General features: G+C 46.2%; 6 protein-coding genes across 12 annotated transcripts; 2 read left to right on the top strand and 4 right to left on the bottom strand.

Moving 5' to 3' along the window:
• The first annotated feature begins 9,457 nt into the window (after positions 1-9,457).
• Positions 9,458-43,335, top strand: XIRP1 (xin actin binding repeat containing 1). 6 transcript variants are annotated; one of them, XM_051768318.1, is made up of 8 exons: positions 9,458-9,586; positions 10,935-11,080; positions 12,326-12,380; positions 13,769-14,200; positions 15,007-15,088; positions 31,617-31,777; positions 33,023-33,076; positions 34,662-43,335. In XM_051768318.1, the coding sequence occupies exons 2-8, from the start codon at positions 10,953-10,955 to the stop codon at positions 42,357-42,359; spliced, it is 8,610 nt and encodes a 2,869-aa protein (XP_051624278.1). In that variant the 5' UTR covers positions 9,458-9,586; positions 10,935-10,952; the 3' UTR covers positions 42,360-43,335. The 6 variants fall into 6 exon arrangements, with proteins under 6 accessions (XP_051624278.1, XP_051624281.1, XP_051624279.1 ...); XM_051768321.1 differs by having other exon boundaries at positions 14,138-14,200; XM_051768319.1 differs by having other exon boundaries at positions 9,501-9,586; positions 10,941-11,080.
• Positions 43,336-48,333: 4,998 nt separating this feature from the next.
• On the top strand, positions 48,334-66,979 carry LOC127461080 (solute carrier family 22 member 13-like). 2 transcript variants are annotated; one of them, XM_051768371.1, is made up of 11 exons: positions 48,334-48,460; positions 58,213-58,463; positions 59,744-59,847; positions 60,291-60,445; positions 60,559-60,727; positions 61,074-61,194; positions 61,798-61,892; positions 62,403-62,617; positions 63,353-63,461; positions 63,597-63,807; positions 63,936-66,979. In XM_051768371.1, the coding sequence occupies exons 2-11, from the start codon at positions 58,218-58,220 to the stop codon at positions 64,017-64,019; spliced, it is 1,509 nt and encodes a 502-aa protein (XP_051624331.1). In that variant the 5' UTR covers positions 48,334-48,460; positions 58,213-58,217; the 3' UTR covers positions 64,020-66,979. The 2 variants fall into 2 exon arrangements, with proteins under 2 accessions (XP_051624331.1, XP_051624330.1); XM_051768370.1 differs by lacking the exon at positions 48,334-48,460 and having other exon boundaries at positions 54,053-58,463.
• Positions 66,980-66,988: 9 nt separating this feature from the next.
• LOC127461079 (solute carrier family 22 member 13-like) lies at positions 66,989-73,964 on the bottom strand. Its single transcript, XM_051768369.1, has 10 exons — positions 73,526-73,964; positions 72,433-72,536; positions 71,942-72,096; positions 71,202-71,370; positions 70,735-70,855; positions 70,029-70,123; positions 69,514-69,728; positions 68,931-69,039; positions 68,574-68,784; positions 66,989-68,079 (listed from the first exon to the last, which is right to left on the bottom strand). The coding sequence occupies exons 1-10, from the start codon at positions 73,895-73,897 to the stop codon at positions 67,984-67,986; spliced, it is 1,647 nt and encodes a 548-aa protein (XP_051624329.1). The 5' UTR covers positions 73,898-73,964; the 3' UTR covers positions 66,989-67,983.
• Positions 73,965-77,224: 3,260 nt separating this feature from the next.
• Positions 77,225-169,429, bottom strand: OXSR1 (oxidative stress responsive kinase 1). Its single transcript, XM_051768367.1, has 18 exons — positions 169,177-169,429; positions 149,970-150,082; positions 140,275-140,383; positions 128,024-128,165; positions 113,791-113,846; positions 104,548-104,657; positions 101,006-101,107; positions 98,280-98,413; positions 96,404-96,452; positions 93,736-93,801; positions 93,366-93,488; positions 88,722-88,757; positions 86,891-87,091; positions 84,367-84,443; positions 82,168-82,220; positions 81,704-81,772; positions 80,742-80,806; positions 77,225-79,882 (listed from the first exon to the last, which is right to left on the bottom strand). The coding sequence occupies exons 1-18, from the start codon at positions 169,244-169,246 to the stop codon at positions 79,808-79,810; spliced, it is 1,650 nt and encodes a 549-aa protein (XP_051624327.1). The 5' UTR covers positions 169,247-169,429; the 3' UTR covers positions 77,225-79,807.
• Positions 169,430-179,428: 9,999 nt separating this feature from the next.
• On the bottom strand, positions 179,429-191,435 carry MYD88 (MYD88 innate immune signal transduction adaptor). The gene is made up of 5 exons (XM_051768412.1): positions 191,044-191,435; positions 186,566-186,697; positions 184,663-184,843; positions 184,044-184,135; positions 179,429-182,430 (listed from the first exon to the last, which is right to left on the bottom strand). Exons 1-5 carry the CDS (start codon positions 191,393-191,395, stop codon positions 182,276-182,278), a joined length of 912 nt encoding a protein of 303 aa, XP_051624372.1. The 5' UTR covers positions 191,396-191,435; the 3' UTR covers positions 179,429-182,275.
• A 1,335-nt stretch (positions 191,436-192,770) lies between these two features.
• LOC127461082 (cryptochrome DASH-like) lies at positions 192,771-210,751 on the bottom strand. Its single transcript, XM_051768384.1, is given in 15 exon segments — positions 192,771-192,982; positions 194,215-194,272; positions 194,274-194,389; positions 195,323-195,442; positions 198,264-198,421; positions 199,454-199,513; positions 200,777-200,856; positions 202,371-202,460; positions 204,069-204,142; positions 206,163-206,251; positions 207,079-207,227; positions 208,669-208,799; positions 209,137-209,230; positions 210,345-210,517; positions 210,626-210,751. Coding segments are annotated over 15 exon segments (1,557 nt in total). The 5' UTR covers positions 210,683-210,751; the 3' UTR covers positions 192,771-192,874.
• Positions 210,752-220,522: the final 9,771 nt, after the last annotated feature.

Raw genomic sequence — 220,522 nt, forward strand, 5'->3', positions numbered from 1 at the left:
GGGGTTCTGTGTTCTCCATCTGCAGAGCACGGCTGGGATACAGCCATCAGCAGAGCACAACCCTCTTGGGAAAAGGACGCTTGGGAGGAAACTACTTGTGTTAGATGGGCATAGACAGCATGGTTCCTCAACCTCTGGCAACTTTCTTACATGTTCTACCTCCCCCTTGGTGGTGGGAAGGCCATGTGTTTGATGTGCTCGCTGCACCCCCTCTGCTGCTGCACCCGCTGGGGCAGCGAGTACAGAATCCATTCCCTCTGCCTTCACAGGCTCCCACCTCCCTTTTTAAACCAAATTTCCCCTGAATCCATCAATTCTGTTGCAGTCAGAGAGGATCCCAGCGATGCCACTTCAACATCTCTGTGTTTCTCACAATGAATGATTGAAACCAATGACCTGTCTCTGAGCCAAGGTCTTCTGAGATACCCTTTGAAAATCTACCAGATCCTGAAGTAGAACATCCCCTATTTTAAACACATAAATATGATTTCATTTACACTGTGGGATGCTCTGGAAGTCCCTCAAGGATGAAGCTCCCTTTAACTGAGAGCCTTGGAAGCACATATGGAGACAAGTTCCCTGCTTCAAGGACCTTCACCCAACCTTCCCCAGCTGACTGGGTGAAGAGGAGAGAAAACCCTGCAAAAGAAGGAATGCTCCCCAAAAGTAAGGTGGAAGCGCCCTCTTGTGTCCTCGGAGTAGGTCATGTGGGTTCGTTATCCAAAAATAGATGGGTACACACTGTTCTCCAGGTCGTTTTGCAGAAGTCGGAAGCACGATCAGCACCTAAAGTTCAGAAGATGGGGAACAAGGAGTTTTCCCAGTGTGACACTCTGTTCCCGGGAGAAGCTCAATCTCTCATTGTAAACACAGTGAAAAAGACTGTGCAGAGGTAGAATGGAAATGAGTTGTATCACACTATTGAGAAACACAGCACAGACCCCACCATGCTCAGGGAGAGAGTTCTGGGGAGGAAAATGCCAGATGGAAGACAGCAGTGAGGGGATTTGAAAAAATAAACTGCACAGAAAGATGAAATAAACTGGAATTATAATTTTAAGCATATTTTTGCCTTCTGAATCCTTTCCATAATGGGATGTGGTTGAGGTACTGACTTAGGGCATCTTCCAAGAAAGCTTTTATGCCCTGAACAAGTTAAGCTGCTTTAGTGTTTCCCAATCCCCTCTTGGCATAATGCTCCTTCAAGGATGAGGACAGCAAAGAAGTGTATGGCACTGATGGCCTCCATCCATGGAAACAGGCTCTGACCAAGATGCCTTGTCCCTGGACACACACACCTTTGTAAGCAGGACCCTTGGGCATCACTAGAGGAGCCATGTCTCGGGCTCTGTCCCCTTTGCTCACTCAGCTGTGGGTGACATGCACCAGAGAGAGCAGGGGGTGGATGGAGCTCTCCATGCACAGGCAGAAGTAAACTCAGGGCAGGTGGTTCAGGACAATCCCAGCAGTAAAATATCTATTTGGAATAGTCCTATTTGGAAGCAATAATTCTACAGCCCCCCAAACCTGCCATTTTCAGTGTTCTGCCTCCTTTGTGTGGACAAACTTCCCAAACACACTTTGGGGGTACCCTTAGCCATTTCACAACAGACCCTCTGAAGTCAGGGGAGCTCTGAACCTCAGCCATTCGAGGTAAAATGATTGCAGCAACCCACATTTGGAGGAAAAATATTAATTATGGAAAACACATGCGAACTGCATGACAACCACTGTACTTGGAGTATTTGCTTCTGAAGATGTGACAACGAGACAGAACAGGGTTGTAAACAAAGAAACGAAGCTCAGAAATGCAAAGAGGTCAAAAGAAAGGAGAAGGGGGGATGCAGCAGGGGTTTGAGCCTGTGCAGTTGAGGGTTTATTCACAGCGTCTGTCCACAGGTAACCCTGAGTTTGCCATAGAGACAGCAGAAGTATCTGGTTGAGCAGGCAGCAGCACTGCCAAATCAACCTCCCCCACCACCGCGTGTGCTCCGTGCTCGCCGACTCCTCTCCATCGACAGCCCGCAGCTCCCACAGGGTTTGGTCTTGTCAGAGGCACGATAAGCTCCTGAGGGCACATGCTGTACACGCCTGCCGACACACTCCTCCATATGTCCCCACGCTGCTGTAGACAGACGACCTCTCTCCTGGTGGGGACGTCCCCAGGGCTCCGTGTGTTTGACAGATGCGGGATGAGCACAGGCAGCCTCCGAATCCCTTAATGCACCATTTCCCGTGGCTGGAGAGCACTTTCTGTATTTTGAGTAAATGGTGGCACCACGGGCTGGGAGGTTTCAGGCTTCACAAATCTTTCTCCTTGCAGGAAACAAAGAGCTGGAAGCGATCTCTTATTTTTACCTACTCTGCCTTTCAGAGACTAGAAGAAGCACGCCACTGTTAATAATAACAATAATAATAATACTGAATAAATCTCACTTGGAGCCTACTTTGGTATGCAAATGATTCCTCCTTATTTGCATCTTTCCAAAGATGCATGCAGATATGAAACCAGATCTATTTTTTAACAGTCACATCAAGTTGGCACGTGAAGACCTCCAAGATAATTACACGGTATTCGGGAATACAGCTCCTCAGTGAGGACTTGCAGGCATTAAAGTGTAATAAAACTGATACCCAGCCAGTTCATCTATAACCTGTAAGCCCTTGAAGCCCACTGCAAAAAACCCAACAGAATACATCTGCACCTTTCAACCTACAGTTCCTTCTGATATCTGATCTTGAAGGTCAGACCAGGCTTGATGAAGGGAAAAAAAAGCTGTTTCTTAGGCTAACACGAGCAGTTTTGAGTCCTGACGTACACAAGGCTAATGCAATTCTGCCCCATTTCCAATCCCCTGGCCCAAAACCCTTTCCCTGCTCCTAACCACGCACCAGGAGGGAACTCAGCCCAAGAGGAGGCGATGACAGCTGCCAAGCGCCCCAGCCAGCTGGAGAGAGGCTGAGGATGGAGCAGAGCTGTCTGGGCTGGGCCCTGGGGAGGTGCCCCACCACCTCCCAGCATCCCTGGATCCTGATGCAGCCTTTATGCTCCAGATACGCCCAGGGCCAGACCCCAGCTGAGAGCGATGGAGCAACACACATTGCGCTCCTCGTGAGACGAGGCTGGCCGGGTTTGCCGCTTGCGCAGTGATGCAGGACTTGAGCTGCTTCTTGGCCCCTCGCCCACCCTGCTGAGCCTGACGTGGGGAGCATCTCCCCCTTACCTAGACACACATTTCCAAGACAGATCTTAACAGATTTCCCACATCTTTGCTGCAAGGCTCGTGGTCAGGGCTCTGGCAGGCAGCAGCTGTTCAGCCGGATTCCCCAGAGCTGCTCTGCAGTGGTGCCTTTCCTCTGAGTCTATGTTTTCAGGTACAAGAATTTGCACTGCCAAGAGCCTCTAGTGCAGGCATGGAGAAAAAAAAAAGACATACCAATAGTCACCAAACCTTTGCACACCTTTCTAACAATCCAAAAATACACTGCAAACTGTGCACAAGGGCGTGTTTACCAGGGAGGGCAGAGATGCTGAGAGGTTTCTCTTTCCTTTAATATCAGTGCAGTGTGTATGCTCCAGGTCCCTAAAGAAAAAGGAGGAAAGCCTTATATTATGGCTTTTGCCCCATATTATGCCTGCACCCAGCCCTATGTATTCCCACAGAGTGCAACAGCACAGCACATGCACACCGAGTAGTTTGCACACACACACATACACAGAGCCCCACAGTGTTTTAGAGGCAGCCAGGAAACATTTCCTCCTCACAAGAAACGTATTTTTGCTGGGTTTAATTTTCAGAGCTTCCCAGGGGGGAAATAAAAAAGATACTTTTCAATGAGAAGCTGAAGCCTGAACAATCTGCGGTTTCACATTTTGCTGGGTGGAAAGAGGGTGGAAGAAACATCCACCTCTGAACACTTTCATAAAACCATCTCAGGCAACCACTCCTTTTCACAGTGAAAAACCTGTGAAATAAAAACATGATCAGCCTGAAGGGACACTGCAGCCCTATATGACAGAATATGATGGTTTATACGCCAAAGATTGAAAAGACAAGGTCTTTCCTTGAGAAAAAACAGTGCTTGGGATGAGCAGAGCACTCAGCATACGAAGTTATCCAACTTTTAACTGCATAATCTTATTGTATTCAAAATTGAAGGTAGATATAGTTCTTCTCTTCCTTCCTTCCTTCTTTTCTTCCTTCCTTCTTTCCTTCCATCCTTCATTCCTTCCCACCATTTGTCCCATTCCAGCATTCATTTTTCACTGACATATAAATGGGCAGTTTTCCTTCTGTGATAAATAAGTGAAGAGTTAAGAGACTTGTACCTGTGGAAAGGAATGGAGAAAATCAGGGGCATTTGAGGGATGGCCATTTTACTTTGAGACCAGCTCAGGAAAGTCTGAAGCATTGATCCACAGGCACAGTTGCAGCAGTGCCTCCTGATCTGCAAAGGAAAACCAGTGTTCCCCTCCCAAGCATCAGCACAGGGGCCCCATGGTGCAGCCAGTCATTCCACTGGATCCAGGAAGGGTGGATTCAGCTCAGGATTCCCATGGATTTATATAGCCATGGGGGTAGGCACAGAATCCCCCTGGGAACAGAGCAAAACAGGTTTTAAGCAGCAGCATTTTGGGGAGATGAGTCAGGTTCTAACAGGGGGAGCTCACAGTTCCGTGATTAAGATGCACCACAAGAGGATGTGAGCATTGACAGGAGCCAGTGTCTCATTTTCCTACAGCCCAGAGGGAACTTTGTCTTCACACACCCTGTGTTGGTGGGTGAATTTGGTAGTAACATTGATGTCCTGAGGGCCACATCATGACTCCACTGAAGTCTAAGTTTTGCTGCATGGCATTCGCTGAGGCCAAGCAGGAGCTGGAGTTGGCCTCAGATATCCCCATAACCTGAACCTACATCGCTGGCCGTCTCTGCAACTCAACCTCCATGTGAACCTGACAACATGGAGTCCAAAAACCTTGAAAATTTTCAATCTTCTTCTTCTTCCCTTAAGGAAGCCAGAGGCCATCCGATGTCTTGAAGGGAAAATTACCAAACGTGGTATTTCCAGCCATCACAAAACCCAGCCACTAAAGAGGTCCCCCAAGAAAACCCAGTCCCCCGAGCTTTCCACCCTGAATGAAAAAAAGAAAAAAAATAAGAAAAAAAAAGGACTTGGCAATCAGGGAGTATTCAAACAGAACACACATCCATGAAGGCTCTTGCAGCAGTTTTCCTGTGCTTGCCATGGATTTGTGTTTCAACATGCTGGGGTGAAGCTGGGGTGAGACTGGGGTGAAACTGGAGCCCCATGGCCCCAGGGGGCATGGGCAGCCCAGGGTTAGCACACACGTGGGCTCCCTCCCCAGCACGTGCTGGTGCTGTGGAAGCTCATTAAAATGGACCGAGGGATGTGCCAGCTGTAAATGCAAAGACAGGTCTTTTCAAATAAGCCCCATTAGTTCCACATGTGCATTTGATAGATAATTTTTTTTTTTTTTTTTTTTTGGTTACGTAACATGAAACCAATAATTATGGAAATGACTGTGAGGATCCAGATACTCCCCACAAGAAAAAGACAGAGAGCGGAGAGCAAACAATACCAGAGGCTTTGCAGGGATTTTTTCCTCCCCTAGTGCAGCCATCCTTAGTAAACTGCTCGTGCAGAGCCCTGCCCAGTGGACCAGAGGAAAGGAATTGGCTCTGGGAGCACCAGCTCCCTGGAGCTGCACAGGGCCTTTGGCTGCAGGATTAAAAACTCGCTATGCAGTCACATACCCGACCCTGAGGCCACACAGGCAAACGGCTCTCCTCACCCCCAAAAAATGTGGAGAATGTGCTGGAAAGAGTGCAAAATCTGGTTGTTTCCTCCACTGCTTGTGGCTAGTTTGCTGTAAATTCCCTGACCGGGGATCAAATCTGGAGGAGGTGCACATCCCAGCCGGAATTTTTCAGAAAAGTATTTATGCATCAATCTGTTTATAACAAATAGCAGATCTCTATTCACACCCAAAATGAGTTATTCTCTCTCATGCTGCTTGCTCTCATCCCACCATCCCTGCTCACACTCGTCTGACAAGCAGGGCACAAACCTACTTGCAGCAAGGCTGGGCACATGGGGGAAAAGAAAGAGGAACACACACGTTTTTAGTGGGAATACAGCTATCAAAACAACATTATACAATTAGGGAAAAAAAATAGAGGTGATTATGTAAACTGCTATCCCTGTCTGGTCAGCACAAATCTCATGTGGGCTTAGGTCAGTCCGTTTGACACAGCTAGAAATGATTGTCTGTGTTAACCATTAGTAGCTCCCAGTTCAAAGTTCCCTGCTAGCTGCCTCTGTCCCCTGACAGTATTCCCTCTGTCTGGCTCAGATAAGATGCAGGCAGCATTTCCCACCCCTGACCGTGTCCATGCTGGAGAGCTCAGCACTTCAACAGGGAATGAGACACCAAACCACAGCTTCCAGCTTCTTCTGCCCCAGAACTGAGTACCCTCAGTGTCCCCACAGGTTGTCTGACCACAGCAAAGAAAACCAAAGAGCAGACCTTATTGTTCCAAGTGTGGTGGTCAGGAAGCCTTGTAGTGCCTGGAATAAAACCCCAGCCCATACCTTGGAAAAGTTGCAACCACAGGACAAGGAAGAGTGAATGGCTCTTACAGGTAAAGTTGTGACCCTATAGAGGACCCTATAGAGGGGTATAATCTGTTGCCTGTGGAAGCATCTGAAAGACTAGTTTCTACTTCTCCTCTCATTTTCTGCAAGGAAATCCTCATTGCTTAAGGGAAAAGAGTGTGATTTGGTTGTTTTTCACTGAAGGAGAGAAGCCTGACTTCTCAAAACCTCTCAGCTATCTTGTCTCACAAGATGAGACCCCACAGAGGCGTCATCAGGATAGAAGTACACATAAGTAACATGGTTGTTCCCACCTTCTGCAGGAAACAAAGGAGGTATTTGGGGTTGGATGCTTTTTCTACCGGCATACCAGGCCACCACATTTTATTTAGTGTTAAGGACACTTGGAAAGGCCCTTCCAGAGGCACAGTCAGTGCTGAACTGTTTGCTGCTCTTGGAGAACAGGAGCAGAGCAGACAAAAGACAATCTGTGTCCCAAACAGGGCAAGGGCTGCTTGGGCTGGTGACTGGAAGGAGCATTTGGGCACCACAGGGGCACTGAATGATCCTCACAGCACCTCTTTACTGCTTCTCCCCCACCTGGGGAAACTTCCGAAGCTCAAAAATCATGTCCCATCAAAGCTTTCAGTTTCTACACAAGATCTCTTCCAGCTTCTCACAAGGCAAGACACAAATTCCAAGAGTCTTCAAGAGTAGTAATTTCCTTTCTTTGCTTATGGGAGGAAAAGGTGTTTTGGGGACTGGTATATCCAGTCTCTCCATCCTCCAACTAGTCCCCCACTGCCATGCCTTGGTACCTGGAGGCAAATTCAGGCACCTTTCTATGTAAATCAGTGAAAATACTTGGAGCAGCGTGAAAATACTTGGAGCATCCTGAAAATAAGGACAACAAAAGAAGAAGCAGGAATTAAGACATCGGGGATTTTGTCATGGACAGCAGGGACTAAGAGGGCCAGTCGGGGCAGCTCAGCAGTGTGCAGGTGTGCATAGTTCTGACCCATTTCTCTCTTTCTAGAATGGGTCTCACCTCTTAGCTTACAGAAACTGTTTGGCATGAAGAATTCCTTCCCATCTTCCCACAGATTCTTGCCAACAGAACAAACCCAGTGCACCGCTAATAACAAAGACTAAAATCACTGTCGGCTGAGCAAGGCCCCCAGCAGAGACAGTAGCTGAGGAATCAGCCTAAGGCCCTGTAATCCTGGCAAAAACAGTTTCAAAACACACTTTATCTAACCAGTCTGCCTTAGAGCTATGCAGAGAATTGTTTCATGCAGCCTTTTTATGAAGAGCGGAGATGGATAGCAGTAGCTCCCAAAATAATTCACGGGGCTTTTAGCAGCTTCTATTACTGTTGGATGGACTGCAGTGTTCATTGTTTCATTCTGTCAGCCAAATCCTCCTCCTCCAAAATAAATAACTAACAAGGATGCATCCCAGCCTGAGAGATGTTTTGCCCATGCAATTAAAATCCTTCTACCCTCTAACAGGTTTGTGTATTTATAGTCCAGCAGCTACTGTACTCTACTGGTATTTTCCCATTACCATGCAGGGCACCCTGCACAGTCCTCCAAGAATTCGATCTGGCTCAGTGGGGGACATCCATCAGGTCAGGGAGCCCCTGCTTGGCACAAATCTGAGCATGTACAAAACTGGGGCTGACTTTTAGGCTGGTTCTTAGGCACTGCTGCAAGGAACACGACTAATAGCATGAGAGGAGTCCACCATGTGAAACCAGACTTGCTGGATCTATCCACAGGACAGAGAATTAAAATCATTAGTGCTTCTCAGTTGTTTTAGATGCTGAAATAAAAGCTCAATAAGGAGGTTTGTTCTAGTAAGAGCTGAATCACAACACATGGAGAAGTGCAAGCTATTATTTCACACAGCATTGGCACAGACACTCAATTTGTTTATCCAGATCTACTTTGCCCTGGCTCACTGGCTTCTCATCTCAAAGGTTCCTTGCTTAGCTTAAGCATTTCTGAGTAAATTATTTTCCAGCTTTTGATGTCACATACAGCTTTTCTTGTTCATTATAAACCAATGCAGTGATCTGCTCTTATTTGTACACTGGCTTTGCTGCTTGGTCAACTTTCCAGCATGAGTAGAATAAATCCCAGAGGGAATTTCACAGTAACCCAGTTACTATTAGGTGAAAAGCAGCTCTTTTTGTGGCCATGATGTTTTTTGAGAGGGTGAGTAGGGTACTTTTGCCAAACTCTGACTTTAATCACGCTTAGACATCAGCTAAATCAAATCTCCTCAGGGAGGCCTGCCCTCTGCTTCCCCCAGTAATGAAGTATTTCAATTCATTTCATCTGGACTCAGGCCTGCCTTTCGTTTTTGCCAGGAGGAGCAGTGTATTCCCTGGAGCTGTTAACATCCCAGAGAGATGCCTTCCCCTGCAGCTCATGCAGAACCTCCCCAGTGAAGCCACAAGCCCAGGGGACTAAGAGCTGAGCTGAAACCTCTCTCTGGTTTGGAGGATGGATATATGACCTGGGCCAGAAGCACCCATTTAAAAATCCCCATGCAGACAAGCTCGTTCCTGCTCCTCCTGAGACAAGGTGGGGACATGGATTCCAGCAGATTCCCACCTAAATCAGAATCCAGGTTAGGGTCTTGATGGCTGTGGGTACCGCAGGCAGGATTTGAACTTATCGAGTGTTTTTATGAGGAAGAACAAGACCTCAATAATTGGTGACAGGCTGACAGGAGGAGGGAGGAGGCCTCATCTCCTCCACTCTTCAGTGCCAGCTCTCCAACTCACACCATCCCCACTTGCACATCAGCTTTTAATATTTAATTGCAGCTTTGCCAAGGGACTTTGCCTCCTGTCTTGCAAAGGAGGGGGAGAGGAAGGAGTCAGGAGAGTGGTGCTGGAGAGCCCTGAGGAGACTATCAAATGGCAGCTCTCGGGTGGAGGGAAGCGCTGTAGCATGTAAGTGATTTTACACAAAAAACCCTCACAGATCATGGAAGATGGAATGAATTAATATCAGAAAAATCCTGTAAACCCTTAGCAACTGGGGGATGCTGAGCTGGTTGTGGGAACTGCTCGGGGTGGGCTGAGGAGAGTATTTCCATCAAGTGCCTGTACTGTATTTAAGGAAAAGGGCGGATAGGGAGCACTTCCCTCCTAACAGGCTCGTTTTTGCCACGGAGTAAATCCCTCGAGGGCTCTTAACCTGGAATTGTTTAATGTTAGACACCACCGCAAAAACAGGAAACAATCCCCAAACTGTGGGAGGTGGGAGCCTGTGATCTAATAAACCTGTCTCTTCTCTAACATCGTGGGAAATGACCTGGAAAATAAAAATAAATTTAAAAAAAAATTTAAAAAAAGCAACTAGTGAGAAATTTATCTCCCTCCCTCTAGACTTGCTTTCAGATGTCTTAAAGGCATGAGAAGGGAGTTAGAGATCCTCAAGCTGCTAAATGACACCCCTATCCCCCAAGAATCTGCCCTTCTTCAGTACATCTGGAAGTGGACACCCAAACACGGGTGGACAATGACTCTGGACGCTGACTAATATTCAGGCCAGCGCCAGAGAAATCGCTGATGAAACATATTTTACAGGCAACGTGGCTTTTAGAACAAATACTTTCAAAATGTAAATACAAGTATTTAAAAATCCCTCAGTTCAAGTGTCTGTGTCAGTAATTAAAAGGCAATTACAAAGAACTTGTAGGTCCCCAGAGCTCTGTCTAAATTCAGAAAATGAACCCCAGATGACCCAATGTACTTCCAAGTGTCAGATCAGTCACTGCAAATACAATGCCTGAGACTTCTGCTGCACATTTTTAAAGTCTGGAAAATGAGAAAATTTTTGGCAGAAGAGGCCAAGGGGTGCTTAAATCCAGAGCTGGTTCAGGTCTACGCAACATTGGAAACATAAGAAAATTCTAGCTAATGATGAATATACAAAATGCCACCAAATAACTTTAAATTATTTAAAGCTAATAGTTCTTCACATCCTTTCCTTCTCACTGTCACAGAGATGAACTTGGTGATCTAAGAGAAGGGGATAAGTGGCAGAACTGAGTGGATAAAAAACATTCCCCGCATTAGGAGGGATTTAATTCAACTTGTGTCTTCTTTAACCCCATTTTAGTTTTTCAGAAGTGAATTTATGTGATGAGGTTTGCAGATGTATCAAAGACAGCATTTGTTCCACAGCCTTTTACTGATGCACCAGTCCCCTGAGTGGAGATGGACACACTAACTGTTGGCTTCTTTCCCCTGAATCTTCACATCCAGCACCATAACCTTTGCTCTCTTGTTTCAGTGCCAGCAGACAGAAAACATGGAAAAAGCTGAGAATCTGAGGCCAGCTCAGTCCTTTCCTTCTCTGTTCTGTTCTCCAAGGAGCAATCCAGAGCTCAGAGCAGTTCTTCTGAGGAAAGCTGTGTCCGTCTCTGAACTGGTTGCCAGGTGGGTGGTTAATCTGTGGCTGCAGTTGAACTCAGACCTGAGGGGCTCCAGGGTGGACTCTCCCTCTCCCATCTCCATAACAAAAAAATGTCACTCAGATAAAGTCTTTCCCAAGCACAGCATCCCAAATTGTCAGGTCTCAAGGAAGAGGTGGGTATTTTCTGCCACAAGTGCTCTTAGCTGTTATATATTTCCAATGCATTATTATGTCTTGGAAGACAAGTCCTGATTTAAAAGCCAGACACACTCGACAAAGATCACTAAAGACAATGACACAGAAGAATTTACCCTCAACCCTAATGACTGGAGCATTCCCAGGTGGACAATTTAAGCTTTTAATCTTGATAGTCTGTAAGGTGTCACGTGGGAAAGGAGCAAATGCTGGAGAGATAAGATGATGAGGAGGCAAGAGAGGTATGGGCATTGCATCCCCTCCTGGTTTCTCTCAACTGTCTCTAACCAAAATGCTCCAGGGAGAGTCACATTTCAGTCCAGGCACCTTAAGGGCTAATTTCTCTTCTGGTTACAACCCATGACTGAGATCAGACCACAACACTGCCAAGCGTGAGACAAATAAGATTAGGAACAGAGCCCAAAGGACATCCCCCTCAACATAAGAGTGACAGAGCAGCTGTCAAATCTGTCTCTTGAACTTCCCCGTGGGACAGTTTAGTTCTGAATATCCCAAACTTGGTTAATTTTCAATGTAAATAGCCATCTATCTGACAGAGTCTTTGGAGAAAGCTGGGAGTGCACTCCCCTCAGCAAGGAAGGGAAGGAAGGTGGTTTCTTCTGCAAAGGTCTCACTCATCACCTGTGTTGTATCAGGTCAGGTACTGACTTGGTAAATCACTTCATATTAAGCTAAAGCTGAATAAACTGACCTTCTGGAAAGCCTGACTTCAGCTCCAAGCTATAGGTCAGCAAAGTGCAAACCTCTTTCAGGCCATATAACCCCCCAACACATCCTCCAGCAGTGGAGAGATGGAGCGCTCCAGGGACACGTCTGCATGGAGCTGGGGAGAAGAGGGCTCACATGGATCTAGCAGTACTGCACTGACCTAAAACCGGTCCTCTTTGGGGGGTTTCTCACATCTCTCTCACTTTCCAAGATTTGTTTTGGAGTCTGTTGGGCTGGGGACTTCCAAAAGGTAGGGGGAAGGCAGAACGAGCCCGTCCACAATACGAAAAAATACATCCAGGCTAAAAAAGGTATTAAGGTCCCATCTCCTGTCTTCCCTGCAGGTACCAAAGCATCCTGGACTGTGACAGAAACATGACTAAGCAAGAACATCCCAAGGTGAGAGCCAAAGGGGGACAGGTTTTCCCAACGACAAAATGTTCCAGTTCTTGGCAATTAGAGACAAACCAAAACCTAACATTTTTTACAATATCCAGTGCTGTTCTGAGGACACCCCAGAACAGGTTAGATCCAATTGTCTTTTAATAGGTAAAGTTGGACTGGCACATATACCATGCTACAGGATGGGATGGAAAATTAATGTATAACATTCAGGTTGCTCTGGAGTGAGTACACTGCAGGGGTAGAGACCACCAGCAGCTGTAGGACCTGGCAGAGGATTTAGTACTGGTTAGAAAGTGAGGGAAGGATCCAGCCTGAGGTAAAGGTACACAAAGTCATTAAGGCACCCACTGGGCTGGCAGGGATGACACTCAGGCATCTCTGCCCTCCTGCACCACCAGCTGGAGGTTTTTTGAGGTTGCCCTGTGTGTTTCAAATGACACCTACCAAAGAAAGTGGGTGATTGTGTCATTCTACCCCAGGGTGCAAAAATCACTTTCTTGGTGCTTTTGACTGTAATGGGACTTAGACATCAAGTCCACAGGTAGATTTTGCTCACAGCTACATTTAGATGTCTATTTCAGAATCTTACACAAAATTCCCCCCTAACTAGAAGCTGTTACTACTTTTCTCACATCATGGCAAAGGTGCATCTCCCACCAACCAGTGTCCCTTATGTCATACTTTGCTTGCAAACTCATTGGCATAAGGTGCAGTTTTCAGCTCTGTGTTTGCATGTTAAGTACTGCTTTGTCACAAGGGGCCACTTACACCCTGGAATATAAATGATAAAATAACTCCCTGGAAGGCAGATACTCTGGACTTTATTCAACTGATCAGAAAAAGCTGAATTTCACTTCATTTAAAAAAAAAAAAAAAAAAAAAAAAAAAAAAAAAAAAAGGCAGAATCTGAAAATTTTTATTTTCAGTTCAGATTTTAAAGAAGAAACTTGAGGTTTCTTATGAAATGATATGGGGGTGGGGGGAGGTTTCTGGCTGAAAACACAGTTTCATAGAGTAGGGGGTTGGAGATGGGAATGGAACAATGATCCAAGAGGGAAGACAACCACTCGTCATATTTTTTCTACTCCAAGGCTTCCCTGCATGATCATGGACAAATGAGGAGGATACTCTGGAAATAGGCAAGACAGAAACTTCTTCCACACTTTAAAAAAGGGCTAGAGTTTAGATTGTGTCCCTGACATTTACTCAGAGAACATAAAGCAGAAAGTGATGGGATACGCTTTCATTCCAAAAAGTTAGGAGGTCAGTAGATGTGATGCTTGAAGTAGAAGAGTGGGAAATAAAAATTTCACATGATTTGTTACTGAAGTTATATAAGAACCAATTTCAGTGGGGTTTGGGGTTTGTTTGGGGTTTTTTAGCTCATGGAGAGAAGATATCCACCACAGGCCAACGTCCTTTCAATGGGGAAAACCTATGCCTTATCTCCAAGTCATCCCAGCAAATATGTGCTCATCCCAAAAAATATGTGCTCAAGCAAGTCCATGGAGGGTGTTCCCATCCCTAACATTGGTGCCCCAACAAGGAATCTCAAAGGACTCCTGACCAACTCTGACACTCCCAAAGTCACTCCACGCTGTAAGAGGTTACACTGTACTCCACTGAAGACACCATCTCCCAAAGGCCTTTTGAGGATGAGGGAGCCTGATGCCAGCACCATGACAACCATCCAGCCCCTGAGCATGGAGACCAAACCCCACAAAGACCCATCCTTCCTTTCCTCTCTCCAGAGCATCCAGAGGAAGGCACAGTGGAGTCCTGCCACCATTAAATGGAAAGAGTCTTCTGCAAAGGTTAGTAGATGTTCTTCAAAAGCTCCTGGAAATAATTTCCTTTGGGTGTCATCATTATAAGTGGTTGGGTTTCATGGTGGTGCTTCATCATCCACTGATGTCAATCCCTAGGCTTGGGGAATAGGCTTTCCTGTGGAACTTTATGTCTAGTGCCATCCAGCTCTGGGTGATTTAATGGTCTCGGGGGCACAGGTCATATGTTCAACTATTCCTTGGGATGATCCTCTTCCTGGAGGCAAGGAATTGATAGGAATGGGCAGCCTAGATTGGAGAGAGACCCACATCAAGGAAACATGAGAGATAATATCAACATAAAATTGATATCATCTGGAATACTAATTATGGATGAGATCCTGCCTGAAATGGTCATGTTCATCCCACTGCTGTGTGATGCCAGCCCAGCCCAGTGATGGCTACTCCACATGAGGGACTGGTCCTTCACTGCAAATACAGCAAAGGGCATCTCCAATCACTACTGGGTTTGAGACACTAAAATCTTTGTGGGAGCTGGTAAAGGAAGTGGATGGATAATCCTCACTCTGAAAGGTGGCCTCAAAATCAAAGATGGGTAGAGAAAATACCAGTTAGTTCTGGAAATGGGGTGGGTGGGGAGCAAAAAGCTGTGAAGCACAGTATTGGAGAGAACAGAGCAAAGCCAAGACTGGGTCAGGTTTACAGGAAAAGAAGGCCACCTTTGCCTCTGGAAAGCCTCCTGTGCTGTCACCTTCCCCACACTGGGCCTTCGTGCAGTTCCTCTCCCCTATTTGTGGGAACTTACCTGTTTCCCTGCTGTTGTTGCCATGCAGGAAGGGAAGCTGTCCCACGAGAGGCCCACGATCATCTCCTCGGTGCCAGGCACAGCCGGTGACTCAGCCCCGGGCACAAACTGTGAGTTGGATTTATTTTGGCTACAGGTCATCACTGCTACACCACTGCCAGCTCTACACTTGCAACTGGGAAGGGTCTACTTGTTCCTTACACATAGTTGCATTTCCCACATAACCCAGTAGCAGACACTGACTGGGTGATGCTGGCTGGGGATCGTGTGGATCCTGCCAGGACTGACCATGCAGGAATATGGCCAAGGATAGGGAGCACAGAAAGCAGATGACCCTGTGACTGAAGCCTTCCAGCCCTGATGGGTCCCACTGCACAGAGCTGGCAAATCCCAGCACAGCTGGGATCTGGGCCAGTGATGAGTCCATAGAGCCATGCTGGCTCTCCCTGTGCTGTTATCCCAGCAGTTAAAAATAGCTGCTATTAAATACCAAGGCAGAAGTACGTCCATGTTTAGTTTGGGATGAGTAATATCTCCCTGCACCTCAGCCTTGAGGATAGGAAGAGGGAGAGGTTCCTTTGTACCTAACTAAGGAGCTTTGGCTGGGCTCCTCTTTGAATTTGGCAGTGGTGGTGTATCAGACACAGTCATCCTTGGCTTAAGATAGGACATGTAAGGGATCCCTAGTGCTATGATATCATCAGGACTAAAGCAGGTCAGGGATATTTCAGGGCAAGAGGCATCTGTGAAGAGTGACAGATCCAAGCTTTGCGTGAGAAAAGGCTGAATTTTGCCAAACTTTATTGTTTGATTTGGGGCAGAAAAGGCAGCTCTCCAAAAATCCCATAATGACTGGATTAGAGACCACTGGGCCATCCTGCCTTCTTTGGGCCTGGATCGGGAATCCAGGGACCCCTTATACCATCTATTTAGGATTTGTTCTCTTTCCTTCCCATTTCTTTCTTGTCTTTGGCACAAGAAGGGGATAAAAATCACACGCTGCCTCGATTTGAGACACTGTATTTAATTACCCAAATACGTGGGAAAAGATGTCTCTTACACAAGCACACAAATGATGGAGCTGAGGTTTCCACAGCATTGCTGGGAATTTGTTTTAATGTCAAAGCACATGATGTCACCACTCTATCTAGCTAAACACTGTCACAGTGTTATCTGTAGTGTGCCTTTTACAGCGCGAGGAACGTCTTTTCCTCTGGCTGGTGAAGGATGAATCATGGTCTATCTTAGAGCCTTACACCACTCCCCAGCCCCTGACTCAAAGGCCTTGTAATAGCAGTGGCTTCATGTTGTTGTGCTTCATCGGGAGGGCTTTGTGTGAGGTCCTTCTTGGGAGGCAATTCCATCCATGGAGACAGGAATATGACAGCTACCGCTGATGTAGGTGCTGGATTTGCTCAGAGACAGGAGTTGTAATGCTTCCTAAAAAAGTCCAGGAACCCGCTGTCCCAAATCTCTTCTGGGACAAGGCACGTCCCAGGCTATACCTGTGCTGTGTTGCATCATTCCCATGGAGCGAGAGAGATGTCAATGCTCCACGAGCCTCAGCAGGGACCAGGGCAGGTCTTGTATGGGAACTTCCTCACCATCCCATAGGGACTGCCCCACAGCCCTTCCCCAGAGCTGAGGAGGGGACACCCAGCCAATACAGTGACCTGGGATGGGGAAAGCAGTGTCTAGTGATTTGAAGCCACACAATAATGTAAGTTAAAAGCAGGGTACGGTTCTCAGGGTATGGAGGACAACAGCTTGGCAGTGTCCAAGACAGCTCTGCTGACTGGCATTGGGCTTATCAGCAAATGCATGTCCATGCCACAGTTCAGAGCTGAGTAACTACACACAAAGTCAAAGCAGCAGCTGCTGCACCTCTTTCCAGACATGCCACAGTCACCTCTGAGACACTGATGGAGACCAGAGCATTGCTCAAAGGGGGAGGTTCCTACACCCCTCAGAAAAGCCCATTCCTGGGCAGCTAAACTGGCTGGGCTGTATCCCTGCTCATGCTGATGGTATCAGATGATCCAGAGGAAGCTGCCACCAAAGACATCATCAAGTCACTAATTAAAGAGGTACAAGTGGCTGTAGTCTGCAGTAATGAGATTAAACTGAGCACTGGAATACTCACACGATAGAACAAAATTCTTCCTAGGAATGAAGATGGCAAATCAAAGCACCATTTTTCCCAAAGGGAGATGGTTGAGAGCTTGAGTTCTTTAATATTAAAAAGGAGAAAGCACCAGCTAATTTACTGCAGGTAGAGTCTGCTGAGTACTCTGGGTTTAAAAATTAACAACTTCTAGATGAATTTTGGCAGTCAGAGAGAGGAAATCGCGGTCAAGGAAGAGAGAAGAGGAACATGCATGCGGGCACACACGCATATGCTTGTGCATGTGTGTATTAACACAGCTCCATTATTCAGGGCTTTCAGCTGAAGGGCACACGGGGATGTCACCTCGGTGCAGAGCAAAGATGAAACAGGAGCCTGACGTGACTGCAAACCACAGAGCATCCAGGCAGCCTCCAAAACGCCTGTAACCCCCTCCTCCTCTCTCTTCTGTGTTCATTTCGACCTCTACCCACGGGGAATTTTCAAAGCGAGGAGAGGGGGCGAAGGAGAGGGCAGAAAGCAGTGGGGTCCCCCATCCTGCATGCAGGGAGACTCAGGTTTGGTTCAAGGTTTGCTCGACAGGGGAGGCTCCTTCCCCTGCTCGCTGCAGCACCCACACTTTCTGCTGCAAGGGGGTGCGGTGCCATCTAGCGACAACGAAACCTCCTCACTTCGATCCCAGAATTGGTCTCCGCAAGGATGCTCCGGACACTGTGTCCCAGCCCCGGCGGTGGGGGGAGGCTGCCACCCTCCCTGTCTCCATGACCTGGGGCTTTCAGCCAGCATCCTCCTGTCTGCATCACGCTGTTCAGCAGGCGGGCTGGGGAGAACATCACTAGTGAACTGGAAAGATCTGAAAGGCGGGGGGGAAATGCTGATTTAAGATAAAAGGCTGCGCTCATGCTACAGACGGCTCTGAGTTCAAGGTAGCTCTGGCACTTGCAATGATAGAGGCTCCTGCAGTTGCAATAATCCTTAAAAGCTCATTTCCCTTTCAGCAGTTGCTTTTCATGGGCATGACAGGCGGGAGTTCAATGTCAGGACTCCTGTAAGTGGTCAGTCTGTCCAGCTCTCTGTGCTTGGTGCCTCTGGGACTCGGACAGGAGGGAAACCCTGACTAGAGCACCTCACATCACAGAAAGAAGGGGCAGAAGTAGGTGCCATCCATTCTCTATCACCTCTCCCAGCCTCTGACAGCTGGTTGGGGGTGCTGGGTTCGCAGGCATCTTCTGGGGGTGCTGCCATGGGAGCGTGCAGTGGTTCTCAGGCAGCCATGGAGGGCAGGGGGGGATCAGACTCTGCTGATCAGCCTGGCCAGCTCTGCCAGCAATCAAAGCAGACAGACTAGTCTCTCCTATTTGGCTTTTTCTGCAAGCCTTAGCCTCTGCTCTCACTCAATCTAACCTAAAGAGCCTTTCCCCTGCTAAGACCCCCCTGTCCTCTTCATCAGGCTTCCAGCAAGAGCTATCCCATCTCAGCTGAGGGCTCAGGGTTGCCATCTACTCCCCACCTCCGGGCTGCTGATCTCCTCCATCACATTCTCAGTGCCTTTCAGAAAATCCCAGTGCCTCATTGATTTTTTTTTTCTCATTTCCTGCTTTGTAATTAGTTGCTGTCTCCCAGACAGGGGGAGGAAAACCTTTCTCCAGGAGCTGTGCAGATCTGTCAGGTAGCTCAGATCTCTCTGGGTCGCAGGAGCAGTTTGCAGGGACACTGATGGGGACACACCTGGAAGTCACAACCCACAGCAGACCAGGTCCTTCACCTAGAGATGGAGAGACACAGCAGCAGTGTGAACAACCAGCCATGTGTGCAGACAGGCCATACACATGTTGCAGATGAAGAGAGAGCTCCACATAAATATATTCATGCACTCCTTGTGTTCCTGCTGGGCACATGCACACCACAACACACACATACCCACTGAGAGCTGCTGACTGAGCTGATATGCTCTGCCCTTCACCTCCTGCCTTTATGTTGCTCCACCCACATGGAATAAATAAGATATCTCAGGCCCCGGCCTGTCACTGTTTGCTGACACCCCTGGCACCCACCTCATGCTACCTGAGAGAGTGTGTGTTTGCTGACAGCCTGTGCTATCCCCAGCCCTTTGCCTCACCACTTGGCTGGCAACCAAGGACCTGCCTATCACCCTCCTACCAGCTCTTCCCTCCGACCCCCATTTATTGGAGGAAGCAACAAAGAGCACAGAGAGCACTTCAGAAGGAGGGGTGATGATCTTCTGAGGCACCAGGCTTAACACAGACAGCAGGGTAATTCCTAGCCTTACAGAATGTTTAAAGAAGCTGGGCTGTGGTAGGGAGGAGCAGAGCCCTTCCAGGAGACTCAGTGAAAGCAAATGGTCATCTGGAGCTGGATGTCTTGTGAAGTGATGTGATGTGATGTGATGTGATGTGATGTGATGTGATGTGATGTGATGTGATGTGATGTGATGTGATGTGATGTCACGTGGTGTTGGGAAGGAAACCACATCACGTGCTGAACTGCAGCCTGGTTGACGTGGAGCATCCTCTCCAGGGACTGACACCTGCAGACCCACAGGGAGAAGAGAGGGGCAGCAGCCTCTCCAAACAGCCCTGTAGAGCTCCAGCAGAGGTATTCAGGAGGAGGGCACCAAAAAAGCTAAAGCATCTCAGTAATTAAAGAGGGCTTTGAAAAAGAGGGAGTGACTTTTCACATGGGCAGAAAGTGATAGGGAAAAGGGGAATGATTTTAAACTAAGAGAGGAGAGATTTAAATTAGATGTTAGGAAGAAATTCTTTACTCAAAGGGTAGTGAGGCAATGGAATAGGTTGCCCAGAGAAGTTGTGGACGTCCCATCCCTGGAATTCTTCAAGACCAGGTTGGACAGGTCCCTGAGAAAACTGGTCTAGTGGAAGGTGTCCCTGCCCATGGAAGGAGGTTGGAACGAGATGATCTTTAAGGTGCCTTCCAACCCAAACCATTCTTTGATTCTACAAATCTGGAAAATCAGCAGCAGTTGCTTGGCCCTTTGGAGCAAAAAGCCCTTCGAGGACCAGAGTTGTGCTTCATCTACTCATCACAACTCTGCTGAGATCTCTATGTGACCAGTATGCCGAGCTGAGATGGAGATATCCCTGTGCAAAAACTGTGCAAACACATTGCAAGAAGGGTGACAGACCTTGGACAATCACCCTTACCCTGTGTTTCTGATGGTGCACCGGGGCACAGGAAGGCTAAAACAGCTCCTGCACTGGCAGATAAAACAGATAAGATTTTTGCCCCAAGATCACCTGGTCCAGCACAGCTCCCACCTGTGCATCTCTGTCCCCCACTGCTGCTGCCCCAAGCTGTCTGGCACTGGGAGCTGTGGGCCATGGGCATGGCCTGGGAGGGTATGAGCAGAGTGGGACCCAGCGTGGGTCTCTTGCAGCCCTCACCCTGGGTTTTGTGATTCTAAGAACTTCTGAGTGAGTGTTTTATCACAGGTGATGGGAACTTCTGGTACTGGCACAGCCAATCCATATCTTTCATCACCAAAGGGTGATGTACGCCAGCATACACTCTCTAAAGGTGTCAGAACAGTAAACCAAAAAGACAACAGCTGGGCCTGATTTGATATTACTGGGTACATCAGCCATACCCTTATCCCAGCCTGCTAATGGTGGACTACTAAAACAAGCCCCAGAGCCCTTGGTTGTGTTTGTATTTATTATTCAGCACAGCCAGGCAGGGTCTCCAGCTCTGACACGCAGTTGTACCCCCCATTAACACACTAAAAATCGTACCCATTGCCAAGCTGAGCTTTGAGGGCATCAACAGCCCTCTGGGGCTGAATGCTTTATTATTATCCCTCTCCAAACACTTCCCAGAGCAGCTGCCTGCGACACCACATGGCTACAGAGGGGTTGCAAGGATGGGGACAATCCCCAGCCTACCATAAAGCAGATAGTCTGGTTGTCCTTCTTTCAGTCACTTTCCTAAAGTATTTTTTTTCCTTCTTAGTTCTAAAATATCACAGCTTATGAGGAAACAGGGAACCAGAAAATGTGGTTAATACCTGTCACCTGCCCAGCTTTTCTCTTAAAAGTTTGGCTGTGGCCAGAGGTGACAGGGGCCTGGCTGTGTGGATCAAAGCCTGAGGACATGACAGTGAGTCAGGGAAATGCCTCTTCCCCATTGCACCATGGCCTGGAAGCATCCCCCTTCCCGTACTGGGTTACACCGGGGGTATTTTGAATGAATAAATTCTGAAAATAAGCCAGGGCCCCAGCCTTTCCCAGCCTCTGTGCAGGATTGCTAGGACTCATGATTGACTCAGCCTGGTGGAGGAGCAATTTCACTCTTCCCTAAAAATAGACCAAGTGGTTCATCCTCTCAACATAGCCCAGCACTCAGTGATAAAACCAGCTGCCAGGGACCACCGGGAGGCAGTGAACAGGACCGAGGGCGTGGGGAGTGGAGTGGGACTCCTTGTAGGATACACTGAAGGCTGCCTGGCCGTGAGTTTCTCATAGATTTTGGGGCTGTCTGCAGCGTGACACACCTGTCGGGACTACAGAGACCTTCCTGTAAGTAATACTGGGGTAGATTAGAGTGGGGCGAAGTGCTGCATGAAAACAAACCTCCAGCTGATCCTGAAATGCAGGGCAAATGAGGGTGCTTAGCACCTTGTGCTATGAAAGAGAACCTGCAGCTTCTGGAAAGCCATGGATTTTATTCTGTTGGCCCAGAGCTTGGTGACTCCCACTGTCTGCTGCAGAAGTTGTGTTCCACAGGCGGTGGCTTTGGTCTGGTTCAACGCCATCATCTGGGGCACTTGGACACGTCCTAGGCAGAAACAGAGCATTGTGCTCGTGTGCTTTTCCTCTGTCTCGAAATACTGAAGTTCACAGCTTTGAGGCTTAAATTCATGGGGACAGATCTCAGCGTCTATTCTCTCCCCCCAAAAATACTCTTATTTACCATACCTCTGGTCACTGTGACCCCAGATAGGGGTAAGAGTCTGTATGGGATTGGGTTGAGCTGGATGGACACTGGGGGTGGAGGAGACCTTTTCTAGACCCAAACCGTGTTCAGGACTGGTAGTGGGTAGGCAGCAAAGTGGGGACTGTTCAGAAGCAAATGAGCTTTGCTTCATCTTACATCCCCGAGGAACAGGAGGCAGGGAAGGTTTAGTTAAGGAGGGAATTTCTTTCCTTCCCTCTTCAATTTCCATTCCAGAGGGGGTTGAGAAATATGTTTGTGACCCTGAGACAAACAAAGGCTTCAGGAGCCTGTTGAGTCAGCAGGATTAATACGGCCATACCACTCCCTGCTTGTGCTCACGTGTGTGGAAGGTAACTCCAAAAATCTGTGCCACTCTCTAAGACAGACCAGAAGTCTACCCCTGTGTGCAAATGTGTGTCTTATACCTTATTATCCATTTGCCAAATCCTTTTGGCTCCGAGGTCTGTGTTGTGGTCAGCAGGAGAGCCAGGACTGCAGGTCCAGCCCCTCAGTCACTATGGGAAGGGCCTGACCTGAGCTGGAATTTTTTATCTACTCTTTTTTTTTTTTTTTTGCTCATGTAATGGGCAGTAGTTGACATTTCCTTCTGAAATTCCCATCCTTCAGATTGCTGCGGGAACAACAGAAATTCCGTAACTTTCCCCAGTTCCCTCCACGTCTCCAGTTTTAACCTCAATCTTTGCCGAAAAATATGTGAAGTAGCTTCAGATTTTCATCAGAAAACAGAGATTTAGGGAAAGAGTGGTGGAGTTGCCTTTCTTTTCCTGTGCTTCTGGTACAGATACCACTTTGCAAGAAGAGAGAAAATCTGAAAACCCATATTCTTGCCCAGGCAAAGTGGTAGATAGTTCATTAGTGGCAGTTAAGGGATCCAGCCTGGGTGGAATTTGTTTTCAGCCCTTGAATAGTTGCAGTGTTTTGTAAGACACAAAACCTTCCTTTAGGGGGGAAACCAAGCAAGGATTCCCTAACCTTGTTACTAGGAGGGTGAAGATCCTTCTTTCAGCACCAGCTGAAAGTCCCCAGTCTGGGTTTGAACACAGTAGCAGGAATCTCTGCATTAAGTACTGTATCTTACTGGTATCTTACCCCTTTAAGCCAAACATTTCTCTCCTCTCCCATATTCTTGCTGGCAATTTGCCTTATTCAGAAACAAACGGAAATTCCCGGGAATCTCAACAGCAACAAGCGGGTTGGGATTTTCTCTTTAGAGGATACTGCTAAATTAGTTTGGGGCATGGCTGTTTCTTCCAAAACAGCATTGAGTTTTCTTGGCTGTCGGCGATAAAGGGCTGACAGCAGCATGGAAACACCGGGATAAGAATAGAAAGCCAAGGCAGGGTCTCGCAGCTCCTCGGACCGTGTGGCATCCCTGCAATGCCCCCACGTAAACACTATGGCATGGCAAAGAAATCCTTAAAGATGCATGCCACGGCCCTGATCCCTGCTGGGCCCTGCATCCCAGGCAGGATGTGAGGCCGGTGATGCTCACAGGGCTCGTGCCTGCTCAGACATTCCCAAGGTATCTCTTCCGATCGGTTAGAGAGGGCTTCCCTTAAAAGGTCTGGTATTTGCGGCATGCCAAGAAGCCCTCTCCTCAGGCAGAGATTATTCCAGTGGGCAGCCTGGTGTTGCTTTCCCCGGGGGATGGGGATTTTAGAGGGAGGGAAGCTGCTGTCGTGAATGGCCATCCTGGATTGCAGCCTGCAAGGGCTGAGATGCTGCGCTGCTGCGGGAGGAGGGAGAGCAGAGAGAAGATGCTGGCAGAGGGGTAAAAGTAGTCCTGATGGTGGGATAGGTGAACTAGGGAAACGGGGGAATAAAAACAGCGCTCGCTGGATGTCAAGTGAGGGTGTTTATCACCATTTCAGTGGAAAACCGCTCTGTAAATAACAGATGAAGAGTCACTGGAGGGTACGAGAATGGTGCTGGCGTGAGCGGGGCGTGACACGATCCCAGCGTGTCAGAGGGTACTGAGAGCCCAGCGACACAAAGCCCGGGGAGAGAGCAATTAAACATCCACTCTGCCTTTATTAACCCTTTATTAACTTAGCAGAGGAACACTGAGAATGAGGTATTGCCGAGCAGACAGTCAGGTCTCCACTTACCTTCTCTAGACAGTTGGTACCCAAAAAGTGAGGTGATGGGGTGATGCTGGAGCCCTCTCTAGGGAAAGACATCCCACAGCAGTTGGCCCACTCGGGAAGGCCACGTCCCCAACCAGCAATGCCACTCGCAGCTGTCCCTCAGCAGAGCTTCTTGGCATTTTTTTGGTGCCAGGAATAGAGTCCTCCACATTCCTGGATTTTTGCAAAGCCCAGAAATAGCCCTGAGCTGCCTTGGGGCAGATACTCAGGTCCGCCTGAGGCTAAATTTTCCCAGCTCTTCTCAGAAGCTCTTTAAATTACCTGAGGGTCATGATGCTGCTCCTGCAAAGTCCAGCTGACGCTGAGGAGCCAAAAACATTTGCAGAAGTGATGGAAGATCACGAACCTTCAGTTTGGAGGTGCTGGAAGTTGCAAAGAGATCTGATTTTGAAACTCAAGGGCAGGAAACAAGATATTCCTCAGCAGCTTTTTCCTTCACCCCCCCTCCGCCCCCTCAGATTTGCAAATGTAACTTTATACACGTGCAAAATGTTAATTATTAGACTATAATTTAGTAGGCAATTCCTAAAGCATGAAATGATAATTTAAATCTTATTTCCTCTTCAATACAGCTGGTCTTTAGTTACATTATTTTATTTTGCTTCTTTGTTTAGCACCTTCCTCTGGTTCTGGCACTTTTCAGCCCATTTCCCACCCCAGAAATTCATCTATTAACTCTGCGCACCAGAGTTCCTCAAGTGATTGCAACATATGGCTTGCAGACAGCACAAAATCTTTCTTAAAACCTTTCAAAAGAGAATTATTTATATATTTTTATGTGTGTTAGTCATTACATTTATTTTCTATACCAGAGATGTCCCCCATCTCCAAATCAGGGGTCTGTTGTACATGATGCTGTACAAACTTATTTGAAAGGGCAAGGTGTACTCATGAAAGTTTGAAATCGAAAAAAAAAAGTGTTTTTAAGTTGCATGATTTTTTTTTAATCATCCAGCTGTAATCAGTGCTGTTCTCTACATCTGAGTTGGTAGGTGAACTTGTGAAAATCTTAGTTCTCACTTTTAAAGGTTGATTCCTAGCCCATATAGTTATAACAAACAGGCAACTTGGACCAAAACAGTAAAACAACACATGATTTCTATGTAAAAAGAACATGTTTACAATTGCCACTCTGTCACATAATGAGACAACCCATGGCAAAAAGAAAAAAGCTTGAATTTCAAATCCTCACGGTCCTTTGTAGGACTGAAAATGAGAGAAAGTACTGCAGTTTTCAAACAGAACAAAGTGTGATCCTGGCGTCAGGAGGGAGCACCCATGAGGGTAAGCAGATGTTTTAGAGCATGACTCGTCCTCAGTCTTTACTAGAGTCTGGCTAAAATCCCATTGATGCTCCCTGTTGCATCTTTGTCCTACCTTTTCTTCCCCTTCTTTCAGAGAAAACCACATGATATTTTAACATTCTCTAAAGCCTTACGACCAGGTCATGAGGGCATTGAGAAATAGCTAGAGATGCTCTCCTGTCCCCAAATCCTCACACCCCCCTCAGGATTACCCCTCCCTGCTCACCTTCTTGGCAGCCTCCAGACTAGGGCAGCAGGGAGCTTGCCCCACTTCCCACTCCTTCAGCATGTGTCTCCTCTGGAAGAGCTTCCCTATGGACCAGGACCACTGGTTCAGGGGTTGGGGCAAAGGTTTAAACCTTTCCCCGTTGACTGAGCACCCCCGATGGGCTGCCTGGCTCTTGGATTAAGCTGCAGCACTGGTTTCCCAGCCACCTTTTATGGGTGCTTACCCAGCCATGTAAATTCCCGCAGCCCAGCCCTGGGGCAGTGCCAGTATTTGGGAGTCACTTTTGTCAGGGAACTGATTCTCCAAGAAGAAAAGCTGGTAGGAGGATGGGACAGATGTGATTCTGTACATGCAGCTGCCACATCCAAGGGCAGAGGCACTTCAAAATGGGGTCCCCATCTGCAGGGATGTGCTTCCAGCTTCAGGAGGGGTCATTGAGCTGCTGAGGTTTCACTGACATGCAAGCCAGGGACAAGCAGTTGGGAATGGGGACACATGTCCAGTCACACAGCCTGCATCAGGCGGCTGAGCTGGTAGTGACCATCCAATTGGGGGTAGCCCATGGCTAGTCCCAGGCAGGGGGGAATAGCAGCCCCAGATTCCCAGGAAACAGCCAGCCCAGAGCACCATAAACCCAGCAGTATTTCCAGGTCAGTTCACCTCCATCTCCCTGGAAAAGAAAGTTGCATTCACAATGGAAAGATATCTCTATTTTGTCTCTGATTCCCCTGGTACTAAGGAGTTCCAGGACACAGGTCCCTTTGCTCCAACTGGCCTTTGAGTACTGGGGTTTTGGGTTCTGCACCATGGGATGCACCAAAGGCCTCGTGGCACCTGAGCCGTGGCACAGCCAAGGGGTGAGACCGTAACACGTCTGTGCTTTGGGCACAGGACACGCCAGGTACAGCAGCCAACATGGCACACCCAAAACTGACCTGCAGAGGAGCAATGTTGGGCAGCCACACAGCAGGTGACAGAGGATGCCAGATTCGGGGTGAGATGGTCTCACAGCACTGCTCCCTGCAGCGAGCGATGGAGCAGGACAGGACCCTGGCAGAACTCACCCCACTGGACTATCCCTCTCCCCCCGACTCATGCAACCCCCGTGCGAGCCCCCAGCTGATCTCGGCCCCCGTTACACAACCCCCAGCTCAGGCACTGCCCGTGGGGCGCACAGGGCCACACAAAGGGCTTTGCTTAGCAGCTGTGTTTGCTCAGGGCGGCTGATTTTGGGAGCAAAGCCGATGACATGTGGTTGGCCAGGCGACCCGGGAGACTGGTGCTGAGCTTGCAGCTTCCTTTTTTAATAGGTGACTCAGGCGCTCGGTAGCTCACTGGGGTTGGTGGTGGGAGCTGTGAAGGAGTGCCAGCAGCAGAGGTGGTGGACACCGACAGGTGGGTAGCGTTGCTTCTTTATAGGCTAAATAGGTTTAAATAGGAAGCAGAGTGACACAGAGCTGCTGTGTTACTGGTGAGATGGGGTTTTCTCAGGGGAGGGCAGAGGGGGGAGAGGTTTTGTCAGTGATTTGTTTTCCAGTTGTTGGGAGCTGACTGTCAGATGTAACGTGATTATGGTTCAAGAGACCTGTAACATTATCTTCAGTTGAAGACAGAGCAGTTGAGTGATTTAAAGGTAATAATTGAAGAGGAAGTGAGTGAACTTTTAAATGAATATTTAAGAATCTTTTACCCCCATTGCCTTGCCTTTCCCCCCTGTGTCTAGAAGAACCAGTGAGTACAAAGGAATACAAGGAATTATTTTTTCCCGTTGCAAGTTTCCAGTTCCCACAGCCCTCCTTGCCTTCCCGGGGTGCGACTTATGGGGCAGAGAGGCTGTAAACTGAGCCCGAGCTGCACATGGGTCGGGCATGGGAAGAGCTCAAGAAACCCGACAACTGCTCCCCATGGACAGTCCTAACATTGCAGCCCCTCACACGAAATGTGCAGATTCATCCGGCGCCAGGCACTGGCACCAAGGACATTTTGCCGACAAACGCCAGCGGGGAGGAGCATTCCCTGTATCCTTCACTTAGGCAGCAGAGCCGTCGGCCGCAGTGCCAGCCACTGGGCGGGACGGGAGGAGGGGGTGTTCAGGAGCTCTTTCCTTCTATTTTAGCTCACAGGCGATGCTTTAATGCTGGAGGTATCTGGTTTAAAGTCCCTGGGGCTGCTGGTCAATCAGCGCCGCGCAGGATGCATCACTCAGCGCTGGGTCGGATGCCGAATGTGCCAGTGGAGCTCTTTTGCTCAGCGACGCAGAAATGTGGAGCCCAGCACAGGGTTCAAACTGGGCTTCCATCTCATGCACAACAAATAACACCCTAAGCCCGGCCTGCATAACAACCTTTGGCTTTGCTGTAGCATCCCCAGCTGGGAAGCTCCCCGATCCCTCCCAGGGGATGCACCTTGCTCGCAACTCTGGATGCGTCCTCGGTGCCGCTTGGATGCCGCTATCCACGCACACGTGACAGCTCGGCTTTCTCGTTAGCGGAATGAACTGCTATTCTTTGGCTCTTATCTATAATTAGCAATTTGAAGGGTGGCAGCAGCCTGTTTCGTCAGGCGGAGACGTGTGGAGAGACCAGACTTTGTGGAAGCGCGGAGCCAGCCGCCCGCCCGGCGGGTTGGAGCGGCCCCTATCTAAGGCAGGCGGGGTTTGTGAGGAGTGATAAGCAAACAGAGGGCTGTGCACAGCCTGTGCACTGGAAAAAAAAAAGAAAAAAAAAGAGAAGAGAAGGAAAGAAAAAAGAAAACAAAGGCAGCGATAAGCGATAACGAAAGCCTTGTATCTAATTATATCTGTCATTAAAACAAGACCTGTGGCCTTTCATCCACCCAAGCTAACGGATGAAGGACTCAGCAGCACTGACACTGTGCTATTTTCCACTGCAGGGACTGGAAATATTCCTTCAGCTGCACTATTCATTCCTGGCTGGAGGGGTACATTGCTTTTCTTTGTGCAGTATCTCTACCTACAGGCCTATAGGTCAATACAAATTATATCATCTCAGTGGTAATACCCATAGACTGGGGTGGGAGGAGACCAATAAATATCACCAGCCCAGCTCTAGGACGTGGGGATGCTTTTGCTAAGCGCTTTGCACCGAAGTGGTTATGCACAGTAACACTGTGTCAACCTAGGCAGGAGCCCTGCCTTGCCATGGCCCATCTCCTAGAGATAGTTTTCAAGAGAGCCACGGATTTGTGTTCATTTTCCCAGCCAGAAAGGCTGCAAATCTGTGCTTGGTTGCCTTTCTGCTTTGAGGCTAACAAGGTTCACTGTCTCCCCACTGCTCTTACTGGGAGGCTTAGCCAAACCTCATCACTGTACAAGGGAGAAAGCTTCTGCTTGCCAGGCTGATTGGACCCCTTTTTGCCTTTCCACTAGGTAACTGAGCAATGGAGGAGAAAAGAAAGAGATTCCCAGACAAGATTTTCCAAAGCCCTCCTCAAAGCCTTCTGCAGCCAATTCAGCAAATGCTTCAAGGCCCCTCCTGATGTCCATAGGACAAGGGGGAACAGTTTTAAACTAAAAGAGGAGATATTTAGATTAGATATTAGGAAGAAATTCTTTACTGTGAGGATAGCAAGACACTGGCACAGGATTCCCAGAGAAGTTGTGGATGCCCCATCCCTGGATGTGTTCAAGGCCAAGTTGAACAGGGCTCAGAGCAACCTGATCTAGTGGGTGGCATCCCTGCCCCTGGCAGTGGGATTAGAACTAGATGACCTTTAAGGTCCCTTCCAACCCAAATAATTCTAGGATTCTATGATTTCCAGGATGCTGTTCATCTCAAAAATCCAGGATCTAGTCAAAATTTGGGGTGTCTTGAGTAAAGTGGGGAAAAGTGATGAAACCAGAGGGTGGTTGCAACCTGTCAACCTATCTCAAGATGCACCAGGTCTGCACCAGCCTTGCACTATCTCCACTGGCTGTAGACAGATAGTTCCTTTTGACTTGGTGTTTAAGCTGTGGACAGCAGAAATCAGGGAAAAAGGTGCCATATTTACATGGTGACTTAGCAAAAAAAAAAAAAGGCATTAAGGAAATACCTTCTTCTGTTTCTGCTGACCTTCAGCAGAACTGGGCAGCTAAATGTGTATTGCATCCCACTGCTTCCTCATGTATCCAGCCTTGGTTCATCATCCAAATGCCTGCACATATGCAGGAGCAGCTGGAACAAAGGACAACAGAAATCTAGGGGTTTGGCACCTTCCAACAGCACACTGGTCAGGGTCTGACAACTCACTGAGGCCCCTCTGCTCTTGTTTTCATGGCTTTTTGGTTCGTGTTTGTGCCCACAGGAACTGGCATTTCATTTGAAGCACCAGCTCCTGGAATCCTGTTAGTGTATAACATTAGCTGTTGCCAATTTAAAATAAAACCAGAGCAAATTTCCTTCAGCATTTTCTAGACAAACTTGAAAACCTGAACTTAAAATGCAGAAAAAAAGAGTCATGGGGTTTGTTATTTACTGATTTTCGTGATTTGAGGACTGAGATTTGAGGGCAAAGAATGCTGGAATGGCTGCGGTGCTTCTAATGCACACATATTAAAAAGTACATCAGCCCTTTCCTGGCTGTGCAATAGCTGGATTTGTGGAGAGAGAGCCCATTGTTCAAACAGAAAGCATTGCAAATACCACACTAAATCCAAATGCAGCAGTGCAAGCCTGCAGAGAACGGGAGAACCTTCTCGTGTTTTTACAGTGGTAACAGAGAAATTACAGCCCTGACTAACCTGGAGAACTGAGGTGCATCACGTAGGAGTAAAGCTCAGTACATGTCTCTGATGGGAGGTGGAGATGGCATTACCTAGCAGGGTAATGCAAAAAGAAAGTTCTTAGCTGGAATTTGGGGTTTCTGTGAAAACTGAACCCATCAGCATTAAATCCATTGATTTTGACCTGAACCTCTCTCTGGGGATGGACACAGCTTTCATCCTCAGTGGGAAGGGAAGCCCCCACTGTTTAGGGGGATGAGGACCAAGGGGGATGGAGTACAATAGGTAGGAATGAGGCACCATGGCCTTGACATCATCCAGAAGTGTGTGACTGCTCCAACCATCCTGTCCCTCTGTGTAGCCCCCAGGAGGTCTGGTTAATAGTTCACCTCCTCCTAGAGTGGCCATTTCTCCATGAACCCAATAGGAACAACCTCAGCTGTAGTATCTCCATGGGAGACATCTGAACAAAGGTAGGAATGCTGAATGTCTTGAGTATCTCAGCAATGCCATGCTGGGCTCCATTGGGGGCCCCATGGGAGCTGGTGCAGCTCAAAATATCAGTTCTCTAAATTAAGAGCAGGGTTTGGTCCTCTGGCTCTGCCAAAGGCTCCCTGCTGCATCCAGGGGCAAGTCTTGTAGCCTCTCATCTCTCCATTTCCTGAAACAGGCTCCCAGAGAAAAGGTGAAGATAAATGGATATAACTGCCTGAGAGGCACATCCATAGCAGAGTGGTGGGAATTGGCTCAAGTTAAACACATGTAGCTCCTTCACATCCTCTGACTCACGTGTTTGGTGATGGCCTTGTCCAGGGATGCAGGAACGGGGGTGGGCTCTGTGCCCCACCAGCAGGATGGTGGCATCAGGTCACTGCCAAACGCGTGGCTCTCATCCAGGCTCAAAATCCATTTCAGCCATGAAAAAGGTGGAAATGTCCGTGATTTTTCTCTGAACCAAAAGGGCATGATGTTAAGTTTTGGGGGGCCAGGGCAGGGGCTGCCAGGGGGATTGGTGTGCAGATGGCAGAGCCCGTGGTGAGCAATGCCCAGGCTCCAGGCTGACCCTGCCCTCCCGACTTTGGCTCAGGGCTCACCACGCACGTCTGTCCCTGTTTCAGATGATCGGACACGGTCATTTTTAGACACATCAGACAACACTATCCACATACTTCACCAAGGACGAGGGAGGTCCTCTGCGCCCTCCGTGAAGGAGCTGTCGGCTCTCTATCTCTCCCAGACAGCTGCCGCTGCTGCTGACGCCGGCAGCCCCGCACAGCCGGTAAGCACCAGCATCCTCCCCCTCCCAAATCACCAGCGGCATTCCAACAATGTCCCGCCCAAGCAAGTGGTTGTAAGAGAGTGAGAGAGAATGTGTGTGGTGAAGTAAATCTGCAGAAACACAGCGTTTGTTTTTCCAAAAAATGAGCATTTTTTTCCAATTGTCGCTTGAAAATACTGGATGAATGTTATCAGAGGTGCTGGTATGTGTGGGATTTATAAGCTGTGTACAAAAAACCACGTATTATATACATATTAAATTCACACATACACACACGAAGCACACACACATCTACATCCACTAGCCCATACAGTTTATTCATATATAAGATTTCTGCTTTATTTGCTTGTATGTATTTACACATATTCATGGAGGAAATATTTAGCCCAGAGCAAGACCTACGTCTCCATCCTATCCCCATTCCAGCACACACACATACACATGTCCATATATACCACACTCAGACATAACTGTACAGTGCAACCTCCCGTGTTCCTCTGTTTGTAGTCCTTAGTCTGGAATCCAGGGATTTAATCCCGCACTCCAAGATGATCAGTGGGCCATAGGATAATTCAGGGTTATGAGGCACATTTTCCCCATTTCCCCCGTACCAGTGGTGATCCAGGAGTAACATGGGATGCGATTTCATATCTGGACCACTGCTGCAGGCACGTTCCTGTTCCCCCCTTACTCTCAACCTTTTATGGTGTTCAGAGATGTAGTCTCTCAAGTGTGTATTGGGACTCCCTACTGGATGAGTCCAGACTGAAACAGTTCCAGTTGAAAATAAGTGAATGGAGACTGCAGCTGAAAAATTACAACTGGTTAGAAGACTTAAAAAAATAAAATTAAAAAAAAATCCAAAACAATGAATTAAGCATTTTGTAATGCAATTACAAATATAGATCAGTCTTGTTTTTTAGAAGTTGAAGTATAAACAAAAAGAGAGCCTAAATCAAACTTTCCTAGTTTTGATTTCCTCTAACTCTAAAAAAATGTGGTTTGGGTTTTATTTGTTGGCTGAGATTTTAGGAAACGTACATTTTTGATCAACCTGGAATAAGATTTTTTTTTCTCACCTGTACAGAACTGCCAGTGACCCAAAAAAGAAAACCTGACCTGTAATGGTTTTCAGGTCTCTGTAGTTGATATGCACCTTAATACACATAAATGCATAAAAATACATATACAGATAATGTGTCTTTCTATGCAGTTAAATGTCATTTCTCCACATATCTTTTACAGAGTGCTGTGAAGGACAACTCCATTCACTCTCCCCACAGGCAGAAAAAAAGCAAGGTAGGAAATGTTTAAGATAAGCACCGTTATCTAACCAAATATTTGTGGCCTGTGAGTGTGATTGAAATACCCACACAAGGCAGCAAGGAGCACTTTAATACTGAATATAGCTATCAGCTGCTCAGTCGCCCTTCCCCACGTTCAGAAGTTCTTCACAGATAAAAAAAAAAAAAACCAAACCACCCTTATTTTTAAAAAGTGCATTCAAAGTAAGTTGGCTCACGCGAAAGATTTGCATTTTACACTTGCTGCAGAATATGCTGATTTTCGGTATTCTGAGTGTGGGTTTCTTTTACTAATGTTGAAAACTTATTTTTAGCCGGAACAATCTGCGTGTAACAGAGTGAAATAACACCGCGCACCACTGCTTTGAGCAACAACTAATAATATTCCAGGCATAACTCCACAGACGTAACTGCACAGGCATGCCAAGGGTCAGCAGATCTGTTTACTGAAAGGAAAGCCACCAGGATTACAGTCTCTTTTAGACAATGGTTAAAGGCTTCAGCTACCTTCCCTGTGGACAAACGCCCAGGCAGAGCAGGTTGCAGGTATTCAGTTCAGTGTTCGGTGCCCAGGGTTCCCAGACTAAGGAGAAAAAAATGCAGAAAGGGAGGCTCAAAGGTGGGCTGGACATCCACAGCCGACTCTGTTCACTTCTGTACCAATGCTGCTGTGAATATGAGCTGAGCTCAGACTGAGTTTAAACAGGTCTAACTTCCCTGGCACCCAGCTATGGGTGTTACCCCAACCTCTGATCCTTCAGCCTTGTTTTTTCTCCTAAAGGAATTTGGCCTGCTGATCCCAGCAGTTTGTAGACCTTAGTCTCATATCTGTACAAGTCTGCAAGTCAGAAGAGCTTTATTTAAGTCTCTAATTGTATAACTGTCCATCTATTCTTGTGTAAATGGTGACATGGGGTACACCCATGAGTCCAACAGAAGAAATCATTAATCAGATGAACATCCTTTCCCCAGCTCTCCCTCTTGAGCAGTAGGCAACCCATGGTGCTACCAAAAGCTCATCGTGCTACCTCCCTACCCAACATCATCAGCTCAGTTTGACACTTTGGTTCCCTCTCCCCCTTTTACTTCTTGAGACCTCTTCACAAAAAACTCCTTGACTTTCTCCTGCACCCATATCCTGTGTTCCCAGACTCCCTGCAGGTCCTCACACTACCCCAGACACAGGGGAGCAGGAGGGAGAAGTTAACTTTTAGCTCACTACTCTAAGACAGCCTTTTCCACGTCATTCTTGTGGTCATTCTCTTGGTGGCACAGCCCAAATCGAGCACCTCTGTTATGCTGTAGCTGGACTGAATCCTGGGGACTGTAGACTAACCACCTCACCTGGATTAGAGGCCTTGCCTTGAGCCGTTGCAGTGGAACCAGAGCTAACACCGAGCCTGGAGCGTGTGCAGTGGTGTGATGTTTTGGAGTGCTGTGTGCTGCTGAACCAAAGGTACGGAGCTTAGCAGGTGCACGGAATTCCCTTGTTGGCTTTTCCCTTTGCCGTTCTCACCATTAACGGCCGTGGGGTTGGCGGGACAGAAACTGTTCTGACGTTTGAAACTGTTTCCCCAAAGATGTCAGAAGCTCAGAAATCGTCTAAAGCAGCCACCAAGAAAATGGAAGACGACTTGCCTCCCCCTCCCGCCGTGAGCTCAGTCCAGGTCATCGCTCCGGGGAGTCAGGATCTCAACCCACTCCCTGTGCCTCCTCCAAAACAAGCCTTCTCCAAGTTCTACCAGCAGCGCCAAGTGAACGAGCTAAAGAGGCTCTACAGACACATGCATCCCGAGCTCAGGAAGAACTTGGAAGAAGCTGTGACTGAGGACCTGGCAGAAATGCTTAATACCGAAGACCCTAATGCACAGGCCTCTGTGAACCTGGATAAAGTTCTCCCAGGAGAGGTTCAGTCCATGCGCTGGATTTTTGAGAACTGGGCACTCGACTCCATTGGGGACCACCAAGCCACCAAGAAGCTGGCAGAAGAAGAGATCATTCCTGGTGGGGATGTGAAAAGTACTTCCCTCAGGTTTGAAAGCCAGTCAATTAATGGATACAGCCTGTCAGCATCACCCAAGGTGTCAGAAACAGACCTTGCCAGAGGAGACGTTCGTACTGCCCGATGGCTCTTTGAAACCCAACCACTGGACACATTAAACAAACTGTATTCAGATGAAACTGAGGTGCAGGAGGCAGTTCTCAAGGAGCCTGTCCAGGGAGGTGATGTGCAAGGGGCCAAACAGCTCTTTGAAGCACAGTCCTTGGATGCTATAGGACGCTGCTCCTCAGTGGAGGAGAAGAGCATCCTACAACTCAAGTCAGAAATCCAGGAGCTAAAAGGCGATGTTAAGAAGACTGTCAGGCTCTTCCAAACAGAGCCCCTTTGTGCCATCAGAGACAAAACTGGGACTATCCATGAAATCAAGTCCGTCTGCCGAGAAGAAATTCAGAGCAATGCAGTCAGAACGGCTCGCTGGCTGTTTGAGACTCAGCCCCTGGACACCATCAACAAGGACACTTCCAAAGTGCAGATAATCCGTGGGATTTCGCTGGAAGAAATTGGAAGGCCAGATGTCAGTGGAGCAAGGTGGATATTTGAAACCCAACCCCTGGATGCCATCAGAGAAATCACAGTGGAAGAACAGGACTTCAAGGCTTCTACAGATTTTGTCACAGGGGCAGATGTCACTAAGCAGAGATTGCTCTTTGAGACCCAGACTCTTGACTCCCTGAAAGGAGAAGCTTCAGAAAGTGTTGTAGCCAAAGAACAAGTCATTGGAGGTGATGTGAAATCCACACTCTGGCTATTTGAGACGCAGCCAATGGAAACACTGAGAGACAATTTTGAGGTGGGACGCTTAAAGAAAGTAGAGCTTTCAGCAGAGGAGAAGGGAGATGTGAAGCAAAGAAAACACGTCTTCGAGACCTGTCCCCTTGGTAGCATCTCCAAGGCATTTGAGGAAGAAATTCCAGCCACCAGCGTGGAAGAGGTAGTAAAAGGGGATGTGAAGTCTTTCAAGACCTTGTTTGAGACTCTCCCTTTAGACAGCATTAAACAGGCTGATGCTGAACCTATCACCAAAGAAGAGGAGGAGAAGATTCCAGCTGGCAACGTCAAAGCCAACCAAATCCTGTTTGAGACAACACCTCTGTATGCCATCAAGGATAGCTTTGGCAATTTCCATGAAGTCACCTCTGTAAGCAGAGAGCAGATCATCAGCGGGGATGTCAAGAACTACAAGTGGATGTTTGAAACCAGGCCCCTGGACCAGTTTGATGAAAGCATCAAGAAAGTGGATATAATACGGGGGATCACAAAGCAAGAGATGGTGGCTGGTGATGTCAGAACAGCCAAGTGGCTCTTTGAAACTCAGCCTATGGATGTCATTCATCACAAAGCCATGGAAGGAGAGGAGCACCCCTCAGTGAAGCGGGAGATCTCCCAGAGGGGGGATGTGAAGACCTGCCGGTGGCTTTTTGAGACCCAGCCAATGCACACCCTGTACGAGAAGGCTGAAAAGAAGCAGGAGGAGGACGGCAGCGTGCCCCAAGCTGATGTGAAGTCATACACATGGATGTTTGAGACTCAGCCCCTGGACTCCCTGAAAGGCCAGGAGGAGCAGTATCTGCAAGTCAGTAAGGCGTACAGTCAGGAGGAGTTACAGGGAGTTGATGTCAAAACTGTCCGGCACCTATTTGAGACTGAGCCCTTGGGCAGCAGCACTGTCGGTGAAGCTGACAGGAAAAAGACCATGCGGTATTCCAGCCGGGTGGAGATACAGTCTGGGGAAGTGTCCAGAGTGAAGGAGTTCTTTGAAGCTAAGCCCTTGGATACAGCCACCAAACCAAAATCCCAGAAAGATGCTGGGACAATTGAAGCCGGATCCGTGCACAAGTTCACATGGCTCTTTGAGAACTACCCCATGGATACCCTGAAGGACAACTCTGAGGGCATCCAGGAAATCCCTCCAGAAAAGGATATCAAGGGGGGAGATGTTGGAGGCAAAAGGTTCGTATTTGAGACTTATTCCCTTGACCAAATCCATGAGGAAGTGGACGAGACAGAGCTCCAGAAGATCCAGAAAGACACCATGAGCAAAGCAAATGTCAAGTCCTGCACGATGCTCTTTGAAAGCCAACCCTTATATGCTATCCAGGACAAAGAGGGGGGATACCACGAGGTCACCTCAGTGAAGAAAGAAGAAATCATGAAAGGTGATGTGAAAGGTGCCCGGTGGTTGTTTGAAACTAAGCCCCTGGATCAGATCAAGAAGGAAGAAGAGGTGTTTGTGATCAGGGCTGTCACCCAAGAGGACATCAAGAAAGGAGATGTCCAGGCTGCCCGGTGGAGGTTTGAGACAGAGCCTCTTGACTCCTTCTCAGTGGGAAAGTTGTCTGTGCCCAGAACTGTAGATGATGTGCAGAGGGGAGATGTTCAGTCCAACAAGCAGCTCTTTGAGTCCCAGCAGGTGGGCCAGAAGAAGTACGTGAGGATGGTCAGTGTCAGTGACGTTCAGCGGGGTGACGTGAGGACATCCACTTGGCTTTTCGAGAACCACCCTGTGGATTCCCTGTACGGGGATGCGGAGAGAAGCTCATCCATGAGCACAGTGCAGAGAGAGGACAGCCAGAAGGGGGACGTGAAACGCTGCACCTGGTTGTTTGAAACCCAGCCAATGGACACGCTTAAGGACACAGAGGAGGTGGTGGCCAACGCTGGGGCCCAGGAAGCAATCCCTCGTGCAGATGTGAAAAGCACAACGTGGCTCTTCGAGAGCACGCCCTTGGATAAATTGAGTGCCTCTGAAGGCAGCATAGAAATAGAACTGAAAGAAAGAACCATGAAGGAGACTTTAGAGACTCTCTGCACTTGCCAGGCGATCCAGCATGATGGGATCCTCATTGAAGCCAATGATATGGAGAGTGTGAAGATGGTGAAGTACCAGCTCAGCAGCCCCGGTGCTCCGGAGATCCTGAAGGAGGAGGTTGTGGGAGGCCATTTGCAGAGGATTATGCTGCAGCTCCTGCACAGGACCAACGTGGAAGCACAGAGTGTGCTGGTAGAAGAGGACAGAGATGGCAAGATCAAAGTAAGCCCATTGCAGCTGCTGGACCAGAGTGAAGCTGTTAAAGGCAAAGAGGACTTCAGTGGAGATGTAGCCAAGGCTTTACAGGGCCTCCTAAGTCAAGATGCTTCCATCAAAAAGGGAATGGTCTTACAAGAGACAAAGTCGGGATCAGTGAAGATGACTCTCTACTCCCTCCTGTTCCATTCTATCCAGCAGAAAGTCATCAAGGGGGATGTGAAGTCAACGATTGGGAACCTGTTGGCTTCTTCTCAGGAGCAGAAAGCAGCAGTAACCATCAAACGGGAGGACAACGAGAAGGGAAATGTCCAACTTTTTGCGAGCTGCATTGAGAAGGGAGATCTCAGCTATCTGAAGAATCTCCAGCAGGAGTCAGAGATACAATCCCTCATCAATGCCCAAGCAGAGCAGGGGGAAGACGAGAGTGTCCCACGGGTTGTGCAGGGGGCTAACATACGTATCTTACCAAATAAAGAACAAATAGGGAAAGTAGTTGCAGAAGGTGAGCCAGGGACTATGGAGGGAGCAAAAAAGGGATTTGTACGTGAAAGCACAGGCAGAGAGGGTGTGTTAGAGAGAGAGGCTGTGCATGCAGCAGGTGTGACAGGCACCGCAGTGCAATGTCTTGGGAAGCCCCTGCCCACAGTGGTGGGAAAGGAAGAAATTCTGTCCGGAGGTCTTAAAGTGACTACAAAGTCAATCCAAAGGGTGGCTGATGCCAGCAAGAAGGCAGAGAAAGCAGAAGCCACCACTGCCCAGTTGAAGGAGCCCAAAACTATGACGCAAGGCACATTTCCAACCCAAGTGACATCTCAGGGGGCAGAAGTGGATGGGAAACAGCAGAGTGTGGTGAGCGGGGGACCAAGCCAGACTCAGACAGAAGAAAAGGCCCTTGGGAGTGATCTCCAGGCTGCAATGCAAAGCCTGAGGCTGGCAACAGCAGAAGCAAAAAACATTCAACACCATGTCCAGAGCAAGTTCCAGAGGAACAGGGAGGAGGTCCACACAGCCTGCAGGCAGCAGACAGTCAGCACGCAGGGAACAATGACCCTTCAATCAACCATGCACCAACAGGACTCTTCATCCACCAAGCAGGAGAGCAGCAGCACTGCCACCAGGACCACCACCACCAGAGTCCAGGAGGCATCCAAGACCCACACAAGCATGTCTCAGAAGAGCGTAGCATCACACAAAAAGGTCAGTGCTTCTGAGGAAGTACAGGCAGGACAACTATTGAGCCAGGAAATCCAAGTTGTGCCTAGTAGAGATTTTAGCATTAAGGATGGCCTTTATACTGCCACACCCGTGAAAACCTATATAAACCCTTGTGTTGAGTCTGATTACAAAGAGCAATCAGTGCAAGAAGAAAGAGATGTTGTTGTCAGAGGGGATGTACAGACAGCTATCAGAGCGCTGCAAAGTGCCGCCACAGAACAGCGCCTGGTAGAAAAGGAGGATGTTGTCCGAGGTAATTTAAAAGCCACACTTCAGTCGCTGGAAAAGTCTAACGTTAATGTCTCCAGAGGGGACTTTAAAGCTGCTATGATATACAGAAATGCAGGGCAGTCCTATTCTGTGTGTAAAAAGAAAAATGAGACTCAAGTCGCTAGTAACCAGACTGCTGTAGTGGCTTCAGGGTCGCAGGCTGATAATGACTTTCCTCCTCCTCCCCCAGTTGCTGTGATGAAAGCAGAACATTGCCCACCCTCAACTAAAGCAGCAAGAGAAGGTGCCCTTCCATTACCAACCAGCAAAGATGAAGTCCAAGGATGTTCTGCATCACTCCAGACCCCTCTTCCTGCCCTCCCTTCTCTGTCCTGCAAACCCAGTGATCAGAGTCCTGCAGAGAAGCCCAGGACTCCTCCAAAACCAGAAATTACTGGCCCACACAGGAAAAAACCTGTTCCCCCTCCAAAACCTGAGCACTTCTCACATGAGGCACATTCTGCCTCTGCAAGTAACAGCACAAGCAGATCAACCAAACCCATCCCTCCACCCCTGCCTCCAAAACCTCTAGGCTTGAAGGAAATCATCAGGCCAAAGGCTCCCACCACGGAGCTGGGATCAAGCTGCATGGAAGTTCATGAACAATCAGGCTATGAGGAGGTTCAGGCAAAATCCTACAATTTGGAGACATCTGTGAAGAAGACTGTCACAGTTCAGGGTACAAACACTGAGAGAAAGGTGCCAAAGTACTCTGCCAAAACCCCTCTTCAAATAGCAGAAGAAAGGTACAAGGCCAACAAAGCAGGACAAGGAAAGGTGGAATCAGACAGCGCTAAGACTTCAAAGCCAATAAAAAATGGAGTGGCTAGTTTTGAAGTCAAGCAGGGAATGGTGAGTGGGAAAGCTGCTGCTCCAAGGAGATGCCCAGGTGAGGTGGCTCAGAGGCACACAGAGCTGTGCCGAGATGAGAACGGGTGCTCTTCACTATCGCCTCCCACCTGTCCTGGTAGAGCACAGACAAATAATATGCCAGGACAAACTGAGCCAAGAACCTCCCCTGTGGGCCACACTACTCCTCCAAAGAGAGATGACACTGCACAAAACGCCTCATCCAAGGTGGAAAGGGAAAGTGTATCTAATTCTTACGGATCGTGGGATAGTCAGAGAGTCGTGCAGCAGGTGCATGAGAGGAGGCAAATGTCTCATTCAATGTCCTTCCATCAGCAGTCAATGAACTCCTTTGAGGAGCAACATCAGGAGACCAGTGGGCAACTGAAATGTCTTGATGGGGAGGCAGAGACACCTGCCCAGGAGAAGCCAGTGGTTGTTATGAGAGAAAAAAAAACGAGAGAAACAGAAGATGAGCGTCGGAAGAGGCTGTCAGTACACAAAGAGGAGATCATGAAAGGCAATGTCAAGGAAGCTATGGAGATCTTTGAGAACCTCAGGAGACAGGAGCAGCTGCAAGAAATCTTGACTCGAGTGAGGGAGTTTGAGGAGGAGACAAGCAAAGTGGATGTGAAAGCTCTGAAGAGCTTCTTCGAGAAGGTCCCTGAGTGGGTTGTTCGTCAGAAGGCCCACCAGGCCAAGCAAAAGGACAAGGCTGAGGCACTGGAAAAGGAGGACACTGACAGTGTCTCCTCAATGGAGCTGGTTTTTGAGGACCTGGAACGAGCAAGCGCTGAGATTATGCACCTGAAGGAACAGACACTTGCCCGGATCCAGGACATTGAGGAGGCCATCAAGAAAGCTATTTATTCTGTTTCTAGTCTCAAGTCTGAGTCAGACATTGCAGGGTTGTCAGGGCTGTTCAAGGAGTCTCTGGGGAGCACCCAAAGCTCTGTGAGCAGTAGCAATATCCGTAAAATCAGTATTGTCTCAAGCAAAGCCAAACAGGAGGAAGTCACACTGGAGACGGGGGAAGCAACATCTGTGGAAAGTGCAAAGGTGGCAGAAAAGACTGAGGCAGCCAAGGCAGAGCTGGGGGTCCCCCGCCTCGTTCAGTCTCGTGTCAGCTCTCCCTCCTCACCTTCCTACATCACCATCGAGTCTGCTGCCAGGAAACCAGCAGAATCACCCAGGACAGCACATTCCCCCCAGGATGTCCCTTCGCCAGACTGTCTTGACTCTCCAGGGAAGAGGGGTGCTTTTGCTCATAACAGCTTTAGCTCCATTACCCATCCATCAGCTGGGTCTACTGGGCATGACACAAAACCCTTAGAGAAGAGACCAGACCCCCTCCAAACAAAAGCTGGGCTGAGCTCAATGAAACAGCACACCCTTGGCAATGCCAACCATCCGACCAGTGACAAAGAGAAGGGCTCCCTGGACACCTCCAAAGACAGCTGCCACTGTGGGAAGAAAGGAGGCTTTTCGGAATACTGCTCCCTGAATGTCTCCAGCCCACAAAATCCACGGAGGCAGAAAAGCATCCTGGAGCTGCAGACGGGGCCCGATGGCTCCAAGCTCTACGGAGCCACCCGGACTGTCATGGAGCAGTACGAGGAAATGGACCAGTTCGGGAACAAAATCATTACTTCGTCCACCACCGTCACCAAACAGTCTGAGACACAAACGTCTTCCACGTGCGATGTGGTGGCTCATCCCCAGTATGAGGTCTCAGCCTCACCCATGTTTCGGAGGTACTTGAAGAGCCCGGGCGAAAACTTCCACACCAACGGGAGTTTCCAGGAGCCAGGAGTGGTCTTTGTTACCTTTGGCAACTCCAAGCCAAAGAAGTAGGAGATTCTGGAGAGCAAGAGAAGACTCTCTGAGACAAAAGAGAAAGGCCACGATAAACATTTCTCCTCTTTCAGCTACATCACACACAGGGATTCACCTACACCCTAGGGACTTCTCAGGGTCGTCGTCTTGGTGTTCACACACAGACAGGACTAATGCAGTCTGCCTTGACACTGGAGGAGAACAGCCCTCACCTGGCCAACCCAAGAGACTTGGTGCTGCACCACAACCCAGAGTCCTGGCACTCTTAGAAGCACAAGGGAAAAAATCCATCCATGGGGCACCTTAGGGTATCTTCCCCCTGAAGGTTTGGAGGGGGGCAGCTCGTGGTGTTGTCTCGGGATTCTCTGAACTACTGCAGAAGGAAGGATAGGTAGGATCAGCTAAAGAACCAACCAATCTGGTCACTGGCGAACAAACACCTTCTTTCTTTCTAAGAAGGGCATCCTACACACACATATATATACACAAGCTCATATTGATGGGTGGGTTTGATAAGTTTTCTCTTAGCCATTAAGAAAAGAAAAGAAAGAAAAGGAAAAAAAAAAAAGTCTTGAATTGCTGTCACTATTGGTTTTGGGGGAGGTGTTTATCAGTTTATTTTTCAGTTCCTGGAAAGTGTTTGATGCTACTGGAAATTGTCAAGCCAAGACCTACAGCTATTATCAATGCTATTCCCCCAAAGAAAGATGCTATGAAAGATTCTCTGCTTGAGTCAGAATGGTTACTGCTTTCCTTTGTTTTTTTCTAGAATTGTAATTTATTATTCAACATATACAAACCCCTTATTTTAGATTTTCCATGCTTTCCTACATGTTTACTGTTTAAATTCACTTTGAGACTTTGTAAAGCAATTTTCTTATTATTATGACTTTGTTTTGTACATTCTCAACTGAAGATTTTAGATATTTTGTGGCTTTTTTTTTTTTTAACTTCTATTGCTGCGTTCTGAAGGTAAACATTACCTCTAAAAATACTTTGGTCTGGTTGAGTTTCTTTTGTTCAATGCCTGTTTCCATTCAAAGTACCTAGAAACCATTTCTCAATGGGCCAGTTGAGTCACATATTGAGAGAGCTCCAAATCACTGGAGGGATTTGGTCTACATCTGCTTTACAGTGTGGGTGGATTATCAGCCCTGCAGCAAGGAGTGTTCATACTCTTGTTTAAAAAAATAATTGAGTCCAGGGCAATATGGACACCCCAGTCCAGGACTCTGTGTAGGTGGGTGGAGACTGGGTAGGATGTATACACCAGGAAAGGTCTGGACACTTGTCTGTACCCATTTTCCCCAAGTGAGAAGGCAGCAGAGGTTGGAGAAGGCTCCATAAGCCTTGAGAGGGGGGGCAACTGATGAACCAACTTTTAGTTGATCTATGGCAAGTCACCTCATTTCAGAGTGCATCAATTTATATTTCTGAGATTGGGACAGTAACTTCTTTTCAAAAAAAAACCCCATCAGTTAGTTGTTATGGTTAATGTTTGCCTTTTTCCTCTGAGCAAAAGAACCCACACTAAGGAATCAAGAGCAGGGCACTGGGGAGGAAGTTCAGAGTCGACCACTCCATATCCCTGAGTCCATGAGTCCATAGATAGGTTTTTATATAGCAGATATCATGCATCATGCATGATGCATCATGCAACACCTTGTTAAAGGTGTTGTAGACCACACAGGAGTTCTGCTTCCTTCCTCAAAAACAGGTACACACCCAGAACTCATTGATTTACATCTAGAACCCCATAAACTTGAAAGTAAGATGTACCAAAAGAAGAGTAAGAACATGATTTTCAGTTCCACCGGAGTAAACACTGAAGGCTGAGCTAGAAGAGCAGATCATCATAAACTGAGCATATCTGGTTTCAGACAACCAGAAAAAAAAATAACTGCTTTGACCTTCCCAATCCCTTTAGTAGGACCAATGGCAAAAGTAAGGGAGTGTTGGTATTCTGGAGCTTCTCTTCAGAATTTTTCCAACACTCCTTTCTCATCCTTGTTCATTTCCATCTCAGTTTGCTTCAGGATGCCCATCACACATGTTTGTTTCATTTCTGTTGAAGGACAACTGTGGAGCGGTTTTAGTGAGCTGAAAACAGGTTGCTTGGGCAATGAGAATGATTCCACAGGAACTCAAATAAACCCAAATATCCTGCACTGCCAGTGCTTAAAAATACAGATCTTGTTGTTTGTTTCTCATTTTGCAGGATTCCTGAATGTCTCAAAGAGCCATTTATGAGGCTAAGATCATTTAAGATATGTTTCTTTCATGGTATTTCCACTAGCCAGGAACTGAAATATGAGGAGGACACAGATGCTGCATTATTTCAGCACCATACATGGCTCCTTGAAACACTGAAAGAGCTGGAGAGAAAAAACAAATGCAAAGATCTGAAACTCAAATACAAGCTGAAGGATCAGCTCGTATTCTCCGTGCTTCAGACCTTGCAATAATAAACCAGTGGAGCACATACAAACTTTCAAATCCCAAAGGAGTTGTAACAGTTTTTCTGTGATTTTTGGGTACAAGACGTGACATTGTTCACTGTTCTTTGCATTTCTTTGTGGGTTGCTGCATTCTCACACAGTGCTGGGTAGATATTTTCAAGAGCAAAGGGGATGGGAGAATTACCTGGACCAGTGGACAGAGGACAGTTGTCCTTGTCTAAACTGTGCCTTGTTGAGTGGTCAAAGGTCTGTTCAGCTACAGACCTGGTTCTCTTGCAGCAGTGGACACAAATTACACCACATTTGAAGTGCCCACAGCAAGTACTGCCCTTCCCAGATCTATCAGTCACTGGCCTCCCTGGGGATATTCAGTCTTAGGTCTGAAATATTTGTGCTCACCATAGAATCACAGAATCATTAAGTTTGGAAAAGACCTCTAAGATCATCGAGTCCAACCATAACTCAACACTGCCAAGTCCACCACTAAACCACGTCCTTAAATGCCACATCTACACATCTTTTAAATCCCTCCAGGGATGGTGAGTCTGTCCACCACTTCCCTGGGCAGCCTGTTCCAGTGCTTGACAACCCTTTCCATGAAGAAATTTTCCCTAATATCTAATCTAAATCTCCCCTGGTGTGACCAGAGGTCATTTCCTCTGGTCCTATCACTTGTTACCTGGAAAAAGAGACTGATCCTCACGTGGTACAACCTCCTGTCAGGGAGCTGTAGAGAGCAAGAAGGTCCCCCCTGAGCCTCCTTTTCCCCAGGCTAAACAAGCCCCATCTCTCTCAATCGTTCCTCATAAGGCTTGTGCTCCAGACCTTTCACCAGCCTCTCCACCTATCAATAACATAAGCTGACTGACTCCAGGCTGACTCCTCCTACTATATAAAGGTTTTAATTCACCCAAAGGAAAAAAAAAAGCCAACAACTGATAAGCCATGAGCCAGCTGCAACTTTCAGCACTGCAGTAATCAGCAGCGTGCTGGAAGAGCCTTCCAGGAACACTCTGCTTTTCACAGAAGCCTTAAGATAATCTCCTTGCCCACAGTGCCATTCAATTGCTGCTGGTCACCTCTCTATCTTCCAAACCATTGGGAAGGCTTATTCCTGGTGCTGACAAATATACCTGTGAAGAGCAAGAGTATTTTCCATGCATCAGACAGTGAGCATTAAAAACAAACCCCCCGGTGAAAGAGACCTGTATCCCCTACGAAAGATTCCCCCTCTTTGGAAACACACTCCAGGAGTACATACATTCATTCCCAGCTGAGAGGGGAGAGACCTTCCTTGTTTGCCAAATGGCTCTGCTTCCTTCCTCTGCCATGGTTAAAGGAAAGCATTTCTTTCTTATACAACACAGACGTGTCGATAGTTATTCTCTTCTCTGCCAGGGCACAGACCCTTGTGCTGTGTGAGAGCTTGTCACTGTCAGAGGAAGTGCCTGCCAGGGTGCCTACATGTAACTGTGATCTCTGCTGTCATATACAGCAAAGCTGATCCCTCGGCTGAGAATTATTATCGCCATCACTGGCATTTTGCTGCATCACAAATGATGCTGTGTTCATGCAGCTGCCCATCACCACTCACTGTTCTCTGCCAAAGAACCTGCTCGTTTCCTCCAGTGGAATGACACCCATGCCAAAGGTGCAGAGTTTCCATTTCTCTTGGACACCTCTATTAACTTTCCATCTGGTTTCTGCCACCATTTTCCTCTTGAAGTCTCTGTATTACATTTGCACAAGGGTATATTTCTGCTTCACCTTCACCAGCACTGCCCTCCCACTGGCATCAGCACAGTTTTGCAGTAATACTGGTGAAATTCATCTTCCAAACTGACTGATTTTGTACAGCTATATGGGCCTGTCTTAGGGTAGATGTCTCACCCTCTAGATTCCCTTAACTGGCCCTCCACTGAGTGTGCTGGGAGTTTGGACACCTATTACACATGTATTCACTTACAGAGCTATGGTATCCTCTCTGGAGAGGATTGGAATAGCAGAGGTATGCTGGGATCATTTCAGACTGAAGGGAAGACAGGGGATTGGTTTGTATGCTTCTCTCTGGAGAGAAGGAATTAAACTGAAGATGTTAAACTCTTCTTCTTGAAAGTGTTGGTTTTGCTTCATGAAAGTGTTGTCAAGGTGACGTGACCTTACTTGCACGTTCAACCAAAATGAAGGTAATTAAAAAACAATTGATCAGACACAATTAACAGGTGTCTGTTAGAAAAAAAAAAAGACAGGGTTCTTGCTCCTTTGTCAGCTCATCTCTTGAGATACAGAAACACTTTTCCTGTTTCATAGGGTCACAAAATAATAGAATAGTTTGGGTTAGAAGGAGCTTTAAAGATCATCTAGCCCAGCCCTCCTGCCATGGACAGGGATACCTTCCACTAGACCACTTTGCTCAGGGTCCCACCCAACTTGTCCTTGAATGTTTCCAGGGATGGAGCTTCTAGAGCTTCACTGGACAAACTGTTTCATCTGGTCAAAGCCAAAATTTGGCCATGGGCCCACTCCACATGAGAGCAGAAAGTAAACTTTCCTTTTCTCTGATCTGACAACACAGCAAACGAGGGTGCGAACATGTGGGGAAAAAAGCCAGAGGGATCAGAGGGCACCAGCAGAACTGTGGCAAATTACCCCCCTAAAAGAGGCAGAGTTGTGCCTCACATCAGAGCCCTGTTGAGAGGGAGTGTCAGCACTCAGAGCACTGACCTGTCAGAGTTATGTTGGGCTCACTTGTAGTCCTTCTGGGGCTTTGGACAGACCTGGCTTGCAGATTAACTCACCAGGTAACCCAAGCCTCTGCTTTGCACCACAGTGAGAAGGAGTGCACAGAGACATTGCCTCCTGCATCCTCTGGGTCACTTGGCCATGCAGAGTACCTGGAGCTATTTCTGGAGCTGGGCTGATGTCCAAGATCCTTTATTCCCTTTCTCTCTCCACTAATATAGATGGCACCGGCAGTGCTTTCCAGAGAGATTCCCTGGGCTTTTCACATAAAAGAAGTGTTTAAGGAATCAGGTCATGGCATAAAACACAGTCCAGAGAGTGAACATGCTGGAGTAAAGCACCAGGTTTGTGGACCTGTGGGAGCTTTAATGCTGATATCTGTTGTCTTTTTAATGTTTGGACTGTGTGTCAGTGTGAGCAGCCATATGATATCAGAGATTTCAGGAGCTGAACAGCCAGAGTTTTTGAGTCAGGGGCTCTGAAGAACATTTCTTACTTCACTCAAGATTTTTAAATTATTCAACTGAATGAATCATTTGCTCTCAAACAATTGAATATTTTTTCTTATCGGGGCCCAGCGGTGTTCTGTCTTTCTGTCCTGACTGAAAATTAACACTGACTTATCCAAGATGACAAATAAATTGAGTCAGACACAAAGCTGAACTCTCACAGAAGATCTGTGAAGGAACAGCAAGAAAATGCAACCCAGCAGAAGATTCAGTAAATTGGCCTGCAGATCACGTCTTCAGGTGGTCACGATTCAGTTATTTAACTTCAGTTTCTCCTTCTTCAGCCCATGTTGAAAGAAATGTGTGCCTTCTGCCTGAAGCCCATCTACTCCATGGAGCGGGTTGTCATTGACGGGGTCTGTGTGCACCGCTCGTGTTTCTGCTGCCAGGTCTGTGGGAGGAAGCTGAGGTGAGTGGTAGGACCCAGGTGCATTTATTTTTAAGGAGTGTCCAAGCAGTTTCCATCACAATTGTCCAAGGGCAATTCCAGTAGAACACGATTCAGGAAATGAGAAAGGGCGGGCAGTTTCCCTGATACATTCTGCCTCTCCATCACCAGTCTGCAGACTGCTTATCTAAAGATTGTAGACACCTGTGGATCAGGAATCTGCACAGTTGGTGGGGCAAGGGTGAGCTGAAACTTCAATAAATATTTACAGTTTGGGAATACTGATATGGAATTTAACTGGAGGAGTCATTTGGGTGCCTCATATTCTTAGAGTCATAGAAATATTAAGGTTGGAAAAGACCTGTAAGACCATTGAGTCCAGTCATTAACTTAACACTGCCAGGTCCACCACTTAACCATGTCCCTAAGCACCACATCGTGTCAGGTAGGTTGGAAAGTACCTCTGGAAGTCTCCACCCAACCTCCTGCAGGTCCAAGGAAGCCAGGTAGCACAGGAACATGTCCAGGAGAGGTGTGCATGGCTCCAAGGGTGGAGGTTACACAGTCTTTCAGCTGGGACCCCTCTTTGAAGAATTGACCACCAGTGAAAATGTTTTTTCTTGTATCTCATCGCCATTTCCCATGTTCCAACTTGTTCCCATTGCCTCTCATCCTGTCAGTGTCCACCTCCAAAAGCACTCCAGCTCTGTCTTCTGTATAACTTCCCATCAAATAAACACACACAGAAAGTAGTTTCTCCCTCTTAACCCTTTGTGGTGAGTCCTGGCTAAGCCAGCTCTCAGCCTCTCCTCGGATGACACACGTTCCTGTCACAACCTGCCTCAGAAGGTGAGGGTAACCCTGGTTCTTTTTAATAGATCCCTTGGGGCAGATGAGAGCGAAACGACACTGAATGATTGGTGTTTGTAAATATAGATACGTGGGGTTTATTTCAGAACAGTTTGGTTTCAAGGGAAAACAGCTGTGTGGCTGTTTTGGTTGTTGTTATCTATAGTAATACAGCAATATAAAAACATAAAAATAACACTTAAGAAAATGCATGAGGAAAGAGAAAGAAAGGATGAAGCTGGAAAGATATAAAGTCACCACCCACTGGATCCAGTGATGAGACTTGGTAGTTGCAGCTTCGATGCCTGTTGGTTGAAATGGTGGTCTTGATCCATCAGGGGTGGGGGAGGCCCACAAAACTCAAAGATATCATGAGTTTTATACACTCAGGCTCAGGTGGGAACGCCTTGTACTCCCCTGGGGAGGTGAGTTTTACAATGGATGATTCAATACTGGATCACAGGACCTGTCATGAGCCTTTGACACCTTCTAAGATGTTACAGCTGCCTAATATGTCAGCATCAATCATGGCCCATTATGGTCCATCGTCTGAGATTAATAGCTCAGGCTAGGTGTGAGTGTCACAGTTTCCACAGCTGCAGTCATCATGTAAGGGAGGACATAGGCATGATAAGAAGGATTTGCCTCTTAATCAGCCTTTTCCCTTATCTGGAAATCCAGTTGTAGCTGCAGGTAGGCACGCCCTTCTGCACCTGGGATAGTTGGACAATGGCACCCCCTCATCTCATCTCATCTCATCTCATCTCATCTCATCTCATCTCATCTCATCTCATCTCAATCTCAAGGTCCTTTCACAGTCCAAATTAGGAGGCATATTCAGGAGGGGTGGGCTGCTGGATGAGCAGCTGTTTCTTTGCAGTTTGCTACTGTGGACAAAAGTGATCTTAACAAAGTATAAGCCATTAACAGTTCCAGGTCCCTGACCACCTCGCTGGCCCTTTGCTGGATTCCTTGCAGTGTATCAATGGCTTTCTTGCACTGAGAAACCCAAAAATGGACCAAGTGCCCCACATGGGGTCCTACAAGTGCCAAAAGTAGAGGAATGGTCATTTCTTTTGACCATTTGGCAGGCTCTTCCTAGGGCAGCCCAGGATATAGTTGACTTCTCTGTCACGAGGGCACACTGCTGGCTTGTTTTTGGCTTGCCAGTCACTGAGACAATCCTTTCCTCTGAGGCTGCTTGACATCCTGTTGACCCCTGAGCTCTACAGACACTTTCTCCCATCATGCTGTTGTTGTACCATGGGAGCCCTTGTGCAGTTTTATCCATAAAGTCCACGCTGTGCATACAGGGGGAGAGATGAAGTGCTGGTATGAAGCCTGGCCTGTAAATGAGAAAGGGATTGAACATAACCTGGGCTACAGCTCCCAGAGGTATCGCAAGGAAATGTTTAATTTTTCACATGTTTTGGTTTTTGAAAGAAAAATCAAACACATGCTCAGAAAGCCAGCACCACTTTTGAAAGGTTTCATTCTTCAACCCCCCCCTCCTTTGCCCACTGAAAAGTAATTTTGCTGAAAACCCGTCCATCAGTGCTGCAGCTTCCCTCCCACACAGCCACTAACAGCCATGCCAATGTGTGTTTTCCAGCTTGCAAAACTATGCTGCCCTCCATGGGGTGTTTTACTGCCAAGTCCACTACAAGCAGATGGCTGGAGCAGGAAGCAGAAGTGAGACGGAAAGGCTGGAGCACCGACCAGGAGGACCACAGCCCCAGGACTGGTGTAACAGGGCCAAAACCAGTGAAACAGGAGAGAAACCCTCATCCTTCAATGCACAGCGTGATCTGCAGCTGGCTGAGCGCAGGCAAGAGCTGAACAGCAGGTCTGTCCTCTTAGGGAACAAGCTCAGAACAGTCTGGTCACCTTCAGAAAAAGCCTTGTTGGCTGTGGATGGAAAAGGCAGAAATGGAGCATGTTCCTGGAAAAAGCCTGCACTGAGCCTGCAAACCTACCAGGGCAGCAGGGCAGGCAGGATGGTGCTCAGGGGGCAGGAGGGCAAACCAGCAGCAGAGGCAGCAGTGGAGAAGGGAAGATTCTTACCTGGCATCACCTGTACCAAGGAAAGAGAGCAAGTGTGTTCTTGGCCCAAGAATGGAGGACAGAGAGGCAATGAAAAGACTGGGGATGGGGATGTGCCTGAAGGGAAGAGAGGGGGAAAGGTGTCCCAGAGAGTGGCTGCAATCCAGCAGGGCCAAGCCCAGCCAAAGAGAGGACCTGTCTCTGCCTCCTTCCCTCCAGTCCTGGAGCCTGTGAAGCCCCTGCCTCGTGGCTCCCTTGTCCCCCACACCACACCTCAAAGCATTAAACCCACCAAGTGGATGGGCCTGGGGGGCACAGGGGGCTGCACCCTCCCTGCTGCAGAGGTCCCAGCGAAGGAAAACAAGATCCATGGGTCTCCAAGCACACCCAGTGAAGGAGACACAACACCTGCCATGACAAATAACAAGTCTAAACTGACCACAACCACCCCGGATCCTGCAGGAGACGAGCATCATCTTGGAGAGGGAATGAACAGCACACAGCCCACCCCTGTGCCTGAAATCAGAGACTCTACAAATATAGAACTAAAATGTGAAGCTGAGGGTACTGACACCCCTGAAAGTGAAGCTGAAGAAGCCCATTCCCCCTCTGGTATATCAAGGGCTTCTTATATATCTTCTGGTTCCCTGGAGCTGGGAGAGCTGAGTGTATTACCCGAGATCACTGGAATGTTGAATGAGAAATCAAAGGCAAACACCAAGGAGTTCCCTGTGAAACAGATGCCAGTAACTTTGGGGGAAAGTAGGCAGCCATCCAGCACAAGTGATTTGCCTGGAATTGAGAGCAAAGGGGCAGAGTTTGAGAAGACAAAAGAAGAGAAAGTGGTAAGTATGTCAGAGTGTCTGGAAGAGCCTAGTGCTGAGCAAACATCTCAGGAAAACAAAGCAGAAAAGAGCAGAGATTCTTCACCTGGTTTGCCAAAGAAGACAGATGATCGTGGTGTGTCCTGTCTACAAGAAAGAGAACCTCGGGACACAAGTGGCCCACTGAAAACTAACACTCATGAGGATATTTTGAGCCATGACATTAAATCACCTGGCAAGGATTTTCCAGGATCAACAGACACACCTCTGAAAGGAACTTGTGCCACTTGCCCCTCACATGATGGGGTCATCAACTCCAAGTCAGAGGATTCCAGGGAAGTTCTTAGTGAAAACATCTTGCACATTTCTGAGCAACCAGCCAAGACATCAGAATATTCCAAACCAAATATATCCTTGGAAAAATCTGGAGGCCGCCCAGTGGGTGAGGAAAAAGTGGATCTGAAACTCCTAGAGGAAAGAACTCTGCCTGTGTCACAGACTGGTGCCCAGAGCAAGGAGACCAGAAGCAGTCAAGCCTGCAGAGAAACACCAGGTAAAGGTTTCAGGTTCGGGAAAAATCCCTTCATTACACTTTTTGGCTCTGAAGACAAAGGCAGTGCTCCCAAGAAAGAAACAACAACCCAAAGAAAACCCACGAAGCCCCAGTCAGCCCTTGTCACTCTGTTTGGTTACTCCTCAGAGAAGAAGCAGAGCCCACCAGAAAAACCTGCAGGATCCTCAGAAAAAACAAATATTGATGATGGGACAGAAAATCCCCAGAGCCTCCTCAGCTCCTCCAGCCAAGCAAAACAAAAGGCTTCCAGGAATGATCAGCTGCCACAGCCAGGAAAGATGGAGGTCTTCCCTAAACATATCCAGGAGAGCTCTGGAGGTTTCTCAGGCTCTGTTGAGGGCAAGGAGACGGACATCCTATTGTTAGCTCCTGGCACAAGCATGTCACATGATGATAAACACGAGAAAACTGAACTTGACATTCATGACCAACTGTCTTTAAATAGCCAGGTTTGGCAGCAATGGGGCAGCTGTTGGCCCCCTCCCATAACAACACAGGAAGATCAGAAACAAGCTGCAGAAACCTCAGAAGGTAGAACAAACCCTCCACATCCTCCTCCAGAGCTTGCTCCTGCTGCTGACAACAGCAAAAATGTCACCAGGGTAGGAAACCATCATGGTGCTCATCCACCAGAAGCCCAGAATCTGTTGAGTTTGGATGTCCAGGACACGGTGACAGAAGATGGGATACTTTTTTCACCAGGCAATTCAGAAAAGTTATCCAAGAAAGCTGAGCTGCAGTTTGGCAACATGGGTTTTCTGGAGGACAATAACTTGTTCTTTTCTGGAGGACAAGATTTTCCCAGCATAGCAAGTAAAACCCTAAATTCGGACTTGCAAAACTCAGAGGCAGAAAATCCACCTTTCTTTGATCCAAATACTTCAGAATTATTCCAGGAAATCCCAGCAGAAACAAATGCCCCACTGGAGCTGTGGGACACCTCCAGTCTCTCACTTCTTGATGGTCAGGATGAGATTAATATTAGAGACCTGGAAGGGATTCAGAGCTGTGCAATGCTGCAGCAGCTGGATCCACAGTGCCAGGCTCCAAAGGCAGCAGAAGAAATGTTTGGATTGGGTCTCAGTGCTGAAGACTCAAGAAACAAGCATCTCTCTACACAGGAAGACAATTTTCCCTTAACATGCATGTTGAGCAGCCATGCTTCTGAAACCTTTAATCAGGACGTCTTTGATCCAGGCCAGGAGGCTCCTGAAAAAATCAACAGGAGCAGAAAAACATCAGGAGTTGAAGAAGATTATGCAAGTCTCTCTTCTGAGGACTTGGATGAGTTAAATGATGACCTTTCAGAGAAGGAGTTCTTTATATAGTTGAAAAAAAAAAAAGGGTGAAAAGCACCCAGCCCTGCAGCACAAGTTAGCTGATACAGGACCAAAAGAAATTATTGAAATCAGTTTAGAAATGTCCCACTCCTCTGGCACAAGACAAATTCAGTTGTGCACAGACTGATTTATTAATGCCTTAAGGAGCTAAATTTAAGTTCTCTATCCTGTCCAGAGTGAGTCAGTGGTCAGTTCCCAAAAAAGAACGTTGCAAGAACTGGGTTCAGTGTAAGGAACCTTCAAGTAGAGACCAACCAGCACCCCCTGTTCTCTGCAGCCAGGGGCCTTCTGCAGAGGGGATCTGCTGCTGCCAAGGTCCCTCAAAGGATTTCTGCATGGAGGAGAGAAGACAGAGAACCAAAAAGGTCCAAGCAGCTCACAGCCATGAACAACAAGCCAATAAGAACTAGAAACTCGAACGAGAAGAGAAAATGTCTCAGGAAGGAAACTGAATCCTTGGCCACAAGTGTACAAGTAAAATGCAATGGGCAAAGGCAAAGCTGAGCAGGGCAAGGTGAAAGTTTAGGTTTAGGTGTCTGCAGTATTAACATTTCAAGGTAAAGCAGATGCTTAAGCCCACATCAGAGTCAATGGAGCATTAGCAAGTAGAGTCTGGGGAGTGATTCAGCCCACCCTAAACCAGAAAACTGCACTTAAAGGGATCAGCCCTCTGGACTATGTGAACTGTGTCAGTCCATCTCCACTCACCACAGTGTGGCCTTAGGGGTCTGTTTCACACACAGACAACTACGCTGAGACATCCAGAGATGAATCCAACCCAAAACATCATACACCATTTCACCGTGTGACTTGCCTACACTTAATTATGATGATATCTCACCCCCCCCACTGCATTTTTCCTTTTGTAAACTGCAAAGTTGCTCCACACAAGAGGTCACCACCATCAGCCTCATTGTACAGTGACGTGCAAAGATAAGTGAAATGGCCTTGCCAAGATCAGAGGGGCAGAGGAGGACAAGGAACCCAGGTGTCTTGAAGCCTCGTGGTGCAGGGACATTGCTACATCTGCTCTTCCTGTGTGATTGCACTCTGATCCCCTCTGACTGCCCTTTGCACAAATATTACACAACATAAATATTAGAGGAGTCAGCAATTATACTAATCATAAATATTAGAGGAGTTAACAATTATACTAATCATAAATAAGCTCATGAGAAACCTCAGAGGGTCAAAGAGAGGACATGTGCCTTAGATCATAAGATCATAGGGACTGCACGTGTTTTAATCAGCTCTCTGTAAAAAAAAATAAAAAAGAGGTGTTAAAGTAATTAATTTTTAAAATAAAGATAATTAAAGAAAAAAAAACCTTTCCTGCCTCACCCGTGCCAGAATAACCCCGTCTCTATCAGGTCTGCTGGAGGAATAAAGCTGCTTAATGAGTGCATCTGCTGCAAAGCAGTGTCAGTGCTCTGAGCAGGGACACTGCTCAATCAACACAGATCAGGGAAAAGAGGGATGTCCTTGAAAATTAGATGAATCGTTAGATGCTGAAGTTGGTCTCACCTTAGGATGGGGCAAGAGGTTTGGGATAGAGGCACTGCCATCTCACAGCCCTGCCTGAAACCTGGTCAAGCTGTGCTTAGAGATGGAGAGGTTTGCAGAGATCAAGCACCTTCCACTGGGGCAGTGGGAAGTGGGTGGCCCTGGTACCTGTGCCAGAGATGCTCAGAGTGATGCCCAGACCAAGTTGTCCTTGCCAGGTGACACTCATAAACCTAATCTCTCCCTGACAGCTCTAAGAGGAAGGGGGAAAATGCAGGAGCAACACAGGTGGTGAGTATGAAACCATTCTGGCTAGAATTCACCCCAACATAGGTGTCCAAATGAGTCTCCAACTGCAGTCACTCCTGATGTTCAGAGCTGTGTATGGGAAAAGACAAGTCCATGAATTAGTATGTCAACGCCCTGCTGCCTGCACCAGGCTTCCTCCCCAGGCAGTGGTTTCTTTTCTCTTTCTGAACTACTTCCTTGGATGGTCCCCCTCCCTTTCCCTAGTCCTTGACATGGACATACAGGTTTTCCAAATTCCCATCCCAGGTTTTCCCTGAGACTTGCTGATTTCTCATGGTTCCTTTGGTAGAGGCTTCTCCATTTTCAAGAGGCTTTGCAAGTCTTAGTAATGCACATGGGCAAAACTGCTGAACATAGAGAAACAAGCACAGAATCCTTATCTGCTCCAGGAAGCTGAGGTTTACAGGGCTGCTCCAGCCTTGGCCCCTGAGAGATCTCCACCATGTAGGGATTGACCCACTTGGCCCCACATAATGAGGCCAATGTCTTTCTATGAGAAATGTCAGCTGAGGGTGACAGAGTTTACAAGGGGCTGAAGCTCTCCCAGGGGTTCAGAAGTGCCTGACTGGTGATGTTGGGAAGAACAGCCTTAAGGAGTCACATCTGCATTAGCACATGAGGCTGCATTCAGGTCTGGATCACCCTCAAGGAGTTTTTATAGGCAAGATCTGACCTCTTTGACACAGGAGATGCTGGTGGCTGAGGAATGGGAGGGAACACCATGAGCCACACATAACAGGGTAAGCTTGAAAACTTCAGCTTGTTGCACACTGATGGAGAAGGCACCTGCTCCCTGTTGAGGAGGACAGGGTCAAAATGCATCTGCCAGAGCAGATATCCCTGGCTAAGTCATCCCACAAAAAGGTCAGAGGGCAAAAGGAATTTCTGGAGGTTGTGTAGCTCAAACTCCAGTTCAAAGAGTGTCTCTGAAAAATAACAAGCCCCCTCACTCAAGGGTGTGGATCCAGAGCCCAGTGTGGTGTGTGCAGATGATACACAAACACCACTGCTGTGAATTTACACAACTCTATAAGTAGCATTTACTCTTCCCTTCCTTCACTAATAGCACTAACCAGTATGATCTCACACTCCCTCTCCTGGTGAGAGGTCATGCTTTAAAATCCAATATTCTACCCCTCTTCCCACTTCCATAAGCACAACAATGCCATTCCCAGGCATGAAACATCAATCTAGGCTTGTGTGACCCCTCAGTAACTTTGCTGGAGGCTCATACATGCTGTCTGCATTGAGAGGGAAGGACAAAGAATTTGAGAGGAGACTTGAAGTGAGCAGGTCAGTGACCTGTCCTTATTGCTCTGGTGAAAGCAGCCAGGAGAGCTTTCCAAAGTAAACACCAAATTTCATACACTGAGTGCAATCCAGCTATCCAGTTTGCAGGAATAAAGATACAAACCACTCAGGGAGTTTGCCTAGGAAGCGACTCAGATGCGCAGCAGAAATCAGGTCAATCTGCTTTTCAAGTGACATCGGAACCTCAGGCAAAACCAAGCTGGTGTGGTTTCCCAGATCCTGTGTGCTCTGTGTGTCTGTGTGTGTAACGTGCTGTTTTCCCTAAGGGTACTCTCTGAGCCAAACCTATTTTAGGATTCTCCCCAAGACACTGCAGTTTAGGTCTAGTTTTATGACTAACCCGGATTTCTACACGGGGCAAATTAAAACAGACAGCTTGGGACACAGCTGTCAAGGCCAAGTCTACTTGACTACCAGCCATATTTCCTGGTCCAGAGGAGAAGTGGTTTTCTGCTTCCCTTTCCTATAGTCTCCAGGATGGGTTATATAACCATCAACGGGAGCAGCAAATTCACTCCTTTTGTTTCACCCCACTCAGGAAAACTGCCCCTCGTTTGTAGGGTCACAACTTCATGTCTCAGATAAAAACCTTGCACTGCAGCACAGTTGCTTTCAGGAGGCCTTGTGAGAAATTCCAGGCTGGAAAAAGACAAGCTGTTGCTGTGCTGTCTCCAAGAGTGGCAATGCTCTTTGTTCTGCTCCTGAGCAAAGAACAGGAGGAAATGGCTGGTGACAAAGTACGCCCTGGAGGACAGCACCATATCATCATAATGATGAACGTGCTGGTACAGGTGCTTGTTTTATCACTGGATTAGGGGTTTAGTGCTGACACAGCTTAAACATTAATATTTGCCTATTTAAGCCAGATGCACTAGCACAGCCTGGCCAGAGAGGTAATCACCATGGCTGATTTCGGAGATGTCATAAGTGCTCTGGGGGAGTTTGGGCTATACCAGAAACTGCTGATACTGTTGCTCACCCTCCCGCTCCTTCTTAATCCTTTCCAAATGGTTGGCCAAGTGTTCATGGTTCTGGATGTGCCCCACCACTGTGACACCAGCTGGATCCGCGCCGTCGGCCCCAACCTGACGCAGGAGGAGCAGCTGAACCTCACCCTGCCCCGGGACGCGGACGGGAATTATGAGCAGTGCTCCATGTACTCCCCGGTGGACTGGGACCTGGACTCCATCGTGGCATACGGCCTGAACGCCACGCAGAAGTGCAGCAATGGCTGGGTGTACCCAGCAGAGCCACCATCCCTGCTGACCGAGGTCTGTAATCGCCTTCCTGAGGAGATGGGGACATGAAGGGAAGGGATGGGTGTGTCCTGTCCTGTGGTTTGGTCGGCCAGTGCCAGCTGTGGTGCAGCCAGGCTGAGATTTACCAGGCACTGGAGGATTTCACCTCCATCACACAGATCACAGCTGAAATCCTTGGGAGGTTTTTGCAGGAAGACCATGATGTAGATGCCCAGGGAGGGCACAGGCAGTGACAATGGGGGTGTGAGTCCATGACATGGTCTGCCCACCATCTCTTCCCTTTCTGGTATCCAGACCCTTGAACATATGGTCTTGCCAGGAGGGGCCTTTTGAGTGTCCCTGCCACAGTTTCCCCTATTCTTCAGCCTGGCTCTACTCACATCACCTTCTCTGTGAAAGACATTTACCTTCCAAGGACTTGTCATTGATATTTTTGGGGCCTCCAGAATCTTTCAGGGCTGCAACAAGACATTCCATGGGCTATGCAATTGAGCAAAGGCTTTGTCTGTCAGCATTCCCAACTTCTCCTTTCTGCTTTATCCCCCACCTTCTAGCTGATCAAAGGGTGGACTCAATGATCTTGGAGGTCTTTTCCAATCTAGATGATTCTGTGATTCTCCCTCTCTGGAATTCTGTTTCTCTCTCACCTTGCCTCATTCCTCCCCCCTTTCTTCCCTCTCTCCCTCCTTTTTTCCCTCCCAGCTCCAGCACTTTCTCTCAAGTACCTTTCTCTGAGCTGCAACCAGAGGAGAGAGTCCAGCCTCTGGCATTTGCAAGTGCTCCTTGGTGTCCCTGGAGCACCACATCCATTTCACAGCCAGCTTCTCTGTAGGATTCTCAGCAGCTGCTGTATCCCCTCCCATTCCTATGCTGGTCCTCCTTTACCAGAGAAAACACAGCTCTCCTTCTCTCCTCCTCCTTCCACCCCATCCTGCCTTTGCAGCCAGAGGAGTGGAGCTGCTACAACTCTTATCCCAAGGTCACCCTTTAAGCAAAGCTTGCCAAGCAGGAGGCTCCCTCAGGAATGCCTGGGCAGATCCCAGCACTCAGGAGATGTGCACCAGGATGAAGAGGCACGCTGAGCAACCCATGTGTCTGTCCCACCTCTGATTTGTACCCTATGAGCACACCACAGAGGGCTCATGTCCCTGTGAGGGGGTTCTCTGCTCCCAGAGGCCGGAGTGAGAGCTGGGGCAGCTCCTGGATCCACCATGGGCCAGACAGGATGCCCACCCTCAGAAAGCAGCTGGGGTCTGTCAAAAACAAACAGCATCTCTGTTTCCCTCCTCCAGTTTGACCTGGTGTGTGAAAGGACGATCCTGAACGACATCTCCCAGTCCATCTACATGGCTGGGCTTCTCGTAGGAGCCATGTTCTTTGGGGTGCTAAGTGACAGGTGAGGAAACACGGTCACCTTCCCAGAGTCATTGCCCAGCACTCAGGGACAGCCCAGCTGAGGGTGCAGACTGTGCTTGCACTAGTCATGAACTACTCCCTCCACAGATTCAATCCCCTTGCCTGAGCAAGGGCATCTGGGGCCACCTGGCACGTCTGTAAATGTCTGATGGTTGAAAAGAGAGAGGGGCAGATACAGCCTTGTGGGGAGGTCTTTCAGGACTCACAAGTCCAGCCCCAGCTGGTGTCTCAGCCTTTGAGCGACAGCTCAAAAGTAGAGATGCTGCTTTTTGTGCATGTTATTTCTTGGGCTGTATAGAGGAACTTTGTTCACAGGGATGTAAAATCTCTGGTTTTCAAATCACTTGGTATTCCACCTGGGATCTTCCCTAACCCCACAGAGTTTCTCCAGATACCAACTGCTTCTTCTCTCTTCTCCCACAGGATCGGCCGCCGGCCAGTCATTCTGATCTGCATGCTCCTCCAGGGCATGTTTGGTCTAGGAACTGCCTTTGTGCCCCATTTCTATGTCTACATAGCCATCAGGTTTGTCGTGGGGTTTGCAGCGTCAGGAATTATGATTACTGTCGTGGCCCTGGGTGAGTAGGATGCCCTTACCCTGAAGCAGCAGTTGTGGCCTCACAAGATACAATAAGAAAAAAGAGCTGGACATGTTTTGGAAAGGGTGACCCCGAACTTTTGTTCTTTCCAGGCACAGAGTGGGTTGGAGTCTCCTTCCGGCCACAGTCAGTGCTTATTGCTCAGGCTGCTTATCCCATCGGAATGATGATGGTGGCTGGATTGAGCTATGGAATCCGCAACTGGAGGCTGCTGGAGATTGCAGGATCTGCTCCTATGTTTCTCCTTTTCTTCTACATCTGGTAAGCAGGAGCTGGGCAGAGCTTCTGTAAGACACAACAGCGGTGTGAGGGGTGGAAGTGAGGAGGCAGCAGCAGCTCAGCACGAGGATGGGTCTTTCCCATCAGTGCAGATGCTGGAGGAGCTTCTGCAGAGCTCAGCACATCTCCCTGCGGCACTGGACTGCTGAGACCAGCAGCTGCTTTGCTTCAGGTCATCAAATGTGGCCTTTGGAGCCTAAATATAGGGCATTTAGACCCATCCCTCCCATGGGATGCCCACTGCTTGCGGGACGTGGTGACAGAGAAAAGGGCTGTGGGGGAACTCTGAGGGTCAGAGCAGCACGTGCTGAGCTCCCCTCCTCGGCAGGGTGCTCCCAGAGTCAGCTCGGTGGCTGGTGACAAAAGGCAGGATGGAGGAAGCCAAGAAGCTCCTTCAGAAGGCGGCGGCCACCAACAAGCGCAGCCTCCCGGAAGGACTCCTGGAGCAGGTACCTGTCCGGGCACAGGGAACCGCGGCTTGTCTGCAGAGACTTCCCTCTGCTCTTGGGCCTGCACGGCCCCTGCAGCTGAGCTCAGCCCAGCAGCATCTTTCCATGCCCCCTGGGGGTGAGTTGGGGATGCACCGGGGGTGACTCCAGCTCCAGCTGCAATGGACACAGACGAGGGCAGGGAAGAGGCACAGCTTCTGCTGAGGCTCAGCCTGGAGCTTTCTGGGGTCCCCTTTGGGCTGTGGAAGGGACTGAAATGCTTGCCTGGCTTTTCTCCTGTGAGGGTTGCAGGAGTGTGGGTCATGAGGATATGGACTCTGTTTAGTCTGTGGCTTTCCATGCATAAATACCAGAAGGGGAGTTACTTCCTTGTCCACCCCAAAGCTCACACTGGGGAAATGTTTATCCCACAGAATGTCTTGGTTACCAACCGCCTTGCTGGGCACCCAGAGCACAGAGGCAGGAGCCCCTCGTGGGGTTGCCCAGAGCAGTGGAGGTCACCAGCCTGTCCCCCTGAGGCTTTCCATTGACTGCAGATGGGAAAGCAGGTGGCCATGTGTTACCTTTGCCTGCTTTGACTCTTTGACTTTCTTTGTTTTGAAGTTGAAACCTGAGAAACAGATCAAGTCTGGAAGTCTTCTGGATCTCTTTCGGAAGAAGCACCTCCGGAAGGTGACTTTAATCATGTCATGTGCCTGGTAAGACATTCCCTGCTCCCCTCTCTCTGTACTTCAAGGTGAAGAAAAGAAGGGGTTGATAGTTGACAAGAACTGTAAATTCACTTCATGTGACTTTGGTTGTCATATATACATGTGTTTTTTTATCTGCTGTCATTCTGTTTCCCCATGGACCAGATTTACCATGCCTGGCCATGGGGAGAAGATGATTATTCATTATACTTTTTGTGGGTTTTGTTAGAAAGGCTTGAGTAATTCCAGATTTTGGTGATCCCTATGCCTCGGAGTAGTTTTATGCCTACCTAGAAGTTTTGGGTTCAGTCTAGAAGTTGCTGACCATATGGGGATCCATTCTGCTTTATCTCATGTAACTACGTCCCACAGAACTGTCACAGGTGGTGACAAGAAGCAAAACAGAGGTTGTTGAGAGTTTAAATAAGTCGTGTGTGGTATAACCATCCTAATTTTTGATGTTAAGTCCACATAAAACCATCTGGTGACATGTTCTATTCCACTTTACTTGAATTTCAGGTTTGCAGACAGCTTTGTCTACTATGGACTGAGCCTTAGCGTGACAGGTTTTGGTCTGGACATCTACGTGACACAGCTGGCCTTTGGGGCCGTGGAGTTTCCAGGTCGAGTTTGCCTCATTTTCCTGCTGGAGTGGTTTGGGAGGAAGAAAGTGCAGGCCATGTTCCTGATGCTGTCTGGCCTGTTGTGCCTCGCCCTCGCTGGCATTCCTGAAGGTGAATAACCTCTTCCCAACCCATGAGCAGAGCTGGACAGATCCCTATCCTTGTTCAGACCCATCCTCCCAGCCTGGCTGGCCACAGCTCTCTCCCAGGGGCTGAGCTGCCTTGAGTGCCACAGGCCAGGGCACTGCTGGTTCCCCCTCAGCTTCAGTTTCTTCTCCTTCAGGGCTGTGCCTGATCTTTCCAAAGCTCCTGGCCCTTGGCAGGCAATGTCCATCAGCCATCACCTCCAGCACCTCCTGGTAGAAAGGTGTAGCAGAAGAGGTTTTTTAAAATCCACTGCTTTCCCCTTCTTTTAGATGAACAGAAAAAAACAAATGCCCACCCTCCACATCTGTTTGTGCCATATTGCTGCAGTCCACACCCTCACTCCTGCTGCTTGGGAGTAAGGTTGGGAAGGAAAGAGAGGGGCTGCATGATGCTTTCAAGCTCAGGGATGTGGTATTTCCAACTGAGCACTCCCCCAAACACCTGAGGTGGCTCAGTAGCTCACATCAGTTGCAGATTTAGGGAATGCCCAAGAACTCAGGAGTAATCTGTGTTCTCTTTGCCAGCTTTCCAGAGGATATTTTCCAGGTAATGGTATGCTAGGGACAATTTCCAAAGGGTTGGGTTTTGTCCTCGACTTGCCAAGATTTGCTTGGTAAGTCCATTAGAAAGGAGTGTCCCAAGAAAACATACTGGAGAGAGTTTTGAGGTCACAGTGGTGGTGTCTCCTCCTCCCCTCAGACCAGCCCGTGGTCATCACCGTCCTGGCCATCATCGGCAAGTTCACAGCCACGACCGCTTTCGCCGCCTCCTACGTCTACACCGCAGAGCTCTTCCCCACGGTCGTCAGGTGAGGTCTCCCAAAACATCTGAGCTTCCCTCTGCCTTGGCTGGTGGTGGGGATGGGACAAGAGCCCAGCTGTCCCCACAGCCACCCTCAGTCCCAGGGGATGCTGATCCCTGCCCACATCCCTCGCTCCCACAGGCAGACCGGCGTGGGGCTGTGCTCCACCATGGCGAGGGTGGCCGGGATCCTGGCCCCGCTGATCATCCCCCTGGACCAGTATCACCGGGCCATCCCCATGGCCGTCTTCGGGAGCATCCCCCTGCTTGTGTCACTGTCCTGCATCCTGCTGCCTGAGACCCGCGGCGTCAGCCTGCCGGATGACACAGGGAAGGCCAAAACCCCAGATGAGGTGGGTACAAGGAACTCGGAATTTAAGGAAAAAAAACATCCAAAGGTGCAAATTTAAGGTAAAGGAAAAAATACCAGAAACCAGGACGAAAACCATATTGACTCTTCCTCTTTCCTTCTTCTCTTCAGATAGAGAAGACTGGAGAGGTTCTAAGAGAGTTTTCTAAGAGAGACTCCAGAGAGGATGAAGCAGACTTGGAGAAGGACAACTGAAGGTGCTCAGAAATCAAGCCATGATTGGACAGGCGCACACTAATGGTCTAGTCAGATTCAGTCTTTCTCGAAGCCAGCCAGGGAGGCACTGCTGCCTGGAAACTGGTCTTTCAGATGATGAACACAATATCCGTGGTCAGAGGGAGAGGAGATCTGTGTCACCCTGTGTTTGGGAAACACGCGCTTCAGACTGTTCCTCAAGCCCGGTTCTGCCATGCCTGGCTGCGCAGAGAGTCCTCCTGACGTGTTTTCCCAGTCCTTCGCAAACTGGTACCCGTGGAACCATCCCTGTCGTGTTTTACAGCAATAAAGAATCGCCAGCAGAGTGGTTGTGCTGGGCAAGCGGGCGCCGGGCTGTGTCCCTCCTGCACTAACGGCCTGGGCCGGCACCTCCTCGCCGGCCGAGCCCCCATGTTTGATCAGGATGTCACTGAAACCCCGTCACACACGTATTTAGCTTTTCTTTCTGTGTGGTGTTGAAGTTGAGTTTCTACGTAAATAATATAAATTATGCTCTGAGTTTGATAAGAGACACTTGTAATGCAATATGTGAATAATAAATGGCGTTGACTCTTTTTTTTTTTGTTTCACAGTTGGCCTTTGTAACTGCTCTTGGCTCTGGAGTGTTTTCTACACAGAAATCGTTAAGTCTGTAATTTAGCACGCAGATGGAAACGTGTTTTGTTTCCATCAGCCACAAACAATGCAGAAGCCGAGTGTTAAAGCAGAATGACTGAGTCCAATAAGGACTTTTTTTTCTTTCAAAGTCTTCTGACTAACAACCTGTATTTATTTTCTCTACTAGCAGCTGTGGAAGCTTTCTGAATTGTGTGGAGTGCACTGCAATTCGATGTCAATTAAACTGTGTGGGCATCTGGGCAGCTTTCCTCATCATGGTCAGCCTTTAATAGTGAGCTTGGTTGGCTGATGACAGCTGAGTCATGACTTTTTAGTGTCATCTATTGTCATGAAAAGAAAGAGAAGAGTGAGCTCCTCTCCTGTACTAACTTGTTTGCAAGCAGAGAACATATTTGGAGTCCTTTCATGAAGTCATCTCCTCAAACAACATCACTACTCTTGGTTGAAGAAGGAGTCTTGTCACACGGGTTTGATGCATCCTTTTTTTTCTATCACTTTGTGCTGTAGTAAGTGGTGTTTTGAAGGCCAGGGTGTCCCAAGTACAGGCCAGATGTGACTGAAGGTGATTTTCGTTTTGTGCCTTGGCTCTGGTGCACAAAATCACCCCAGAGTCACATGTAACCTGGTCAGGGCTGGAGATGGGGCGCTTCCAAGATCTGAGCTTTGGCACTGAAGAGCAACAGAGGAAGGGTCTGGAGCACAAGTCTGATGAGGAGCTGGGGGGGCTAAGCCTGGAGAAAAGGAGGCTCAGGGGGCACCTTATTGGTCTTTACAACTACCTGAAAGGAGGATGTAGCAAGGAAAGGGTCAATCACTTCTCCCAAGTAACAGGACAAGAGGAAATGGTCTCAAGTTGAGTCAAGGGAGGTTTAGATTGGATATTAGGAAAAAAGTCTTCTCCAAAAGGCTTGTCAAGCACTGAAATGGGCTGTCCAGGGCAATGGTGGAGTCAAAAACCCTAAAGGTAACTAAAAGACATGTAGAAGTGTCAGTTAGGGATGTGGTTTAGTGGTGGACCTGGCAGTGCTGGGTTTATGGCAGGTCTCAATGGCCTTAAAGGTCTTTTCCAACATAAATGAACCTACAGTTCTATGACTCCTTGCCCAGGCTCAGGAGAGCAGCTTAAATACTCATCTCCTCACCTCCTCAGCCATTCCCTGCTGGGTCCCTTTCTGCAAACTTTGCTCCTTTCACAGACCTGTGGTTTCCCAGTGTGGGATCAGGTGAAAGGAGAGGGCAATGTCCTCTAGATAAAAGGGAATATCAAGGATCCTGACACCTCTGCCCCACAGCCAGGAGTCAGGGTTGCCTCACAGTTGGCTGGTGTCACTGACACCAAGGGTGTCCCGATTATCTCTACGGTCCTTGTGGGGCTCCCCTGGCAGCAGGAGCTGCTCCGCCCCACAGCTCCCATCAGGGAACAGGGCCAGGCCAGGCTCTGCTGCCCCTCCATGCCTGAGATACCTCTGGATCTGCCTGACCAGCTTCCTCAGCAGTGGGGAGGCTCTGATGCATGAATTTGGGTCTCCTCCAAAGGGGAAATGGAGGTCAAGAGGTTGTGACCTGAAACACAGAGAGGCCTAAGTTAGGGTGTAAGAGCAGGAGCAGAGCCTCGCTCCCATGTCTGATATAGGAGGGCCTTAAGAAGGCTTGGACATTAATTGATATGTCTTAGCAAACCCTTCATGGAGTCTCTGGCATGTGCTCAGCACTGGGACCTTCAGCACCATCCCACAGCCCTCCAGCCATGGCTTAGTTGGTTGGGGCTTTTACAACTGGATGGTCTTTAAGGTCTCCACCAACCCAAATCACTCTGGGATTCTATGAAATGGATCTTCAGCCTACTGGAGGCATGAATGATATGGAAGCAGAAGTACATCTGCTCTGCTTGGATGCCTTTATTTATGAAATGAGCTAAAACAGAGAATCTCAGAGCACAGTTCCCAAAAGAAGTCGTGGTTCCCTCACTAACTGTACATTTGGCTCCAAGCTCTTCCCCCAGCCTTTACATTCAATGCCTTGTTTTCCATAAAAGTCTGAAGGAGGCAGCCCACAGCCTTTTCCAAGGAAAGAGTGCCCTTGGGCAAAGGACTGAGCTCCTCTATTCTCAGGGCACTGCAGAGGAGCACCACAGCACATCCTCTGAAAAGCAGTCCCAGAGAGAAGAGAGCACCACAGCCAGTCCCTCCTGGCAGGACATTGTCACATGGCACCAATTTTATACAAAACTTTGTCTTCATCAAACTGCTTATCCATGAGGTACTTTGGTCCATGGAAAACACATGGGCATGACAACAGAAAGAAAAAATATTTTCTGGTTTAAATGCCTTTGAGTTGTACAGGCAAAGATGGAGCACCACCATGTGCAACTTCCACGCTTGATCTGTACCAAACCAATGGGAAAAGAAAGTTATCTTGAGGGACAGAAGATAAGAGAAAGGGAAGCACAGGAAAAACACCTGTTTTTTCTTCACAATATAAGGCAAAAGTGGTCCTAAATCATTTAAAGACTGAAACAGATCCACCAAGAAGGAATAGACTAAAACAAGTAGAAAAACCTGATATTTCCCAGAAAGATTTGCACTTTCTTCTAAGAGTCCAACTGCCACAACATCTCAGTTTCCTGAAATGGACAAATTAATTTGGCCCTACACTGCAGCCCAACAGCACCATTTCCCGTGCCCAAAGCACCACGACAGGCATCAATTCAAAGCCACCATCACTAAGGTGAGAATTCATCTGCCTGTTAGATGTCCTTGTTGCCTGCTTGCTGTTTCTTCCATCACACCATTTTTTTTTCTCAGCTGAATATCTCAAATTTTAAAAAATAAAAAGGAGTGTTTTTATGAGAGAGAGGGATAACCTTGCTAGACAGTCAAGATAAATCACTCCTTTTTGCAAGAGTGAGAATGTTCTCAGTGTTGCATCTGCTCTTCTCCTGTTAGTGAGCACAGTTCTCTCTTGCAACTCTATTCAATTCAGGTGTCTCACTGGACAGAGTTTACAGTCTCACCTTCCTGGAGACAAGACAGGAAAAATGAAGAGAAAAAAGTCCCCATTCTGGTTTTTGATTTCTTTCTTTTTTTCCCTTAAATGAAAAGCACTCAGTTGTCTCCAGCATTAGCACTGCCAAACACCAGTGACAGGATGCAGTGCCTGAGGACAAGCTATAGAGGGAGATACAGGAAGGCAAAAAGGACAAGGAAAGCCAAGAACTGGCAGTGATGGTCTGAGTGGTGGTGCTGTCCTGTGGTGCAGACCCTGCCTGTCCTCAGTGCCCACACAGCACCGGGCTGCCTTCAGCTACAGACCCCTGCAGACCCAGCTAGAAGTAAGTGGTCTTCGTGCACTCATTGACTTGGACACCATCCTTTCCTTTCACCTGTCCGTTCTCAGAGCTGCTGGTGCCATTTTCGTAGACCTAATGAAAGGAAAAAGGGTGTAAAATGGTGTAAAAGCTAAGAAAAGTGCACTGTGAGCTGATGGCAGTCATCCCCGAGACAAGCAGCCTTCAGCAACCTGGATCCTAATCCCGCCTTGATCTCTGGGTGCCTGTGGACACCCTTCTCCCAGCAGGGCAACAAATTGCATTGGAGTGCAATTCCACCTGATCCCATGGGAAATGGGGGTGGGAGTTATGAGAGGGTGAAATCCAGAGGACATTGCTACAAGGCACCACCCCTTCCCTGAGGAGGATAGAGAGAGACAAGTGGAGCACCAGCCATTCTATCCCACGGGCAGGAATGAAGGGATGACAACCATGGGCAGGGTTATGGGGTCTCCTCCCCTCCCTCCACAGTGGGAAAGTCCCACTGCCTGCCCTCCCACCCCTGTAGCCCCTCTGAGAACCCCCCCAGGCCGTGCAATGTGCTGGCCCCCCGTGTTCCTGCCCGAGAGGCAGCTCCAGGTACCCACCTCAGCCCGGGTTTGGCCGTCCTCCATGTCATCCAGCAGCTCCGTGCCGCGGGTCTCAGGCAGCAGGACACAGAGCAGCCCCCCCAGCACGGGGGCACTCCCAAAGATGGCCATGGGGATGGCCTCGTGGTACTGCCCCAGGAGCCGGACCAGCGGGGCCAGGATCCCGGCCGCCCGCGCCGACATCGAGCACAGCCCCACGCCGGTCTGCCTGGGGAGCGAGGGGCAGCGGGGGGTCCTGGCAGGGACCAGCCACCCCAGGCCACTGTGGGACTGGGCGTGGCCATGGGGATGACCTGAGCCATCAGCACCACCAGCCATGGCAGAGGGAAGCCCTGGTGTGTGGGGAGACCTCACCTGACGACCGTGGGGAAGAGCTCTGCCGTGTAGACGTAGGAGGTGGAGAAGGAGGCTGAGGCAGCAAACTTGCCAATGGTGGCCAGGATGGTGGTTGCCAGGGGCTGGTCTGAGGGAAGGAGGAGAGATCACTGCTATGGGATGAGGGAGGGCTCAGCACCGCTCACAGATGGCCACTGGGGATGCACGGTGACAACTGTGTCACCTGCAGGGACCATCACCTCCACTGCCTAGCATGGACTGAGAAGCTCTGGCCTAGTGGCACCTTCAGCACGCTCTGCATCCATCATCTCACTTCCCCAGGTATTAATTTTCCCAGAGGACAGCTCTGCTGACAGGTGGCCTACTGGGCTCAGCTCTACCTGCTGCTTTAATGACTGGCAAGTGCAAGTTTGCTGGTTGGAATGGTCCCTAGGGGATTAACCAAGTCCCACATGGCCGTGGCACCAGGGACAGCTCAGGTCCTGAGGAATGTAATCCAGTCTGGCTGGGAGGACAGGACCTGCACCAGCAAGGGAAGGGCTGGGCTCTGTGGCTCCCTGTCCCAGAGAGTGTCCTCTCAGCACAGAATGAGGCCGTTCACCTTCAGGGATGCCAGTGATGATCAGACACACCAGGCCACTCAGCAGCAGGAGAACAGTCTGGGTCTTCCTCCTCCCGAACCACTGCAGAGTGAAGATACAACCAACACGGGCTGGGATTTCCACTGCTCCAAAGGCAAGCTGGGTCAGGTAGATGTCTAGGCCAAAATTTGTCACGTTCAGACTCAGCCCGTAGTAGACAAAGCTGTTCACAAACCTGAAATCAAGGCAGAGTGGCTCTGAGCACATCTATTAGCCATGAGGAAATGCAATATTGATCTCCAGTGACATTTTGACCAAGCCACAGCACTTCCAAGGGGATGTAAAGCCAGAGGAATACCACGGGACTGCCAAAAGTGGAAATGCTATAACCTATCCCACAAACCACAAAGCATCTTAAACAGCCAGAAACAGAGACAACCATCAATAACACTCAAAAACCACAAGCTGCATGACTATCAATACCTTCCTTTCCCTGCTCCCCTCTTTCCATACTTCAAGGTGAAGAATGTCTTACCAGGCACATGACATGATTAAAGTCACCTTCCGGAGGTGCTTCTTCCGAAAGAGATCCAGAAGACTTCCAGACTTGATCTGTTTCTCAGGTTTCAACTTCAAAACAAAGTAAGTCAAAGAGTCAAAGCAGGCAAAGGTAACCCATGGCCACCTGCTTTCCCATCTGCAATCAATGGAAAGCCTCAGGGGCACAGGCTGGTCACCTCCACTGCTCTGGGAGAGACAACAGCCCAGTGAGGGCTCCTGCCACTGTGCTCTGGGTGCCCAGCAAGGTGTTGGTGACCAAGACTTCTGTGGGATAAACATTTCCCCAGGGTAGGAGCTTTGGGGTGGACAAGGAAGTAACTCCCCTTCTGGTATTTATGCATGGAAACCCACAGACTAAACAGAGTCCATATCCTCATGACCCCACACTCCTGCAACCCTCACAGGAGAAAAGCCAGGCAAGCATTTCAGTCCCTTCCACAGCCCAAAGGGGACCCCAGAAAGCTCCAGGCTGAGCCTCAGCAGAAGTTGTGCCTCTTCCCTGCCCTCATCTGTGTCCATTGCAGCTGGAGCTGGAGTCACCCCCGGTGCATCCCCAACTCACCCCCAGGGGGCATGGAAAGATGCTGCTGGGCTGAGCTCAGCTGCAGGGGCCGTGCAGGCCCAAGAGCAGAGGGAAGTCTCTGCAGACAAGCCGCGGTTCCCTGTGCCCGGACAGGTACCTGCTCCAGGAGTCCTTCCGGGAGGCTGCGCTTGTTGGTGGCCGCCGCCTTCTGAAGGAGCTTCTTGGCTTCCTCCATCCTGCCTTTTGTCACCAGCCACCGAGCTGACTCTGGGAGCACCCTGCCGAGGAGGGGAGCTCAGCACGTGCTGCTCTGACCCGCAGAGTTCCCCCACAGCCCTTTTCTCTGTCACCACGTCCCGCAAGCAGTGGGCATCCCATGGGAGGGATGGGTCTAAATGCCCTATGTTTAGGCTCCAAAGGCCACATTTGATGACCCGAAGCAAAGCAGCTGCTGGTCTCAGCAGTTCAGTGCCGCAGGGAGATGTGCTGAGCTCTGCAGAAGCTCCTCCAGCATCTGCACGGATGGGAAAGACCCATCCTGGTGCTGAGCTGCTGCTGCCTCCTCACTTCCACCCCTCACACCACTGTTGTGTCTTACAGAAGCTCTGCCCAGCTCCTGCTTACCAGATGTAGAACAAAACGACCAATATAGGAGCAGATCCTGCAATCTCCAGCAGCCTCCAGTTGCGAATCCCATAACTCAAACCAGCCAAAATCATCTGTCCAATGGCGAAACAGCAGTGAGAGGAAAGCACTGCCTTAGGCCGGGAGGAGACACCAATCCATTCTGTGGCTGCAACGAAGATCAAAGGCTTAGAGTTAATGTAATGATTTCCCCTGTAAAAAACAGAGTATTTCCCCTGGAGAAGAGCCCCCCCTGGAGGTGAGGGTTAGAGACCAGCAGCTGGAGCTCTGGCATCAGTCACACGTGCAAGTCACCAGTGTTTCATGGGATGCATCACCTCTCCATATTGTCAGTGTCCTTGTCCTCTGCAGAAGGATGTTAAGCTCAACCATGTCACCTCTTTGATCTCAGAGTCCACGGAATCCCTGACTGGGGCAGAGCTGGAACCCAAACTGATCATGTTCCAGAGCCACTGAGCTCTCTCTCTGCACTGGCCTCCTGAGCTGGGACACTGTCCCTTTTCCCTCCTCTGAGACTGGCAGGGGAGAGAGGCTCCCTGTGGCTCTCACTCAGGGTTGAGGAGATGCCAAAGTGCCAAAGAAACAGTGCAGAGTATGACCTGTCCTTGCTGCAGTGTTTTTCTAGTCATACATGATGATTTTTATTTCTTCACAGACATTTCCTGTTGCACCTTGACAGGCTACATCCGTCTGCCTCAGGGCAAGGGCGTCCCACTCACCTAATGTCAGTATTGTCATGGTGATCCCTGACACCGAAGCCCCCACGACACACCTGAAGGCCATGTACACATAGAAATGGGGCACAAAGGCAATTCCCAGACCAAACAAGCCCTGGAGGATGACGGAGATCAGAATGACTGGCCGGCGGCCGATCCTGCGGAGAAGGAAGGGAGACACATTTGGTATCTGGAGAGACCCCGTGGAGATGGGGAGGAGCCCAGCAGGTTACGCAAGTGATTTTATCACCCTGGAGGGTGATAAGGCTCAGACTACACTCTGGGCTGACGAGTGAAGGACCCCGTGCACACATGCTGTGTCTCTCTCCCTTCCCCTCCCCGTGTGGCGATGTCCTCATGGGACCCGAGGACTTTGGTCAAGGGCCCTATGAGTGAGGAGCACTGACAAAATGCACAGTGTGCAGCGTCCAGAGAGGCTCAGACCAGCACTCTGGCTTTGCACAGACCTGGGGTGGGTGGTTGTGTCTCCTCACCTGTCACTCAGCGGCCCAAAGATCATGGATCCCAGGAGCAGCCCCGCCATGTAGATGGCCTGGCCAATGTCGTTCAGGTCCTTCCCGTCACACACCAGGTCAAACTGGAGAAAGGACAAACAGAGAGGTGCTTGTGGATCCCTCCCTCCCAGGATATGAATCTCCACAGTATGCACAAGGCACACAAGTCAGAGGTGGGACAAGTCCCTGGGGTACTCTTCTGAGCATACCCCCCACCTAGTCCAGGCACCCCCAGGGGAACCTCCCAGTTGGCAAATTTTGCTTCAGGTGGGACTGGGGACAGAAATCCCAGCAGTTTGATTCCTCCCAGGCCACCTGCCCTCCCAGAGGAGAAAGGATGAGTGTGATACTGATTCCTGGGACAAGCAGTTCTGCAACTGCCAGTGACCAGAGGGCATCTATGGAAAGAGTGACACAGAGAGGATCATAGAATCATGGAATGGTTGGGGTTGGAAGGGACCTTAAGGATCATCTAATTCCACCCCTGTGCCATGGGCAGGGACACCTTCCACTAGACCAGGTTGCTCAGAGCCCCATCCAATCTGGCCTTGAGCACTTCTAGGGATGGGACATTCACAGCTTCCCTGGGCAACCTGTGCCTTGCCACACTCACAGGAAAGAATTTCTTCCTACTATCTAATCTAAATCTACCCTCCTTCATCTTAATTTAGCTTCTTCCTCAGCTACCAGCTTCTACGCTGGGGGTTGGACTAGATGATTTTTAAAGGTCCCTTCCAAGCCAAACCATTCTAGGATTTTAAGTTAGAAGGTTACCCCCTGTATGCAGAGGGGTAGGGAAACCCAGAAGGTCCCACCAGGAGTGATTAATCTCTCCACTGGCTCTGACACTGACACCTGTATCATAGCCTGCTTTGCCTGCAGCCTCTCCAGGACCACACCTGGGGCTGGGTGGTGGAGCCAATTTCCCCAAAATACACCTGATGTAAACCTCAGCCCAGCCCAGCTGTACCATGGTCAGGCACCAGCTTTTGGGGAAACTGCAGGATAGGGTGGCTGTTTGGGTGTCCCATCCCTTCCACGTCCCCATCTCCTCAGAAAGGCGATTACAGACCTCGGTCAGCAGGGATGGTGGCTCTGCTGAGGGGTACACCCAGCCACTGCTGCACTTCTGCGTGGCGTTCAGGCCGTATGCCACGATGGAGTCCAGGTCCCAGTCCACCGGGGAGTACATGGAGCACTGCTCGTACTCCCCGTCCGTATCCCGGGGCAGGGTGAGGTTCAGCTGCTCTTCCTGCGTCAGGTTGGGGCCGACGGCGCGGATCCAGCTGGTGTCACAGTGGTGGGGAACATCCACAACCATAAAGAGCTGGCAGAACTGGTGGAAAGCCACGCTGAGGCAGGGGATCAGGGTGAGCAGCACCAGCCATTTCTGAAACGGCCCAAAATCACCAATTGCTTTCAAAATTTCCCCCACACCTGACATTGGTAACCGTGTCTGGAGCAGGACAGTGCTGGGACAGACTTCCCAGAGGGCTGGAATTAATGTTTAAACCTAAGATAAGACCTGCACTCATAGGCTGTCACCACAAGTACACCATGTAATATATTAATCATCCCTGTGCCACCCACAAACATCCAGGGCTGGCTGGAGCAGAAAGACCCCGTTTCAGGGAACTTGGGCCACCCCCTCTGCCAAGTGGCATTGACAGGGGAACAGACTCTTCTCCACAGTGACTGCAAAGGCTCCATTTGCTGAACCATTCAGAAAAGTGAGGACCAGAGGGACCAAAAGCCCAGAGGAATAAAGGGACTGATGATAATGCATGGGCAGAGTCACAGACGAAGAAGGGCAGTTAGTTCACTGTGGTCCCAGGTGATGGGAGTTGCCATTTCCTTCACCTTTTGCAGCTTCCCTGTGCAACCACAAGTAAGTCAGGCACGGAAAGTCCACCCTTCCCACCAGTTCTGGGCCACCTCACAGAACGGTCATGGTTATATGCAGGAAGACTTGAAGAAGGAGTACAGGGATTGGAGAAATATGTCACAGGGCAACGCTGCCTGAGGCAGGTTTGGCAAATCTCAGCTCAAATGCCTTGAACTCGTAATTGAGAACATGAGTGCAGTGCTGTTCAGGTCATTCCCTGATGTAGGAACAGCATTTGCCTGGGGCTCCTTTGAGGTGTCCGTAAGGCAAAGCCTCCAGAGGTATCCAAAAGCAATTTGGATGCTTCTTCTCCTGCCCACAAATCCACAGGAAGACTATTGTATAAACAAGATGGAAATCAGACCACGGCTGCCCTGTTGGGGTTGACCAAGACACCCACACAGGTCCAGCCTGGCGGTAGAGCAGCTCCCTGGGGAGCCAGGAGAGAAACGCTGCCCTTGGGATAAGCCCAGCTCAGCAACCACAAGCAGGGAGCACCAGAGGCAGGGATAATCAGGCAGACACTGATCTGGACAACACAAATTGGATCTGTTCAAGTCAATTAGAAAACTCAAGTGGAGGATGAAATCGTGTCCCTGTTCAGCTTGGGCTCTGCTTCACCAGGAGACAGGTCAGGCCAAACTTTGCTAAAAGCAGTCACACAGGGCCAGGAGTTCAGGAGCCTTTCCCAGCCCTGGTCCTACCATCTCCCCTGGCTGTCTCTAGCTCTGTGCTAGATGGAGTCTGGGGCACAAAGCAGCCTCTTCCACTCTTCTCTACCACGGCTTAAATGGAAAAACCCAGGAGGGTCAGTCAGGCATCAGTCACGGGTCTCACGGATCTGGAGAAGGAGAAGCCAGAGGACTGGCATCAGAGAACTTGAGCTGGGCATCACATTTACAGGAGACTGGAGAACACTGAGGCCCTGGACCAAGGGAAAGAGCAGGAAGCCGCTGCTGGGGGCTTCCAACAAGAGGTGAGGAGGCAGCAATAGTTGATTGGAGCTGAGTCACATCTCTGGGCTGGGATCATCTCCTCAGGACCTGACCAGGGCACAAGTCCATGACACACCTGTCCCTGGCTTTTTGTAAAAGTCAGGAGGAATTAATCTGCTGCAATTTGAGAAGTTTTTGTGCACCAAAGTCAATGCACAGGAAGAGCAACGCTTCCAGGCACCTCAACCATCAAAACACCACTTACAACACCACAAAACAATAAGGAATAAAACAGTGCTACAAACCTGAGCGACCTGTTCCATTAAGTGAAATTTCAGGAGGTGCACACCATCATGGGGAATTCCATTTGAAAATTCATCATCTAGGAGGAGAGACTTGGAGAAGGTGATCAGAATGCAGTATCAAGAGCAAGGAAGCCCACAGGCATGGGCAGTATGAGCACTCAGAAACGGAAACCTCCAAGGATGAAAGGAACTGGAGTGGACTTGATAACCACAGGAGGACTAAGGAGGCACTGGACTAAGGCAGCATGGAAAGGCTTTAGCAGTGTCCATAAGGGGATTCCCTACAGAGGTTGGAATGGGAGATGTAATTCTCTGAGGCTTTCTAAGCAGGGTTTTGCAAAATACTGCGAAGATTTTGGCTTAGGTGTAGAGGATGTGATTCCTTAACCCAGAGCATCCCGGACCATCCCATGTCTCAAATCTGCAAGTTACCCAAGGTAAGGTTTTCTGGATCTGTGGGTAAAGAGGAACACCTTAAAAGAAACAGAGCCAGAAAGTGGCAAACTAAGCCCAAGAGCCTTAGAGAGTCAATGGAAGAGGAAGCTTAGGAAGTGCCACCAAGCAAGACCAACACTTCTTTTTTGTTTGTTTGTTTTGGTGGGGGTCTTTTCTTTGGTTTTAAGCAAGAACATGTTCGTTTTTAAGGAGACACAGAGGGGTGCATCCCAGCCAAAAGGCCTGGTGAACATGGCTAGGACTGGACCATCCCCATCACCTCCTAAAAGACACACACCTTGCCCTTGACAGCCCCTGCCATTTTAGAGAAACTTCTCTGTTCTCACAGTCTGTTCTGTCTCTCCTCATGGAGACACTATGACCTTGCTCTAACAAAACCCACTAAGCTCTTGGTAAGTCAGGTCAACAAAACTTTCGGAATTTGAATGAACAGGGCACCTTGGAAACAGGTTTTATGTATTAGGAAATATATTAGGGAAAAATTTCCAAAAGGACCTCCTGTGAGAAATACTAGGGATTTTTTTTACTTCTCAGGCAACATTTCCCTTCATTCCTGAAAATTCGTGGAAGGTAGACAAGAAACAATACTGAAGGAAAGCAAAGGAAAGTACCTCTGGATCACATCTGCCCCAGAGCCTCAAATTCAGACAGAACAATTATTGTGGAGGTGGTGAGGAGGGAGGTGGTGAGGAGGGAATGCAGTTCATGCTCCAAACACTTCTCAGGGTGTAAATCATCCCACTTTAATACCAGCCCGTGTAACCCTAAGGTGTTTCTGGACAGGGGAAGCTCATTCCCAGCTGGCACAAGGCATGCAGAGCTTGGAGCAAATCTCTCAGCTGCAGACAAGGCCTCAGGACAACATCTTAAGAGCCCTCTTGGCTCCACTTCTGCATGCAACTCCTGCAGAGCACAGAATCATCCAACGGAGTGGAAATGGACCGTAAAGATCTTCCAGTTCCAACCCCTGCCATAGGCTGGGACACCTTCCTCTAGACCACATTACCCAGAGCCCCATCCAGCCTGGTCTTGATCTCCCTTTCCCCACCAAGTCTTACTGGGGGTTGTCAAACCTCCCACCACCCCAAAGAGGAATGCCCCAGGGGTTGCAGACACCACTCGGACAAACCCCTTCCCCAAGACACACCATCCAACCCAATGACATATAAACCACACACCAAACACCTGGCAATGGACAATTTGTTCTTTATTGATTAAAAATTAGAGACATGCAGTAAAATACAAAGTCCAAAAAAGGAAAAAAAGCCTGAATATTTTACATCTTTCATTATAATCTACAATACACCAAAGTTGTGAAGAGGATCCGTTTTCATTAACAGAGCATTGTCCTTAAAAGTAGGAACTAACTTAAAATTACCACCTGCTTCCAGGTTCAGATTTGCACAAAAACCAAATTCTTAATGACACTGGAAAACAATTATGAACAGCATTGGCACTTACTGGAACAACATCAGAAAAGACAGTTGTCTAGCACTGTAATAGCCCAAGTAAATACTTTGGATCCCTACCCAAAAGATCTGGAGATCTATAGAGCAAAAACCATCAGTTTCTTCCTTACTTATTTTCTCCATTAAAGAACTACGGAGCCTTGGGTTAGTGTGAGCTCAAGCTCTCAAGTCCTGGCTTTGGGAAGATGGGGAATAACAATAAATAGATGCTGCATTGTTCCATTTGAGCAGTTTGAGTCCTACCTTCCTCAGCACCAGTACACAAATGAACAAGGAGGTCCCCATGGCATGCAGGCAGAGGGGAAAATAATACTGTACCACAACTACCTCGTCTCTGTATCCTAAAGGTTTCCAGTAAATCCATACTGAGCACAGGGTGACATGAAAATCATGGTGCCAGCCTGCTCTTCCCAAGCCAAGCAGCTCGTCGGGGGATGCTGTGGGGAGTGCTTTGTGTCAGACAACAGGGAATAGTGCCAGAGGTGCCACATGCACTTGGCCAAATCCAGCCACCACCAACTCCCTGGTATCGGGCACTCGTCTCCTGGGCTCTTGAGAGCATCTGCTCAACACCCTGGGATGCTCTTGCTCCCAAATCCTCTTCCTCCTCTCCCTCCCCTCCACACTCACCAGCCACGGGGCTGCAAAGAGCCCACGGGGACATACCCAATATCCACCCAAGGCTAAAAGCAACAGGGGTGGTACAAAAAGAACACGCACCATTTCCGGAAGCTTCCACAGCTGCTCATAGAGAACAAGATATAAATACAGATTGTTCATCTGAAGACTTGGAAATTAAAATAAGTCCTAATTGAACCTAGTCATTCTGCTCTGTTTCTGCATTGTTTGTGGCTGATGGAAACAAAACACATTTCCATCTGCGTGCTAAATTACAGACTTAACGATTTCTGTGTAGAAAACACTCCAGAGCCAAGAGCAGTTACAAAGGCCAACTGTGAAACAGTAGGAAAAGAAAAAGGAAAAAAAAAAAAAAAGAGTCAACACCATTTATTATTCACATATTGCATTACAAGTGTCTCTTATCAAACTCAGAGCATAATTTATATTATTCATGTAGAAACTCAACTTCAACACCACATAGAAAGAAAAGCTAAATACGTGTGTGACGGGGTTTCAGTGACATCCTGATCAAACGTGGGGGCTCGGCCGGCGAGGAGGTGCCGGCCCAGGCCGTTAGTGCAGGAGGGACACAGCCCGGCGCCCGCTTGCCCAGCACAACCACTCTGCTGGCGATTCTTTATTGCTGTAAAACACGACAGGGATGGTTCCACGGGTACCAGTTTGCGAAGGACTGGGAAAACACGTCGGGAGGACTCTCTGCGCAGCCAGGCATGGCAGAACCGGGCTTGAGGAACAGTCTGAAGCGCGTGTTTCCCAAATACAGGGTGACACAGATCTCCTCTCCCTCTGACCACGGATATTGTGTTCATCATCTGAAAGACCAGTAGCAATGCCTCACTGGTCTGCTTCAAGAATAGACTACGTCTAAGATGCAGGATGAAAGACGTTTTGAGGAAGGACTGCTTAACGTAAATTAAAAGGTTCAGCCCTCATGCCACACCTGGCACTCATGTGGAGAGAACCAAAATGGTAAAAAAAAAAAATAAAATTAAGGCAGTTTACAAAGGGAAGCTGACTTCTAACACCTCAAAAGTCAAGGAACTTCTCAAAAGCACAAACACAAGGGAAGGCGGCTCTCCCTCCTGTGGGTTAAGACTCAGCTTGCTTTCTCAGGTGCAAGCATTCAAACCAGCAGTTTTAAAACACACAGCCAAAGAGAAGCAGATTTCTCAGCACTCCAGGTGACCCAAACAACATGTACATTGGTGTTTCAGATAGAAGGAGAAGCAGGTAAAGAACAAAAAAAAAATCCGTTCAGTATTAAAACTTGTGCAAAAATAGCAAGTGAAAAAAAATGAAACCACATGTAAGCAAACATTTAGGCAAGATCATGAGAGCAGTGGAACCCCCTGCTTCGTACTCAGTAGTATTTTTCTTTAAAGTAAGGCAATAATAAAATGAACATGCAGGCAATGACGTGTTGGGTCTGCATGTTTTGAGATGACAGATACAAAAACATGAGAGTTGTTTACAAAAGGTGTAAACGTCATCGGTAATTTCAGGAAGGTTTGTGATCCTATTAAGGAAAATGTTAAAGCTTCTAGGAAGGGGGCTGTAGTTCAATTCTTTGGCAGTAGTGGTTTTTTTTTTTTAGGCTAACAGAAGCATTACGAATATGCACATGTGGGTTCTCAGTTGGGAAACATCTCCTGGGACCATTGTTTAGCTGATGCTGAGCTGTGCAAATCCTATAAGTTTGCCATCATCTGGGATATCCGAGCCTTCGACACCAGACGCCTGAAACAAGGAACAGAGATCCAAATAGCAACAGGCATGCTCTACCCTCCAATGCAAACCACAGGAAGGTGTATCAGGGTGTGGGGAGGGAGGAGACAAGGGACAGCTTTGCACTGTATTCAGCAGCTCACACTGCCCTAAGTTAAAATTGCGTACTTTCATTTTCTTGCTTCTTTTTTTTGAAACTACAAAGGGCTGGGACTGAAGTTTTGCCAGTGTCTGCTCTGACTTGGGCTACCTGCAATAACTGGGGCAAAACAAGTGAAAACTCCTTACAGAAAGAGCAAAAGATAATGGCACTTAGTGCTTCGCACCCAGTAACCTGGTTACACCTTCTCTTTGCCACTGTAACTACCTCCAAATATCATTTCCTCTGAAAGATTCACCTGCAGTTCTCTCAGCTCTCCAAGCCTATCTGCTGTCAGTTTTGCCCCACAGTTCTTTGTTTTCCTTTTTTCTTCTTCATTCCCTCATTTCCTCCTCAGGAACAATGTTATCTGGACCCTCCTCATTCTCCTCCTCCAAGAAAGGAGTCCGTGCAATTCTTAGCCCTGAAATATTTCTGTAAGTGTATATCCAAGTGCCCAAAACACCCCTTTGTAACATTTTGATACGTTTATTAGCAAGGATAAGGCAATGCTTGTATTAGCACATCATCTCACACTTATTTAACCCAGGTGCTGCTCAGAGGATACAAGCAGGGAGCCTGCACTGCCTACAGTCAGACAACCAGTAGGAAGCTTTGGGAAAGAAGGGAGGATTTAGAGTGCATACATCAGATGCCTGCAGTAGACATCTACATGTAATGCCTTCTCCTTGAAAGGGACAACTTGTTCAATTAGGGAACAGGAATAAATACCAGTTTGAAAGTGACGGATCTGTTTGCTTGGGGCTCTTCCACAATTTTCTGCAAATTAGCTGCAACTGAAATCACACACACACACACACACATAAAGAGAACAGGCAAATATTAGGACAGGCTAGAGAAAAACATCCCAAACTCATCAGCCCTCTTTGTATTACTTAGCAAACTTTGAATTTTTACAATTATCAAAAAATGTTTAGGTCTCAACTAGACTCTATCTCCTTAAATCTAAAGCTTTAAACTGAAAATGCTGTCATTGTTACTCTGCTACTTTTTCAGAGGTAGTTATTTTTCCCTGGATGTGGTGGGATTAGTAGTAATAAGCTGCCCAGCTGCACCTGGAAATCCAGTTAATTTTGCACTACCAGCCTTTCCAGATCCTGCTGCCTGTGCATAAGGAACAGTTTTGCTTGCTGTAGTTAAAATACCCAGGCAGTGCTGTTGTGTTTAAAAGCCTCAACTGCTGCACAGAAGGACAGGTTTGTTTAGCAAACTGTTGTCTGAGGTAATGTTCACCCCCACATGACTTGTATTGCTGCCCCAGAGCACATGCACCTCGTGCTTCCTTCCCCAGTCCTAATCAAAACCCCAAAGCCTGGCTGATTCCAGTCTCAACTTGTGCAGGACCCGTGAGCAGGACAGGCTTGTGCAGCAACTTGGCAATGCATCTATGTCAGATGATAATGATTTAGCTAATGCATCAATTAGACTTCATTCTGCACTACAAGGAACATTTGCTTCATAATGTTTCCAATTAAATCGTATTCTTGTGAACTGGGGGCTGCCTACACGTACTGGCACAGAACTGTCACCAGAATTCACAGCAGTTGTGTAGAGACACTGGAGTACAGAATCAAGGCCACAGCAAACTCTCCTAGCACCCACTGATCAGGTCATTTTAAACATGCAAAAAATGACTGAAATGGTTAGAAGTAGGAAAAATAATATGTAATTACCTATTACCAGATCTCTGCCATCAACAAGCCCTGCTGAAATGAGCTCCTGGGACACACCGTCCGCAGTATCTGTTGGGGAGAAACCCAAGAGCCGTCACCACAGAGCAGAGATTGTCCAGCTGATGGAGGCATCACACACAAACCTAAAGGAGCTTGTACAAACCTGACAGCAAAAGTGTTCTTTACAGAAGACAGATAATAGGGTGCACACCAGGTGCAGTCAGACAGCTCTGAGCTAAGCTGTGAATTCACTGGAATTCATCGAAGGGCTGCACTTTGGCCATATCCATGAACAGTTTTACAGGAAGGGTCTTCTCAACAGCAGAGCTCCAAGCTCAGCCACAAGGAGCCCTTTAGGAAAGCACCATGGACAGACACTCACACAGGGGTTCCATACACACAGCTGCACAACACCAAACACAAAACTTCCCCTTCACACACACTGCAATTTCCCACCAGCTCACCTCTCCCTGGGGTGAATTCAAATCGAATATCATTGAGCTCTTTTTTTGAATTCCTGTGGAAAGAAGAGAATTTTATGGAGAGAGGCCATTTTATGATCAGTGCCCACAAGAAACTGCTGTCATTGAATAATCAACCTGTGAAATGAATTCTTTGCATCCTTCCCCCTCAAAGGCAGAAACTAATCACTTGGGTTTGCATATGGAAGCAGCACAGTCTGCCTCCAACCTGACAGAGCCTGATCAAGTCCAGGATAGATGAGTGCCACCTCTCAGGTATAAAGCCTTGCTGTTCCACTGTCTCAGCAACTCATATCCATCAGCAGATATATCCTTGGAGCACATGCTTCAGAGGAGGGAAGCACCCACTGTCTGCAGATGCACACCCATTGTGGAACTGACTGGGAGGTGATGCCCAGAGGCCCCAGGCCAATGCTCACCAACAGGGATGAGAACCAGGTTCCTCTAATTAGAAATGTCAGCGTGTGAAATGAGTAGATTTTGAGAAAGATTTTGCCTATTTCTAGGGACATAGACCAGAATCCAACTGGGTAAAAGCTGAACTGACTGAAATCTGAAGTTGTGCCAAATGATCCAGCACAAGGCCAAAACCCCTGGATCCCTGATCCCCCTAGGGAACTGTGATGTATAAATAATTGTGATTCATGAAACAAATGGGTGATTACATCAAAATAAAACAAACAGATTGTAAAACTTAATTACACCCCCATAAAGAAATAAAACAGACCCTTACAAGGTCAAGAGGTCTAAAACCTCCTTACTATCCTAAGAATAAAATATAGTCGAACTTTAAATCTTTTAGGTGCCTGTTCGTCCAAGAATACAGGAATTATGACTGGTTGGAGTGATAACCATTTAGCTTTAGATATAAGAAACCCCATATATTACTTAGCAAAAACCTGTAGAATGTATATGTATATGATATAATTAATATGCATGAAGTAGCTAAGATAAATACTAAATGTACCCTGTAGTAGGGGTGTGTAGATTTGGGAAACTGGTCCCATTTATAAAAACAACTTAAAAATGTTAAAGAGCTAATCCTCGAAACAAGCTTGTAACCTCGAGAGGCCAATTCATAATGTTGTACCTAGAGATTATATATGTAAGATCTTTTACAGGTGAACCCCTGGAGCCAAAGTGAAAAATCTATATCAAGTGATGCTAATTACACGAACTGCAATCAAAATTAAAAAAGGCAACTTCCTTTAATACATTACACCAAAGTCAAAAAAAACCAAGGTCTGCGTAGACAACGTCACCAACAGAAAATTTAAAATAAAATTAAGACATAAACCGATGAATGGAAACTTAAAGACATTTTTGAAACTTTTGACTCTATTACTGTATACAATAACTAAGACAAAATATACAAAGTTAATATTATAAAAATCAAAAAGTCACGAATCAATAAGTTAATAATAAAAAAGGGGAGGGAATTGTGATATATAAATAATTGTGATTCATGAAACAAATGGGTGATTACATCAAAATAAAACGGATTGTAAAACTTAATTACACCCCCATAAAGAAATAAAACAGACCCTTACAAGGTCAAGAGGCCTAAAACCTCCTTACTATCCTAAGAATAAAATATAGTAGAACTTTAAATCTTTTAGGTGCCTGTTTGTCCAAGAATACGGGAATTATGACTGGTTGGAGTGATAACCATTTAGCTTTAGATGTAAGAAAACCCATATATTAAATACTTAGCAAAAACCTGCAGAATGTATAGGTATATGATATAATTAATATGCAAGAAGTAGCTAAGATAAATACTAAATGTACCCTGTAGTAGGGGTGTGCAGATTTGGGAAACTGGTCCCATTTCTGTCACCCAGCTGGCTGCTTGCTTTTACCATATAATAAACTATTATTCGAAACTTATAGAAACTCGAGACTTTGTTTATCACAGGAACCCAGCTAATCCCTCCTTTCCACCCCATTAGAGTTTAGCAACGTTTATACAAATACCAAAACCTCTTCCACACTACAGGTTTTGCCAAACTGAAGTGGCTGTGATAAACTGCTTTTCTGGGTCCTGGTTTCAGAAGAGTGGTTAAAATCCAAGCTGAGACAACATATAACCACCACTCTATTAATTAAGAGGTACAAAAGTCTGCCACTGTCCCTCTGCACACAGGCTTGCTTTGACAGAACAGGCCAGTTTTGTGTCCTTACCTTAACCTTAGTACAAGGCTGATGGGGACTTTTGTGTCTTCCTGTACCGGAGCTGCTGCAGCAGCTGCAGGTGGGGCCTGCAATAGAATTACATCATTTTAAAGCAGATTAACAATTCCTGGCTCTGGTTTTAAAACTAGAGATAACCTTGATCAACTACAGATAAAAATAAAAGTTTAACTCGCTGTTGGAATCACTACAGTGAAAAAAAAAGACAGACTGATGAAACAAGAGAACTTCACACAAATAGTATCCAAGGAGGGTCTCTGCAATAGTCCTGAAAAGAATAAAAGCTACACAACTTTGAGAAATTACAAAAGGGCAGGAGACTACAGAAGTGCTAATTGTAAAAAGATTGCTTTGCATTAAAACTTAAGGCTTTTGGTTATTCAAGACCTCCTGTGTTTTAAACCCTGCCCCAAACATCTGATTTAAAAACCTGATATAATTGTGAAGAGTACCTAGGAAATAATTTAACTGCCAGATTAGCATAACTCTCAGTTACTTTTTTTTGTGAAATCAAAGTCTTTAAGAGCATCTAGCAGCAATTTTATAGCTGCCTATTCTCGCTTCTAAATTACATCTGAATAATTACATTTGGAATATGTAATCAAAGCATTTTATATTGGCCAGCAGCAGTAGGAAAGATCCAGGAGTTGCCCATCTTTACAGCACTTATGACAGTTCAAGTAAAGGACTAATTGTTAATCAACATCCACCAAAAAAGTGAAACAAAACAGAGAAGGGTTGGTCACTCTCCCAACTGCACAAGTCACCTGCACACGCTGAGGCAGGGATTTTACAACTGCAGTAACAAGACAGACACAACACCAGGCTGACAATTTAAACACAGAAGTCTTGACCAAGTTTTTTTCATCTAGATCACTTGCTTTTTCATGAGAGGAAGAAAAAATAACCCTTTGTTTAAGACAAGTATTTTACTCCACGGTGCTCTTGGGCCAGCAATGCAGCTCAGGGCTTCTGATCACAACCTGGTTTCTGTTGAAGCTTTATCAGGTCAGTGAAAACAAACAAGGGTTCATGGAGAAGCCCAGAGCTCTGCAAAACAGTAACCAGCGAGCAACAAGAATCAGAGGAGCCATAAAGAATAACACACTGACATAAAGAGCTGTAAAGAACATATTGACAATAAAGAGGTATAAAAAAAGCATAGTGACACTAAGAGCTATAAAGAAGAACTCACTGACACAAGTTAATGAAGTTTATCTTAGGACAAGCTACCAACAAACAAGCTATTGGGCACCAGTGGCAGGGAAGAAGCCACACTGCTAGTGCAAACCAAAACACTGTCACCAAGACCACCACTGCTGCTTCACTTTACTGAGAGTCCCAGCCTTCACTGCTGTTGGTGTTTCAACTGTTGCATAAAATTCAGGGATTAAACACTGGACTTTTTTCAAGATATCTGAAGGGCTTTAATTTAAGTATTAAAGCTTGGCTACATTGAATAACGTAGAATGTGTCAGACCACAACTCCACTGTTTTTGTGTAATGACTAATGGATTGTCTTTAATGGGTTTGTAATCAGGAACACAGAATCACAGAGTGGTTTGGGTTAAAAGGGACCTTGAATATCATTTAGCTCCAACCCCTTTGCCAGGGGCAGGGACACCTTCCAATAGACCAGGCTGCTCCAAGCCCAAACCCCATCCAATCAGGTCTTGAACAATTCCAGGGATATGAAGTCCACAACCTTCTGGGCAACCTGTGCCAGTGCCTCACCACCCTCACAGTACAGAATTTCTTCCTAACAGATCTGACTGCAGTGATATATGACACTTTCTACATTCTTTAAAATAAAGTTAATGAAACACAGGAAGAATTAAGTCTAAGATTTATTTTTCAGATCAGCACTGTCAAGTCTCTTCTCTTTGGGTCTGCCAAAGGCTGATGGTCCCCCCCAACAGTGACAGGCTCTCTCCACAAGAAATGAACAAATGACTCCAACAAATATGAACATCAGTGTCTTTTATAAAACGTGTGCCATCACTCAGGAGCCAAGCAAGTTCTGCAGTGCTTTACTCCAGTAAACCACATGTTCTAAGTGTCTCAGAAATTGTTTGGGTTGGCCATTGTCCTGTGACATTTGGAGAACTGAGGTCCTAGTTTCTCCCTCACTTTTCTCTCCACTTTTACCCACAGGTGCCAGTGGTGTTGAGACACGAAGTCAGAGTCTGTTTGTGCTTCACCTTAAATACCAGGAACAAGCAGCTTCCACTTAAATGAGACTATCTTTTTTTCTTACCTTTGACCTTGCCTCAAGCCAGAGTCTACTCCCTGAACAGCATAAAAAGTCACTGCTTACCCACAGAAGAATAATGAAAAACTGCCACACCTACACTGACCATCTTCCTTTTGCAAGCACCAGCTGTCCTTGTGCAGAAACTGCAGCACTAAATCAGCTTCAGACAAGAAACTTCCATGGCTTCAGATCATTCTAGCATGTCTGGAACAGAACAGCTAAGTGCACCTGAAAGCTGGTAGGAAGGGCTTCTGCTCTTACCTGGGCTGCTGCTGGGGCTGCTGCTGCTGGAGCTGCTGCTGCTGGAGCTGCTGCTGCTGGAGCTGCTGGAGGAGCCTGACTAGGTGGAGGTACAGCAGTTTGAGGTTGTGCAGGTGCTTGTCCTGCAGCCTGAGGTAGTTGAGTAGGTGCCTGTGCTGGAGCATTGAGTGAAGGACCTGGAGGCTCAGCTGACGGAAAGAGCTGCAAGTAAAAAGGAGTTTTAACGAGAAGAGGAACTCAAGAGTTCTGACTCAAGCACCAGCTTTCCCAGAAATGCTTGTTTGCGACATAAATCACTTAGAGAAGTTCAATGCCAGGGGCACTACCAGGCCTCCAGGATGCTAACGCTGATCCCAAGCTGGCGTTCAAGGGGTTTAATGTGTCCTGACATTTGCAAGTTTTACCCATCTGTAAAGAAGGATAAGAAACCAAGATACCAGCATGAGCATGGATCTTGGACAAAAATTACACTCTGTGGCAAGGCTGAATGCACACAGATCATATCCCAGGTTGGATGAGAGCACCCTATCCTCCAGTTTCCCTCTTTCTCGGAATCCGAGTCCTACTTACAGTTCCAAGCAGCCATGCTGTCACAGCAGAAATACCCTGCTTTGACTTGTCTTTCCCTTCAGAGAACAAAACCTAGCAAAGCAGTAAGATAACTATCGACAACTGATCCATTCAGAAAAGTCAGAGTCAGAGCAATCTGGATATTCAATGAAAAGTGAATTCAGCGTTCTTCAAAACACACCAGACAAGGTTTAGGATTGGACTTTATTAAAGTCAACCTCTTGGGGGAAAAAATAAATTAAAAAAAATTAATTTGAGGGTGGGGAAAAGAGGTAAATGAAAGTTCAATCTTTTTTACCTCTTGTTATTCAGAACAGAGAAAACGATTTTGGCACTGGAGTCAACTGTCAGCTTGCTGGCACTTCAGTGTGCCCTTCAGCTTACTCTGATGGGTTGTAGGAAATATAAATCACCTTGATTGTTGAAAACTTTGGCAGGAGACCTCCAAATCACAATATATATTAAAGGATGCGTTACAATGGGAAAATTCATCCCAAAGGGATTCTGGTTTTCAGCTTTTTCTTTGAATTTAGAATTTATGTCAAATTACAGTGCCAGAACTATAGTGTTTCTTAAGATCTTCCTCTATAAACATTTCTGGGAAACGAAGGAAGAACAGGAGAGCCCAACCCAAGATGAATTTCTAGGAGATAGCTCTGTTTATCTTTCCACACAGGTAGGGAAAAGACAGACATAGCACAGTCTCTGGAAGATAAGCAGTCCCTATCACTGAGAGATAAGATACACCAACACTCCTAACGCAAGAAACAGTTCAGAACTGAAGGAAGACTACAAATTGCAACTGAAGACTTGTTTGCTATCAAATATCACTACAGATTCCTTTCACAGTTCTGAGCAGATTCTGAGTTCTCTGGTTCCAAACTAGAGAATTTGACTATGCAAACCAGAAATCTCAAAGTTGTGTTCTGTTGAGCTTGTGTTGGGTTTTTTTAAAAGAGGAAATGGAAACACAGCTGTTTTGCTTTAATTATTCTTGTGACCAATTCATTACCTTAAAATATACAGACTTTTGCCATAGCAAATAAAGTAGACAAGACATACACCAAACTCCAGGAAGAGCTCTTGGCATTACACAGCCAAGAATTCCTTTTATGGAGAGCTCTTCAAACAGAGCTCAGCTAGATACACTAGCTTCTACTTCACACAATACTGCTTTCAAAGGCTAATAAAGCATGTTCCTAGAAACAACAGCAATAACTAGGAGTCACCATTTCAGGAAGCCACTGTCTATTCAACTTACCTCGGAATTCTGTACAGGTTCTTTCACTCTGGGAGACTGAAAAACAGAGAAAAAGCTGTCAGTGCTTCAATGAAAGTGAAACCTACTGACTAGGACATGTGAGAACCATACTGACTGTGAGAAACCTACATAACTGTTTCGGATTAAATATGTGTATTAGCAAGCACAACAAAAGGAATATCACACAATTTGTTGTGATGTTGTACCACCCAGAAACACAATCAATGTTTCAGAATTTGCAATTGATACTTCCACATTGGCACATGACACCCTAAGCTGCTATCATTGTTACCCATTAGGAAAATCCAGGACTCTGGAAGATCACTCAGATTGGATCAAATTACTTATGCACCAAGATGGCAAAATCCATTTTAAGCTACCCAAGCCTGGAAGAAAACGATAAGCCACACAAATCTGCCTGGCAGAATTCTGCTAGAAAACAAATCCTCTTTGTATACTTAGAGAAGTAGTTTGCAAACCAAGTTCCTTAAAACATATAAAACCTTTGTGGGGTGGGAGGGGGGAATCAGCCTTGGTTATGCTGCTTTATAGAAGGAAATCCCTGGCCTGCTCTCCCTGCCCTTGGACTCTACATTATGCTGTAGCTCTTTGTGAGAGAAAGCAGAGAACTGACAGGTGTACAGAGTTCAGCAGTGAAACAAAGAGATCAGTGGAACAAAGGAGAAAGAGCAGTCAGAGTAATGTGACCAACCTTTGCTTATCAGTAAAACAAAGATAACAGCATTAGCTGTTTCACATGAGCAGAAAGGAATTGCCAAGCAGGGAAGCTCTGCAATTAAGAGAAGCTTAGGCTTCCAACAGGTCCAATTATTATATGGAGATAGGTAGGATGGTTTGGTCCATGCTGGGATTAATAAAATAGGTGTTCCTTTCTCCACACAATGGTCTAACAGACAGGTTGCTATTTGGACAGTAGAAGCTCAGCAGCATGACATTAAGCCTCATCATGCCACTATCCTGAGCCAGTCTATGCAGTAACCAAAGCCACTACCTCACCAAGTGCAGATCAGAGCAATCTGTAACATATTACTCGGAAGCTTCTCATGAGAAAAGGTTAAAAAGTCTTATTCTCAGAACAGTAAATTGTGAAAAGCCCTCTGGACAGGAGGAGAAGGAACATTTCCCTCACAATGACTGTGTGCAGGCAGTGTCAGGAAAAAAGTCATGCAGCTGGAAAGGTAAAGCCTGAAATCCATCTCAATGTGCTCAGCCTTCGCTTGACAGTTACCAGGCAAGATGAAAAACGTGGCATTGCTCCCAGAGAAACAGCCATGCTCCACATCTGCAGGCCACAGCTGCTGCGCTTTTCTTTCAGGCACAAAGCTCATATCCAAGAGTACCTGGATGCCTCAAGGAATTACGTAAAAGGAACTTGTCTGAGAGATCACAGTGTGCTAAACACTGTACAGACAAGTAAGGAAACACAGGCTCTGTCCCTCAGCTAACAGCTAACCCAGATAAATGACAACCAGAAGTGTTGAGAGCTGGTTGAACATGAGCCAGCGTGTGCCCAGGTGGCCAAGAAAGTCAATGGCACGTGGCCTGTGTCACCAACAGTGTGTCCAGCAGGTTCAGGGCAGTGGTTGTCCCCCTGTGCTGGGCACTGATGAGTCTGCACCTTGACTCCTGTGTTCAGTTTTGGGCCCTTCACTAGAAGAAGGACAGTGGGGTGCTGGAGCAGGTCCAAAGAAGGGCAACAGAACTAGGGAAGGGTCTGGAGCACATGTCCTATGAGAAGCAGCTGAGGGAGCTGGGCGTGTTTAGCCTGGAGAAAAGGAGGGTCAGAAGAGACTTTATTGTTCTCTAGAACTGCCTGAAAGGAGGTTGTAGCCAGGTGGGGGTCAGTCTCTTCTCCCAGGTAACAAGAGATAACACAAAGGAAATGGCCTCAAATTACACCAAGGAATGTTTAAATTGGCTGTTAGGAAACATTTTTTCACTGATAAGGTGGCCAGACATCGGGACAGGCTGCCAAGGGAAGTGGTAGAGTCACCATCCCTGGAAGCCTTCAGAAAACATGTAGATGTGGCACTTGGGGACAGAGTTTAGAGGTGAACATGGTGGTTCTGCGTGAACAGTTGGACTTGACAACCCTGGAGGTCTTTTTCAACCTTAACAACTCTACGATTTTATGAAAAACATGGACAGAAAGAAAACAGGACAAACATTAAAAGGCACGAATAGGATGACTTGGGGGGTTAGTTCTAACTAATTTTTGCTTGTGTAATCAATGATGTGAGTAAGCAGTGATATGTGACCACACAACTCACCAGTGCACAGATTTATTGGGCAAAAGAACGTGAACGATTTAAGAGCCTGGAGAACACAACTGCTTTAATTTGCTTTAATTTGAATTCAAGCTTTTAAATGCAGAGAGGAAGTTCAGTAAGTCTTTATATCCAAAAGGTAATGCTGAGCCAATAATTCACCATATTTAACAAATTGAAGAGATACTTCTGGGTCTGAGTATAATAAATATTTGTCTGCTTTCAGGTGCAAACCTAGCAAGAGACTTGTAAAATCCATGTTTGTACACAATAAATTCACCCTATTTTTTCTGTAAAGTGGAAACAAGTAAAAAATACAAACACTTTTCATTTATGTAGATGCTTTTATGAACGTTAATACTTCAGTATTTTGGCAAGTTAAGTCAGTCTGCAAGGCCTCACTTTAAGGCTGACAGCAATAAAATAGAGGTACAGATGGAATCACAGAATCACAAAATCGTTTGAGTTGGAAAAGACCTTTAAAGAGCATCTACTCCACCCCCATTGCAATGGGCAGGAATAAAAGGTGACACCTAGTTAACACAAGTTATTCTATCCAACAACTTAGTTAAAATTGCAGAGGGATTTACAGACAGGAGGAATTTACACCCTGTGTTTGAAATACAGCCAAAAACACAGGATAAACACTAGTCCTCAATAGCACCACCATATTCATGGCAAAAATCAGAAGTTTGTATACAAGTCTTAGAACTGCTTGAAAAGGATCAAACTCAAGTACCCAGGCAGACATGCAGTGAGGTTGAAGATGCCATGGTGCCCTTCCTGATATCCTTGAACATATGGGTTTCCCAAAGTTCTGTGGTATATATACATGGGCTGCCTTCAGAATCTACATTCAGGTAACTCAATTAAGACCTCCTACACCAACACCCCCCTAAAGGATTGCTGAACAGGAGACCTACAAGTAAAAAGGCCAAGCACAGCCCAAATTAGAGCAACCAGAACAGACAGCAGCACAAGGAAATATGCCAAAGCATCAAGAAAAAACTGGCTTGTAAAGGAGCTTGTAAACATGTGTGTCAATCTGCTTCTTTCTGCCTAAGAGGAATGAAACAAGTACTGTTCAAAACACAGTAAACAGGGTTAAGTCATAGTACCCTGAGCTTAGAGACAAGATACAACAAGTTCTAAGTAATCTCTGAAAGAGAATTAGGGTCTCTTACAACATTGCCTCCTAAAATTTGATCATATTTAAACCTACAAAAGGAATTTAGAAGAATTCAGCTTATAAAGCACCAAAGCAGTAGCCACCTGGTACCAAGATCTTCCTTGACTGTGTAATATGAAGCTGGACACAGTAAGCTCTTTAAAAAGTCACGATAATTGTTCTCACAAATAATGGAATTATTATATTAGTAGTGGCTTTTAAAAACCCAAGCATTTCAAAAGATGCTAAAAAGATGCAAAATCCTGCATTTAATAATTAAATGCCTATTCAAAACAGTAGCAGAAGGAAGACTAACGAAAGAGAAATTAAAAAATTTGTAAAGGAATAAATGCTTCAAACAAATACTGAGGGTTTTTTTCTCTTTTACAGTGAAAAGCTTCCTCTAAAAATCCTTCACTGTCTCACTAATTCAATTACAGGATGATTAAAACCCAAGGTTTACTTCACGCCACCTGCTGTAGTGAAAAGGGACCAGGCAAACCATCACAAGCAAAACCCACACTGCTGACTGCTGGGGGAAGACAGCCTGAAAATTCACTGCAATCTTTTAGCTGATCATTATGCATTACTCCTCTGTGCTCCTGGGGATTAGTCTGGGTTTGAGGGGCTTTGTGCATGTGTTGGGAGAGGGGAAAGTGGTGATTTTTTGAGTATTTTCAAGTGCTGGACCAATCACTCCTGTGACTTCAGGGATGCTGTAAGGTTTTCAACCAGGACTAATTGATCTCGGTGTAACTGAGGGGATGAAACCTTGTGTGCCATAAGCACAGGCCCTATTGATTTTAGCTCCATCCTGGAGAGGGCAGCAGGACAAAACCTCTCCTGATATTTCCAGAAGAAAGCATCTCAAATAGTCAGCACCCTTAAAGGGAATGTCTTGGCTCCAGTGAATTAGTATGCTGAGCTGGGAGCAGAGCAATGTGAGAATGCACATTTCCAATTACGCTGAACATCCCTGGATGAGATCAGCTGTGCCCCACAATGATGACAGAAAAGATCAATACAATTTCTTCAACCTTCAGTCTGCTTTCTCTGCTTCAGCTCCAAACTCCACGGCAGGGATTGTAATTTGCTGTGTATCACACTTCAGACCACGTGCTTCCCAAATACATTTAGACGTACTACAAGTGGAAAACAAAACAGAGACAGTGAAGTTTGAGGACTCACCCTGAGCTGTGAAATTGCTGCTCTGCCTTCCTCACTTTCTTCATCTAGTTCATCATCACTCCATTCCCAGCCACCATCTTCAGTCTTATGAAGACGCCCACTGGAGCCTGGGACCCTCCGGACCTGCTCGGAACAAAGACAGAGAGCTTGTATCAAGCAAACAGTTTCTACAGTTGGTCTTTTTTTAGGAGGTACAGCACCAGAGCATCTTCAGGTTGCATCACCTGCCAGGGTACCTGAGTATTTTATTGAAATGTCTAGTTTTGTATCTAGAAAATGCTGTACTACACTAATTATCATTAAAAATGTGAACGCAAACCTAAAATACTAGTACAACAGCAACAGCAAGAGCCCGGGAGGTTTTCAGTACCTTTTTGGATCTTTCAGTGATTGTTGGTGCTCTCTGCAACATCTTCTCTTGCAAAAATTCTTTATTCTGCAAAAGAAAAAAATACCAAACATTTGCTTTGCTGAAAATGCCCTTTGATTCCTTCAGTGTCTCTGATAAAGTAACTGTTAAGCTATTTCTAGCAGAAAGTGGTTCACGTGTCTCACCCCCATACTAACCACTTCCTTACTCTCAACTACTGTATATGAAGTTTCATCCTAAATACCTTTTCAGGTAGCAGTGACACTTTCCCTTTGTAAAGTGATATGGAATTAACAACTGAGGAGTTGGATATTATTATGATTTACTGGGAAACACACTTATTATACTGCAGCATCTGACACCCTGCTGAGGCATTTGGCATTCTTCCACCAGCAGATACTACACCACCTGGATCCAACCCCTTTGCTTTATCTTACTCCTAAATTTATGCCTGTCCAACTGTCAAAGGCAAACCTCAGATGTCAGGCAGGCTGGGATGCAGGAATCCCTTTATGCTGGAGTAATAAGATCGAGGAATTAGGGCAGCAACATTGAAAGTGAATGAAAAAACATATAGCATTTATGTTTAGAGAGGAAGTAAATGCAGTGATCATGACAGATTAAACACTGGGAAACTGCTGTGATGCTTTATTGTATTAAATTTCCTCTTCAGCAAGATGCTCCAGACTGGAATGTGGGCTCCTGGTAGTATGATTTTCTGACTGCTGGACTGCAAGGTCAAACTTCAGGATGGAGAGGAGGTGGGAGAAGCCAGGTAGGCACCGTGGCATTGGCACTGGGATTTAGCTGGGTATTCCACAGCACACAAGTGAGGATGGAAAGCCCTGTTGTCTCTGGCCATGCACTGCTCCCAGAACTCCCCTGCACTGGTTGCTTGCAGGCAGGATGGGGAATCTCAAGACACATGCTGTCATTCCTGATAAGTGGCTCTCAGCATTATCAAACCATACTTTCACATAACATAAACTGTATTTAAATATATGACTCAATATAGATGTGTAGAAGTTGGATTCTTCAGCCCTCAAGTTCCAGCTGTCAGCTTGGCAGTGGCTGATGTATGACAGTAATTGAACCCTAAGTGTGAACTGGAACACGTTTTCACTTCAGATGCCGGGTTAAGTATTGCCTCATTTGCAATAATGTTAATTTTCTATCAGCACACATGCTAATATGTTACTCTACGGCAGCTTAATGAAAGCACAAAGGAGATTTAACACACAATGAAGTGTAAAGTGATCCAGAACTCGCATAACAAAACAGAGAAAGGTCAGCAATGTGTAAGCCATCTTGTCACTTCATACACCAAGTGTGCATCCAGCATACAGATGCCTAAAATCCCACCACAGACAGTGAAAACCCAGTTAATATTGTCAAGAGCCCAGACATCAATTAAACATGCCCTAAAGCAAACTGCTACATTTCATAAACTGGATCAATCTCTAGACTTCTTTAGTTCACAGAATTATCAAATCACAGAATACCCTGAGACTGAAGGGACAGGCAGGGATCATCAGCTCCTGGTCCTGCATAGGACAGCCCCAAGAATCCTTCCACGTGCCTGAGAGTGTTGTCCAAACACTTCTTGCCCTCTGCCAGGTTTGGTGCCATGACCACTGGCACAGGGAGCCTGTTCCAATGTTCAGCCACTCTCTGGGTGAAGAACCTTTTCCCTAATATCCAAGCTAAACCTCCCCTGATGCAGCTCCATGCTCTTCCCTCCGGTCCTGCCACTGGTCACTAAAGAGATCGGTGCCCACCTCTCCACTTCCTCTCATAGGAGGAAGTGCAACCTTCCCTTGGTTGCACCTGTTGGATTTCTGTCAGCTTTAATAGAACATCCAGCTCCTGAACAGATATCTGGATTGGCCACTTCCATTTAAGCATCTTAATCTGGGAGTTGAAAACTACTTTGATTAATTGGTGATGCAGCCGGGCTATCCCAAGCATCGAATCTCTTTCTGACAGTTTAATCTGTATTCTGCTACAAACCCTGTGCATTTTGATCACAAACATGCCACAGAAAAAATAAGGAAACAGAAAATATTTCCTCAGGCCCATGAAAATACAAATTCTCCCTTGTATTATTCCTGTCTCCCTCAATAAGACCCTGCACATTGCATATGCAGTAATCTCCAGGCAGTAATCACATAATGCTTGCTGGCAGTTCACTTCAAGGCTAGAAATGGGAGTTTCCTACTGTTTTGTATCACAGGATCCTCGCTTTCCATATGGCAACACAGGGTGAAATAGATTTAGGTAGCCCTGGCACAGTGGGCCTCATTCACCCTTTGCATACAGACTAATTATAGAGTTTATTAAAATATAAGTTACACTCGCTGCCACAGAGACCTTTATGGTTGGACAGGCAGCCAGAATGGAACCATTACAAGAGAAGAACAAAACCAAAAGGCACACTGAAAGACATTTAAATGCTGAAGAATTTCTAGATAATTTCTCTAATGACAGCACACACAGGAGGTACAGAAGGGGGGTTTCATTCTGTTCCTTCACAATGACCCATTCAACTCACTCAGCTATGCTGGCCCCGAGTGAAACAGCCCACACTCTTGCCAGTAAAGCTGTCACCACACCTATCATGCTTCTGAAAAGTCCTCTCCACAGATCAGTTTAGGAAGTGTGTCCTTACCTTTGCTTTCGTGAAAAATTTGTGTCTTAAGAGTTCTGCTGCTGTGGGTCTGTCAATAAAAACAGATGCAGAAAAGACAATTATAAGTGGTCCCTTTCAACACAACGGTCTTCCAGGTTGCTGTAGCTTCTTGTAACATGGCATCTCTTAAGGGCATCAGCTTCTCCTGCACAATTCCCTAAAAATTAGTCAATGCATTCCAAGTGAATTTTATAACACCAGCAGTCTTTTAAACACTCAGTGTATTCTGACCAAAGCCTATTCTGTTCCAAAGCAATTAGTTACTTGGGACTGGGGGGGGAGAAGTTGCCCCCTTTTTGATGCTGAGCTTGAGACTCTTAGTTAAGAACAGGATCACAGAAACAATTTGCTCAAAATTGAAATCACAGAATCATCACCTACCACAGGAGTGCAGCACTCACTGTGTGCAAGTAACAGCTATTTCAGAGATACTTGATTAAATGTGTGTAATTAGTTCGATTAAACACAGGCGGGATGATCAATCTTTGTCTATTGGAATAGGCACAATTACAAACTATTTTCTCCTTTAAGTCAAACTTTGGAATAAATACTGGGAAGTAAGAGACACCCCTTGGTCAGTTTAGGAGTTTTCTAAAGACTCAAGCCCAAATGAGAAAGTAGCAGCTTAGAGCATTTCCCACACTGAAAACGGTGCTTAAACAGTAACAGAGTTTAATGAGTAACTTGTAAAGGCCATTCATCTCAGGGTTTATTTCATCTCAGACTACTCTAACAAAAAACATTCACCTTATAGCAAGGGAGTCCCTAAAATTATTAAAAAGCGACTGCACTAAGTTCTCCTCTTTGAGAACTCATGGAATATGCCTCCTGCTCCCAGAGTTGGGATGATGCCAGTGGCTGTTAGTGGTGCTTGGGGAGAGAGAAGGGGTGTGCCACGATCCAGAGTGATTATGTATAATCTGATCAGCACACATCCTAACCTGCAGGGATAGGATATGCTTTAGAAAGGTGAAAAAATATCATGCTGTGAAAAAGCCCCAGCTATCAGCATTTATCAAGCACTCCACTGGATTCATTAAGCATTTGAAGTGCATCACATGATGTGTGAGAAGCTTGTGCTCCTGGATCTGACACAAGAGGGAACTGAAAAATGTCTTCATTATTATTATTTTATGAAAGCGCTTTTTCCTTTCCAGAATTAAGTTTGCTTACTGAGGAGGAAAAGGAGGGGGTAAAAAGAAACCCTAAGAGGTATTAAAAATGACACAACAAACACCCCCTCAGTGCTATTTCCTACAATGCTGAGTAGTCAAGATATTGTTCAAGGAAGGCTGAAAGTGTCATCAGGTCACTTAAGCAATCTGCATTGATGAAAACATGCTGGTAAAATTTGCCAGTGTTTTTCCTAATTTCTCCTCCAAACCAAATATTACTTGTAATTAAACAAGCCAAAACTACACTGAAAGCCTTCTTTGCACTGGCAAATTTTAAAAAAGTTTATTTACACAGTTTTGTAAGAAAACACACATTGCCCAACCTGCAATTTCTAGTTTATAAATACAGAGCAGTTTTGACTGGAAACAAAACATGAACTGCAGTCACCTGCTGGAGGTGGCAAGGGGAGAACAGCCCTGCCCACACAGTGGACTGGGATGCACTCTCATTAACCCAAATGGGGGATGTGTGCCCTGGCCAGGCACCATGCCAGACATTTATCCACAAAAATAAGGACAGCCAAGAGAATTTGTTGCCACACAGCAAGACTGCTGTGTTCATTGTGACTGAAAGGCTGGAGGGGCAGAGTGCATCAACTTCAAAAAAACAGGGAATACAATGAGGTTTGTGAGTTTGTTGGGGTTTTTTTAAAATTTATTTTGGTGTCACCCGTTCTTACCTTTTTTCAGGGTCTTTTTGTAGGCACGATGAAATCATCTTCCTAAATGATTTCCCATACTTCTTCAGCATCTCCTTATCTTGCACACCAGTTTCCAAAGATGGGGGATCATTTTGTAGTGTCAGCATTAAAACCTGAAAGAATTATGTCTATTGGCAATGAGATTTTTCTTGGCCTTTGTTAGAGACAGATCTTGGGAAAAATGTATTTTTAGATAAGCATTTTCATCAAGCATCTGAGTCCACCAGAATGTGTTAGCAATTTGTTACTCTTTCCCATCCCATCTCCTGGCCCACAGGGGAGCCTGTGGGCCAAACACAAGGCTGGGATGTGATTTCAGGCCTGTTTAGTGTGATTAAAGGTGCAAGCAGAGCAGAACATCTACCAGCTTTCCTCCTTTGAGATGAGCAGTTGTGCAAGGCATTTGAATCAGTATACCTCCCTGCAGGTATTTCCTAGCTAGAAATCAAATTAATGTAAAGGCAGAAAGGCAACCTAAAAAAATACAAAGGTTTACTTCCATGTACCAGTGCAACAGCAGGTGAAGACATTTCTCACATAAGCACCCATCAAGCCAAGCTGATTATTTCCTTCACATCACTTAGATATTCTGAAGGAAAGGAAGAAAATTACTCATTTCCATTTCCACTACAACTTGTCACCTACATACAGATGAATATCTATTTTTAGAAAAGGAAGCAGCACGTAGCATATTTAAATAGCTTTCAACAGCTATATTGCTTAGGGCAGCAAAAGCCCATCAATCTAGCTGGAATTATACAGTCCATGACAGAATTCCCTGCTTTTTTCAGCACTCCTTGGAGGGTCACTTAATGCATGGGTAATTTTGCTACATAACAAAATTAATCTGCAGTGCAGTACGATTGCATTCAATAAGTAAAAGAGAGAACTCTTCTTTGAAGGCTACACAAGTGGAACCCAAACCTAACAGAATTAGGGACTCAATTCTATCTACCATATACAGCACATGATACTAAATAGGTGATGTTGGTATTCAAAGCTTCATCCCAGGCATTCAAACCACAATAAACAGAAGAACAACTTGCAGAAGCTGCTGAAAAATGCTACCAAATGCACAGAAGGAAATATCAATGAAAGCAGCAACAGCTAAACCAGCAACACATTTTCCTCAACTCCTCCCTGCTCTGCCACAGTCTGTAGGAACTTTGATGGCATTTCTGAACCACTCAGCTACTCAACAGTCCCTACACAGACATGACAAGTCTTAAAATTAATTCTCTAAGAGTTAAACCTGTGCAAAGTCCTGGTATTTAAAGGGATACATGGATGTGCCTGTTCTGAGTTGGGAGTTACTGGATTTCCAAATGCTATTGTAATTGTGGGGTGGGAGGGGATTCACCCAGGTCCTGAAGAGGTGACCCACAACTCATACAGCACTCCAGCAGGCAGGACTCAGAAAAGGAAAGTTTGTCCCATGGTATCACTGAATGATTTGCGTTGGAAGGGACTTAATTCCAATCCCCCTGCCATGGGCAGGGACACCTTCCACTAGCCCAGGTTGCTTCAAGCTTCATCCAACCTGGCCTTGAACACTTCCAAGGACGTGGCATCCATAATTCCTCTGGACAACCTGTTCCAGTGCCTCATCGCCCTCACAGGGAAGAATTTCTTCTTCACATCTAATCTAAATCTTTCCTCTTTTAGTTTAAAGCTGTTCCCCCTTGTCCTATCACTATCTGTCCATGTAAAAGTCCCTCTCCCAGTGCCAAAAACAGAGGGACTTGGCACCCATAAGCTTCATATCCCAGGTAATTACTCTAATCATAAGCTGTGGGGGTATCAAAAGGGGTCTCCACCCCCTCGTGTTTGATCCAAGGGAGCATTCCTCCCAATAAGAGAAGTAAAGAGGGTGGGCCAAAGGGGCTTAAAGTTCTGTGATTGAGACAAGGCCTCATCAGATATCACAAAGGAGGTAAGAAAAAAGATCTCAAAGCTCTGTAGACAGACAGGATGCTTCAGAATTCAACTGGTGAGTGTCAGTTCTTAACTTTAAGAGGTATCCTCCCCCTGAAAGAGCAGCATGTTGGAAGTAACTCCTTGTTCCAGAGTCAGAAAATAGGGAAAGTTAGCCAAATTATAAGGCACTCTGAAGTTCAAGATATTTGACAAAGATTTTTGAAGTGACAGCAAAAAGCATTTCCTTCACTTCAACCTTAATAAAACACCAGTGTTGCCAATACCACACCATTTCACACTGATGTGGTACTTTGCACTGCACAACAAGACTGTGTTGGTGTTAAACAAAACTAGAAATTCTTTTGGATAACTGGGAACATGAGAGGCATCATGAGAATTTCTGAGAGGTGTCAAGAAGGATTATCAGCGCAGGAAAAAGAATGGCTCGCCATCCCAGTGTCACTGGATGCCAGATAACACATTCTGGATCATTATTTATAGCCCTAAAAACATCTGCTGCCTTCAGAGGTTCCAGGATTAAAACACGCAGCGTTTTCCTCAATAATGGTGAGACTCAGGATCTAAGTAAAAGCTGTGCAGTTTCAGGCAATGCTGATTAAGTGGTGTATTTTTAAAAGGTGACTTCAGATAAATCCAAGAACATCATGATCCACAGGTGCAAGTTGAGAGGACAAACTCTTCTATACAACATGCCGGCCAAATTCTTGGAAACACCCACAGAACACACTGATGATTTATCTTGCTCAAGTATTTGGAGACCTGCTCACCTTCATCGGGGGGTATTTATGGTAAGGAGCTGCCCCTGTAGCCAGCTCGATAGCAGTGATCCCAAAGCTCCAGATGTCTGCCTTGAAATCGTATCCTCTGACCTGAAAAATACGAAGAGGATGTTAGTCTGTGCCTCTTATTGTCCTACACTACAATCCCTTTCACCCTTTCCTTCCATTCCCCTCAAATTTGGAGAGACCAGCACTACAGAGATGGAAGAAAGGATTTCTCCCTCCTCTCCTCCAGCTTCTTGTACCTCGAGGAGCTGTTTTAGAAGTGACAGTCTGAGGAAAATCGTGGTTGTGGACTGTACAACTAAGACAGCTCTGCTGTAAACCTCTACATGTACAGAACATAAAGGGGCACTGGGTTAAACCAGGCTCTGACTTCCACACAAAGACACAGAGAGTCATTAAACAGCATAATGAAACTCCCATAGTTAATAGATGGGCTGTTACCCCTCGGGACACACGGCTCACTACACTTTTAGTCAACCGCTTAATCAATGTGACTGCAAACATGCTCCATCCTGGAACTTCAGGACACACCAGCTCAGTAAAAGCCCCCTGCTCCTGCCTGCAGACTAATATTTCCCTCCACTAATTAACAGTAGCTTCTGCACTTGACATTAAACACAGGCTTGTTCAGGAAAATTTATAGCATTTACTTCCCCTCCTGCACAGGAAAAAATATTTCATATGCCAAAGCAGTTACTTCCTCATTATTATTAGGTAATATTTTGGCACTTGCTTTCTCCGCTGCAGGGGAGAGACACTATGTACTAACTTCAAGAGCAGCCACGAAAATCAAAGCGTTTTGGTTGCTCAGGATGGCTTGTATTCCTTCTCATTAGACTATGGAAAAAGGAGAACTGAATCAGAGCAAAGCTAACAGGGACATTGTGCTCAGCTAACCTAACAAGCTTAAGAAAGACACTCATTGTGAGGAAACCAAACAACATTCCCCAAACTACCTTTAGGATAATCTTTAATTTTGGCAAACAAACAAAAAACCCTCCTGCACTATTTGTCATGTAATACTGTAGCTGAACTGAAACTTACTATAGCAACACAAATTTATATCTTGCAGTAATGCCTCCAACACTATAAGCATCATTTTCACGAGGCTTAAATGTCTGAAATGTTTCTTGCAGTGCCTCAGTTTATGAGTGCCATGATTTTGAACAGGTTTCAAGCCAGTTAACTAAACAAGCACAAATATGTAGTATAATTTAAAAGAGCACAGGGCAAGAAGAAAAATGCTGTAAGGGTGGGTTTTTTCCCCCCTCACATTATTTTTAGGTTTTAAGAATAACTTTGGGACATTTCTTAGCTCTGTTTTTCAGTTAATCTTGCAGCACATCAATACACTGAACAAAACCCCATTCCCCAACGGGATTTTAACTGTGTGTGGGGTTTTGAATTATTTCACATAATCCTGCTTGCAAGTGAAAACTATTAAGTTAAAAACTGTCTACAGCAGTTCATCTTGACATCTGTCCAATACATAACTCACCACCCTGCAGTTAGTTTATATCAACATCTATTTTTCTCATCAATTTTTTTTTTTGCCATAAATCTGTGAAGTGAACATACATTAAAAGACAACACCGGGTCATCACATATTAACATGGTAAAGGAAATTAATGATGCTGAAGCAAACCAGGTGCAATTGGGTTGATAATATCTACATATCTAAGGCCAACCTACAGCAACCCCTTTGTCCCTTTTCCCGGTTGGATCTAGTGGCTCAGGGTGACACCTGCTGGAAGGCAGCAAGATGATATAATGGTCATTGAAGGATTTCACATCAGCATCCAAAATACTGCTTTAACATCTGATATTTGCATCCAGTTAGATGTGCACAGCCTTGATGGAGGTATTGCACTCCCTAGACAACCTGTCTCCTCTGGAAACATATCTGTGGGGGACCACCCCTCACTTTGTCACTGAAACCTTTATTTCCCCTTTATAGCTCGCTCCTTGGGATTTTTTTTCCATTTTGTCCTGAGGATTGCAGCTGCAAAGAGGCTGGAGCAGCACCAGTAGTGCTGCAGCACCACAGGACACAACTGACAGAATATCAAGGGACAACTCTGATCTGGCTTTGGAAACACCAAATACTCTATTTTTATTTATTCTTAAATCAACATTAAATTAAAAAATCCAGAAGAATATGACAGTGGAGCAGTTCAGAATCCAATTTACAAAGAGATCCTGACTCAGGAAGTGTGTCTTTCTTCTGTAGTGTTAGACTTACACTCGGAGGATGTTGCAGTAGTGCTGTAACGCACCAGCCCCTCAGTGCCACCATGGGGAGCCACTGGAAAGGCCAAACACTGAAAAAGCCTTTAATCAATAATACATTTCAGCTACTCCAAAGTTACCTCCATTCCTCAAGAAGTTTTAGATATAGGAAAGGATGCATTAAAGTGCTACCACAGTTTTACCTCCACTTCATTTTATAGATATACATGGGGATCTTGTTCAAGTTCCTCTTAAGCTTCAAGATATTTTATTGTGAACAACAGCAAGGAGAAAAGTAACAAGGTGGGATTACTTTAATAAAACAAAATAAAAACTTTAATAAAAATAAATATTTTTCCCAAAATATTTTTGTTAAAAAAATGTGGAAGGAAAAATGGAAAAACATTTATAGCCTGTTATAATTCAGCTTAGGACACCTGTCAAAAACCCTGAGTCCAGCCCTCTGTCGAACTGATTTTAAGGGAATACAGGATAGTTTTCAGAATGCCCACGGCACTGAATGTCAATGCCATCAACAGCTACTGCAAATGCCCTGTCAGGACTGAGAGGTAATTTTGTTTGTGGATCTTGCTCAGAAATGGGCAATGATATTTTACAGTAAACAGAGCTTCCAGGTAGCCTTCATCAGAAGTCACACAGACAACGCTTCTGAAGTTTAGTCTAGAAGCAGTGGAGGACAACAAGTGACATATCTCCACCCAAGGGGAAGAACTACGACATCTTTTAGAGAGCCAAAAGAGCAGCGGAGGAAGGGGGAAATGCAAGCATTCCTCAGCTTTTACAGCCTGGATACTCACGAGCCAAGAGAAGCTAAATACCTGAATAAAGTCAACTGCATGTTATTTTCCTGTAATAACTCCCCACTTTGACACGTCCCAATTAACTACCCTAAGCTGATGTTTGCAAATGCAGAAGAGCATGTTACTGAGCTGTGAATGTGCATATTTACCACACGTGAAACTATTTATATTCTACCTCATATTTATGCAAGAGGGAGGGGCAGGTTAATCTTCTTTATGCAACAGCTGAGCTGTCTCAATCTCACCTTAAGCAGGAGCCTGAAGAGAAGCAATTGGGCAAAAATCTACCCAACACTTAGTATTCCACAGTACAAGCCTGTCTGCAACAGGCAAAGCGAAGAAAATCCTGTGGTTTTAGGAAAACCTTACAGGATGCCAAATTATCATCTTAGTTTGAAGCAAATATAGCCATTGCTGATAACAGGGGATTCCAGGTGCAGATCAGCTCAGAGGACAGTAGGAAAAACAATTCACCTGCTCCATAACTTCTGGTGCCATCCAGCAAGGCGTGCCCACAAAAGTTTTCCTGACTTTATTCCTGGTAATGTCACCACCAGTGGCCAGAAACGCGCTAACGCCAAAGTCTGAAAAGAAAACAAAAGCAGAATTTAATAAGAATTTATTAAGAACACATCCCGAGCAAACTGAAGGGCTGTCCCCTCTTTCCCCTCATATTCCCAGCCACCTATTAAGTACCATACCATGCAGTCATGCATGAGGAGTTTCCTAATAAAGGAAGAATGATCAACAGTTAGCAAAGAGTGCTGGTACACGAACTGCCATTCAGCAGCTCGCCATTCAGTTCCTGGGGACAGCAGAGCTTTCAGCCCTGGCCGGCAGAGAGGAAAATTCCACTTTCCCTTACAGCCCACTGGCCACATTAGAGCCTGCCTGTGCTCCCCCAGCAGACCTGCTGCTGTACAGACCTGCCCCTGCCAGCCACAGTTTATTTAATTTGCATACATTCGTAATGAGAACTGACCCTCCATGAGCATCCTGGTAACATTCCCAGCAAGGAAGGTGGGTGCATAAAAAAATTACTTGATAACATGTAACTGTCCTAACTGCACCCTGCAGATGAGGTATCAGCTCCTTATTCTTGGTGATTTATTACCAGAACATGTTTTCCATGATAATCTCCCATGGCCCAAATGCTCCTTTAACAGGAGCTTGAACTAGTTCCTGGTGACACAGCAGCATTAATTCATTTGCCCCCCAACCAGCCCAACCAGCTCAGGGAAGCCTCACAGACAGGTATTCACACCCTGCACAGCATCACCCTCACCTGGAACATCTTTCACAAGCTGAAGGATGCTCAAGGATGCCCTTTCCACTCACTGGTAATTGTATTTCTTAAGGTAAATCACTCTTATGTGAAAACTATGCTGTCAAAGGTAACCCTGATGTCTTATGCAATTAAGAATTAAATGGAAGACGGGATCTGTTACCAGCAGTAGCAGTATGCAGGGATAGCTATGGGATACAGTATGTTTGTTGAGAGAAGAGCATTACAAAAGATTTGGCAATCAAGTCATTCAGAAGAGGATGGCACTTGAGAAAAAAAAAAAATCATGTGATGGGGAAACTGTAAACACAGAACTGTGTAAGTATTTCTTCCCAATTTTCTCCAAACTACACTGCTTATGTATTACTGAATTATAGGCCTGCAATGGGCCACTCTCCATAACTCAACTTTTTTTTTTTAAACACACTACAAGCAATCAGAATCTTGAATGCCAATTTTAAGACTGATGACAGGCTTGGAGTGCAAGTCTCTGAAATTCCAGGGCTATTTCACATAAAACCAGAACATTATTGACCACAACTGGTTTGAAAATTCTTGAAACTCTGGTGACAGTTAACTGCAAATGCAAAAGCCTTTCCCTCTGTGGCCAGAGGAGCCAGAGTTACTCCATGTCTTAAGGATGTTATACTGAGGCAACAACTGCAACAAAAGATCCCCCTTCACAATTTGCAAGGAATGGTGTCCCTGTGAGGACAGTCTCAGGCTTCCCTCTGCATCACACCAGTAGTGCAACCAGACCCTTCTAATTAGACTTTCAATATTTGAGAAACACCACTGAAGTCATTACTCAGAAAGCTTCCAGCTCACTTTGGTTAGAGACTTCCAAGGACATGGACTTAGTGCTCACTGAAGTCACTACACATGGATAACTGCAAGGTGACATTGCAGGAAGTTTCACAGCAATCACGGGGCTAAAACCAGCACTAGCCAAGGTCTATCATATCATTAGGATTCAGCTTTAGAGATGTGCTGTCCAGTTCTCTTCCCTGTTCCCAAAGGCATCTTGGCTTCCTTCTAACCTTGAAGTTTTAGAACTGTTAGATGGATCCCTGTCCCATCAGCACTACAACCCTTATTTTTCTGGAAACATGCTTTTTGCAACACTGATTTTGCTTTGAGATCTGCCATGTGAGTATCAACCATCCTTGCTTTTCTCAGAAACTGAAGGAGCTTCCTAAAAGATTCAAAGTTATTTGCCTCTTACTGCTCATTACAGGAAGTCTTGCAAGATCTATTGTTCTAAACACAAGAGCAATTAGAAGTTCTTTTAAATAAGATAATACCAACAGAAACTTGTCCAAGTGCCATCAGTATTTTATTGTGATGTGCTGTATTTGAACTTGCATGTATTATCTTACCTCAAGTTTCCATGCAGTCATTTTGAGGGGAAAGGAAATGCTATTCAAAGCAAAAGCATTCCAGCAGTAACAACACAAGTCCTTTAAACATTATTCACCACATCTCACATCAAACATGGGTTTATAAATTCCAGATGGAAACTGGGCCCCTACATCTGCCATCTGAGGTCAGCAAAAAGCTTAAATGGAATTAAAGTTTATTTCATTACATGGTTGATTTATTCAATGTTTTCCCAATCAATTTCCCTCATTTCCAGTGGGCTAAAACAGGCTCAACCAGCCTGTACTACTCTGCTGTAAGGAATGACTTTAAGACCATCTTCTCAAATGTCACCTTACTAACTTTATCCAAGCCCCAGCTACTAAGAATGTGCCTGCTCTCAAGAAATATCTACAAAGCAATAAAATACAATCCTAACCACAAGTTGAGGTTCAGTTCTTACTTCTGAGCAGTTGGTACAATTCTGAGTCTCTGTTCTCCAACAGAAACAGGTTATTTCAAGTGAATTTAACTCTAGAAAATGGGAAAAGCCATGAAATTCAAGACAGCTCAGAAGTGTTTACATTTGTACTCTTCTTTGGCAGCTCATAGTTTATATTGGCTCACTATGGTGACAACTGGAAAGGACTGAATCACCAGAACAGGGAGGAATTGGAAACGCTTGGACCTGGCTTGCAATACCAGTAACCACCACTGCTGGGGATCTACCGACTGTCAGATATTCTAAAGGAGCCCAAATACTGCAGACTTCCAGCAGTCTGTTGGCAAATAGCAGTCTCCAGGATGTCTGGACGAAAGCGGTAGGATTTTTTTTTTCAATCGTTTTTCTGAAGCAGTGTAGAAAATATTCATCTGCTGGAGCTGTGTCAGTGATATAAACCAAAGACTTCTCAAAAAAAGAGAAAAACATATATATCTATATCTATAGATATATAGATATATATATCTCCAGACTCTCTTATCACAGTAAAATCAGTCCAGGATGGGAATGTCAATTCTGTTGATGCAGACTTTGCAAAAAATATGGCAAATGTTGTCTTTTCCAGTAGAAATATCACATGTTTCAAACCACATACCCTACAGGACACCCTGCAGTGGCAACAAAGTTGCGGACCAGTGTTTGAAAAGCATGGCACTAGGCAAAAATTCCTGCTATTAAGATATCCAAGTTATCAAACTTGAAAACTATCCTGGCCACTCAAGAAATATAAAAGCTGAAAGGAAACACTCCATCTGAACAACTCACCAATGCAAGAATGTTGTGGCACATCACAATGTGTATTACCACAGGAATATACATTTCTACCATATTATGCATTGTTTTACCCAAATCTAGAGGTCAGCTTTTAAAATCATCTCTCCTTGGCCATCTCACACTGTAATATTACCTTAATCCTAAAAAGCTACCGCACGTAGCTGCCTACAGTATACACAGAAGCGAAAGACAGGAAGAATGTGCACTAAGAACCAGGACAAAAGCTTGCTGATATCAGAAGGGTTCCTACAGAGTCTGGTGGGTTTGGATCAGACCCTAAAGCAGTTCCCAACTTCAACAGGGGCTGAAAAACTGAATAATCCAATCTTGACTTCAAACCACTCGGAGTTGTTTTTAAACAAAAAGTATTTCAGAAGACAGCACTAAGTGTTTTTGTCACCAGTCACTTTCCTTCTTGTTCAGCTGTTCTCCATCAGAAAATACCTACAGTTGTAGTTAAATGTTTTCCTGCAAACCTTACAGCTTTTAGAGCACTGAAGATGAACAAACCAGGCAGGAAGAGGAGGAAGGCCATGGCAAACAGCAATTTTGTGCTGAGAAAGCAGTAGGTGATCGGACACCAGAGAAAAGGAAGGTTAGTGGAGAACAAAAATCAAAAGCTTCTTTCAAGTTTATATGGATGTACAGTGGTATTGGATCTGTAAATACACACTTGTTCTCCTACTGCACAAAGTAACTTCAGGATGACAAAGCCCAGGCTGGGTGAATCCACCCACTGCCCTTGGAGAAGTGGTTTCAACAACAAAATAGCGCAACATCTCTTCAGGAAACACAGACAGTACAAGTGACACAGAGAAGAAGTTACTTCACATCATGCTGCTGCAGGAGAGGCACTAAAACTCTCCACTGGACACAGAAAAATACCTCTGGCCCTTTTTCTGAAAGGGAGAAGCAGCTCCTGATACAACAGGAGCCATGATACAACACCAGCTGCAATCGACACTTCCCTCCCAAGTCAGATTTGTGCCTTGCCCCTTCTTAGAGCCACTTAATCTCCTAAAGTTAGAGTTTCCTAAGGGAAAGTGGGGAATGACACTGCCTGCACCATAGCTCGCTGTTTATGTAGAGCGCTATTTTAGTACAATGAATTAAGAGCAGTCAGGAACACAGCGAACCGGTGACAAGCTGGCATGGATTTGTGGAAAGTTACACAAATTCAGTTACACAAGTTTTGCCTGGCCTTAACTATCCCCATTTTATAAATAGATAAAGCGAGAGGGGTTGGGCAATTTGCCCAGGATCAATTAGCAAGTCCTGAACAACTTTGTGAAATCTCAATCCACTTCAACCGCTTGGCAGTGTGGCCGTCCCGGGCCATGGCAGGCACTGCGGGCACCTCTTGGATTGCGCGTTAATAATTCCCTGGTTTCAAATCCTGAAGATACCCTGCAACCAAAAAATCCCACCCATGGAGGGATGTGCGCTCTCAGCCCTCAGCAGGCTCTTCTATCATCACATTCAATCACAGAGGGATGGGCAACAGCATTATTTAATACCCCAGTGGACAAAATCAAGGAAAAAAAAGATTTATTCTGTATTCCGACTCAGTAGGATGCTGATATCGTGCCATGGTTGGAGTGTGGCTCACACTGAGCAAGTCTTGTGCACCCTGGGACAGTTTCCCCTCAACCTCTCCCATCCCTTTCCCATCTATCAAGATGCTCACTTCATTTCACAATAATTTATAGGGCCTGCAAAGTTAAGTAAACTGACAAATGCTAAGTCTTGCTTACTGTGAGAAGTCATCTCCTGGTTTATGCAGCAATATTGGTGCTGATGCAGTTTATGTTGACAAGAGTGCTTTTACCCACACAGCTTTTAGACTCCAGGGAGCCAATAAATGCCAGGGCAAAGAGGTTTTATGCCCCGATTAAAAGAAATAACTGCCATGGAGAGGCTGGAACACAAAAGAACATGGCTATCTCAATTTACATTGCAACCACAGCCCAGAACAACGGTATCTGGGAAAGAGTCCTGCTCTCTCCAGAAGACAGATTAATTCAATGTGCAGGAAAACACTTCAAACTGAGAAAGCGACGCTGAATTGTGACAGGCTCTGAAAACCTCGTGCCAAGCCACCAGCCCAAGCCAGTGCCCTTGGAAAAAAAAAAATAAAGTGTTAAGATAGAAGCAAACTGCCTCAGTTTAGTTCTCGCTGGTCAGCTCGGTCTGTTAAAGACAATTTTCTCCTTGGTTCAGTGGATGCACATTTTGAAAGCAAAAGGAGCTACAGAGTTAAAAATAGAGCCATGAGTAAAAATATCAAGTCCCAAGACTTGGGGAGGAGTTTCAACCTGGGAATTTGTGCAGGCCATTAGAGGAATTTTTAGAAATCTCACTCCCAGCAAATGCCCCCGAGTTCACAGATTTCTCCTCCACCCCTTCACCTGCTCCCACAGCAGCTTTCACACCGGATGCACAACCACCAATTCAGAGTTACAAACAGAACCTGAGAAATGTCTGACACACTTTCATCAAGTTGCTTTTTCTGTTCAGCCTTAACAGAATTGCATGGCCCAAATTAACAAAGGAGGCTTTAATTTTCACTAGTTAGATCTGTAGAATCCTGCAGCAAAATTACTGCCATGAATTCTACACAGTGAAAGTTTCCCGTAATTAAATTCACTGATACACTGTGGAGGTACAGCCCAGCAGTGAGGATTCCTCCATTACAGGGATGAGCATTTTTTTTCCAAACCTTGAAAGCACTTTGCTTCTTTTCCTCAAAGGATTTCTAGTTTGAGATATACACTCCTTATTTACATTTAAGAATTACATTTCTTCTGAGACAAGAAGCAGGAATTGTGTCAAGCAGTAGGAAACACACAAGAACACAAGGTTGCAAAGGCCAAACATTGAATAAGACCTTCTTAACAACTGTTCACAGGCAGTGTGGCTTGAGGAATGGCAAGAGGGAAAGGAGTCATTATAAAAGAATGGAAGTCATTCTTCCCTGCTACATTATTTAAATTTTTCATGTACACCAAACCAGCTCCTAGCAGGGAGGTGCCCCATTCACTCTGACCCTCAGGCTTCATTCCACAGCTGATCCATTTTTTGGGTTTTTCCTTCTGGTGTAACTTTCCAGTGAAACTTATACATGTTTGTTTCATGGGAACGCAGTGATGTCATCTAGCTCAGAATTGAAGCACTCAATCAACAGAATTATTCAGAATATGCATTAATATTATTGTCAAAGGCAAGTGCTTTGATCTCGTTGAAACAAATCTCATTTTATTGGGATTGGTTTGCTTCCAGCATTTTTTCCTCCCCAAAGAATTCGCTAGAAATTTTGCTATTTCATCCTGGGTCAGGAGGAAAGGAAGCTTAAGTGTCAGAAATTCCCACAGAAACAAAATCTCGTGTTATGACCAGGTCAGGCTCTTCTCTATTATTCATTAATTTATTTTCGTTTCTTTCAAGTCATCAGCTGCCTCCACAGAAAGGAAAGTGCTTCCTGCCACCGGGTGAACTCGCTGACCTTGGTTGAGTTTAGTGGCCCTGCTGTGGCTGATGAAAAGTCACAGAGTCTCACTGGACCTTCTGCATGTTCAAAGGAAGAGTTTGTAAAGAGGGAACTTTGCACATCTCACAATGCTGCTTTCACAGGATAGGCTGAGAGGTGGATTTCATCATTTAAATGTTGCACATACAAACCACAAGTAGTTCAGTCTAGGGGAGCAGGTACAAATTACAGACAAAATAAATCCTCTGGAATTCATACAGTTAAGATCAGTCAATCTTAAAGTTACTTATCAACTAAAAATTATTCAGCAGAAAAAAGCACAAACAGGTACCTGTTAGCAGTGAGACTTAATATAAAAAAAAGCCAAGCCCTGGCACCCTTGTGGAAGAGAAACACAAGCAGCTTTCTCTAGGTTGGCAGAAACACTCAGAATAACAGCTATTTGCAGCCTCTCCCAAAAGAGAATCTAAAGCACAAATCCAAAAAGTTACATCTTGGCCCCATTATGAAAAAAAATCTAGGATTTTATCGTAAAAAGTTTCCTCCTTTGAGCGTTTCAGAAGCCACTCCCTACCTTCCATCAGCTGCCACACAGATTAATTATTTACACCTCATTAGAAATATAACAGCAGGCATTAAGGGCACTGGGAGACTTAAAAAGGAAAACAAAGCAACTTCAGGTTTTAAACAGAAATAGGTGTTATATTCTGTAAAAGGGATTATTGTCCTCTGCAGAGAGGGGAGAGCTACCTATAAAAAACACATTGCAACGTGTTCTGCTTCCTGGTGGATAATCCACAGCTTTCATTCCAAGATGCAAAGCCAGGCATAGATATTCCAAAGGAATAAAAAATGCAGTAGGCATTTCCCCCTGACACAACAGTCACTGCCCTATCCCTTAACCCCCAGCACACTGGCTTGACTCACTGCTGTGCCTGCACCAGCAGGACAGGGAACTAAAGAGACCTTATCACCCACAGATATGTCTCTTCCCAATTAAATATGGGATTGAAAATGCTAAACATTTACAAGGATGTTTGCCAAGATGGCAGGACCAGGCACGAGCTCTGCCCTCCAGCTAGAAGTGGCACAGGGACTGGAAAAGCACTGCGAGATCCACAGAAAGGATGGAGTCCTGAGAGAAAGGACAGCTGGAGAAGAATCGTACTCAGTAGAGGAAAACAGCACCCTGGGAAGAGGAGGAAAAGCAAATATCACAGGCTCTAAATGTACTCTCCAAAAATCTTGTCTTACTTAATAGCCTGCAATACTAATAATCACAAAATCATGGCCTAGTTCAGGTTGGAAGGGACATTTAAATGTCACCTAATCCAACCCCCTGCAGCGAGCAGGGACACTTTCAACCAGAACTGGCTGCTCAGAGCCCCATCCAACCTGGCCTTGAATGTTTCCAAGGATGGGGTGTAATTCTTGGTTTCTGGAAAGAAGAGTGAAGTCTGTAAAAACATGTATGAAAGAAAATATCAGAGGGGGCTGGGGGGGAGGCACACCCCTTTTCCACAGACACACTGTCCACCCACACCAAGGACTGTTTCCAACACACCTGTGTTGCTGCAGCCCATGACAGCCCTGACTACAACACACAACTCCAGGCAGATCTGTATTAGCTAAAGAAACTGCCTTTACAGTTTTCCCTACCCTATTCCTAAGCTTGCATGACTGCTCCCAAGACTTCCAGCTCACTCCAGGTTGGGCTGGGTCAGGGCGGCCAGTTAAATACCTCCTCTGCCACCCAGTTCAACTGGAGCAGACCAGGGAACATCCACATGAGCAGTTTGATCAGCAGCTCTTTCCATAAGACAAAGTTGTAAGGGACCTTTACTATCAGATATACCCATTTCCTTCTGATAAATCAATCCACCTTTGGCACAGTCCTTTGGAAAACCACCTTACACACTGACGATAAATCAGTGAGGTCTGTGCACTCCACTTCCAAGCCTATAAATCTGCTGAGTTAAAAATCTGACTAGCTTATGCCAAGAATTTTATCTGATCTATTGATTCTGAGCACTTGACAGTCAAATGATTTATTTCTGTTTATTGTCATTGTTCCAAATAAGAGTATTTTAAGATAACAAGATGTAGTAAATTCTGGTTCAGTTTCTTGTTTTGGTTTGTGGTTTGTTTATTGTTGGCGTTTTTGGTGTTGTTGGTTTTGTTTGTTTGTTTTAAGAACCGTGGGGCTTTTTGAGGCTAACAATTTCTTGTAAATTTCTCCTTGATCATTAAATAATTTCTTTGGATATGCAGTTATGCCTAAAGTTTACTCAGAGTTACCAGGAAAATTACCTGCAATTTGCACTGAGCCATCTTCTCCAAGAAGAATATTTCCTGCTTTCACATCCCTGCAGAAAGATAAAGCAACAATAAGTGGAAGCCATTAAATATTTCCTTCAACCAACAAAAATACACAAAACAGTTATTATTTCTTACATTTTGTTTCTTGCGTTAGCACCTCCTGCCTCTAATCATGCAGAAATAGTAGGGGCTTAACATCAATTGTAACTTCATAGACAGACAATAAGTAGTATTTGTATGATTTATAGCTAGTAGCATTTCAGGTACTATGTACAGAAAAAAAAATAAAATTACAACTTAGCAGAAGGAACCCTTAAAAATGCAAGGAAAGTGGTCTGTCCCAAGTTTTTAAACTTAGCTAGAAATGTGAAAACAGAGCCTAGCACTGATCTGATCCTCATGCATCCCTTCAGCAGGAGCAACTTCAAGACACGAGTTGATCTCCTGCTGAATGCACCATGTTCTCCCCCCAGCCCCATGTCTTGCTCCTCTCCTGCCCCGGAGGAGTTCACATGCTGCCTTAGGAAATCAGTTTAGCCCCACACACTGGTGAAAATACAGACAAAAGAAAAACCTTTGCTCGTGGTTTAATGAACAGAACCTCAATACCAACGGTCAGGTGAGCAGAGCTGGTACAAGAGAGATGGTGAGAATGGGAAAGTGGGGTCACTCAACTGTCCTGTGAAGCCTCAGCTTTAGTGAAAAAGTCTCCTTGAATTTTTTTTACCAAAGTCAATGAACACACAACAACATCCAGCATGTGCTATGAAAGTTTTGTACTGCCCTCTTCCTAGACAAAAAAAGCTCTAAGCTTTTAGGTTTACAGCAGCACTTCTCCACCTTTGAGGGAATGCTACATTCACTCCAAACACTTTGAAGTTTTCTAGTTTGTTTTCGTGGGCTGCTCCCCCCACCAAGCCAAAAGAAGCACCTTTATAGTTGACATTTGGGTTCACCAGCACTGCTGCTAAACCTGCGCTGCCCAGGAACCCACACAGACCCGGAGCAAAAAGAGGAAAACAACACCAAAATAAGCAAATTTTCCCTCCACTGCCTTTGACAAATATTCCAAATCATTTCACACAGAGAAAAAAGTCAAAAGCTATTTTTTCCCTCCTCCCTTGTGCATCATGAGAACAGAACTGGCTTGATGGTCTGGCCAAAGCGGCCCGGTCAGGCCCTGGAAATCAGCTCCTTCCTGGCTTTGCTCTTCTCAAGAGGAGGCTGGGCCACTGCCAGCTCCAGGCCAGGATAATTTTAAACACATCCTCTCCAGCATTAGCATTTATCACACTCTTCCCAATACCCAGTCTAGGATATTGGCATGGCAAAGCTTTCCCCCAGCATACAGGGGAACAAAACAGACCATAAGACAGTCCCACTGAAGATGAACACCAAACTGCAGCTGACAGCACCTTGACCCTTCAAACAAGTATTCCAAGTCCTGCCAAATGTACACCTCCTGCTAGCAGCTGGATAGATCTATATGGAAACTCTGAAGTTATATGACATGACAGAATTGAGGAGCTGACTTTCCCTCCAAGGAGCATTATTTTGTTCTCTTCCTGCAATTAACGGCTGCAGCAATTGGAGACCAGACAGCATCAGCACCACACTGGATGGAGACTCTTAAAGAGACCAAGGCCCTGAGGGGATTAAATACCCAATTAAGCATGTAGCTATGCTCCCCCCCTTAGCATCCTCTGGCAAAATCCAATACAACTGGAGCTGTAGAGCTAATTGCTGTGAGAGATCCAAACCTGACTGACCCCTGCACTCCCACAAAGTGTTCATAGTCCATAACAGGGAGGAATGGAAAAGCTCCCTGCCAATAGTTAGGCAGATGATGCCTCTGGGATCCAACAGCGTGAGCATGTGGAGACACTGGAGTGAAGTGCCCAAGTCTGCTGCTTCCTAGGTAAGGAACTGGCTCACACGCTGTGAAATGGGCTTGGCACAGGCACAGCCATCTCCAGGAATCCCCCTGTGCACCAGCACTAATTCAGAGGGAACACAGGGTGCTCAGGAAACTCTCCAATCCTACTGGAAATGTTTATCCACATCTGATTCTCCTGCAAGAGCCAGGATGCACAAGGCCCTTTCAGAGCTGCCTGCCAGTTCCAGGTTACAGGGAAAGGAATAGGAGGCACTGAGGTTGCCTGCTGAAGTTATAATTTCTCTTACTGGAGCAAGAGTAATTTCCTCTTCCATCTGTACTCCAGGGCAGCCCAGGATGCTGGAGCATTTCCCCAGTAAGCTGGGCCTTTCCAAACCTCCCCTCTGGCACAACAGCATGTGTGGCTCACTCAGCCCCCGGAGCAGACCATACTCAGCTGTGAAGGAAGTGCCAGGGAAGTTTTTAAGCAAAACTAAGGATGTGGCAAAAAAAAAAAAAATCAATCAGGCTTCACTGGTGTAGCAACAGTGGCCAGAAAACAGGACACATTCAATACCACCAAACCATCCCACCACAACAGAGTAAGCTGGACAGGCTTAGAATGCAAAAAGTAGTGAAACAAGCACTCAGATTGAATCCCATAAGAAAAAAGAGCCAAAGTACTCCAGTCCCTTAACCTCCCCCACCAATGCAGAGGCTTGTTTTCTTTTTAACTTCAGCTTGGATTAATTAAAATTTATATATTTTCTTGTTGAAAACAAAAGTTGGTAAATACGATGCTTAAAGTTGGTTCAAGAAATTAAAACAAGTCATTGCCACAATTCCAAATCCAAGAGGCCGAAACTGCCACTGCCAAATACCCAAGTCAAGCTGCAGAATTATATCACCCCTTCATGTGGCATTTCCTCACAGTGACCAGCCCTCTGGAAAGGCCATTACTCACCCCAGCCTGGTGCACTCCACCCTGGAGCAGCAAAACTGATGGGGCACCTAGATGTTTGGGGACACCAACTCCATTTTGGAGTTACTGTACCATAGAGGCAACTTCCAGCTTTCCCATTCCTCACCCCAGCCTATACATAACACCATAACACTGGGAGAGCACAAATCCCTTTCCTTAGCATATACTGGTGCACTGGCAGTGTCTTCAAAGTAGGTTCTCCTCTAAAATCATTTTTAAGATTAATTAATTGCATTTAAAGCAACGGGGCAGGGAAGAGAGGGTAAGTGCTTTCCTGTTTATTCTCCTCAGGAGATGCTTATAAACTCACACACTGAATGGCGAGAAGTTTGTTACTCCAGGATATAGTTATTGCCAAGTATAACAATTTGAAGGTACTTCCTATTAATGTGGTAATGGCCATATCCTGGGCTGATACACTGGGAATAAATGGTGTGCCTCTGGCACAATTACTACACTGGAAACAGGAAGCAGCTTTAGGCTTTAGCATAAACAGTAATTATACCAAGTTTTAAATGAAGTTACAGAAGGATGTAAACTTTCTTGTTGGTAGCTTAACAAATGCTACAGTAGTTCCAGACATTCTCGCTCTGTAGCTGTCACATTCCCTTCTTCTAAAGCCTTCAGAAGCCCTTCCACAAAATAACAATTATGTTTTTATTTACCTTGTACTTCACAACCTGAGTGGGAAGAGGGGTTTGGACTTGCTCCAGTGCAAAGCTGGATTCTCCACATCAGCCTTGAGAGGTTTCGCAGCAGGGCAGAAATCCCTCCTCATCTGCATCCCAAACTGGTTTAGCTTCCCACTAATGTACCAGTTACATCACATTAATGCCTTCAGGGTGGGGCTGGGCCACAGGCATCATGTGCTGTACAACCAAATCTGACCCCGACAACAAAATTACAACCACACTTCCAGCTACAGGAGGCTTGGGAGCACAGGAAGACAATGAGATGATGGTCCCCAGTTTTGAGTGCTGTGTTCCCACATCCTCCACAAATTACTTTTTAGCAGGGCGGGGGGGGAACTACAGGAACTGTATCCTGATGGCTTGTTCCCACTATAAAAAGCCTACATAAGTACTTGAAATTCTGCTTAATGATCAGATCTGCCCTCACCCATAGCCCTCAATCCTTGGCACCAACATACAGTGCTTGCTAAGGATGCTTTAAGGCCACTGCAGCCACAATACAAGGGACCTGAGCAAAGAGTGGCATTCCAGGAGCTCTGCAGGCCAGCACTGGGAAGAAAATTATCCAGGAAAGAGGAAAGAGAGATAAGCCCTGTTTACTCTGCCTATGCTTCCAGCCTGCTGGCATGTGCCTTTAGGATGCAAAGCTGGATGTCAGCACAGCCGTGAGTCATCTGCCCATTAGATGCAATTTACATCAACTGCAACAATAAAATTTCATGGACTGAGCTCCACAGTGCATAATTTGGCATGAGGAAGGAGTGGTTGGTCCTGCCAAGTTTCATTTAAAAAAAGAGAAGGTGCAAGATGCAACAATTACTATTTTCTGTTAATAGTAATGAAGAACTCAAAATATTTATGCTGAATGCAACCAATTGCTGGAGCTGATGTTGTTCTGAGTCATGCAGAAAATGCTCCCTGGACAATATCTCTACATACAGTTAAATATGAAGCAATTTGTGACATTATACACCAAATGAGCACTATACTCTCTCTACCATGAAACATTCCCTTCCCTTCAATGATACGCTGTTACCTGTGTCACCTCTTCCCTTTGCCTTATAAGCCAAGATATAAAAAGCTGGTGACATGCAAGTGCTTTACCATTTAGAGCTGCCAAATGTAAACTAGGCTTGGAGTGTGCAGGCAGATCAGTATTTTTACACCCTCAAATGTCAGTAAGTTCAGTACAACACAGGAGAAGGCATTCAAGACAACGCTGGAAGTGCTGTACACATTAACATGTCCCTGCTCCTGCTCAGGAAAGCTGTGTGCACTAATATTTTCCTGTGACAGAGTTGAGCTTTAAGTCCCAAACTCTTGGGTGAGGTGCAATTGCTGTCTATTACTGTGCTGTACTTAACTGCAGAGCCGGCCTCAGGAACATCTCCCAAAGCTTGAAGGTTTTCCAATGGCAGAGAGCTGGCAGAGCAGCTTCCATACTCCTCTCCAGCCTCCCTGCTGAGCCAGGCATAAGCAGAGGGAGGAGAGGGCCAAGTCCACAGCTTGCTTCATCCCTGCTCATCCACAGCCCTCTCAGCAGGCCCTCGTGGCCACTGGCAGCCGGGCCCCGCGGCAGCAGCCAGGCTGCCATAAATTACAGCGGGGGACCGGCCCAGGGACACGCTTTACTGCTCAGGATCAGGGAAGCACAGTGACTGCCGCTTCCCTCCTCTCCGAGCTGCTCTGTCAGCTGCTGAGCTGTGCTCAAAGACCAGGGCCTCGGTGCAGGAACTCAATGCCAGCAGCACAAGGCAACTCATGATTTACCCGAGGGCTCAAATGAGACAGGTATTTTTAAAGGCACAACTTCATGGGGGCTACAAAGGTAGGAACACTTAAAAGCTTTTTTAACTGTCATTTTAACGGCTGGAGAAAGTTAGATGAATAATCCAATGTAACCAGGAATTAAAAAGGTTCTTTTTGTGCTTTTAAGCAGAGTGAAGCAAGGCTTTGGCAGGTAGAAGTTACTGTTTGCAAAGCCACAGTCTGTCACAGTCATGTGTAGACAAAGCCCAATGGAAAGGACTGTCAGCATCCATCAAAATGAGCTGTAAGAGTGCATCAAGTACTTGTTTTCTCTGTGCCCTACCCTTAAGATCCAGGCAGATCACTCTGAGTGTAATGAAGAGACCTCTTGGGAGAGATAACTCCATCCTGTCTCTTGGCATAGGCAAATAGAAACCCCAGTGAGGGCTATATGAGAAATTAATCTCCCATTGCACTTTATTGTAGCTAAATCATAAAACACCTTTCAAGAGGCTGCATGATACACTTTCTCGGTACAAACCCTCTTGATTTTTTGCCCTCCAATGTTGCTTTAAGTAGAGGGTTTGGGGCCAAAGAAACCACAACGTGAATTGGATTTCTTTTAGGTTAAGCCACTGTGTCAGCTCAGACAAGGGACGACTCACTAAGGAAAGCTGCAGGAGATCTGCCTGAAATATACTGTCATCCTCCTTGACTGAACAGCTCCAGGAGCTGGGAAGATGCTGAGGCAGTACAGAAAGAGTTGCAGACCTTGGGCTAACCCAGTGTGAGTCTCTGTTATGAAGTGTCACATCCCTCTCTGTGTCCCTGTCTGTCACTGTTATCGCAGCGTCTGCAACTTCCCTTTATCTCGGCAAATTACGCCCAACTTACACTTTTCACTCCTGTGCCAACTCTGCCTTTGATGTTTTCGCACTCTCTTTAATTCCTTCTCTTCCCACGTGGTTACAGCCTAACAAGGGTTAAAGGGTGGTGCAGTTCAAGGACAGATCCTGTCTGCCTTGGACTCCACCACCCATCCATCACCAAGCCAGCCCAGCATCAGTGCTCAAGTAACTTCACCCACACATCACTGTGGGGAAGTTGCTCCAGGTGATCCAAAACCTTAAAAAACAGTTTTCAGACAGATCAGCTCCTTAAGACAGAAAATAAAGTGCTACAAACACTGGATTTAGCCCTACCTCCCAACATGGAGATGATCTAATCACACCAACCTTCACAGCCCCACTTCTTCCTCCAGCAAAAGACTCTGTTGTTTCACACATTCACCCCAAAGCATGTCACTGCTGTAACAGCAGCTCATGACAAGGAGGATTTGCCAATCAACCAGGGCTTCTGACACCCTTCAGCAGTCAATGCAAGAGAGAAGCTATATCTCTAACTTCACACACCGCTTTTAAAGTTTCCCCGAGTCTGTCAGAACTTCAGGGTTTTTTCTCTTGTATAAGGAAAGGACCCTGCCCAGCAGGTTTTAAAATCAAGTTTTCATACCGCTGAACAGCAGCTAAAAATGTATCAGTATTTCTTCCACAAATTCATCTCTTTAGCCCTTCCATTTCCTGATCCTACTTCCTAAGGACTGCAGTGGGGACAAGGCACAAAGACCCTTTAACAGCTGCAGCATGAAAAGCAACACACACATCGCAAGCTGTGGAGTCACAAGGTCTGTTCCTACCCCTGGAGGCCCAGATATTTTTGGGACACCTTGGCTTAGTCAGTGGTAACAGAGGAAAACAGTCAAGTTCTAACGTGGTCTTGTTTCAATATTTCATGTCAAATGATTTAACGTGCAAAGAGGCAGGTTTGCTCCGCGTGGCAGTACCAGTGATGCACGTCACCATGCTGCAGTATCTCCTGCATGTTATAACATGTTCCTAGTGTCCTCAGAAACAGGAATTTCCCAGAAATTACCACATGTAGATCACCCCAGTTTGAGTACAAGATGCATCAGGTAGCAGAAGAAATGAGAATATCAAGTGATTCGCATGTCCCCCTGCCACAATGGAAAGAGGAAAGGTCATTCCAGTAAAGACAGAACCAATCTGGATCAAATAAGGCCCAAAAAATGTACATAGGGTGGTTTAAAAAGGTCTTAATTTCCAAAAGGCAAAAAGCACCCCTCTTCTGGAGAAGCAGTATGTATATCTATACACACACAAGGTCCAAGGCATTCCCCTATGCAGCCAAGAGCTGTCCCTATCTACACAGCCACCCACAGCTCCTGCTCAGCCATGTCTGCAACGTGACACAGGAGGAGAAATTCGAGACACCCAGAGCCCTGACAGCTCAACTTCCTCCTCCAAAATCTAGGAAACAACAGTTTTAAGCATGACCAGCATAGGAAGAAGAAAGATCTCCATATTTCATCCAGTAATTCCTATAAAATGGAGAAAGCAGTTATAAAATTGGGTATGTATACAATGGAAACAGTGCTCTCTCAGGTACCAGTCTCACTTGGTGATGCTTTCCAGGCTACCACTAAGTGATAGATTTCTCTGTGGCAGTTCCCTATTTGTTGTCCTAAATGTGTGTAGGTTTTGTCTCATTTTTTTTTTTAAAGTATTAACTTTACTTTTTAATATCAAAGTTTTATTAGAACTCTACTAGGCAGGATATAATTTGATTTAGTAAACATACAAAAATAACTTCTGATGTAACCTTACAAAATTTTCAAGAGCTTAATACGTTACCACACAAATTTAGCAAGTGACCCTTTTTTCTCATGCTTTAGCAGAAGACATGAAGTGGTCTGAATAAATGCTTAAGGTATCTCCAAAAATGTAGCTTTTAGGACCTGTAAAGGCCAGAAAATCTGCTGCATCACAATAGGGGACAATACCCAAAGCCCCCTTTTTGAAGGGAGTTATTTACTCCATATATCACAGTGGAAAAGATGAACATGATTATTTAAACAGTCACTCTGCTGCTGGGTAGATGCTGCAAGAGCCTATACCAGGCAATATCATCCCAGTAATCTACACCAGATAAATGCAGTGACATGAGACAGATGTCACACAAACACTGCTGTACACAGGTGTGAATGGCACTTGGTTTCTGCAGAGTAGAAAGCTAAAAGAATCTGTTACATTTTCACCTGATACATTTAATGCTGCAGACAGCAGATGACTATTCTTCCTGGAAACACATCAAATTCAAATGCTCCTGACAATTCAAGAACTGCTGGAAACTACATTAGTTGAGTGTGCAACTCATTCATGGATCACTGATCAAAACCTGTCACTGCTTTTGGAGATCACCCCAACCTCTATCTCCTGCTTTTCATGGTACTCTTCCCACTTCACATCTCCATGCAGCAGAGGGAAAAACCTAAAAACTTCCCCTCCTTCTAATGTGATGCACAGGAGTTCTACCAAAAGTAGGTTTTCCCCTGGACTACACCGAAGTTACTTTGAGTAAGTGCAGGAAATTGAGTGACAAAGTTCAGAGGCAGCACCTGGGTCTGAGGAGAAAACATGGGGGCAAACACCTGATTGCAACAGCCACACCTCCAGACATCCCCCTGCAAACACACAGAGTCCCCTGGAGCTGCTGCAGGGCCCCCAGCACCCCTGTGATCTGAGCAGCAACAATATTTACCAGCAGAGGTTTAAATCCCAGGTTTTTAGGCTTCAGAGCAGAGACTGTTCTTTATCCACTTTGAGGAAAACTGTCTCCACAGGAGTTATTGTTTCTGGCTGTCTGCAGATTTGGGATTTACATCTGGTTCGTATTTCCTCTCCGCAATCACAGTGGGGTATTTTTTGGTTTTGTTTTTTCTTTTTTTTTGAACAATGAATTTCTGGATGATGCAGTGGAAGAAACAACCACCAGGAGAACATGTTGGTTTGCCAAACCACCACAATACACCCCCATCTGACTATACAGAGAGTAGGATTTGGTGATCCTTGTGCCCTTCACACTGCGCAGAGCAAGGTGTTTGTTGGGGGAACAAATCACCCAGTACAACCCAGAGCTGCATCTTGTCCTCCTTCCCACTGAAACAGCCAAGAGTAACATTTCTGTGACTACTGAACTATTTACAAATTAAAGCTCTAAAATTTATATTAACTACTACCTCTAGGAGTTATTTCTAGCCCTACCATACTATAAAAGAAGAGCCCAAAGCACACATCTCTGAATAAGAAAATTCCACTTCCCACAGCTGAGCAATAGCCAACTTTCAAATTACCAGTGTCCTGACTTAAAATCAAACTGGCAATTAGAGGTGGAAAGGCTCCACCCGTTATCCATTCCTCCCCTACCAAACTTCACTTCCAAAACGCACTCCCCAAAGTAAGATTACAGCACTGTGGAGAGAAGGGCTTGTAGTTCTCCCACATTATTGCTACAGAAACAAAAAAGTACAGTATTTCAGTCATCAAAATAATCAGAGGCATACTGGAATCCAGTTTAACCACAAGACCTGCCAGCACAGCTATCAATGCATTAATCAGCTACATGAAAATTAAGCTTGAATCCTGGACAGCCAAGCTGTGCCGAAATATATCCATCAGCTTCTTCATCTTAAATACAAAACCCGCTATTGGAGCAGCACTCTTGCAAAAGCCCACACACAAGTCTTGGTGATGTGCTCACTTCCTTTTTTCAGAAGTTATTTACTCTTAATATAGGTAAAGAGGCAAAAAATTAAACTTTGATCCTCTGTCAGAACCATCCTAAGGTCCAAAAAATAAGTGAATATAGTCGGCATAGAAGCACAGCAAGAATACTCTTTCCAGAGTCTCCTTTAAAGCAACATTCAAACAGCTGCCCCAGTACCCTGCTGCCCACACTCTTGATTTTCAAAAGACACCAAAAAACCCCAAAACATTCAGTAGGGCAGCATAGGCTGATCTAACTCAGCAGATCAAATGTGCTTCTGCACCTCTCACCCTGTAAGAAGCAGAGCAGCCAACAAAGTAATAGCTGGACTGCTGCCATGCCAATATTTCGAGTGCATGCAATCCTAAACCACTTTCCAGGCTTTTCTGTATTTACAAAAAAAGCAAGCAAGTATCACATTTATTGTGCTGCAATAAGAGAATCTGGTTATATTTGAGCAGCGTATCATTTCACCTGGACTAACTAAAATATTCAGTTACACAACAGCTAATCATGAACAGAAGATAAGCTCTGAGATAAAAATAGGGAGAAAGACAGAGAGACCTTGTAACAGTTAATCAGCATGATTCATTTGTCAGACTGCCATACGGAGCACCACCTGAAAAAGCCTTGAACTTCCCTCCAATAAATCTTTTTAAGCAATAAAACCTCTTGGGTTGGTTTTACTTTAGTTTTATTTCTAAGTCATTCATCAAACTCCTGCTAATCCCCAAATACACAGAGGAATCAGAGTCCAAATGGGGAAGAGGTACAACATACCCTGAGTGTCACCCAGACAAGATTAGCCCGGCAGCGACCCCTCACAGCACGTCAGTCTTGCTCAACTTCCATAAAAAAAAAAAGTGCCTGAGCACATTCCTGCAGGACAGCTTCATCCAAAGGCTTCCGAGTCTGGCCCTCCGTCCTCAGCACACTGGCTGGTGCCCAGGTACTTAACTCACTCAGCATGAGCCGGATCACTGGGATTTCAAATCCGCATTGGGATCACTGTGCTACGCAGGAAGCCACAATGGGGACAGCAGCAGCAGCTGGCACAGGAGAGATGGTCAGGGATGGGCACATGGCAGGGAAGGCAGGGAGCTGCTAACTCTGCAATACGGAGGCAGTGGTGATTTTGGAGAGAGATGGGCATCATTTGTAATCGTCACCTCGGTATAGAGTGTTTCATGAAAATAAAACTGATTTTGCCTTCTCCTTTGTCTTTCCCATAAGGCCTCAAGACACTTACCAACAGCCTTTGGAAGATGAAAGCAAAAAAAACATCACTTTGGGCAAATGTGGGAAACTTCAGCATTTGTTGCTGAACAATGGTGCCTATTCAAGTCTCGGACTTGCTCTGGCTGTTAATTAGGAAAGTAAACAAAAAAAAGAATTATAATTTTAAGCCTTCACTAGATATTTGGCTTTCTAATCTCCTCTAGAGAATACTGTCAAACTCCTCTCCTGTCCAAAGCAGGGATTTACACTTCCACGCCAACCCAGTTCCCCAAACCTTAATTGGAAGTGGCACTAAGTTCAAGGCGGACTTATGCAGAGTAAGATTCAGCAGCAGAATTTCATTAAGCCAGTTTTTCACGTGTTAACTTCATTTACCCATTTAAGATGATGAATAATTCAGAAGTATGAAGCAGCTCTGCTGTCAGACATATGTTCTCTGATCTCACCAATGATTTATGGCCCCACTTCAGGTCAGCAGCGCCCACAAAATCACATTTGGGTCCTGATATTCATCCTCTGGGCTTTGCCACCAGCCTGGCTGTCCATCTTTAGATGAGCTAATTACAGTCACTCACTCATACTACGTCTCTAATTTTATCAAGTTGTTTTCTCCTAGGTGTAATATGAACAGAGATAGGATATTTAGTGCAACCAGCTGAACACTTTGCTCTGCTGGACGGCTGCTTGCTTCGGGTTGGATCTTCCGAGTCTGGTCAAAGCCCTTCCATTTTGATCCTTCACAGCTGATCTTGCCCTGGCCTCAAGTTCACCCCAAGCACAGCTGCCCCACACTGCAGACACGATACAGTTCAGCCATCACCTGATGTGGTTTCCTTTGGAGCCAGATACTTTAAGCTGACCCAGGGGACTGAAGTTTAGTTATTTTAAACACTTCCTCTCAGAGCATCTCTGGCACGGCTTTAAGATTTCCACCTGCCTTTCCCATCAGGCATGACCAATATTGTGACCCTGGCGTTAAGCAAAACGAGAAAACCATACAGATATTCCTATGGATGAGGAAAGGTCCCATTTGCACCACATCTTTAAACTGTGTTTTTCTCAGCAGCACACACACATCTGGATAAAACGGAACACAGCAGGATGAATTCCATTAAGGAAACATGTTTCATCCCTCAAAGGCATGTCAGTTTGCTTTCTGCCAACACTTAAAACCCATCCTTTGCATCACAGGCAGGAAACATCACAACTTTCCTTGTGTATCCCACTTCTCCAAATTCCCCAGACCACTGTGCCCAACACAATGAGGTAATCCAAACACTTTTCCATGATAAAATACTACACAATTGTTGGAGCAGCCCCAAAATACAGGGATGCGACACATGCAAAGCAGCTGATGCACAACCACAACCTTGAGCTGCATCAATGACACAGCTCTGATTTCTTTGCTGAAGTTCCCTAAATATGGGCAAAATGCTTCAACCAGCAAGATGAGAATGGTCACAGCAGGTTTGGTCCAGTTCAATTCCAAATGATTCAATGTGAATCACATTTTCTTCAGACCAAGCAGTTTAAACTTTGTGAACATGGTATTTTTGCTGAGAGCAGTAAAAAAACCTCACCCCACACACATGAATATATTCTCTCTAATCTTTACCACATTTACTAGCTTTGCTCTTCCAATCCAGCCAGCCAAATGGAGAACCACCACTCTTTCAGTACAGAAAACATTATGTGATACCTTCAGAAAAACTGAAATTTAACAGGTTACTGCTGCTTTAACATATATATTTCAGTACCACCAGACCAGAAGATGAACTAAATCAGCCAAGCAAACCAACTGCAAGTCACAGATGAACATGGTTCTATTAATTACTTCTGGCACAGTGAAAAGTTACCAAGTACTTGGCAGGTAAGTTGGTTTATCACTTTTCTCTGAATTCCCAGAGCTGCTTGAAGTATTACCTCTAAAAAATGAAGTTAAGCAACCAGCTAGGAAATCAAAACTGTCTTCAGTGAAGACAACGGTTCTTGTTGAAGGATTTTAATGGAGACTGGAAAATGAAATTTGACACTTCTTTCAGGGGAAAAAACTCCACCTCAATTAGTTCCATTTTTTTTCTTTTTCAACCCAAAATAAACCTACAAAAGCCAGTCAGTTTGATTATAAATATGAAATAAATACTTACTGGATTTTCTAAATAAATAGAATTTTGGCAAAAAGTAACCTCTTCTTGTGCAGCTATAAGAGGACAGAAACTTACTCCAGCACAGCAGCAGCAGCAATGCTTGTAATGGCATTGTCCCAGAAGACAGCCAAGCTCACAAAATTCCCAAGAAAGAAGAGGCTGTTCCAGCAGCTGTGGCTGGGATAGTGAATATTACCCAGAAGCAGTATATTCTATTTTCAGCACATATTTAGGATTGAAAATCTCAGTCTTTTTAATGCAGAACAGACTGACTTAGCATCTTCTCTTACTGAACTACACCACACCTTGACACCAGGGGAGAGGAAAATATGATTTAAAAGTAACTCTCAAACAAGAGAGCAGCACAGAAACCCTCATGTTTCAGTGATCTGTCAAATCACAGGCCATTAGTTAACTGGGCTTTGCCTACAGAAGTTGTTTTTCCATTAATTTTGTTTTCATTTTCTTTTTTTAATGAAATCACTCAAATTCAAATTTCATTATGTTGATCTTGCAGTTAACCTTAAAAAGAAAAATCAGGGCTTGAAGGGCTCCTTATTAAATTGCTCAACACTGCTTATGCAGTGCTCTTGCTGATTTGTAGCTCAGCAAGAAACAAAACCAGTTGAAGTTTTCCAGCTCCAACAACTATACTTTGCAGCTGGCTGCTGACATTTGGAAAGAGATTCTGTGTCAGAACTTTCAATATCCCAAAGTTTACCCAAATTTGGCCTAGTCATAGTACACAGATGTAGTCTGTAGACTACAGACATTTGAATTCTGCACTTTGATTAAGCTCCCACCTTTACTTTCCTCTCTTCATGCCCTCACGGTGAGTTGTGGGATGAGACTGTGTGTGCTCAGCTACTCTGTTTCAAGAACATTTTATGACATAGGTGAGAAAAATGTAAAATACCTGTGGATTTGCCCATTTTTATGCAGGTAGTCCAGTCCCTCCAGCACCTCCTTAAGGATTGTGGCTATACAGGGTTCATCCAGGACACCAGTCTTGTGTTCTCCTTTGGCCACGATGTGCTTGATAATATCCAAAACAGAGCCTAGAGAAGAGAGTTAAACACCTTAGTTCAAACTAGAAGTATTTATTCACAGTTAAGTGTAGTTTATAATCATTTAATATACAAGTCCAAGGAATTCAGGATCAAACTCAGTAGCTGAAGTCTTTGCTGCAGGAAAGCAGAGGCAACAATGCACACCTGGGTGCAGATCCTCAAGGTAGGCTACAAAACCCCTGTGATCACAAGTAACTGAGAAGTTATTTGAACAAGCCAAAATGTGGCATGTACATACACAAGACTCTTGGAAGGTTTTTAAGTAGATCCTGATGCTACAGCTGGTTTAGTGCTGAGCACTGGAGAAGCTGGAGCGGGGAAATGGAAAAAGCAGGGGGCTGCCAGGACTCACAAGCCGAAGGCAACAAGCTTGATAAAATTAAACTCTCAGCTCCTACAAATCCTAGGCAGAGAAATAGCATGAAAAATCTAACCTGTTAAAGGGCTGACACCACCCTAAGAGGAAAAAAGTGGAAATCATTAAATAGAGAACAAATGAGGCTGAATTCTGACAATAAGTGACTTCTTTACTGTGCACTAAACTGGACTGTCTTAGATCCTTCCCTAGAAGCATCATGTTTAGTCTCTCTCCCAAGCATGGTGTGAATGACATCATCTTCCATGACAAACCACACTTTACAGAACAAACCACCTCTTTGAATTGCACCCAGGAATAAGCAGAACCAACGACTCGTTACATGCCTCTTGTGCAAGGTCCTGTTTTCATGATACACTGGGTACTGTACTCTTTGTATTTGCATCTGGACTGAAGACAGTCTTCTCAGAACTTTTTATTGCTCCAGTGTGGGATGTCTAAGCCTCTGCTGTTTAGCCCCTTCAAACTTGGGTTTCTATGGTTTAATGACTGAATAGGGACTAGCAGGATTTTTACTGCTATGGGCACAAAGCAATGGCAGAGGTACTGGGAAGTTCTTAAAGAATGAGAAAAGCAGGCACAACTACACAGCACAAATTCCAGCTTTGCTTGTCTTTGAACAGGGAGCTTACAGGGAAAGAACATCCCGGTACGAACTCAGCTAGTTTAGAAGAGCTGAGTTCAGTTTTAGAAAAGTTTAGAGAAGTTCATTCTTCCTAATCCACAACCAAAAAAAACATAAGTTTTTTGTATCTGAAGAACAAAAACTTACTCTCATGAGTTTGGTCAGTGGGGGAATTACAAATTCCACCCTGTAAATTCTTGAAGTGGAAAAATACAATGAAGGTGTTTGGTTTGATTTTCTTCTCATCCTTCAGGTTCAGGTAGACAAAACCCCCTTCCTCCTTTAACATTTATTTTATTAACTATCCCATCTGAATTTCTAGGCCAAAACAATTGTACAAATCATTTTTATTTTCCTTTTGGATTCTCGGACAAAAGCAAAAAGGCTGCAACATTTGAACACAAACACCACATGGAAAGGCTCATTTTGCACAACTCAAACTGCACAGGCAACAATTCCCTGGGTGCACAGTGTCCCTCAGTTTGTGTAAAGCAGTATGTGCTGAGCTCATCTCACAGCCTGCTGAAGCCAGGAGAGCCACTATTCCCACTCTCCATCTCCTCTAGCCCTCCAGCACCAGTCCTCACACTGTATACACCAAGACACCCACTAAATCCACTGAAAAACACACTGAGGGAGAAATGGGTTGGTAGTGAGCACAACCTGTGAACAGATGAGGTCTCCTTTTTTTTTTGGAGACAACAAAGAGGAAAAGGAAGGCAGGAAGGAGGGAGAAACATTTGTGAATGGGGGAGTAAATCCCTTCTGTCAGCAGCAAGTGGTTAGACCAGCTCCCTGGCTGCCCTGAATGGTACCTCCAGCTTTCTCTTCGCAAAAAAATCTTTGCTTGGTTCAGGATATTTGCAGAGGATGCAGTCTTAACACAGCAGAAATTAACAGAAATAGGAAAAAAAAAACAAAGGAAAATTAAAAAAAATATAGAAATGTAGTTACATTACATCCCCCCAACATTTTATGCAAAAGTACTCTTCAGCCTTCCTTTACCCCACCTGAGCAGAGAAACACACTCATGTTTAGTGAGTCTGGACATGGGTCTCAACCAAAGGTTTCACCCAGACATAATTCAGGGTGTTTTGACATATACACTGGACTTCCTGAATGAGAGCAAGATTATCTCTACTGAAGGAAACTGCAAAACCCCAAATGTCAGCGCATGTTCCCCTTCACTGAAGTCTCACCTTCATGTTCTGAGAAAAGGATCTTCTGTTGTGTGTCATGAGGACTTGCGGGGACTTCAGCCTGTCACGTTTTCATATTTAAACAGTTCATGTTTACAAACCTCAATGTTTCTTATTTTGGACAAGAATTTTTGTGACACCAAGAAAAAAACCACCAAAATCCCCTCTACTTTCACTGTTCAGGTCTTTCCTCTCAAATGTGCCTTTATCTGGAGAACAAACTGTCACTTGTTTTGGAAGTCCAGTGAAAATATGTGGTTCTTCACGTACTCGTTTTGTCCTCTTTCCACCCACAACTCTGTTAGCAGACTTTGTTCACAAGCATTTCCCTTCTCCTGCAAAGGGCTCAGGGAACATGAGGAGGCAGATCATATGGTGCTCAAATTCATTTGGTCAAAAATTCCTCTGTTTAGCCAAGTCAGAGGTTGTATTTAACCCAGAAAAGGGGGTGGAGGGCAGACAGACAAGAGGGCACGCACAGAGCCAGCCTTGGTTGTGAAAGGGCTGATTCACACCCAGGCTGTATCTGCTCCCAGTCCTGCCTGCCACTTTTTAAGCACAATTTTTTTTAAAAACCACTTTCACATTGAGGTGTTCATAGAAGTGGGGGGAATTTGCCAGTCATCTACAGAAAGGAGAACAGTAAAAAAAAGGATCAGCAAAATGCTTAGTGCAGGAAACAGCAGAAAAGCAACACAACAGCCACCTTTCTGTTGGAGAAAATGTTATTAGGATCATCCCCACTTTGTCTGCTCAGGGTTTGGCTTACTGGCACCACAACACCATGAAGTTGGGATTTTTCCACCTCACAAATCAATACATTTGGGAGTTGATCTCAATTCCCAACTCAATTACAACTTCATAAAGCACAGAACCATGGAATACAAAGGAAGAAGCCAAGCTGCACTTCCAAGCACTGCTTTGTGCCATGCTCGAAATCTTCCAGCATTCTGGCTCAGGAAGCCTGGCATGGAGCAGTGGAATACCCAGAACTCCAAACAGAAACACACAGCCAAACAAAAAACTACTTTGAAAGCAGAAGTCATGGGAATTTCGCCATTAAGAAAAACATCTTCAGCTAGGTCAGGATTGGATTTTAGAACCAGGCTGATAAACTCAATGCAGAATTGTTCCCAAGGGTCCCAGTTAAGTGTGTGACACACTCACCAGGGTAAGAACTCCACTGCACCAGGATGCAGACAAATACTCACACCAGCTCCACAAGAGAGCAGTGGATCAGAGCCCTATCCTGAGTCCAAGGGGAAAACCAGATCATTTTGCACAGAGTGGGCTGTTCCCAGTCCACCAATACAATAACTGCTAAAATGAACTGGAAATTAATTCAGCTGAACTGGAACCTTGATCTAAACCACACAAGAGCATGTGCTTTACAAACTGACCACACTGCTTGAAAACACCAGCATGACAGCAGGCACTGCCAGCTCCTGAGCCAGCTTCCAAACCAGTTTAGGAGTAACTGGGGAAGTGAGAGAACATCTGAATGCAGCTGGATCTCTGATTAAATGCAGTTTCACTATGGATTTGTGCTCCATGTGCAAACTGTTCTATCTCACTGTATAAGACAGAAGTCTCCCATAATCTAGTGGCCAGAAGATGGGATTCACATTGGAAATAAGGCACCTAGCTCTGTATTATAGAACAGTTGCAAGATTTTCAAGGGGAAAACAAATCCACTGCAATGCCTTTAAAAGAAAAAACAACATCTTTGATTCCTCCCTAAAATAAAACTTCAATTGTAGATAACATTATGAAGCACTCTGGTGTGTATCACACATGGCACTAGGTTTGATTACAACAATTCCCTCACGATTTTCTTCATTAAAAATGCACAAGTAGCAAGTACAGACTCACAGCACAGGAGGGTCAGTCAGCCTCAAGTGAGAGAGAACAAAAGAAATTAGGTTTGGCTGAAGCTGACTGGAAAGCTCTTCCAAGCCCAGAAGGGAAGCATATCAGGAAAAGACAAAACAAGACACAGAGAAAAGGGTCAGAACTGGAGTCTAACCATAAATATAAATAATGCTGTCATTAACAAGGATGTTTAAAGAAATCTAGTGATGAGCAGCTAATCTCAAAGCCCAACAGAAGACAAAAGAAAGGAGACAACGTTTAGGGATTGATGGGGAAAAAATGCAGCTATAAACAAATTTCTGCCCATCAAATATGCACCGTGCAGCACATCAACAGGAAGCCTAGGAGATGTTGTGCAATCTGATAAAGCATTTAGCATGGTTTGTCATTCATCACTGAAATGTCTCAGTGTACTCTGACACTAGTGGTCATGGAATACATCTACTCTGTACTGCTGTACTCAACTGTATAGCAACTGAAACCTAAGGGGTCTTCTGCTGAAATTCCCAAGTTTCCCAGTCTGCTCCAAAAGCTGCTAATGCAGTAGCTCCTAATGACAGCACAAGTCATCAGGAACTCCCAGGACACAGACTTATCCTCACCTGACAGAGTCCCACCTGTAACTAGTGCAGGTCAAAGGCAAACATGCAGTGAGTGACTTTTTCTGGAGTCCTTATTGCTCACTCCAGCTCTTCAGACAGACAGACTAATGTCTGTAGAGCTGCACAATAGGAACAGGGGTCCCACTGCTCCCTCCAGTTTCCCCCAGGAGTAAAGAGTGAGAAGCCCCACAGTCGTCTTTTCCCGTTTTGGCAAGGCTAGAGACTATCTGATTAGGCCTGACTCAATCCACCAAAGCCAACTTTCCAGGAGCAAGTAGAGCTGATTTCCACCCATGACAACAGTATCTGAACAATGAAGACACAAGTAACCCACGAGCAGATTAATATCCTGAATTTGTAAGAGACACATATTCAGTTTTTGTACACTGACATCAGACAGACCATTTGCAATGGACTGTCTTGGATCCCAGCAAATGCAGTCCTGTCTTGCACCCTACACACATACCCAGTAAAACTGTCTCTTTCAACACCCTGCACTCTGTGCTGCTCCAAAGACAAAATGAGATGACAGAGTCCCACAGTTCACCAGCTCCCTGTTGTGCCCATGCACCAGCTTACAAAGCCATACTGTAAGTGGGATCACTGCAGTAACTGGTAATCTGGTTTTGCAGGCAGGGTGGAGACCAAACAGCCAGGAACTCCTTAAATCAGCTTTGCTGCTGAAGAAAACTTCCATGTAATCACACCCTCAGGGCAAGAAGTCCTAATTGTTCCACTGATTCACTTTCGACAGTAAACCACCACAAACATCAACACTTCCTCTTCCAAATCCAGAGCACATTTCTTTGACCTCACCTACTCCAGCAAGCCTGTGGAATGGCATTTAGGAAGCCTGTTTCTGACATTCTTCCTCAGGAAAGGAAGAAAGTATCCACATGACAGTCTTCAGTGACACTGCTTAATGTTTCAGCACATGGGGCTGAGCAGAGAAGGGCTCGAAAACCTGAGCAGAAAGAAAAGCTGATTTGGAACAAGATCACAGATAAATGCAGGAGCATTCCAGCTGGAATCTTACGTGTCCCCAGAGGCAAAAGAAATGTACAGCAGAGCTGGTTGCTGTGGGAACCATATCTTGCGTGTTATAATATAACTTAGGTGACAGAGTAAAGACACAGGATAAGTTAAATGCAAAGAAAATTCCTCCTTTAACTTGGTCTGGCAAGCAGAACAGGAAAATTTAATGGCTTAATTTAATTTCCAACCAAAAAAAAAAAGGCAGGTAACAGTACCTGCATTGATTTGCCATTTGAAGGCCTGGCACAAATAGGATGTAAAACAGTGCTGGGGATTACTACACAACTTTGTGAGAACCAAAATCTGCCCCAAATCTGATGAACCCTGATGCTGAACAGGCTGCATCTTTGAGAACTGGGAGTTGGCAGATTCATCACTGCTTCTTTTAAGACATCCCAGCACTAGCCAGCAGTTTCGTTGAGCCTGACTGTCACCAGAGCCAGGAACTGAATCTGCACCTTGTCAGTCTCTGGCAAACAGATGAAGAAAATGCACAAGGAAGAGCTGCTTGGATTCGGTACTTCTGGGGCTGAGAAATACAGATACAGCAAGAGAACACTGAAGGAAGGGAAAGGACAAATTATATAAAGCAAAGGAAAAGACATTTCAGTAGATTGCTGGAGTTTCTAGTTTTGAAGTTTCTTCTTAACCCCGGTTAAACATCCTGAGAGGGAAAGTTGAGGAAAATTCCATTTTTTGCCTCCTTCCCTCCAGAGCACTTGCATTGATGCCTAAGAAACACGACAAGATCAAGGCAGAAAATAAGATAATACAATAAAGGGAGCAAAACAGCCTATTGCAGTTGAGATCAAAACATTTATAGGAGAAAATCTGAAGACAAACTATTTATTTTTTCATGCTTTTCCTATTACAGGGGACAATGGTGATGTATCTACACACAATCATGTACATTCTGCAATCATGCACAGTCCCATCTCCTGCTTCTTATCCTTAATTGTTTGAAATTAAGTTGTGCTTCTACAAATAAAATTAAAACCCCTCAGGATGGATTAAAAACAGCATAGCTCTCTCCTAAGAAAATAATTCAACATAAACAGAAGGATTTCTAAGAACCCGTGGCTTACACTTTGATCATAATTCAGTTGGAATTCGGAGAGGCCAGATCAGAGATTAACACAGCAGAAATGGAACATGATGTCCTGTGTCCCCAGTGGAGACCTAAGACTTGCCTACCTCCTTTTTGGTCTGGCTTGCTGAACTTGAGATCAAAGGTTGAAGTAAGAAGTTGATCAGATAATCTGTAAAACTTTCGGAAAATAAAAGGTTTAACTATTTCAATACACTAATCTCCTTAGCAGATTTAATTAGAAGGCTTCCAGAAGGCAGAATATCCAAGAGCCCCATTTGGAAATGTTTCAATATTTAAAGGTTTTGCATACAGTTTAAAAAATATTTTAGAGGTCTCACTGGCTGTGGGCTAGGGCAGTAAAAATTGTTGTGTGATGTAGCAAGTCACCAGAGCCAGCTGTTTCATAGCAGCAACTGTTTTACAGAGTTATCTACAGCCCTGGGTCACCTGTGAAATGAGAGCTCTTGTTAAATGCAGTGAGAATTTAGAAGAGCAAGAAGGTCACGGTCAGTAAAAGCATAAGAACAAAAGGACAGCTGCTCCTCTTCCTACTAAAAAGCCACAGGAGTTTGAGAGCAGGACTGGGCTTCAGCTGGCTTTAAAAAGGCATGAGTAAAATTCATGACAGGGGAATGCCAGGGAGGCAAAGAGCAGGTCAGCAGTTGTCTAGAAATAGCCATTGGAGTTTAGCTTGGAGTAACACCGGACCCAAAGGCTGGGGTGTCAAGTTGACATTGCTAAGCTTAGATCCCTACAAAACTTCCATCATTAGAGAAAAGAGTCTGAAATTTCTACCGAAGGGAACAGAAACAGAAAGCTGACACAGACACACGTCACCACATCTGAAAGAGGGTGTCACAGTAACTGGACACACTGGCACCTCGTGTCAGGACCAGCTGGATCTCATCACAGCCACGTTTCTGCCATCAGCAACTCCACACCTGCTTCGGTGTCAAATCTGCCAGTTCAAACTGCTCCCAGCAGTGATTCCAAGCAGCCTGACTGGGCTCTGATGCACATCAGCAGCTCTGTGCTGCTCCCCAGCACATCACCTCCTCACTGCTGGAGATTTCCAAAGACACAAAACAGTATCTTCCACCAACACAGCACTTGTGGAGACAAACAGCTCTGTTTCAGTGACAATGTCAGTCAGGTAATTAAGGTACCTCTGAGTGCACTGTCAGCCGGCTCAGAGGAGCCAGGCACTGTCAGACAACAGCACTCCATGGATTTAGAGTATTTTCCCTTAGAGACATCTCTGAAACACTTGCATGTATGGCTAGATTAGGATTTCATCAAAAAGACTGCAGCCAGAAAATAAATTAAACTGCACTTACAACAACAACAAAAAAGGCTTGCATTACAGACTGGGCTGTCTTGTGGGCTGTTTATCAAAGTAATAAGGTCAGAGTAAGTAGGCTGAAATTAAAACTAGTTTCAGCCTGAAAGCACACGCCAGCGTACACTGATGGAAAAGAAGCAATTAGATTCTGAACTTTTACCCAGAATAAATTCTCAAGTACAAAAGTCACAATCAAGATACAGAATGGACATCAAAACATATTTCACATGTGCTCACTGGGATGTACAAATCTCGGTCCACACTTCCTGAGTAGTTCAATGGAATGAAAGAGTTAGGCTGCACCCTGGTTTTGGTTTTGTTTGTTTGGGGGTTTTGTTTGTTTGTTGTTCTTGTTGGTTTTTTTTTTTTTTTTTTGCTGTCTGATTTATAAACCAGCCCAAAGGTTTTTCCTGTTGAGAAACCCAGGTCATTATTTTTCCCACTGGATGACAAATGACAGCAAAATGAGTCACTTTATTACTGATAAGGACTACGCTCAAAGGAATGAGAAGCAGTGTTAAAAGTGTCTCTTGTTACATAAATCACTCAGCCTAAAACCAACTGAAAATAGTCTCATTAAAAGTGAATGAAAAAGCTCTTCAGTCAGAAAGCTCCAAACACAAGTTTCTTTCTCCATCCTTAAGACTGTCCTGTAGAATTTGCCTATGAGATCTGAGATTTCTCAAGCATAGACTTAAATAAAGTATAAAGTGAAAACAGCTGAAAAATACCTCTCAAGGTACCCTCTTGCTTAGAAACTGCCAGGTCATTCTCAAACTCTTTCCATTTACTTTAGCAATTCCTCCAGCCCTCAAATGATTGATTTTAAGTGAGAAAATTTAACAGACTCCCAGAAATGTTGGGAGGGGGAAGAATTACACTAGTCTGTCTTTTATGGTCTGACCCTGGTCTCCAACATATGCAACAGAGTAAGAAGCAGTGAAATTTCCTAGCACTGCTTTACTGGAAGTCCCCCACTGAATGCCAGAGCTGAACAAGGGTCAATTATCAGGCTGTATAACATAAAAGCCCATTAAAAAGGAATATTAAATGAGAAGCAGGTCTTCATTCACACCTCCAAGAGGCTGGTTCTGAAGCAGTGATTATTTTTCCAGAAATTTTCCAGCATAGTCTTTACATCTGTGGTGCCTCAATAATGAAATGATGGTCCATAAAGAGCCTGACTTTTTCCCAGCTTTACATAAAAAAAAAACCCACCTCCACACAAAATTGAGAACAAACAGAAACAGCATTTGGTGGTTCAAGGATGAGCCTCTCTGTGACTTGATTCAGACAGAAAACTGCTGTGAAATGACTGAGGTAGCTGTGCATTTTCTTCAAAGAGGTTGTGTACTCTTCTGGAAAAGGCCAAGCCCATTGCTGCTGCATCTCCAGCACCCCTGAAATGCCATTTCCTCATGTTGTGGAAATTTTCCCATAGATACACATTTTATACACACACCAAAACTTGCTGTAAGCCGGCAGGGGACTCTTTTCCACACACAACCAGCCATCATATCTTTAATGACCTGTTACATGTCCCTCCAAGAAAAGACAGAGTATTGCTTAACGACACATGAGCACAGGAGGCATTAAAAACCCTTTAAGACAGACTTAAGTTGGTATGAAATGAGATTTCCCTCAAGAGAACTGCTAAAATCCTCTAAAGAACATCTTCAAAGACACATGTTTTATGGGCACTGTTGAGCTCTTGTGGAAAAAGCCAACAGGTTTGGCCAGATTTTTCCACATCATCTTCTGGCATTTTACAGTTTTCAGAATTAAGCCAAGAACAGAGAAGCCAAGAAGTTTTTGTTTGAAAGCAAGAAAACAGGGATTTTTTTTTTTTCAGTTTTCAATTCCTTTTTACTAGGATGCCAGGAAAATGAAGTCTTCCTAAACACAGGCCTAAGATTTAGCAACAGTCCTTTGTGTTATTATCCAGAACTTGATTCCACTTCTTGTCTCAACTGTAACTTAAACAGGGATCCTGGAAAATATTATGACATCAAATAAAACATTACTGATAAGAACTTTTAAAACACTATCAAAAAAAGCTGTTTCTCCAGTGTCAGAGAGAATAAACTCAGAAAGAGGAAATTTCCCTGGCTCTGTGTAAACTATGCAGTGATTTTAAAAAGCTACACTGTCACGTTTCAGTGTTAGTAGTGATGTACATAACATGAGAAGCTAATTCTGAGCTGAATGGGTTCAAGTTAAATATTGTTATTCATGTATTTAAAATATTTATTTCTTTTATTAATATTTACCCACCCCCATGAGCTGGAAGACAGGAATGGAGAAGCAGAAAGAAGCCCCCATAATCCGAGGGGAAATCCAAGGTTAGCAAGCTGCTACACCACTTAGACACACACAAGACTATGTGTGGATGGGATTCACCCAACAGTACTGCGGGGGCTGGTGGAAGTGCTCCCCAAGCCACTTTCCATCATTTACCAGCATTCCTGGCTCCCCAGAGATGTCCCAGTTGACTGGAAGTTAGCAAATACGACACCCATCTACAAGAAGGGCTGGGAGGATCCATGAAACTACAGGCCAGTCAGTCTGACCTCAGTGCCAGGGAAGATCAGGGAGCAGATCATCTTGAGTGCCATCACACGACACATACAGGACAACCTGGTGATCAGAACCAGCCACTGTGAGTTTGTGAAAGGCAGGTCCTGCTTGACCTCCTTCTATGACAAGATGACCCTTGTCTGTGGATGAAGAAAAGGCTCTGGATGTTGTCTCCTAGACTTTAGTCAAGCCCTTGACACCATTTCCCACAGCATTCTGCCAGAGAAACTGGCTGGGTAAAAAGAGGCTGGATGGACAAGGTCAAAGAGTGGTGTTGAATGGTGCTACATCCAGTTGGTAGCCTGTCACCAGTGGTGTCCCTGAGGGCTCACCATCGGGGCCAGTCCTGTTTAACACCTTCACTGATGATCTGGACAAGGGGATCAAGTGCACCCTCAGTCAGTTTGCAGATGACACCAAGTTGGGTGGGAGCATTGATCTCCTGGAGAGTAGGAAGACTCTACAGAAGGATCTGGACAGGCTGGAGAGATGGGTTGAGGCCAGTGGTATGAGGTTCAACAAGGCCAAGTGTCAGGTCCTTCACTTGGGTCGCAACAACCCCAGGCAGTGCTACAGGCTGGAAAAGAGTGCCTGGGAAGCTGCCCAGTGGGGAAGGACCCGGGAGTGCTGGTTGACAGTAACTGAACATGAGCCAGGTGTGCCCAGGTGGGCAAGACAGCCAATGACATCCACTGGCTTGTATCAGGAACAGTGTGGCAGCAGGACCAGGGAAGTGATTCTGCCCCTGTACTCGGCACTGGTGAGGCACCTCAAGTCCTGTGTGCACTTCTGGGCCCCTCATGAGCAGAAAGACATTGGGGTGCTGGAGCAGGTCCAGAGAAGGTTAGTGGAGCTGGAAAAGGTCTGGAGCACAAGTTTGATGCAGAGCAGCTGAGGGAGCTGGGGGTGTTTAGCCTGCAGAAAAGGCTCAGGAGAGACCTCATCACTCTCTACAAGGAGGTTGTAGCCAGGTGGGGGTCAAGCTCTTCTCCCAGGTAACAAGTGATAGGGCAAGAAGAAATGACCTCAAGTTGCACAGTGGAGGTTTTGATTGGATATTATGAAGAATTTCTTCATGGAAAGCATTGTCAAACATTGGAACAGGCTGCCCAGGCAGTCTGCAGGAGTCACCATCCCTGAAGGTATTTAAAAGACATGCAGATGTGGCACTTGTGGATACAGTTTAGTGGTGGCCTTGGGAGGGTTGGGTTAATGGTTGAATTTGATGATCTTAAAGGTCTGTTCCAACCTAAACTCTACGAGTCTATGAAATCTCTTAATTCACAAGTGGGAAGCTTAGGAGGTAAATAAGGGAAAGGGTACTACAGGAAGACAGGTTTTTACGTTGCCTTTTAGGGTAAAGAAATTGCACCACTCACCTCCACTAAGTAACTTCATCACCAGCCAAAGCTCATCTTTCACCACGAACGATGTGTAGTAAGATACAATGTTGGGGTGATGGCACTGACTCATGGCTTGAATTTCTTTCTGTAGAGAAAAATAAAGCATTAGCAGTTGGACCCAGTGATTATTACCCCTCGGGCACAGAAGTTATCTTCATCTTCCTCAAGACACAAAGAGGGTGCAAAGGAAAAGGATAACTCAAAGCTAAACAAAGGAAATCCAGAAATACTCTAAACACTCAGACTGCATCAAAGGTATTTTAGGGTGCTCTGCCTGCCTGTCCAGAAGGAAGAAAAAACTGACCAAGAAGTCTTTGTCAAGGACAATGAAGTGGTGGCAACCAAAACACTTGCATGCAGCCACAAGAGAATACTCCCAAGAATTCACACATCTCTGACCTAAGAAGTTCCTGTTGACTTCTCCTTTCATTAAGACATTACACAACAGATGCTTAATCTGTTGAAGACTATCATTTGGATGAGAAAGGGAAATATCTACCTCTGGGAAAAAAAGGCCTCTTATTCCTAACGTTTCTTCCCAGCAGGAAAGCAGATGGCTTAGCTCAATCAGGTTGAAGGCACAAAGGACAGCTGTATCCTTTGTCATACTGGAAGAAGAGGGAAATCACTTTGAGATTAGAAAGTCATTAGCTACTACAGATGGAGGACAATATGAAATATGTTCAGATATTAAACTGTTTTGAGTTTTGACCGTGCTTAGTCTTAGATTTGGTTATGGGTTAAGGGTCGAGGTGTTCCAGGTTTTGGGCAGGAACAACACCATAGAAAGCACTGACTGATTTCATTATGCAAGCACAAATCACCAGTCTGGACAGAAAGCCTCACAGTTTCTTGGCTGTCCACAGACAAAAGCCATCCCTTAAGCCAAGCCTGGCACCCTGCACTGCACCCAGCTGAGCCATTGTGCTTTAGCCAAGTTGTACCTTCAGCCAAGTTCCCCAACCTGTCAAGTTGTTCCCTCCAGCATCACCCACAGCAGACCCTCATACCCCAAACTTCAGCTCTCAACTAAGACATTCCTTCACTGAACATGTGGATGCCACTCACTTTTCAAAGGTTTAATCCCTGCTCACTGTCAGCCTCTTCCCCATGACACAGACTTAGCTGACCCCATAATCCCAAACTCATGGGGAAGGAGGAGAGCAAGGGTCCTTCACACCCTGATCCTTTCCCCCCTCTAAGCACAAGACCTCCCTGGTTTGAAGTACAAGAGAGAGCTCTGAGGAGAATTTACTCGTGTCCAGGACACCCCACAAACGCAGCACATTCTCCTGCTCATGTGCAAAGCTCTGCCTGTGACCGAGCACAGCGCAGAGGCAAACTGCTTCCCCTTGGCAAGGCTTTACTGGCAATCACAGCTCCAAAGGAACAGGCTCATGTTGATTTATCCACTTAATACTGCTTTTCAGGGAATAGGTGCATTTGAGGAATCCAAAGCAATCGGTTCCTCTTTCTGCTTCCCCCAGAAGAGGCACCAACTTTCCAGGAAACTTCAACAAGCAGATTAAAGAAGAATCCTTCTAAACAGGAAAGGATATTTCAGGAGTGGGGAATAGGCTATTCATCTCCATGTAGACACTCTTTGCCTAAAAACCACTCTGTGAAAATAAATACAGCCTAAAACAATATCCTCTGCTTACTCTGACAGCTCCAGCTCCCTTCCTTGCAAACATTCACTTGTATCAAGCCATTTTTCAAAAAGGAAATAAATCAGCAGCTTTGGGGTTTTCTATGGCTTTCTGTAGTTCTCTCTCTGACAACTAAAAAATACCACATGTGCACAAGTGGCACCAGAGGAAACTGAGGCAGAAAGCAGCAGGCAGGACTGGTGATCCATCCTATCAGCCAGTCCTGCCCCAAACCCACCACTCAGAAATGATCTACAGGATCTGTTTTTATCTTTTTTTTAGCTAGACCATTCAAATATTTTGAAGCAGCTCCCTGGGAGATCAAAAGAGTAATACAAGAAATATACACAAACATTGCATATTTTATATATATTAGTGTATTCCACTGCAATTCAGGAGGCAATGACACAAAGTCTGGACCAAGTTTATTTCAGAGCCTAGACCTGAATCAGATCTTTGCCATTTGCACAACCCTGTAAAATGGCCTTTTTCAGGCATTCTGCAACACTTAGTTACTATTTTATTATTTTTCAAGAACTTCCTCTCTCATTCACTACCACAATCTGCTCCCCAGGCTGGGAAGCACAGTTAACAAAATAAATAAATTAAAGAAAAATAGCTCAAGCCTGTCATATGCTTTGGTGCACAAAGAAGGAAAATAAATAATCACAAGCCTGATCTATGCAATTAAACACCTCTGTCAGCCAGAGGATGTGTAACAGAGGCAGATTAATCCATTTCTCACACAGTGTAGCACAGCTCTGAATAATTAACTGCATCACAGCCCATGATTTTCAATGTTTTTACATTAATACCAATCAGAAGGAGCAGCAGCCAGGCAGACTTTTCCTCCCACCCACAGATCCCCACCTCATTTTCAGCAGTTTTCTAGGCTAATCTCACACCTACATCAAAGCTTGGTTCCTCCTCACCCTCAAGACGGCACCAACATCCTGAAGGCTCAGCACATACAATCGTTTTAAGTGATGGTGGCAAATCACAGCAGGATTTGTGTTAAAATGCTTCCTGGCATAACTGAAACCCAGCCAGCTGTGCCATGCATGCACAGTCTGTGCTCCAGCAGCACAAATGCAAGGGCTGAAGGGCTGCTCCTAAAGCAGGAATCCCAGTCAAGGATCACTGGGAAAGTTCTGCTCAAATGCATACTTACAGAACGAGGGAGCAGTTGGGGATAAAACACAGCAACAGCCCTTCTGTGGGTAGTAAGCACAGCTTTAATACTATTTCTAAAGCTTTTTTGAGAGCTTGCTGCTCTTTAAACACAACAAAGCCAAAGCAGGCAGAGGTTTCCTCTCCCCACGCTCTTAACAGGACTGTTATCCCCAGATAACTGAGCTACAACTCTGCTTCCCTTAATTTCCCCAGCATCAAAACTCTATTGGAAGACTCCTAATAAAAATCTCAGCGGTTTCCACACCTCCGTAATTATGTCAGTGCTAAACACCAGCATTTATCTGGGCTGCTCTACACAAGTTTTAAGCTGGAAATGTTGCTTTATTCCCTCTGTGCCAACAGTCATGGGTCACTTGACACAGACCCCCCCAAGCCATGAGCAGATCCGGTGGGTGACGGGCAGCTCTTCCATCCAACACCCCTCACACTCCATGGCTCCAGTGATGAGAGACAGCCTTCCTGCCAATTCCCATAAAGTGCTCTGCTTTCTGCTCAGCTGTGGAGAATGAATTACTGACAACAACATGTCTAGACACAGGCAATGGTTTGGAAATGGTTACATGCTCACCCTGGGCAAGATATTAAAAATATCTGCATTGTCAAACACCAAAAGCAAATAGACTGGGATTAGCTCTAAATGCCTCCATGGCTTCCACTAAGGGTTCTGACAAATGTTTTCAGTACTGCTACGGGCAATAAAAGAAACATTTCAAGGCTTGCAAAACAGTAATAAAACTGCTGTGAAGTATAATTTAGAATCATAAGAAACCTATTAGTCTCCTGTAAGTCAGACATACTTCTGGAGATCTGCTGTTTTGGAAGGGGGTTTATTTGCCCACTGCCTTATAACTGAAGTTTAAGTTAATAGGAGCGGGTAAGGCTGTTTTAGCTACAGCTCAACTTTCTTAATGGTGTTTTCTGTTCACATCATCACCTTCTAGTCTTTGTGTTTATCTGCCCCTGAGGTTTGCTTCAAAGGCACTTGGCTCTCAAACACAAGGATAAAAATCGTGCTTTATTTAGTTTTACTTCCTACATGTTGACATGAACTCAAGAGATAGAGCACAGCAGCAGAATGCTTTCATGTGGCTACCTGCAACTTCAGAGGAATCCAGAAAGCTGCCAGCTTGACTGCCCTGTTTGAAGGCAATCACGACCATAAGAGAATTGGGGAAGGAAAAGCACAGCTTGGGGAGAAATCAAAGGAGGTCAGATGTGATCACCCCTTGAAAACACCAGTGCTTCAACTATGGCTGGCAAAGATCATAAACCATGAGATTTCAGCTGAGAGATAAGGCATTAAAGCTGCTCTTCATCCTTTTAAAGCAGGATTTATAGCCCCAGTCCTACAGGCAGCCATAACTGTTCACATTTTGCTCCAACTGAAATTCAAATGGCTTAGCTAAAAGGTTGGGAAATTGAGAATATTAATTCATTCCTCTTTCAAAACATAAGCATAACAACAAAGAAAAAAACCCCAAACATGTTCTTCCATCACAATCAATTTGAGAGATGTTTCTATAAGGAGGTGCAAAAAAAGCAAAAAGCTTAAAATCAGAGATTCTGATTCAACTTCCACTCCTTGGATTATTCAACTCCTTACCTCAAGATGTGGCTACAAGAGCTAGAGTGGCATGAGTAAAGAGGGGTTAGATAAGCCCTAGAGCGACGTTGGAAAAGAAACAATTCTGAAAGGGATAAAGAGACTTCATCATTAATTAATCTTAGGTGATGGGAACAAAACACCCCCATGGCAAGTCATTCAGCAGTTGCCCATTTCGATGGCTACTCTTACTCTTCAGCATTATTCAGTGGATCATTAATTCATGCAGTATTAGTGACAACTTACTGAAGGAAGAAAACATTTAAGACTGTTGTGGTGTAGCAGCTCATCCACAGCCATTTTTATTGGTTTCAGCCACCAAGCAAATGAGCAAGTGACTGACAGCTTTACCCTCATCACCAACTAACCTATCACTGACCCTCAGTTGTTCAGATCTATACTAGATGCTTACAGCTCAACAAAGCTTTAAATGTGTGATTAGTCCCCACAGACAACTGTGAACTCACTAAAGTTCTTTACATGCACCATCTCATGCTCATCCAGTACAAGTGAAGGAAGACATTCTACATTCAGGATTTCATGCACCATTAATCCTGATGTTCCTATGAACTTTACTAAAATAAAACAAAACAAAAAAACCAACAATAATAACAACAACAAAAAAAAAACTTCAGCCAGCCCAGCAATTACTATTTCTGTTGTTGCTGCTTTGAAAAGCAATCCAACCAAGCTGTACCCAGCGTAGGTTTAAGTCTTGTGTAAAGCTGCAATCCCATCATGCAAGAAACACACAACATGGCATATCAAATGACCATGCAGAAGCCACATATTATACATCAGATTCCCTGGCATTGACACTTGGGGACTTTTTCCCCTGGGGCAAGTGTAAAGGTCCTCAGACCTGAAAATGGAATTATAATGGCAATTCCCATCAGATGATAGACATGGATGAAAGGTCTGTACTACTACTACACCAGCCTGCTGCTTTGTTCCCAACAACCTTACAGTCTGGTTAATCCACTTGTAGGAACTGCTCTGTCAGATCAAAGGCAGCTCAATATCCTGTCCAAGTCTTCAAAAGAAGGTGTAAAAACCCTATAAAAAGCAGTTACACAGTTATCTGCCCAGAGGGGAGACTTCTGACTAAGCCTGGGCAGTTAACAGTTGGCTTATGCTCTAAACCAGGGGAGTTCATAATCCTTTTTTAAAATCCTATCTAATTTAACCTTCTCAACTATAGGTTGATTTATTTAATCTCACGCAATGTTTGATCTCCGTATTTTTGGCAGAAGTTCCCCAGGTTAATTCCATGAAATTCTAAAGGACATTTCTGATTTACTGCAGTTCAACTTGTTCCCTCTGCCTCCCCAACAGCCCTCTGACCACAGCAGTGGGAGAGCAGTACTTTCCCTTCACTCTTCTTGTGTGTAGACCTGTCAGGTCCAGTCCTATTAGAATCTGGAATCTCTTCCTAGGAGCAGAAACACCACATCTCCCATGCTCTTTCCTTAACCTGTCTCCTGCTGAGTCACCCTAGCCCAGTGTAAAATATCCCATATCTTATGTTGCCCTCTCTGTTGTTCAGTACTCCTGGTAACTGCTAAGGTGACAATCCACATCATCTGCTACTCATGGAGGAAATAAAAAAACAAACATCTGGATGAAAGAAAACTCAGCTTTAATTGCATGAAAATGAAGTGGAGTTTGTGGGCAGAGGGGAGGTTTAAGGCCTTTTAGATTAGTAATTCTTTAAAACAAGAAAACACAGTCATACAAGAAAAAAGCTGGAGGTAGGGTTATTTTGAGGCAGATGTTACACCACTGTGTTTCAAGGATTGGCAACAGCAGCAAAGCAACCAGCATCCCACAATGGAAAAGAGTAAGAGCAAAACACAGCACTCAACAGTGTGCAGCTGTGAAGGACAACACATGGGCAGACTGCTTTCAAACACACACCAAATGCTACATGCTTGTTAACTACCCTGGGCTGCAAGACAAATAAGAAGCGGAACTTCAGTTACAAATCAAGAAGTCCAAGATGAATTGTAGGCCACACTGTATTTGACCACCTCTCCTTACACTCCACTCCCAGTCACACCCTTGAGTAACAATCATTACAAGCTATACTGTACTTTGCTGTCAGCTGAATCCACATGCAGGAAGGATCTGGGAGCATTCAAAAATGTACAGGGAAAAAGACAGAAATCAAGCACTGAAATAAATTCCTGATTAACATCACCTGATTCAGTAGCTGGGCTAGAAAAAAGCACATCTCTGCATGGCACTACTCCTGCTGCCTACATTCTTTATAGCAATTAGCACTTCAGCTGAAGAGCTGAATGCCCTTGACTTGGTTCGCTCTTAATTCAAAAAATTGGTCCTTCCTGCATTTTCCATACCCTGTAGCAACAATAAATTAATCCATTGCATTAACCTAGAATGTCATACGGGGTATGCAAAGCCTGCAGGTTATCCCTGACCACCCACACGGTTCAAGTGTATGTTGAAATACAAGGATAAAGATCAATACCTTTAACAAGCCAAGTCATACCACTTAAATCACTCTAAGCATGGTATCTCCACAAGCCAGAAGGTGGTCCCGGATTTCCTGGCCTCTGGGAACATGCCAGGCTCAAGGAAGCTCAAGGCCACTCACCATTCAGCTCGTGATAGAGCCACTTACTCTGCATTTCCTAACCCCACTCCGAATTAACCTTCCTCTTCTCCTCCATCCCAAGCAGTGGAAGTGCCAACCACTAAGCAGCATGGACATTGAAAGAGATGGAGAACAACCAAACCATCCTTATCAGGATGGCAGAAATGTTTGCTGCTCTCCCTACCCTCTCCCAAGCAACTGTTTTATCCTTTAGCTGGGAATAAAGAGAAGGCTATGGGTCTGAGGCACTGTAGAAAAATAATTATAAAGTCATTTAAGCACAATCTTCCCTTTGCTACCACACTGCCCGACGAGTGGGCACTGCTCTAACACCAGAGCACTGTCCTGACCCCAGGCAGTCCAGCAAAGTTCACAGTGAACTGACTATTGTGCTCAGAAGCCTTCAGAGCAAGGAGAGCTAATGAAAGGCCAACTCGTGTTTTTAACTGCACAGAGGGAGAGAAGAAAGCAAGGAGGGGGTATAACACACCCCAGTATGAACTCATCATCTTTCTATTTGCATTTGCTTCTTTAAACAACTGTAATCTGCAAGGATTTATAGTTACCTTCCTTAGGGGAAAAAACCAAAAACCACACAATCCTTCAGTAAGAAGTAGTTGCTCAAAAAAGTTAATTAAACTAATTGGGGAACTGCCACAAAGGGAGACTGCAAGACTGTAAAACTTGAGAATATTTACTTTAGGGAAGAAGCAAATATGGAAACAAGATAAAAAGAAGTGAAGGTAAGAGCACAGAGCAGAAAAATCAGGAACTTCCATCCTTTCAACTTGTACTGGGAATCAACATCCCATAAACTTGACAAGTTCAAAATAAACCAAGGGAAAACACTTTTTACACAACATGTCTACCTCAGCAGCCAGTGCCCCAGGAAGCTGCTACAGCTCAGAACCATCCTCTCCCCTCCACCATGACTTTAGGTTCAAGAATAATTGCATACCCAAGCCTAGAGAAGGACTCACTCTAGACCTGGTCACAAAACTGGAAGCTCCAGAGACCTGACAACTGCAAGACACTGCAATCCTACCCATAACAGGAAAAATCCTTGTGAGGACCAGGTCAGTCAGGGATTTAAAATATGCAATTAGAAGTACTTATATAAAATTACATGCCAAGTGTGCACAGCATCTCTTTCTGAACCCAACCCTTTTAGCCAGAATTGGCAATTACTCAAAGACTGACAATCTCAATTACTACATCGTGACAATGCAGTCAGGAATACAGCTGAGAGCAGTGTGGACAAGCCACATAAAAGGCTTGAAAAGGGTACCAAGGGTTGGTATCAGGACAAAAAGACCAACTGTGAAAAGGGAAGAGATCTTGAACTCCAGCATGAGCCATAAGAGGATTTGCACACAGGCCACCTTAAGAGTCCTACACGCAACCCTTCACAAAAGCACGAAAATGTGACAGCTTGGATGGAGCCTTTCCTCCTTACAAGGGCAGATTTGCAGATCCCTATAATGATAAAAATATCATCAGTCACTAAACAGAAACCGGAACCATGGTTCAGGTGATTTGCTGAAGATCATACAGGTGTAAAGTTCACCAGGATTCCCAAATTCTGCCCCTGTTTTACTTTCTAACAGCAACCACAAAAATAAGTGCCTGAGGTAACACTATAGAAGTTGTTGTAAGTGGACAGACAGGCAGTATTATAAAAATCCTAGACAGTTGCTTTAGAAGAAAAGATGGTACAAGGCCTCATCTCCCCAGTTTTTACTACGCCAATATTTACTATAGAAAGTTTGACCCCAGAGAGCTTTCTCATTTTAGTGGAGACACCTCAATGTTCACAGGAATGTCCATTTCTGCCTGGCTTAAATCCAGGGATCTTCCACGTGTGAGGTGAGAACTGCAGCACTGCAGAAGCACCAGGTCACACACACAGGGAGAGGAGAAAACCAAGCCCAGCAACATCTGAGCCAGATGAGAAAAGGGCAGTTTCAGTTACCACGGTTACCTCTGCAAGAATCTGTTTTTCATTGAGATAACCTTGAGAAGAGACACACAGCAGAAGGAAATTACAGAGCTACAGCTCCAAAGGACTCTCTCCTGTCCTGAACTCGGAATTACGGGGGTTTCCATATGGCAGCCTGCAGTATGTCAGTGATCCCTTTAGCTGGCATCAGTACCAGAGAGAGATTAGGAACAACAGCTAATTCATTTAGTTTTTCTCTTTGCAGGTGAAGGGGGAAAAAATGTAAAGAACTGCAGGAAGGGAAGAGAAAGCAAAGCCATTCCCTTAAATTGTAAAGGTTCTGGAAGCATGTAGCTCTGGACCCCCTCAAACCACAGAGCTCTGGTGGGTACAGCTGAGCTTCACACTTGCACATTAACTCTGTTCAAAACAAAGGGATTATACAAAGTGCTTAGCTCTAAACAAACAGTCTGAAGTTCTGCAACAGTTGATCTTTTTAACATTTTAAGTACCGTGTCCCCCAACCAGGACAACCGAGCTGCCTCCAGAGGAGTCAGTCAAGTCCCCTCACCTTCACCCCTCCTCAAGAAAGGCTGTTTAAGGCATTCAGCAAAGAGATATTTCAGGGATAACTGAAATACAACTCCCCAGACAATTTTGGTTGCATACCAGGAGTTCATCCATGCTCGTCTGACACTTCTCCAGATTGATCCGTTTAATTGCCACCTTCTCCTTCTTCGGAATGCAGAAGGCCGCCTGCACCACCGCAGTCGCTCCACTCCCTGGGGGTGAAAAAGAGAGTCAGCAACATCTTACAGACTTCAGCACGAAGGGACAGAGGCCAGACAACAAAATTACGAATGCCAGAGGGTAAAGACAGTAGAGCCAAGTGAAAATCCAGTGAAGGCTCTCCAGGTCTCCCCAGTCAGGTCTGTGCAGCCCCATGGGTCAGCTCAGCTGCCACAGCCAAGTGCTGGGCAAACCGAAGGAAAACAAGTGGATCTTTATGATCCCTTCCAGGGATCGTTACAGCTGTGCAGACAAAAAAATCCATCCAGACTCCAGCTTCCTTATAACAGAGGAGTGATTCTACTCATGTACTTTTAAAAGCAATGCCACTGAGGTCACACAGACTTTTAACCTGATGTATTCACCCAAAGTGTCAAAACAAGCCACAGTCTTTGCTACCAAAACTAATGAGATTTTTCAAATATTTTTAGGTACTAATTGCTGTTCTCATCTCTCCTCATTTCATGCAAAGACACGAGGTAGGTTTCATTCAAGCAGGTTCAGCTCCAGTTCTCACACCGCCTCGCTGTCTGGGTTGAGAACCACAGCCAGAGAACATTTAAATTCCAACAGGGAAAAAATACTGCATTTTAATGTACAGTTGTTCAAACTGCTACAACCAGGGATAAGAGTTCTGGATTTAAACTGCTCAGCAATATCATACTCTTTGATATCAAAAGGAGATTGCAACAGTGAGACTTCAAATCTAGTTGATGTTAAGTCTATTTTTGCTGGCCTCCAAAAATTGTTGCAACATTGACGTCTCATCAATAGGACACCTTGTTACTTTACTTTCTACCTTCATCTTGGTTCCCCACATTTACACAACTTCACTGGAAAAGAGTAAATCCAAATTAATAAAAAAGGAGGTAGGATAGGTGGAAAATAGTTCAAGAGCTTCCTATTGCCAACACCTAAAAAATGCTAATAAAAATAAACCCACGGATATTTTGTTTATTAGCCAAGGCATAACCCATGAGCCCATTTAGGCTGAGGAGAGAGATGAGAACAACTATTCTGCATTTTGCAGTAACACACTTATTTTACCAGATTCTCTTGTCCTTAACACTATAAAAACTGCTTCCAGATTCTGAAATTCAGACAAAGCATATTTTTGCAAGCTTTGTGATTTTTGTCTAGTACATTCACATAAACTGGAGGCAAAAGTTTTCAATCTCGTCTTCAAAGGTTACTGAAGCTCCCTACAACCACCATCAATGTTCTTCTCACAGCAAGTTGCACCAAGATAAATTCAAATAAAGTTCCGGGGGGAGGGGGGGGAAAAGAGCTTGAAATCCAGCCTTGAAAGATACAGAAAAACTTCTCCATTCAAAGTCACACTGAAATAAATTGAAAAGTCCTGAACTGTGGGACACTGCTCCTCTAATCTTCAACCAGAACCTGCTACAGTGGAGCTACAGGACTTTGACTTCACTTTATATGGCATTGCCAGTGCACCCTGGACAACAGCATCAGCTTGCCAGGGATTCCCTGCATTCAGGAGTTTACATTTTAATCCCAGAAGGCAACAATGTGCAGAACACAAAATGCTAAGGTTGCTAAAGCTGAACTATTTCACAAAGCAAATGGGTTTTTAAGAAGTTCAAGACTGAGGCCATTTATTACTTGCACAAGTTTTTCAGAGCACGGAGCAAAGCAAAGCTTAGGTGGAAGAAAAAGACAGCAATAGTAGCAAAAATATTTACAAGGGACTTTGAAAATGAAATTTGAGTGCTATAAGCAGGATCTTGAGCAAAGGTTGGAGATGATGTAGGAGTCTGGGCAGATATTTAACACAAAGCGCTCAGAAAGAGCAAAGTGGGGAGGTTTTGACAGCAGAGTTTGGCTACACTGCCAAGAGCAGGGCTGAGATACACAACATTATGCAGGGGACAAACATCCCAAAAGCAAACCTCCACACACACTCCCTGTGGTCACTTTGCCTGGCAAGCAGCAGGTGCAGGAATCCAGCAGCAAAGCAGCAGTCCCAGCACAGATGTATTCCCATTCACTGGGAATCCTGGGTGGCACTGACGTGCTCCTCTCCACCCAGTACCTGCTTTCCTAACTTTTTTCTGCAGCTTCTCTGGTGGGGAAAAAACAGTAAAACCACATAAAGACTCAAGACAAAGAGGGCAGAGCACACAGAAATGCTGGCAAAAGGCAGGAGTGAGTTTGCACTTCCTAGCACTGCTGGTCTCCCTACTGCAATTGCCTTTTGGAAGTCGGAATAAAAAACAAACACGGTATCATTTCTTTGGAAAGTGTCAGATCCCAGAAGAAATGTTGCTGCTGACACATTCAAAGCACCAGTATTGTGATTTCTTTCTTTGGATGTCTTGGTGCATAGTAATAGAGGCTGAAAACACAAGCCAGACGCCGTTAAGAATATACAACTGCACACCTCAGAGGATTGTCTTGTCACACAACCCTTTGCACTCCTCAGTTAGTTCTTCAGTGTGTATTTTCATCTCACAATCCTCATTGATATGAGAGTACCTGTGCTCAAAGACTATCTCAGATGCTCAGTAGTGTCAGCACACTCCTGCTTCCCCCCACAGCATGACATCCTGGGATTTTTGTGCCAGTTAAACTCAGCTGGTGTAAGCACGACTGGCAGAGGTGCTTCTTACGATCCGGATGCAATACCACTCCTGGAGACCAAATCTTTCACAAGATGAAGTCCAGGGGGTTATAGAAGTGACTACACAAAGAATAGCTTTGTGTTTTATTGTTTTAAGATGTTACTACCAGAAACAATAGATACAGACTAATTAAAAGCAGGACCACTCATGCTACAGATCTTTCCCACTCTCTGAGTCTGTGGGATCAATGCTCACTAGGACTTGAGGGCAAAAACTGCTTTTCACTAAGTGTTTGGACAATGCCCCAGCCTACAGGGACCCGATCTGTTAGGAGTGTGTGGCATTATTTTAACAGTAATGAAATCCCAAACTAAATCCTTCTGGGCACATGGCAGGGAATCATCCGAACTCGAGACTCCTCCCATTTAATTCCCTGCTGCTCCTACTTTTCTGGCAGCTCTGTTTAGTTCGATCACCACCTGCTCTCCCCACTCCCCCCTCTCCCGCTAATTCGTCATTTCTTTCAGCTCCTCTGTAGCACTAATTACAGAGAAACAATGAAATCTCAAAAGCGTATCAGGCAAGGATTAAGCCAAGCTGCAGCACGATGTGCCACAAGCAAGCTGCTCTTTGGTGGCAGCGGCAGCATGCCGTGCTCCTGGGACCAAACAAAGGCGGGTTTCCATGCTTCTTGGAAGAGTACAGAAAACATGGCAACACGGGCACTTCAGGCTTTGAAGCCACACAATTTGTTTGTCAAATGCCAGGATGGCAAGAAAAGGAAAGGAGAGAAGCTGCAGCAAGGATGCTGAACACATTGCTAAGTGAAAACAGGCATAGAGAGAGATGATGACACAAAGGGAGAGAAAAAGAAAAGGCTCATCAAGGAAGTTTTCTAAAAGTTTTAAGAGCAGGTAACAAATATACAGGGAATGGTGGGAAAGAGAGGAGATTTCCTGGGTTGCTATAAAACACCTTCAGCGAGGAAAAAACCCCAAGGGCAATTTGTGCCAGGGGAGCACTGCTTGGTCACACCAACTCTCCCAGGAGGTCAGAGCCAAACGCGGTCCTGAGGGCGTGGGCAGCACTGGGTTAATGTTCCCGTGCTCAGTTCACACTCACTCCCCAACTCAAGACTCTCTGATCAAGGTCAGTGCTGGGGCTCTTCCCTCCGCCTCTCTCAAGATCAGCTTTCGGAGAAAATTTGCTCCCTAGTTAATCTCTTCCAGCATAACGGCTTAGCAAAACAATAAAACCGGGCACAGCCAAATGCTTGCTGCTTTATTCCTGAAAAGCAGGAGATCGTTTTGTTGAAGGCTGGGGGCAGGGGGAGGAAGGAGACCCCAAATGGGTATTAGGATCTGCTTAATACCTCCTGCCTTCGCCCCTGTAGGCTCTCATATATAGTTCCAACCCTTAGGATAGCAGCTGCAAAATTCCTGCATAAGAGGGTCATGACCTACTTTAGAAAACATTGCCTTAGGAGGAAAACATACCCTTTCTAACCCCTGCTTCTTTCATGTTTCTCGATTAAATGGCTCTTTCTGAATTAAAATCAAGCTCTGAAAGGATTAAAACAACCCAAACCAAAAACTCCCCAAGCAGTCAGTTACTGAAGCCTCATTTTTCCAGGTTATCTCCTCTGCTCCCCTGGATCCATACTCCCTGTACCTTTAGCATCCACAGCTCCAGCCTGAACTTCTCCTTAAACTGAGACAAACCCCCCATGAAAGCCCCGCATCAGCCTTCAAGGGAGGCTGGACACCATCTCTTCTGCAGTTGCATAACTTACATGAAGCTTCCATTTTTGAAAATAAAGACAAGCCCAAGGAGATCTCTTCTTAGAGTTAATGGAAACCAATTATTTCAAGGCTAATTGGAGGAGCAGAAAGACAGGGGACTGACCAGAGGACACAGCATGTTCCTACACACTTTGTCTCCAAAGATAACTCAATCTCTGCAGCCACAAAAGGACTTTGCAGCTCTCCCAGTAAGAGTGGGATGAATTGCACTGATGCCTCCTCCCAGGCGAATGCAATTGAAGCCAGAGATCCTCTTGGCAGAGGCATCTGCTTAAGCAATGGGAACAGTCGTGCCAAATGGTCACAAGACACACACCAAATCCTGGCTCTAGAACAGAATTCTCCTACCACGTGCAATGGTGATTTGAAATAGTTACATGGAAAGAGGACTCACAAAACAGTGTTTCCCAAGCTCGAAATCTACTTCAGGTACCCTGGGGGATGTGAAATTTTCCCTTCATGGTAACTCAGTTGCTCACAAAGCAGTTAAAATCAACAGGGGACATGTTCCATAACAGTCTTGAGCATCAGTCCTTATCCTAATGCCATATCAAATCCCCTCTGTAGAGGAAACCTGCTCTCCCAGGGCCCAATGCATATTACAAACCACTTAGGTTTGAAGGAACCTCCAGTGGCCTCTAGTCCACTCTCCTGATGAAAGCAGGGTCAAATCTCAATTTAGATAAGGTTCCTCAGCATCAAACTCAGTCTAGTCTGGATTTTCTTTAACAAGAGGTATTTCTGCAACCTTTTTGGCTGCTTCTGTGTTTGACCACCCACACGGTAGAAAGCTTTTTACCCCCTGGATAGCTGAGGACAGCAACAACTCTTCTAAGGCTGAAGAAATCCAACTCTCCCCATAAGTCATTCCCAAGTCTCCTTCAGCATTAGACTATGCCTAGCCAAAGACCTCTGCACAACCCTGCCCTCTGCTTTCCACCATTCCCCAGCACACACACGACCTCTCTATTTTTAAGCGAGATCTGGAATCCATCCTCCCCTATCTGGAGTGCGGTGCCAGAAAGCCGCTCGTGACGCAGGCTCTGTTTATAATTGTGCCCCCGGGTTTTCCTCTTATGAACAATGCACACAAAACACTTCCCTGCAAGGCTGCTCTGGACCAAGCAATGTCTGTCAGGTTCCAGGTACCCCAAAGCCCAGGAGACCTTTAATGCTTCACAACACAGACTCTGTGTCCGTGCCTGCAGAGCAGGCATGGGGGTGGAATCCTCCATCTCTGGACGCCTCGACTCTTTGGCAGCCTCATGCCAAAGAGCTGTGGGAGCCCTGCTCTGTGGTTACTCATTCCAAGGACAATACAGTAATAAAACTAGAAGCTACAAGACTGGGAATAGAATTTCTTAACTGTTCTTACAGAGCACAGTGCAGATACAGATCTAATTAAACTAGAAATTAAATACCATATTGCAAACTCTGACTGATCTTGCATTGTTTGGTCCATTTGCTATGAAGGCAAAGCGATGCCTCTATTTTCTGCACCTCATTTGAGGCTTCTGGTGAGAAGAGTCCTCTCACAAACAAAGAGCCTCTTCTAAAAACAAGCCAGCAAAAAAAAAGCCTACTCTCAAATTTCTAGCCAACTCAGTATGGAGTGGGAATACTCCACTCCCCAAGGAGGTCTTGGTAACAAGAGTCCACTGGATGTCAAAGTCTTGCTGGCAGAAGCCCCACGATTCAGGAAGAGTGAAGTAATTCCACGTTAATGGTCCTTGAATACGGTTGTAGTTCTTCAAGCCATCTCCCCACTACGTGTCACATTCATACTACAAAATGGAAGACGCAATTCACAATAACAATTACAAATAGCATCAATAAAACCAATGGGAATTCGTGATGGGACTCATATCTATTCCTAGTAGTGTCACAGAGGGGACAAAAACATCTGCTCAGCTGTGGAGAGGAAAAAGCTTTCACAGCAAAGTGTCATCTACTCAGCCTGGTACTGCAGGAAGAGTATTAACAGTGCCAGAAGTGAAGTTACAGTCTCAAATCAGGAGGGTCACTCAGGTGCCTCGAGCACTGCTCAGAGCAAAACCAAACAACAAGGTGGCTCTGAATGCTGTCAGAGACACTGTGAGCAGCAGCAATATCAGTAGGGCAGAACTCAGTTGGTTTTGCTCTGTGCCTGGTTGGGAAACCTATAGGAAACTAAAGCAGCAGCAGAGAATCCATGTCCAAGATGCAAAAAAGCTACAAAAGCACGGGAGTGTGTGGAGCTGCCCTCCCACAGCAACACAGGGAGTGCAGATGTGCACCTACCATCAGGAAGCTCCCAGATCTGTGCCAACACATCCACACTCGCTCCCAGACACCCTTCCACCACTCATTCCCAATACGGATTTACTATGAATAGTATTTCCCACAGAGAGAAGAACCAGGGTTTTACATTTATTTCTTTACAAGCTGCAGCACAAGAAGGTAATACCCTATTTAGAACACTGGTAGAGGTAGTAAGAGGCCAGGTTTAACTTCGTGCACCTTCTCTGCACTCCAGTCATGCAGCGTTTGATCCACAGCAGAGACAGGAATATACTGTGTAAAGAAGAGGTAAAGCAATACTTGTTGATACAGTGCAGGAAAGAAATAAATCAGAGAAGCATAAGCAAAGCCAGAAAGCAAAAGCAGATTTAACTGAAAAGTTGTGAGGGGGACAATTTTAAAGCCCATATTGGGGGGATGGAGGAAAACCAGCAATCTCCACTGACTACACATCACAGCATAAGTACACACTACACATGAAGACACCTGCACTACGTGTGTGCAGCAGTCCTGCAGGCAGGTGTAACAGCTGAACTCCCACATCTACAAGACAGTGGCCATGCTCGTATTTCTGAGGTAAAAGCTTTAAGGAGAATAACTCAACCCTATTTTAAATAAACTCTTTCAAAACTTGGCGCTTCCGTGTGGTCAATGTCAAAATGTCACCCCAGCCTTGAGCACAGCCTAACTCACCCCACCGAATGCAGCACGTTCATGCCTCGTTCAGGCTCACCTTGAGCACAGCCAAGTGCTGCGAACATTCAGCTGGGCTCAAGCCAGAGGTGGCTGCAGGTACATTAAGACACAGGGCATGTGCTGCACAACACAGAGAAAGGGCAAGGATTGGGAGGTAACATGCTCAAGCACAAAATTAAGGCCTAAATACAAATGAATCCTATTTTGCACCAGCACATCTGATAGCAACAGCCTAGGCCTTTTACTGAAAGAATTGGAAACGGGAATGGGGAAAAGCACAGTTTTCAGTTGTGAATTCCTGTTTGTTTCATTTAAATTGCAGGTGTATCTTTGCAATGACCTCTGATCATTTATTCCAGTACAGCCAGAGCTCAGGTAGTTTGTGATTCTGTGCAAGTTGCATGGCCAATGATTTCAGTGCTCACACATGAGGGATTTCTGCTGTTAAGTCTCCATCACGTGTCTTCCCCAAAGCCTGGGTCTTTGCTCAATTCATGTCAGCACCTGCAGTGTCCAACAGACAACTGATATTCCAGTGTTAGCCCAGCATGTTCAAAGAATTTCAGAAAATAAGGAGAAACATATTTCTGAAACTCCACTGTCCAATTAGAAATAGAGCCAAAATATTTGAACTGCATGTAAACTTGCTGACAGTGAGTTATTTACCATCTTGACAGAGCTCTCGCTGTTGACAATACCACTGAAAACCACACATTGTGCCCAGAGCTCAGAGGTTTCTGCCCTTGTAAGACAATGCATTTCTCAAGATTCCCAGTGCTCTGTGTACAGTGGAGAGGGATGATAAGCCAGCAAAGATCACACAGTGCTGCCAGCACTTGTTTAAACAGGTTTCCCACCCAGTGGTCCATCAATACAGAAGCACTCAATGCCGCAGACTTATTGTCCAGGTCTTTAACTTGCATCTCAGACTCAGAAGGAAGAACACAAATCCACATCCAGGCACTTGTAAGAAGTCCAATTTGCAGAGCCATCGGCAACTGACGGGCAACACCCACAGCTGGACACATCTCCCCATGGCCCCACTGAACTCTACACTATAAATAAATAAATGACACTGATTTCTAAGCTGGAGGGAGATCTAGCTACTGTAATCTAAATGACCCAATGCCAAGGTTTCTGCAGAAAGGAAGGGGAGCTTTATGGAAATTTTCACCCCACCCCACACCGCATTGTTCTCTCAAAACACTTTCGATATCTCCTAGGCCCTGAATACAGAAAAACATCATCTGCTTTCCACCTTTGGCAAACATTCCGGCTGAGAATCCTCACAGACTAAGCAAGGAAGTGACAGGTTTGGAGAGCAAATGATCATCAGCCTGTCAATATAACACAGGCCAGGACTGGAACAGAGGGTGAGGAACAGGGTTGGCCACACAGAGCACGTCAGCAAGATATCTGACCAAGCTGTCACTGGGTCACTTTGCTGTGTGATTTCACCAGCAGTCACCAGCTTACAGCACATCCAGCTGAGCCAGGCTTTCCGCTGCCTCCCTACGACAAAGAGCTGCAGCCCCCCAGCATCACACTCCACACCAGAACAAGAGATGCAAGGAAAAAAAACAGACAGGAGGAAAAGCCACTGGCCACAGAAGGTATTAGCTGAGAGAAGGATTACCAGGGACGAGCATCAGCCCATCTGATACTCCCTCAACATTTCCACTGCAAACACCAGAGCATGGATGCAAGGGTGCTGTTAGCTGTATGCCCAACCTCCTGCAGCCCCCAGGATATCCCAAGTTAGTCCAGGCTAGCACACATCTCCATCACGTCCTTAAGGACACACCCTCCAGTTGCCTAAGGTGCCCAGGTGATTTGGGGAACACCTCTGAGACCATTTTCCCCACAGCAATAACTACAGTAAGCTCCAAGGGCCAGTTACACAAGTCCTGCGTGACCTGCCACATTTACTTAAGATGCTATTAGCATGCCTAAATTAGATTTTCAGTTTGAAACCAATTATATTTATTTGATTTCGTGCCAACATCCCTGCCTAATTTAAAGGGCACTGCAGCTATGCAGTGTTAATTCCACATGATGGAAAGCAGGCTCAAACATCTCATTTCCAAACACAGCAGTTTTAGTGGAGAAGGTTCATCCTTCCCTTTTAATCACTGCCAGTTGCCTTTATGGTATATGCAGCAATGTAAATATCATGCTGTCTGTCATCAGGTATTACCAAGGCTCAAAACATAGAGTTGGTAGAGTAGCCAAGCCAGCACTCTCCTTTCTTCCCTCCCAACCTTTATCTCTGAACTCTGTCTCAAATGTAATTGTCAGCTATAGAGGATATTTTATTTGGCCAGGATTCCACTTAACAGAACAATCTATCTGCACACAGTGCAGATGTTTGATAGTACCATGGTTATTTTATGTAAATAAGCTTTTAAGTATCAGATACCTCCTCTCTCGAAGGCTATTATCCTTTCTTTTCAGGGAATATCTACTAAATATTTTCCATATTTATTAGTCTGTTCAGCACACAAGATTAGCCCACTGGTTCAAAATTACATTCTTTAACCAAGAGTAATGAGAACCATCCTGAGCCTTAGGATCTGGACAAATAACTGTGCTCAGGCTGCCAGTCCATCAGCCCCTCAGCTGTTCAAATAAGATTTGCATTGGTGAGTCGTTCAACAGGAAAAAGATACTTCATGCTCAAGATACTTTTTCCAGCAAAGCACAGTTTGCTGGAAGTCAATACCAAGGTATTTGTTAGCTGTTAATACCAAGTTATTTATTAGACAGCACTTGGCATCCACAATGACAAGTTTTACTTTAGTGAAGGGATGGAACTCACAGCTTCACCTTTCAACTTTCCTGGGGGAACCTTCTCACTCTCTACAACTCCCTGAAAGGAGGTGGCAGCCCAATGGGGGTCAGCCTCTTCTCCCAGGTAACAAGTGACAGGATGAAAGGAAAGGGCCTCAAGTTGCATCAGGAGAGGTTCAGGTTAATTATCAGGAAGAATTTCTTCATCGATAGGGTGGTCCAGCATTGGAACAGGCTGTCCAGGGAAGTGGTGGAATCACCATCCTGGAAAGTGTTCAGAAAACGTGTGGATGTGGCACTTGGGGACGTGGTTTAGTGGTGAACATGGTACTGCTGTGGTAAGGGTTGGACCCGATGATCTTAAAAGTCTGTTCCAATCTTAATAATCCCATGATTCTACAATTTTTATGACTGCCTCGTACGGTGAGAGACAGAAAGGTTCACAAAGAAGTGGCCTAGGACATGAAGACATATAACACATCAGGTTTCCGAAGGACTCCATTTTCACTGACAGATCTTAAGGAATCACAGATTGGAGACTTTCGTAGTCAACACCTTTAAGGTTTGGAGACAGCAGGAACACCAAGCTGCAGCTCTCCTGTGCCTTCACAGGGAAGTGTCCTTGCAGATACGGCCTGAACGTACAGCAAGCAGTGTAAGAAAGCCACGGAGCCACAGCCACGTGCTAGAGAAGACAAGGCATTGTTAGTTCCCACTGTCGTAGGGAATGCATTAGGCAGCTGTTTCACAGAGCGATGACAGGGTCACAGGGAGGTTCCAGTGTTTAACAGAACGTGTGCCGGTAATTCCCCCATGTGCCCCTTCCAGCACAAGCGTTCATTAATTCGGTATAGGGATTATACAATTTGGCATCAGCTGGAGCACAGAACTGAGCTCCATGACCCTGGGAGTCCTTTCTAGCACTGTCTCAGCAAAATAAGTGACAATAGTTTTCTGGTTTTGTTCTGAAAATTTACATCATGAAATCCCTGCCTGTGGATTTTGCAGGAAAGGTGCTTACCCCATGACAAGAAGCGTTGTCTTTAATTTACGACTTTTCAAGCCATCGAGATAAGCTAATATTGTGTTGCCTGCCTGAAGCTGGAGATGACCTGAAATTCCCAACTGCAGTTTCAGCTGCCACACTTCCCTCAACAGGTATCAGCTCGGAGCACAACCAGCTAATTTTCTTAGGAAAAATATTCTCTAAGTGCTCTCATCCCACAGTCATTAACTCACTCTCTCACTTTTCAAATACCATCATTTTCCACTACTCCCTGCACTGTTTTCAAAGCTTCCTTTTCAGAAGAGCTGGAATAAACCCTGGAACCTAAGGAAATCACCCTGAAGACTGAAAATGAGCAAGAGACTAATTTAGACCCAAATGAAATTGAAAATTCACAACCTGTCCAACAGTAACTATGGAGCTTTCATCCAGTGTTTAGGAAAACATCAGTTTCACAAAACATACGGCAAATTGCCACAAAATGCAATAATCTCACACCCTGACCACAAGCACCTCAATACAATTCCACATTCACAACTAGTTTTTTTAGACATTTTCCTACCTGACAACACTCTTACCTCTAACTGCAAAACTTTGTCAATTAACTGTGCTCCCAGAAGAAAAACAACTTCAATTCTTCCACACAACAAGCCAGCAGAGGATACCACAGGACAAGCCACGTGCTCGGTCAGATCTCACCAGAAGTAAGGTGGGTACTCAAGGTCAAATTTTCACTCCACAGTTTTAACTTAACTTAATTCTGTGGATGGATGAAAAGGGAACACCATCCTCCCACACAGCTTATTAATAGCAAGGTGCTAGCAGGAAAAAGAGTCAAGTTTGCACTTAAATTACCATCCATGACCATAAAACAGTAAAATTTTGGCAAAACCCGAGGAGAATTTACTACAGTAAGAAATGATCACTGAAGTATTTCAACTCACACTATTCTTTAACAGCTGCTTGTGCCTTTTCTTTCTAGAATGAATTTACATAGGCTCATTTCCTGCCTACCCATTGGGGAGAATGCTATAAACTCAGCTTAGCATGAAACAGTGAAACGCAACAAAACAAGAATTTTTTCTCTCCCCCACCCCAAACTCTCAAGACAAAGAGGATATAGCAGAAAATTGAAATCTGGTAGAAAATTCAAACCTCATTCAGAAAAGCTTTTCTGTATTCCCTCAAAAATGCATTTTAATTTGGCTGAGTTATAAGAGTTTGAAGGTGTTGTTTCACAAGCACACAGTACAAGTTGTATAAAACTGTAATGGATGGGAGGTGGAAGGAAGATTTGGTTAAAATGGTAATTTTGTGAGAAAGCGAATCAGTGCTCTGAATTTACTCTGTGCTTCATTCATGGGTGGGATCTGTGAAGCCTTTAAGACTTGAAGACAGTTGTCCCCTGCAGACTTCACAGAGTGCAGAACCAAAGAAGCCTCAGAAATCATTGCAAGGCACATTAGACTCTCATTTGGTAAAAATTTACACATAACCAAGTATTTTTTCCAGGATGGAATTTCTCATAATGACGAGAAAATCTGTGTTAAGCAAAAATTCTGCGTGAGGTGATGCACATCAGGAAACAACAATCTTTAAGAACCTTGGGAAGTGGTGAAAGGACCCTGAAAAAAAAAAAAACATTGCTGTGGAGTAGTGGTGAAAAGAAACACTGGATTTTTAATTTTTGCACCTGGATCACCACAAATCCCTACCTCTTGCACTGTGTGACAGGGCCACCTAATACAGTTAAAACCAAGCAATATGCAGGCTGTGATGATCACCATGAGAACCCCACACGTGAGCAGAGTTTCAAGGCAAACAACACTCTCAGACAACCTGAGGGATCAAACTTACAGCTGGCAGAATCCCACACTAAGGTCAGCCCCTTCGCTTATGTTCATGCACGAGAGGAACATGAGAGAGGCTGAAGCAGTACCACAGACCCAGACAGGTACCTGTACCCCTGCTGTCATTTAGCTGTAGTTACACCATTTGTTGAAGTGATCTTGTCTTACTCAAGTCAGACAAGTGTGATTTTGCTCTTAGCCCAGCTCCCTTCATTAGCATATGCATTATTTTGCATACCAGAGGCACCACATCCCTTCTCGCACACCAAGAGAGATGATGACCTTCTGATAAAGAGCCGGGACTGCCTGTCAGCCAGGGACCTAACCCTGTCTCCGAGACTTTCCCGTGTGGCTGCCAGGAAGAGAGACAGAGTTTCACGTGCTTTTTAGAAATGTCAAGGCTGAACTCCCTTAGGTGAACTCACAGGAAACTGCAGCAACTTTGAGAGCCAAGTTCTTCGTATCTGCGTCTCAGTTGTTTGATTCTAAAGAGAGCACAGGATAATAGGCTCAACTCATCTGGAAAGTCCCGGCATCCTGATATTTCAAAGATTTTGCAATGCCAAATTCCACTGCTCCAACAGCTATTCTTCTACACCCACAAAGCCCTCAAGTCTGTCTCTCCCTATTAAGAAAGTTTAATAACACCGAGTTTACAAGCACTCCATTAGCATGTCCACAGCTAAATTTACTGCTGCGGAGATTTACGACGGATATCGTGCATTTCTGGGGAAATCTTCCAAGAAAATTCGACCAAGACGTAGTTTTTCGCAACTCACTAACGCAATTAGCAATAAGACCCACTGTTATTGCCATCACTTTGGAGAGCTCCAACTTTTATTAAAAGATTACATCTCTAGACACTGGCTTGGTGGGCAAGCTGCTAACACTTGGAAAGAAGAGAGGTGCTGCCAAGTTTAAACAGACAAACATTCTGGGGAAGAGCTGGTTCTCCTCAAGATTTCATCAGCTGCAGAAGGAAGAAGCCTCCCAGGCGTGCATTTGTCAGCCAGCACATCCACCCCTCAGGTGTGCTCAGGAGCACAGCACAGCAAAACATCCAAGCACCAGCCAAGAGATTTGAATTAAATTGAACCTATTTAAATGAGATTATTGAGAAATGAAAGTGTTAAACGTTAATCAGTACAGGTACATAACAGTACTGGATGCAACTGCTACAGAGAAACCAGTCACAGGAAAGTGTGAGCTACTTCCACATGAAACATCCCACATGTTGATTTTTTCCTTAATATCCCAGAATAGCTGAAAGCAGTGGGATCTGTCTCTGCTCTCCCCTCAAAGCAGCAGGCAAGGCTAACAAGGATGTATTCTCCCCAGCCAGCCTCCTTCACCACTGCTTGGTTTTCTAAGTCCTCACTCCGCTGCTTTGTGCATTTTATCCTTCTTCCTATCAGGGCACAAACAACAAAAGCACTAAACAAAGACACACACACACCTTTTCTTCCACCTCCCCAGAGGTGAAAAGTGACTCACTTCAACCTTGTTCTAGTAGGGCGACAGTATCAAAGGTCTTACAGGAATGAGATGTGCCAAGTATCCAAAGGAAAGGTAGCCTGGATAGAGGAGTAGCCTGGCTATTCTGTCACACTCAGGAACACTCAAGGTATATTTGTCAATACTCAAGCAGCTGAGAAACTGGTACTGAGCATCTCCCATGTCAGTGCCCAAGCAGATCATATACTATGAATGACCACTCACACTTTTTTTAACATATCTACATTTGCCCAAAGTTAATTTTATATAAGCTTTAACATAATACAAAACAACAAAGGATTCTCTACCAACTTTAAGTGGAAAAACGAGCACAAAAAGCAAGTCTTTAAATGAATTAAGCAGCCTGAATACTGGGAATATGGTGTAGGAATCAATTTTGCTCAGCTAAGCTAGGGGGGAGGAGTGGGAATCCGTGAGGAAATGCTAAAACAAAACATATGGCACCAAGACTGAAGCCTAAACACTCCATTTAGAGCTCAGGCAGTTATATTTTATAGAGGGTAACATTTTTCTTGAATGGGTTTTAAATAGTCAGGCGTGTGAAACTGGGTGCAGCCAGCACACGGGCACCACAGGTAGCAACCAACACCATGCTCCAAAAAGAAACCTAAAAAGTTATCATTGGACAAGAGCCTCCCATTCCAGTATGTTTTTTACATCCAAAGACTCCTGTTGTACCTGGTGAGCACCTACAGGCTGCTCTTTTTCAATGGTAGTGCTTTCTCAGTGTGTGAGACAACTACACAAGCACCAGAAGGGTGACCACAGATATTTTGACGAAATTTGGGGAAGTGGAAATTTTAATTCTAAGAATTTCCTCTGTACCTGCAAAAGAAAATTTCTCCCACACAGGCCACATATTGCTCGCATGCAGAGCTTGGGAAGAATGTGGCTAGAAACCTAAATATTCAACCCCAAAAGATCAACGTGTTCACTGGCAAAGCCTGACTCCAAAGCTACAGAAACTGCAGTCATTAAAAATCCTAATCATCCTGTAAATGGTGACTTCAATTTTCAATTTAGGTTTGATTTCTGAGGGGATAAGAAACTCCCACCACATCTGTTCATGTAGCCTGCGCTGTCCTCATCTCGCTGTGAAGGAATCTGTCAGGGGAGAGAGGGCACAGGAACAGAGCACGGGAGCACTCCCACCACTAATTTATCTCCTGCTTCTGGCACAGGCTGTTTGCAGCAGAGGGGATGCTCCTAAATCAAACAGCCACAGCCAGCACAGCTCTCATCTTTCCAAAAAAGTAGCAAAACGAGAATGACCCAGTTTCAACCAACTTCACTACTGCTACCAGCATTTCCAACAGGAATTGTGAGATCCAGGGAACCCACGTGTGTGAGTATCTGATCAGCACAAGCAGCATGGGGTCGAATTTTTTTCAGGCTTCAAAAAGAAGACTGCAGTGATTTATATGCAATCCACGCTCAGAAGACTGACCACCTTCACAACCACCAGCACAGTACAGACTACATTCTGCTTTTTAGATGAAAATTTGAGTATCTCCAGAGGCCTTATTCACCTGCAAAATTATGGCTACTCTGAGGGGACATGTCACTGAAACGCTTTATAAATTGTTTCCTCTACCCCAGCTCCACTTTATCCTTTTTTAACTTGAAGTCAGGTTCTCATCCTGATCAAGGTTCCTTTATTCAATGTACTAGAAGTTATTTAAGCCTAAGGAAGCCACTCAGCAGTTATTAACACTAACCAGGCATAATCAACAGATATTAATCCATACCTTTATAATGGCATGAGTCATCCCCAGTGCTGAGTAATCCCTTTTTTTATAGTATTAGCCAGATTCAGGAGGGCAGTTTTACAGCAGAAGTTCTCTCTGCAGATAGAAAACTTGCACCTTTAATTCCTGCACCAAAACAGTATGGAACCATCCACATCCAATAAAAGCCGCATATGGCAATTTTCAGGCAAAACCAGCACAAGTTAAGGAATTAGACTACACATGGATTTCCTGAATTCCAATGTGGAAAAATAGTTGAGCTGGTAATCTCAAAATTTATTCTAAATTTTAAGAGTAGTGGGGTTTTTTTTTTCCATCAGGAAAGAAGTTAAATCCTTTAAAAGCACCGGTGCAAGGTTCATCTCCTTCCACACCAGGACGCCTCTTTGTTCTGTGCTGAAAGACCTTTGCAGCTCTACGTTAGTAAAGAGAGCTCAAAAAAAAAAAAAAAAAAAAAAAAAGGGCAACCCACCAAAAACCCCCTTGAGGTTTACAGGAGACATGAAGCAGGAGGCAAGGCAGTCCAGCTCAGTTAACACAGTGACATTTTGTCCCACAAATCATATACGTGCTAGGAAACTTGCGTCACATCTCCATCCAGGCCACTGGCAGACACACCAGTGTTTGAAATGAGTAAAGGGGGGGCGGGGGACAGGAAAGTTAAAAAGAGAAACCATATGTTTGCAATATACACATCTCAGTGTACACTCCATCACGGGCCAGAATGCCAACACAACCCCTGAGTGAGCAGGCGACATCCAGAAACTCGGTTTGCAGAGGGACAGAGAGAAGATATGGAAGAAATTAAGTACTTTTTACTGATTCCTCCCCAAGTTCTGTCAGTTAATGTGAGACAACACATCTCTGTGCTACTCCTAATGCTCTGAGGTGGGACTTGCGTCTCAAGCCACAAGTTCTCCCAAGAGCAGAAGTGTATTTACATTCCCTTTTGTTCCCATCCCACCCTGCTCGCCAGCTACAAAGAGGCAGATTGTCCATTCGCTCCTATCCTTGGATACTCAGGTCCAAATCCTCGCTTTGTGCCACCACAGTAACCCTTTGCAGGCTCTCAAAAGAAAAGGAAGTATTTCTTACACAGACAAATCCAGTTCTCTTTCCCCAGGAAATGGGTAAATGCCCCTTCCTCCTCACACCTGTATCTCCTGATCCTCATGTATCTCCTGCTCCCCAAAGAGGCTGAACATATTCCTCCCCAGGGCACATTTTCCAGAGAAGGTTTAAAGGGTTGGTTTGTAGGATTACACCTTCCCTCTCTTTACAGAGAGTTTGTCTCTTTCCTAAAGTACTGCTGCTCCCCCTAAGCAAAGGGAGAGGACAAAGCCTGATCCCACAGAGCAACAGGGATTTCCAGAAGGATTTCCCCCCCTCCACAGCTTTAGTTCCTTCCTACTTTTAAACAATGCCAAGTATTTAATCTCTTAAAACAGCATTCTCACAAACTCTCCCACCTTCCTTAACAGAAAACAAGCCTCCCCACGAGGCAGAGATGGAAAGCCTGGGCATGACAGTGCTACGTCATTTAGAAACTTCAAATAAAAGCACTCTCAGAGAGATTACCCCAAAAATTAACCTCCTTCCTAAAAGCCTTTGGCCAGGAGCCTGCCCTGCCACCTCCTACTTTATTTCGCGCCTCCGGAAAGCGAGACGGGAGGCACTGACCTTAGAGTCACCTGTGGCACCACCTCTGATGTGTCACACACTCGCCCCAGAGCAATATATCCCTCACACACACCCCAACGAAATGGTCGAGACAGCCAATAAATCAGTACAGCGGGAGGCCTTTGGTAACTGGGCAGTTTAAAGTGAAGAGAGAGTGAGGAAGGAGCAAAAGAAAAAAAAAAAATCATTTAATGGAGAGAGCAAGGGCTGGGGCCTCGAGCTGTGAGGACAATGAATGAAAACGCACAGCAGCAGCAAAATCCCAGGATAAAAGGCTCGTTCGGCGGCTCTACCAAACCCTCCACGCAGGGACCAATGCAACGCGGGGCTCTGAAAGCGCTGAGAGAGGTGTGACCGCCCCAAAATGATCGGGGCTAAGCTGCGGAGTTCCCTCCTGCTGACCCCCTCACACCCAGCACCTCCCAAACCACGCCGTGGTGGGGAGCAGAGCCCCCCAGCACGGACCCCGTCCCGCTCCCCCGGCAGGATGACACGCACACCCCGCACAGAGGGGGGGGCAGAGATCAGGGGTTAACCCCCTGACGGGGGGTGTCCCTGAGACCAGCCCAACCCTCTGCTGGGGACGGGGCAGACCCGCATTCCCCTGCGAGGGTCCCTCACACACGTCAGGAAGGGCAGCAGAGGGGACCCCCGGACCCTCGCACCCCTCAGGGCAGGACGACGGACCCTCTCACACCCTCCCGTGGCTGAAGCGGGGGGTCACACAGCCCCGCTCCTTGCTGGGTGTGCAACAGGGACCCCCCTCAGCTGAGGGGTACCCCAGATCCTCACACCCCTTGGGGGGGGGGGGGGACAGACCCCTCGAACCCTGGCTGAGGGGAAGGGGGGGTCATCCAGTCCCACTCCTGGGCGGGGGGTGTGTGACAGGACCCCGCCCTCAGCACAGGGGTCCCCCAGACCCCTCGGGGCAGGGGAGACAGACCCCCCCTCCCACCCTCTTACAGCTGAGAGGAGGGTCACCCAGTCCCACTCCCGGGCGGGGGGTGTGTGACAGGACCCCCCTTGAGCTCAGGGGGTTCTGACCACCCCCCTTCCCTCAGCGGAGACCCACACACCCCATCCCCTCAGCGAGGGGCTGCGCGCACCCCCTCAACCCCCCCCCACGGCCGCTCACCGATGACCTCCTGCAGCTCGTAGTCATCTTTATTGATGGACCAGGGCAGCGCGCTGGGCTCCTCGGCCATGGCCGCGCCGCGCCCGCCGCCCTCCGCGCCGCGAAGGGGAGCGACTCCGAGGGGTGAGGGAGCGGAGAGGAGGCGCCGCGGATGCCCCGGCTACCTCTCCGAACCCCGGCCGAAGTCCGGCCGAGCCCCCTCCTCCTCCTCCTCCTCCTCTCCCGCCGCTACCACCGGCCCGACTCCGGCCGCCGCCGCCGCCGCCTCCACCTGCCCATGCCCGGAGCGCCGCGCGTCACCCGCGCGCGCCCCGCCCGCCGCGGCCGGGGCGCCGCCCGCCGCCATCTTGAGCGTGGCTCAACGACCCTCCACCCACCCGCCCGCCGCCACGACCGCGGCTACGCCACGGTTTGCTCGGTTCGCCACCACCGCCCTCTTGGGACGAGCGAGTGAGAGGAGCGGGGGGTGTGGAAAGCGAAGGGCGGAGGAGGAGTCCTTAAGGAAGGGAAGGGCGGGGATGCCACACACAAGATGGCGGCGGCGCGCAGCGGCCCCTCCCTCAGGCACGGGGCGGGAGGGGCTGGCGGTTTAAGGCGCAGTGCGGGCGGTGATTGACTGCCGGCTGCCGGATCCGCCGCTCCTATTGGTGGAGCGGCTGTCAATCAAGTGCTGCCCGTCTCCTGGGTCCCTGTGCCCGCGGGGCCTCGGGTCGGGGCTGGGCCCGATCCTGCCCTGAGGGGATCCAGAGCCCGAGGGTGGGGGTGGAGCGCGGCCCAGGCGCGCATTCCGTGTTTAAAAATAATCCCCGGGGTGTGGCGGATCAAGAGGTTCGCTCTTCTCGCTGCCTCCGAGAAGGAGGCCAATATCATCTTCTATTCTCCAGTGTATCCTTCTGCCTGCTCCACGCTGCAATTCCAGCGTTCTTGGATGTGACCCTACACGCTCGTGGGGATGCCCAGCACTCTCATCCTGTGTGTGGTTCATGGCTCCGTAGCTGAAGCTTTGTTGTCTGGATGCATTCAGGAGTACATCTGGTGGTCACTGGGGGAGAACAAATTGGGATTAAAAGAGTGAGGAATACGAGGCTGAGTGGCACCATGGACCCGCAAAGGCTGATCTATGTGTGTGTGTGTGTATACATATCTATATATACTTATATATAGATATACACACACTTACATATATACATTTAAAATGTTTGCAAGTTGAAGATCTATTTTTTTCCCCCAACATAAAAAGAGATAAAGCAGTATCCCACTGTCACCAGGCACGGCAATAACCATCAGGAGAACCGACTGGGAATCTCAGTATCAGGTTTCATTCTTCTCTGTTGGTCACTGTTCTTCCTGTGTGGCCTGATGTCAGGCACTTCTGCGAGTCAAAGAACATCAGTTATATGTATTTTTAGCCTATTAGGACAAATTCCTGAGATGCCTCTGGTGAACCAGGCTTTGTGGAGGGCCACTGCCAAAGGCATGGTCTGACCACAGTGTTTTCACTTGTGCACTAATGCAGGACACCAACTCCTTCCTATACCCTTATTTTGTGTCCTACAGAAGCCCCATAGCCCCATCTCACTCACTGCTGTGCAGGCACTCTACAACTCTGTCATAAAGCAATTCCAACTGAAAACCTGTTTGTTTTCCTGCTTGTGTGCATTAAACATTCCCCTGCTGAGCAATTTTTAGTATTTGCTAAATATGCTTTAATTACTGCTCAGAACTATCTCTGTGATCTTATAACCATGTTATAAAAGGAGTTTATATAGCAATTAAAAACAGCTTTTACCCCAGAGCACGCACTCGGGTAACCACTCTCATATTTCTGATAGCTAACAGCATGTTAGAAATGGATCTGAGCCAGACATCAACAACAAAAAGAGACTTATAAGGTTAATTTTACCACAGTGGTTTAGATTAAGAACCATCTTTTGGATTCTCTGATTTTGGGCAGAAAATCCTCCCCCTGTAGGCAATGCTAAATCTCTGTTTCTTTAGACCACTGCGGCAGGATTATGTCCACGATGAACCTTGTTCTTTAAGAATTACCCCAGACTTTGATTGGAATTAAAATTTAAAATGCGCACTGACAAGACCACCAGTGGCTACACTAGCACAGAGAGTTGAGTGCTGCATTTTAGTTCTGCAGCTCTGCAATGAAAAATGCATTTCCACATTTTTAACCCAAATCTCTCATTTGCACAGACTACAGCTCCCATAAATTTTGTATTATTTTTTAAACGAACTCAGCATTTTTAGTCCCTCAAAAGTCAGAGGTTGCTGTTTCATTCATTCAGGGGGTTGTTCCAACCTGAGTCTGTTGACGGATGAAAAAGTGGAGCTGGACTCCACAGAGCTTTTATTCCTTAGCCAACTTCGGGCCTCCCAGCACCACTTTCTCCTCTTTCATCATTCCTGCTCATCCTACTTTTCCCGATTTGCTTTATTTTGCCTGCCTTGTGTAGGCTGTGAGCTCCTCAGGGCAGAGGCAATGCCTCTATTTATAAAGAGCCCGTGAAGTGGTGCTGCTGAATCAAGTGCTCTGTTGGAATAACGAGAAATTTAGTTGAAATCTGAAGTGGAAAAGCAGTTTCCTGGTGTATCCACCTCCTCCCTGGACCGGGCTTTAGGGGAGACCGAGAAGTGGAAAAACTCCAGACGTCTTTCAGGTGGAAAGGCTGGAGTCTGAGAAAAAAAAATCTCAAGAGCTGAGTTTCCTGATTTTTTTGACTTCCAGTAAAACATCACGGATCAGGGCAGGCAGTGCCCTCCTCCCATGGATTGGGCTGCAGAGTAGAGGCTTTCTCCTGACTCCTGCATTTCACTGATGTCCTGGGGCTCGTGTTCCACTGTGAATGGCCTTGGCACACCAGGCACACGGCACATGCTCTCACACAAAATGCTCCCCTTCTCGTAAGGCACATGGTTTCCTGCCTTTCTGGGCCAATTACTTATTGTTTCAACGAAACTTACTGGCACTGTGCAGCTCTTTGCCTGGTTTTTCCGTCCATGGAATCTTGGCTGTCGTAAAGCTGATGTTTAATGCACAGATTGGTGGCTGTGATACTTGGCACACAGACATTACTACCTTTAGTTCCAGGAAAGGGTCCTTGATTGTTTATGGATTTTATCAGCAGGTCGAGGGAGGTGAATCTGCCCCTCTACTCCTCTCTTGTCAGCCCCCACCTGCAGTGCTGCCTCCAGCTCTGGGATCCTCGGCACAGGAAGGACATGGACCTGTTGGAGCAAGTCCAGAGGAAGCCACGAAGATGCTCCAAGGGCTGGAGCCCCTCTGCTCTGGAGACAGGCTGGGAGAGCTGGGGGCGTTCAGGCTGGAGAAGGGGAGGCTCCAGGGAGACCTTATTGCAGCCTTCTGGTACTTAAAGGGGGCCTATAAGAAAAATGGGGACAAACTTTTTAGCAGGGACTCTTGCAAAAGGCAGCAGGGAATTGCCTGTCTGAGGGACAGTCAATTTAAATCAGATATAAGAAAGAAGTTCTTTATAATTAAGGTGGTGAGGCACTGGCACAGGTTTCCCAGAAATGTGGTGGATGCTCCACCCCTGGAAACATTCAGGGCCCGGTTGGACAGGGCTCTGAGCAGCCTGGTCTAGTGGAAGATATCCCTTCTCACTGCAGGGGGGTTGGACTAGATGGCCTTTAAATGTCCCTTCCAACCCAAACTGTTTTACGATTCTATGATCATCATCACAAGATGAACATAAACTAACTTAATTCACGCTTGGGTTGTAGAAAACTAGTTTAAACTCCAGTTCGTGTATCCAGGCCCTGCAGATTTCATCTTTCTAGTTGTGTAGCCTCTCAGATATGTAATTTTCTTCTTGTTAGGGTTGAAGTTGCTCTTTCAGCACGGCCATGCAGAGGCATTTGCTGTCACAGCTCGGTGCTGTTCGGGGCCACAGCACTTGTTGGTTAAAGTCTCCTTAAGGCATCACAGACCTCTGTGAGTGCTTGTGCATTGGCTCCCACGGCTGGAGCAAACAATGGCAGTTAATGTGCCTGTGGAACTGCCTGGCACGGGCCTGGTTTGAGGGGAACCCAACAATGCCCATTTTATTGCCCTCAGAGCCGGGCAAGCGCGTGGAGGCGAGCAGAATGCCTGACCCTGTTCCGCTGCAAAATCTGCCTGCTGTTCTTTCTTCCTGGAAACACTTCCAGGTTTATTGAAGGGACCTCACTCTATCAAACAGCAGCTGATTATTTCACAAAATACAAGGCAGTTTCCTCTCCAGTCAACAAAGGCAGGCACTGCACTTGTTCTCCAGGGCTTTCTCCTGGCAGATTCGCTTTGGGTTTGGAGAAATTAAGCGAGAACCCTGCAGCAGAGGAGCAGTGCTTTAAAACCCTCCAACTACAGCAAGCTTTTAATAGTAGTTATTTTCAAAACACAAGCAATGCCACTCTAAACCACACCTTCCTGAGGGATCCTGTATGTTACTCTGTATCTCCACCCCTTCACTGAACCCAGGTGTGCTAAGTCGTTGTAAGTTCAGCTCTGAGGTCACTTTAAAGTCAAGTAGCTGAAGGCCCGGTTTTAACAGGTGAATTCTGGTTTTCACAGGGTGTTTACTGAAATCAGCTTTGGCTCTGCAAACACGCTTCTCATCCCATCACCCTGCCTCTCAACAGGAGCTCTGTGCTGTTCTCTTACTTCCTCCACTGAAAATATCACCCAGTTTTTAAGCTCCTGGAAACAAGTGAAGAGTTTTTGACTAAGACAAGGTTCTTTTTCTTACTCTTTTCTCATAAGTTTATGATTTTGTAGTATATAAATTGAAAGGCAGTTAACCCTCTCTGTAACAAATTAAAGCTTTGCTACCTCCTTCAAATCTAACATAAAATCGATGCTAGGTTTGAGAAGTAATTATAACAAGATCTTGATTATCACATACCTGAACCACAGCTTGCTTAATAATCAGCCCTCTGCTCTGGTTTACACTAATGCTTTCTCCATACCTCTTTGTCTTTACAGAAGCCAGTGAAAGACACTTCACATGCTTGTGCCTCTTTTTGCCCTGGGAATGTCACAGCTCCTGAGGGCAGAAAGGTTTTCCCGCTGGCATTTTCTGTGGAGAGTAAATCTCCATCATAAACCACTTTCTAAGCAGCTGAGCAGGACAGGGAATGAGAACATATTTTAGAGCTTTTCTCCTTGTTGTTGAAAGTGCAAAATAAGCCTGATGAAAGCATCCAGAGCCTGATGGACAAATGGATACCCCTGGGCTGACTCTTCTGCAGCTGATGAAGGATGGCCAAGGACTGTTGGTTCTATGATTTAAAGCTTTGCCTGTGTATTTAAAGCCATTTTGACATGTCTGGACATAACCCTTGACAGAGCTCTTTGGAAAATATCCCCTCCTTGCCACTTATTGTTAAAGCAGAGAAGTCTCTGGATACTCCAATCTCCTTCTGAGGATTGGCCATGTCAAGACTGAGGACAGAAAGCAGTTTTTGGAGGAGACACTGCTGTTCCCAGGTGTGCAGCACAGCATGGATGCTCTGCCAGCTGGGAGTGCTTGGACCCCATTTACAGCTGGCAAACTTTGAAGAAATAAAATAAAACAAAACACCTTTTGTAACATTACAATGGAGCAAGAGGAATTCTCTTGAAAGGCAGTGAGAAGAGAAACCCTAGGAATAGAAAGATAGGATTGGATAAGATTTCATTTGATTCTTGTCATCTGGGAATAAGATTTGTGAGGGAATATTGTTCTTATCCTTATAAATGGCCAATATCTTCTTGAACCCAGAGAAGCAGAGGCCAGGCAAGGTTTGTGGTTCACATTAGCAGATTCTAATGACATGAGTTTACAATAATAGTCTAATAGTTCAGTGTAACAGTGACTCATGGCTTATTACTGTGGTGATAGGAATGTAAAGAGATCTCCTTTGAAAAAAAATCTATTTGGATAGTTCACATCCTTTCCTCCCTACTCATGAATTCCTTTGCCATTGACTGCTAGCTGCTAAAAATAGGATTCTTTTTGTGTATCTAAAGGAAAACCTAGAATCAGAGAGACAGTTGGAGGGGACCAAGGCCCTTCCATACAGAGCCTTCAGGAAATATTTGTAATGAAAGCCTTCTGAGAGTGCAGGAATGTTTTTAAAAGATGGGAACAATCTAGGAAGATATTTTGGAAGGAAAAAGGAGAGGAATTAATGAATCACAGCAGCTCCCAGCTTTGGTATTCTGCACCATGGGGATGGGAAGATTCATCTCTTTATTAGATACAGGACCAAGCTACAGCTTTGTGTTGGAGAAGCTGTTCCACTTCAGCAGCAGCAGAGGAAGCTCTAGGGAACAGCCCAGGATCAGCCCTCTGGGCTGATGAGGAACCAGGAGAGGAGACTTCCTAGGAGTCACTTGAAATTGTTCAAGTCCCTTGAGGCCAGCAGCAGGGAAGGGGAACTTACATGAGTAAGGTATCTGCAAATGGATTATCAGCACTGCTCCTTCGAAAAAAGGAGAAAAAAACCCCACATGGCACCTCACAAACTGAAGTGTGAAATCATGCAGCAGGGAAAGCTGTCACAGAGAATCAGAAATTGATTTAATAGACAAAAGTTGACTGCTGCATAATTTGTGCAGATTGCTGCTGGCTGAGAGAGAGAGAGCTCCACAGCTCCAAAGGACTTAGAGCAGGCACCCCCTGGCAAAAGGTGCAGAAAGCAAAATTCCATTGCTGGCAATTGTGCGTGCGCTGAATGCTTCCTCTTCTTCAGTAGGGAACAATTAAAATCGATGGCAGGATGCAAGGTAACAAAGGGAAATGACTGATCAATATGCATGTCTTGGAGCTGAAGACAAGCCTGTCTGCCGGGAGCAGCATGCTGATGAGGCGAGATTCCCAGAGAAAACCTGAAAAGCTTCTCCTGCTGCTCGGTGACACAGCTGAGCAGATGCCAGGTGCAGTGCCAGGAGAGGTGAAGGCACCAAGGAGGCTAAAGAATAACTGTTAGGAAAACCAGGAAATATTAATTTTAAGACTAAATAGCTTTAAAGTAAAAAATGTGATGCTTCTCTTGTTTGCCTTTCTGAATATATCAGAAGCCCTTTACTGATATTGATAAATTACGGTCTTTACATACCTGTGCAAGGTTTTAGAGATGCTGAGATGTTGACATTTTAAGGCCAATGTCCATTTTATTCCTCATCTCAAAGCACTTTAAATCTCATTTCCCTGTATATTTCACTGGGGGGGGGAGTCTCTGCCAAGTGCTGCCAAAAATCAAACACTAAATCTTTCATGATTCAGTAGTTTTGAAGCAGTCACCCAGATTTCTGAACACTTTTGAAAATACTGCTGTAAAGGGTCTGCCACGGATCTGGTGGGACAGGGAATGGCATGTGGACCTCCAGGTTTGCTTTCCCAGTTTTTCCCCTCTTGAGTGGTATTTATTTTCTGAGGGAACAGCCTGGCACATGAGCAGTTAAGCACCTCAGGACTCGCAGCTCATATATCTCTTTCTGCTGACACAGACAGAAGGTGAACACAGCTGAGGATTAGAGCCAGAAAAATGCTGCAAAAACTTTGTGAAAGTTCACTTCATCCTAACCCCACATTTGCCTGAACATATTTCCCGTGAGTTCCTGACTGTGGCATCCTAAAGAGTGGATGAATACCCATTTTGTCACCTCATGACTTTGATTTCGTTGGCAAACCAGGGAAGATTGGTAGCGTTGAGACAGCATGTTCTCCCTGGGCTTGGAGCAAGGGTTCTCCTCCTCCTGATCCTGTACCATGTCACCTGCTGCCTCTTCCTCAGAGCCCTCCTGTTCCCTCAGCACAGGTGAAGGAGCAGCCATTCCCTTAGGAGCCACTGCACCTTTCCATGAGGCTGGTTCCCAGCAGGCACACTGCTTTGCTCTTTCCCTGCGGGAATGCACGGAAGGGCTGAGAGCTCTACAAAATCTGTGCAGTCCAGGGAGAGTTTGGATGCTTGGCTGTTGAGGAAAGCCTGGCACGTTCCTCCCAGTGCCTCTGTGCTACCAGCCCTCTGCCACCTGCCTCCTCACTGGGGGTTCTCTGTGTTTGCTGGGAAGGAGAGGCTTGAAAGCACAGGATGGAACAGCCATGCTTTCCTTGGGCTCAGCCCCAGACACTTGGCATTGTACCATTCTGGAGGGCGGTGGGAAGGCCAGAAATAGGAGGAGGAAAAATTTCCAAGCAACCTTTTGTAGAGAGACTTAGTTAATTGTTTCATGGCCAGTGCAGAAATGTTTGGTCCCCCCTTCCAGTCCAGCCCCACCGAAAACCAACCTAAGCAAGACTAGGAACTGGGGAAATGGGAATCAAAACTCCTCCACTGGCTGCCAGGCAGAAGAAAATCTGGCTGCAGCTGCTGAAACCTCCACACTTTGAACTGCAGGGATACATCCCATCCTTTTGTGGAAACCATCTTATGCAGCTGAGATAGAAGAAACAACTGCCCACTGGGCATGGGCAGCTCCAACCTCTGCCATGCCAGGAGTGGCTTTATCAGCAGGAATGGGAAGAGGGAAAGGCACTGCTAAGCCGGGCTCTGCTATGGAACAGAAAATGCATTGTTTGTAAATCAGACTTTGGAACAGCTTAAGACTTAAACACACCTTCAGTTAATTAACCTTTTCGCAGAGCAGCACAGCCCCAGAGCTAATAAAGCAATATTCAGTCCCATGACTGCAGATTTTGCTAGAAAACAAACAAATTTTCCAGGGCTAGGTTTGATAGTGCTGATCAAGAAGTTGGGTTGGGTTCAAATTCATCTCAAAATTCTAGTGGGGATTCAGAAATGGTTGAAACACCTAGAGAAAATTAACTTTAGCAAAATATTTGTACACAGCACGTGTCGTAAAGCCCCAAATGGTCTGAGAGATGCTCCTTAATAAGCTCTATGAGTGTGTTTCCCAGCAGTGTGAACCTTGTGGGGTTTGGTTTTTATTGCCTTATTAAAATATGTTTCCAGGATGCTCAAACAACATTTTTGAGCCATTTTTTGTGCACAATTACACTTTCTTCCCTATGCTAATTTTATTCCTGTAAATGTGCCCTCTGGACCAAGCAGTGCCTCCATCATGGTAACACAACTGTTTTCATGTCAGTGTTAATGAAGGATGGAATTTGATCCTTTGAGGTCAGTACTTGACCTCTCACCCTCCATCCCTGGGGCTGAGAAGACCCTGCAGTGGTTACTGAGTTTCACCAGGTGAACAATGTCTTCCAGTAAACAAGGAAATGGCACCAACATTCCTGCACCAAAGAGAAACTGAGTACTGGGAATATTTCTTTGGCACGAGAGGAATGAGAGCTGGAAAAGAGCTGCTGCAGCAGGACCCCCTGACCCCACCTGACTCAGAGCTGCACTCATGCTCAAATACAGGCAAGAGTCATTAACTTCTCCCAATGGAACAGGGCAGTGGTGTAAAGCCACACTGGAAGTGATGGGATGCCAGCATTTCCAGGAGTGGGATTCTCCCAGCAGGCTGCTCTTGCCAGCAGTTTCTATCTAGAATATATCCAGGGATGGTTTCCATATCACTGTCCATATGTTCACTCATAGCAGCCATAGCAGAGACAAGACTTCATATGCTTTGTAGGGAATGTGGTCCTGCAAGTGGATTAGTGCATGGCCCCTCCTGTTGTGGAGAGCAGCTCGTCCCTGACCTCCAGGAATTCCTTCCAACCAACACTTCCGTGATTCAGTGATCCTTGGTCTTTTCCAGTAGCAGGGCCTTGGCCTGACAGCTGCTGGGTTTGTAAGTTATTTCCCTGGCTTGGACTGACTCCGAGCCAGAGGAAATAAAGCTGGCAGGATCCCCTGGATCCCTGCACTGCAATATGTCCCTGCCAGGGCCTCCAGAAAGGGTGCAGAGCAGGAGTTAATGGCCCAAAATCCCAGGGGAATCCTGGCTCCATCCCCTCCAGCCTCCTGGGTACCAGAACTGAAGCAGATCCAGGACAGTGACAGACACAGACCACAAAGCCAAAAACGCAGCCTGGAGAGGAACCACACGTACAATGAAGTACAATTCCTTGATAATTTTCCTCCTGGAATGACACAACTCTACCTCCCCCTGTCCCAGCACAGCCAAAACCTCCCTGTTATGGAGTTATTTAGCCAAAGTTGAAGTTATTTAGCCAAAATATGAAAAAAATACATAACTATCCCGTATCATTCATCACTTACACTTCATCTTGAGACCCAATTTTATTCTCTGATGCCCAAGAAGGAGATTCAGTCTGCTGGATTTCCATTCTTTATTTTTAAATGTTTTCACAAGTAGCAAAACTTTGTTCCTTTGAGGAGAAAACCCACAGAATCACTGACTATTTTCAGAATGGCTATAAACATGGATGCTTTGCCACAGATTTGTACCAGAATAGAAAGTAATATAAATATATAAGTCTGTATATAAAAATAAATGATTTGGTACTAACAGATCCAACTAGGACAATTTCAATGGGGGACAAAGTAGGAAAAAAAGTAACATCACAATTTTAGAAATCCCTTTCTTAAAGGCGTTCAAAAATTTTGACCTTCCACTGAGCGTGAAAGAGGGAAGGAGAACCCCAATTGCCACAACGTCTACATTTTGTATCATTCATGTCACACTTGAAGTTATCATGACAAGGCTGATATGAAAGTGTCAGAAGTGCATAAACTCTGGGGTTTACATAGAAGAGGACACATATTTAAAGCATATTTTATGTTTTAGGGCTGTTACCTCACTTTACTCCAAAATGATTATTTTAGCCAGTGAGACAAATTTTAACTGCTTGAAATAAAGCAACAGTCCCACAGCAATAAGACTTGTCTGGTGTCTGAGCCAGGCAGAAAAAAAGGGCCAGGGCACCATGAGTAGGGTGGTAACAAGATCCCAACATCTTTCACCAGTAACTGGAATATGGCATTTACCTACTGGAATTCAGAAGGTTTAGAAATTCAGCTCCTATTTTTGCTTTTATCTTCCAGAACCAACATTTTCCCTGTCAGGTGATCACCAAATCATCTATTACCAACTTCATTATTTTTCCTGCTGTTATTTTTCACTCATTTGCAACACGCCAGGTCCCAAACCACCCACCAGGACTCAGGCAGGAGACACCACACCGGGTTCAAGCTGCCAAAATTCTCGCTGCTTTTGGTACAGCCTCCCCAAAAGAGGGGGCGGGGGGCAGAGGAAGAGAACCCACTCCTGTTTTCTGCATCCCGGACAAGGGGTCAGTGCCCCGCTGGCCCATCCCGGCCGTCTCTCCCCATCCCACCCCGCAGATCCCTCTCAGGGAGCCAGCACGGGCCATGGCCTCCCTCTAGCGTCCACAGCTCCTCTGCCTCAGCTCCTCCCCGAACCAGCCACCAGAGCCCTTCCAGCTCTCCAGGCAGGCGGGATCTGGTTTGGTCCTGCGAGTAATGACCCATAATTGATGTTTATAGGCACTCCAGAGTATGAGAATTCACCGAGCCCCCGGAGCGCCCGGGGATCAAGCAGCCTCCTGAAACTCTCCTACAATTAACATTTAACGATTATGCAGAAAGCCCGAGGCAAGCAGCTGTCTCCACTTCTGCAGGAGAGGCCCGAGGGCAACAGGACATGAAGACAAACTATTTAGAACCCCCCTCATCAGCTTAACTTTCCTCCTTCAGTGCCCGCAGACTTCTCACTTGTTCCAGCAAGACAGAAAGGTGCAAATGTCACCTTGGCACGATGGCAGCAGTTATTTTTGCAGGAAAAAACATCCAGCTCGTGGGTTTATCTAAAAATGGTTCCTGATGCAAACGTGATGTGCATGAAGGAGCTTCCCCACGCTCAGGTCAAGGGCTGCTGCTGCCAGCCAGGAGGAACCAGCAGCAGCATCCCTGGTGATAGGATCATTCACTGACAGGGTGGGTGGGGGAGAAGCAGGGGCACGTTTCTGTCTGTGCCTCAGCCCCAGTAATGCTTTAAAACAAATCTAAAATTAAAAAAACCTAAAAATTACACTCAGATGTAACCTTAAAAATGTAAACTAGTAAAACATTAAGCTGTAAAATCAACATGAGTCAGTGGCTGAAGGAATGAACAAAGGGGCAGAGTTCAAGCAACTGCAGATACATAAGCAAAATTCCTCTCTTCCCCAATTTAAAAAGTAAATATTTACTGTAAATCTGTTTAATATACCGTGGCTTTAAAACACTCATTTGGGCAGAACTCCTGACCCCCACCCTGGAGCACTGATGAGATCTACCAGTCATTGTGCAGGATTCAAGGCCAAGTCTAACAAGAACAGTCTCAACATTGCTCCAAGCCTTAGTCACAGAAACACAGTAATTATTGTGGCAGTTAATTAAAATAGGCTCTTTCTGTTAATGTAACATTTGCCTTTATATTTTAAACAGCCCAATTTTCAGTTTAATACACTATTCAATATTTACCCCCGTGCCTTTGAGGTATCCCAAAAGCTGCTGGGTTTTGGAAGGCTTTTAAAGGTGAAAGAATTTAAGATCTGGACCCACTGAGGTGCACAGCTTGGTTCCTGGTCAAGTCAATGAGCAGCAGCAGCCCCTGCTTTGTGTAGTAAGGACTGTCACTGAAAATATGTATTTTAAGACTGAAGGCTCTATTGTAAAGATTTAATAATATCTAGGAATATAAAATGTTGGTATAAGATCACAGAATTAAATGTGACCTGAACAGAGACAGACATGACCAGTATGGTACAATCCCACCAACCCCAGATTTTACTGTAGCTTTTAAAACAATAGGAAATGCTTGTTTGACAAAGCCTGCAGTTTGAGGCACTGAGGCCTTGTTCATGCTGACAACAGAGCCTTCCTGTATCAGACACTCGGTCTTTAAATATGTATTTCCAGTATTGAAAGTGCTGACTGCACAAATGCTGGATGCTGCTGCTCACTGACTTAACCCAGAACACCCACACAGTTGCTCTACTTCCCCTCAGAGTTATGAAGAAGTGCTAGAGAAAGTTCTTTGTTCCCAAGCACGGATTGCAAGTATCCAGGTTCTGAAGTGGTGGAAGACCCTGTGTGAACAACCCCCCCCAGTCCAAAGGCACATCCAGGGCAGGTTACAAGAGCACCCAGCTCTCGGGACTTTGCGTTATGGCAACATGAGGGATTTTGCCAGTCTCGTCCAGAACCATTTTTTGGTGCAAGGGTTGGTGTAATCACAGATGGTGATGAACCGTAAGATACTTGGAAACTCGTTCTTCATGGATTTGTACTTGACTGGGATCAGCCGTTTGCTACGAGCACCTGGAAGACAGGTCACACAGGCAGAGGTTACACACAGCCACAGCTGGACCCAAATCCATTTCCTCCCCACCACGGCACACACATCACCAGATCCAGGTTTGCTCCTGATTATGCTCTCATTACACTGCAACCAGCTCTCACCCTGCAGAGCAAGTTTCGAATCCTGATTTGCTCAGGTTGCAGATGTTTCCCAGCCAAGGGGCTGCAAGGAATCCCCCTGCTAACATGAACTGCTGGTTTGGAGGCACCAGGAGATGAGAACCTCTCCCTGTGCCTGCTGCTGCTTAAAAGGAGCAGATCTTGTGCAGAGGAACTCCTCCCCTTGCAGTTCTCCACAGGACTCCTGCCATCACCTGCACTGTGCTGCTCAGTGCACCTGATGTCACTGAGACCTGGATAAGGCAAATAACCAATATTTCATAACTGCAGCAGATGCTGGAGTAATCCATGGAGCTCCCAGAACCTGCCACCAAACCCTTCTGTGCATTAGTTACACCCTGCACAAATAGGTGAATCCATGAGTTCTCCAGTTCTACAGTTCTGTGTGTAAAATGTATTTACACACATTTTTACTGACAGAGTCATTCTATTCAGATGGAACTTCTCCCGTTCTAATGGAAGGTGTGATGCCCACAAGAAACTGGTGAAGAACTAAAAGGACTTTGCTACAAATCTTGATGACTGGGGGCTGATGCAACGTGCTGGGGATGTTCAGTGGATTACTGCCATCATAGGAAATTGTTGTGTCAAGGAAGATGCAGCTAATTCCCAGCTCTGCCACTGGCTTCCAGTCTAACCCCTGGCATGTCATTTATAATACTATGTCAGATGCCTTATCTAGAAAAGAAGGTTGAGGTGCAGACACTCCTCCTGATATTAGATATCATCCATATTATTAGGCTGGGCTGCACTTACTCCCCAGCAACATAAACAAGTGTAGAATAACTAGAGGTTAGAGAAGAGCAATCAGAACAAACCTGACAGAAGTAAATTGGTGGCTTTTCAATTCAGAACAAAATACGCAAAAAATTTTCCAACCTAAATTGAACACTCATTCCATATTTTATTTAACCTATCCGCAACACTCAAAGATCTCTACAAAAATCATAGAATCATGGAATGGTTTGGGTTGCGAGAGAGCTTAAAGATCATCTAGTTCCACCTCCCCGAGATCCCACCTTCCACTAGACCAGGTTGCTCAGAGCCCCATCCAGTCTGGCCTTGAAATCTGCATGTCCATTACCTGATACCCTATTTCCAGCATTTACTCACACCCTAAATTTACTGTAGTACTTTTCTCTTTAGTAGCAAATTTCCCTGTATGGATCTCAAAGCCCTTCACAGGCCTGACATGCGGCTCTGACATCTCCAGAGCAGGCAGCATTATCCCACTGACAGCTGGAGCAGTGCAGCACAGGCAGCTCCTCGCTCACAGTCATGTGGAAGGTCAACAGCAGGGCAAGGGACCGAGCCCAGGTCCCTGCCTGCACAACCAAAGTATGAAGCCAGTTAGTTCCAATGGTACAGAGCCCACTGACCTCAGATGCTTCAGGTGTCACTGCACTGAAAATAATAATGTGCAATTGTAAATGGGAGTATTTGTGATACCTTACCTGGGGAAAGACTAAGAGCAAATTTGGTCTGGAAATCACATTCATCGCTTTCCAGGTAATCATCTGAAATGACAACCACCATCCTCCGACACCTGGAGATGAAGAGTCAGGGGAAAAAAAGATAAAATGTCAGAGGAGATGGTTCTTGATCTCATGGATAGAAGCACGTACTGCTCTGAATTGCTGTGGTGGAGAAGGACCTGGCAGCTGTGTTCCAGCAGGAATTAGCTGCAGAGCAGGAATGACTGACAGACAGATAGCGACGTTACACACAAAAACCTGATTACAGGTAACACTCATGTACCAAAAAATGAGGAAACAGCAAAGTCCAGATTGTCTGTGAAACCTTCATGTGGTCCTCTGTCTACATATGACAAATAAGGCCAAGAAAAGTGATCAAACATAAGCAGCATCACTAAGCAGCACCCTCCCTGGTGAACACAATGTATCAACATGTTGGGGAATGCTCCAGTCTTGAGCCAAGAGCATAAAACAAACCCCATAAAGACAGTCTTGTGGATTTTTGCCGTTTCACTGGCACCACACCACAGACATCAGGGTAAACTGACTGTAATGTTCCATTACACCCAGCTGGCCCCAACAGCCACGGCTCACTTACCTCCTCTCTATAAGTTCTCCACTGATGGACCACACACAAGTTCCTGGCAAGACATCCCGATCAAATACACAGAGCTTCAGTTTGAACTCTGTTTGCTCCAGCTCCCTGATCATCTCCTGGACAAACTGCAGGTCTTTCTGACAGTAGCAGATGAAGGCATCAAATATCTCTGTTCCGCTCCCTGAAACCATTAAAAATGTAGCTGTCATCTCCTGCTAGAAATGAAGTTCACTCCTCTAGTGAGCTTTCACGAGCTCCCACAGACTTTGACTCGGAATCACGAGCTCTGACAGACAAGCTCTGGCCAAACTTGTGAAGGTAATTTAACATTTTATTAGACCAGCTGCCCTTCAGCCCAGACTCCTGTCCCTAACAGGGCTGGCAGGAGGTAAAACACGTCTGTGCCCCGATGCTTCCACCAGCCAGGCTGTTCACACACGCCCACACTGGCTGGCAGTGCTCAGGGAAGGGCAGCTGAGATGCAGACAGGCAAAATCTGTGGAGGTAATAACATCCAACCACAGGAAGACAAACGGGAGAGAGTCTGTGAAGAGCTGGAGGGAGCAGAATACCCCAGAGGATGCAACTCAGAGACCCAGTGCTCTGGGATTTCACTGGGGGTTAGACATCTAAAATATCCTCCTGGCTCCAGGTCCTCGTTCTCTAGTTCAGCTCACAGAGATCCAAACTTCCCAGCCAAAACCTTCCTGCAGGCCCTTCATCCAGCAATGTCCTGCCATACACTGTCCATGGAGCTACAGGGTCAATCTTGAAATCTGGAACCTGCCACTTTTATGGCTAAGATGTCAGACCTGGGTACCTGAAGTCGTATCCTAAGTAAATGGGCCTGTTTTCCAATTACACTAATGGCTGGCAGCTCTTGTTTATTTAGCAGTTATCCAAATAGTAAACTGCTGCATTTTAAGGGCAATGTCTCTCATAATTAAGCACCTTAATACTGCTGGATATCTTCCCACCGTGTTATTTCTTTTTTCCATATCAATGTCACTACAGATATTTTCAATTTTTTATGCCAGTTAAAGCCTATCACAGTGAAAAAATAGGTCAGAGACTCTAAAAGCTGCTGAGGAAAGTATCAACCCAGCAGGCAGATCCAGCCCAAGATGCATCCAGTGAAGCAGAAGGGGAAAGTCTGCCAGGTCAGTTGAACTGAGGGTGCTGCTGGAGGGGCACGGCGCTAACCTGGGGGTCACATCAGCCAGAGCTGCCGTGTACAAACACCAGCACACTGGTCTGTGGACATTTGGGGAGGGTTAATGATGTCCCCACCCCAAAGGGGGTCAGGCTGGCCAGCACACACACGTGTGCACACACATGGCTGCACATGCAGGGCTGCACGTGGTGGCACATGCACGTGGCTGCCCAGGCAGAGCTGCACACACAGCCCAGCAACACACACACACACACACACAGAGAACTGCATTTCCTCTCTCTGCCCACTTCACACCCAGTCCTACTTCAAACCCGCTTCCTTTTCACTCAAGGTGGTTCCACCTGCCAAAGGCAGAGCAGGGAAATCAGCTCTGACGTTCCTCCCCCTGGACTCCAACCCCCTGAGCTTTCAGCAGCTGCTCTGTGCCAGGCTGGGCTAAGGGACATGTTTCTGGGAAGTCTCCTCCCTATACATGTCCAGTGTCTCTGTGCCATCCTGTTCCCGGGTATGGCATTCCCCAGGGTTGCTTTTCCTCTCTGCTCTAGGAAACAGGAAAAATGAAAATGCCCCGTGACTACCAGGTAAAGGATTCCGGCCTGGGTTATTGAAAGTCACAGGAGGAATGAAAGCAAACAGGTTTTCTGCACTTCTCAAGGGGATCTGCTACAGCTGAAGGCCATTCCCACATGAGGCATGAGGCCTTCCAGCAATGGAACCATGGGCACTTACCGTACGGATCATCCCTGATGGTGATGCCCATCAGCTCCGAGGTCTTTGGCACGCTGCTGTCTACTGCTGGCACTTGAAGAGGCTGGTTGGCCTGCTCCTGCTTCCTCTGCAAGTACTTCCTGCAGTCCTCCTCTGCAAAAACACATAACCAAGGCAAGAGGCTCCTGTGATGTGGGGTTACACTGCTGGTGTTCATTAAAAAAGGAATAGCTATTTCATGGATCAGGGATATTAGAGGGAAACACCCTCTCTGGTTTTTTTGGTATGTAGAATTTCTCTTACCCCTTTCTGAACCTCTTGATGATGCCTCCACTACCTCCTCTAGCAATTAATTCCTGAAGATCACTCTTGCTGTCTAAGGAAATACTTCCTTTTACTTGTTTTAAACCAATCTCCTCCTATTACCCTTGGTTCTAGTGTATCCCAGTATACCTTTAACAGCAGGCATCAGGCACAGAGCAGCTCCCAAATCTGCTGCCTGCTCTCATTGTTCTGCATTTTGGAGAATGTAAAAATCACAAATAGTTGGGGAGGATTCTCAAGTAAAAGTCTTCACAGTGTCAATGTCTTCTCCCAAATAACAGACCACAGGACAAGAGGAAATGGCCTCAAGTTGTGCCAGGGGAGGTTTAGATTGGATATTAGGGAAAAATTCTTCACTGAAAGGGTGGTCAGGCATTGGAACAGGCTGCCCAGGGAAGTGGTGGAATTGCCAACCCTGGAGGTATTTAAAAGATGTGTAGATGTGCCACTTGGGAACATGGTTTAGAGGTGGGGTGGCCTTGGCAGTGCTGGGTTAATGGTTGGGCTCAATCATCTTGGAGGTCTTTTCCAACCTCTTTAGCAACTCTCTGCAGACACACACGAGCTGATTCACACCCTTGGCCTTTGTCAGCCACGACAACTGCAGGTGGCAATGAGCATCTACACTCAGCACACACAGGAGGACACTAAAATTTTAAGGAGCCCTTGAAACAGCTTTTATGTTGTGCAACACCTACAGGGGATCCTCTTATCCAAGGCAGAGTGGGTGTGTACCCCACTTTGGGGTAACTGAAGGGCAAAGCCCTGTCACAGTCGCTGCTGTGAACTTCCCAATCAGGACAGTGACAGACACAGATCTACTATGAACAGACTTGGTTTAAAAATAAATGATAAACCTAAATGTTAAATCTTTGGAGAAGCAAAAAGAAACCCTGCAGCCTCTTCTACTCTGCGATTACAGAAGAACTGAAAGTAAAAGGAGATTTGAAACCAGGAATTAAGAGAAAGATAAAACTCTCTAGAGCCTTTGCCTTTGCTTAAGATTAAAACAAAAACCTCAAGAAGTATTAATCAGGAAACTCCTGATCACTCAGAGGGTTTGGCTGGCACAGTTGCAGAGCTCGTGGTGCAACAGCAGAGTAGAGGATCCCTGATCAGCATGAGCAGGTCTGCAGGAGGCCCATCCTGAGGCTCCATCCCCTGCTTCTGTCTCAGCTTTGCATCTTGTGACTGGATTATCTCCACTCTAATAAGGCTCAGATCTGATCAGGGCTTTTCCTGAGGCTGAGGCATTCCCAATCTGCCTTTCTCCTCCCCCCTGCCTCCCCAGTCCTGCAGGGGGAAGAACCAGCCACACTCCTTACCAGCCAGAAGGTTCAGATTTCAAGTCTTCCCTCACTAAACTCAAATTCAGGCCCCACCTGAGGCCTGTCAGGTAAGTCAGTGTCTTTGAAATCATGATTGAAGCCACTCTGAATTTGCCAATGGGTTCAGCAATCACAGGTTTATTTTAAGTGCAAACTGGGGGCCCTATGGCATTGCAGCTACCAAGAGGTCCCATGAGGCTGTAGGGACAAAAGGCATTCACTGATTTGGGATGGATCAGGTCCCCAGCTGGAAACAGCACCTGATTGTACATATTAATGAGAGTGAACAAAGATCAGGGATGACTTTGGGACTGTAAAGATAAGGGATGCTACACAACAAAACCAAGTAGCAAGAAACTCCTCCAAGCTAAGCTGTCCCACTCCACCCAGTACCTAACCGGGCTTTACGTTCCTTGAATAGTCAAAGAAAAGCCTGAAGTATTGGAACAAAAGAATAAAAACATGAAACCTAAGGAGCAAAATGAGTAGCATGATGAAGAGACAGAGAAAACAGATCAAGTAACTGTCAGTCAGGAAAGCAGCACTTTTATAACAGGTCAGGGCAGAAACAAAAATCATTGAGTTTCAGCAGGAAAGAGCACAAACCTTTTGAAGCAAAGAGCTTCAGGCACCTAAAGATGATTGTACAGTGAAATAAGCTGCTGAGGAAGATCACAGTTAGGGCAGAGCTGCTGGGACATCAACACTGATGTCTCCTGATCCTGAGCTGGACCCCACTGCAGGAGTCCCAACTGTGCAGACAAAGATGCCCCTGGCACCAGGAAACACTGTGCACAAGAGCGCACGAAACTGTCCATTTCCTTTCCTCTTATGAGTAAATACCTCCAACTTCTGCAAGAGCTCTGAGCACCAGCACAAGGTCACAGGCCCTCAGTGCAGCCCTCACTCAAAAATGACAGCAGAGAGGAATGGCTAATTGGTCAGACTGAGGGTCCATCTGCCTCAAGCACCATCCTATCTCAAGCACTGCACAAAACCAGATGTCTAGGGGGGAGCATAAGAATAAAATAAGCTTACAGAGATATTTCCCTAAAATAATTAATCTTTTAGGTATAATCTACAATCTATTATAACCTATCTTTTGGACGATTTAGAGGTAAGGAATTTCCTGAGCCAGAGACAGGATTTTTGTGTTGAACAGCCTTTAGTGGGTCTTTTTCCCAATAATTTATCTGTCTCCTCTTATCAGTGTGACCTAACTCTGGGCAAAACTTGTGACTTTCCTGCACCCCAGGTTCCTCCCACTCCTTCTGCTGAAGTCTATTCTGGCGCTGGCAAAGCCTATCTACCACAATTCCTTCCACTGGGCCAAATCCTGAGCTCAGGGCCAGAGCCACCCTGGGTGATCTCAACGTTTTTGTGAAGCCCCAGCTCTCTTGCACAGCTGGAAGCCTCCCCTAATTTGTTAGGAAACTCTGATCAGAGGATCACAAAGCACACTGATGCTTTTGTCTTTCCCAAAACCTGGTCTTTAGACTGTGTTCTTAACCAGGAAGAACCACAGGAGCAAAGGGAAGTCCTCCACCACTTCTTGGTCAGGCTCTCTACAGTGATGGATTTCTACATCTTCCTTTATCTCTGTGAGTAACAGGAAGTGAGATTTATTACTTCCTCATCATTAACCCAGTAAATGCTATTGTACAACACAGGAGTCTCTGGCTTTGGAAGTCCTTTGGCAAAAAAATTCCCCTTCTGATAACAGCTGGCTTCCCTCCAAATTTCCCTGATCGCAAAGAGTACGAAGAGCCTATAAAGAAAAGGTTATCAAAACAGCACAAGGGCCTTATACTTCTCACTGACCCGCCCCAATTTTTTCAGTTTGCATGGAAACTTTTTCCCCCGACATCATCCAGTTCCACACATCCCTCACCTCCCCCAGTAAATACCTTCCTATCACACTATATCCACACATTATAATTTTCACACTGTCTGGTGTCAGTGCAAGCTGTCTCCTGGCTGACCTGGCCCAAAGCATCCTTTGACACACAGAAACTTTATTACTGAAGGTTTGGGAAAAGACGGGGCTTCAGGTCCCTTTGCACTTATCTCTTGGAAGCTACATGAGGCTCCTGTGAATCCCAGAATGGTTTGGGTTGGAAGGGCTCTTAAAGATCATCTCATTCCAAGCCCTCTGCTGTGGGCAGGGACACCTTCCACAATCCCAGGTTGCTCAGAGCCTCATCCAATGTGGCCTTGAACACTTCCAGCTTCTCTGGGCAACTCTGTGTGCCAGTGCCTCATGACTCACACAGGGAAGATTTTCTTCTTAATATTTGATCTAAAATCCTAATATCTAATCTAAATCTCTTCTGTTTTAGTTTAAAACCATTCCCCCTTATCCTACCACTATCCATTCATGCAAGAAGTCCCTCTCTCCTCCTCTTTTTTATAAGCCCCCTCTAGGTACTGGAAGGGGCTCTGAGGTCTCCCTGCAGGCTGAAAATCCCCAGCTCCCATCCTGTCTCCATAGCCGAGATGGTCCAGCCCTCGGAGCATCCCCGCGGCCCTCGTGAAAACACCGAGGATGTCACTCCACAGCCCGGAAAGGGCTTTTCTTTAAAAATCGCGTGAATTGAGTGAAATTTGTTTCTTAACATCACCTCCCCGGTCAGAGCAGCAAAGACGGGCAGGAGCAGCAAAGAAAGACCAGCAGGAACAGCAAAGACCGGCAGGAGCAGCATCCCCTCCCTACGAGGCATCACGGAAGCAGCACCGGGGGCAGGCTCGGTCCCACTGCCCCACCAGCGCCGGGATTCCCGGGGCCGTCCCCGTCTGTCTCGCTCTCCCCGTCCCCTCCCCGGCGCTCTCCCGTCCCGGGCTCCTCACCCACGCTGCCGGACAGGTCCATCAGCACATCATCGCGACCCAAGCGCCGCAGCACGTCCAGGAGCTGCCCCACGGTGGCACCGCCGGGGCAGCGCCCCGGCCACTCCTCCAGCAGCGCGGCCGTGGGGTCGGGCAGCCCCTCCAGCCGCCGGATCTCCAGGAAGCCGCATCCCAGCGCCTCCGCCAGCGCCGTCCAGTCGGCGGCCGCGGCCGCCCGCGGGTTGAGGTAGAGCCCGAGGCGGCGGCGGACGCCGTAGTTGAGCGCTACCAGGGGCACGGCGTGCAGGTCCAGCGGGACGGGGCTGGAGCCGGGCTCGGAGCCGGGCCCGGGCTCCGCCGGGGCCTTGGCCATGGCCGTGCCGCTCCCCGAACTTCCCCTTCCCGGCACTTTCGCTTCCCGGCTCGCCCCGCCTCCCTCCTCCCGCCCCCGCCGGGCTCTGCCCGCCCGCCCTCGGGGTGCGCGGCCGGGACCGGGCTTGGGGCAGCAACGGGAGGGTAGCGGGACTGCTGTGCCCTGTGCTCGGCACTGGCGAGGCCACACTCCCAGCCCTGGGTCCAGTTCAATTCGGGAAGGACACTGAGGTGCTGGAGCAGGTCCAGAGAAGGGCATCAAAGCTGGGGAAGGGTCTGGAGCAGGCTGGGGGAAGAGTGGTTGGGAAGCTGCCCAGTGGGGAAGGACCCGGGAGTGCTGGTTGACAGTAACTGAACATGAGCCAGGTGTGCCCAGGTGGGCAAGACAGCCAATGACATCCACTGGCTTGTATCAGGAACAGTGTGGCAGCAGGACCAGGGAAGTGATTCTGCCCCTGTACTCGGCACTGGTGAGGCACCTCCAGTACTGTGTGCACTTCTGGGCCCCTCACAAGAAGAAAGACATCGAGGTGCTAGAGCAGGTCCAGAGACAGGCAAGGAGCTGGTAGAGGGTCTTGAGCACAAATCCTATGAGGAGAGGCTGAGGGAGCTGGGGTTGCTTAGCTTGGAGAAGAAGAGGCTCAGGGGATACCTTCTTGCTCTCTACAACTCCCTGACAGGAGATTGTAGCCTGGTGGGGGTCAGTCTCTTCTCCCAGGCAAATAGTGACAGGACAAGAGGCCCAATGGATCCCTAGTGGTAATAAATCCAGAGCCACGTCCCATCTTTGGGGGTCAAAGTGGGGAGGACCTGGGCTGCCCCTCAGGTGACAGTGCTCCACGACAGCACAAACACTGCCATCTCCAAATTCTCAAACTCTTCCAGCAAGTAAAACATTCTGCATAAAAATAAAATTATAAAAATAAAATTATGTAAAAATGGCCAGGGAACCATTTTAAACTGTTTTGACACCAAGTACAAAGCACAATTCTTGGCTGTGAACTGAACACTTTCCAGCTTCCAGACTGGCACCAAAAGCAACAGGGTGCTGTGAAGACTTCAGGGAAGTTTTCAAGAGGAACATACTGACTCTCCAAAGTATTGCAGAAGACACAGTAAAAGAACATCCTCTGTCTGTGGATCTCTGTGGAAATGAGGAAAATAAAATATTCTGCTAGCAAAACTTTTAATTGCACAACAATTTGTTGTTTTAAACCTTAAAACCATGAAAAATTAGCATAAGAAGGTTCAGTTCTGACTGAAAACCTGCCACATAAACCATCATCTCCAGTTTGTAAGAAGAGGTGCTGATAGACAACCTCCAAATACCCACATCCAGAGGGTGTCCCAGGGGACACTGGACAGGAGATTCTGAGTTACTTTACTGTGGCCAGACCCATATCATAGGTTCTTCAAGGACATTAACCATTATCCAGGCATCCTGAGCAGCGAAACCTCCAGCTGAGTGCTCCTCCAGCCTTCAGCAAACATCTTTCTTGCGAGAGAAGTAAAAATCTATCCCTCTGTCCTTGTGCTGCGCTGGCACCCGTGCAGGTCCCCTCCTGCCCCTGGGATGGGGACTCCCTCCCTGTGGCAAATGAAACATGAACAGGGAGAGATTTACTGATGTTTCAGAGTGAATCTGGTCCCAAAGCAGTGCTAAAACGCAGGAAAGCGTGGACAGGGCGCTTCTGCTTCCCAGGTCCACTACAAAGGCAGGAAAGCCCAACAGGCACAGCTCTAGGTTTGGATTTAGGAAACCAGGGTTTCTGGTAAGGTGAGCTGGAAAAGCTGATAAAAATGGAACTCTTGCCTGGCAGAGGAGCTTTTTGACTTCCAGTTTCATCACTGCCTGAAACCAGTGTCTCACCAAGGAGCTAATTCACAGAGTCCCTTCTCTGATCCCAGAAGGTCAGTAATCCAGGCCCTCCAACAGCATGGCCGAAGCAGAAGGCTTTGCTTCCACTAAACTTTCCACTCTTGGCAAAGGAATCTGGCCTGAAAAATTTGGTACTGCACCTTGGGATTAAAACCTGAAATGGAGACATGCTTCATTCTTCACTGAACGTAGTATGACATCTAAATTTGAGCCTCCACAAAGTATCCTCACCTGGGAGGAGGCAGGGACGGTGCAGAGGGGGAAGGCAAAATGCTGAAAACTCCTTGTAATACACAAGAATTGGTTACATCCATTTCCTTCCACACCCAACTCCTCCAAGAGCAGCAGCCCAGGCAGCAGATACAAGCCTTGACATGCTCCAGGATCAGCATCTCAATCTGTCCCTGTTCTAAAGGGGAGATACACCCAAAAAGCAAAGTGCAAGGGCCAGTCCCCATAGTTACAGGTCTTCTGACTCTAGTTTGGGTTCACTCAAGCATGGCAGGAAGTTGGTTGTTCTTCCACCTCCTGAACACAGAGGACAGTGAGTTGGCTCCTTTCTGTCCACCTACATCAGGGGGTGGTCAGGCTATGCAGGCCTTGGAGATTCCCCATCCCTCCCTGCTGGCCAGTGGAAGGAAGGATGCTCTGAAGGACATGCTCTGGCTAAGCCCTGCTGACTATACAAGGCTGATGGGACAGAGAAGAAGCTAAAATTTACATCATTCACCACAGCAGGTAGGACAGACAGAGCTAAATAACCCTGGCTGCAGAGTCCCTGTGCAGAGCTGGACCACTGCTGTGAGGTAACATGACTTTGCATTAAAACCATTTTTCCCTTTATACCCAAGAGAGAAGAACAGAACTCACAGACACTCCTACAGACACAGAGCAGCCCCCCTGGAGCCCTCCCACCCCATCCCAGCCTTCCCAGTACTCACAGGCCTCTGGCTGATGTATCGGCTCCACTCTGGGGCTGTCACAACTGGCTGTGGGTATCTCACCTAGAGTTACTCCTGCCTGGGAGAGAGCAGCACTGCTCAGTGCCCAAGGGCTGTGGATATCTGCTCCCTTTATGCCCTGTAGCTCTGGGACCCACAGCCGGACGTAATCCCCCTGCAAACAGAACACACGGGACAGGATCCATTCAGTAACAACCTCCAAGTGCTTCCCGGCAAGGATGTTTCTCAACAGGAAAGGGAGAAGCTGGATTTCCAGGTAGAGAAGCATCAGTTACTTCTGACAACCCTTGGCCCCTCCTGCATTAGTGCCTAAAGAGAGACTTGGATGCTGGAGTTCTCCCAGGATCACTCTGCAGGCAGAGGAGGGAGACAGAGGTGCATTTTTGGTACTGTTCACCTGTCCTGTTTAGGACATCCTGTGATGAAGTCACTCTCAAAAAGTTTCCAGTGACTGAAGGAAATTAGGATGACTAGCTCAGCTGCACATTCCTGTGTTCCTGAATCTCTCCTATTAACTCTACTTCTGTGTCTCTTCATAGGACTAGTTTCAGATTTCTTGTCAAATCCTGCCAGCTACAGTGCTGACAGGCAATAGTACAGCCTGCCAAGAAGCTAAGGAATAGTGGTGGGAGCAGGCAATCCAGTATGTGAGCAATTTATCTGCTCCCACCACTTAGAGAGTCAGAGGAGTCACAGGTTTAATCTACTCTCCAGCACCTCCCAAGGAGCAGCTCTGTCTCTCTGGTCCCTCCTGAGTTCTCCAAGAAGCTGCTCTGTGCTCAAGGAAACGTCTGTGTGAGGCACTGATGGGATGTGGCTGTGACCCAGAAGAAATGGTGATGAAACACTGAACACACAGACCAGGGCAGGGAGGGTGTGTGAAGCACCAGCCTCCCTGGGGACAGCAGCAGATTGTCAGCATCACATCTTCCTGTGCACAACGAGGAACCTGCCTGGCTGTTGGCAAGGAGACACAGAACTGCTTTTGCAGCAGTAGCCACACAGCAGATTGATCTCCTCTGCTCCCTGAAAATACCACCTGTCCTTCACTGCACTGCCCGTTGTAAAACAGCCAAACAAGACTTACATTCCCATCGTAATCCAGGCCTTGTTTAATCACGTTAAACTTCCTGTTGTCCCGTGGGTCGTTGCCAATGCCAGCACTGTATAACCAGTTGCCATAATTGCTACAAACATCGTAATCCACCTTGAGAACACAGGGAGAAAACAGTGAGAAGAGGTGGGCTGGCCCTCAGTGAGTCTTCTCTCCCCGTCCACCCCTTAGCTCAAGGGAAAAATTCCTTGAATGGCAATCACCCTGGGGTGGTCAGAGCCCTCTCAAGTTGTAGGTACAGACATCTGGCTGCTTTTTACACCTGGGATCAGCTTCCCAGGTCTCTTCACTTCATGGTCCTTAAGTCAGTGAGATCTATAAAAGTCTAACCAAAATCTCTTTCTCAATTTCCCTTTTTCAAAGAAAATCCTTCTCTTTCTGCCCTCATCTGGCAGACTTCACAACAACAAGCCCTAGATTTTGTGTGCTCGTATTCTGAAACAGCAGCAGCCCAGAACATTTCAAATATGAGAGAAAATCCTTCCTGACCAGTTACCCAGACACCACAGTCTGACAGAATCATGACAGTGTGTATAAAGATGCAAACAATGCAAACACTGCAGTTTTCTCCCACTTTTCTCTCATCAAGTTATTTCTCATCTAAGCAAATAAAAAGCTCTCAAGGATGCTCCTGTAAAATGAAACAAGGCTTCTGGAACTGGCACAAATGAGAGCATAACATAGTCCAATCCAAGGGCTCTTCAGCTGGGCAGCATGGCTTAAATCCAACACCAAGAGCTTTCCAGCTGTAGGACAATTCCAACCCAGCTCAGGAGGGGAGTGGAAGTGATAGCAAAGAGGGTGTGGGATCTCTGTGCATTCCTAGGAGGGGTGTCTGTGCTGCAAAAGCAGCAGCTGTGGCAAAAAGAGCTGGCTCAGTGCTGTTCTCCCTTTACTGCAGTCACAGCAACAACCAGTCCACACAGGGATTTTTCCAAAAATCCCAGCCACTCCTTAAAGTGAGGAGCTCAATGCACCTGGATGGCAGAAGGCACGGGAAACAGGCTCTGCCAAATTCCCCTTTCTCTGCAGAGACCCTGAATGCTGGGGTCAGGGTGATCAGCAGCCAGCTTTGCTCCCTGTGCTCCAGGCTTCCCCTTCCCAGCAGCACTTCCTCCAGGCCGTGAGATGAAGGGAAGAAAGATGCTATGGGAGGCCTGATAGTGTGATTAACATGCAGGAAAGCCTGTGTGGGAGGTAAGGGCAAATCCAAGGGGGACTGGAGGAGGCAGGCTCATTTCCCCCTCAGCCTTGCCCCTTCCTGGCATTCTCTTCTGTTTGTTTCTCTGCCTTTCCTTGGGGCCTGACCCTGGGAATGAAATCAGTGAAGTCAGAGCTGAGATATTCTCTGTCCAGGACATGAGAGGTCTCTGGCCTTTCCCCTGGCTTCAGTGGGTTGCAGAGAGCTCGTGCCTCAGTCTCCCTGCCTGTCTGGTGTGGATGGCACACACAAACACTTGGTGGGCCTTTGCTGGCAGTAGCAGGGATGAAACAGGCATTGCTTTTGCTTTTAAGAGGCAAGTGAGACCAATTTCAGCTCTGTGCTGGCCTCTGCCCTCCTACAGCCATGTCTCCCCCACCAAGCTGATGTGTCCTGTAGGCTACTCTGGGAATGCCACCAGGTTACAGTAACAGAGCTGGACACAAGCTTAAAGGATGGGACAGAAGGGCACAAGGATCAGCCTGTGCCACACCAATCTACAGTGGCCATCAGCACCTGGGGCTTCTCGAGGTGCAAGGGCCAGTGCAGAGTCTAAATCCTGCTTCCAGCAAAGCTGTTAACATCCATGTCTACAGGAATAAATGTAGGTAACATAGGGAGAATCCTTCTAGTATGAGACCTTTCAGGTCTTCCTCACTTATGGAATAGGACCTGGAAGGTTCTTGCTCTTATCTGGAGAAGCATCATTGCATGCAGCTTCTGGAAGAAAACTCCTTCTGGAAGATCCTGAAGTCATGCACAGTGGTTTTGTGCCAGCCCACTGCTGCTCACAGCACTGGCATGGGAAGAGCACCCAGATCTTCCTCCTGAAGCCAAAGCCATGTCAGAGCCCAGCTCCAAGGAAGCTCAAAAAAGAAAAAAATAAATCTACATTCACAAAAAAAAAAAAGCTCTTTTAATTGCAGATAATGGCAAGGCAAGCAGGCTTTCTCTGTCCCTTCAGTACTCCTAGTGAGCAGAGTTCCCTGACCACCAGTAGTCTCTTGTATCCCACACACAAGGTCTTTAATTTGAGGCTGACGTGAGTATTTGGCCTTTTTCAGTCAGTACCAGAAGGATCTATGGGGACTGAGGTCAGAGAAGTGACCCAGCCATTTAACTGAGCTTGCACAGCTGCTGATTGATATATGAGACAGGAATTGGTGCTCCAGTTGGCAGTAACTCACCAGAAAGAAGAGGGATGCCTCTGGCCAGGGTGGAGCTCTCTGGAAGCTGATCCAGCTATTGTCCACACTTGCCTGTTCTTGACTACACAGCTTCCCTGTCCACAGCAATCAATGCAAAGATGCTGTGCCAGCACACATTTCTTTTTATGTTCTATTTCTGGGCTGCCCTCCTCCCCAGCCTCTGCGGTGGCCAAATCAGAGCATTGTTAACATAATTTATGTTTTGAAAGTTTTCTCAAGTGTGACAGATCTCTGGCTAAAACCCTGCGAGGAGGATCGAAACTATTATTGCAAACTTCCCAGCTACATCTTGGCTGATGGTAGCTTCACTGTGGCAAAATTCCCTTTACTTATGCGAGCTTTGGGAAGTTCATACCCTGCAAGCAGCACATACACGGACTTAGATCAGCCTGAAAATTAACGATCATCTCCTGTATCATTCCTTGTTAGTCAGAGCTGTCCTCCTGCCTTCTGCTCAGGGCAGGGAGCACCAACAAGTCTGGGTACACAAAGGGTTCAGTCCTACCAGCAGGTATTCAAACCATTCTGCCCCCATCCTCCAGTCCAGGCCCAGGTCCTTGGTGAGGAAGCTGGCGACGTTCTGCCGCCCTCTGTTCGACATGAAGCCTGTGGCACTCAGCTCTCGCATGTTGGCATCCACGAAAGGAACCCCAGTCTTGCCCTCTGTGGAGACAAAACACAGTGCTGGGACACGAGGACATTTTTGGGCACTCCTAAAACAACCCGTGGCCCTGCATTCACAGCCCTCCAAGTGGGAAAGACGGTGCCAGTGCACAGTGGCAGGGTGGGATTTCAGTGAGGTTTAGCCGGGGTGCAGCCACTAGGACCCACTGGAAATTAAATGGGAAATCATACTGAAAGTTGAGATAAGGAGAATTTTTGGCAAGAAAAAAAAAAAAGCAAAAAACAACAGTACGGAAAAATCTCAGACTGGAAAAGCAATCAGGTGGATTGCAGGGAATTTTGCAGAGTAGAATATACAGACAACAGTGAGATGGGCCAAGAACAGAAAGATTCTTGACAGGTGACTAATGGAGGGATGTACTGGACAAATCTCCAAGGATTAGTATCTGAAAAGTAGACAGTTTGTCTATTGTTAAGGAAAAGACTTATTGTGCCTGTGTGATTTATTGTATCCTATGTGCAAATGGATACACGTGGCACTAACATGAAAAAAGAAATACAGGCATGTATTTCACTAATTCTGATGCTTCAATCTGTTAATCTCTCTAAGTTTTGAGATCTTATGCTTGCTATTCATGTTACAATATAAAAGCTAAAGAAAAGGCTGTGGGATTACAAAAGATGTGGTTACTTCTAAGTTTGCTTTAACCTTGTAACCAAAACCAAACAAAGAACCAAATGTAGCAGGCATGGCAATCTAACATTGATAAGGAGGGCGGGTCAGCCTCTGTGTGACTAAACAGAAGGGACCAGCAGGTGACAAACACTCCCCCTTGGGCAGGAAAACCTAACTGCAGAACCTGGCCACTCATGACACCCTGTGGTCCTGCTCCTGTACGGTGCTCAGTCTGGGAAGGGAAGCCAAGCATCCTGCACACGCCCTCACACACTGGTGGTGCCAGCTGAAATGACAGCTCCCTGCAGAGACCCAGCCGGCGTCAGGGCACGTGTGAACACGCAGGCACGTGGAAGCCAAAAGCACACCCAGCCAAACCTGCGGTTTCTACTGACCTTTCCAGCAGTCAAAGAGCTGAAGGTCCTTTTTCCAGGGTATCTCTTTACTTTGAAGCCCTGTTGAGAAAAATAATGAACTGCTGATGAAGAAATAGTGACGCAGGCAGTTACTCACACAACAACACAGCCTGAGGCACCTTGGCTGACACAAGGCATAGGGTAAAGCTCGTCCTCTCAGTGTTATTATAAAGAAACCTTCTGCAAGGGTTTAGAGACAACCCATTCTTCCTTCTAAGTGTTGCAAAGGGGTATCTTTTATATACAGAGGATGCTCAAGCCCTAACAGATTTTGATTATTTCTTTTGTTGATGTTTTCTTTTTTTTTTTTTTTTTTAATTAAAACCAACTCAGACTTCACAGGTGGCAGGAGATAAGCTCTGGCCCAAGACAGTATTTTCTTGTTCAGTTTTACTCCAGGACAACGTTTATGTGAAATCTGTTTCTGTAGCAGATACTAAACCAAGAATTACCTGGCAGAAGCCCCAGGCAACACTCTGCCCCTGCAGTGGGATAGGAACAGATGAGGGAGATGATTTAATGTCTGCAGGATCCAATGGCAATTACAGCCTTCTGTACAGTGGAACGGAGGCAGAAGGGACAACTCAGCTCTAGCTGCAGATATCCAAGGTCAGGCTCACCACTGGCTTCCAGTGCCATTAAAACAGCCTCACAGGCCTGGCAGATGTGACACAGGCCCTGAGGGAGATGTGTTCCTCTGCAGCCACAGCTGGATGCCAGCATCTGACCTAGGGTATAGAAAGCAGTGCTCTCTGCTTAGGTACAGGCAGCTACATCACCTGGAGAACAGCTCACCCAGCACAGGCATCACCTCTTAGGGTTTCCTGACATATGGGCTGGATATTTGTGGTTGCATGGAGAGTTCAGACCCCCAGTTCAGGTGCAGACTCCTGCACATCAGTCACTGGGGCTGGAGCTGAATCTCACTCTGATTCCTATGTAGTGTGAGGCAGAAAGAATATCTGGTTTCTAGGGATTCACACTCCTGGGTCAGTTCCTGCTCTGTCCCAGATTCTCTGGTGAATGTGGGCAAGCCTGGAGCCTGGATTCTACCCAAAGATGCAATGTGTCTGGAAACAGCATCTTCACTCTGATTGTTCTGCTGTTTCCCACAGATATGTGTTAATAATCCTCCCTATATCAGGTGTGGGGCTCAGTGTTTGCAGAGTCTTCAGCACCATGGTGGTCACACCACTGCTTTGAGAAGAACATTTGTACAACTTAATGGCAGCAGCCCATTCTCTTACTTTCCCTGTGGTAAGACTGCACTTTTCCTCTCCAAATACAGCGATCCACACACACCTCTTAGGGAGAAAATCCTCCTGCCATACTTCAGGGCCATGAACCGAAAGTAATCCCTCCACAGCAGCTCAAACAGGACCCTGAAACACAAAGGGTCACTGTGGGTCAGACAAAATTACCGAATTGGGATTTTCCTTCCACAGCACCCATCATTAACACCATGAGGTTTATCCACAATTTCACGGACCTTCCCACAATAACAGTTCTTTCCCAAGCCTACTTACCTGGCTTTGCAACTGGGTGACTACAGGGAAAGCAAACTTTGCATGAATCACCTGGGAATCTTCCCTTAGCTCGAGTGCAGGAGCAGAATTTCAGGAAATGTGTTTTTCATCCATCCCTACTGGGATGCAATCCTCCAAAGAGCAGGGTGAGGGCCTGATTCAGCTTCACACTTCCTCATGAACAAGTGTGTCAGCACATTCCTGAGAGCTTTGCCTTGATTTAAGCAATAACCTTTGTGAGGGACTTAAAGACACCTTTCAAAAGGGGTTGATAGTGCTCTAGCTCGTGAGATCAGGTGACAGTCCCACCTCAGCCTCTGAGGCCTGCTTCAGCTCCCTGGCATACTGGAAACATTCTGCTCAGTTCATGTTTAGGCTGATAAGATCTTTCTGGAAAATCTCATTACAAAACAAGACACTGCCCAAATGCTAAAAACTGGTGTCATAATGCTGAGGTTCAAGGAGTCCCTCATGTGCAGCCATCACGACCTGTACTTTACTGTACCATTGTCTGCAGTGCCTGGGAGCTTGACAGATTCATTTTTATAATTATTAATCACTTTAAAATGCTAAAATCACCACGGCACCCCAGCTGCCAGCAGGCTGGCTATTAGATGGAAAAACATGAGTATGTTCATTTCTTGAAATCTTTCCTCTCTTAATTGTCTTCTAAGAAAAAAACAACCCCAAACACACACTTGAAGAGTGTTGATATTTTATCTGTCATTTGAATTTTAAAGAAATTGAGTATTTTGGCCAGAATTGTTGGCAATGTTCTGCCCGCTCTTCACCAACCACTGTGCTGTTTGACATATTGCAAATGTAACCAACCAATATGAATATGCAGTTCTAGAGTTTGCACAGACTTTCTGGTTTGGGTTTTTTTTCCCATCCAGGTCTAGTGTTAGGCCAGGCTCTAACATGAACCTGCTCCTCCATGAGAGTGCTTTGTACAAGTCACACAGTTGCTGAGACTTTGGAGTGAAACTGCTCGTATCCTTGATATGAGAAACCCTTTAGCTTTTATTTGTAAATCATTCTTTCTTCTCATCTAGCCCATAATAACAATACAGAGACAGATGGTGCTGATTTACTGAGATCGTTTTTAAAAATCATAAACCACAATTTCCCAGCAATAATAATGACAACTGGCATCCATAATCTCTACTTGCAAAGTGCCTAAAGCCTCTGAGTGTCAAAGGCAGATTAATAAATCCTGAAACAGAACTGCAGTGCAACCCAGAGGAGCCAGGCAGCAGGCACAGGAAAAACAAACATTAATTAAGGGGAGTTAACAAATCACTCTCCTGTGTGTGAGATGCTGGTTTCCTATTCAGAGAAAACAACATGCTGATGGTGCAAGGACATACCAGTATGTGCTCTGATTTGCTGTTCTCTCTCTTTCATACTTCTGGATCTGCTCATAGATGTATCGAGGTGAGATGCAGCCCAGCGCCAGCCTGAAAGCAGAGGAATTGTGTCCTGAATGCCATGCAGGACTCACAGCTCAGAGGGAGTGGAGAGGCAGTTTTGTGTTGAGTTGTTGTCTAAAAGGTTTTGCTGGGTTTGCAGCTCTGCCCCAAACGGCTTTAATCAAGTTCTGCAACTTCTTTGCAACTCCTCCAGAGAGAGAATCCTCTTCCAAGAAACAAAATCCTCCCCTTCCCAGCATATGGCTGTTACAGGAGCCTCCAAGCTACGGAGACAAATCATTTCACACAAGTTTGACAAGTTTTGCCTGAATGATTTGATCAGCTGCTGACTTAGTGCACCAGTGACAAACCCAAAGTGGATCTCAAATGCCAACCTCTGCATCACCTGTCCTCCCTGTCCTTACACTGCAAACCTCCTTATTATGTGCCAGGGCTCCTTTTCCTGCAGAACCTCAACGTCTTATCTGAGCAACCACAGAAGGCTTGCTGAAAATCTGAGGCCAGGCAGGAAACCTAGGGAATCAAACCCCACTCTGGCATTTCAACTCACTGGGCTCCTTCCATTTGTTTCAAGTAAGTCCTGTGCAAGACAGGAAAGAGCTTCCAGACTCCAAATCCATCATGCAGGAACAACTTTTACCTTGATTTTCCTAGAAATGCATTTAACTGCCATTTCCACTATGGCTGGTGGAAACATTTGATGTTCTAATGAATTCTGGAGAACAGGAAGAAAGAGTCTGAAGAGTTTTTTCTTAATTGTTGTCCAGTTCTGACACTTAGAAATGGCCAGTACGAGATGGGACTGACTGGCTGCAATCTGAGCCACTCTGATTTTGATTATCTGACAGAGGAACATTTTGGGGCAGGCAGATCTGGACTGTCTGCTCTGGGCAAATGGCCAGCTTGGAAAAACTCAAGCAGAGCCACAAATAAACCTGTGCAGCTTCAGTGGTCCTGGGATCCCGACTGGAATTCTGAAGCGCCACCAGATGGAGCCATCCACTGCAACCAACAAAGCACAAAGCTGGGTGAAAACAAGAAATCCTGACCTGTAACAGCCTCAGAAAACTGTTTCATATCACAGTTCTGTCGGGACAACACTCCAGATGCTCTCAGCTTAGGCTGAACTGGGATCTGCTGCTGCAGTTTCAGTCTGGAATTAACTCTGCCCCTTCCAGCATCAGAGACTAAACCACCTAACCAGGAGTCAGCAGAGATCCTTTTGCAATAGGAATAATCAGAAGTGTCTCTTCTACCCACAGAAGAAGACAATGGCAGTGAGGTGAGGTGACTTGCCCCACAGTATTCAGGAAACCAGGACTGGATCGAGTTCTTCTACAACCCTCTTAACACATGGAAGCTGTGCTGCTTCCCTGCCTGCTCCCAACCACCCCTCACGCACAAAACAGCGTGAAGCCAAAGGCATGAGTCCCTCCTGTGCCCTGCCCACATTGGTGGTCCCAGCACACAGGGCTCTTGGCACAGTTCTGCTACAGTGCAGCAGTTCCTAATTGCAGGAATGTTCCCAGGGAACCACACCCAGACCCCTACCCATGCTCAGTAGCACTCAGCAGACAGGTAACATCAGTTTGGGAGGGGAGCAGAAAAGGAGTTTTCCACAACAAAAATCTTTACCATGGTGCAAATTTGGTTGAGTAATCCATTCCCACCAGCCCATTCCGAGACTCCTTGTAAGATGCAACCAGGTTCTGTGCCAGCAAAAGAACAAAAGGTTTGAACACTTTACAAACAACCTGCTAAATATGTTTTCTCTCCTTCTGGAGGCAGAGCAATCTGGTAGGGCTGGGCTCCCTCTCATGGCTGCCTGCAAGGATTACACAGCTGCCAAATTCCTGCCTCCAGCGCACAGGAATTAATCAGGCCAGCAGTTTTCATTATAGCTGTGGGATGTGTGTCACAAGCTGTGCTCCCCAGTTCAGCCTGGAGCACGTTTCCTTCCACAAGCACTGTGCACCTGGTTGTACTTGCTCCCTGCCCGTTCCCATCTGACTCTGGATCAATAATGCACTTCCAAGCCCCAGTGGAACTCCATTGTCCATGTGGTTGCTTGTTTGAGTTTGAGAACCTGAGTCTGACAGCTCCCAGCACTCAGGTGCAGGAACCCACATTTACAGCAGGGTGCACATCTTCCATTTTCTGAGCGCTCCATGGACAGTGCAGGGGACACAGGGAATCCAGATCTCTCCTCGATCCCCTTCACTGCACAGGTTACAATTGCTAAGGGGCTGTTCTACCTCGCTGGGGAACACAATACTTGCATTACAAAAAAAGAAGGAACAGGTTTTCCAGCACTGGTTGTATTAATGCTTGACCAAGAGTAGAAGCTGTGCATGCCTGTGCTCATTTTGGCTGGGATGGAGTTAATTTTCTCCACTGTAGCTGGTCTGGGGCTGTTTTGGATTTGTGCTAAAAGCAGTGCTGATAGCACACCAGTGTTTTTGTTATTGCTGAGCAGGGCTCACACAGCCTCAAGGCCCTTTCTGCCTCTCTCACCACCCCACCCTGAGTAGGCTGGGGGTGCACAAGGAGGTGGGAGGGGACACAGCCAGGACAGCTGATCCCAACTGGCCCAAGGGGTATCCCAGACCATAGGATGTCATGCTCAGCACATAAAGCTGGGTAAGGAGGAAAGGGGGATGTTTGGAGTGGTGCCTGTTTGTCTTCCCAAGTAACTATTACACGTGGTAGAGCCCTGCTTTCCTGGGGCTGGCTGAGCACCTGCCCACTGATGGGAAGTTTTAAATGAATCCTTACTCGGCTTTGCCAATGCAAAAAGCTTTTGCTTTCCCTAATTAACTGTCTTTACCTCAACCCACGACTTTTCTCAACTTTTACCCTTCTGAATCTCTCCTCCATCCCACTTGCAGGGACTGAGGGAGCAGCTGCTTAGGGCTGTGCCTCCTGGGGTTAAACCAGGACAATGATCCCCAACAGCAAAGGAATGCAGCAACTTCCTCAGCACAGCACAAAGGATGCCCTGAAGCACTGGACACAGCACAGTTCCTAACCCATCTCAGCCTGAGAGATGCTCCCCCCTTTATCCACAAAGCTGGTGGGGTCTGATGCTGTTGGAAATCAGCACACGTGTCTTTGAATTCACACAAGGCAAATTTAAGGCAGTTCCTCAAACTAGGCCAGGAAGAAGTCCAAAAACTGGCTGCACAGGCAAAATGCAGTCAGCAGCAGCTTCACTCCACCAAAGCAAGGGAGCAAGAAGTAGCTGTAATATATTGGCTGCAAGTTTTCAAAACAGACTACAGGAACCTCCAACTATTTATAACTGTGGGCAGAACTTGGGTTAGTTGTTCCTCACCCCAATTGCAAGTGCAGCTCCTTCAGGCCACTTTTCACTCCTCCAATATGGGGGAACTACTTCGCTGATCACATGGGACATGAGAAAAGGCAAATTGAGAGAAAGGAGCTAAAAAATTTTGTCCCAATTCCCAAAAATTAACGGAAAAAAGAATTTCAGAGGGATGGCCACTAAACTAGGTTCCTAAGTATTTGGCATACATTCCCAGTTCCTGGATGACTTCTTTTTGGTCTAGTTTGCCTCTCTGAAAAACTGAAATAATGCTATTTCTCTGCTTTGCAAAGTGTTATACAGGAGCTAAGGAAATATTGTTAGGAAGTGAAACTGCAGCCTCACCCACTTGCACAGCCATGTGTACAAGGGGGAGGATGTAGGCAAGGAAATGCAAGAGTTACCGTGTCCCAAAAATAATATTGCAGTCTCATTAAAGCCTGGGTCTCTCCTCCACTGCAGGGGAAGGCTGTTCGTGGATCAGTTACAGGATCTGCCACAGAAAACACCATCACATTGTTACCCCCTTGGAAAGGTAGGGAGCTTAAAATCTAGGGATGTTCAGCAGTAGGAATGTCTGCTTTTGGGACATAAAAGATTGTGTGGTCTTCCTTTAAAATAGGGGTCACATCAAACATATTAAAAAGCACTAAGAAGATGTTTTCTACCCAGCTGCAGGGCACCTCCTCCACAGGGGATTTACCTTGATTTGCTGTATGAGTGGGCAGAGGTTTAGTTACAGTTGAAAGGGCAACCACTGCCTCCATGTCTTGATTCTCAGAAAGAGACATATCATAGAATCACAAAATGGGTTGGGCTGGAAGGGACCTTAAAGATCATCTCATTCCATCCCCTGCCATGGGCAGGGACACCTTCCACTATCCCAGGTTGCTCCAAGCCCTCTCCAACCTGGCCTTGGACAGTTCCAGGGATGGGGCAGCCACATCTTCTCTGGGCAACATGTGCCAGGGCCTCTCCATCCTCACAGGGAAGAATGTCCTAACATCTAATGTAAATCTCCTCTCTTTTATTTATCTCCTGAGCACAAATTGCCTCTCCATATTTACAAGGAGACATCTTTTCTGTGAGAGAGTATGATGTGCAGTGCAAGATGTTTGGTTTATATTAACCACCAGATCTCAAGTGCAGCCAGTACAGGTGCCTACTTCACCTTGGCTGAATGTCTGTGTCCTGGGAATCTGAAGCAGCCAACTTGCTTTGCAAAACCATGTTTTTAAAAACAGGTCTAACCAGGATATATATAAGAACAGAACCTAGGTAGGATTTCATGGGAGCAACTGCCAAATTGAGCTGTCTTACCCTTCTGTCCGAAATCCTCCATTGTAGGGATGCACCCTTCTTCCAGCCCTGGAGCCAGAGGCTTTAGCTGCTCTGCCATCCGCAGGGCTGGCCGGACCTTCGCCTCAGATTCCACCGCCCTTCGGAAATGGGTGTAGACATCAGGCAACCTGCACAGGTGACAGCACAGTCAGGTCTCTGCAGGGTGGTTTCCCCGGCCCCTGCACACAGCACTCACACACCTTCCACAGGGGGAGGATTAGCATTCCAGGCTGTGCTCCCCTGGGGCAGAGCACAGGTTTGTGATACCTCTCTATCCTGCCAGGCACAATAGAGGAAGATGCCCATGGGGCTAGCAGCCTTCAGAAGTTCAGCCCTTTGCCCAATTGCTTTCTGCTTCTGATGCAAATTGTGCCTTTTCAATTTAAGGCGTGTCCATGAGGGCCAGATTTCTCTCACCTAACTTCTGATTAACACACAAGGTTGACCTCAGTGTAAAAATCTGCAACCTCCTGGTGCCTTTTCAGTCAAAGGAGAGAAAAAGGCACTTTCATGGCCTGACTCTTCTGCCCTATTTTATACATTTTCTACAGAATACCACGGATCACTTACAACTCCATCAACTACACCCCATGTGACTACTGAGGGAACCATGAAAGAGTCCACAGGCAAAGGGCTGTTGTCATAGGCAGATGCATTCAGTCAGAGGGGGTAATGGAGCAATCCAGGCCAGTGTCCCAGGAGTGTCACCAATAGTGGGCCAGCAGGACCAGTGCAGTGACCATCCCCCTGTACGTGGCACTGGTGAGGCACCTCAAATCCTGAGTTCAGCTCTGAGCCCTTCACTACAGGGAGGACATTTCGGTGCTGGAGCATGTCCAGAGAAGGGAACAGAGCTGGGGAAGGGTCTGGAGCACAAGTCTGGTGAGGAGCAGCTGAGGGAGCTGGGGGGGCTCAGCCTGGAGAAGAGGAGGCTCAAGGGGCATCTTGTTGCTTCCTACAACCTGAAAGGAGGTTGTAGCCTGGAGAGTCCGTCTCTTCTCCCCGATAACAAGTGACAGGACCAGAGGAAATGGCCTCAAGTTGTGCCAGGGAGGTTTAGATCCGATATTAGGGAAATCATTGAAAAGGTGATTAAGAATCCCACAGGCCGCCCAGAGATGTGGTTGAGTCACCATCCCTGGATGTATTTAAAAGTGTAGATGTGGCACTTAGGGATAAGGTTTAGTGGTGGCTTGGCAGTTCTGGATTAATGGTGATCTTTAAGGTCTTTTTTGACCTAAATGATTCTATGATTCTATGTCACAAGGATTTTGAGGACTGCAGACTGAGTATCCAGACTGTGCTGGTCCAAACTGCTGGAAGGGCAAAGAGAAATCAGTCCTCAGTAAATGCTCAAACACACACCTTGGCTTTATGGATATTGAAGTGGAAATCCTGCTAATGCAGAGGGATGAATGTGCCCCTTCCCCTCGATGCACCATAAACACAGATGGACTATTGGGTCCCTTCTCTGTGGGACCAGATGACTGGGAGCCCTCCTGAAGAGTTCATTGGAGTGAGAAACAAGTGGGACAGTGCAGGAGTCAGTGACATCATGGAGCAGCCCACCTGGCAATAGGCCTGAAGGGAAGGTCATCCCGATGATACAGCGTGGATGACCAGAACGTCTGAACCTTCACCCCATGCTCCTTACACACCTGGCACAGCCCCTTCTCCACATCCAGCTCCTCCTGCGTGGCCTAGGGAGATCAAAACAGTGAGGCCAGGCCTGCACAGCCCCAGCTCCCATGTGCACACAGACCCTGGTCCCTTGTCCTGCCCTCCTCCCTCATCTCCACATTTAGCTGCTTCCCTCTGGATGCACACACACAATCTCTGAGTCTTGCCCAGCAAGGACTCCCACCCAGAGCCTACACCATCCCCATCCCAGGAACTATCCAGTTTCCCCAAGGTTAACACCACCACTGCCAAGAAAGGCCCTGAACACACAGGATCTGCATCACCATTTGGTTGTGAAAGAAACCTCTGCAACCTAATTTTATCTTTTAAACTATGTCACTTCAGTATTTCCCTTACCTCTTCGTGGAAAGCCACAGCGCTGACAGAGCCCAGCTGAGTAATCAGATCGCGGACCACATCTTCTGGCTTCCCCTTCCTCACAACCAGGGTACTACAAACACAAAATATTGGCCTGAGTTGTTGTTATTTATGTGTACAGGAGGTCCTTGTCTGAGCCCAGGCAGGCACCCGTGGACTAGTTCTCTACGGAGCACAGACCCAGTGTGGAGGCAGACAGGCAGGATTTGACTAGCCTGCATTTTTTAGGAGCCAGTGAACAGAGCTTGTAAGCCTCTGGGGCTTAGTTTGTGTCAAACATATTTCTGACACTCTGGATGCCTTAGAAAGGATCACTGGGCACAAAGCCAGGCTGTTACCTAAAAGTGAATCTCTTCATCCTCATACACCAGTGATTGAAGAGCTGGCTGATGTGACTTGTCCAGGTTGCCCAGAGAGGTGCCAGGTGCCCCATCCCTGGAAACATTCAAGGTCAGATTGAGCGGGGCTCTGAGGAACCTGTTCTGGTTGAAGATGCCTCTGCTCATTGCAGGAGGTTGGACTAGATGACCTTTAAAGGTCCCTTCCAACCCAAACTGCTCTATGACTCTATGATCTTTTGCTAAGCAAAGCCAGATGTTACCTGGTAATGGATTCTTCAGGCCCTGGTCTACCCCAGATATGGTTCTAAAAGCATAATAAAGGAGGCTCCTCTGGAGACCCCCTTACCACAGTGCAGCCTACCACAGACTGAGTTTAGAGGGACAGAGCATAAACAGATGTAACTCTCCAGTCTCGCAGGCCAGAATCCATGTTGGTCAGTCTCAAGCCAGCTCCTAGGGAAAACTCCTAGGGACAAGAAAGGACACATGCCACAGTCATTGCCTACATCTCAAAGGCTGCCATTCATGTCTCCAGTTGTCAAGGCTCTGGACAAAGCACTCAAGGGTGACACCCATCTGTGGTATCTGATTTCGAGAAAGCAAAAGCCCACATAGCACAGCCTAGATGGCTCTTTGTTCCCTGTGCAGTCACCACAGCAAGTCATCTGAACAGTGGCTACATAAGGGACCTTGCTGTACCTAACAGAAGGGCTGTAGCTCTCAGAAATAAACCACCATCAGAGCTCGGAGCACCGCACATGATTTGACTCAGAGTACAGGTATGTGTTGAAAAAGAGCAGGAAAAGAGAAATATACGTGTTATTTGCACGGTGCTTTCTCAACTACCTTCCTTTTTTCTTGAGCGTTTCCCTTAGATCCTTCACACTTTCCAGCAAAAACCGGAGCCGGTGGGGCCCTGTCTTGGGGAAGCCGAAGCAGTGGGTGCCCAGGTAGTGCCGCGGGTCGAAGCAGTAGAGAGGGATCACGAAATCTGCGTTATCCTGAGCCCAGTGGAGCACCTGGAAAAAACACAGAGAGGGCCGTGAGAGCTGCCGGGGGCGGGATGCGGCGGGCATCTCTCCCCATCCTGCCCACCAACGGGGCTATCCCCACGGAAAATCCCATACCTGGTTATCGTGGGCGCGCAGGTCGCAGCGCAGCAGGCAGATGACCACCCTCGACATGGCACCTCGGGGTTAGTCCTGCCTCTCCCGGCTCGGCTCTGCCCTGCGCCCGGCCCGGCTCCGCGTCCCTCTTCCCGGCCCCTTCATCCCGCCCCGCCGGGGAGGAGCCGCCCTGCCCCCGGCTCCCTGTGTCCGCCCCCGCAGCATCCCCGTGGGACGGGCACGTCCCGTCCTGCATCCCGGGAGGGTGGCGGGACCGGGGCGAGCTCGTATCCCTCGGTCCGGGATCCCAGCGCTTTTCCTCTCACCGGAGTCCTGCCCCGGCCGGGCGCACTTATTGCTGAATTGGCGTGGGGTTTTTTTTAACCTCGAAAATCTCTTTTGTCTTCCACACATCAGCATCAGGAGGTTGTAGCCGGGTGGAGGTCGGTCTCTTCTCCCAGGCAACCAGCAGTAGGACAAGAGGGCACAGCCTTAAGCTGCGCCAGGGGAGGTTTAGGTTGATCGTTAGGAAGTTCTTTACAGAGAGAGTGACTGGGCACTGGAATGGGCTGCCCAGGGAGGTGGTGGAGTCACCGTCCCTGGAGGTGTTTAAGAAGAGACTGGATGTGGCAGCAGTGCCATGGTCTAGTTGACAGGACGGTATTAGCTCACAGGTTGGACTCGATGATCTCAGAGGTCTTTTCCATCCTAGCTGACTCTGTGATTCTGTGATCTGTTGCAGCGTGGCCCCGTTGTGCTGAGGCTCAGCCGCTGTGACACCGACCCTCTGCAAGGGGCAGCACTCGCCCAGCTCTGACAGTGTTGTTAGTGTTTATCCTTCAAATGCCGAGGCTGCGATAGGATGGCCACTGGCACAGGAACCAGCTTTGCAGAGAGCTCGTCACCTGCTGACCGACAACGAGTGAGCTGTAGATTAGCAATAATTAGCGTATTTAGTTCTCACCAGTGAGAGAAGAGGCTGAAGAGGCTTTGTCTCATCCTATAGTTTCCTTAAGCTGACACTGGACACCAGGGATCACACATCCCTTACTCACTGAATTGTCCCTCGGGATCCTTTTTTTTTCATTCAACTACTCTCATAAGAGGAAACCAAGCGCAGGAACAGGCTACCCCGGGGAAGTGGTGAAGTCACCATCCCTGGAGGGATTTAACAGATAACAGATGTAAATGTGGTGCTCAGGGACACAGCTTAGTGGTGGATGTGGCAGTGCTGGGTTAACGGTTGGACTCCATGACCTTCGAGGTCTTTTCCAACCTAAACGATTCTACGATTCTATGAAATGCTTGGCTCAGAGGTCTCCAGCCACATGCTCCCCTTGTGTAAGTCCAGTGGTTCTCCTGGGGTGTGAGAGAATGGAGAAGGGGGTTAAAATGTTGCAGTAAGGAGCTGGTGATGACTGAGGATCCAGATTTACAGAAATTAATTTCTGCTGCTCATTTCAGTTCCTGAATTGCTGAAGTGGAGCTTTTGGTGGAAGCACATGGACTCTTAGATGCTCACCAGAGGTAAGATGTACCAGTGGGTCCTGGGGAGTCCTGGCTTCATTTCCATCTCCTCCAGACCAGCAGGTCCTCTGCATGCAGTCTGCACTGGCTGGCTGTAGGAAGTGATGCTGATTCCCTGTGTAACCCACATGACACATCATCTCCTGATTCCTTTTCTGTGCACCAAGGGCTCCTTTTCCTGGCTCAGCAGCTGCAGCCCACTAAGAACCAGTGAATCATCCCAGAGGACTCATGTTTGGTAAAAGAAAAGTAGAGCCAAAACTTTGGGCTCATGGCCAAGGAAAACACGGTTGCTGGCTTGCAGTTCTTAGAAGAACAACATGTCTCTTTATCATATTAGAAATATTGAAAAAAAACAACAACAGTTTATAAATCTTCTCTGTTTGCCTTCATTTGCACAGGGACAAACAGTGCAGTTGGCTTTGCTTTTGTTTGCAGTCAGGCTTCCCCCACAGTGTCTTGGTTGACATTAAGCTGGGCCAAGTCTGGCAGTGATGACATCCTCTTGTAGCTTACTCAGAGCTGCTAGACAGCCACCCACTCCAAGAGGCCTCAGTTAATGGGTAGAGAGAGGTGACCTACTGCCTGCAAAGGGGCTATTTCCCATTGGCAAGGAGGGCTGGTTGCCACTAAACAGAAACCTTTGCAACCTAAATGAAGAAAAGATGTGAAACTGTTGATATGTCAGTGAAGAAACAAAAAAAGTTGGGTGCAGCAGGAGTGGTAACAGAATCACCAGTCTGTCTGGGTTTAAAAGCAAGCAAGTCTCTGCCAGCATTTGATTTGTACAGATATAAAGGTTGTGAGATGTCCAACACCACAACAGACTCTGCACCAACAGGGCTGTTAAATGTGATGATCGAGGCAGCAAGAGTGGGCAGGAAAAACAGATGTCCCTAAAGGATGGAGAGTTTGCTCAGGCCCAGAACCCAGACCTTACACCCAACACTACCCTTTCTGTCACATGGCTGGAGGTTGGTTTTATTTCCTTTGCACTCTTGTAGGAGGGTACAAATCCTGTCACACACTCGAGCCAGTGCTTTCTGAAACAGTGCTGACCACATCCACTCTGTACTCTACCCTGATAAGAAAAAAGGTTAGTTCTTTTACTTACACAGTTGCCAGTCCCTGCTTCTCCGAGGCCTCGTGAAATCATCCTCTGAAAATAAGTGTAACAGGGGTGTTTTAGGAAAAGCAGTGTGGGCAGGAGTACTTTGTTCTAAAATTAGAAAGCAGGAGACCTGGCATTGTGAACTGCAGGCTCTCCAGTCTCCGTGCCTGGATTTTCCATTCAGATGAAAACAGTCAATGAGAACAAAAGCTTTCTTTTTTTACCCACTGGCACCTGTCTCTTTACTTCAGGATGGTGTTCCAGCTTTCCATTCTTCATTTGGGAAGCAGAGAAGCTTTGCCTGCTTGAAATACCAGCAATCTCTATGCCAGTATGGAGGCAAACAAGCTTTCCACTGTCATTTTTGTAAAGTATCCTCCAAGAGCCAGCTTCCTTGCTGGAGTCCTGAAGTTAGGGCCTGGGTTCATAGGACCTGGGGGGAGATCTGTGAACTTTGATGAAGTTACACAGGGGCACCTGTAATAAAAAAATTGAACATTCATGGACTATCCAGACCTTGGGGGAACCTAGGGACCAAGCTAGACAGTATCTAGCAATTGCTTCCTGCAATGTGAACAGCAGCATGTGAGCCCTTTTTTTCTCAGAGACAACCTCATGGGATATCAGGTCTTGGGCAGATCCCAACTCTCACAAGTCAATAGTCATCTAGTGATATTTTTCCCCTTGCTGCTTTGGGTGTCCTTGTCCACTCCATAAAGACATTTACTGTTTCTTGTTTATTCCTGCTGTTGGAGTGTCACCATCAGAACTCCTGTCTTGTCCTGTCCTGTCCTCTCATCTCCTCAAAGTTTTGGTTGTATTAGAGGCTCACATTTGATGACCTTCCCCCAGGACAATGAAGTTTTTCTCTGCTGGACCGCTTGCCTCCAGCACTGCTGTGTCACCATGTCACCAATTAATGCCTTTGACATGTCATCCATCCATGTCCATGTTCACAAACATGTGCCCAATTTCATTCATGTGCATACCCCCATCTTCATTCAGACAGTGTTTCACCTGTCTAAAGTAACAAATTTGCCTGAATAATTTCCTCTTTCATTTTGGAAGCAAATCCCAACTGTTGCTGTCTCTGTGAGAACGACACTTTCGCATTTAGTTTGTCATGCATGAAAAGTTTGACATCACTATTTGATGTTTTACTGAGTCTCCCTCTGAGCCCTTCACAGAATCTTGAATCATGTCATCGTTAGTGGTTTTCATAAAAGCATAAAACCTCCAGGATCAACACATAGTGCAGCACTGCTCGGAGACAGACTAGTGATTGTTACCACTCCTGCTGCACCCAAGCGTGTGCTCTAATGGCTCTTTGCCTGTGACAAGTGCAGTTTGAATAGCCTGTTAAATCCTGTCCACCAGCACCAAACACCTCTCAGTTTTCATGAACATCTGATGCTCCACCTAGATCTATCTTTCAGCCTTTTGAACCATTACTAACAATGACAACCTGTCTTTAATGCCAAGATCTCCCATTCCAGAGACAGTGCTTTGATGTTTTGACTGTAAATGACTCTGCACTCTCTTTCCTGGTGGAAGCAGAAGGACATAGCCCTGCTCCAAGAGCTCAGTTCGCTGCCTGCAGAAATGCAGCCCCTCTTTTTACGGGTCAGAGACTTTTCCTTGGTGTTATTTGTCACGCCTTCTGGTTTGGAGGGGTCTTGCCATCAGATGTAGTGCAGGGACCATCTGGCCTTGGTTCTGCTATGATTGTCCTTGTAGGAAAACATACAGACCGATTGCTCTTTGTAGTTCAGCTTGTGACCACTATTCATTAAATCTGTCATTTCCTCTTCTGCCTTTCAGCGGTATTTCCTCCATCAGGAACCTAATGACTCTCTGCAAGCTCTCATCCACCTACAATTACTGGACCTGTCTAAAGCTTTGCCAAGTGGCTTAAACAGTGTTTAATCTCTGGTGTCAGCTACTGCTTATGGCTGTCTTACAGGTTCGCAACACACTCACACCTGACTTACATTATACCTTCAAAATGCTTGAAAAAGTATCTACCCAGGTAAAGGATCAGACATATATAACTGCAGCTGAAGTAGCTTAAGTGTACTCACCTCCTTGGCTGATGTAATTCAACACAGCTAACCAAGGACTTATTTCAACCCTCCTCATTTGACTAAAAATCTCTATTTAGGAGGCTTTTAAAGCAAAAAACGAAACTGTGGGTTTGTGGTCACAACTAGTCCTGCTGGGAACATCATGCTTGTGTTGTCTTCTGCTCCGTGCTTCTCCCTGTGTTCTTGGAACAGACCATTTCAACTCTTTGCCTACAGCAGAATTTATTCTGCTGTAAAATGGATGTAACATCACTTCCCTACTGCACAGGACATTTTGAGTGTTGACTGCCTTCATATTTGAGACCCATCTCTAGCAGTGCAAATAAAAGCACAGAATATTCTAGAAAATAATATTTACAGAAGGGTAGAGTCAAACCATCTTAGATATTTAAAAACACAGATCCAAATGTTACTGTCCACTGGGTTAAAACAATAGTCACCAGGCCACTTATGACAGGCAGGCTGTGACACAAGGACAAGAACTGCAGTCAAGGTGAGTTTGGTATCTACTCAGCTCAAAGGCATTTCCAGAGCAGGTATTGGCACTGTCTGGAGTAGAAGAAGTTTGTTAGAGTTCTGCCACGAATGCTGAGGAACAGCTGTCCAATACATCATTTTATTCTTCACATCCACTCTAGATAGAGGTTGTTTCATGTTCAGTTTTCTTTTAAGGAAGCAGTAGTTTAGAAGGCATTATTTCTGGGAATCATACAAGCACTTTTTCTGGGTAATCACTATCAGAAGGAAGTGCCTTTATAAGGGGCCCTGTATAGGTTTGACATCTATTAGAATTTTCTCATGGAGACAAATCTCAAAGTCATGCCGGTCCTGCTGCCACCTCCTCCTTCCCCTGCAGAAAGGAAGGTTCCTTGCTGGAGACAGGAAGAAGATCCAACATCAACCAGGGATGTGAAACATTGGCCTGCAGGCTCAGAGAGCTCAGTGTTGCTCCTGCAGGTGACACTGGCATCATGCTTTGGCCACGTGTTGCCAAGGAGAATAGAAATCAAAAAAGAGTCGAGAGAAAACCTTTCACTTTCTTCACTCCTCCCCAATTTGTATTTACTGTAGTCCCCACCAAACTATACCTAAAATAGCTTTTGTCTGTTGCTATTTAGCCATTTAGGTCGGATCTACCAGCTGCATGAACTTGCCCCTATTGTACTATTGCAGTTGGACTGTTGCCATCCTCCCCCCATGGGTTTTCTACAGATCTATATTTCAAAGTTATGGCTCTTGCAAAGCTCTGCTGTGTGAGTTCAGGCAGGCTAAAAAAAAAATTAGTCATGTTTCCTCTGGTCCTGCTGCTTTACTAGGCTTCCTATTTGCAATCAAATTATTTTTAATTTTGACCGTGTTCCCATTGTTTGCCAGGAAGATAATCATCTTATCTCGCCGCCGGGATATTTCTCTCCTTTCTCATGTAGTTTCAGATGGATTAAATAAATACCCCTTACACAAAGCACACCAAGCTGGGCAAAAGTGCCTTTCACCATCACTGGCTGATCCGAAATTTAGGAAATGTCTCTCTTTTGGGGAAAAAAAAAATAAGTTTGGAAGGACCCAGACATGCCATAATGGCAGGTGTGCTAATTGTACTAACTTAGCTAATTTTTATCCATCTCAGCTTTGTGGAAAAGTGTGGGTGAAGTTAAAAGTTAGACAGTGACACTGGTTTGGCTTATCAGTGCCAAGAAGGGCCACAGACACAGCCAGCCAGGTTTTTGGTAAGGGAGAAGCCATAAGTGGTCCTGTGGGACCCTTCTACTTCTTCTTCCCAGGTGAAACTGTATTAGCTCCATGCAGGGAACAGGATCATCCCCCACTGTGCCAGCCATCCTGTGAGGAAGCTTTTCACAGGACCATCCACGGATGCTCTTCCCCAACTCTTCATGTCTGGGATCACATCAAAGGGGCTGAAACGGAAGGTCAGTTCACTGCATTTCGAGGTGAGCAAACTGAGCAGTGAAGATCAGGCACCCTCAGACCTCCCCAGTGTTTCCAGCACCCCCTCCGAGGAGGAACCGGCTTGTAAACACACAAACTACAGCCACGCAATGGAAAGTTGTACAGACCAGCGACACGGCTCGGAACCAAACTGCTCTGTTGGGTGTTTGGTAACCTTCACCCACATTCACTTCCCTACTGCTGGATGCTGAGTGGTTTTACCTCCAGCTTCCTAATTATCGGAGCGCTGCTGCCTGTGTTCTGCCGCAGACGAGGAAATGAGGACATATGGCTTTTGTGATAAGAGATTTATGTGAGCTGCCCGTGCAGCGGTGCTGCAACTTTCTGTACAAGTCCATTTATAAAACAAAACATGTGTAAACAGTCAGGTTTTGATTGTTTCGGTGATTTCTTCCCCCCTCGTGACAGGGGCAAAGGAAAAACTGGAGGTTTCCACTTGATGCACGCAGATAACTCTACGGCCAGTCAGAGAGATTCCAGATGTGGTAAATCACTCTCTGCTTCCTTTGACTTCTGTCACCTAAAATCCAGCTCCACGCGGGTGGATGGGGAGAAATACAAAGAAACTCGGGCCTGATGGCTGCTCACACATGATCCACTTTCAGCTGTAGGAGTACAAATATTCCTGAAGGGTTCTGGTAGGAGCTTCTTCATCAAGAGTACATTAAGGAGTGCAAAATACAGATTGAAATGACAGCCAAAATCCAGTGATTATAACAGGTGGCTTTGACAACACTCCTGTAGATTGGTTACCTTCCAAATCACGAGAGGGGTTAGAGAAATAGGGTCATATTGTCAAGGAACAAAATTCTATTGTCAGTGGGGACAAAAAGCAGGGTAGGCTGGATACACATACCTAAATCCATGTCTGGCCATGCTCTTTCAGTCCTTCTCTTATCCCTGACACTCCACTCAAGAAAAGCAAGTTGCAGGGTGGAGAATATTGGTCCTTTTCAGGAAAAATCTAAATATTTTATCTGAATTTCTGGTGAGATGAAAACACAGGATGTCCCCTGCAATTTTTTGCTTTTTTGCAGTTTCAACTGCGAATGCTGCAAGGACGATATTTCGTGTGCACTTTTCCACAATATTCAGGCGCCAGATGAGCCCACAAATATTCTGGGATAGTTCTGACCTTACTTGAGAAAGTTCAAACTGGGCCTGTTTGCAGATAGGTATTATAACTCTCCAGGGCTTCCAGCTTCACACTTTTCACCAGGGTGATACAGAGTCACCTTGCAAATACAGTTTGGTTGCCACAAGTTCCAAGCACCAAGCACAGGTGAAAAAGCTCCACAGAGAAATGCCCTCCAGCAACATTTCCTTAACAACCCACCCAGAAATCAGGTCCTCTTCACTTTCACTCTGTCCTTTTTGGACGTGTTTTTCCCTCTGTTTGGGCAGAGAAGGTGAGTCATGGAACAAAGACAGCGTGGAAATTTACATCCAGCTATGAAAGTGCATGTTATGACTACCACAAAAAAAAAATCATCCACACAACTCACTCTCAGTGTAAGTCACACCCAGCTTGGAAGAAATATGAGTTTAAACCTGTTCCTTTTTGGTTGATTGACGCTGCTGGCTGCTGCAAGCTGCTTCCTCTGCGTGTCACACTCAGCCTTCAGCCTTTGTTTTGTAAGATCTGTAAAACCTCTCCAGTCAGCTGCAACTATGTGGATGGACACAAACGCTGCCTCAGAGAGGGCTAAGGGGCACCCCTGTGCTCTGACCCCCTCACAGAGCAGCTTCCTATCCCCTCAAGGTGGGTGTTGCAGTATTCCCAAGTGTTTGATGGGTGGCAGTGCATGGACAGTGCCTCCCTGCTCTTGGGTCTTCATGCTTTGAACCCCCTCACTCAGGACTATGCATTTTATCTTGAAGTGCAGGTCTCACCCTCTCTTTCTAAAATACGGTGTCTGCTGCTGCCACCTACCTTTTGTGCTGGAGTGGATGCAAGAAATATTCCATACACTGAGTCTGGAAGGAGCCCAGGATTTCCTCCTCATCCCACGAGCTATAAATCCAACCTATAAACCACGAGGTTATTTTGTTGTGTGGGCAGGAGGCTTCATCTGCTGTTGTGAGAAAACATTTCCTGCCATGGAAGAGAAGTTTCAAAACCCATCAGGAGATCACTTCTTGCTCTTGCCTGGCTGTGAGGGCTTTCACACAGCAGATCTGGGCATCTGCCCCAGAGAGGAGATGGTCATATCAGCCAGGGAGCATTTCATGTAACAGGAGAGGCAGAAAGAGGTGTCTGGGAAACCTGTGGCCTCACAGCAGTTGGGATCTGAACCTCACTCTCACCCTTCCCAACTGCTTCATGACATGGTGGTTGTGAAATGGAAGCAGAGGTAGAGACAAAATGCTGTCCCCAAATGTTTGTCCCCAACAAACCTCTGCTTTCCTTCAGGCATGTTTCTGGAGAAGCACAAACCCTGTAGGAATGCTGGTGTGTGTGGTTTGTGCCAGGTTTATCTCTCAGGCAGCCCCCAGACCGCTCAGCTTCGCAGCAGTCAGAACACGTGGGAAATATATAAGCAAAATAAATGTGGCTTTTCTGTGGGTACTAACACTAAGAGGGACATAGGACAGCTCTAACCCTCTTTTCCCACCTGCTTTTCCACAGCAAACAGCAGACCTGCAATTAGTTTTGGGTGAGGAGGAGCTGCAGCTGACACAGATCTGCCAAGCCCAGGTGCTGCCATGCAGAGGTTTCAGCATCACAGGCTCGTGTCCACGTGCTGACATCCCACCCAGGCCCATCACCAGCCCCAGCCTTCAGCTGAGAAGCAGCACACAACCTCTGAGTAAGCAATTGGTTTCTTTTCTTTACACCAGGACGGCATCATTCCTGCACATTCTGCAGACTAAGTATGGGAGTGATTTCACCCACCACACGCAGCCACCTTGATGGCAGAGAAAGCCTGGCAGATGTCTCACAGCACACAACAGTTTTATGCTGCCATCCAGGGCAGGAAGCAAGAAAGGATATTATATCAAACAGAAGGCATGGGAGAATTTCAGGTTAGATGGAGCATACTTAGTCACAGCAGAACTGGGTCAGTGTTCTGGGACCTGTGTTCACTTCCTGCAGGAACCCTGGCTTAGCCCAAAATAGTAGCAGTTAGGCAAAAGCCAAATATCTGCCCCTTTTTCTCCCCACAGCAAATACTAATGCTTACGTCATTAAAGGAGAAGCATAAATAGAACAGCCTGGGGCTGTGA

This window comes from Manacus candei, unplaced genomic scaffold, assembly GCF_025592945.1.
Source record: "Manacus candei isolate 608988 ecotype Guabito, Panama unplaced genomic scaffold, ASM2559294v1 h1tg000094l, whole genome shotgun sequence".
NCBI lineage: Eukaryota > Metazoa > Chordata > Aves > Passeriformes > Pipridae > Manacus > Manacus candei.

Coding starts and splice junctions, on each gene's coding strand:
- XIRP1 (XM_051768318.1), top strand. CDS start 10,953: ATGGAAAAAGCTGAGAATCTGAGGCCAGCTCAGTCCTTTCCTTCTCTG. Junction 12,381..13,768: donor CTAAGCAAGAACATCCCAAG/GTGAGAGCCAAA, acceptor GGGGTTTTTTAG/CTCATGGAGAGAAGATATCC. Junction 14,201..15,006: donor GGAAAGAGTCTTCTGCAAAG/GTTAGTAGATGT, acceptor GTTGCCATGCAG/GAAGGGAAGCTGTCCCACGA.
- LOC127461079 (XM_051768369.1), bottom strand. CDS start 73,897: ATGTCAGGTGTGGGGGAAATTTTGAAAGCAATTGGTGATTTTGGGCCG. Junction 72,537..73,525: donor CACCATCCCTGCTGACCGAG/GTCTGTAATCGC, acceptor TCCTTTCTCCAG/TTTGACCTGGTGTGTGACGG. Junction 68,080..68,573: donor ACGGCCAAACCCGGGCTGAG/GTGGGTACCTGG, acceptor TCCTTTCATTAG/GTCTACGAAAATGGCACCAG.
- OXSR1 (XM_051768367.1), bottom strand. CDS start 169,246: ATGGCCGAGGAGCCCAGCGCGCTGCCCTGGTCCATCAATAAAGATGAC. Junction 96,453..98,279: donor CAAAAAGACCCTGAAAAAAG/GTAAGAACGGGT, acceptor TTTTATTGACAG/ACCCACAGCAGCAGAACTCT. Junction 84,444..86,890: donor CAGCCCCAGCAGCAGCCCAG/GTAAGAGCAGAA, acceptor ATTCTATTGCAG/GCCCCACCTGCAGCTGCTGC.
- MYD88 (XM_051768412.1), bottom strand. CDS start 191,395: ATGGCCAAGGCCCCGGCGGAGCCCGGGCCCGGCTCCGAGCCCGGCTCC. Junction 186,698..191,043: donor GGACCTGTCCGGCAGCGTGG/GTGAGGAGCCCG, acceptor GTGTTTTTGCAG/AGGAGGACTGCAGGAAGTAC. Junction 184,136..184,662: donor GGAGAACTTATAGAGAGGAG/GTAAGTGAGCCG, acceptor CTTCATCTCCAG/GTGTCGGAGGATGGTGGTTG.
- LOC127461080 (XM_051768370.1), top strand. CDS start 58,095: ATGGCTGATTTCGGAGATGTCATAAGTGCTCTGGGGGAGTTTGGGCTA. Junction 62,618..63,352: donor CCTCGCTGGCATTCCTGAAG/GTGAATAACCTC, acceptor TCCTCCCCTCAG/ACCAGCCCGTGGTCATCACC. Junction 63,462..63,596: donor CTCTTCCCCACGGTCGTCAG/GTGAGGTCTCCC, acceptor TCGCTCCCACAG/GCAGACCGGCGTGGGGCTGT.